The sequence below is a fragment of the Dendrobates tinctorius genome, unplaced genomic scaffold (genome assembly GCF_039654945.1).
Source record: "Dendrobates tinctorius isolate UK_male_01 unplaced genomic scaffold, ASM3965494v1 ptg000111l, whole genome shotgun sequence".
Lineage (NCBI taxonomy): Eukaryota > Metazoa > Chordata > Amphibia > Anura > Dendrobatidae > Dendrobates > Dendrobates tinctorius.
In genome coordinates, this window is record NW_027361779.1 from 39,169,665 (window position 1) to 39,458,022 (window position 288,358).

Genomic DNA, 288,358 nt, shown 5'->3' on the forward strand with positions numbered 1-288,358 from the left:
GAAATCTAAACTGCCCCAGAGCAGACCCCAAAGCAATAGGCAGCCCCCAACATATAATGACGGTGAAGCAAGATGAAAATACTAACACAGACAGAAAGATAGACAGAGCAAAGAGGGGCCCAAGCTAACTACATAGGAAAGGACAGGAAGGCTGCTGTCTGCAATCCGTGAAAAAACCCTATGAAAATAAGAGCCAACAAACTGACAGTGAAAAAGGCCCTGAAGACGCTAGGCTTCAAAAAGCTATGTCAGCACTCAGGAATATACTGAAGACAGAGCTACAGGCAAAAGGAGATTCAGCTCACCCCAGCAGGGGATGGCAGAATACTGAAAAGCAAGGAAAACAAAAAACAAAACAAAAAGGCTAACAGCCAAAACAGAAAACTTAGCTTTAGGGAGCAGGAATCAGACTGGTGTCCTAGGAGTCCACAGAGAAATCACCCGCAGGGCAGAAGGGCGTCGGCAGCCTTATATCCAGTCTGTGACTCCACTCAGCCAGTCATCCTCATTAGACTCAGGTGCCTGATAATCAGGCTCATTACCTTCCTTTACCAGAATAGGGAGTCCACCAGACCCCAGTGACGAAGGGGAAAATGAACTCACAACAGTACCTCCCCCTTGAGGAGGGGTCACCGAACGCTCAACCACGCCACCAGGGCGATCAGGGTGAGCCCGATGAAATGCACGCACCAATCTTTTGGCATGAACATCAGAGGCAGAGACCCAGGAATTATCCTCCTGACCATAACCCTTCCACTTAACCAAATACTGGAGTCTCCGTCTAGCCAGACGGGAATCCAGTATTTTCTCTACCTCATATTCCATGTTACCTTCAACCAATACAGGGTCTGGAGGTGCCACCCCAGGAATAACTGGTTCAACAAACCTCTTCAACAAGGACTTATGGAACACATTATGGATTTTAAATGTGACAGGAAGAGCCATACGAAAAGAGACCGGATTAATAATCTCCAAAATCTTGTAAGGTCCAATAAATCTAGGCTTAAACTTAGGAGAAGCCACCTTCATAGCAATATTTTTTGATGATAACCACACCATATCACCAATCTTAAACTGGGGACCAATGGTCCTATGTCGATTGGAAAACCGCTGGGCCTTTTCCTGGGAGAGAGATAACTTATCCACCACTTGGTCCCAGATCTGGTGCATTCTCTCCACCACAGTGTCAACACCTGGGCAGGCAGAAGGCTCCACCTGCCCTGAAGAAAATCGAGGATGAAACCCAAAGTTACAAAAAAAAGGTGACATCAAAGTGGCAGAACTAGCTCTATTATTTAAAGCAAATTCGGCCAAGGGCAAAAATGAAACCCAATCATCCTGATCAGCGGAAATAAAACATCTCAAATACGACTCCAAGGTCTGGTTTGTTCTCTCTGTCTGCCCATTGGTCTGAGGGTGAAAAGCAGAGGAGAAGGACAACTGAATTCCCAGCTTGGAACAGAAAGTCCTCCAAAATCTAGACACAAACTGAACTCCTCTGTCAGATACAATGTTCTCAGGAATCCCGTGTAAGCGAACCACCTGTTGCAAAAACAGGGGCACCAACTCAGAGGAAGATGGCAACTTAGGGAGTGGTACAAGATGAACCATCTTAGAGAACCTATCACAAATCACCCAAATAACAGTCATTCTTTGAGAGACCGGCATATCAGAGATGAAATCCATTGAAATATGGGTCCATGGCCTCCTGGGGACTGGCAAAGGCATCAACAACCCACTAGAGTGAGAACAAGATTTAGACCGGGAGCAAGTCCCACAGGACTGCACAAAATTCCTGACATCATGAGACAAGGTGGGCCACCAAAAAGAGCGACTCACCAGATCTCTAGTACCAAAAATACCTGGATGACCAGCCATTGCAGAGCAATGAACTTCAGACATCACTCTCTTCTTCCACTGGTCAGGAACATACAACTTTCCACTGGGACAACGCTCAGGTTTGTCCTCCTGGAACTCTTGCAGAGCAAGTCTCAAATCGGGCGAGATGGCAGAAAGAACTACCCCTTCGCCTAAGATGGTAGCAGGCTTGGTTACCACAGGAGAATCAGCAAAGAAACTCCTAGAGAGGGCGTCTGCCTTGACATTCTTAGTTCCAGGAAGAAAAGAGACCACAAAATCAAAACGTGTAAAAAACAAGGCCCACCTAGCCTGTCTAGGGTTCAAGCGTTTAGCCGACTCTAGGTAAATCAAATTCTTGTGGTCAGTGAGGACCACAACTTGATGTTTAGCTCCCTCCAACCAATGTCTCCACTCCTCAAATGCCCATTTCATGGCCAACAGTTCCCGATTCCGCACAACATAGTTACGTTCAGATGGAGAGAACTTTCGGGAAAAGAAAGCACAGGGATTCATTTTAGATGTTACAGGATCCTTTTGGGACAAAACAGCTCCTGCACCAATCTCAGAAGCATCCACCTCTACCTGGAACGGGAGTGAGACATCAGGTTGCCGCAAAACCGGGGCGGAGGTAAATCTTCGCTTCAGCTCCTGAAAGGAAGCAACAGCCTCAGGAGACCAATTCAACACATCAGCACCCTTCTTAGTCAGATCAGTCAATGGCTTGGCAATACTAGAAAATTTTGCTATAAATTTCCGATAAAAATTAGCAAAACCCAAAAACTTCTGGAGGGCCTTCAAAGAAGTGGGCTGAACCCAATCATAAATGGCCTGTACCTTGGCCGGGTCCATTTCAATAGTTGACGGAGACAAAATAAATCCCAAAAATGAAATCCTCTGTACTCCAAAAAGGCATTTCGATCCTTTGACATACAGGGAATTCTCCCTCAAGATCCGGAACACAGTCCGAATATGTTCCACATGAGAATCCCAATCCTTGGAGAAGATCAAAATATCATCCAGGTAAATAATCAAAAATTTATCGACAAAGTCTCGGAAAATATCGTTCATGAAGCACTGGAAGACAGAAGGGGCATTAGTGAGCCCAAAAGGCATCACCAGGTACTCAAAATGTCCCTCCGGAGTATTAAACGCCGTCTTCCATTCATCCCCCTGCTTAATGCGGACAAGATTATACGCCCCCCTGAGGTCAAGCTTGGAAAACCAGCAAGCACCTCTAATTCTAGAGAATAGATCCGAAATCAGGGGTAACGGATACTGATATTTAATAGTAATTTTATTGAGGGCACGATAATCAATACAAGGCCTTAAAGAACCATCCTTTTTGGCCACAAAAAAAAACCCGGCACCTAAGGGTGAAGAGGATGGTCTAATATGACCCTTCTCCAACGCCTCCTTAATATAGGACCGCATAGCCTCGTGCTCGGGTACAGATAAATTGAAGAGCCGACCCTTGGGAAATTTACACCCCGGGCTTAGTTCAATTGCACAGTCATAACTCCTATGAGGAGGCAAGGACGCAGACTCATTCTCACTAAATACATCATAAAAGTCCGCCAAATAGTCAGGAACATCATGCGACTGAGGAGAGGTGGAAAAAACCGGAGCCTCACTAAAGGCACACCGACAACCCCAACTCACCACAGACACAGATTTCCAATCCAAAACTGGATTATGAATTTGCAACCAGGGAAACCCCAGAACAACGGCATCATGCAGACCATGCAATACCAAAAATCTGCAATTTTCTTGATGGTCTGGGGCGACCCGCATGACCACCTGGGTCAAAAACTGAGGTTTATTTTTAGCCAAAGGAGTAGCATCAATCCTCCTCAAAGGGATAGGCGTCTGCAGAGGTGTCATCGGAAATCCACAACGTTTAGCAAAATCCAAGTCCATTAGGTTTAGCGCTGCTCCCAAATCCACAAAAGCCTTGGCGGAAAATGTGGACAGGGAGCAGATCAGAGTAATTGCCAGAAGAAACTTAGGTTGAACACCACCAACAGAAAACGTGTGTGCAAAGCGTTTCTCTCGTTTAGGACAAAGAGAAATAATATGCGAGGCATCTCCACAGAAAAAACACAGCTTATTACGCCTTCTGAACTCCTGACGTTGCCCCTTAGACAAAACTCTGTCACATTGCATAGGTTCAGACGTCTGTTCAACCGGTGGCAACACCTCTCGTGCAATCCTGCGTTCACGTAAACGCCGATCAACCTGAATGGCTAATGACATAGAATCGTCCAGACCAGAGGGAACAGGAAATCCCACCATAGTATCTTTTACGGCTTCTGACAAACCCTTCCGAAAGAGAGCAGCCAAGGCATTATCATTCCAGGTAGTAAGGACCGCCCACTTTCGGAACTTTTGACAGTACAACTCTGCAGAATCTCGACCCTGGTTTAATGCCAACAGGGTCTTTTCAGCCTGATCAATAGCATTAGGTTCGTCATACAACATCCCCAAAGCTTGAAAGAATGCGTTCACATTAGTCAGAATAGGATCATCTGGTTTCAAAGAAAACGCCCAATCCTGGGGATCGCCACGCAGCAAAGAGATGACAATTTTAACCTGCTGCGCGGAGCTCCCTGACGAGTTAGGCTTCAAGGCAAAAAATAATTTACAATTATTTTTGAAAATCTTTGGTTCAACAACATGCGAACGAGCAAGGTAGGCGGAAATTCCCCGCACTTCCGCAGCGAGCTGCTCCACACGATCAGACAATTGCTTTATCTCCATTGAGAGAAAAAAAAAATTCCCCCTACAGCCTCAGAGATATAGAGGAAACAATATACACACACACTTTTTTTTTTTTTTAAACACAATTCTTTCCTGCTATTGAGTACCCTAGGATCTGCGGTATGGCGGGTAATTCAGTTATGATTGAGTCACCGTAGGAGGCAAAAGCAGAAATGCTAACTAAGTCCAGAAAACCAGAGCAGTTGGCAGCTATCGGATTGCAGACCCCTGATCCTATCACAACAATTAACAGTAGCCGTGGGGGGTTCCTACAATGCCCTAGACCCCTCGATCACAGCCGGAGAATTAAATAGGCCTACAGAAAGAAAGGGGAAATCTAAACTGCCCCAGAGCAGACCCCAAAGCAATAGGCAGCCCCCAACATATAATGACGGTGAAGCAAGATGAAAACACTAACACAGACAGAATGATAGACTGAGCAAAGACGGGGCCCAAACTACCTAGATAGGAAAGGACAGGAAGGCTGCTGTCTGCAATCCGTGAAAAACCCTATGAAAATAAGAGCCAACAGACTGACAGTGAAAAAGGCCCTGAAGACACTAGGTTTCAAAAAAGCTATGTCAGTACTCAGGAATATTCTGAAGACAGAGCAACAGGCAAAAGGAGATTTAGCTCACCCCAGCAGGGAAAGGCAGAATCCAGAAAAGCAAGGAAAACAAAAACAAAACATAAATGCAAACAGGCAAAGCAGAAAACTTAGCTTTAGGGAAGCAGGAATCAGACTGGTGTCCTAGAAGTCCACAGAGAAATCACCCGCAGGGCAGAAGGGCGTCGGCAGCCTTATATCCAGTCAGTGACTCCACTCAGCCAGTCATCCTCATTAGTCTCAGGTGCCTGATAATCAGGCTCATTACCTTCCTTTACCAGAATAGGGAGTTCACCAGACCTTAGTGACGAAGGGGAAATGAACTCACAACACAGAGCCCTGTAGGTTTGGATTTCTTTTTCCCTTAATAATAAAGCCCTTCATTTAAAAACTGCATTTTGTGTTTACATGTTTTATCTTTGTCTATTATTTAAATTTGTTTGATGACCTGAAACATTTAACTGTGATAAACATGCAAAACAATAGGGAATCGGGAAGGGGCAAACACTTTTTCACACCACTGTATTTTGCACAATTGTTTCAACGTTTGCACGCAAACTAATTTCTTTTGAGACACACATTGTATTCATAAGACATCCAGGGTTCGTTTTATTTGAATACCATGTCTATTTTTACCTGCGCTTATTGGTTGTATTCATTGATTTGTCCTGATGAAGAAGTGCAACACTTTGAAACACGTAATAAACTGCATTCCTGGATTTCTCCGTCCTTCTCATCACTAATCCACCGACAGTGTAGAATTAACCCATCTTTCCCCAGTCTCCAGACATTATCAAAGGCTATGAAACAACACATAATGTACAGTGCAGGATATACTTAAACTTAATATCCGGCAAGATTCTAGATGACGCAGACACAAGGTTGGAGATGCAGTGTAGACATGCAAAATCTGACAGCCACAATGAGGTAGTTCAGAATAGCAAACAATTCACATACAAATGAAGACAGGTATGTCCTTATATGAATTACAGTATATACTGGCCACTATCACTCTAGTATTCACATACTGACGTTTAGCTGTGTGCAAGCATGAAGAGCAATCTTCAGAAATGAATATCCTAGGGTAATAGTGGAATGGATGTTGAAAATATGACGGGAACTCAGAACATAAAGGGAATTGGTCAGTAAAATCCACCTTCCAAACTATTTGTATGGTCATGGTGCTGTCTGAAAGATCAATGTCATCAACAGCTTTACTGAAGCAATCTGTTTCTCCCTGACTGAAAAACTGCTGTTAAAATTCATTTGCAAATGAGGCTTAAGAGTTCTGGGAGTGTGAAAGCATCTGCCTACTCAGTTCTATCCACCACCCAGCCCCACCTTCCTCTGCTTGTGTTACAATACTAGTGAAGGAAGACTGGAATCCCATGGCTGGAGGAACACTAGCAGGGAACAGCAAGCAGTACTGGAAGTCCTGGGAGGTAGCAGTAGGAGCCATAAGAAACAATCCAAGGAAGAGTGGGAACAGTCTGAGTAAGGGCTCACACTCATTTGTAAGAAATACGGACGAGTGCAATCCGATAAAAAAATCGGATTGCACTCGGACCAGTGCTACTCAATGGGTTACATCTCTTCTGCGATTTTTTTTCTCAGCTGAAATCGGACTGAGAAAAAAATTGCAGCATGCTGTGATTTGCTACGTATCTCGGATGAGACACGCCAATGCAAGTCAATGGATGCGAGAAAAAATTGCACAGCACCCGCACCATGCGAGTGCTGTCCGATTTTTATGCACCAGTGTCCTTTGAAAAGCTAGCAATTTATGTGTGGTGTACAGTAAAATCACACTGACAGGTTAGAAAAGAATAGATATATAAGCATAGAATACATACTGTATATACAGCTCTGGCAAATATTAAGAGACCACTGCACAGTTTTATAGAAATCTGCTTCTCTACATGTCTGACAGATATTCCATTCCAGTGTCAGCTGAATTCCAACCAGAGTACACCTCTTTCTACTTAATGTGCTTCTGATTAGGTGATCACCTGAACCAAATCTTATTTAATGAAGGAAAGTATAAAAAACCCTGTTGTGGTGTTCACATTCCTCTTGCCATAGGACAAGCTGGATGGCAAAACAAGTGCTAGTAATATCCCAAAAGTAATAGGAATGAAAAAATAACTTTTAACCATGCCAAAGGAGTTGAAAAGAAAAGTCTTGAGTGAGGAAAAGAAGGCCTCAATTCTTCTGGATTTACTAGCAGAGGGATACAGTGAGCGTCATGGTACCTCCATCCTTAAAATTTCTAAGACAGCAGTCCATTACAACAAGGTCAAGCAGCAGACATTGGGGACAACAAAGCTACAGATCGGCAAAGGGCGTAAACGACTCTCCACTGACAGTCCTCTTATTCGAATGCCACTCAGCAACCGCAGGATGATATCAAGTGACCTACAAAAGGAATGGCAAATGGCAGCTGGGGTGAAGTGCACAGCAAGAACAGTTCGTAACAGGCTCCTAGAGGCAGGACTCAAGTCATGTAAAGCTAGAAAAAAGCCTTTCATCAATGAGAAGCAAAGGAGAGCCAGGCTGAAGTTTGCCAAAGACCATAAGGATTAGGCCATAGAGGACTGGATTAAGGTAATCTTCCCTGGTGAGTCTAATTTTCAGCTTTGCCCAACACCTGGTTGTCTAATGGTTAGACAGAGACCTGGAGAGGCGTACAAGCCACAGTGTCTTGCACCCACTGTGAAATTTGGTGGAGGATCGGTGATGATCTGGGGATGCTTCAGCAAGGCAGGAGTTCGGCAGGTTAATCTTTGCGAATGACATACGCATCAAGCTGCATACAAGGTTATCCTGGAAAAACAGTTCATTCCTTCTGCTCAGGCAATGTTTCCCAACTCTGAGGACTCTTTTTTCCAGCAGGAAAATGCGCCGTGCCACATAGCTAGATCAGTCAATGTAATAATAATAATAATAATCTTTATTTTTACATAGCGCTATCATATTCCGCAGCGTTTTACAGTTTGCACACATTATCATCGCTGTCCCTGATGGGGATCACAATCTAAATTCCCTATCAGTATGTCTTTGGAATTAAAGACAAACCACATCAAATCCCTGTCATGGCCAGCCCAATCTCCATACCTGAACCCCATTGAAAATCTCTGGAATGTAATCAAGAGGAAGATGGATAGTCACAAGCCATCAAAGAACTGCTTAAATTTTTGTACCAGAAGTGGCATAAGGTCACCCAAAAGCAGTGTGAAAGATTGGTGGAAAATATGCCAAGACGCATGAAAGCTGTGATTAAAAATCATGGTTATTCCACAAAATATTGATTTCTGAACGCTTCCTGAGTAAAACATATGTATTGCTGTTTCTAAATGATTATGAGCTTGTTTTCTTAGCATTATTTGAGGTCCGCAAGCACTGCATTTTTTTGTTATTTTGAGCATTTCCCATTTTCTGAAAATAAATACAAAATTTAGTGCTTGGAAATTCAAAGACATGCTGTCAGTAGTTTATAGAATAAAAGAGCAATTTACATTTTACTCAAAAATATACCTATAAATAGAAAAATCAGACATACTGAAAATTTTATATATATATATATATATATATATATATATATATATATATATATGGACTATCCCCTGTTTCGGCCTCCGTGGCTGCTGTGGGTACGGCCATGGATGTCGTTAGGGAGAGAGCAGGAAGTTAATGTTGCACTTTGTTCATCCCTTTTATTAAATTGTTTCCCTGTTGGACTGCAGCTGTGCCTGGGATTGCGTCTGTCCTGTCTATTTCTGTACGAGGTGCCGGGGTGTACACTGACTGTGGCTTAGTTGACTCAGCTGGGACTACCACCCCGGGCCACCTCGTTACATATGTATGAGACAGCCAGGTTGGTTGCAGGTTGAAATATCATTTAGCCGACAAGCATCTAATGTGCACGATGGGCCTAATCGATTAAGAATAAAGTAGCCAGTAGTAGACATCTGCACTTGTTATTTGTGTAAGGAAATGGACATGCTGTCCATGTTTCCATCTTGTAGAAACAAGCTTATTGTAAAATGTTGTGTGATGTATTGTGTGACTTGTGATGTGCATTAAAGGTGTTAACAATACTGGTATTGTGTGTAGTTTGATCGTAGGGACAGTTAGAATTAATGATTGGGACTAGCCCAGAGTAGGAGGGGTGGAGTTGCAGAGAAAGGGAACAATTTCCTTTCAGAGAGTCAGATAGAGCCTGGAATGCAAGCAAGTGGAGCTAAATGTCCAAGGTGAGCAGTGCCGCATTCTGGGGTGACCATAAGTGAGAGGAGACTGAAAAAAAGGGATAGTGAGATCTGGAAAAGAAGTAACTAACAGGCGGGTTCTGGGTGAGGACGCCTAGCCACAAGGCTCAGAGTTTATAGCGCTTGAAGGAAATTGGTCTAAACAGGACTCAGTATGTCAGACGAGTGAAGTGTCCTGGGTGGGAGTTCCAGAGTGTCCGCATTACCGGCCATACTGGCACCCTAAAGGGAAAAGAGGGCCCAGAACCATGGGATGATTCTTGCGAAGCAGGACTGTAGTGTTAAAGTTAGGTTGTGGTGAAGTAGTGAGAAACAGTGGACATAGAGTACAATAAAGAAACAAAGGAAGGAAACTGTGTGGAAAATTGTTGCATGCACGCCACTCAAAATATGAGAGCGATATAAAGGAAACATGAGTTCTTTTTAGAATTCTGGGGAAATCTTTCTCAGGGTGACTTATAATTCAGTTTCGTAGAGTACTATTGTAAGTAATATCTATGGATAGTAGTAACACATGTAGTTGACTCAAATGAAGTGGAGGAGTTATGGTCTCGGAGGCCTACTGCTAAAGGCAACACGCATAAAGGAGACCCAACCAGGAGTCTACACATTTACGAAAATTATTAGCAGACACCACTGAAGTGGCATCAATTTCACCAGAGTACAAATAGCATAAGGGAAAATGATATCTCTTCCACTACACCCATCCCAGAAGGTGGACACCCAACCAGAAGTGATCACATTTCCAAAAATTATTGGCAGACACCACCAAAGTGGCATCAATTTCACAAGAGTAAAAATAGTATAATAGGGACGGACAGGTCTTCCACGACACCCAACCCAGCAGATGGACACCCAACCATGAGTGTTCACATTTACAAAAATTATTGACAGACACCACCAAAGTGGCATCAATTTCACCACAGTAGAAAAAGTATAATAGAGACCGACAGGTCTTCCACTACAGCCAACCCATCACATGAACACCCAACCAGTAGTGATCACATTTCCAAAAATTAGGGCCTGACACCACTTAAGTGGCATCAATTTCACCAGAGTACAAATAGTGTAATGGAGAACCATATCACTTTCTCTACGCCCAACCCAGAAGATGGAGAGACACAATCAGAGCTCTCCACATTTCCAAAAATTATTGTCAGACACCACCAAAGTGGCATCAATTTCACCACAGTAGAAATAGTATAATAGGGACCAACAGGTCTTTCATGACACCCAATCCAGCAGATGGACACCCAACCAGGAGTGTTCACATTTCCAAAAATTAGTAGCAGACACCACCAAAATGGCATAAATTTCACGAGAGTAGAACTAGTATAATAGGGACCAACAAATCTTCCACTTCAGCCAACCCAGTAGATGTAGACAAACCATGACTGTTCACATTTCCACAAATTTGTGTTAACATCTGCAGCAGCAACAACAGCAGGCACAGAAGCTACACTAAAGATATCACAGAGTGCAGTTACTCGAGATTAATGCATTGTAAGGGGTGTACCAGGATTGTGTAACACTCCACTCCCTTTCTTAGTGTAAATATACTCTATGCTTATATTTGTATAAATGTAAATACACCTGTCTTGCTATGTATAATAGTTCTGACATAGGGAAAGTGCAGTACCCATGTAGTCCACAAGATGGAATTCTGACAGTCTCTGGTTAGTTCACACATTGCACATAGTTTAACTATAGGAGGGGTCAGCTGCAGTTAAAGGAGTGAGGACTTCCTCTAAGAGTCATTCGGGCCAGGGTGCCCAAACCATCTGGACGGGCTATAGAGCCCGGAATAGAAGTAGTAACCACGTAACATTCTAAGTTGGAGCCCAGCCATTCAGGGCAATGGGTCAGAACAGCAGCGGGCTATAGCAGTGTTGGAACAGAGGCTAAGGACAAGGAAAGGACAGTACGGAGACGCAGGTGACTCCATAATGTGGCAACTTATCGCATGGGCTGATGCCATCAGATCTGGGGTGAAACCGCTGAGGGAACCCCCAAGTGCAGTGAGTTTGGACAGGGAGGATGCTGCATCACCACAAGAGACAGTACAGAAGGGCAGGTCGCTCACCATGTGGCAGCTGACTTTGGGCTGATCCCCTTATGTCTGGGGTGAAACAGACAAGGGAACGCCTAACCGTAGCAAAGCTGGACAGGGAGGACACTGAGGAACCGTATGATATGGTCTGACCCAGGTACGTGCTGTATGACAAGGTAAGGAGTACAGGGAAAGAGGAAGAAATGTGCATGACGGAACCTGTTGTTAATGCTTTGCTGAACATGGATGTGCTGCGTAAGGAAATCAGTAAATTTGTTCAATTGAAAGTTGAAATGGACTGTGTCTCAATCTGTCTAGAGGGAGCCTTCAGAAACGCAGAGGAGACCCTGACGGAGCAGAAAGTGAAGCCACAGGTATGCTGAGTAATGAACACTGTTTTCATGTGATGAGAGGTCAGGGCACGACTAAACAGCTGGCCTTGGTCATGACTACGGCCCTGGCCATCCCTCACAGCAGCGCACTTAAAAATGCAACATCACCTAGTCTGTACAGTCTGTGATTGGGGTGCAAAAGTTCTTGGAGATCCATGACTTGGTCATCTTGATGAAAGTTAGGCGGTCTACACTTTGAGGGGATAGCTGGCTGCACTTATCTGTCAGGACCCCACCGGGCATGATAAAACCTCCAAGGTGTGTGAGGCGAGCTCAGGCCACTCATCCATTTTTGAAGACCAAAATGTGAAAGGGTCCAAACTCTCCCTGATGGTATTTATATTCAGTTCTAGATACTCCTGCACCATCCTTTCCATTTGTTCAACACGTGTCAAACTTGGACTCTGTGGTGCTGGTGCATGAGCTGGTCTAAAAAAAAGTGTCAAAGGACTCACAGAAATTTCTTCTTCCACTTACACTCCTGCAGCTGCTGCTGCTAATGTTTTGGCGTTGATGAATTGATGTGCCAGAGGTTGGAAGTCTAGAGCTGCGCTGTGCACAGTATGCCTCACTGCTGTCTTGGGGAAAACCTCTCTTAAGGTTGTGTAAAAGCATGTGTCGATACTCCAGCATTTGCGGGTCCCTTTCCAGGGTGGGAAGCATCTGGCAAAATTTGGTCTTATAATGTGGATCTAACAGAGTGCACCCCAGTAGTCAGCACTATTTTGAATCATAAATATATGGGGATCATGTTGCAGATATTGCAGCAAGAAGGCACTCATATGTAGTGCACTTCCATGAGGTCCAAGCCCATGTGTTGATGGCTGGGTAAAACATGTTTGTCTCCTCCGTCCCCTCCCACCAACAACAAACAGCATAAAGGAGATGATTATCCTTTTCATCTCTTGTCAGTTGCTCACCCATCAACACTTCCTCGTTCATTTGTTCCTCGGCTCTTGCACCTTCACTAACAATTTGTCAGTTATCACCAGCCCCCCTCGATCACAGTAATCCACCCTCCCATGGCACCAGCCTGTGTGATGACAGTCTGGAACTCTGAGACAATGTTATCCCTTACGCATCCTCCTCTGCATCCTCCTCTTCCCTTGGGACCACCACCTCCTTCCGCAGGCTATTCAAAGTCTGCTCCAGAATATTGATGACCGGAATAGTGATGCTGATGACGGCGTCATCAGTGCTAGCCATCTTAATAGCCATTTTGGAACTGCACAGAAGGGTGCAGAGGTCCTTAATCTGTGCCCACTCCATAAACGTGATATGCACCATATGTTTTCTGCTAACCCTTGTTTTGTGTTGCCTTGTTTGCTGATTTGGTGGACTACAGTGCACAGTAGCGCCCTGCTTCCCTGGGTGGGGTAAGAGAAGAGACAGAGGGCTAACTCAGGACATATGGCATCTTGACCTTCATAAGTATCCCGGAGAGTAGGGCAAACTAGGGCGCCCCCTAGTGTTAGGGACAGGGATGGAACCCCTGTTCCCGGGTCACCTGACAGCTGTTTCGTGACATCAGCATGTATTCAATGGGAATTTGCAGTGAGGAAGGGGCATGAGACCCCTCAAACATGTTGAATAAAGCCACTGTGAATCTAAGATATCTCTCTCCTGGAATTTATCCCAGGGGCAGCGCGGAGTTTTCACTGCAAATTCCCATTGAATACACTATCTCATCCTAACCAGGTGAGCAAGTTTCTTGTTTTATTCCTTCCTTTGTAACGTGGATAAGACCCTATTGCGCTTTTTTGTCTCCCCATTCTTTTGCAATAGTGACATCAGCATGTCATAGTGTTCTACCAATGTGAAAACTTAGAATTAATGTTTTTGTAGATTTCTTGTGTTCCAATAAGAACAATATTTAATGTTGGCCAAAAGAAATTCAAATCTAAAGAAGGAATACAAACAACCATCAAGTTCTGTTTTTTTTTATTCATGGTGAGCTGTGCTGGAGAAATTAACAACATAACTTTATGAGAATCTTTAATTTGGCATCGGCTCATTGTTATGTTTTATGAATGCCTTTACACAGGGTAACTCTATAAACCTGTCAAGATGATACATGCCAAAGATTTAGCTGCAAAAACAACATAAGCATTAACTGATTGATATGCACTGTGATAGTTCTGATTTCTTACTTCTTTCCAGCATTGCTTTGCTCACACGAGCGTCTAACATGGCCAGTGCTATGCAATGTTTTATTTTATAGCACTCGGTCCAATGTTATTCTATGGAGCAGTGCAGATCAGTGATTATTTTCTCATGCCGATTTGGCAATGGAAAGCAATTTGCAGCATACTGTGTGTGGCTCTGATATTCTGACCCACCCTTACAAGTCTATGCGCGCTTGCGAAACATCGGACTATAAAATAAAACTCATAAAATAGGCCTGGACAGAAATGATGGTACCCTTAACTTAATATTTTGTTGCACAACCTTTTGAGGCAATCATTACAATCAAATGATTCCTGTAACTGTCACTGAGACTTCTGCACCTCTCGACCGGTATTTTGGCCCACTCCTCAAGAGAAAACTGTTCCAGTTGTCTCGTATTTGGAGGTTGCCTTTTCCAGACTGCATGTTTCAGCTCTTTCCAAAGATGCTCAATAGGATTTAGGTCTGGACTCATAGAAGGCCACTTCAGAATAGAATGTTTACCTTTTAGCCATTCTTGGGTGTATTTGGGTGTTTTGGGTCATTATCCTGTTGCAAGACCCGTGACCTGCGACTGAGACCAAAGCTTTCTGACACTGGGTAGGACATTTCTCTCTAGAATCCCTTGATAGTCTTGTATGCAAATTGCCTCTTCAGAGTCTTGAGATTTCATTGTACCCTTCACAGATTCTAGACACTGTGGTACAGTAAAGGGTGTTTTGCTGGATGGGAGATATGTTTCTCACAGCAGATTAATGTTTGGCCGGGTTTTTCCCTAAAGACAGGACCTGCGATGATGTCAGGGTCACGTGATCAGCCCATGTGATGTCTATCTCACTGGTGGGAGGGGTTGGGCCCTATGTAATGGAGGTTGGTGATTGCCACAAGGAGAGTGTGTTTCTGGAAGCTACAGGAACTTGGCTGGACTCAGCCTGAAACTTGTATACAGGATCCCCATGCTGCAGGATTATAGCAGCAAGACTCGGAAGAACCCCGGGAATGGCACCTGGCAGATGCCGCAGGACCTGGTAGCCACTTAGTTAAGCCCGTCCTGTGCAAGGGGTGAGTCTAGGACCAGTGGTTCTCCAAGCTGGAGTATGTGTATGTTTTTTTTTCTTATGTTCTGTTAACCGGCTGGTTACTAAGTGACATTAAAACCACTGAAACTGGACTTTATGCCTTTGTGTTGCCTCGTTACTGCCGCCCTGCCATTACCTACCAGAGCGAATCCCTACAATTGGTGGAGAATGCGGGCAGAAGCAGTGAGGCCAGGCTGGTTTTCTTATTTTTTGATTTGTACCCCAGCCTATGTCCTGGGTGAAACGAGGGGCAGAGACCCAGGCGGGGAACTTTCCAGAAATGGAGGCCACGGTAAAAACGCTCATAGAGGCCATGCGACAGCAGCAGCAGGCTATGCAGCAGCAGGCTACACAGCAGCAGCAGGTTATGCAGCAGCAACAGGAGGCCATGCGGCAGCAGCAACAGGAGGCTATGCGACAGCAGGCTATGTGTCAGGATCCTGTCAGCGCCCGCGTGCAGCCTCTGCTGAGCAAGGACTCACCCGCACTGTAGGGGGGCCAGGGGTCAGGTACAGCCGGAAAGTACAGATACACAGGACCTGTGGATGCTGAAGTTTAGCAAGCAGTCACAGGACCTACGGTCATGTGACTGCAAGGGGCGGGGCTTAGCGTCCTGCTTTCAGAGATGGCAGGACACTATACAGAAATACTCAGAGTCAGGCAAAACGGAGGTCATGTACAGAGATATCAGTAAAGTACCAGGGATGAGACAGAACGGATAGTCAGGTCCAAGCAGAAGTCAAAACCAAACAGACATAGAAGGTACCAAGCAGAATCCAAAGCAATATCCAGAGAACAGACCGAGTCGTCCACAATGAATCAAGCAACCAGAACACAGCACAAACACACTCAGGGGTCACCACACAATGCCAAGGGCGAAAGTATAACTGACGGGGATGGGAGCGTCCTGAGGCTATAAGAAGCCTCTCCCAGAACCAGGGAGAGGCCACAATCATAGCCCCAGGTGTGCAGGTAAGCCTGCACTGGGATAACAACCTTTAACCCAGAAATGCCAGTCATCAGCACTGGTTCCAGACATTAACCCCACGTGTGCGAGTCAAACCCGCTCTGAGATCATGACAGTACCCCCCTCTCAACGGAGGGCCTCTGGACCCCCAGGCTTGCCCAGGTACTTAGCATGGAAAGCCCGCACCAGGCGATCAGCATGCATCAACCGGGCCGGTACCCAGGACCTGTCTTCCGGTCCATACCCTTTCCAATGAACCAGGTACTGTACCGACCGCCGTACCAACCTGGTATCTACGATGTGACCAACCTCGTACTCCACCTGCCCCTCGACCAAAACAGGAGAAGCAGCGGACTCGGAGTCTCCCCGGACTGTTTCAAAAGGTTTCAGTAGAGATTTGTGGAAGACGTTAGGGATCTTGAAAGAGGGTGGAAGGCATACGCCACTGGATTGATTTTTTCCACAATCTTGTATGGGCCAATGAATTTGGGCCCCAAGTTGGCTGAAGGAACCTTCAACTTAATGTGTCGCGTGGAGAGCCAAACCTTGTCTCCAACCTGAAACGTGGGCCCTGGTGTTCGTTTCCTGTCCACGAAAAACTTATACCTGCCCTGAGACCTAGATATACTCCGCTGAACTTCTGCCCACGTATTCTGTAATCGCTGAACAGAGCCCTCAGCCCCGGGACACCCCGAGTCCAGACGAGAAAACTCACCAAAATGAGGACTGAACCCATAATTGATCAAAAAAGGAGTCATACCCATGGATTGACTCACCCAACTATTGAAGGCAAATTCAGCCAACGGCAGTACATCGCACCAGTCATTCTGTCTAGCAGAGGTCAGACACCTGAGGATCTGTTCCAGGGACTGGTTAGTGCGCTCCGTCTGACCATTGCTCTCAGGATGGTATGCAGACGAAAAGGACAGAGACATCCCTTTTTATTTTGCAGAAAGCATGCCAAAACTTATCCACAAACTGCACACCATGATCAGACACCACATTCAGGGGTACCCCATGCAACCGGATAACATGCTGCACAAACAACCTGGACAACGTCTTAGCTGACGGTAGTGCGGACAGGGGTACAAAATGAGCCTGCTTAGAAAACCTGTCCACCACTACCCATACCACTGTATTACCCTTAGATGGAGGGGGATTGGTAACAAAATCCATGGATAAGTGAGTCCATGGTCTTTCAGGCACTGTCAAGGGCATCAGCTCCCCTGCCGACCGGCTATGAGAGCTTTTAGGACGAGCGCAGACCCCACAACCAGCAATGAATTTTTATATGTCTGAACCAAAAGTAGGCCACCAAAAGATCCTAGCCACCACCAGACGCCTGGCTGAAATACCAGGGTGAGCACTCAGCTTGGATTCATGGAACTCCTGCAAGAGTTTCAGGCGAAGTTGCTCTGTGACAAACAACTTTCCCTCCGGCTCGGCCGCCGGGGCCCGCGAATGGGCCCCCTGAATCTCCCGTTCCAATTCAGATGAGACCTCTGCTATCACAACCCCAGGGTGAAGAATGGAGGATGGTGACTCAGGGGGCAACACTGGCTGAAAACTGCACGATAAGGCGTCAGCCTTGACATTCTTAGACCCTGGCCGAAATGTAATCGTAAACTGAAAACGGGAAAAAAAAGTGACCAACGGGCCTGTCTGGGCATTAGTCTTTTAGCAGACTCAATGTATGACAAATTTTTGTGATCCGTGATCACCGTAACCGGGTGACTGGCCCCCTCCAAAAAGTGCCTCCATTCTTCAAACTCCAATTTGACCGCAAGAAGTTCTCTATTGCCTACGTCGTAATTTCTTTCCGTAGCAGAGAACTTCTTGGAAAAGAAAGCACATGGCCTGAGGTTGGTTAGAGTGGCAGGCCCTTGGGACAACACCACCCCCACCTCAGAGGCGTCCACTTCCACGACGAATGGTTTGGACGGATCTGGCTGTACTAACACGGGAGCAGACATAAAGCTTCTTTTCAGGGTCGCAAAGGCCTCTTTTGCGAGCGAGGACCAGTTTCTCACATCCGCACCTTTACAAGTAAGATCTGTGAGTGGTATGACCACCTGTGAAAACCCCCGAATAAATTTGCGGTAATAATTGGCGAACCCCAAGAAGCGCTGAAGACCCTTAAGGTCTCGGGGTTGCACCCAATCCGCAATGGCCTGCACCTTCTTGGGGTCCATGCAAAAACCCTCACAGGACACAATTAATCCCAAAAAAGACAATTCTTGAACAAAAAACACACATTTCTCCAATTTGGCATACAGATGATTTTCCCTCAGTCTTTGGAGAACTGTTCGTACATGATTCAGATGAGATTGACTGTCGGGAGAGTATATCAGAATATCGTCTAAGTAAATGACAACAAAACGACCAATGAGATCCGAGAATACCACGTTAATGCAATTCTGAAATATGGCTGGGGCATTGGTAAGACCAAACGGCATGACTAAATTTTCAAACAGTCCCTCGGTCGTGAGGAACGCGGTTTTCCTTTCATCCCCCTCCCGAACCCTTATCAAATTATATGCCCATTCGAAGATCCAGTTTGGAGAACCATTTTGCCCCTGAAAGTTGGTTACACAAATCGGGAATCAACGGAAGGGGGTACGTATGCCGCCACAGGTGAGACTGAGGGACGTATGTGTCCTTTGCGATGACTCTCAGCAATGTAATCTTTCATGGCCAAGCGCTCAGGGCCAGATAAATTAAACAGACGTGCTTTAGGCAATTTAGTTCCCGGGACTAACTCGATAGCACAGTCAAAGTGTCTATGTAGCGGTAACGTCTCTGCCTCGCTTTCAGAGAACACATCTTCGAATTCTTTCAGGTACTCCGGAATACCTTCCAGCTCGACAGATGACACAGATACAGATTTAACAGGCTCAACCAATAGTGCAGACTTATCACATAACATCGAATCATTAAACCCCCACTTAACAATCTCCCCTGTTTTCCAGTTAATGACTGGGTTATGGCGTTGTAACCAGGGCATGCCCAACACCAATCCTGCTTGTAGATTATCCAGAACCAAACAACTTAATTTTTCCACATGGGTAGCGCCCACTTTGAGCGAAAACAAGTCAGACAAAGATAATTCCCTCTTTAGTGAGGGGGGAGGAGTCAATGGCCACCACTTTGATCGGAACCTTAAGTCTAACTGTCCCTATCTTACAGCGTGTGACCAATTGGGAGTCAATGAGATTGATGGATGATCCGCAGTCCATGAAAGCTGTAGAGGGAAAACAACAATCGTCCACTAACAGTTCCACATGAAGCAACACCTTAGAAAACGAGGAAAAGGGTACCTGAGGGTCTAAGTAGTCTCCCCGCTGACTACCCAGACCTAGTCATTTCCCGTTGACCGGGTTGAGGATGGACAATCAGGACACTCCGTTTTCCAATGTCCCGTTTTACCACAATAGAAGCATAACTGCTTTTCTCTCCGGCGTTGTCTCTCCTTTTCCTTCAGGGAGAGAGCCCCTATGTCCATGGGCACAGAAACAGTCTCTTTTCCACTAGGGAACAATGGAGTCTCCGCCTGCATCACCCCCCTGGCCCGCAGCCTGAGGTCCATCCGGACGGCCTGAGTCATGGCGTCCTTGAGTGAGATAGGTGGGGGATGTAATGCCAAGGCATCCTGTAACCGCTCGGACAAGCCTCTGTGAAAGACTCCTCAGAGTGCGGCATCTCAAGAGACCTCTGTGGCCCAGCAGCGGAATTCTGTACAAAACCACTCAGCCGAGTGTTTCCCCTGACAGACACTCATCACCATGTCCACTGGCAATTGCACTCGGTCCGGCTCATCATATATGTGTCAGAGGGCCTCAAAAAACGCATTTACAGACACTCTCTCAGGGGCAGTGGGAGGAAGGGAGAAAGCCCAAGCTTGTGGGGACCCTCTTAACAGAGACATAATGACCCCAACCTTCTGACTTTCGTCCCCAGAGGAACGTGGCCTCAAACTAAAGAAGAGTTTGCACCCCTCCATGAAGACCCTGAACTCCTTTTTGTCCCCAGAAAAGAAATCAAGCAGTTTAACAGGTGGTTCTGGGGACACCAAAACAACATCACTCGCCCCAGCCCCCAGAGACCCAGCAGCTAAAGACCCCTGCACTGTCTCAGAAACCTGCTGCTGAGAGCGAGCCAGAGCTTGCTGCTCCAGAGATAAACCCTGAAACATCTGACTCAGATTTTTCATTTGCTCAGCAAGAGATTGTATGGGATCCATATTTCTCAGCAGAGAAAGAAAAAAAACCCCAAAAACTTAATGGTCAGTTATGTCAGGATCCTGTCAGCGCCGGCGTGCAGCCTCCGCTGAGCAGGGACTCACCCGCACTGTAGGCGGGCCCGGGGTCAGGTACAGCCGGAAAGTACAGATACACAGGACATGTGGATGCTGAAGTTTAGCAAGCAGTCACAGGACCTACGGTCATGTGACTGCAAGGGGCGGTGCTTAGCGTCCTGCTTTCAGAGATGGCAGGACACTATACAGAAATACTCAGAGTCAGGCAAAACGGAGGTCATACACAGAGATATCAGTAAAGTACCAGGGATGAGACAGAACGGATAGTCAGGTCCAAGCAGAAGTCAAAACCAAACAGACATAGAAGGTACCAAGCAGAATCCAAAGCAATATCCAGAGAACAGACCGAGTCATACACAGAGAATCAAGCAACCAGAACACAGCACAAACACACTCAGGGGTCACCCCACAATGCCAAGGGTGAAAGTATAACTGACGGGGATGGGAGCGTCCTGAGGCTATAAGAAGCCTCTCCCAGAACCAGGGAGAGGCCACAATCATAGCCCCAGGTGTGCAGGTAAGCCTGCACTGGGATCACAAGCTTTAACCCAGAAATGCCAGTCATCAGCACTGGTTCCAGACATTAACCCCACGTGTGCGAGTCAAACCTGCACTAAGATCATGACACTATGCAGCAGCAGGCTATGCAACAGCAGCAGGAAACCAATCAGCTGTTGATACAGCATATCACGACAGCGCAGACCAAAGGAGCTGACCAGGGAATCCATGATGTCCGGAAAGCGGTTCGTATAGCGATTCCCAAGATGGAGAAATCGGACGATGTGGAGGCATACCTGGAGATGTTCGAAGGAGTTGCTGAGAGAGAGAAGCTACCCCGGGACCATTGGGCGGATATCCTCGCTCCGTTTCTGACCCCAGGACCTTTGAAAGCGTATCAGGACCTACCCACAGAGCAAAGGGTGGACTACACGGTCATCAAGGGTGAGACACTGGCACGTCTTGGGGTAAATGTGTTAGTGCGGGCCCAGCGGGTACACCAGTGGGAGTTTACCCCCTCCAAGCCTGCGCGGTCCCAGTATTACGACCTGTTGCACCTGTTACAAAAGTGGTTGCAGCCTGAGGTGTTGTCCCCCACGACCATGCTGTACCGCATAGTGACTGATAAATTTTGGAGGGCTTTGCCCCACTCCCTCCAGACATGGGTCTGACAGGCATCCCCTACTAATGTCATGCAGATGATAGACCTCATAGAAAGGTGTGGGGCTACCAAAGAGTTACAGGGAGGGACCCCCCGGAAGGTAACAGGAAGGTTCCCTAAGTCCCCACCCCTGGTTCAGCGAGCGGAGCCCAGGAAGGCCGCTCAGGACTTATCTGGGGAAGTAAGGAGCCCCATAATCTGCTGGCAGTGCCAGGAACCAGGTCATAGGAGAGCTGATTGCCCCCACCAGAATGAGCCCATGGACACAAATTTTGGGTACCGCCAGTCCCACTATGCCGAACCGATGTGTGCAATGGGTACCCCGAAAGGTCCCAATATGGAACATTTATGCCGGGTTGAAGTGGAGGGTACCCCGGCTGTGGCCCTATTGGACTCAGGGAGTCATGTAACCCTGGTACGAGCCAGCTGGATACACACCAGCAAGTATACGGGTCGAAAAATTGGGGTGTTGTGTATACATGGAGACTTAAAAGACTATCCCACCGCACTAGTGGTAATCAGCACCCCAGCGGGGAGGCGGTGCCACGAGGTGGGGGTTGTGACTAATTTACATTATGAAGTGATAATTGGACGAGACTTTCCGTTGTTTTCTGTGCTGTGGCCATCTGTTGTCCCACCCACTGAGCAACTGCCAGCACCAGAGGCAACCAGGTTACATTCTCCAGAAGTGGGGCATGAACCTGGTGGCCCGGAGGAAGAAGTGCTGGCTGTAGGAATAACCTTCCCTTTGGTGGAGGAGGGGGCGAATTCTCCCAGGGAATTATTGATTGGAGAGGTGGAAGACTTGCCACCGGGACCTGAGTTGTCAGACTTGAATGTATCAGGTGACAATTTTGGTACAGCGCAACTCAGAGACCTTACTTTAGCCCGGGCCAGAGAAAATGTACTGTTTGTTAATGGGGAACCCCAACAACCTGGGGCAGATACTGTGTTGCCACGCTTTGAGCTGAACCAGGATTTGTTGTACCGAGTGGAGAAAATACGGGGGGAAATGGTAGAACAATTACTGGTACCTCAGACGTATCGGAGGCTGGTAATGGATTTAGCGCATGCGCATGTACTTGGGGGGCATTTGGGCCAAAATAAAACCCTTGACCGAATTCTGCAGCGATTTTACTGGCCAGGGGTCCATGAAGAAGTTAAACGGTACTGTAGCTCCTGTGCAGTGTGCCAGGTAACCAGTCCCCAGCCTCACTTTCGGAGCCCTTTGGTGCCTTTGCCAATTATAGAGGTGACCTTCGAGAGAGTGGCTATGGTGGGGCCTCTCAATAAGTCGGCAAGGGGACACCAACACATTCTTGTAGTTCTAGATTATGCTACCCGATATCCTGAGGCCATTCCTCTGCGCCACACATCAGCTAAGCTTATAGCAAAGGAACTCATGGGTATGTTTTCACGGGTGGGAATTCTGCAAGAGATTTTAACAGACCAGGTAACCCCCTTTATGTCAAAAATTATGAAGGAACTCTGCCAGTTGTTAAATGTTAAACAGTTGTGCACATCGGTCTATCATCCCCAAATAGATGGTCTGGTAGAAAGGTTCAATTAGACGCTGAAAAGCATGTTAAAAAAGGCAGTTTCCAAAGACGGGAAGGACTGGGATCTCTTATTACCATATTTGTTGTTTGTAGTACGGGAGGTGCCTCAGGCATCTACGGGGTTCTCGCCCTTTGAACTGTTGTATGGCAGACAACCACGGCGCTTACTCGATATAGCCAAAGAGGCCTGGGAGAACCAACCTACCCCCCACAAAAGTCTGATAGAACATGTTGCAATAATGCAAGAGAGAATGGAGACAGTCCTACCCTTGGTCCGGGAACATATGGAGGCAGCAGAACGGTCACAGTCGGGTCTATAACCAGGAGGCTCGGGTAAGAACCTTTAGCCCTGGGGATCGGGTGTTGGTGCTTGTGCCTACCGTAGACAGAAAATTTCTAGCAAGGTGGCAGGGACCCTACGAGATCATGGAGAAGGTGGGGCCAGTAGACTACAAGGTACACCAGCCAGGACAGAGAAAGCCAGAACAGGTTTACCATATTAATTTGCTTAAACCCTGAAAAGATAGAGAGCACCTTGGTGGGGATAGTCTGCTGCCAGCATTTCAGATGGAAAAGGCTCCGTTACCTCGGGGCGAGGCATGAGAAACCCAACCCGCGGTCAAAATTGCAGATACTTTGTGTCCTAGCCAGGTTAAGGAGGTTCGGGTGTTCATTAGCCGAAATACAGATATTTTTTCGGAGCTCCCTGGACGCACCTCCCTAATCCAACATGACATTGTCACAGAGCCACAGGCCAAGGTCTGAGTAAAGCCTTATCGGGTGCCTGAGGCCCGGCGACAAGCCATCTCAGAAGAGGTAAAAGCTATGCTACAGTTAGGGGTCATAGAAGAGTCTCAAAGTGAGTGGGCCAGCCCAATAGTCCTAATACCCAAGCCTGATGGGTCTCTAAGATTCTGTAATGATTTTAGAAAACTCTATGACATTTCAAAGTTTGACTCCTACCCCATGTCCCGAGTTGACGAGTTGATAGAGCGCTTTGGGCAAGCACGGTATTTTACAACTCTGGACCTCACAAAAGGTTATTGGCAGGTAACAGAGGCGGCGAAGGAAAAAACGGCTTTTGTAACACCTGATAGTTGTTCCAGTATAAGGTTTAACCCTTTGGGTTGCATGGAGCTCCAGCAACGTTCCAGCAGTTAATGGATATTGTGCTCCGTCCCCATTGCCGCTATGCCTCAGCCTATCTAGACGATATCATTGTGTACAGCACCGACTGGGAAAGCCACTTAGCAAAAGTACAGGCAGTGATAGACTCTCTGCGACAAGCAGGGCTAACTGCCAACCCAAAGAAGTGTTCCATAGGGTTGGAAGAAGCTCGGTACTTGGATTATGTCATTGGGAGAGGAGTTCTCAAGCCCCAAGTAAACAAAGTAGAGGCAATCCAGAACTGGCCCCGTCCCCTTACAGCAAAACAGGTAAAAGCCTTTTTAGGTTTGGTGGGATATTATAGGCGGTTCATTCCCAACTTTGCAACCCTGTCCGCGCCTTTAACAGATTGCTTAAAAAGGAAAAAATCTGTGATGGTTTACTGGAATGATCAGTTAGAGGAGGCCGTTACAAAGTTAAAATGGGCACTGTGTGGTACTCCAATCCTGATAACTCCAAATTTCAAAAAAGAGTTTGTTGTGCAGACTGATGCCTCTGAGATAGGGTTCAGTGCCGTGCTGTCTCAGGAAGTTAACGGGGAAGAGCATCCCGTTAGTTTCCTAAGCCGGAAGCTTACCCCAGCTGAAACCATATACAGTATTGTGGAGAGAGAGTGCCTGGCCATCAAGTAGGCACTGGAGTCATTGCGCTACTATTTGCTGGGGAGAACATTTCGGTTGGTGATAGATTATTCCCCTCTTAAATGGATGAGTCAAGCTAAGGAGCGGAATGCCTAAATCACAAGGTGGTTCCTGTCAATGCAAAATGTTAAGTTTTCAGTGGAACATCGCGCAGGCAGACTACAGGGGAATGCAGATGCCCTGTCCAGAGTTCACTGTATGTCATGTGTCCACCCCCTTAGGGTTGAACATAGGAGGGAGGTATGTGGTACAGTAAAGGGTGTTTTACTGGATGGAAGATATGTTTCTCCCAGCAGATTAATGTTTGGCCAGGTTTTTCCCTAAAGACAGGACCTGCGATGATGTCAGGGTCACGTGATCAGCCCATGTGATGTCTATCTCACTGGTGGGAGGGGTTGGGCCCTATGTAATGGAGGTTGGTGATTGCCACAAGGAGAGTGTGTTTCTGGAAGCTACAGGAACTTGGCTGGACTCAGCCTGAAACTTGTATACAGGATCCCCATGCTGCAGGACTATAGCAGCAAGACTCGGAAGAACCCCGGGAATGGCACCTGGCGGATGCTGCAGGACCTGGCAGCCGCTTAGTTAAGCCCGTCCTGTGCAAGGGGTGAGTCTTTGACCAGTGGTTCTCCAAGCTGGAGTATGTGTATGTTTTTTTTCTTATATTCTGTTAACCAGCTGGTTACAAAGTGACATTAAAACCACTGAAACTGGACTTTATGCCTGTGTGTTGCCTCGTTACTGCCGCCCTGCCATTACCTACCAGAACGAATCCCTACAACACCCTGTGCTAGATGCAGCAAAGCAGCCCAGAACATAACAGAGCTTCCTCCATATTTCACTGTAGGGACAGTTTTTTTTATATGCTTCATTTTTCCGTCTGTGAACATAGAGCTGATATGCCTTGCCAAAAATTTCATTTTTGCCTCATCTGTCCTTAGGACATTCTCCCAGAAGCTTTGTGGCTTGTCAACATGTAGTTTGGAAAATTCCAGTCTGGCTATTTTATGATTTTTTTTCAAAAAAAATATGTGGTTATGTCCTGTGGAAGAGGTCATTTGAACCTTGAAACTCGTTAAATTAAACCACTTTCTTCCATTTGAACACCTTGACTTTATATCATTATCGGCAGTGCGGACTATATCCACAAAATCCTTTCTCTTGTCATATCTGATACAGTCTCTTGCAGACCCATGGATCTGCTGCAGCTGGAATCCTCATTGAGATCTATATGCCTTACCAATAGATCTATCAGGTTAGTGCAATCTGAATTGAATGAAACTTGTGTCCATCGGATAAGACCCTATTGTGCTGATCTCTCCTACAGTTTAATCCTAATCATATAAATATACTCACACAGACAACAGAAGAATTCACTGGTGATTGGAGGATGAGGTTAAGCCAAAGCAGGAGAAAAAGGGGAATTATTACACATCGAAAATATAGCAATAGTCACAGATTAATCCACCAATAACCTTCTCAAATAACAACCACCAACAACCTCCAGCCATGCAGAAAAAGCTACCCTAACAATGAGTGCTAGCCAGGGCTCACAATATATTGGAGATGGGAGCGGCTAATAGTGAATAACTAAGACTTCTTTCAGGTAAGCTTTCAAGAACTCTCAACTGAGCAGATTATCCCCTGCACTACTAAAAGAAACCTGCACCATTTAATATTAAGGTGGAGTGCTTTAGTCAGTACAGGATTGTGAGAAATCAGACCCTGTGGTCTTTTGGCTCCTCTCTGTAATGGTAAGCGCATGATAGTAACCTCCTTTCTACGAGGGGCCTCTGGAACCTCAGTGCCACGATCCAGACTAGAGTTTGTTTTCTGCTGTCTTCTCTCTGGACTGGTCATGCGGGGGTTAAGCCCCTCTGCCTCGTTTTGGAGCTGGCTGGGATATTTCAGTCCTCTGCAGCCTGCGGGCCAGTGTCAGCTATAGTTCAAGCTTCCAGGCTAGAACCGCTGACCCGTATACCCTAGTGATCCTTCTGCCTCTGACTTCCTGTACTCGTGTATGACTCGGCCTGACTGTAATGACTGGAGGTCCAAATAAGACCCTGTGGGTCACAAACTGAGACTGAGGCAGAAATCCCAAAAGAGTCTTTACTCAAACAGCAGATAAAGTAAAAATTAGTATATGGAAGAAACAGATTGAATACCATTATACAGTACACTCACTCAGCCAGAGCTGAAATCACTATGTCAATCCAAGGTTCCCTGAAGAGTGTATTACATAGGGATTTGAAAAAAATTTACCTATCAGAAAGGTCAATTCAGGTACTCAGAGAACAGGTGTAAATCGAATGTAGTGATATCAAGGGACCCCCTGGAATAGCACACTGAGTATAACCTATACAAACCTACAATAACAATACATAAAAATATAATACAAAGGTCCTTAAGTGCTTCAACTAGGGATATCCGGGTATCTATGACTATGGTACCTTTAACCTGAGGTGAGTCTCCTCTCAGGCATATAGATTGCATAGGCTGCAGCCAGTCCCAAATCTTCGGCACCAATCAGTTGCAGCAACACAAGGTTCCATGTCTTGTCGGCCAGTGCCGAGCCCAAACGCCAGGGACTTATAGTTCTGTAGCCTCAAGATGCCGTCTCTCCTCCTGTAGTCCTCACGAATTCTCCTAGAAGCCATACGCTTGTTTCTGTATAAAATGTCTGTCCAATATTGCTTCTCAGCTCATCACAACAGGGACTCCACAGAGCTCCACAGTCACACAGCTCTCAGGAATGCTCATTCTTAGTTCCACAGCAAGTTCTCAGGCTCCCAAGATGAAGGGTTGCAATACACAGTCTCTTACAGCATTCAATCTCTTTGCTTCTCACAAGCTGCTCCACCCACACAGTGTTTCTCAGGGCAGTCTCTCTTCTTCTGGAAGCTTCCCTTACAGCTCTAGACAGCCGGCACTGGGTCCCACCCTCCAGCACACACAGCACTTGCTCTTAGCTGCAGCAGGCAAACACCACAGGATCCTAGTGCTCTCCTGGTATAATCACAGTTCACCCTCTTACATGATCTCTGGACTCCGCCTCTTGTTTTCCGTCTCTGAAACCACGCTCCCCGACTGGCTTTGACTCTGACTTGTACCCCGACTATGTCTTTCGTCTCTCGTTTTGGATACCACATCCCCGGTAGGCTCTGACTTCTGGCTTTTCTGACCAATCTTTCGTTACCTGTGACACCTGTGCTGCTGCTCAGTGTTGCTACTCTGTGTGTACAACCTCTCTTCCCTCACCAGCACCCCCTGGTGGAGGTTGCGCTATACTGCACAGCAGCAGCATATCACACTCAGAATCGGGTTTATCAGGGTGTGCCATGTGAAAGACGGGATCAACTTAGCCGCACGGACTTCAGATGCTGGTACCCATATCCTCTGTTCAGGACCGTATCCCTTCCAGTGTACCAGATAATGAAGTGACCGATGAACTAAGCGAGAATCAACAATCTTAGCTATCTGAAATTCCAAATTTCCATCCACAATGACTGGCGGTAGCGGTGAGTGTATAGAGGGCATAACATATTTTTTTGAGTAGAGATTTATCAAACACATTATGGGTCCTAAAAGTGGGTAGGAAAGCAAGGCAGAATGCTACGGGATTGACGACGGTCACAGTCTTCTAAGGACCGATGAACTTGGGACCCAGTTTCCAAGAGGGAACTTTCAACTTAATGTTTCTTTGCGGAAAACCACACCAAGTCACCAACACACAGGTCCGGACCCACCAAACATCTCCGATAAGCCACACTCTTATATTTGGACCCCATCTTCCTCAAATTATCAAGAACCCCTTCCCACACAGATATAATTGATGCTGAAAACCGTTCTTCAGGTATTCCAGAAGGACGATTCCTATTAAATGAGCTGAATTGAGGATGAAACTCGTATGCCCTGAAAAACAGGGGACTTACCAGTAGACTCATGACAACGATTATTTTCAGCAAATTCAGCTAGAGGTAAGTAGGTAACCCAATCCTCCTGATCCTCAAGCAAAAAAACACCTTAGATAAGTCTCAAGATTTTGGTTAACCTGTTCAGTTTGCCCATTAGACTGCCGGTGAAGTGCTGAAGAGAACAACAGATGGATCCCCAAACGAGTGCAAAATGCCCTCCAAAATTTGGAAATAAACTACACCCCCTGGTCAGAAACAATCTAGGCATGGATCCCATATAATTTTATAATCTCTGTGATGAAAATTTGTGCCAAGGTATTGACATTAGGTAAAGTGAGTAGCACAATAAAATGTGACATTTTACTGAATCTGTCCACCACCACCAAAATTACAGTATTACCTGCTGACACGGGTAAATCAGTGATTAAATCGACCAATAAATGATTCCAAGGTCTACTGGGAAATGCCAATGGTTGGAGAGATCCCAACGGATGAGTATGCAAGGTTTTAAAATGCAAACAGACACTGCAGGTGGCTACATGTTTCCAGATATCCTGATGTACAATTGACCACCAAAAACATCAAGTAAGAAGATCTGTGGTGACTTTATTACTGTGATGTCCGGCTAAGACCGAATCATGATGTTCATTTAGAATTTTCAGGTGGATATTCCCCTGTAGAAACAGTTTACCTAACGGACAGGCAGCAGGGGCATCCCCCTGAGCCTGAACAAGTTCTTTATCAAGATCAGAGCATATAGACGCAATAACCACCCCTTTCTGCAGTATAGGAACCAGATAATAATAATCTTCACCCCCAGGAAAACAATGAGATAAGGCATATGCCCTAATGTTCTTGTTCCCCGGCCTATATGTAACAAAAAAGTTAAACTTGGTGAAGAACAATGCCCATCTTGCCTGTCGAGGCATTAGACATGTTGCAGACTCTAGATATATGAGATTCTTATGATTCGTGATTACCATAACCGGATGAACTTCCACCTCCAGAAAATGATGCCACTCTTGATTGCTAAGAGTTCCCTGTTACAAATTTGTCATAATTTTGCTCCACAGATGACAGTTTTTTAGAAAAGAACGTACATGGACAACATTTACCAGGAGACGCACGTTGCGACAATACAGCCTCCACCCCCACTTCAGACGCGTCAATTTCTACAATATATGACTGAGTAACGTTAGGTTGTATGAGAAACAGCGCAGATGCAAAGCACTCCTTCAAGGTATTGAATGCCTCCCTGGCTGGACTGGACCATTTAGAAAAGTCTGTCCCTTTCCTGGTCATATCTGTCAGAGGTTTGGCCACTACTGAAAAGTTTTTGATGAAATTACGGTAGTAGTTGCTGAAACCCAAGAACCTTTGTAACGCCTTCAAATCCTCAGGATGATCCCAATCCAGTAGTGCCCAGACTTTTGTCAGATCCATGCAATAACCAGTGGACAATAAAACATATCCTAGAAAACAGATTTCCTTAACTGAGAACATACATTTCTCCGGTTTAACAAATAACTTATTGTCTCTGAGTATCTGTAAGACCTGCTTGACATGTCCTTGATGTGACTCAAGGTAAGGTTAATAAATTAATATGTTATCAAGATAAATTACAACAAATCTACATACCAGATGACTAAAGATGTCATTTACAAAGTGCTGAAAGATGGCGGGAGCATTCGTCAACCCAAATGGCATCACAAGGTTCTCATAGTGTCTATCAGGCATATTGAAAGCTGTTTTCCCCCTCTTTATTACAAATGAGATTATTAATTCGAATCAGATTATACGCCCCACTGAGATCCAGTTTAGAAAACCATTTTGCACCTACAATCTGATGAAAGAGGTCCGGGATGAGAGGGAACGTGTATAGATCCTGGACCATGATATGATTGAGTTTGCAGAAATCTAGGCAAGGGTGCAACCCTCTGTCTTTCTTCTTTACAAAGAAAAACCCTGCAGTAATGGGGGATGATGGTCTGATATGACTCTTTGCCAAACTTTCCACGATATAGTCCTTAAAGGCCTGCCTCTCTGGACCACACAGCTTGCTCTTTGACAGCTTGGCCCCAGAGACAAGATTAACAGTGCAGTCATAAGGATGATAGGGAGGAAGTTCTTGGCACTCCTGCTCCGAGAACACATTCCCAAAATCAGACAGATATATAGGCACAGACTGGGAATCCACCCAATCTACCGCAGGGTTGTGCAGAGTGAGCCAAGGAAGTCCAAGAACCATAGGAGAGGGTAGACCCTCTGGTATATAACAGTCAATACCTTCTGAGTGTATGGCCCCTACCTGTAAATGTAACCCCAGGACGATTTGAGTAAAATATCCCTGTCTCAAGAGTGCAGAATCAATGGCGATTATGGGTATAGGTCTGGAAAGTGTATGTGGTTTGAGGCCCTGGACGAATCTAGTGTTTATTAAGTTAAACCCCTCACCAATGACCAGAAATGCAGAAACAACCACCTAATTTTTGCCCAGATGGATTTCAGAAGGCAGAAAAAATTGTGTAATGCCCATGGGGGAGATATGTACATCTGGGTTGCTAACCTCCCCGCATCCCGGTCTCCTTAGATTTCCGGCGGCTGTTTACAGTGAGATAGGGAAGGACATGCGCTCACAATATGGCCCTTTCTCTTACCGACAAAACATACTCCCCCTTTACGCCAAACTGCAATCTGATTTCCAGAGCGAGTTGCCCCACCCAATTGCATAGTTTCCTCAGATGCCACAGACCAGGTTAACTCTTGGCCTTGGACCTCCTGCACATCGGGGTGTCTCCATATGTCTCTGGCCAAGATGGCGATTCAACAGGATAGTCAGACTCATGGCCGCCTCAAAGTAAACTGGAGTCTCATACAAGGCTAAGGCATTCTTCACCCTTAGGCCGGGGTCACACTTGCGAGTGCAATGCGAGAAGCTCGCGCGAGTCTCTTGCCTTAATACCCGACACTGCCGCCGGCACTCGGACCGGAGTGTGCGGCTGCATGTCTTTCTATGCAGTTGAACGCTCCAGTCCGAACCGCCGGTAGCAGTGTCGGGTATTAAGGCAAGAGACTTCTCGCATTGCACTCGCAAGTGTGACCCCGGCCTTACTGATAGCCCTACACAGAACAGGCTGCGGAATGCGGGGTCATTCCTCTTAGGCTGGGATCACACATGCGAGAAACACGGCTGAGTCTGGCATGATAATACCCGGCACTGCCGCCGGCACTCAGGAGCGGAGCGTGCAGCTGCATGTATTGCTATGTGGCTGCACGCTCCTGAGTGCCGGTGGCAGTGCCAGGTATTATCATGCCAGACTCAGCCGTGTTTCTCGCATGTGTGATCCCGGCCTTACTGATAGCCCTACACAGAACAGGCTGTGGAATGCGGGGTCATTCCTCCTAGGCTGGGATCACACATGCGAGAAACACGGCTGAGTCTGGCATGATAATACCCGGCACTGCCGCCGGCACTCAGGAGCGGAGCGTGCAGCTGCATGTATTGCTATGTGGCTGCATGCTCCTGAGTGCCGGTGGCAGTGCCAGGTATTGTCATGCCAGACTCAGCCGTGTTTCTCGCATGTGTGATCCCGGCCTTACTGATAGCCCTACACAGAACAGGCTGCGGAATGCGGGGTCATTCCTCTTAGGCTGGGATCACACATGCGAGAAACACGGCTGAGTCTGGCATGATAATACCCGGCACTGCCGCTGGCACTCAGGAGCGGAGCGTGCAGCTGCATGTATTGCTATGTGGCTGCATGCTCCTGAGTGCCGGCGGCAGTGCCAGGTATTAACATGCCAGACTCAGCCGTGTTTCTCGCATGTGTGATCCCGGCCTTACTGATAGCCCTACACAGAACAGGCTGCGGAATGCGGGGTCATTCCTCTTAGGCTGGGATCACACATGCGAGAAACACGGCTGAGTCTGGCATGATAATACCCGGCACTGCCGCCGGCACTCAGGAGCGGAGCGTGCAGCTGCATGTATTGCTATGTGGCCCGCACGCTCCTGAGTGCCGGCGGCAGTGCCAGGTATTAACATGCCAGACTCAGCCGTGTTTCTCGCATGTGTGATCCCGGCCTTACTGATAGCCCTACACAGAACAGGCTGCGGAATGTGGGGTCATTCCTCTTAGGCTGGGATCACACATGCAAGAAACACGGCTGAGTCTGGCATGTTAATACCCGGCACTGCCGCCGGCACTCAGGAGCGGAGCGTGCAGCTGCATGTATTGCTATGTGGCTGCATGCTCCTGAGTGCCGACGGCAGTGCCAGGTATTATCATGCCAGACTCAGCCGTGTTTCTCGCATGTGTGATCCCGGCCTTAGTGTCTGTGGACCACCTCCGAAACGCGAGCAATACTCCTCCGCTGACCGGTCTCCCTGCCGAAGCTGACGTAGTGTGGACTCAGCCAGGAAGACGCAGTCGGGGTCATCGTATATATGACCCAGCGCCATGGTATAACCATGTTTTACATGTGACCTGGGACATCCACACTGCACCCTTTTATTAGTAGTCTACAATCATTGACATTATATAAGAAATCTATTTTTAAAAATGTGAAGCTTAAAAAAAAGTAAGAAATAATAATGCTCAAAATGTCTACTAAAGGTAAAAAGAAAACAGTTATAATAAAAAACTATAGAAAAAAACTGCTAATGAAATAAGCCAAAAAGGTGATGTCTGCAGTCATTACATCATGTGCACAAAAGGTTATCTGTGGGAACGTAGCCGTAGTCTACGAACAGCTAATCATACTGTTGCATTAAACGGAAACTGCCACTAGGTGGCGCTCTCACGAGCAGTAATATCGGTGCTCCAGCGCCTCACTGTGGGGAGAAAACGAATATACAATGTAATGAATGCCACAAGTAGAAATTACGTCAGATGGGCAGCGCCCCTCCTTCAATATCAGGCGTGACCGCCATTGTCCAATCAGGTCTCGCAACCAAAATACGTCATCACGTTCGGCCGTCTGTACAAGTGTACAGTCCTGGGTGGTGGGAGGGATTAACTTCCGGAATCTGAATTTTGTTTTGATTGGCACTGCAGTTGACCAATGGAAGAAGAACTACTGAGACTTTTCCACCAATAGTCAGAAGAGTGACATACTCTGTACTAGACTATTGGTGGTATAGTTTTGTATGGCGCTTCTCAACTAGTTTTAGAGACTAGCAGCAGCCAATGGTGTGGTCGCTTACTGCCGGTGATCTATTGCTGAGGCTGCCGGCTGCTGTGTGTCTGCTCATCATGAAGATCCTACTGTGTGTCGTGTCCCCATCTGCCCCCAGATCTTCAGTCTACAACTAGCGACCGGTGAGAGGCGCCAGCCTACTGTACAGCCTAGTATGGGGGGCTCATCAGCCACATAGGTGGTCACCTCATACAAAGGACACAGCCTATTATAGGGGGTCATCAGCCACATAGGTGGTAACCTTCATACAAGGGACACAGCCTACTATAAGGGGGTCATCAGCCACATAGGTGGTCACCTCATACAAAGGACACAGCCTAGTATAGGGGGGGTCATCAGCCACATAGGTGGTCACCTCATACAAAGGACACAGCCTAGTATAGGGGGGGTCATCAGCCACATAGGTGGTCACCTTCATATAAGGGACACAGCCTACTATAGGGGGGCTCATCAGCCACATGGGTGCTCACCTCATACAAGGGACACAGCCTACTATAGGAGGGTCATCAGCCACATAGGTGGTCACCTTCATATAAGGGACACAGCCTACTATAGGAGGGGGTCATCAGCCACATAGGTGGTCACCTTCATATAAGGGACACAGCCTACTATAAGGGGGTCATCAGCCACATAGGTGGTAACCTTCATACAAGGGACACAGCCTACTATAAGGGGGTCATCAGCCACATAGGTGGTCACCTCATACAAAGGACACAGCCTACTATAGGGGGGTCATCAGCTACATAGGTGGTCACCTCATACAAAGGACACAGCCTATTATAGGGGGGTCATCAGCCACATAGGTGGTCACCTCATACAAAGGACACAGCCTACTATAGGGGGGGGTAACCTTCATACAAGGGACACAGCCTACTATAGGGGTCATCAGCCACATAGGTGGTCACCTTCATATAAGGGACACAGCCTATTATAGGGGGGGTCATCAGCCACATAGGTGGTCAGCTTCATACAAGGGACACAGCCTACTATAGGGGGCATCAGCCACATAGGTGATCACCTTCATATAAGGGACACAGCCTATTATAGGGGGGGTCATCAAGTGGTCACCTCATACAAAGGACACAGCCTACTATGGGGGGGGGGGGGGGGGTCATCAGCCACATAGGTGGTAACCTTCATACAAGGGACACAGCCTACTATGGGGGGGTCATCAGCCACATAGGTGGTAACCTTCATATAAGGGGGTCATCAGCCACATAGGTGGTCACCTTCATATAAGGGACACAGCCTATTATAGGGGGGTCATCTGCCACATAGGTGGTCACCTCATACAGAGGACACAGCCTACTATGGGGGGGGGTCATCAGCCACATAGGTGGTCACCTTCATACAAGGGACACAGCCTAGTATAGGGGGTCATCAGCCACATAGGTGGTCACCTTCATACAAGGGACACAGCCTAGTATAGGGGGGTCATCAGCCACATAGGTTGTCACCTTCATACAAGGGACACAGCCTACTATGGGGGGGGTCATCAGCCACTTAGGTGGTCACCTTCATATAAGGGACACAGCCTACTATCTAGGGTCATCAGCCACATAGGTGGTCACCTCATACAAAGGACACAGCCTACTATAGCGGGGTCATCAGCCACATAGGTGGTTACCTTCATACAAGGGACACAGCCTAGTATAGGGGGGTCATCAGCCACTTAGGTGGTCACCTTCATATAAGGGACACAACCTACTATCGGGGATCATCAGCCACATAGGTGGTCACCTCATACAAAGGACACAGCCTACTATAGGGGGGGTCATCAGCCACATAGGTGGTTACCTTCATACAAGGGACACAGCCTACTATGGGGGGGGGTCATCAGCCGCCACATAGGTGGTCACCTTCATACAAGGGACACAGCCTACTATGGGGGGGGGTCATCAGCCACTTAGGTGGTCACCTTCATATAAGGGACACAGCCTACTATCTAGGGTCATCAGCCACATAGGTGGTCACCTCATACAAAGGACACAGCCTACTATAGGGGGGTCATCAGCCACATAGGTGGTTACCTTCATACAAGGGACACAGCCTAGTATAGGGGGGTCATCAGCCACTTAGGTGGTCACCTTCATATAAGGGACACAACCTACTATCGGGGATCATCAGCCACATAGGTGGTCACCTCATACAAAGGACACAGCCTACTATAGGGGGGGTCATCAGCCACATAGGTGGTTACCTTCATACAAGGGACACAGCCTACTATGGGGGGGGGTCATCAGCCGCCACATAGGTGGTCACCTTCATACAAGGGACACAGCCTTGTATAGGGGGGGTCATCAGCCACATAGGTGGTTGTCACCATCATACCAGGGACACAGCCTAGTATGGGGGGGTCATCAGCTACATAGGTGGTCACCTTCATACATGGGACACAGCCTAGTATAGGGGGTCATCAGCCACATAGGTGGTCACTCATACCAGGGACACAGCCTAGTATAGGGGGGTCATCAGCCACATAGGTTGTCACCTTCATACAAGGGACACAGCCTAGTATAGGGGGTCATCAGCCACATAGGTGGTCACCTTCATACATGGGACGCAGCTTAGTATAGGGGGTCATCAGCCACATAGGTGGTCACTCATACCAGGGACACAACCTAGTATAGGGGGGTCATCAGCCACATAGGTTGTCACCTTCATACAAGGGACACAGCCTAGTATAGGGGGTCATCAGCCACATAGGTGGTCACTCATACCAGGGACACAGCCTAGTATAGGGGGGTCATCAGCCACATAGGTGATCACCTGTATACCTGGTAGGAACACAGCCTTATAGAGAGGGTGTCATCTGCCACATGTATGAAGGTGATCACTTCTCCAGGACCTTTGCTGCTGATGACAGCTGCTCTACTAGGCTGTGTGCCTATCATGTGAGTAACTGTGTGGCAGATGACACCCCCTCTACTAGGCTGCGGCCCTTGTATGAGGTGATCACCTCTGCAGGACATATGTGGCTGATGACAGCTGTTCTACAAGGCTGTGTTCCTACCATGTATGAGGTGTGACCTAAGGGGCACAACCTAGTAGAGAGGGTGTCGTCAGCCACATGTATGAAGGTGATTCCTTCTCCAAGACCCATGCGACTGATGACAGCTGCTCTACTAAGCTATGTGCCTACCATGTATGAAGATGATCACCTATGGGGTAGATGACACCCTCTGTATTAGGCTGCGTCCCTTGTATGAGATGATCACTTCTGCACGTGTGTGGCTATGACAGCTGCTCTACAAGGGACACAGCCTACTAATGAGGGTATCATCTGCCACATAGGTGATCGCCTTCATGCAAGGGACACAGCCTAGTATAGGGGGTCATCAGCCACATAGGTGGTCACCTCATATATGGTAGGCACACAGCTGTCATCAGCTACATATGTCCTGGAGATGTGATCACCTTCATACAAGGGGCACAACCTAGTAGAGCGGCTGTTATCAGGTACATAGGTGATCACCTTCATACATGTTAGGTACACAGCTTTGTAGACCGGCTGTCAACAGCCACATAGGTCTTGCAGAGGTGATCAGTTCCTACATGGCAGGGACACAGCCTTGTCCTTGGCTTGGAATTCTCTACAATGTGCAGCCGGCCTGTTTCACACATCAGTTTTTTTCTCATCAGTTAAAATCCGCCAAAATGGCAGAAAGCGGATCCGTTGTTAACTGAAGTGAAGCGGTCCAGTTTTTACGGATCCGTTGGCTGAAGAATTTTAAAGGAACCGCAGTCTGGGGACGAGAGAGAGAAAGGAAGTCATCCGTCGGTGGAATTAAAAAATCTCTCTCTTTTTTTTTTCTTTCTCTCTCTCTTTTTTTTTTTCTTTCTCTCTCTCTTTTTTTTTTCTTTCTCTCTCTCTTTTTCTTTCTCTCTCTCTTTTTCTTTCTCTCTCTCTTTTTTTTTCTCTCTCTCTTTTTTTTCTCTCTCTTTTTTTTCTCTCTTTTTTTTCTCTCTCTTTTTTTTCTCTCTTTTTTTTCTCTCTTTTTTTTCTCTCTCTTTTTTTTCTCTCTCTTTTTTTTCTCTCTCTTTTTTTTCTCTCTCTCTCTTTTTTCTCTCTCTTTTTTTCTCTCTCTCTCTTTTTTCTCTCTCTTTTTTTCTCTCTCTTTTTTTCTCTCTCTTTTTTTTTCTCTCTTTTTTCTCTCTTTTTTTTTTCTCTCTTTTTTTTCTCTCTCTTTTTTTTCTCTCTTTTTTTTCTCTCTCTCTTTTTCTTTCTCTCTCTCTTTTTTTTTCTCTCTCTCTTTTTTCTCTCTCTCTTTTTTTTCTCTCTCTTTTTTTTCTCTCCTTTTTTTTCTCTCTCTTTTTCTCTCTCTTTTTCTCTCTCTTTTTCTCTCTCTTTTTTCTCTCTTTTTTCCTCGCTCTCTTTCTCGCTCTCTTTCTCGCTCTCTTTCTCGCTCTCTTTCTCGCTCTCTTTCTCGCTCTCTTTCTCGCTCTCTTTCTCGCTCTCTTTCTCGCTCTCTTTCTCGCTCTCTTTCTCGCTCTCTTTCTCGCTCTCTTTCTCGCTCTCTTTCTCGCTCTCTTTCTCGCTCTCTTTCTCGCTCTCTTTCTCGCTCTCTTTCTCGCTCTCTTTCTCGCTCTCTTTCTCGCTCTCTTTCTCGCTCTCTTTCTCGCTCTCTTTCTCGCTCTCTTTCTCGCTCTCTTTCTCGCTCTCTTTCTCGCTCTCTTTCTCGCTCTCTTTCTCGCTCTCTTTCTCGCTCTCTTTCTCGCTCTCTTTCTCGCTCTCTTTCTCGCTCTCTTTCTCGCTCTCTTTCTCGCTCTCTTTCTCGCTCTCTTTCTCGCTCTCTTTCTCGCTCTCTTTCTCGCTCTCTTTCTCGCTCTCTTTCTCGCTCTCTTTCTCGCTCTCTTTCTCGCTCTCTTTCTCGCTCTCTTTCTCGCTCTCTTTCTCGCTCTCTTTCTCGCTCTCTTTCTCGCTCTCTTTCTCGCTCTCTTTCTCGCTCTCTTTCTCGCTCTCTTTCTCGCTCTCTTTCTCGCTCTCTTTCTCGCTCTCTTTCTCGCTCTCTTTCTCGCTCTCTTTCTCGCTCTCTTTCTCGCTCTCTTTCTCGCTCTCTTTCTCGCTCTCTTTCTCGCTCTCTTTCTCGCTCTCTTTCTCGCTCTCTTTCTCGCTCTCTTTCTCGCTCTCTTTCTCGCTCTCTTTCTCGCTCTCTCGCTCTCTTTCTCGCTCTCTCGCTCTCTTTCTCGCTCTCTTTCTCGCTCTCTCGCTCTCTTTCTCGCTCTCTCGCTCTCTTTCTCGCTCTCTCGCTCTCTTTCTCGCTCTCTCGCTCTCTTTCTCGCTCTCTCGCTCTCTTTCTCGCTCTCTCGCTCTCTTTCTCGCTCTCTCGCTCTCTTTCCCGCTCTCTCGCTCTCTTTCCCGCTCTCTTTCTCGCTCTCTTTCCCGCTCTCTCGCTCTCTTTCCCGCTCTCTCGCTCTCTTTCCCGCTCTCTCGCTCTCTTTCCCGCTCTCTCGCTCTCTTTCCCGCTCTCTCGCTCTCTTTCCCGCTCTCTCGCTCTCTTTCCCGCTCTCTCGCTCTCTTTCCCGCTCTCTCGCTCTCTTTCCCGCTCTCTCGCTCTCTTTCCCGCTCTCTCGCTCTCTTTCCCGCTCTCTCGCTCTCTTTCCCGCTCTCTCGCTCTCTTTCCCGCTCTCTCGCTCTCTTTCCCGCTCTCTCGCTCTCTTTCCCGCTCTCTCGCTCTCTTTCCCGCTCTCTCGCTCTCTTTCTCGCTCTCGCTCTCTCTTTCTCGCTCTCGCTCTCTCTTTCTCGCTCTCGCTCTCGCTCTCTCTTTCTCGCTCTCGCTCTCTCTTTCTCGCTCTCGCTCTCTCTTTCTCGCTCTCGCTCTCTCTTTCTCGCTCTCTCTTTCTCGCTCTCGCTCTCTCTTTCTCGCTCTCGCTCTTTCTCGCTCTTTCTCGCTCTCGCTCTTTCTCGCTCTCGCTCTTTCTCGCTCTCGCTCTTTCTCGCTCTCGCTCTTTCTCGCTCTCGCTCTCTCTCGCTCTCGCTCTTTCTCGCTCTTTCTCGCTCTCGCTCTTTCTCGCTCTTTCTCGCTCTCGCTCTTTCTCGCTCTCGCTCTTTCTCGCTCTCGCTCTTTCTCGCTCTCGCTCTTTCTCGCTCTCGCTCTTTCTCGCTCTCGCTCTTTCTCGCTCTCGCTCTTTCTCGCTCTCGCTCTTTCTCGCTCTTTCTCGCTCTCGCTCTTTCTCGCTCTTTCTCGCTCTCGCTCTTTCTCGCTCTTTCTCGCTCTCGCTCTTTCTCGCTCTTTCTCGCTCTCGCTCTTTCTCGCTCTTTCTCGCTCTCGCTCTTTCTCGCTCTTTCTCGCTCTCGCTCTTTCTCGCTCTTTCTCGCTCTCGCTCTTTCTCGCTCTCGCTCTTTCTCGCTCTCGCTCTTTCTCGCTCTTTCTCGCTCTCGCTCTCGTCCCCGGACTGCGGTTCCTTTAAAATTCTTCAGCCAACGGAACCGCCAAAAAACCGGACCGCTGACATCCGTTCACTTCAGTTAACAACGGATCCGCTTTCCGCCATTTTGGCGGATTTTAACTGATGAGAAAAAACTGAAGTTTGAAACAGGCCTTAGAATTGGGTTCACATGATATGTGCGTTGTGATCACTATCAGGACTGATTTGATGGAGCGCGGCTCCTAACAGAGCTGATGTCATCTTTCTGTATCTAGAAGAAACTAACCATAGCATGCCTAGGCACACGATTCTTGTTGCATTGCTTGGAGTGCCGTTGATTATTTTCTGTATTTGGGTGGATTCCCAGTGACGTCAGCACCCTTACTGACCTGTTGTGCCCAACCATATTTGGTGATATTTCTATATCTATTCTGCACTCTTTACACCATATTGTGCCCTTATTCTCCTGAAACAAGTCAGCGTGGTCTTCAGTTCTGTGTGACATGAGGATTTATATCTGCAATATGCAAAAAAAAACACCCGATCCAAAACTCTAATGTGATCTGTAGGACACAGCAAACCCTACTGTAAATTGGCGGACTATTACTAATCCTGGCCATGTATTAGCACATTTTTTGGGGATGTTGAACTTCCTGTAGACACCTAATATTCTCCAGTAGGATTGTCCTGGGACATAAGTTATTTGGTCGTGTTGCAAATGGACAACGATTGAATTTGCGAATATACTTTTTTATTATGAATTGGGCACTGATGGAGAAGGAGTTAGCCAGTAGCCAGCCCCCTTCATCACATATCCATTGTCTCAAAGGTAGTGTGGTAGTCGGGTTCCTGGACCACATTACGAGCACTGAAATCAGAACCGCAGTGCAGCTTTCATAAACAAAGTTCAATTTTCTGTTTTGGAAACATCCAAATCACTTTTTATGTCCCCAGATTACCCCCTTTAATCATTTCTGCTAGGTGGTCTATTAATGCCTACTAGATGGTGGCCCGATTCTAAAGCATCGGGTATTCAGGCTAGCACCGGTCATCTCCCGGCTGCGTCGCCGTGCGGCAGGAGATGACCCGCGGCTAGCGCCGCAGATCTCTTGATGGTAAGGGTGGCCTGTGTCGTTCGAATTCCGCGCCAATTCGTGGCCGGACTGCGCTTGTCGCTGATTGGTCGCTGTCAGATTCTTACATTAGAATGTGAAGTGTATACCAATATTTATAGATAATGACTACGTCCGACCATATGGTCCATGTTTGGTTTATCCATGTAATACTTCCTTTGTGAATAGACTAGCAGAGATTTTTTGGAAAGTATATTTTACGTTGTATATGTCTTTTTATTTTTGCCTTCTTTTACATGGCTTCTATTAAGGCTTCATTCATACAGTCATGTGACATGAAAGTGTGCTGTCTGCTTCTTGTCTTGGACAGCTCACGGACCCATAGAGTTTCATGGAATCGTTATTAGTGATGGGTGAGCTTGCTTGGCACTGCTCGATACACGAACCAGTATCGGGGTGCTCGATCGAGTATAGAGCAGTGCCAAGTGTCGCGTGGTGCGCGAGTCCCTGTAAGAACCTCATTTGAACCATCTGAGCCGTGTTCCTCACTGAAGTGGGGTATTCACCTGCTGGGACTCCTGTCAGCCGGACTCTGTGAGCTGTAGAAGTCAAGAGAGACCGCGTCCTCCGGAAAAATGCTCGAGTTTCACGTTCACTTCCATTGTACTTGGTACTTCAGTGGAGCACGTTCGAGCGTCCGACCTGCTCGGTTCCAATACCGAACACTCGAGCATTTTGGTGCTCGATCATCACTAATCTTTACTCGTAGGTATGTGGGCTACTCTAAGCAGGTCTTGTTCTGATGCGTGTTTGTGGATCAGAATTGGCTTTTCAAATCTATGGGGAAACAGAGATGTAAATTGGAAGCTTCTGGCTTGTATCCTTGTCTCACAGACCTCTTGTAAAATGATCAGTTTGGATAAATACATGATGTTCCAGGGTTTCTGTTGTGTGTGTTTTTTTTTTTTTTTTTTACATTCCTTCAGTGAAAAAAACACACACAGGAAATACAGATGAGACATGAGAAAAGAACGGTCCGTTTATCACGGATGGTAAAAATCACACGTGTGAAGATAGCCTAAAGCTGACCACAAACATTAGACTGTTGTTATCCGATCGATTCTTTCGGCTGCTCGGTTGGCTGAACATCATCTCGGCCCATATACAGAAGCGCTGGCGGCCTATATAAGGGAGAAAAATGCGATAGGAGGTCCGAAATCAGACATATGCTGTCAACATTTCCCCTGACTATCATAGAATCATGGAATGGTAGAGTTGGAAGGGGCCTCCTGGGTCATCTGGTTGAACCCCCTGCTCAAAGCAGGATTCACTAAATCATCCCAGACAGATGTCTGTCCAGCCTCTGTTTGAAGACTTCCATGGAAGGAGAACTCGCCACCTCTCATGGCAGACTGTTCCTCTCATTGATCACCTTGTCAAAAAGTTTTTTATAATACAGTTAGGTCCATATATATTTGGACAGAGACAACATTTTTCTAATTTTGGTTCTAGACATTACCACAATGAATTTGAACCCCTTTACTCCCAAGGGTGGTTTGCGCGTTAACTCCCGGGCCAATTTTTACAATTCTGACCACTGTCCCTTTACGAGGTAATAACTCTGGAACACTTCCATGGATCCCGGTGATTCTGACATTGTTTTCTCGTGACATATTGTACTTCATGTTAGTTGTAAAATTTCATTCAAATAACTTAGTTTATTTGTGAAAAAACGGAAAATTTTGAAAATTTCGCCATTTTCCAACTTTGAATTTTTATGCTCTTAAATCACAGAGATACGGCACACGAAAAACTTAATAAGTAACATTTCCCACATGTTTACTTTACATCAGCACAATTTGGGAACCAAAATTTTTTTTTTTTTAGGAAGTTTTATAAGGGTTAAAAGTTGACCAGTGATTTCTCATTTTTTACAACACCATTTTATTTTTACGGACCACATCACACTTGAAGTCACTTTGAGGGGTCTATATGATAGAAAATACCCAAAAGTGACACCATTCTAAAAACTGCACCCCTCAAGGTGCCCAAAACCAGATTCAAGATGTTTATTCACCCTTCAGGTGCTTCACAGGAATTTTTTGAATGTTTAAAAAAAAATGAACATTTAACTTTTTTTCACAAAAAAATTACTTCAGGTTCAATTTTTTTTATTGTACCAAGGGTAACAGGAGAAATTGGACTGGGAAAGTTATTGTGCAATTTGTCCTGAGTACGCAGATACCTGATATGTGAGGGGGGAACCACTGTTTGGGCGCATGGCAGAGCACGGAAGGGAAGGAGCGCCGTTTGACTTTTTCACTGCAAAATTGGCTGGAATTCAGATCGGATGCCATGTCACGTTTGGAGAGTTCCTGATGTGCCGAAACAGTGGAAACTCCCCACAAGTGACCCAATTTTGGAAACTAGACCCCCCAAGGAATTTATCTAGATATGTGGTGAGCACTTTGAACCCCCAAGGGCTTCACAGAACTTTATAATGTACAGCCGTACAATTAAAAAATCATATTTTTTCCACAGAAATGATCTTTTTACCCCCAATTGTTATTATCCCAAGAGTAACAGGACCCCAAAAGTTATTGTGCAATTTGTCCTGAGTACGCTGATACCCCATATATGGGGGTAAACCACTATTTGGGCGCATGGCAGAGCTCGGAAGGGAAGCAGCGCCATTTGACGTTTTTGGCTGGAATTGAGATCGGACGCCATGTCGCGTTTGGAAAGCCCCTGATGTGCCCAAACAGTGGAAACCCCCCAATTCTAACTCCAACCCTAACCCCAACACACCCCTATCCCTAATGGGAAAATGGAAATAAATACATTTTCTTTTAATTTTATTATTTTTCCCTAACTAAGGGGGTGATAACAGGGGGTTTGATTTACTATTTATGGCGGCTTTTTATTTTTGGCAACTGTCGCACGCTAAAAGACGCTTTTTATTGTAAAAATAGTTTTTGCATCACCATATTGAGAGCTATAATTTTTCCGTATTTTGACCCACCGAGTCATATGGGATCTTATTTTATGCGGTACGAGTTGACGTTTTTATTGGTACCATTTTCGGGCATGTGACTTTTTTTATCGCTTTGTATTCCGATTTTTGGGACGCAGAATGAACATGAACCAGCGTTTCATGAATTTCTTTTGGGGGGTGCATTTACACCGTTCCGTGTGCAGTAAAATTGATAAAGTGGTTTTATTCTTTGGGTCAGTACGGTTACAGCGATACCTCATTTATGTCTTTTTTTATGTTTTGGCGCTTTTATGCAATGAAAACAATTTTAAATAAAAAATAATTATTTTTGTAACGCTTTATTCTGCGAGCTATAACTTTTTTCGCTGATGATGCTGTGTGACGGCTCGTTTTTTTGCTGGACAAGATGACGTTTTCAGCGGTACCATGGATATTTATATCCGTCTTTTTGATCGCGCGTTATTGCACTTTTTGTTCGGCGGTATGATGATAAAGCTTTATTTTTTGCTTCGTTTTTTTTAATTTTTTATGGGGTTCAATAAAGGGGTTAACTAGTGGGACAGTTTTATAGGGCGGGTCATTACGGATGCGGCGATACCAAATATGTGTACTTTTATTGTGTTTTTTTTTTTTTTCAAAAAATGGATTTATTAGGGAATTTTTTTTTTTTTTCATTTAGCGATTTTTTTTTTTTTTTTTTTTTTTATAAATTATTTTTACACTTTTTTTTTACTTTATTACAATGGCGATCAGTCACAGGCAGTGCTGCAGGCTTCCTCATGCCGGCGCTTTGCAGGCACGAGGATGCCGCCTCCCTGCAGGCCCCCGAAGGTCCCCACTGCCATTTTGGATTCGGGGACCTGCAGGGAAGGAGACCCCCACGCTGCTGTGGGGTCTCAGGGAAGCACGGAGGGAGCCCCCTCCCGATGCTTCCCTAAACCCCCGGTACACTGCGATCGTGTTTGATCGCAGTGTGCCAGGGGTTAACGTGTCGGGGGCGGTCTGTGACCGCCCCTGACACATAGTGCCGGGTGTCAGCTCTGATAATCATCTGACACCCGGCTGCGATCAGCTGCGCTAGACGTACTATTCCGTCCTTGGGACTTAGGTCCCAGGTCACATGGACGGAATAGTATGTCTAATGTAGGAAAGGGGTTAAACAAAACAATTCAGATGCAGTTGAAGTTCAGACTTTCAGCTTTCATTTGAGGGTATCCACATTAAAATTGGATGAAGGGTTTAGGAGTTTCAGCTCCTTAATATGAACCACCCTGTTTTTAAAGGGATCAAAAGTAATTGGACAGATTAAATAATTGTAACTAAAATGTTCATTTCTAGTACTTGGTTGAAAACACTTTGTTGGCAATGACTGCCTGAAGTCTTGAACTCATGGACATCACCAGACGCTGTTTCCTCCTTTTTGATGCTCTGCCAGGCCTTCACTGCGGTGGTTTTCAGTTGCTGTTTGTTTGTGGGCCTTTCTGTCTGAAGTTTAGTCTTTAGCAAGTGAAATGCATGCTCAATTGGGTTGAGATCAGGTGACTGACTTGGCCATTCAAGAATATTCCACTTCTTTGCTTTAATAAACTCCTGGGTTGCTTTGGCTTTATGTTTTGGGTCATTGTCCAGCTGTAGTAAGAAACAACGACCAATCAGTTTGGCTGCATTTGGCTGGATCTGAGAACACAGTATGGCTCTGAATACCTCAGAATTCATTCGGCTGCTTCTGTCCTGTGTCACATCATCAATAAACACTAGTGACCCAGTGCCACTGGCAGCCATGCATGCCCAAGCCATCACACTGCCTCCGCCGTGTTTTACAGATGTGGTATGCTTTGGATCATGAGCTGTACCACGCCTTCGCCATACTTTTCTCTTTCCATCATTCTGGTAGAGGTTGATCTTGGTTTCATCTGTCCAAAGAATGTTCTTCCAGAACTGTGCTGGCTTTTTTAGATGTTTTTTAGCAAAGTCCAGTCTAGCCTTTTTATTCTTGATGCTTATGAGTGGCTTGCACCGTGCAGTGAACCCTCTGTATTTACTTTCATGCAGTCTTCTCTTTATGGTAGATTTGGATATTGATACGCCTACCTCCTGGAGAGTGTTGTTCACTTGGTTGGCTGTTGTGAAGCGATTTCTCTTCACCATGGAGATTATTCTGCGATCATCCACCACTGCTGTCTTCAGTGGGCGCCCGGGTCTTTTTGCATTGATGAGTTCACCAGTGCTTCCTTTCTTTCTCAGGATGTACCAAACTGTAGATTTTGCCACTCCTAATGTTGTAGCAATTTCTCGGATGGGTTTTTTCTGTTTTTGCAGCTTAAGGATGGCTTGTTTCACTTGCATGGAGAGCTCCTTTGACCGCATGTTTCCTTCACAGCAAAACCTTCCAAATGCAAACACCACACCTCAAATCAACTCCAGGCCTTTTATCTGCTTAATGGAGAATGACATAACGAAGGGATTGCCCACACCTGTCCATGAAATAGCCTTGGAGTCAATTGTCCAATTACTTTTGGACCCTTTAAAAACAGTGTGGCACATGTTAAGGAGCTGAAACTCCTAAACCCTTCATCCAATTTTAATGTGGATACCCTCAAATGAAAGCTGAAAGTCTGAACTTCAACTGCATCTGAATTGTTTTGTTTAAAATTCATTGTGGTAATGTCTAGAACCAAAATTAGAAAAATGTTGTCTCTGTCCAATTATATATGGACCTAACTGTATCTAATCTGTGTCTCCTCCCATTCAGTTTCATCCCATTGCTTCTAGTCTTTCCTTGTGCAAATGAGAATAAAGATGATCCTTCTACAATGTGACAGCCCTTGAGATATTTGTAGACAGCTATTAAGTCTCCTCTCAGTCTTCTTTTTTGCGAGCTAAACATTCCCAAATCTTTTTTAAAATGTATGTATGACATTTTGGTTCCATACACATTGGCTGTATTATGGCTTCTGGCATGAATTGTAGATTAGGTAACAATGACCATTGGGCGCCAGATCTTAGATTACAAAGTTCTCTCTTGATCTCCAAGCACTGGATCCAGCCCTGTCGTTGTTGCTCAGTATACAGTGCTGATGGTGTATTTACACTGCACAATTACCTGAACAAGCACCCATAGGAACTCTTATGTTATGATAACCTGGCAATTGAAATAGGTTGGCAATCACTCGATGAATGAGCAAAACCGCTCGATCGTTGGGTGAAATGATCTTTAGTGATGCACAAAAGCTCATCATCCTTAGCAGCATATTGTCCTGTGTAAACAGACCCTGTGCTCCTGAGAAAAATGGCAGATAATACAGACTGAAGAATCTTTAGTCGATCATTTGGTACACATATGAAGCTTGGTCTGCCTGTGTAAACAGGCTAGTGATTGACTGCTAACCAGCTAACATATACCCGTTTTGCGGTAGTATAGAGCAGCGCCTCGCGCAGTATAAATGGCCTATGAGTCTTTATATAGCCTGTACATGAGCTACCGGTGTCCTCTGCTAGTGATGTAGCTTCTTGTAGTCTTGTAATGAACCTACCTGCATCCATTTTTTGCTCTTACTAATTATTCATGCCTTTTTTTCTCCCACACAGGGGGACCCTGCAATCATGGAAATTTAAAGGAAAGTGACGTTCTCGGAGTGGGGGGGTGGACCCCCTCCCTCTGCCCCATCTGCCTTCTCTCCCTTGTTGCAGGACTAATGGCAGGAACTTAATAAAGGACTATATTTCAGAGATTTATTTTTGTATACACGTGGGCTCGGGGACAGTTTATATGGATATTTATAATTAACATTATAGTGCCAAAGGGGAACCTTTTGTTGTCCGCCTGAGACTCACTTTTTGGATTTTTTTTTTTTTTCCCGGTACATTGTGAAGGAGTTCTTAGCATTGACGTGCACTAAGTATGGATGTGGTTTGGCCAGAATGTACCACGCGCTGCCGCTCACTTCAGCATGCGCTGGATGTCATCTCTGTGGTCACCAGAGGAAGTGAGCAGCAAATCAAGGCCTTCCTCTCGTCTTATTGCTGCAACGCTACTACCCTGAAGGATGATTTGGGGCGCAATGTGGGTCATATTTCCGCATCCTGTGGTAAGAAGGCCGTCCTGGATTGGCTCGTTGCCAAAGGGGTAGATCTGTCTGTCAAAGACAAAGAATCTGGATGGACAGCATTACATAGAAGTATCTTCTACGGCCATATCGATTGTTCACTGACACTATTAAAGGTAAGCCGGTCAGGGTGGAAATGGTAGTCGGGCTCAACCATGTATCGGAGGAATTGGCTACGACCCCGCTACAGGTCCTCTGCCTTTGGCAGTGAAATCTTGGACATCTGGCATATTCGTGGCACTTATGCATCACTGTCATGCACAGTAATTGGAATTGTGGCAATAAATTTCACGATAGACTCCCTTTAAATTACTTGTCAGAAGTGACGTCTGCCATGTTGAAGCCCGCTAAATGCCAACGTCGTTCTTGGCAGCAGGAGATGACACCTGATGTGAATGGAGCTAGCTCTGATTGCATCAGTTAGTGTTGGGGGTTCAGACCGTCTGTATAGAGTAGGCTCACCTCACCCTGCTACATACAGTGTCATCACACGGCTCTGTAAGGCTAGGTTCACACTTGTTTTTGCGGCTTTTTTAGGCAAATTTCCAGCTGCCTTTCACAGTACCAGCAAAACCTATGAGATGTCACAAATCTCATGCACACACACACACTTTTTTTCCTGACTTTTGTCAAAGAGCTTGTTTTTAGCAAGAATGCAGCTTGTCACTTCTTTACCGTTTTTTGCCGCGTTTTTCATCCATTGTGTGAACAATGTGTGTGGATGAGATTTCTGAAATCACCTAGACTTTGCTAGTACTGTGAATTGCAGCTGAAAATTTGCATTAAAAAAATTCTGCGAAAACGAAAGTATCAGGTTTTGCTGCGTTTTTGGTGCCAAAACCTAATGAACTTGAATTAGTTTTTTTTTTTTTCAAAGCACAAAACTTTATCAACATACATAGAAGCCAAATGTATCCTGACAAAAACACAGTAAAAAAAAAAAAACACCAAAAACTAAGCAAAACCTGCTTTTTGTAAACAGCTAAACTTGGCATGGTGACGGAAACACAGCAAAAATGCAAAGTGTGAACATAGCCTAAATGTACTGCAGCCATCACTAGGGCTTTAAAGGCAGTATTAAAACGGCATAGCCACTCCTATTCTCTGTATTCTGCATTAAGCAGTCAATGACCCAGATTTCATAAATAGGCGTTGATAATAGGAAGCTATGAAGTTCAGACCCATAGGCTTGCAGTGAGTGCGTGCATTGTGGTCCGTACGCGGACTTCTGAACGAGGCCTTATGCTGGATTCGCACACAGCTTTATTTTTGGCCTATGCTGGGGTGTTTTGATTTTTTATCTGACTTTTTGCAGCCTGTTTTTTTTTTTTTCCCCCCCCCCCAAAATGCAGCAGGCTTTAGGGTATGGCTTCTTTCTTCTCTGATAATTATACCTATAGGCTTCTCTATAAGACATGAAAAACGCTGAGAGAACATTGAGTGAAGCAGTCCAAACATTCTTGCTATGGCATTCATTGTGCATATATAGCGGATATGGCAGACATTTCATGGCATCATCCTCGAATGTACATTTCAATACCACTATTGCTACTCCATTTAGTGAAATCTGCTGTCGTCATACATAACTCCACAGCAGAGAATCTACGTGTGGCCAGAGGGAAGAAAACCATTGTGGTACATGCACATATGGCAAAATTGTGTGAATATCTTCAGAATAGAAAAATTGCAGAAATTTTATGTGAGTTCCACTTTGAGCATTTCTACAACATACTGGGAGCATCCCACAATGTGAGGTTTTTGTTAATTTGAGAATTCTGGATTCCTTTGCCAGAGAGCAGTGCTTTGTGGGTGCTCCAAGTGTTCGGCTGAGCTGTGTATACGAGTCTCTGTAGGGTGCAGCTAATCTGTATACAGGTGACAGGAGCAGCAGAGCTGTGAATACTAGTGTCTGTAGGGTGCAGATAAGCTGTATACAGGTGACAGGAGCAGCAGAGCTGGGTATACGGGTGTCTCTAGGGTGCAGATAACCAGTATACAGGTGACAGGAGCAGCAGAGCTGTGAATACTAGTGTCTGTAGGGTGCAGATAACCAGTATACAGGTGACAGGAGCAGCAGAGCTGTGAATACTAGTGTCTGTAGGGTGCAGATAAGCTGTATACAGGTGACAGGAGCAGCAGAGCTGGGTATACGGGTGTCTCTAGGGTGCAGATAACCAGTATACAGGTGACAGGAGCAGCAGAGCTGTGAATACTAGTGTCTGTAGGGTGCAGATAAGCTGTATACAGGTGACAGGAGCAGCAGCGCTGTGTATACGAGTGTCTGCAGAGTGCAGATAACCAATATACAGGTGACAGGAGCAGCAGAGCTGTGTATGCAAATGTCTGCAGGGTGCTGATAACCTGTATACAGGTGACAGGAGCAGCATAGCTGTGTCTGCAGGGTGCAAGTAAGCTGTATACAGGTGACAGGAGCAGCAGAGCTGTGTATACGAGTGTCTGCAGGGTGCAGATAAGCTGTATACAGGTGACAGGAGCAGCAGAGCTGTGTATACGCGTATCTGCAGTGTGCAGATAAGCTGTATAGAGGTGACAGGAGCAGCAGAGCTGTGTATACGAATGTCTCCAGGGTACAGATAAGCTGTATACAGGTGACAGGAGCAGCAGATCTGTGTATATGACTGCAGGGTGCAGATAACCTGTATACAGGTGACAGGAGCAGCAGATCTGTGTATATGACTGCAGTGTGCAGATAAGCTGTATAGAGGTGACAGGAGCAGCAGAGCTGTGTATACGAGTGTCTCCAGGGTACAGATAAGCTGTATACAGGTGACAGAAGCAGCATAGCTGTGTCTGCAGGGTGCAAGTAAGCTGTAGTGACAGGAGCAGCAGAGCTGTATATACGAGTGTTTGCAGGGTGCAGATAAACTGTATACAGGTGACAGGAGCAGCAGAGAGGTGTATACGAGTGTCTTCAGGGTGCAGATAAGCTGTATACAGGTGACAGGAGCAGCAGAGAGGTGTATACGAGTGTCTTCAGGGTGCAGATAAGCTGTATACAGGTGACAGGAGCAGCAGAGAGGTGTATACGAGTGTCTTCAGGGTGCAGATAAGCTGTATACAGGTGACAGGAGCAGCAGAGCTGTGCAATGCAAAGTTACTTAACGTGAAAGGGTTATTCGCAGAGTTAGGCTGTGTGCACACGATGCAGATTTGCAGCGGTTCCGCAGCGAATTTTACCGCGCAGAAACGTTGCATATCCGCATTGTGATGTACAGTACCATTAAAAGCAATGAAAAAAAAAACCGCTGTGCAGACGCCGCAGCATGTTACTTCTTTTGTGCGGTTTTCTATCTCCCCTGTCACCAAATCCGCAGGGGGAAAACCGCAATGGAAAACTGCACAAAAACCGCGTGAAAAATGGAAGAAATCCGCAGGAAAAATGCAGGTCATTTGACCTGCGGTTTTCTTCCATTCTGCACGGAAAAATCCGCAGGGCCAAAAAGTATGTCTGCACTCAGCCTTACGATGTTATCCGCTGTCCTTGGAGAAGGGGTAAGTGACCGCTAGCGATAATGAGAACAGGGCACTACGTAGTCCCTGTTTTGAATAGATCAGAGGTGCGCATACTTTACTTCCATTCCAGTCATTGACTGTTACTACCTGAAATAGCCGGGTGCTGTACTCTGCTTTTTTGGGCAGTCCCATAGATAATGACGGGGAATAGGCAGAGTCCAGTTCATGGGGGTTGATATGTGATAATATTCTACTTTAAGTATTCTTTTAAATGTTGTTCCTCATGAAAAAACATTTTCCATCACTTTACCTTTTGTGAACTTCATTCACACATGTGAATTTCAGCCCTCTAAAGCTATGTTCCCACAATGCGCTTTTGGTGAGTTTTTCATGTCTCAGATTTTCTGCACCATTTCCACACCCATTAAGGCTATGTGTGCACGTTGCATATTTGATGCATATTTTTCCTTGCGTGAAGGGAATCTGTCACCCGCCAGGATGTATATGATCTATTAATACAGGTAATAGAAGTGCTACACTAGTCCTACCTGTATGCCTCATATTTTAATGCTGAGAAATGTTACATTCTTTCTTTATGTTAATGATTTCTTCCAGGCTTCGGGGCATGCGGTGCCATTGAAGAAATTCCTGCCCCCTGTCCTCACTACAATACTAACCCCTTCCATGCATGTCAGTTATGGAATCCTGCGCCCTGCACTCCCTCCACAATACATTTCTCATCCTCCCTTCTTCATGTGGTGCACTCAGGGATCTTCTGCACAGGTGCCGGTGACTTCCGCTCCTGTGACCTCCTGCATGCATTCTGATAATATGCTCTCCCCACTTCCTCCCTGCATAGTCATCGCTATGTATACATGGTTCCTAGCCATGACTGTGCAGTGAGGAAGTGGGGAGAGCATCTTATCGGTGCTACACCGGAGGTCACAGTGGTTCTCCGACGCCTGTGCAGAAGATCCCTGAGTGCAGTGCACACAGAAGAGAGGATGAGGTATGTATTTCTGAGGGAGTGCAGGGCGCAGCATTCTGGGGCCGTAATTGATGCTGATGGGAGGGGGTAGTATTGTAATGAGGACAGGGGGCAGGGATGTCTATCAGGCATCGCACGCCTCGGAGCCTGGAAGAAATCATTAACATAAAGAGAGAATATAACTTTTCTCCACAACTAGACCATTAATATGGGGCATACAGGTAGGACTAGTGTAACTCTTCTATTACCTGTATGCCCATATTAATAGGTCATAATACATCCTGGGGGGGACAGATTCCTTTTAAGTAAAATAGGTTGCTTGCTATTTTTCAAAAATATGCAGTATAAATAATAATAATAATTTTATTTCTATAGTGCCGACATATTCCGCAGCACTTTACATTTCAGAGGGGATTTGTACAGACAATAGACATTACAGCATAACAATAATCACATAGATTATAACAAATACCAAGAGGAATGAGGGCCCTGCTCGCAAGCTTACAGTCTATGAGGAAAGAGGTAGACACGAAAGGTGGGTGCTAACAGTTGCCCTGATTGTATAAAAAAAAAAACTCACTAAAAACTCATTGTGGGAACTTAGCCTAGGGGGCTAAAGGATTGGTGCATATTTTATGGAAAGCTCCCCCATATAGCTCTAGTCCTGTGTGTAATCAAGTCTCCGTATAAAATGCACCTCCTTTGTGATAGTCTCAGGGTTCTGTTTGATGCACAGAGAGCATCATGAAGACCAAGGAACACAACAGGCAGGTCCGTGATACTGTTGTGGAGAAGTTTAAAGCCGGATTTGGACGCAAAATTATTTCCGAAACTTTAAACATCCCAAGGAGCACTGTGCAAGCGATCATATTGAAATGGAAGGAGTATCATACCACTGCAAATCTACCAAGACCCGGCCGTCCCTTTAAACTTTCATCTCAAACAAGGAGAAGACTGATCAGAGATGCAGCCAAGAGGCCCATGATCACTCTGGATGAACTGCAGAGATCTACAGCTGAGGTGAGGCAGTCTGTCCATAAGACAACAATTAGTCGTACACTGCACAAATCTGGCCTTTATGGAAAAGTGGCAAGATGAAAGCAATTCCATAAAAAGTGTCATTTAAAGTTTGCAACAAGCCACCTGGGAGACACACCAAACATGTGGAAGAAGGTGCTCTGGTCAGATGAAACCAAAATCGAACTTTTTGGCAACAATGCCAAACGTTATGTTTGGCTTAAAAGCAACACAGCTCATCACCCTGAACACACCATCCCCACTGTCAAACATGGTGGTGACAGCATCATGGTTTGGGCCTGCTTTTCTTCAGCAGGGACAGGGAAGATGGTTAAAATTGATGGGAAGATGGATGGAGCCCTATCCTGGATCTCATCATACCTAACAGACCGGACATTCAGCATCTCCCACTCACACACCACCTCCTCACCTCGCCCCCTATCTGTCGGAGTCCCACAAGCCTCAGTCCTTGGGCCCCTGCTGTTCTCCATTTACACCTTTGGCCTGGGACAGCTCATAGAATCTCATGGCTATCAGTATCATCTCTACGCTGATGACACACAGATCTACATCTCTGGACCAGATATCACCTCCCTACTAACCAGAATCCCTCAATGTCTGTCCACTATTTCATCCTTCTTCTCTGCTAGATTTCTGAAACTCAACATGGACAAAACAGAATTCATCATCTTTCCCCCATCTCGTGACCCCCCCTACGAACCTATCAATTACAATAAATGACTGCCCACTCTCCCCAGTCCCACAAGCTCGCTGCCTCTGAGTAATCCTTGACGCTGATCTCTCCTTCTAACCACATATCCAAGCCCTTTCCACTTCCTGCCGACTTCAACTCAAAAATATTTCACTAATCCGTTCATTCCTCACCCAAGAATCTGCAAAAACCCTGGTCCATGCCCTCATCATCTCCCGCCTTGACTGCTGCAACCGCCTGCTCTGTGGCCTCCCCTCAAACACTCTCGCACCCCTCCAATCTATTCTAAACTCTGCTGCCCGACTAATCCACCTGTCACCCCACTATTCCCCAGCTTCTCCACTCTGTCAATCCCTTCACTGGCTCCCCATTGTCCAGAGACTCCATTACAAAACCCTAACCATGACATACAAAGCCATCGACAACCTGTCTCCTCCATACATCTGTGACCTCGTCTCCCGGTACTTTCCCGCACGCAACCTCCGATCCTCACAAGATCTCCTTCTCTACTCCCCTCTTATCTCCTCTTCCCACAATCGCATACAAGATTTCTCTCGCGCATCACCCCTACTCTGGAACTCTCTACCACAACATATCAGACTCTCACCTACCATCGAAACCTTCAAAAAGAGCCTGAAGACCCACCTCTTCCGACAAGCCTATAACCTGCAGTAACCACCGATCGACCAAACCGCTGCACGACCAGCTCTACCCTCGCCTACTGTATCCTCATCCATCCCCTGTAGATTGTGAGCCCTCACGGGCAGGGTCCTCTCTCCTCCTGTACCAGTTATGACTTGTATTGTTTAAGATTATTGTACTTGTTTTTATTATGTATACCCCTCCTTACATGTAAAGCGCCATGGAATAAATGGCGCTATAACAATAAATAATAATAATAATAATAATAATAATGGAGCCAAATACAGGACCATTCTTGAAGAAAACCTGTTGGAGTCTGCAAAAGACCTGAGACTGGGACGAAGATTTGTCTTCCAACAAGACAATGATCCCAAACATAAAGCAAAATCTACAATGGAATGGTTCACAAATAAACGTATCCAGGAGTTAGAATGGCCAAGTCAAAGTCCAGACCTGAATCCAATCGAGAATCTGTTCCCAATTGTGTTCCACTTGTTGATTCTTCACCAAAAAATTACATTTGGTATCTTTGTTTGAAGCATGATATGTGGAAAAAGGTTGAAAAGTTCAAGGGGGCCGAATACTTTTGCAATGCACTGTATATTATGATTGTGGGGCTGTGCACTGTCATGGCAGTTTAACCTGCACTTGATGGTGGGGCTGTTTGTTCTCGTATAATAATGGTGTGAAAAATATAACATTAAGCCATGCTATATTAATGTATTATAAAGTATCACTTGTACTGTATTGTGAGTTGTGTGAGACATGAATGCTTATAAGCAGGGCTGTGTACATACAGCTGGACTGATGTGTCCTACTGATGCATACAAGTAACATGGTCAGCACGGTGGCTCAGTGGTTAGCACTGTCACTTTGCAGTGCTGGGGTCCTGGGTGCAAATCCCACCAAGGACAACATCTGCAAGGAGCTTGTTCTCCCCATGTTTGCGTGGGTTTCCTCCGGGTTCTCCGGTTTCCTCCCACATCCCAAAGACATACTGATTGTGAGCCCCATTGGAGACAGTGATGATAATGTATGCAAAATCTGTAAAGCACTGCGGAATATGTTGGCGCTATATAAATAAAAAGGTTATTATGTTGAATTGGGACAACCGTATAAATCAGACCGAGATCAAACTGTAGTGCATGAACTGGCTGGTGGGTCATATATGTTATTTACAGTGCCATGTAAAAGTTTGGGCACCCCTGGTCAGAATCACTGTTATTGTGACAGGTAAGCAAGTTGAAGATGAAATGATCTCTAAAGGACCTAAAGTTAAAGATGGGACATTTCCTTTGTATTCCAGGGAAAAATATATATTAAATTACAAAAAGGAAAATGGGCCCATGCAAAAGTTTGGTAGCACCCTCCTTTTTTAAAGTAAACCAGCCACAGCTTGTAAATGCTTTTTGTAGCCAGACAAGAGTCTTTCAATTCTTGTTTAAGGGATTTTCATCCGTTCTTCCTTGAAAAATTCTACCAGTTCTGTGAGGCCGGGTGCCCACAATCTGGAACTTGCAGCACTTTGGACGCCTAAGGCTAGTTTCACACTAGCATATGGCCAAGGTGTGGAGGGCTGCGGGCTTCCTCCGTGAAGCTCCGCTCCTCCGTGAAGCTCCGCTCCTCCGGTCAGCTCCGCCTCTGTCGGCATGCGGCCTGCGTACCCTATCATTAGGCAGGCAGTGTCGATGAATGCAGATGCCTCCGCATGCGTCTTTTTGACGGTGCGGCGACCTGTGCTAAACGCAGCATGTTACATTTTGGTGCGCTCGCCGCACAGTCAAAAAGACGCATGTGGAGGCATCTGCATTCATCGGCACTGCCTGCGTACCTAATGCTAAAGACAGGGTACGCAGGCCGCATGCCGACAGAGGTGGAGCTGACTGGAGAAGGTGCGGCCGGGGGCGGAGCTTCACGGAGGATGCCCGCATCCCTCCGTAGCTCCTCCATACGCTAGTGTGAAACTAGCCTAATTCTCAAGAGAAATTGACATACTGCAATCTGGAGAGACGCATCGCTTGTCTGTCTATGCAGTAACATCTGGCCGCTGTGGGTTTGACGCTGCATAAGTACGCAGCGTCAAAACTGCAAATATTACTGATCATGTGCACATACCCTCAGATTCCTGGGTTATCTTACATGCACTGCTATTGAGGGCTAGCTTCAGATTTTCAATTATGTTCAGATCAGGGGGCATTGCAAAACCTTCAGCTTGCGCCTTTTCAGGTAGTCTATAGTAGATTTTGACGTGTGTCTAGGATCATCTGTTTGTCCTCTTTTCAACATGGTGTTATATTTGCATCAAGAATTTGTTGTAATTTTTTTCCTTGAATCCATTCTTCCCTATACCCGTGAAATGTTCCCTTTGCCATTGGCTGTAACTCGACCCCAAAGCATGATTGATCCACCCCAATTCTTAATGGTAGGCGACATGTTGTTTTCTTGAAATTCTGTGCCCTTTTTTTCTCCTTTTATAATTTTGATCATTGTGGCCAAAAAGTTCTATTTCAACCTCATCGGTTCACTGGACTTGTTTCCAAAATGTATCATGCTTGTTTAGATGTTCTTTTGCATATTCCTGACGCTGAATTTTATGGTGTGGGTGCAACAGAGACTTTCTTCTGATGACTCTTCCATTCCATGAAGGCCATATTTGTGTAGGTGTCTCTGAAAAGTAGAACAAAGTACCACAACTCCAGAGTCTGCTAAATCTTTCTGAAGGTCTTTTGCTGTCAAGGTGGTGAGGATTTCTGATTTGCCCCTCTAGAAATCCTACAAGCAGCTTTCTCTGCAATTTTGTTTGGTCTTCCAGACCTTATCTTGACCTCCACTGTTCCTGTAAACTGCCATTTCTTATTTACATTTCAAACTGAGGAAAGGGTAACCTGAAAATGCTTTGCTATCTTATAACCTTCTCCTGCTTTGTGAGCCTCCACCATTTTCAGAGTGCCAAGCAGCTGCTTGGAAGAACCCATGGCTGCTGTTTTTTGACACAAGGTTAGAGGAGGCTGGGTTTTTATAAAGCTGGGAAATTTGCATCACCTGGCCTTTCCTAATGATAGTGAACAAGCCATAACCCAAACAGGCTAATTAAGGTCTGAAACCTTGGTCAGAGTTATCTGAGAACACAAATCTCCAAGGATGGCCAAAATTGTGCATTGGCCCATTTCCCTTTTGTAAAGGAAATGTGTCATCTTTAGCTTTAGGCCTTGTAGAGATCATGCAATCTTTAACTTGCTTAACTGTTCACACTACCAGGAACTTTGACCAGAGGTTCCCAAACTTCTACATGAGAGATCTGCCCTAGTTTCAGGGGAGATCGGCCCTAATAAGTGATGGCTGTGTAGTTAGATTCCACTAAGTACCCGTGTGATGGAAGTTTCCTGTGGCCACTTTATCAGCTGTCTAATATCATGTACTCTTTGGCCAATGCTGAACATCTAAATGTCTTTACCACATCTGCAGGCTTTCATGTATGGAGTTATGGCATGATTGACAGATGAGATATTGGCATGTATGGAATAGTGCTATCTGACTGAGGGAAGAAAGCTGTGTGATACATTTAGACCCCCCTCTGTGTAATGTTTTCAGCTTTTGGAGCTTTAACCAATGATAATTGCCTTTTCATCTTCTGGTTTTATCTTTAAGCATGGAAGTAATTTCCACATCCAAGATAAAGATGGATTCACTGCACTTGACCTCATAATGAAAGACCGTCCTGCCTATGTTGTTTACCAAGCAAGTGGTAAGCGCATAGTTCTTTCTTCAAAATTTGACAGCTTAGTGATTGTGGATCAATTTATTAAATGGTAACCTTTGGCGTAGTTTTTATTTCATAAATTAATAGTGCATATGAATATAAGGAACTTTAGGAATATGTTTTAGCAGAGATATCTGCTTCTTTCTCATCCTGTACTGATCTTTCCCTCTCAATTCATAGATAATCTGATTTCACTGACTGCAGATTTTTTCTCCTTACTGAGATAGGAGATGACAATTGGGGCTCGTAAAGTTCTATAGAGAAGGGAGAGGTGGAGGAGGATGGAGGAGATAGACGCAGACACAGAAATTCCATTGCAAGTTCTTCTAAAACGACAGGTACAGTTCTTCATAGAACTTTATGAGCACTAATTGTCATCTCCTTTCTCAGTAATGGGTAATTAAGTGTTTGCTCGTTATAGATTTTTCCCATGAAATCAGAATTCAGAGAATGAGTAATCTAGGATGTTTGATCTATATGGGGCATTGTTGGGATCTGGAATCTAGATGGTATTGGGGGTGGCTGACAGGTTCCCTTTACAGATGTTTGTGAATGAATAGATTCACTCACTGAAGAACTCTGTGCTTATTAAAAATGTATTAAAATGATTTTGATATGAATTATGGTAGGTTATATTTTAATCTTTAAGTAAAGAGTTCTACGGTGAGTTGAATGAATAAGTTCCTAAACTATTACAAAAATGGAATATGAAATATGTGTAGGTTTTGTCTTTTTTTTATTGCTTTAAAGTTCTGCATAGTATATTCTCTCAATATATATACTAGTCTATTAAGTTATTAATCTATAAAATGCTTTGCTGCAAACAATAAACGTGTTTGTGTGTGTGGCATCCATAAAACATGTATTTATTTTCTTTTCAGATCCCACTGAACTTTACACCTGGGGGAATAATATAAATTTTACCTTGGGGCACAGCAACCAGCAAAGCAAGCATCACCCTGAACTGGTTGATATGTTTCCCCGCTGTGGCATATATATAAAACAGGTAAAATCAGTGCTTATGAATGAGTGGGACAGTGTGCAGCTGATAATAGACATGACTTTTTTTTCTTTCTATCTAGATGGTACTATGTAAATTTCACTCAGTCTTCCTGTCTCAGAAAGGCCAGGTCTACACCTGTGGCCATGGTCAAGGAGGTCGGCTTGGTCACGGAGATGAACTTACATGTCTGGTATGTTTATACTCCATTTTTTCATTTGTAAGTGTATATGTAACCTAAATCTAATGTTCCCACCCGTCCATTCCCGTAGAGCACACTAAGACCTCTGAGGAGGAGCTGTCCTGCTTGCATGAACTCTGAAAGATGGAAAGTTCTCACTTTCCCTTGAGTCCCATATCCTGTCTACAGCAAAGCCATTCCTGTTGGTTATATGTTCATTGGTCGTTGTTGCTGCTATAACCAAGATGATTGACACTAGCTCCAAGCCTGGGACTTTCAGGCTGCTGATTACTAGAGTGGTGCAGGAGAGCTCTCCACCTCCGGTATATCTAGCCACCTCGTAACCTTTCAGAGCTGTTTCCTAGTCAAAGCTCTACCATGGGAGATCCTTGTGCCTTTTTATATATTCAGAGACAAATGCCTGTATCAGTGATGGCTAGTGTAACAGAAGCCTCAATCAGAATATGCATTTTAATGCTATTGCTCACAAATATGTGGTAGGCATGACTCTAATGTAATTTCATTTCAGGGTCCTTTTGTTTTACTGAACTTGGCAGATGGCATCTGGGTTTATACAAGCAGGATGGCTTCCAAGTCTTGTGCATGCCTCATGTGGTCCCAGTGTCCTCTATATTGCACCCTACTGGTGGCTGGGCCTGTAGAATATAACTATCACAATTCCACCTCTCAGTGAGTCTTGGACGCAGTGACTGACAGTTCAGTTGTCCAATCTGCTGCAGGGGAGTGCTGAGCTGTCGATTTTTTGATTGGCAGCTAAGCCGTCCTGTCTGAGACTGGGAGGTGCTGAGCTTCCTTCCCTGTTTCAAGTGATTACCCAGCTGCTTAATTAGGCTGTCATTCCCAAATAGCTGCCAGTCTGTCTCAGCTTTCAGCTCAGTGTGGTGTATGCTCTGAATTCTGATCTTCTGTTGCCGGACCCTGGATTTGACTGTTAAGTACCTGTTTGTATTACCCTTTTTGCATTGGCGAATTCTGACCTTGGAATTCTGACTCTGGAGTGTGACCTGACTATGACTTTGTCTCTTCCCTCTTTTTTATAAGTACCCTCCTGGCTCTTGCCCTCTGATTCCTTGACTACCGTGACTCATGGCTTGTCTGTGAGAGTGACTCAGCTTCACAGTAACTATCCATGCATGGCCACTGTAGCAAGTACGGCTAGATTACAATGTAAGTGTGCCTAGTTTTGAGGATTTATTTTTCACTTTTAATAGGTTCCAAGATTGGTGGAAGGTTTGACTACCCATTCATGTAGTCAAGTGGCTGCTGCCAAGGACCATACCGTGGTACTAACAGAAGATGGATATGTTTACACTTTTGGCTTAAACACATTTCATCAACTGGGCATCCTCCCTCCTCTGTCAAATTATAACGTTCCAAGACAGGTCTGTGTAAACTGTCACACAGTGTTGTATCTAATATTTTAATGGGTTATTCACAGAATGTTAAGTTATCCCCTGTGGTGGATGGCTGGGATAAAACAACCTGGTGTTGGGCGCTACTCAGTAAATGAATGTAAGAGAAGGTTCCAAGGAAAAGAATTATTAAAAAAAAAAATTAGAGAAACAAGGTGTTTCGTTTCTCCTTGCGGATGAGGAGACTTAAAGCCGCAATGCTCCTCTGGGGAATATACAAATTGTCTCTTCAGAGAGGAAGAGGACTAGAACTCTAGTGCCACCTATTGGAGGTAGCAATCCTAGAAGTCAATGTTGACCCTTTAACGAGCCATGTCACATGTCTTAGGATAAAAGCCAAGCCAGAATCTCAATTTGCAGACACTGTATTTTGGGGGTACTGCTCCTCATCAGTGCAAAGTGTGAGATCTGGTTTGGCTGTGTGAGAGGCGTCTGACCGGAATCCAAGAAGTAACGTTTCTCCTGCACCGAAACGCGGTGTTTTATATTCTTTTTTCAATGCATTTTATTTTTTGGAATTTGCATTTACATTCAAAAAGGAGCAGAACCCACTTGTTACCGTATACCCTGGCCATCGACTTTCATTCACTTTCAGACCAGAGGTTTCCAGTCGAATGGAGCAGCAGCTTTCACCCACTGGGAGGTATTCTAAGTCCCAGCCAAGCACATCATAGACTTGTGCCTATAATATACACAACTCCATAAGGTTAATAAGAGGTTGTTCACTACTTTAACACTGATGGACTCTCCTTAGGATAGGTTTCCTATGTCTGATTGGTGAAACTCCCGCGTATCAGCTGTTCTCAGTGTCGGCAGCAGTTGGAAGTGCTCAGTTACGAGGCTGCTCTGTCTTCTGATAGTGGCCGCGGCCAGGTACTGCACATCTGCCTCCTATTCAAATCAATAGGCGGCGGATGTGCAGTACCCGGCCGCTAATACTATCCATAGACAGAGCAGCTCCGTAACCGAGACCAGGTGATCGGCGGTGGTGGTGGCTATCGCCCCTCCACTGATCAGACTTTGATGACCTATTCTAAAGACAGGTCATCAATGATAAAGTAGTGGACAACCTCTTTATTCTAATCATGCTTTCCTTGATACTGAAAGTTATTACATCGGGGTGTGCTTCTCATCTATTTTTGCATTTTTTTTCGAGTTATTCCCTGTTCACAGGATATGGATTGACTTATTGATCACTGGGATTCTCCCACCTATCCCAAGAGCAGCATTCTGAAACCTTGAAATTGGCTCTGCAGCTTTGTCTTGGGTAGAGAGGTGCACATAATTATTCACTGACTATAAGAGTGCCGGAAAAAACCTAGGCTTTGCACTTGGCTTTATCCCACTCCCTATTAAAAAAATCCTGCATATGCCCCTATTGAATTACATCATGGACTGGTGTGACTTTTTTTTTACTTAGAAAACATTCTTACATCTCAACATACTATTTTAATGAATAAGTAACACCGTGATTTATAAAACCCCTTTTTTTTCCCCCAAACAGGTTCAGGCCAAAACTCTGAAAGGCAAGTCTGTGATGGGGGTGGCTGCTGGACGGTTTCATACAGTACTGTGGACTAAAGATGCTGTTTATACAATGGGACTTAATGGTGGTCAATTAGGTACGTACCTGTTTGAAGCCTCTCCATGTCCGCCATTATGAGCTCCTGGTAGTCATTTTGTGTTTTGTTTTAGGGTATTTGCTAGACCCTAATGGAGAAAAGCACGTCAGTTGTCCTCGCCAAGTGTCTGCTCTGCATCATAAAGATATTAATATATCTCTCGTATCTGCGAGTGATGGAGCTACAGTTTGTGTCACTGAACGTGGTGACATTTACCTCCTAACCGAATACAAGTGTAAAAAGCTTGCATCAAAGTAAGAGGAACATATTATTCTTTCCATTATCAAAAAATTTCCATTAGTCTCCATGTTGCGGTTAATTGTTCATTTTGTATTCCATATATTATATATAATATATATTTTTTGGAACTTAGGCAATTGAACCTTAAGAAGGTTCTCGTATCTGGAGGAGTTCTAGATTACAAGACAGATCCACAAAATCTGAAAGAAAATGGTGGCCAGCCCATTCGGTTTCTTGCCTTGGATCGAGCTGGAAGGGTAAGTTTATAATATTAGATTTGCATTGTCTTAGTGATATAGAAGTACGTGTGGTTCTGTGCAAACTTAAGTGCAACATTGTCTTGGTTTAAGGTTTTTTGCTGGAAGTCCATCTCCGCCTCCATGAAACAGTGCCGCTGGGTGTACGGACGTCAAGTATTTGTGTCTGATTTTGCCCTAAACAAGAATGAAATGCTGTTCATCACCCGTGATGGTGAAGGATTTAGTGGAAAGTGGATGCCTGAGAAAAAAGTCTCCCCAGATAAAAAGGGTATTTTTCTTCTTTTATTGTAAATGCCTGCCAATTAAACTTGAGAATTGCAATGCAGGGCTGTGGAGTCACCTCTGACTTTGACTCGTCAATTTCCATGACTCCCGACTTCATCAAAATGGGCTCTGACTCCTACTCCACAGCCCTGCCAGGGCTGTGGAGTTGGTAAGCCAAACCTCCTACTCCTCAATTTCCATGACTCCGACTCCACAAAAATGGGCTCTGACTCCTACTCCACAGCCCTGGCAGGGCTGTGGAGTTGGTAAGCCAAACCTCCTACTCCTCAATTTCCATGACTCCGACTCCACAAAAATGGGCTCCGACTCCTACTCCACAACCCTGCCAGGGCTGTGGAGTTGGTAAGCCAAACCTCCAACTCCTCAATTTCCATGACTCCGACTCCAGAAAAAATGGGCTCCGACTCCAACTCCACAGCCCTGTTGCGAAGTTGTAATTTGCTAGTATAATGATGGAAGTTTTAGCCTTTCCAACATTGAATCTTGTGAAATCCATATATCACTGGTTTGCTGCCATGTTTCAAATTGCAGTATTCACATTGCTTAAATTGTGGCTGTTTTTCTGTAGTTATTGCTGAAATTATCCCATTAGGATAAGTTAGAAAAAGTCCTGCCCGGCACTCTATTGATAAAACTTCACCATGGACCAACGCTCCACACAAACACCACCTAACCTTGGAGAAAGAACCAGCGAATAAGCTTGTTTGTGTATATTTTTTTGTTTCTCGTTACAATGCTTCTGTCACATTTTTTTTTCTCTCTCCCCAGACCACTCAATATCTGATTCCGTTCCCTCTGATACCCATAATGTGTACGAAAGGATCGGCCTGCAGAAGCTAACCTTCATCCACAGGGCAGTTAGTGTCGCATCAGATCCTAATGGATGTAACTTTGCAGTTTTGCAGTCAGACCCTAAAAGCAGGTGATATGTATTGTTTTTTTTAATCTTTTCTAATTCTTCTTCTTTATTTTTTTTTATATAGCGCTAACATATTCCGCAGCGCTTTACAGTTTGCACATACTTTCATCTTTTATTTTTCTTATGGGGCTGTCTTCATTTGGTGGACTTCTCGTAGAAAAATACTGTATAGTGTTTTGCTGCATAAATGTGAATAGGATTTGTAAATCTCTTTGGCACTTTGCATGTGTAATAGAAGTATTCTTAACCATTTAGGACAGGTTCATTTCTGTTGGGCCAGGCTCAATCGGGCATATTTCATGGTCCCAATACCCCGTACTTGAACACAGGTCTCCCAAACTGATCTTCCAGCCTCATAGACATATTTGGCCTTCTGAATCCGGCCTTCCTACGTGAGCATTGTTTGCTTTCGTAGTGGTCTGGACAGGTTGTCCCGTGATTATCCCATCATGTTGGTTAAGGCACTGCACATCTCCATGCAGAGGTTTAATCACAACAGGAATAAGTATGTACCACGTGATACATCAGAAGGTCCCATGCTCTTAGATCGGTGAGGGTAATAGTTTGTCTACAGCTTCCTAACCACACATTGTTGAAATGCCAGTAAGAACCCAATATGTTTTCATGTGATGTTATTATTTTAACACTTTAATCCTTTTTCTGCCCGATAGCCTATTTGAAATCCCAGTTGTGTCGTCATCCATTTTTGTCGAAGCTTTTGAGAAGCTATTGAAAGAAGTAGATGAGATGGACTCCATCCACGACGTGACCTTCTTAGTAGGTTCCCAAGCTTTCCCCGCACATAGGTACATTCTGGCTCTGAAATGCGACTTCTTCCAGAAGCTGTTTCTTTCAGCAGACAATAACCAGGCTGACTTTACAGCTATATACCAAAGTGGGGAGGATTCGGCTGGATGTGACGTGTTTGTCATGGAAAAGGTTTCTCCTGCTCTCTTCTCTTATATCTTACAATTTCTCTACACTGACACATGCGATATGTTAGTTCATGGTCACAAGCCAAGGTGTATTCAAAAAGAAAAACTAGAAGAAAATCAAGATACCATTATTTCAGATTTTCAGAAGATAACTTTTCATGAAGATGTTAAAGGCAAGTCTGCTTATGAAGTGTATAGGAACAACCAGATCTGTGCAGACAATGAGAAGAAGAAAGGCAAGCTGAAGCCTTCCAAGAAAAGCAAATGTGTGAGCGAAGAAAGTAGCCCTGTTAAAATGCTGCAAAATCTGGCCAAGAAATTTGGCATGAGTTCTCTGAGTGCAAGGTTTGTTAACTTCTCTTCTTTCATTATTAAATCCAGCATAATGTTAACTATTTCTCTCCTCTTGCAAGTCATAGAGAGACGTTAGGAAACTGTATTGGTGACTGTATAACAGACAGAACATAATCCTAAGGCCTCATACAGATGGCCAGCAATACACCAATGCCACTGCTTTCAAGTGATGACGGCACACATCACTGAATTTTAGCATGCACATAATAGTCACAAATTCCGGACTCCCAGGAGCTATCCATTCCCATGGTTGATTTGTTTCACTTGGGTGCAGTAGTCAGTAGTGTTGGGTGAATGACTTTACATTTCTGGACTCCAAGGCCTGAATGAGCTCAGCGATCATGGTGCTCTGAAAAGTGCACAGTGATGTCTGTAGTAATTAGTAGGCGCCTCTAACCCGTACCTTCACTGATATGTCATCATGAGACATTTCTGAAAAACCATGTTTATACCCGGTCCTGCCTTTTATAGAGCTAGTGCCCAAACTTAGGCTAAAGGCTGTTGAGTTTAGGCAAATATATGGGCTAACCAATGAGATAATTGTGTATTTGTGGCTGCTGTTTGTAAAAGGATTGTCCAGGACTAATAATCTATCCATAGGATAGGTAATCCATATTTGATTAGTGGCGGGTTGCTACCGGTCAGCTATTGTCTGCCCCAGCGGAAGCAGCACAGCTGTAGTGGCCACTGTGGGTACTGCAGATTAGTTACCATTCACTAGAATAGGAGCTAATCTGTAGAACCTGGCAGCAACCACTGTAGTGTATGGTGCTGTGCTGTTCAGGCTATGTACAGAGTATATACAATCAGAATGACCAGTATGCTTTAAACGGGTGTCCCCATCTCCAAGATCCTAGCCCAGTATGTAGTAGTAGTAATATAACTAAATACTTCCAATTAGAAATGTGATATAGTTATTCTGATTCACTTTGTCACTTACTCCATGTAGGACATTGCAGAAGCCTTGGTATCTACGGCTACAACCACTCATATGGTGGCACTTAGTTAGCTGTTAGTGGTTGTAACCATGGATACCTAAGCTACTGCAATGCCCTATATGGGGTTAGCAACACCGCAAAAACTATGCTACATTTCTAATTGAAGCAATTTGCAAATATTATTAAAGCTTCTACATATTGGAATAGGATCTTGGAGATGAGAATACCCCTTTAAGGGTCCGATACGTGAAGACCAGTGTTGGTCACGCCGGTCTTGATGAGTAGGTTTGGAATCATATACTCCTGATTCGTATGCCATTCATGAATCAGGAGCATCGGACTAGTACTGTCCACCTCTGTGTACACCTTGCTACAAATCCTGCTCCAGTCTCTGCTGGAGTAAAATTTGTGGCACAGTGAATGCAAACGTTCATTGTGAATTTGACAAGTGGCGATTGCCAAGCCCCCGTCCCACCACAGCTTTGCCCACTTTGTCAGAGCTGAGCGAAAATGGCGAGAACAACAAAAGTTGCATTACTTTAGTTCCGCCACCAATTCCGCCAAAATTATATGACTTTTCAAAGCTTTTTTATACCAAAATATTGCCAAAAAAACTTTGATGAGTCGGGCTCAATGTGTTTCAGACGTCTCCTACTAGCAACCACATCTTGTGATTTCTCTGGTTGGGTATTCATAAACGAAGTGCTTTATTGAACAGTAGAGATAATGGTTGGTTTGGATTTCGGTCTTGCCTTTTTAATTGTATTTTTTTTTTTTTATGTTGAAGACTAGATGGCGTGAGATATGAAAATGGCACAATTAATGTAATTGCCAAGAATAGTGGAAACTTGCCAAAGTTCAGTATGAAGAAATGGTATGTACCATGAAATACTAAAGGGGAAACTCATGGGAATGTTGTATGCATTAGTCATGGCAAAAACCTGACATGACGAGGTAGCCATCATGGTTTATTTTCACTACAGAACAAACTCTGTAGCCCCAAGTCATCAAGCTGTTCTCTCCAGAAGTCGGACATAACACTGCTTACAACATTTTTGTAAAACTCAAAATTTGCTCAAAAATGTGTGATATTTGGTGTTTTTAACCAGTTCTTGCCATCTTTTTAAAAAGTTTGTTGGAGCTTGTGCAGTACAGGGCACCAAGGGTACCAAGCGCACTCAATAGATTCATCATAATTTATGCCACAAAAGTGCAATTTTCCCCGATAAAAAACTTGACACTGTCCATTTAACAGTATACAGAATTGCAGTGTTAGGTTTTCTTATTTCAAAGTTTCTACCAGCGAATGGATTCAACACTCACTAGATATTCCAGTAAAGTCAATAAGTAAGAAACCCGAAAAGAATATTGCTCAGGATTTTAGTACAGTGGGTGATCTGCAAAATTTTAGTGACTATTCCTAATTTATTATTGTGTTCTAAACTAATTGATTATTGAGCACTTTGACCATAATAAGAAATGTTTTGGTCTTTTAAACTGTTGGTATAAATCAAAATCCGCTGTCAGTAGAAATGGAAAAATAGAGTCCACATAACCTATAGCTTTTGCTTGAAGGTTTCTGAAGTGTAAAATGAATGCAACAAAATACAGTTCAGTTTTGGATGAAAACTGCTGCAATCAGCAAGAGAACTGCTGAAGATTACGTCTTGAGAAAGACAGGAACTATTATAAAAGATGCAGAGTTGGATAGATTTGTTTATGTAACGTCTTTTCATTTTCTTTTCAGCTCTTCACTTTGTGATGTAACCATAAAGTCTGAAGATGGGAAAGAATTCCCTTGCCATAAATGTGTCTTGTGTGCAAGACTTGGTATGTGTTTCTTGCTTTCAGACGTTTATTTTTTTGGTACTCATGTATGTACAGTACAGACCAAACGTTTGGACACACCTTCTCATTCAAAGAGTTTTCTTTATTTTCATGACTATGAAAATTGTAGATTCACGCTGAAGGCATCAAAACTATGAATTAACACATGTGGAATTATATAATTAACAAAAAAAAGTGTGAAACAACTGAAAATATGTCTTATATTCTAGGTTCTTTAAAGTAGCCACCTTTTGCTTTGATTACTGCTTTGCACACTCTTAGCATTTTCTTGATGAGCTTCAAGAGGTAGTCACCGGAAATGGTTTTCACTTCACAGGTGTACCCTGTCAGGTTTAATAAGTGAGATTTCTTGCCTTCTAAATGGGGTTGGGACCATCAGTTGTGTTGTGCAGAAGTCTGGTGGATAGACAGCTGATAGTCCTGAATAGACTGTTAGAATTTGTATTATGGCAAGAAAAAAGCAGCTAAGTAAAGAAAAACGAGTGGCCATCATTACTTTAAGAAATGAAGGTCAGTCAGTCTGAAAAATTGGGAAAACTTTGAACGTGTCCCCAAGTGCAGTGGCAAAAACCATCAAGCGCTACAAAAAACTGGCTCTGCTGCGGAGGATAAGTTCATCCTAGTCACCAGCCTCAGAAATCGCAGGTTAACAGCAGCTGAGATTAGAGACCAGGTCGATGCCACACAGAGTTCTAGCAGCAGACACATCTACAACAACTGTTGAGAAGAGACTTTGTGCAGCAGGCCTTCATGGTAAAATAGCTGCTAGGAAACCACTGCTAAGGACAGGCAACAAGCAGAAGAGACTTGTTTGGGCTAAAGAACATAAGGAATGGAAGTTAGACCAGTGGAAATCTGTGCTTTGGTCTGATGAGTCCAAATTTGAGATCTTTGGTCCCAACCACCGTGTCATTGTGCGACGCAGAAAAGGTGAACAGATGAACTCTACATGCCTGGTTCCCACCGTGAAGCATGGAGGAGGAGGTGTGATGGTGTGAGGGTGCTTTGCTGGTGACACTGTTGGGGATTTATTCAAAATTAAAGGCATACTGAACCAGCATGGCTACCACAGCATCTTGCAGCAGCATGCTATTCCATCCGGTTTGCATTTAGTTGGACCATCATTTATTTTTCAACAGGACAATGACCCCAAACGCACCTCCAGGCTGTGTAAGGGCTACTTGACCAAGAAGGAGAGTGATGGGGTGCTACGCCAGATGACCTGGCCTCCACAGTCACCAGACCTGAACCCAATCGAGATGGTTTGGGGTGAGCTGGACCGCAGAGTGAAGGCAAAAGGGCCAACAAGTGCTAAGCATCTCTGGGAACTCCTTCAAGACTGTAGGAAGACCATTTCCGGTGACTACCTCTTGAAGCTCATGAAGAGAATGCCAAGAGTGTGCAAAGCAGTAATCAAAGCAAAAGGTGGCTACTTTGATGAACCTAGAATATAAGACTAATTTTCAGTTGTTTCACACTTTTTTGTTAATTATATAATTCCACATGTTTTGATGCCTTCAGAGTGAATCTACAATTACTCTGTCGCCTTATTGGGGGACACAGAACCATGGGTGTTATGCTGCTGTCCACTAGGAGGCGACACTATGCATAATCTGAAAAAGATTAACTTTGGCTCCTCCTCTGCAGTATACACTCCTGGACGGTGTCAGCCTTCTCCAGTTTTTGCTTAGTGTCGCAAGTAGGCACACCTAAGATTTTTTTCTCTCTTCCGTTTTTTTCCTTAATTTTTTTCAACGGATTACAGATGAAGAAAAGCGGGTCTCCAGTGAGACCCCCGGCATGGCTCCCTCCTCGGTCCCCTATTAAGGGGTACCCGGTTGAGGTCGAGATGGTTCTTCCCCATGTTGCTCCTTCCCCAGTCCCTCGGGTACTGGTTCGAAGTCGAGAACCCCCCCCTCCTTCCCCAGTTTCCTTGGGCTCTGGGTTGAGGTCGAGGGTAGGACGAAGCCCCCTGACGGTGACAGCAGCTCCCTCCCTAATCACCCTCTGGGGGCATTAGGTCGAGACACCGCAGGTAGGGCCTGTACCAGGCACCATTCGGCCACTTACATGTCCAGGGACCCCAGCCCAGCTGCGGGCTCCTGTTTGGACCGGGGGAGGTGCAGGCAGGCATGGCACTTGTCAGAGACAGGGCTCCCGGCACCCCTGTCTCAGCGGCAGCACCAGCTGCATAGCGCCTCAAAGGGACCCCCCACAGGGCCCAGGTGGCGCTCATGTCCCCACCGCTAGCCTACCGTTCAATCCGGGGGGGTCTGGTTGGAATCCGACCCTCCCCCGGACAACCGCGCCGTCCTGGAGCCCTTCTGGGCATGAGCTATCAAATTTAGGCCGCGGCTTCGGCCTAGCCGAAGTCGCCGCCTTATTCCCGCCCCCCGGCCCGCCCCCGGATGACGAAAAATGACACTACAGTGTCATAGAAGGGGCGGATCGAGACAGGAAGGGCGCGCTTTTACATAGCTCCGCGCGCCCTTTTCAGCTCTCCGCCCCCTTCCCCCTCCACCTCAGAATCCGGTGGCCATCTTGCTGCACCTGAAGAAACTGAAGGCAGCACAGCAGTCTCTGGGGGGCACAAGAGGATTAACCAGCGCTGGACCTAGGGGGAGCACCGGTGGGGTAAGATCACAGCTGGGTCCTTTGTACTCAGCTGTGAGTTCCTGTAACCTATAATGCTCCCCTACCCCTCCTTTCCTCTGCGTAGATACACCTGTAGGGCCTCTGCGAATAGTTACTATGTCGGGCTCAAAAAAGGACCAGGCAAGACTGCTTTTGCGCAGTCTGCACAGCCTGCAAGGCCACTCTCCCCAGCGGCAGCACGTACCCGCACTGCTGGGACTGTACCCAAAGAACAGCAACGCTTCTGCGGCCGCTACTGCGCCAGAATGGGCGACTCAGATGTCGCAGTCTATAACAAAGTCTATAGATAACCTGACCTCCTCACTACTGCAGGCTCTGCAGGGTCATGTCTCGACTATGAACGTTACCCAGCAAAGGGATGTCCGGTATCAGGAACAGGCCGCTTACGACAGTTCGAGACGTAAGCGGACCCACAGGTCGCGTTCATCTGCGTCCTCACATAGCACTAGGTCGTCCCCCTCCAGGGAGAGACAGTGGCTACAGGTCACCGAGACCGTCCCCTGATACAGAGAGACAATGTGGATCTCCACAACGATCCCAGACCACACAAGACTCAGAGGGCATATGTGACTCCAACTCAGATAACGAAACAAGGAACGCTCTGCTCCCTTGTCCCCCTAACAATGCTGCGCTAGTTGAGGATATAATCTCTTCCATCCTTCGGGTGCTAGACTTTTCTGATCCAACCCCTGAAGTACCAGAACACAAGATTTCCTTTGAAAGTGTTCAGAAACCATCTGAGGTCTTTCTTGATCACCCGGAATTTCAAAAAAAAAAAAAAAAATACTTTCTAAGCATTTTTCGCAGCCTGAGAAAACGCCAATCGCAAATACTTGAAAGCAAAGTACCCCTTCCCACAGAAGGACACTAAGGATTGGACAGATCCGCCTAAAGTGGATCCTCCAGTCTCTAGGCTGACAGCACAAACGCTTCTCTCGCTGCCTGACAGCTCAACCCTCAAGGACGCAGCAGACAGACAGGTAGAACGCATGGCTCGTTCAATCTTCGAGGCGGCAGGTGCCTCTTTAGCTCCTGCATTTGCTTCAGTTTGGGCAGCCAAGGCCATTATGGCCTGGGCTGATCTATTACAACAGGGCCTCCAAGCTTCAAATCCTCAGCTGGCGGACCAGGCGGTGCAAATTGCAGTAGTGACAGATTACATGGTCCATGCAGCGTTGGATTCTGCAAGAGGGGTAGCGGAAATAGCATCAAATGCCATCACAATCCGGCATATTCTCTGGCTAAGACAATGGAAGGCGGATGCGGCCTTAAAAAAGTCCCTAACAAATCTCCCGTACTTCAGGGTCCGTCCTTTCAGTGGAAAGCTGGATACAATGATATCCAATGCTACCGGGGGTAAAAGTACTTCCCTCCCTCAGCTGAAACCAAAACGCACATTTAAAAGACGTAATCAATCTCGTTTCCGTTCCTTTCGGAATTCTTCAGGCTAGTCATAACAGTTCCCCTCTCAGGGACAACACACGGGCGGCACAGAGGCCGGACAGAAACTGGCAGTCAAAGGAAAGCCAGGCAAAATCCAAGGGAGGGAAAGCTCAGACTTTTCATTCGTCATTACTCATCCCCTCCGGAAAACACCCCACTTGTAGGCGGACGACTGCTACTCTTTCAGCAGGTCTGGCTGCCTATTACAGAAGACAGGTGGGTCAAGGAAATAGTGTCTTCAGGATACAAAATCGAGTTTACTACCAGCCCACCGCACAGGTTTTTTCTCTGTTCCTCCAAAACCTCCACTCAAAGCTCGAGCCTTCCATCAAGCGGTTTCATCCCTCCTGCAAGCAGGAGTCATAATACCGGTTCCAGCAGACGAGCGCTTACGAGGGTTCTACTCCAACCTGTTCGTGGTGCCCAAAAAGGGAGGCAGCGTCCGACCCATACTAGACCTCAAGCAACTGAATAAGTATGTTCGAGTTCGTCACCTTCGCATGGAATCCCTCCGGTCAATCGTCGCGTCCATGGAGGAAGGAGAATATCTCGCCTCCATAGACATACAGGACGCATACCTGCATATACCGATTGCTTCGCCCATCAGAGATTTCTCAAACTCGCAATCAACCAAGACCATTACCAGTTTGTGGCCCTCCCGTTTGGTCTCGCCACGGCTCCCAGAACATTTACAAAGGACATGGCAGCTACCATGGACGTTCTGCACTCCAGAGGCATAGTAGTCGTTCCATACCTGGACGACCTCCTCATCAAGGCCCCCACCTTCAAGGACTGCGAGGTCAAAGTCTCAATCACGATCGACACTCTGAGTCGCCTGGGATGGTTAGTCAATTTACAGAAGTCCTCGACTACCCCAAGTCAGTCTCTGACCTTCCTGGGGATGCTATTTGACATCTCCAGGGGTCTGGTGATCCTCCCCAGGGACAAGGCACTGGCCCTCCGTTTGGGAGTTCACACTCTCCTCCGCGGTTTCCCCCGATCTCTCCGGTATGCCATGAGCGGACTGGGCAGGATGGCAGCGGCAATGGAGGCGGTACCATTTGCCCAGATTCACCTCAGACCCCATCCTCAAGTCCTGGGACAGGAATCTGTTCTCCCTCAAGAGAGAGTTCCGGTTATCAGCGAAAACCAGGAGGTTCCTGCACTGGTGGCTCCAGCCAACCTCGCTTGCAATGGGAAAATCCTTTTCTCTCCGGTCACTGAAAGGTTTTGACCACCGGCGCAAGCCTTTCAGGTTGGAGCGCGGTACACCTACATCACAGAGCGCAAGGCAAGTGGTCACCAATGGAAGTGACCATGCCCATCAACATCTTGGAAATTCGGGCCATCTTCCTGGCATTGAAAGCCTTCCATCACTTGCTAGCAGACTCTCAGAGTGCAGTCGGACAATGCCACGGCGGTGGCATACGTGAACCATCAAGGCGGCACCCGCAGCATCCAGGCGATGAACGAAGTAACACGTATCCTACACTGGGCGGAGGATGCGAGGTCGGTACTCTCTGCGGTCCACATTCTGGGTGTGGACAACTGGGAAGCCGACTATCTCAGCCGTCAAGGAATGGACTCGGGGGAGTGGTCTCTCCATCCCGAAGTTTTCCATCAGATCTGCCATCGTTGGGGGACCCCGGACGTGGTTCTGATGGCATCCCATCTCAATGCCAAAGTTCCCAATTTCATGGCCAGGACGCGCGATCCGCAGTCGCTCGGAGCAGATGCCCTGGTTCAGGACTGGACCCAGTTCCAGCTTCTGTACATTTTTCCACCCCTTCCCCTGATTTCCAGAGTCCTGAGGAAGATCAAACAAGAGGGTGTTCCCCACCATCCTATTCACTCCAGACTGGCCCAGGCGTACATGGTACGCCGACGTAGTGCAACTCACAGCAGACGCTCCCTGGCGTCTCCCCACACGTCCCGAACTTCTGTCACAAGGCCTGTTCTTCCACCAGAAATCAGGGGCTCTCAATCTGACGGCATGGCCATTGAGACCTGGTTTTTGACCCAAGCAGGTTTTTTCATCGGACGTTGTTAAAACCATGATCAGGGCTCGAAAGCCAACTTCAGCCAAAACTTACTATCGTACCTGGAAGGCTTTCTTCACATGGTGCGAATTTCGTGGGCACATCCCACTCCCCTATTCTCTTCCAAAGGTCCTCGGTTTCCTTCAGTCAGGCCTGGACGCCGGGCTATCCCTGGGCTCGCTTAAGAGCCAGGTGTCAGCGCTTTCAGTGCTCTTTCAGAGGCATTTTGCTAACAATCCGCAATTGAAGACTTTTCTCCAAGGGGTTTCTCGATTGGTTCCCCCCTACAAACATCCGTCGGAGACGTGGGACCTCAACCTGGTCTTGACAGCACTACAGTCACCTCCTTTTGAACCCCTAAAGGAGGTCTCACTCCGCTTTCTATCACAGGAAGTGGTTTTTCCTGGTGGCAATCACCTCGCTACGCAGGGTGTCCGAACTTTCAGCTCTTTCCTGCAGACAACCCTTCCTGGTTTTTCATCAGGACAAGGTGGTTCTCCGTACAGTGCCATCCTTCCTTCCGAAGGTTGTGTCCACCTTCCACCTCAATGAGAAAATCTCATTACCATCTCTTTGCCCGGTTCCCGTTCATAGAGTGGAGAAGGCTCTGCATACGCTAGACTTTGTCAGGGCATTGCGTATTTACGTGTCTAGGACTGCTCCCTTCCGGAAGTCTAATTCACTTTTCCTTCTTCCAGAAGGCGTTCGCAAGGGCCTACTGGCTTTCAACGCCACCCTTGCTAGGTGGATCAAGTCCACCATTCAAGAAGCTTACCGCCTTAACCAGGGCTGTGGAGTCGGAGTCGTGGAGTCGGAGTCGGTGCTCATTTTGGTGGAGTCGGAGTCGGAGTTGGAGTCGGTGTAAAATGGACCGACTCCGACTCCTAAAATATATAATAAATTGGGTACAGTAATTCAATGCAGGATGTGCTGAATATTTTTTCATAGGAGTTTGGGAAAGTTATGAAATGTCCTATAAATGGCTGTTATATTCCTGATCTAAGGCTACATTCACACACAGCGTTTTTCCTGTGTTTTTTGAGGATACGTTTTTCAGCTGCAAAAGCTGATCATCTTTTTAAAAAACTGCATCACCTGAAAGGTTTTTGAGCTCATAGATAATGTTTTCAATAGCAAAAGCAGATTAGAAATCTGCTCTATCTATCCATTTATCCATATCTGTCTATCCATATCGTATCTGTACCAAAAAGAATGAAAACCGGGTAGTACACCAATATATATTCTGTTCTATCTAAATATCTTGATTATTGGATCATAAAAATGATTAAATGTCTGAGGTTCACATTGTACTACAATAAATTTTTCACTTAAATATAAGCAATATGTGTGGGAGTCGGAGTCGGAGTTGGAGTCGGAGTCGGAGTCGGTGTAAGGGAAATTGAGGAGTCTGAGTCGGAGTCACAGGTTTGGCTTACCGACTCCACAGCCCTGGCCTTAACAATTCTGCTCTTCCGGCCGGTATCACGGCTCACTCTACGCGGGCGGTAGGGGCCTCTTGGGCCATTCAGCATCAAGCCTCGGCACATCAAGTGTGTAAGACAGCCACTTGGACTAGCCTGCACACATTTACAAAACACTACAGAGTGCATACCCAGTCCTCAGGGTATGCGAGCCTGGGTAGACGGGTCCTGCAGGCGGCAGTACCCCAAATTTAGGGAACTGTCAGTACAATATTCGTCCACTGCTTCCCACCCAGGGACTGCTTTGGGACGTCCCACGGTTCTGTGTCCCCCAATAAGGCGACAGAGTAAAGGAGATTTTTGTGTACTCACCGTAAAATCTCTTTCTCTTAGCCTTTAATTGGGGGACACAGCTCCCACCCTGTTGCCCTTGCGGGCTGTTGTTACGTTTGGGTTCTCATATTGTTTGAGCTGGGTTCTCATATTGTTTGAGCTCATTTATGGTAGCCTTCTTACAGGCATGGTTATGTTTCTGGTATATTCCTCCTAATGCTTTTGCACAAAACTGGAGAAGGCTGACGCCGTCCAGGGGTGTATACTGCAGAGGAGGAGCCAAAGTTAATCTTTTTCAGATTATGCATAGTGTCGCCTCCTAGTGGACAGCAGCATAACACCCACGGTTCTGTGTCCCCCAATTAAAGGCTAAGAGAAAGAGATTTTACGGTGAGTACACAAAAATCTCCTTTTTCATAGTCATGAAAATAAAGAAAACTCTTTGAATGAGAAGGTGTGTCCAAACTTTTGGTCTGTACTGGATGTATGTATGTACAGTATTCATTGTAGAGGTTCTATCTCTGGTAGGCATTAAACCTTAGGTAGCATTCACACAGGCAATGCAGTTTTGGTCCAAACACATAGAAATTTGATTGTTTTCCACAGATTGCACAGCACCAAAACAAGCTCAAACATAAATACGTAGGCTTGTCCAGGCACTAACTAAACAAAACAGACCCTAGATACTGCTTCACGGCTGAGCTAGCTCGAGCTCTGTCAACCAAAACAAGTATTGTCCATAGCAACCACTGCAGTTCTCTGCACACGGCCTGTGTAAACTCTTCTCAGAGTGGTATTCTGGCCTGTCTCTCTCCTCAACTCAGCCACATCCACTCTGGTCAGCTTCCTTGAACTGGTTTCCTTATGTGAACACCTAGCCTGTTTACATGCAGAGCTAATCAGTTCTACTAATCAAAGCCTGCAGAGCTAAGAATTAACTCTAGCCTTCCTGGTTTTACTACATACCCTCCCCTTGTGCCCAAAGCCGAGGGCTGGGCACCATCTGCCAACCCACTGTGTCTAAAGAGGTCTATTTTACCAAAACTGACTTTGAGAGAGGCTGTAGTCAGTTCTGTATTGTCTTCTCTGAGTCTACCTCCCAATGGGCCCAGAATTCTACAGGACTTTAAATTGACCTGAGCTTAAGACTCATGTTTTGAGACGAGTGTGACCAAGTAACTTCAAGAACCTGCCTCTATTTTTAGGTACCAATTCCGGCTTTCTTTGGGAAGGTGACAAATTTCCTGTTACTCTGACATCCAGAAGGTTGGCTTCAGACCGGGTGAATGAGCAAGGAGTTTCGAGGGGGTTGACATAATATGTGGAAAACGCCTGCCTTTTCCTTTGTTGGTGTACTTTATAGTTGACCTCTCCCACTTTTTCCACCACTTTCTAGAGCCCCTGACCCTGGGTAAGGAACTTGCACACCCCATGTGGATACTTAACACAAGTACCCGATCCCCAGACTTAAATTGTCTCTCTTTCTCAAGCTGACTGATTTGTATTCTGTGGACTTTTCCTCTTGGGCTTTGAAGAGGTTCTCTTTTAGCTGTCCCTTTACTCTGGTCCTATGACCCAACTGGTCAATATGGCAGGCCCCTTGCAAAAACTGATTATCGAATCCCGTCTCCTTGGAAACCCCTTTTTTAACACACATTTTCCAGAGTACCTTTTACTATTAAGTCCCTGAGCTAGGCTGTCCAGTAGTTGTCCTGGAACTCCTCCAGGTCAAGGATATTGGCTTTAGGAAATGCCTCATCCTCCTTTCTAGCCGGTGGAGTGAATAGAAATTCACCATTTGCATCATGTGACTGTTGCGATAGCTGACTCCTGGCGAGCTACTGGACTGCTGAGTGCTACAGCTTTACCCCATAAGTCCCAGAACAAAGGAAAATCTCAACTGATAACAATAGCATGCAAAAAGTCCTTCACCAATCCCACATGGTGGGACATGGAACTGCAGTCTGTGTATACGTCAGCCTGGACCATGGGATAGTTCTTGGTGTCTCCATGGATAAACTTGCCCCCATCCAATTCCCAGGGACTAGCACATGCCAAAGTGTGGCCCTTACCAGGGTCATCAAACTCCCTGAGTTCAGAAGTCCCATCACTTACACATCTTTCATAGTCATCTGGCATTCCTGAGACCCCTCTCCAGGATGAGGAACGGCACTGCAGGCAGGGTAGGCAAAGTAGGAGTAGCGGCGGCCTATGCTGCAGTCTATTGGGTCAAGGGACAAATGGCTGATATGTGACCCGAGATTCGACACCTCCAACAGGTGGAGGTACAAGATGTAATGTTTGAACCCGGCTCTTACCCCTCCTGGGTCTTTGTGCGCCACTTAGATGTGGACTTGAACTCCTTCTTTTGGGTATCCCAGAAATGTGACCTCATGCTCCCTTATTTGCTCAGGGAGCTTTCCATGATCAAGGCTCACACTGTCATCTGCATTCAGGGGATCTCCTTGGGCAACCCAGCGTTGCATGGCTTTCTGTAGTGAGTGGATAAATCGCTCCACTATAACTTTTTCCACTATCTGGGCCGGAGAGCAAGTCTTGGACTGTAGTCATTTTTACACTAGGTGTTACAGGTTGAACACCTGGGACCAGAGAGGTTTGTCCCTTTGATAGCACCAGAGGTGCACCCATTGTGCTCGGACTGGCAGGGTGACTCCCAAATGTGCCTTGATCTACGCCTTCCGCTTGTTGTATGCCTTAGCGTTCTTCAGGGCAAGGTCGTAGTACACTTCTGTGGTTTCCCAGTAAGGTTTGGAGCTAGGACCTCTGCCAATTGCTCTTGCGGCAGTTTCTCTCTGTCTGCCACCCTTTTGAATACAGTCAGGAAATCCTTGAGGTTATCCTCCAGAGTTCTCTTCTGTAAGGCCTCCCAGTCTTTATCTCTCTATCCCTATTTTACTCTACCGTTCTCTTGCCCGAGCTCTCTCTATCCCTCTCTTGCCCGCTCTCTATCTCTCTTTCTCTTGCCCGCTCTCCCTCTGTTGCCCTTTCTCCATCGGAGTTTCCACTCTCTTTGATATTTGTTGTATTTTAGATATATATGCGGTGTCTTGTGAATACAGTTTTTAGTCATTTTTGATCTTTTTGTCTACTGACACTTTTTTGTATACTTTTTTTATAGAATATTTTCACATCATGCTTAGCAGCTCTTGGATTGAGGTAAGACAAATTTGGAAGATGCCAGTAGTACATCCGACTTAAAGGAAGTCTGTCAAAAAATGACTGTTCAAACCAAACTTAGGTTGCTCACTCTCCTCTTCTTTGATTGACAGGTCTGGCCTTAAGTGAGCCAAAAAAGCGTTGGGATGTATGGAAATTAAGTAGGTGGAAAGGCATTAAACTATTTGCTCATGGCAATGGTGTGCGCTGAACACCTATTCTTGGTTAGAACAGTCATTTTGTACTGACAGAACTCTTTTTAAAGGGAATCTGTAAACAAGTTTTTACTACCCCACTTGAGAGCAGGGTAAAGAAAGAGCAGTGACCCTGATTCCTGTGATGTCACCTACTGTCAGTTTTTATTAAAATTACTGCTTAATCTGCTGCAGATCTACCAGTTTCCTGAAAGTTGAGCTCTACATAACCCTGCCCACACCTCTGATTGGCAGCTTTGCCCATGTACAATGGGCACTGAAAGCTGCTAATCACTGTTGGGGGCGGGGTTAGATAGAAGTCAGGCTTGACTACTTGGCAGTAGATTTACTAGTTCTCTCATGATAAGCTCACTGTTTCATCAGCTGGATGTTATCAAAACTGCAGCAAACATCCTAATAAGGCTAGTTTCACACTAGCATTTATTTCCTGCAGTGCACGGCGCCGCTAAGCCCCGCCCCCTGCCGGCTCTCTGCCCGCGCCATCCGGTCATCGCCGCCTACTAACGCACATGGGCGCTTGCGATCTGCGCACCCTATCTTTAGCATAGGGTGCGCAGATCCTGCGCTGGCCGTGCGCTAGCAGGATTTTGCCGTGCGCTGGAATTTTAATATGCATTGGCACAATAAAATGGATTTTTAATTTTTCATTTCTGGCGCTGGAATTTCTCCTGTTTCTTTTTCACTGTTGATTGACTGCCTGGTCAAGTCCATTTTATTGTGCCAATGCATATTAAAATTCCAGCAGGTACAGCATACTAGTCGGATGACTGCAGAACAACGCGTTTCGACGCCTCAGGTCTTAATCATGTTCTGACATTAAATGTAACAAACTTCCTTTTATTGGATTCTCCCACCTGCAAAAATCAGAAACACATATGTGGACTGCTCCAAAGCAGCTCCCGATATGGAATTTTAATAAGCATTGGCACAATAAAATGGATTTTTAATTTTTCATTTCTGGCGCTGGAATTTCTCTTTTCTTTTTCTATGCTAAAGATAGGGTGCGCAGATCGCAAGCGCCCATGTGCGCTAGTAGGCGGCGATGACCGGATGGGGCGGGCAGGGAGCCGGCCTGGGGCGGGGCTTAGCGGCGCCGTGCGCTGCAGGAAATAAACGCTAGTGTGAAACTAGCCTAAGTGACACATCGCTGGAATCAGGATCTCTGCTTCTACATTATGCTGCTCTCAGATTAGGGTTAGGTGGCAAAAACCTGATGACATATTCCCTTTTAAGTGAACCTGTCACTAGAACAACCATGCCCATATAATGTGACCACAGTGTCAAGTTCAAGCATTAGTTACAATTCTCCATACAACTTTGTGAGAAATAGGAAAATCTGTTTTCAGTGAAGGCAGATTTTTACCCTTGAAGTGAGAATTTTGTTGAATAATGATCAGTCCAGATAGAGAAAGAAGCAGATTTCTCTAGTAAGATATATTACAAAGTTGCTTATTTTCATGTGTACTATTGATTTATAAAATAATAATTAAAACGACGGTTGGTTTGAAGTTTTAGCAATCAGTATACAGTTGCATGTTCGGGCTTAGCAAGAGCCATTTCAAATGGATTTAATGAATATGGTGGGTGCCAAGGCTTACAGCTTTTTATTAGTGTCGCCCGAAGTAATTGCTCCATAGGGCATGGCTTGGGGCGTAGAACTGGACATCTGGATGACTGAAGGTCTTTGTATCCTGCAGGCGAGATGCTGTTCTGCTTTAGAAATACCTGTTCACTCAGAAGTCTTACAAGCCATTCTTGATTATATCTACACAGACGAGGCTCCCGCTGTGAAAGGTAGGTTTAGATCAGAGGAGGGTTTCTTGTCCTCGATGAAGGACAAACTTTGGGAAGGGAAAAGCAAATGCCCTTTTACATGAAACGATGACTGACCAAATTGTTCGTTACTGACCACGGTGCAATGTAGACAGGGCAGCTGATCAATAAGCAAATGCAGCTTGTCTGTTGCCGAAAGAAGAAATAATCCGTCAGCAGCACATCTCACCATGTAAACAGGGTGCTCCTGAAAATATGCAAAATGTTTGAGGAATTTGTTCCTCTCTATGCAGTATCCTTTGACTCGTGTAAAAGGTCCTTTAATTGAATGCCAATCAGTTTGTTATATTGGTGAATGATGCTTGTTTTGTGCAGAGGTCTGTGTAAAGACTCCTAAAAGAAAAGGTATGAACCCCAGCCCACCCTGGTCGACGTAGCCAGCAATCATCGGCTCTGTTGAAAATACGCTCCATGGTAACTAACAATGAGATTGAAGTTAGAGATATCCTTCCGTGTTTTGAAAGAAAAAAATGCAATAACTTTATTTGTAGACTTGAATAAAAGAGGACATTCCCAGTACTATAAAAGTATGTGACTGCTTTTCCTATGCGTTTCCAACTGAAATTCAGTCCTTGCCCAAGAGTAAATACTGAGCCTCAGTTCCAAACGCGTAGCAAAGTTCCCACATTCTTTTTTATAGTACTGGGAAATATCCTCTCTTATTCAAGTCTACAAATAAAGTTGGTATTTTTTATTTTTTTTAAACGGATGGATATCTATAACTTCATTCACATTGTTATGTAGCAGGAGTGGATTTTCAACTTAGCCGAGGGTTGCTGGCTGAGCTTCACTTCGAAACGCATAGGAAAGCTCTCACATTCTTTTTATAATACTGGAAATGTCCTCTTTTATTCAAGTCTATAAATAAAGTTATTGCGGTTTTTTTTATCCAAAAAAAGTCTCTATACTTCTACCTTCAGTCTAGTTGGACCCTTAGGCTGGGTTCACACGTAGCGGAACTCTCTCGGAGATTACCGCGAGAGTTCCGGAATTCCATTCCGCAGGAAAATCGCATTTTAAATTCCCGCGATTTTCCTGCGGAAAAACTAGCATTTTACAAGCGTAATTAGCTTGCAGAATTGCTAGCGTTTTCCAAGCGATCTGGAGCATCGCTTGTAGAACTGATTGACAGGTTGGTCACCTTCGTCAAACATAGTGTTTGACTAGTGTGACCAACTTTTTACTATTGAGGCCGCCTATGCGGCATCAATAGTAAAAGATAGAATTTAAATAATAATAACAAAAAAATATATTGTTATTCTCACCTTCCGACGTCCCGCGCAGCCTTCCTGCCTCTCTCCACGCTCCGGTCCCAGTAATCCCTTGCGACAATTACCGCGATAACGTCCGTTCTCGCGGGATCGCGACGTCTAGCGGTCATTCGCGATGACCGCAAGACTTCGCGATCCCACGAGAACGGACGTCATCGCTCGCAAAGGCTTACTGGCCCCGGGAGCGTGGAGAGAGGCGGGAAGGCTGCGTGGGACGTCGAAAGGTGAGAATAACAATATTTTTTATTTTAAATTCTATTTTTTACAGGGATATGGTACCCAAAGCCCGGAGGACAGTCTCCTCTCCTCCGGGCCGTGGGTACCATCCGCAATTGTTCTGCTTACTTTTCGCACGGTGTGCACAGCCACATGCAGAAAGTAAGCGGAACAATGCATTCCTATGGGTGCGGGATCGCTGCGATTCCACTAAATTAATGAGCATGCTGCGTTTTTTACCGCAAAGCGATTCCGCCGCGGTAAAAACCGCAGCATTAGCACAGCATTGCGGAATCCCATAGGAATGCATGGGATGCTTATTTTTCGCGTTTTCGTGGCAAAATCGCGTGGTTAAAGCCGCCGCGGAAACGCGAAAAAAACGCCACGTGTGAACTCAGCCTTAGGGTACATTCTCACATTCATCAATTGCTTCAGGTTTGACTCTGCGTATTTATACACTCTCCAACCCGCAGCAGACAGATGTTACAGTATAGAGGATGGGATCCCATAAAACCCCATGTCCACTATGCGTCTGCAGACGCCTGCGGATCATTTGCAGAAACTGAACACTGTAAATCCCCATGGTTCAGCGAACACACGCAGATTTACCTGCGTCCAATAGAAGGCAGCGCTTTGAACGCAGCGAAAATATGCTGTGTCCAAATTGCTTCTACATCCGGAACGTGGGCACTTTGTCACCGAGACATCTATCTGAGGCTATGTGAAGAGCGTGGAGACATCTGCTTACCATTGGATCTCCCTTGTACTATTGTTGGCAACCCATAAACTGTGAATACTGTTTTTTTCCCTTGTGGTGTGAAAAGGATTATGATTCAGATTTTCTAATATGTCGTCAAATATTTTTGTGCAATAGTAACTTTTTCTAGTGGTTGGAAAAAAACCATTGTGTGATTTCAATGTTTGTGATGGTAACTGCCAGGATATTTGGTACTTGATAATGGCTTGTCCTCATGCCCCCAGATCTCCTGGCTATCAATGACTACAATGTAAGTAGTTTTGGCTGAGATTGTGACTTTCTTCTCATGAATACTGGCTGACATGCACCATGAAGATCAATCAATAAGCCCATCATGATCTCATTTCTAAAGTGATCATGCGTTCAAATGTAAAATTCTCATGTTAAAACATTTTTTTCCCCCCTCAGAGTCGGCAAATGTGGAATTTATTTGTAATGTCCTGGTGATGGCAGATCAATTACTCATTGTCCGATTAAAGGAGATATGTGAAGTCACCCTTACCGAAAGACGTGAGTAGGCGAGAGAGGATTTCTGAGAATGTGTTATGTGCGCAATTGTGTGTTGTTTTTTTTTTATCAAAGAACAGTTACTGAAATGGAAAGTTGTGTATATACATGATGACATAAAGGCTCCCTGACATCTGTGATCCATTACAACATAAGTCAGAAGACGTTTCCTTAACCTGAAATCTTATTTCTATCTAGCATAAATTACCCCTTAGGGTAAGACAATATGGCACAGCCAAAATATTCACCTGGTGGCCACGGGTCACAACAGATGAGCGAGGTTTCGGCTGTGCGGATAGCATGTGTGCTCAGGGGTGGGGAACTTTTTTCTCAAGGGCCTTTTGGATATTTATAGCCTCATTCACGGGCCATACAAAACTATCAACTTAAAGAGGTTGTCTGCTAATTTTAACATTGATGGCTTATCCTTGGGATAGGTCATTAATATCTGATCGACGGGGGTTCGACACCCGGCATCGCCGCTGACCAGCCATTCTTGATGCTGGTGGCAGCCGGAAGTGATCGCTTACAGAGCTGCACAGAGCACCTCTGCCTACTGGTTACAACCGGTTACGGCACATCCACCCTCTATAGGATGCAGATGTGCTGTACCCGGCCTCGGCCACTATTCTGTCAACTGCCTTTTTAACTAACTAACTCATCCCTAATGTGATAGCTGGAATGTAAATGGTATTGATAATGTTGCTACTCACAACTGCTTTTCCAGGTTTGAACAACTTTCAGTCCATGTGCTGTCTGTATCCTAAACAGAACGCACATGAATAGTCTGTGAACCCATATTTTTCAATGCATAGGAAACTTTGTTAGGCCATGTATTTCTGTTTAATTATTTATTTTTTTCAGATTGTGGATGTATAGTATGAATGTGAAAAACAGATAACAAACTGAAGAAAAAACATCAGATTTGTCTTCTGGTTAAAAATGGCCAATTTTTCATAACCTCGGGTGCTCTAAAACATCGAACAACTTCTAATAGGATGTTTATTTCATTTTCTGCACAAGGCTTTAGCCCTTTTCCTACCTATCTATTTTATCCACTTTTAACAAACAAAAATGAGACCATTTTGGAAAATGCCACCAGGCAGCCAGTCTTGGGCGCCGTTTGCATCAAAGTGTAAGCTTTTGGAAGAATTGCATAAAATTGAATGCTTGTAACTAAAACTCTGATCCAAACAGAGCCTGAGATGCACAAAACCTTGTAAAGTTAAAAATTCGAGATTTGCATAGTTCATACATGCCACTCGTGCCAGGAGCTGTGGAGTCTGAGTCATGGAGTCTATATCCATTTTGGTGGAATCGGAGTCGGTATATAGTGAACTGACTCCGACTCCTAAAATATAGAATACATAGGGTACAGTATGTTCAGTGCAGGATGTGCTGTAAATGTTTTCATAAGAATTTGGGAAAGTTATGAAATGACCTATAGGTGTCTTTTCTGTTCCGGATCTAAGGATCTCAGCTTTTAGTTGATATGAATCTATGCTGCACTTTATGTCCATGCTCAGTAGTGACCAGTGCTGGGGAGCCGTAGTGGAGATGAATCTGTGCAGCACTTTATGTACATGCTCAGTAGTGACCAGTGCTGTGGAGTCGGAGGTGAGATGAATCTGTGCCGCACTTTATGTACATGCTCAGTAGTGACCAGTGCTGTGGAGTCGGAGGTGAGATGAATCTGTGCCGCACTTTATGTCCATGCTCAGTAGTGACCAGTGCTGAGGGGTCGGGGGTGAGATGAATCTGTGCAGCACTTTATGTACATGCTCAGTAGTGACCAGTGCTGTGGAGTTGGAGGTGAGATGAATTTGTGCCGCACTTTATGTACATGCTCAGTAGTGACCAGTGCTGTGGAGTCGGAGGTGAGATGAATCTGTGCCGCACTTTATGTACATGCTCAGTAGTGACCAGTGCTGTGGAGTCGGAGGTGAGATGAATCTGTGCCGCACTTTATGTCCATGCTCAGTAGTGACCAGTGCTGAGGGGTCGGGGGTGAGATGAATCTGTGCTGCACTTTATGTCCATGCTCAGTAGTGACCAGTGCTGTGGGGTCGTAGTTGAGATGAATCTGTGCTGCACTTTATGTACATGCTCAGTAGAGAGGCAGTGCTGTGGGGTCGGAGGAGAGATGAATCTGTGTTGCACTTTATGTACATGCTCAGTAGTCACCAGTGCTGTGAGTTCGGAGGTGAGATCTGTGCTGCACTTTATGTCCATTCTCAGTAGTGACCAGTGCTGTGGAGTCGTAATGGAGATTAATCTGTGCTGCACTTTATGTCCATGCTCAGTAGTGACCAGTGCTGTGGAGTCGTAATGGAGATGAATCTGTGCTGCACTTTATGTACATGCTCAGTAGTGACCAGTGCTGTGGGGTCGGGGGTGAGATGAATCTGTGCTGCACTTTATGTACATGCTCAGTAGTGACTAGTGCTGTGGAGTCGGAGGTGAGATGAATCTGTGGTGCACTTTATGTACATGCTCAGTAGTGACCAGTGCTGTGGGGGTCGGAGGTGAGATGAATCTGTGCTGCACTTTATGTACATGCTCAGTAGTGAGGCAGTGCTGTGGAGTCGTAGTGGAGATGAATCTGTGCTACACTTTATGTACATGCTCAGTAGTGAGGCAGTGCTGTGGGGTCGGAGGAGAGATGAATCTGTGCTGCACTTTATGTACATGCTCAGTAGTGACAAGTGCTGTGGAGTCGTAGTTGAGATGAATCTGTGCTGCACTTTGTGTACAGGCTCAGTAGTGACCAGTGCTGTGGGGTCGGGGGTAAGATGAATCTGTGCTGCACTTTGTGTACATGCTCAGTAGTGACTAGTGCTGTGGGGTCAGAGCCGTTGTTATGATATATCCTATAAATGTCTGTTCTGTTCGTGATCTAATGATCTCGGCTTTTAGTTGAGATGAATCTGTGCTGTACTTTATGTACATGCTCAGTAGTGAAGCACAAATGAGGAAGTCAGAAGTCAGGGTAATTGAGGAGTCAGGTTTGGCTTACCGACTCCACAGGCCTGCTTGTGCCAATGTCCACTTGCACATATCGCATACTTGAAAATCTCTGTTATCTAAACACAATGTACACCCATGTTATCAAGTGGCCAAATTAGCTTCAAGGGTAGATCAGTTGCCACTGCTCACTTTTTTTACTCCTTTAATAGAAAATACCCCTCTCATGAGAAGAGTGATGTTCCTTCCACCTGGTGTTAATGGAGGCTTGTCCATGGAAAGTGGTGACAGGAACAGGTTGTGATTTTTTTTTTTTCTTCTGCTGCTGTCTACTCCTAAGTAGTCCCTCCGACTTCTCCCTTAACCCCTTCTCACAAATGCTGATTTCCTCCAATTAGGTCTACAGTTACATCTGATGAATGGAATGGGCAATAGTGCTATCCTCATCAGGAGCCAACTGTTGCACACAGCCAGACACCTGTTGCAACTGCTGAGACTGGGCATCTCTCATATGCTACTGTCACTAGTGAGAAATCTGACAGGGAAATCACTCCCATTGTCAGCCAACCTGCACACCCTTGCAGCTCAATCGCGGGGTGACAGTGGTTGCTATGAGAGGCTTCACAATGGCCTTTTTGTCTACCATATCGCCAGGAGTGGTGCCTGACAATGGAGATAATGCACTGTAGTACATTTAGTCATGGCCGAAAGTGCTGCCCCACTTGAAATTGTTCCAGAAACTGAAGTATTTCTCCCAGAAAATTATTGCAATTTAAATGTTTCGTTATACGTTTGTTTATTTCCTTTGTGTGTATTGCAACAACACAAAAAGCAGAGGAAAAAAAAAGACAAATTGGACATACTGTAATTTCACACACAACCTCAAAAATTGGTCAGGACAAAATTGTTGGCACCCTCAGCTTAATATTCAACTGCACTCCCTTGGGATTAAATCAGTCACTTCCTATAACCATCAACAAGTTTCTTACACCTCTCAACTGGAATTCTGGACCATTCTTCTGTTGTAAAATGCTCGAGGTTCCTCATATTTGTAGGGTGCCTTCTCCCAACAGCAATTTTAAGATCTCTCTTCAATGGGATTTAGATCTGGACTCATTGCTGGCCACTCCAGAACTCTCCAGCACTTTGTATCCATCCGTTTCTTTTTTGCTTCTTGAAGTATGTTTCAGTCGTTGTCCTGCTGGAAGACCCATGACCTAGGAGGCAAACCCATTTTTCTGTCACTTGACACTACATTGTGACCCAAAATCCTTTCGTAATATTCAGATTTCATGATGCCTTGCACACAGTCAAAGCACCATGTTCTAGAGGCAGCAAAACAACCCCAAAACAACTTTGAACCGCCACAATATTTGACTGTTGGTACTGTGTTATTTTCTTTGAAGGCCTTATTTCATTTTAGGTAATCAGTAGAATGATATGCCAAAAACCTATATCTCAGTCTCATCTCTCCACAAGACGCTTTCCCAGAAGGATTTTGGCTTACTCACGTACATTTTGGCAAACTGCAGTCTAGCTTTTTTGTGTGTCTTTGTCAGCAGTTCGGTCCTCCTGCCATAGAGTTTCATTTAATTCAGCTGTCGATGGATTGTTCGCGCTGACACTGATGCACCCTGAGCCTGCGGGACAGCTTGAACTTCTTTGGAACTTGATTGGGGCTGCTTATCAACCATCCTCACTATCCTGTGTTCCAACCTTTCATCATTTTTTTTCTCTGCTGCCCATGTCCAAGGAGATTAGTTATAGTGTTTCTTCATTCCGTGGACAAAAGAACATCAAAATCTCTGGAGATGGACTTGAGATTATAGATATTTTTCACCAATTTTGGTTCTCAGGTCCTCAGACAGTTCTCTTCTTCTCTTTCTGTTCTCCATGCTTAGTGTTGCACACACACACAATGCAAAAACTAAGTCAATTTCTCCCCTTTTTATCTGGTTTCAGGTGTGATTTTCATATTGCCCACACCTGTTACTTGCCACAGATGAGATTGAAGGAGCAGCACATGCTTCAAACAAAGTTGTTTTCCCCCCTATTTTGGATAGGTGCTAACAATTTTGCATTGCCTCTTTTTGTGTGAAATTCTGTCCAATTTGCCTTTTTATGTTTTCTTTTTTTTCTGTGCCAAAACTTTCGGCCTTGATTTGTATGTACTACAATGTATTACACTGTGTTACAAAGGTTTTGTCCCTCAGACAATTTTGAGTGTTCCTGATAGATTTTTTCATGCTGATTTCAGAAATGACTTCAGATTTTTCCTATCACGTACGGTTTTTGAGAAATGATGCAAAACATTATAATATTCTGTTATAATTCTAAAAACTCATATATGAACTTTTCTGAAACGGTATATTCTGAATTTTCCACTGAAAGAACATAAATCGCTGATCTACAAATATGCAAGCACTTATTATGCGAATTCCACGCAGGCGCAGTCAATCATTCGGCTGACCGTGTACGGAGCATACCACATCTCCTGGGCAGGGGAGGAATCAAAAGACCATACTGACATACTTAGAGCATAGCTGAATGGATCACGACCTTCAATTCCGTTCGCTGTCCCAATGATATGGAGAGAGCAGAGAGATCATGTAACAGATTGCTACTTCTGCCTTACAAATGTAACAGGATATTCAGCAAAGAACAAGAAATCAATAGAGTATCCTGGTCATCCTTCAGCCATAAGACCAGTGCCACACGATGAAAGTCTTCGTTTTCCAAAGCCGCCCAAAGTATGGACAATGGAGGATGATGAAGGTGAACAAACAATGTCAGTGGAAAATGAAACTGTTGCACACCCAGACTTTGAGTCTTCTACATCTAATCCACATCTGTTCAGTCAAGCTGATCTGAGTGACTTGGTCAGAGATTTGAAATTTTCAAAGAGGCAGGCAGAGTTATTGGGATCAAGGCTACAAGAATGGAATCTCTTATTACCAGGAAAAAGAGTTTGTTTTTCGCAGTCGTCAAGAAGACCTTAATCAAATTTTCAACCATGTTGACAGTTTAACCTTTTGCAATGACGTCTTGGGGTTGTTTGGTGCTCTTGAATGCTGCGAACATGACCCGAATGAATGGCAACTGTTCATTGACTTGTTAGTTTTAAGTCTGAAGGCTGTTTTACTACACAACGGAAATATCTATCCTTCTATACCTTTTGGACATGCCGTACACATGAAAGAAACATATGAGAATATGGAGTTACTGTTGACCCACATTAATAGAAATTATAACTGGAACATATGTGGTGATCTAAAAGTTGTTGCACTTCTTCTTGGACTGCAGCTTGGATATACCAAATATTGCTTTGTGAGTGGGACAGTCATGCACGAGAAATGCACTATTACAGAAAGAAGTGGCCTCTCCGTGAAAACCTGGTTGCTGGACAGAAGAATGTTAAACATAATCCTCTCGTTGATCCAGCAATATTTCTCCCTCCTTTGCATATTAAATTTGGGCTTATGAAGAATTTTGTCAAAGCAATGAACAAAGAATCGGAAGCCTTTTCTTACTTGTGACAGAAATTTCCAAGAATAAATGATGCAAAGATTAAACAAGGTATTTTTATTGGCCTACTGATCAGAGATATAATGAATGACAGTAGCTTTGATGGTCTTTTGCAAGGTGCTGAACACGTGACATGGAAAGCCTTTAAAGATGTGACCTTCAACTTCCTTGGCAACAGCAGGGCACCGAACTTTGAACAACATGCTCACAGCATATTATTTGGTGAAATGCAATATGTCACTAAAAATGCAATTTCTACATTCTCACTTGGACTTTTTTCCAGCCAATCTTGGTGCCGTTAGTGGTGAACACTGTGAAAGATTTCACCAAGACATTGCGCTGATGGAGAAAAGGTACCAATGAAAGTGGAGTATGTCAATGTTGGCTGACTATTGCTGGAATCTTTTTCGAGAAGCATCTGACATGGATTATAAATGAAAGTCGTCTGCAAAACACTTTTGAACAATTGCTTTTGCTACTGACATTGATGCACATGTAGTATGTAGTGTCTCGGACGTCATAATGTAGACTATAAACTGTTGTTTCTTTAAAAACCTTACGTGATACAGACTTTTGGAACACATATTCGTGTTCAGCATATCAATATCTATAATAAATGTAAGGTACTGCTTATTGTTCGTGTTGAGGGACACTCACTTGGCAGCGGATTAATTTGGTCAGGCAAGGGTTTTTCACATAAATAGTCCATACGGTTTATTTTTATACAGCATAAACCATGGAAGCATGAAGAAAAGTAACAGTCTGAGGCTAGTTTCACACTTGCATTTTTTTGCAGCGCGTTTTTCCCGCAAAAAAACGCATTAAAAAAACGCATACAAATGCATACAAACGCTGCGTTTTTTTCCAGCATTTTAATGCGCATGCAGGAAAAAAACGCAGCGTTTTTGCGCGTTTGTATGCGTTTTTTGTGCGTTTGCGTTTTTTTACAGATTTTGGAAAAACCCCACAAAAAAGAAAAAACAACCATTCAACAACACACAAGACCAATGGGACTTCATTGTGGGTGTGGTATGTTAATATATATAGACCCTGTCTACAGTATTCTTCACATTTGCTTGATTCTTCTCGTGACCATGGATCTGCGCTGGAAGAGTTTTCACTTCAACTTGGATTTGGACATCGCGATGGCTCAGGCGTATGCAGTTGCTTGCCATGAACAAAGGAAGAGAGAGAGAGAGGCAGCGAAGACGGCGGCGTATGTGGATACATCCGATTGTTGAACTCCGGGAGAGCCGTGGGGCATACCACACCCTCTACAGCGAGCTACAGGCAAACCCGGAGAAATTTACAGATTATATCCGGATGTCCCACGAAAGTTTCTTGGATTTGCTTGCTCGTGTCCAACAATCCATCCGGAGACAGGACACACAGCTCCGTCGTGCGATTCCTCCTGAGGAACGGCTACTGGTGACATTACGGTATGTTTTAAAAACCAAGGGGTGCGGTCTGATGGGTTTTTTTTAAATTTAGTATTCAAAACCTTGGGTAATTAGTTTTCGTGAATGTACTAATATTTTATTTTATAGTTTTTTAAAATAATATACATAAATATTAATTTTACTTCTTTGTCTGTTCACAGATTCCTGGCGACTGGAGAAACCCTATCTTCACTACACTTCCAGTACCGTATTGGAATCTCTACCTTGTCTGGAATTGTTGCTGACACCTGCCGGGCTCTCTGGAATGTTCTTTGCCCAGAATTTATGCCCCTGCCCACCGCTGAAAAGTGGATGGAAATTGCTGACAAATTCTGGACAGTATGCAATTTTCCCAACTGTTTGGGAGCTGTTGATGGTAAACACATACGGATCATCAAACCCCAAAGAACGGGATCTGAGTACTATAATTACAAAAAGTACTTTTCAATAGTACTCATTGCGATTGCGGATGCCGGATGTATGTTTGTAGCAGTGGACATTGGAGCATTTGGCCGTGGTAATGACTCACAGGCTTTTAAAAACTCAGACATGGGCCGGAGGTTGTATGGCAACCAATTTAATTTCCCTATGCCACGGCCTCTTCCTCACACCGAAGCTCCGCCACTGCCCTTTGTAATGGTTGGCGATGAGGCTTTTCAAATGTGCGGAAACTTACTGAAACCCTACTCCAGCCGGGACTTGGACCACACCAAAAAAATATTTAATTACAGGCTGACCAGGGCCAGAAGAACTGTCGAGTGTGCTTTTGGGATTCTTGTTTCCAGATGGCGAATTCTGGGCACGGCCATTAATCTTAAACTTGAAACAGTCGATGAGGTGGTGAAGGCCTGTGTGGTTCTACATAACTTTGTGATGGCTAAAGAGCACCCGACCTTTGAACTGGACGATGATGCTCCTAACCCATTGCCTGAATTCACTCAGCACACTCTCAGGTCATCCGTTGAAGTTGGCCAAATGAGGGACCAATTTGCGGCCTACTTTATTTCTGATGTAGGACGGGTGCACTGGCAAGATGAAATGGTGTAATGTTTTTGTTTGTTTATGGTAATAAAAAACCTTATTTGATACCATTACTGAGTGCACTATATTTTTTAAACTCCAATTTAATAAAAAACTTCCCATGTATAACTGAATTTTTTGATGTTCACACACCTGGGCAGGTAAATACACATATGAGTTAAAATGCAGCATTGCTAGTCTGCGTGAAATATATTGGAACGAGCAAAGCTGCAGGCCATGAATCAGGAAACCATTTTTTTTCAAGAGAAAGTTGTGCAACTAGTTGAAAACAAAGTATGTGATTTTCTCAAAACACAACCCTCAAAACCCAACCCCAATGAAAGTCCATGGGGAATACAAGTCAGCATTGAGTGGATGAATGTAATCTGCTCCATTCCAACTTACAAGTTATTACACTAGGCCTTGGAATGACTATACTAGTCCGTGGTATTTCAAATATGAGTATAGTAGGCCTTGGGCCTACTAGTATAGTCATATGTGAAATACCACGGCCTAGTATAGTCATAACAAGGCCTACTCGATTTTTACCAACTAGGATCTTGTTTCACAAAAAACAAACGGGTGAAACTTGACAAGTTTCAACAGTTTGTTTTTCATGAAACCAGATTCTAGTTGGTAAAACTAGAGTTATTACACTAGGCCTTGGAATGACTATACTAGGCCGTGGTATTTCAAATATGAGTATAGTAGGCCTTGGGGCTAGTAGTATAGTAATATGTGAAATGCCACGGCCTAGTATAGTCATACCAAGGCCTACTGTAATAACTCGATTTTTAACAATCTTGTTTCACAAAAAACAAACTGGTGAAACTAGAAAGATAATTATTTTTAAGACAAGTTTCAACAGTTTGTTTTTCATGAAACCAGATTCTAGTTGGTAAAACTAGAGTTATTACACTAGGCCTTGGAATGACTATACTAGGCCGTGGTATTTCAAATATGAGTATAGTAGGCCTTGGGGCTAGTAGTATAGTAATATGTGAAATGCCACGGCCTAGTATAGTCATACCAAGGCCTACTGTAATAACTCGATTTTTAACAATCTTGTTTCACAAAAAACAAACTGGTGAAACTAGAAAGATAATTATTTTTAAGACAAGTTTCAACAGTTTGTTTTTCATGAAACCAGATTCTAGTTGGTAAAACTAGAGTTATTACACTAGGCCTTGGAATGACTATACTAGTCCATGTTATTTCACATATGACTATACTAGGCCTTGGGTTGGTTTTTAACATGTATTTACCCATCAGTGTGTGTGAGCGGCGCAAACAACATTAATGAAACTTAGTAATGGTGAACCACAAATGTAAATTTATTTTTTATCACAAAAATAAACCTAAAAATTATTTTTTACGGCGTTTGGGGGCAGATGGTTTCAATTTGGGGGTGTGCAGGGAATATGCAACACTTGCAGTTGAAGACGGTGTTTGAGGGGAAGGGGCAACAAAACTTGTGGGGGAAGGTAGTCCAGTTAAGGGAATTAAACTAGGAACACTTGTAGGAGAGGAAATCTGTTCAGGTACATTAGTTGTAATGGCATGTCGCCGTAGGCTTGTGTGCCTGGACCGACTTTGGCCCAATGCCCGCCTTGATTGATTTCGCCTTGAACTAGGGGCAAATATGGAATGTAGGTCCCCCGTCTGCTGGTATGGCTGCTGCTGCTGAGGTGGCGGCTGCTGCTGCTGAGGTGGCGGCTGCTGCTGAGGTGGCGGCTGCTGCTGAGGTGGCGGCTGCTGCTGAGGTGGCTGCTGCTGCTGAGGTGGCGGCTGCTGCTGAGGTGGCTGCTGCTGAGGTGGTTGCTGCTGCTGCTGAGGTGGCGGCTGCTGCTGAGGTGGCGGCTGCTGCTGAGGTGGCTGCTGCTGAGGTGGCTGCTGCTGCTGAGGTGGCTGCTGCTGCTCTTCGTTGTCAGTGCTCGTCCTTGCAGGAGGACTGGTGGCGGCAGTGATGGTCCAGGTTTGCAGAGTGGTGGTGGCAGGGCTACTACATGTTGTTGTAGCGGCAGGGCTGTTCCATGTTTGCCTAGTGGTGGCTGAGCTCCACACATGCATGGGATTGGCGGTGGTGCTCCAGACAGGAGCAGCGCTTGCCATGGTGGTGTCGGTGAAGTGACCAGCTGCACTCAGACTTGTGGTGGTGTAACGGTGGGTGTCCTGGCTTTGAATAGAGGTGTCCGTGCAGTGGTATGCAGCACAAGTAGGTAGTGAGGTGAAGCGAGTCAATGGTGGCACAGGTGGAAAGGACACCACTGACTGCTGACCGTACCGATTATGCTGCATAGCCTGCAAGAAAGCATTGTTGCAGGCCTGCAGCACATTCAGCTGTTGATCAGGACTAAGGTGTTCCGCCATGCCCTTTTCAATCTTACTAAAAAAATGGTGTGCTGGTCTGTTGAGGTCGGCCTCCAGACGGTCAAGGCGCTGTTCTACAGAATTGAAGCGGTGTTCAAAGTGGTTAAAACCACGTTCCATGAGTGCAAAACCGCTTTCAACTCTGTCGGACAGTGACTTGAGGCTGGAATTAAATGTCTCGCTCAAATGCATAAACTCGGGCAAGACATTCCTGTCCAAGGCCCTCTGCCGCTGGCGGGTAGTGCCCGCATAACCAGTGGCAGAGACCTGGGACAGGGGAACACCTGATGGCCCAGCTTCCTGGTCACCAGCTGTGTGTGTGGTTGACCTGCAAGGTGCTTCCTGGCTGTCGGATGGCTGGGACGGGTCAGAGGACGTCCGAGGAAGGACCGCTCCAGGGCCAGGTTGCAGGGTGCTGCTCCAGGTGCTGTGGAAGAAAGGAAAATCATTACTACCATGCCTTTACAAGAAGCATCAGCTGTGGATTAGAAAAACACAGATTAATAAAAATAAAAACCCAAAATGTATAATACTTACGATCTTGTGGCAAGGACCGGTCTTAGGAACTGCAACGCGTGATAGTGACGGTATCTAGTTCTGGTCCTTGACGCAGATCCACTGCGAACCTGGCCCTCAGCACGAACATCACTGTTGAAGCGGTCCTTGATCGAACGCCAACGTGTTCGGACTTTGTCCACTGTTGATAAAAAAAAAAAACAGTGCCGTCAAGGACAACAGTCACTGCGGCACAATGTAGCAATACAATACTCAAAGCAGTCACTGTAGACCCCGATGACACTGTTGGGTTTCCTGCTAGAATACACCTAGCACGAAACCCAACAGTGCCGTCAAGGACAACAGTCACTGCGGCACAATGTAGCAATACAATACTCAAAGCAGTCACTGTAGACCCCGATGACACTGTTGGGTTTCCTGCTAGAATACGCCTAGCACGAAACCCAACAGTGCCGTCAAGGACAACAGTCACTGCGGCACAATGTAGCAATACAATACTCAAAGCAGTCACTGTAGACCCCGATGACACTGTTGGGTTTCCTGCTAGAATACGCCTAGCACGAAACCCAACAGTGCCGTCAAGGACAACAGTCACTGCGGCACAATACAGAGCAGGGAAATACTCACTAAACGCCTTTTTGGAGGATGCTGTGGCGCTGTCCCAGCCATCCATCAACGCTGCGGCCACCTCATTCCATAGCCGCCGGGTCACCACATTGTCCTTGTACAGCCGGTCACGGCTGTCCCACAACGGCGAACGCTCCTGGACCAGGCTGATGAGCTGCTCATTATCCAGGTAGACGTCTTCATCCCGTTGTGGAACCTAGACAAAACACATTCATTAGAATAATCAAATTTAAATTGAATAAAAAGTTACAAAAAAAGAAACAAAAAAAAGAGTAAAAATAGAAGATAAAAAATAAAGAACATTACAAATCATTTGATACTTACATTCCGTATCACCACCGGGACTTGGCTTCGCTGCTCCTGCTCTTCGCCCTCACTAGTCCCGTCCGCAGATGATGATGACGATGTCTTAAGAAAGTTGAAAAAAACGTAAGAGATTTGGAGAAGCAGCAGATATACTTACCAGATGCACGAAAATAATCACCTCACGGTCTGCTTGCGCCAATTCCTGCCGCGATGGGGAATACTCGGATTCTGAAGACATACTGCATGTAAAAATAATAAAAATCATTAGTACATACATAATTTAAAAGGACAGGCATATAATGTAATATACTCACATTCTTCGCTGATATAATGGGTTCTTGGTTGACTGTCTGCTCTTCAATCTGTCAGTGTAGTAGTGGCAGAGTTTTGGCAGGCACCTCCTTTATATAGACTTTTTTTTTTTGACTTTAGAAGATTCTAACTAGGATAAAAAGTGGACACCACCCAAAAAACGCAGCGCTAAAAAAACGCATACCTGCGCATGCCAGTGCGCACGTATGCGCATCCATAGGCTATAATGGCCATTTTTAGCGCAAAACGTGCGCATGCGATTTTTTCCAGGGCCAAAAAATGCAACATGCTGCGTCTGGAAAATACCAACGCACACCCCAAAAAAACGCAGCGCATGAAAATCGCATACATGCGCTTACAAGCGCGCAGGTATGCGCACCCATGTTAAATATAGGGGAAAAATCGCATGCGCACGTATGCGTTTTTTTCCAGCGCTAAAAAACGCAAATGTGAAACCAGCCTTATATCAGACAGAAGAATGTTCATAATCGAGCTCCGCTCTCTTAGCCCTGTGGTCACACAGGCTGTGCCATGTCCAGCACGCAGGCTCTATAGCCTAAACACGGTTATTTCACCCTGTCTGGTGTTACCTCATAGCAGCTCCTTATTCAGGATGTCCGTCCCTTCCTGGGGACCGTCCAACACACACAGGTCTCACTGGGTCCAAAGTCTTGCCACGTGCTCCAGGGAGGACCTTGCAGTCTGCACCATTCAGGTACACCCACTCTCTGCATGTGACCCACCCTGATCACATTATATGGTCCATAACCACACCCACAGGTGAGGTGAGGTATGGATCACATGGTCATGACCGCACTAAAGGTCCTATTCCACAGAGCCACACACACACAGGCTTTACTTTGGGCGTTCAGACACATGCCCCTGGGTGTGTTTGTAGGTGACTGGTCCCACCCACCTCACCAAGTCACCTGGAATCTTCCCTAGTATAAAACATAAACCAGCAGTACCTCTGCTGATCAATACACGTTCCAGCTTCCATCACAGGGCCACCCAAACTGTGATACATATCGGTCATCGCCCACACAGTGCCCCCTAGCTGTCACAGGTGCAAGAACTTCCCTGAAATTTGTTGCACAGTGTTATTAATTCGATCAAAGGATTGAATTTTCAAGCCCCATTGTAGGTCTGGTAATTACCGGAAAAAGAAAAATGTTTTAAATGTTACAAAAAAAGTTAAAAATAATAAAATCACAATTATATTAATAAAAAATGTTTTCTCTTTAAAACCAAACAAGCAAAAATGTTAGTAACAACCCAAACTATAAAACTGTATCAGGAAACTGTATCCCATTTGGCGAATGTGGGAGAAAAAATTAAAAACTGCCATTTTTGCTATTTTTGTTATTCTTAGCCAGAATAAATAAATAATGAAAGTCATTTGTATTTCAAAATGGTACCAATAAAAATTACTGCTCGATAAGCATAAAACAAGACATAATACAGTTCTGGAAACAGAAAAATTAAAGTGTTAGGTCTCTATGATGTTTTTTTTTTTCTTTACGTGATTTTTCTTGTGAAACAGTAGTAAAACGTTAAAGTTCTAAATTGGCTATCAATGTAATTGTATCGACCTGCAGAATAACATTAACTTGCTAATTATACGTCATCGTGAACTCTGTAAAATTAGTATTTGAAAGAACTTCCAGATTCAATTTTTTTTGTGTATACCTACTACTACAAAAAAAACACCAAAAAACAATGATCAAAAAGTAGTATGTACCAAAAAGTGGTACCAGTAAATCCTCCACAAAAAAAGCCTTGATATAGGTACTTCTACAGAAAAATAAAGTTATGGGTGTCAGAATATTGTGCCAAAAAAAATGCACTTGGCCATGCAAACCATATCAGCTGCTGGCAGCCCCCTTTTGTAATTACTGATCAGTGATGTTCTTGATGGAAGAAAAGTCTGGAGATGCTGCTGGGAGTGGAAACATGTTTAAAGCCCCTTTCTCACACAGCGAGATCGTTGAAGCGTCACTGATTTTGTGACGCAACAGCGATCTCGCTACACGTGACACGCAGCAGCAACCGGCCCCCCCGCTGGATATCGCTGATCGTGCTCGAATGTCCTGGGCCATTTTTTTTGTCGTTGGCGTCCCGCTGGCCAGCGTGCATCGTTGTGTTTGACGCCGACGAGCGACCTCGGCGACGCTAAACTCAGGGACACAGGCGGGAATCGTCTGAAAAGCTGCTGTGTGACAAAGTACCAACGACCGGTGAGGTCGTTACAGGGCTCGCCTGATCGTTGCTGCATCGCTGAAGAGATCTGCCTGTTTGGCAACTTACTAGCGACTATTTTGCGATGCACCAGCGATCCTTACCTGGTTGTATCGTTGTCGGGATCGCTGGTGCGTCGCTAAGTGAAACGGAACACTAAGCTTCGTATGCTGCTCAAAGTAGCATGAGCAACGTGTGGCCTTGCATTATCATGCTGAAAAACGGCTGCTAGGACACTATGGAGAAATGGTTTCATGACCAAATCAACTTAACGCTAAGCTGTTAGTGTACCTGGAATGAAGAATAAAAGGGTCTGGCTACCCTATACCATAATCCCAGGAGTAAGACCGGTGTAACACCTCCTCGTGATGGCATTTTCATGTCAATGCCTACATGATCTCCAGATGGAGACCAAAGGCTGTAATGGAGGTCTGTCGTCTTCATCGATGAGTCACTCTTTAGACTTTGATGCAATTTAAGCCAGACATTGGTCTGGTTACCACATGGTCATAGTAATGAAGAGGCATTATGAGAGCGGTAAATGATTATCTACTACGTCTGAGTGTCCACCTCAAGTAGGCGTACACGCCCGAAAATGATGCCCATCAGAGCATGTGTTCACTCTGTCGGCACTGTTGCAGTCTATGGCCCCATCGTTGCATACACTCAAAACCCATTTTGCAGGTGGGGAAGGGAGTTGGACGTAAGCCATGACAGAGCCACTGAATAGGTGCTTGAACGCTGTATGAGAGACAGATGGATTTGCACAAGCCTACATCCACAAAAGATCTGTGGTTAGTTTTTCCAAGATGTTTGGAACAAACTCCCTGCCAAGTTCCTTCAAAAACTGTGTGCATAGCTAGAAGAATTGATGCAGTTTTGAGGGCAAAGGGTGGTCATACCAAATAGTTGATACTATTCACACTTGTATTTTTGAAAGCATTACATACAAAAAAAAATTAGCTGATACAAGCCATGTTTTTGCTGCATATAACTAGGGTTTCGTTAATGATACACAATTCTTCTCCGTCCTTAATTGAACCATATCACAAGTTGGATTTTCCCAAACCCAGCCTCAGTTGTAGTGACCTCAATAAGAATGCCTCCCACATATCAATGCTATGTACTGCTCAGCTGCTAGGAAACGTGATCGTGGATGAGTTTTCTGCTGTTTGTTTATTCTGCAATGCTCGGCAAATAGGAATACTCCAAGATCCACATAGATAATCCATAAGTAAATTAACTGCTATTTGTCTTCTTCATGACATTTACTGTTGGGGAGAAAAACATGTTATGTGATTACAGAGACACACTATATTATATTGTAATAGGCTGTTGACTTCTTCTGGTTTACTTGTGAACTCAGACTATGGTGTTTAATGTAAGGGTGTCCGCCCGGATTCTAGTGTGGGACTTGTCAAGCTATTTCTGACACCTTACCACCAGTCTATACTAACATCGAGTAATTCTCAATTGGTGGACAAAATATTGCGGCGTCCATAGGACTGTGCAGCAAATGATCACTTCTGTTAATAAACCTATAAAAAGAGTGAATAGCCACAAGAAAAGATATCTATAAATATAATTTTATTGATGTATACTACCGTTCAAAAGTTTAGGGTCACTTAGAAATTTCCATATTTTTGAAAGAAAAGCAGTTTTTCCAATGAAGCTAACATTAAATCTTTCTGAAATACACTCTATACATTGTTAATGTGGTAAATGGCTATTCTAGCTGCAAACGTCTGGTTTGTAATGCAATATCTTTATAGGTGTATAGAGGCCCATTTCCAACAACCATCACTGCAGTGTTCTTATGGCACTTTGTGTTTGCTAACTGTGTAAGGCTAGTTTCGCATCGTGCGCAAGTAGAAACGTATGCATGCGTTTGTGTTTTTTATGCGCATGCGTTACAAATGGAGAAAAAAGTACAGTCAGACATTAGGTTTTATACTCACATTTCAAACAATGCTTCTTTGTGTTAGAGGGTGGTTTAAACCAGTGTCTAGTCATGTTTACTCTTAAAACGCATGCATACGCAAACGCAGGAAAACACATGTCCATGCACATGTCTGCGTTCCCAGAGACTATAATGCGTTGTTTTGATGCATTCAGTGCGCAAACGTACGCATGCGTTTTTTGACGCCTTCGGGCGGACCCCAAAATACAACATGTTGCGTCCGGCGCATCTAGACGCACACCTGGAAAATACGCATGCGCATGAAAACGCAGACGAACGCATGCAAACGCAAGACTACGCGTACGACATGTTAAACATAGGTACGCATGATGGATGCGCTGCGCACAAAAACGCTAATGTGAAACCAGCCTAAGAAGGCTAATGGATGGTTTAAAAACCATTGTGCAAGTATGTTAGCACAGCTGAAAACAGTTTGGCTGATTAGAGAAGCTATAAACCGGACCTTCCTTTTAGCTAGTTGAGAATCTGGAACATTACATTTGTTGGTTCCATTAAACTCTCAAAATGGTCAGAAAAAAAGAACTTCCATGTGAAAATCGACAGTCTATTCTTGTTGTTAGAAATGAAGGCTATTCCATGTGAGAAATTGCCAAGAAACTGAATATTTCCTACAACGGTGTGTACTACTCCCTTCAGAGGAGAGCACAAACAGGCTCTAACCAGAGTATAAAGAGAAGTGGGAGGAACCGCTGCACAACTGAGCAACAAGACAAGTACAATAGAGTCTGTAGTTTAAGAAATCGATGCCTCACAGGTCCTCAACAGGCAGCTTCATTAAATAGTACACGAAAAACGCCAGTGTCAACGTCTACAGTGAAGAGGCGACTCCGGGATGCTGGCCTTCAGGGCAGAGTGGCAAAGAAAAAGCCATATCTGAGACTGGCTACTAAAAGGAAAAGATTAATATGGGCAAAAGAACACAGACATTGGACAGAGGAAGATTGTAAAAAAGTGTTATGGACAGACGAATCCAAGTTCGAGGTGTTTGGATCACACAGAAGAACATTTGTGAGATGCAGAACAACTGAAAAGATGCTGGAGGAGTGCCTGACGCCATCTTTCAAGCATGGTGGAGGTAATGTGATGCTCTGGGGTTGGTTTGGTGCTGGTAAAGTGGGAGATTTGTACACGGTAAAAGGGATTTTGTATAAGGAAGGCTATCACTCCATTTTGCAATGCCATGCCATACCCTGTGGACAGCGCTTGATTGGAGCCAATTTCATCCTACAACAGGACAATGACACAAAGCACACCTCCAAATTATGCAAGAACTATTTAGGGAAGAAGCAGGCAGCTGGTATTCTATCTGTAATGGAGTGGCCAGCGCAGTCACCAGATCTCAACCCCATTGAGCTTTTGTGGGAGCAGCTTGACTGTATGGTACGCAAAAAATGCCCATCAAGCCAAACCAACTTGTGGGAGGGGATTCTGGAAGCATGAGGTGAAATTTCTCCAGATTACCTCAGAAAATGAACTGCTAGAATGCCAAAGGTCTGCAATGCTGGATTTGTTGCAAAGGGAGAACCTCTGGACTAGATTTTAAATTCATTTGGCAAATCATTTGATTCATAAAAGTATTAGTTTTCATGGAAAACATAAAATTGTCTGGGTGACCCCAAACTTTTGAATGGTAGTGTATACAAATATTAAAATCTGCATTTAAAACAACTCCTTGAGAGCCACGGCAAATGTATGTCGGAGTCTTGATTATTGTGTCAGTCTCTCTTTTTCTCATGGTATGTATATATACACACACACAGTGGGGCAAAAAAGTATTTAGTCAGTCAGCAATAGTGCAAGTTCCACCACTTAAAAAGATGAGAGGCGTCTGTAATTTACATCATAGGTAGACCTCAACTATGGGAGACAAACTGAGAAAAAAAAATCCAGAAAATCACATTGTCTGTTTTTTTTTTTCATTTTATTTGCATATTATGGTGGAAAATAAGTATTTGGTCAGAAACAAGCAATCAAGATTTCTGGCTCTCACAGACCTGTAACTTCTTCTTTAAGAGTCTCCTCTTTCCTCCACTCATTACCTGTAGTAATGGCACCTGTTTAAACTTGTTATCAGTATAAAAAGACACCTGTGCACACCCTCAAACAGTCTGACTCCAAACTCCACTATGGTGAAGACCAAAGAGCTGTCAAAGGACACCAGAAACAAAATTGTAGCCCTGCACCAGGCTGGGAAGACTGAATCTGCAATAGCCAACCAGCTTGGAGTGAAGAAATCAACTGTGGGAGCAATAATTAGAAAATAGAAGACATACAAGACCACTGATAATCTCCCTCGATCTGGTGCTCCACGCAAAATCCCACCCCGTGGGGTCAAAATGATCACAAGAACGGTGAGCAAAAATCCCAGAACCACGCGGGGGGACCTAGTGAATGAACTGCAGAGAGCTGGGACCAATGTAACAAGGCCTACCATAAGTAACACACTACGCCACCATGGACTCAGATCCTGCAGTGCCAGACGTGTCCCACTGCTTAAGCCTGTACATGTCCGGGCCCGTCTGAAGTTTGCTAGAGAGCATTTGGATGATCCAGAGGAGTTTTGGGAGAATGTCCTATGGTCTGATGAAACCAAACTGGAACTGTTTGGTAGAAACACAACTTGTCGTGTTTGGAGGAAAAAGAATACTGAGTTGCATCCATCAAAAACCATACCTACTGTAAAGCATGGTGGTGGAAACATCATGCTTTGGGGCTGTTTCTCTGCAAAGGGGCCAGGACGACTGATCCGGGTACATGAAAGAATGAATGGGGCCATGTATCGTGAGATTTTGAGTGCAAACCTCCTTCCATCAGCAAGGGCATTGAAGATGAAACATGGCTGGGTCTTTCAACATGACAATGATCCAAAGCACACCGCCAGGGCAACGAAGAAGTGGCTTCGTAAGAAGCATTTCAAGGTCCTGGAGTGGCCTAGCCAGTCTCCAGATCTCAACCCTATAGAAAACCTTTGGAGGGAGTTGAAAGTCCGTGTTGCCAAGCGAAAAGCCAAAAACATCACTGTTCTAGAGGAGATCTGCATGGAGGAATGGGCCAACATACCAACAACAGTGTGTGGCAACCTTGTGAAGACTTACAGAAAACGTTTGACCTCTGTCATTGCCAACAAAGGATATATCACAAAGTATTGAGATGAAATTTTGTTTCTGACCAAATACTTATTTTCCACCATAATATGCAAATAAAATGAAAAAAAAACAGACAATGTGATTTTCTGGATTTTTTTTTCTCAGTTTGTCTCCCATAGTTGAGGTCTACCTATGATGTAAATTACAGACGCCTCTCATCTTTTTAAGTGGTGGAACTTGCACTATTGCTGACTGACTAAATACTTTTTTGCCCCACTGTGTATATGTGTGTATGTATGTATATATATATATATATATATATATATATATATATATATATATATATATATATATATATATATATATATATATATATATATATATATATATATATATACACACACACACACACACACACACACACACACACACACACACACACACGGTGGTATGTAAAAGTATGCACACCCCTGGTAAAAATTACTGTTATGGTGAACAGTTATGCAAGTTGAAGATGACATCTCTAAAAGGGCTAAAGTTAAAGATTATACATTTGTATTTTAGGCAAAAAAACATATATAGATTTTCATCTTTTTACATTTTTATATTTTAACAATTACAAAAAGTAAAATTGACCAATGCAAACGTTTGGGCACCCTGCATGGTTAGTACCTAGTAGCGCCCCCTTTTGCAAGTATCATAGCCTGTAAATGCTTTTTTTAGCCAGCCAAGAGTCTTTCAATTCTTGTTTGAGGGATTTTCATCCATTCTTCCTTGGAAAATTCTTCCAGTTCGGTGAGATGCCTGGGTCGTCTTGCATGCACCTCTATTTTGAGGTCTAACCACAAATTTTCAATGATGAATCAGGTCAGGTGACAGTGAGGGTCATGGTAAAACCTTCAGTCTGCGCCTTTTGAGGTAGTGTATTGTGGATTTTAATGTGTGTTTTGGATGATTATCCATTTGTAGAAGCTGTCTTCTTTTCAACAGATGGTGTTATATTTGCATGAAGAATTTGTTGAAATTTTCTTTAATCTATTCTTCCCTTTAGCCGTGAAATGTTCTTTGTGTCATCGGCTGAAACACAACCCACAAAGCATGATTGATCCACCCTGGTTGGCAAGATGTTCTTTTCTTGAAATTCTGTGCTCTTTTTTTCTCTACACATAGCTTTGATCATTGTATCCAAAGAGTTCTATTTTAACCTCATCGGTACACAGGACTTGTTTCCAAAGTGCATCAGGCTTGTTTAGATGTTCTTTTGCATACTTCTGATGCTGAATTTTATGGTGAGGGTGCAGGATAGGCTTTCTTCTGATCACTCTTCCATGAAGGCCATATTTGTGCAGGTGTCTCTGAACAGTATAACAATGTACCACAACTCCAGAGTCTGCTAATTCTTTGTGAAGGTCTTTTGCAGTCAAGCAGGGGTTCTGATTTGCCTCTCTAGCAATCCTACGAGCAGCTCTCTCTGAAATTTTGCTTTGTTTTTCAGACCTTATCTTGACCTCCACTGTTCCTGTAAACTGTCATTTCCTAATTACATTTCAAACTGAGGAAAGGGCAACTTTAAAATGTTTTACTATCTTCTTATTGCCTTCTCCTGCTTTGTGGGCCTCCACCATTTTCATTTGCAGAGTGCTAGGCAGCTGTTTAGAAGAACCCATGGCTGCTGGTTTTTGGCACAAGGTTAGAGGAGGCTGAAATTTTATAAAGCTGGGAAATTTGCATCACCTGGTATTTCCTGATGCTGATAGTAAACAAGGCATACCATTAAGGCCTAAAAGCTTGGTCAAAGTTATCTAAGCACACCAATCTCTAAGGGTGCCCAAACTTTTGCACCTGCCCATTTTTGTAATTTTTAAATCATAAAAAGTATTTTTTTCCTGAAATACAAAGGAAATGTGCCATCTTTAACTTTAGGTTTTAGAGATTATTTAATCTTTAACTGTTCACAATAACAGTAATTTTGACCAGGGGTGCCAACAATTTTACATGCCACTGCACATAGCACCTTTCATTATTATACTTCAGTGCTATATATTTTGCATATAGCCATTTTCAATTAATAGAGGGAATAACACTGACTATTTATACTATTCCTGTGCCTGATGTGTTTGTCATAGTATTTCTTTTGTGAATTTTTCCTCCCACAATTTTAATGCGGAATTTAATATTTGTTTGTAGAGAAAGAGAGATTTTTTGTGGCTCTATACAAACACACAGACATACACATGTACATTGTGTATATCATTCTGTGTACTTAAATGATCATTTTTGCTATAACTAAATCCCGAGCTGCACCTCACCAACAGCTAGCTTGTGTTTCACTGGTAAGACCAGTCTCATAGTTTTGACAATTACTGGTCTAATGTGAATGGTGTTGTCCCTGCTCCAGATGACTGGTTGGACATGACGAATTTGAGAGTGTCTGATTTTGGTTCTTTTAACCCCTTCATGACCAATGACTTATATTTACATCACCAGTAGTGTCCCTGCCTCTGATGCAGGCTCACAAGCTGAGCCCTCCTCTTCCCCCGCGCTTGATGGCTAATATAATCAGCCATGAAGTACCCCTAACAGCCGTGGGTGGATCAGATCCACCCGGGGCTGTTAACCAGTTAAATGCCGCTGTCAATCAGTGATGGCAGGATATAACATACTCAGACAGCAAGCGCGTCATTGATCCCGCCCATTGGCGCGTTCATCACCTGATCGTGGGACGACGATGGGTTGTCATGACAGCCGAGGATCTACTGATGACCCACGTGGCTGTCATCATGATACTCCCATGAACACCGTCATTCATAGTAGATTGTGTTTTTTGCTATACATAGCAGTGCTGATGCACTGCTATGTATAACATAGGCGATCAGAGTATCACAGATTCAAGTCTCTTAAGGGGACTATTAAGTTCAGTAAAAATTTAAAACAAAAAATGTTTTAAATAAGATTAAGGCCGTGTGCCCACGTTGCGTTTTTTTTTAAGCGTTTTTGATGCGTTTTTCGGGGCATCAAAAAACGCTTAAAAGAAGCATCCCATTCATTTTAATGCATTTTGGCCTTTTTGTACCAATGGATGTTTTTTTACCGCTAAGGAAACGCTTAGCGGTAAAAAACGCAGCATGTTCATTAATTTCCGCTTAGGTCCACGTTTTTGGCTATTTTCTATAGCCCAGAAGACGTGCGGAAGAAAATGCATCAAAAACACGCGGTTTTTCCGCAAAAATCGTGGCAAAAAACGCGCGTTTTCTGGGAAGGAGACCCGTTTCCTGAGCGTCATAAACGCTAACGTGGGCACATAGCCTAAATCACCCCCTTTTTGCTCCATTAAAAATAAAGTAAAAAATCAAAGATACTCATATTTTGTACCGCCATGTTCAGAAATGTCCAGTTTATCAAGATATAAAATAAATTAATCTGATCAGTAAACGTCGTATTGAGAAAAAAAAATCAAACGCCGGAATTGTTTTTTTTTTTGTCACTGCAACATTGCAATAACAGGCGATCAGAACATCGTATCTATCCCCAAAATAATATCAATAAAACCGTCTGCTCAGGGTGCACAAAGTAAACCCTCACTCAGTGCCATATCCCGAAAAATGAGCACGTTGCATTTTTTTTTTTTATATATATTTTGCGTCTGCATACTTTTAATGACTTGGGGAATTACACCACCTGGTCAGTTGTACCATGTATTGAACAAAAAAAAAAAAAGCCATTGCAAAATTAAATGTTTCCCTTCTTCTAGTCCACCATGTGGCAAAATGAATGGTGTCATTTAAAAGTACAACTCATCCCACAAAATACAAGCCGTCATACGGCTTTATGGCTGTAAAAATAAGAAAAAAAATATGGCTCTTGGATGCAGGGGGGGGAACGAAAACAAAGAATGGGGAAAAAAGAGATGGGTAAAAGAGAGGAGCCACTGCCTGAGAACACATGCACTCTGAGCGTATATGTGCAAGGTGGTCGGCTCGCTCGATTGTTGAGGTCTCTTTTTTTTTTTTTTTTTTTTCAGTCTGTAATGTGACCCTTTGAAGATCTGTTCAGTGATTTGTTTCACCCTCCCCCAACTAAAGTGTATGGCTAGATTTAAACTAATCCTCACAAGTGTATTTGCCTCTCATGTACATGGGACTAAACATAATAATAAGACCACTGGTGGCCGAACACTTGCCAATAATTTTTGCGTGGCTCATCCAAGTGTGGATGTATTTTTCCAAAGTGAAGTGGAAAATAAACTGTTGTCAAACCCCTTTTGTGGCAGCCTATATCTTGGGGGATATGTAAAAATCTGACATATATTCAGATCTTTTGGTTCCTATACACTTTATTATTAACTTGCTGAAGAGCCCGGCGTTGCCTGGGCATAGTAACCAACTGTGGTTAGTCATAACAAATTATAATTATTATATTGCACATAAAAACATTTCACATCATATATTCAACACTACAGATTTGCAACACAAACTAACTAAACGATTACCCAAGTATTGATAGTATTTTAAACTTCAACTCATTCAAGAGCCTTTTGATAAACAACATGTGTATCTGTGTATCTAACCCTATTCTGTGTGATAATGTCTGCTGAGCTGTGTACCTAATTCTCTCCTGTGTGATACTTTCTGCTGAGCCGTGTATCTAATCCTATTGTGTGTTACTGACTGCTCAGACGTGTATCTAATCCTATCCTCTGTGATACTGACTGCTGAGCTGTGTATCTAATCCTATCCTGTGTGATACCAACTGCTGAGCCGTGTATCTAATCCTATCCTGTGATACCGTCTGCTGAGCCGTGTATCTAATCCTATCCTGTGTGATACTGACTGCTGAGCCGTGTATCTAATCCTATCCTGTGTGATACTGACTGCTGAGCCGTGTATCTAATCCTATCCTGTGTGATACTGACTGCTGAGCCGTGTATCTAATCCTATCCTGTGTGATACTGACTGCTGAGCTGTGTATCTAATCCTATCCTGTGTGATACTGACTGCTGAGCTCTGTATCTAATCCTATCCTGTCTGATACTGACTGCTGAGCAGTGTATCTAATCCTATCCTGTGTGATACTGACTTCTGAGCTGTGTATCTAATCCTATCCTGTGTGATACTGACTGCTGAGCTGTGTATCTAATCCTATCCTGTGTGATACTGACTGCTGAGCTGTGTATCTAATCCTATCCTGTGTGATACTGACTGCTGAGCTGTGTATCTAATCCTATCCTATGTGATACTGACTGCTGAGCTGTGTATCTAATCCTATCCTGTGTGATACTGACTGCTGAGCTGTGTATCTAATCCTATCCTGTGTGATACTGACTGCTGAGCTGTGTATCTAATCCTATCCTGTGTGATACTGACTGCTGCGCAGTGTATCTAATCCTATCCTGTGTGATACTGACTGCTGAGCCGTGTATCTAATCCTATCCTGTGTGATACTGACTGCTGAGCTGTGTATCTAATCCTATCCTGTGTGATACTGACTGCTGTGCAGTGTATCTAATCCTATCCTGTGTGATACTGACTGCTGAGCCGTGTATCTAATCCTATCCTGTGTGATACTGACTGCTGAGTCGTGTATCTAATCCTATCCTGTGTGATACTGACTGCTGAGTCGTGTATCTAATCCTATCCTGTGTGATACTGGGCTCCCCCTGCAGTCTGTGTCAGAGGGTGGTCTGTGTTGGCATGGTAATAAATTGTGTTATTTCCAGCTTTACAGAAGGACGATAACACCATAGAAATGATAAGAATAATAGGCAAAATTGTTTGGTGAATTGGAACGCGCGGGGTTAAAATTTTGCCTCACAACATAGCCTATGTAGCTCTCGGGGTCCAGACATGTGACTGTGCAAAATTTTATGGCTGTAGCTGCGACGGTGCAGATGCCAATCCCGGACATACACACAAATTCAGCTTTATATATTAGACTAGCTGAAGAGCCCGGCGCTGCCCGGGCATAGTAACTAACTGTGGTTAGTTATAACAAATTATAATTATTCTCCATCCCATAGGCCCGTGCCCATATACCCATCATACATATCCACCATCCCATAGTCGAGTGCCCATATACCCATCACACATCCTTCATCTCATAGTCCTGTACCCATCATACATATCCACCATCCCATAGTCCCATGCCCATATACCCATCATACATATCCACCATCCCATAGTCCCATGCCCATATACCGTCATACATATCCTCCATCCCATAGTCCAGTGCCCATATACCCATCACACATCCTCCATCCCATAGTCCCGTGCCCATATACCCATTATGACATCATCATCACCATGGCAACCATTGTAACAGCATCTTCGCCATTGCAACCTATTATGACATTAGTGTCGCCATGGCAACCATTATGACATCATAATGAGGGGTGGGGCTTGCAACCTATTATGACATTAGTGTCGCCATGGCAACCATTATGACATCATAATGAGGGGCGGGGCTTGGTACACACACATTTTTCCGCCATTATGTAGATAGGGGCAAAATTGTTTTGTGAATTGGAAGGTGCGGGGTTAAAATTTCGCCTCACAACATAGCCTATGACGCTCTCGGGGTCCAGACGTGTGACTGTGCTAAATTTTATGGCTGTAGCTGCGACGGTGCGGATGCCAATCCCGGACATACACACATACATACACACACACATACATACACACACACATACATACACACCCACATTGAGCTTTCTATATTAGATTCCCAGATTTTATCATAGGCAGGCCAGCTGGGAGATTGCCATATGTATTTGAAGACGATGAACACATGGAAACCAAAATCCTTATTTGTAGATTTAATTAAAAAGTCTTAATTTGTTCTCGTCTCTATTTCAGTGACTTTGAAAAATGCTGCTGAATTGTTGGAACTTGCCGCGTTATATAATGCCGACCAGCTCAAAGTTTCCTGCTTCCAGTTCATCGGACTAAACATGGCCGCTTTATTGGAGGCCAGGTATGAAGAGTGCGTTGTTTTGTTCCATTCTTTTATGTCGTGTCTGACACAGATCCTCACTAACGTACTTCTCTCTGTGCTCAGATCTAGTCCTTGGATTGGTTCTTGGTCTGTTATACCATCAAGCTTCACATAGATTGTCATTTGGCTGTTTCTAAGGAAGGGAAAAAAATGAGGTCAACATGCTGGAGTTGAGTTGGCCATTAGGAATAAAGGGGCCGTTTCTTGAGGACCATACTATATTTATGTGCCCTATTAGAGCATGTGGATATTTTCCATGGGGTCTGCAACTCTAGACTGCTCTCTAGATTTAAATAAATATACCTGAACAGTAATGTATGCTAGTAACTGTGTAGGGCTACTGGGTGTAAATCATCTGCACCTACCTCACAATCTGTAAAGGCCCCGTCACACTAGACGATGTCCCAGCGATCCCACCAACGATCCGACATGATGGGATCGCTGGGACATCGTTAGGCTGGTTTCTAATGTAAACGTCGGGTATCCAGGAGCCGCGCGGCTCCTGGATACCCCCTGTTTACCTTGGAAACCGGACCGGCGTACACGCTGGTTTCCAAGGTAAACATCGGGTATCTAGGAGCTGCATGACTCCTGGATACCCGACATTTACCTTGGAAACCAGCGTGTACGCCGGTTTCCAAGGTAAACAGCAGGTATCCAGGAGCCGCGGCTCTTGGATGCCCGACGTTTACATTAGCAACCAGCGTCGCTGATCGCTGGTCTCTCGCTCTCACATGCAGCGATGTGTGCTGGCCAGCGGGAGACCAGCGATCAAAAAACGGCCCAGGCCGCTTGAGCACGATCAGCGATAACCAGCAGGGGGGCCGGTCGCTGAACCCCGTCACACACAGCGATCTCGCTGGCAAGATCGCTGATGTGTCACAAAATCAGCGATCTCGCTAGCGAGATCGCTTAGTGTGACGGGGCCTTAAGACACCCTCACACAACAGCATGTAATGTTTGTCTAATGTAGATGCCCATCTTCATTCCACCTGCTACAGTTTGTGCTCTGCCTGAAGATGCCATTGTGCATGGTTGATTGTGACTCGGACAGATTAACTGTATGTATGAGCATACAGTAGTACTCGGGTTTTTCTGCGCTTCTGTCAGTGTGCCACTGGCGTGTAATCTGGTGTCACACTGGGAGCAATTCTCAACCACTTATGCACTTAATGTAAAGATTGAAGCAGTAGCACTTTGTGCATTTTGGGATATTGTGTATGGCATTCAGTTTTGGTGAAATATACATATATTTATACAATAAGGGTGCACTGTGGGGGATGTGATTATATTATGGGGTGGGAGGTAAGTCATTATTATCCTATAGGAGGGGTGTGATTATAATCTGTGGGGGAGAGGGGAATGATTATTGCACAGGGTCTGTTACCATCATGTTGTTGCTATTATTATTATTATATATTTCTATAGCGCTATTAATTCCATGGTGCTGTACATGAGAAGGGGTTACATACAAAGTTATATATATCGTTAACAGTAAACAAATTTACAATGATGGACTGGTACAGACGGGAGAGGACCCTGTCCTTGAGGACTTACATTCTATGCTTGGGTGTTACTTATACTACAAGGGGTCTGTGATTTATAACCTTGTGTGGATGGTGATGGAGGGGGTCATGTTAAAATTTTGGGAGGGATTAATTTTACTACGTGGGGTGATCACTGCAAGGGAGTACAAAATTATAATCGTGATGGGGAATTATTATTTTTCTTGGGGGGTGTGGAGACACGGGAGTCAGTGGGTGCTCTTGTCCGCTGGCCCAGCTGTCTTTAGCAAGACTGCATGGACCAGAGCTCATACCACTGAACACCCGCTCTCTCTCTCTCCCCTTGGGCCGAACACTACTCAGACAACACAGGGTGAGAGCAAAACAGTGTGGCAATCATTTATTGAACCACCAACACACAATAGCATACAGAAGAGTCCCAGCAAATACCCAATGGTGCAAATTACAGTCTCACCCTTCCGTTGACTCGTCAGGATTAGAGCTGCTCCAGCGTTGCATACCCATACCAGTGGCTCCCCACTTTTGGAGGGCCCCACATCGAGGCAGTAATGACAAGCTTAGGAAATAACCGAGAGCAGTGAGGTATGAGGCCAGGTGAACCGCTTGTTCCATCTTGGATTCTTTCTGGGGTTTCAGTGATGGTCAATGAAGCAGTCCTGTGTTTTTCCAGCCGGGTTCGTGGTACCCTAAGCTGATATCCTGAAGAGTCCCTGACCAGAAGAAACTCTTTATATAGTGGCATGTAACCTATTTTTAGATTTAACAAGTGTCTGTCCTTTAGTCTAGCATCACAGATAAGGGGAAGAGTGGTGATGAAATCAAGTAGAATTACTTGATTATTTAAACTGTTTGCATAGTTTTTCCCTCTCTGCTTTCAAAGTTAGCAAGCTGGCTCTTAAGGCCCCGTCTCACATAGATTGCTAGCGAGATCGCTGAAGCGTCACCGATTTTGTGATGCAACAGCGATCTCGCTACATGTGACACATAGCGGCGACCGGCCCCACCGCTGGATATCGCTGATCGTGCTCGAATGTCCTGGGCCATTATTTCATCGCTGCTGGCCAGCACGCATCGCTGTGTTTAACGCCAACGATCGACCTCGTTGGCAAAGCACAACTCCGGGACGCAGGCATGAGTCGTCAGAAAAGCTGCTGTGTGACAAGGTCCTAACGACCACCGAGGTCGTTAAACGGCTCGCCGTCGGATTGCTGCGTCGTTGAAGAGATCTGCCTGTTTGGCAGCTTACTAGCGACCATGTAGCGACACCCCAGCGATCCTTACCAGGTCGTATCGTTGTTGGGATCTCTGGTGCGTCGTTGAGTAGATCTGCCTGTATGACAGCTTACTAGCGACCATGTAGTGATGCACCAGCGATCCTTACCAGGTCGTATCGTTGTCAGGATCTCTGGTGCGTCGTTGAGTAGATCTGCCTGTATGACAGCTTACTAGCGACCATGTAGTGATGCATCAGCGATCCTTACCAGGTCGTATCGTTGTCGGGATCTCTGGTGCGTCGTTGAGTAGATCTGCCTGTATGACAGCTTACTAGCGACCATGTAGTGATGCACCAGCGATCCTTACCAGGTCGTATCGTTGTCAGGATCTCTGGTGCGTCGTTGAGTAGATCTGCCTGTATGACAGCTTACTAGCGACCATGTAGTGATGCACCAGCGATCCTTACCAGGTCGTATCGTTGTCGTGATCTCTGGTGCGTCGTTGAGTAGATCTGCCTGTATGACAGCTTACTAGCGACCATGTAGTGATGCACCAGCGATCCTTACCAGGTCGTATCGTTGTCGGGATCTCTGGTGCGTCGTTGAGTAGATCTGCCTGTATGACAGCTTACTAGCGACCATGTAGTGATGCACCAGCGATCCTTACCAGGTCGTATCGTTGTCGGGATCTCTGGTGCGTCGTTGAGTAGATCTGCCTGTATGACAGCTTACTAGCGACCATGTAGTGATGCACCAGCGATCCTTACCAGGTCGTATCGTTGTCGGGATCTCTGGTGCGTCGTTGAGTAGATCTGCCTGTATGACAGCTTACTAGCGACCATGTAGTGATGCACCAGCGATCCTTACCAGGTCGTATCGTTGTCGGGATCTCTGGTGCGTCGTTGAGTAGATCTGCCTGTATGACAGCTTACTAGCGACCATGTAGTGATGCACCAGCGATCCTTACCAGGTCGTATCGTTGTCGGGATCTCTGGTGCGTCGTTGAGTAGATCTGCCTGTATGACAGCTTACTAGCGACCATGTAGTGATGCACCAGCGATCCTTACCAGGTCGTATCGTTGTCGGGATCTCTGGTGCGTCGTTGAGTAGATCTGCCTGTATGACAGCTTACTAGCGACCATGTAGTGATGCACCAGCGATCCTTACCAGGTCGTATCGTTGTCGGGATCGCTGGTGCGTCGCTATGTGAAACGGGACCCTTCCACAATGCATAGTTAGCATATAAGCAAACATCATTGTTCAGTGGCCATGTTCACTGTTTAACAAAGATAACAGAAGACAAACTGTAGGAGACAACATCAGGGGCCAATGTTTGTCCCACAAGAAGAGTCAACAGTTTGATTCTGAGCCTATTCAATTTACGTCTGGCATATTTAAGAAAAAATGCTGAGTCGTCACGGGAGATTTTTACTGCAAAGAAGTGAGTGATTATTATAGGGGTTGGGAAGACGGACAATATAATTAAAAATTAAGTGCAGATAGTTTGCTAATAATGGCAGCATGGTTTTGCAGGACCTTCTCAGTTATTAGCAATAATAATAATGCATTTGTTATACATTTCTTGTCATACAGCAAAAAGAGGCTGTCCGTTTTATGAAATGGGTTTTTAGTAGCATGCTCTACATGCACTGAGCACTATATGAGGCTCAAGCCTTAGGGCCCCGTCACACACAGCGATCTCGCTGCTGAGTCACAAGTTTTGTGACACAACAGCGATCTCACCAGCGAGATCGCTGTGTGTGACAGCGATCAGCGACCGGCCCCCCTGCCGTTATCGCTGATTGTTCTTGGAAAGCCCTGGACATTTCTTTGATCGCTGGTCTCCCGCTGGCCAGCACGCATCGCTGCGTGTGACGGGCGGGAGACCAGCGATCAGCTGGTAACTAACATACACATCGGGTATCTAAGGGACGTGCGTCACTTAGAAACCCGATGTGTACCTTAACTACCAGCGCGCTGATGCAGGGAGATGGTAACTAAGGTACACATCGGGTTTCTAAGAGATGCACGTCCCTTAGAAACCCGATGTGTACCTTAGTTACCAGCTCCCTGCATCAGCGCGCTGGTAACTAATGTACACAGCGACGCTGCGCGCTCGGCATCGCTGGTGCTGATCGCTGGTGAAGCTGTCTGTTTGACAGCTCACCAGCGATCATGTAGCGACTCCCCAGCAATCCTGACACGTTTGATATCGTTGTCGGGATCGCTGGTGAGTTGCTATGTGTGACGGGGCCCTTAAGTCCACCATACACAAACATTTATGAGTCCCACAACTCACAGCAATGCTCAACTTGGCCAAGACTTGTGATGTTCTCTGAGAGAACTGAGCCAGACTCCTGTGTCAGCGGCTTATCTCCCATAAAGCAAAGTAATCGTGTGTCTGCAATCCCACCACATAATCTATTGGATGAAAATTGGGAGGCACACACTAGCCTGACAATCTTGGCAAAATCAATGTGTTTAGCTGCTGGTAGTCTATTGTATATGTGGGCCTTTAGTATTCACCAAGATGCTCATGGGCCAATGCTTTGTGCTGATCCCCGGGCTAAACATTGCCAGCCAACCCTGGCTCTAGGAAATGTGTAGCCAAATGCAACTTTCCCAAGGGGTAACATCCATCATCTGGGGTCTGAGATACCGGATCTGCAGCAATCATGTGATCTTTAGTGGTTGCCTTTATGAGTAAAGATATGTGTTTCATTCTATATCTAATTTTATGCATTTTTTTCTTTACTTTTTTTGTATGTAGGTCTTTGGATGTTTTGAGTGAAGAAGTGCTGAAGGAACTAGCAAGTTATTATAGAAAAATGGTAAATATTACTGTATATAGGAAAATATAGTATATAATGTACAAAAATGACAGAGTGAATATATCTTAGATGCCTTCAAGCATATTGTTCAACCAGGTAGTTATGGATTTAGATTACCTGTGCCACTTCTGATGACTATAAAAGCCTGTGTGAGCACAAAAGATTCCTCAAAGAATATCAACATGATCCCTTCACAGAGCTAACATAGAAACCAAGAGACAAATGAAGGAGTAGGATCAAATTTTATATAAAGTAAAATACATTTTATTATCTCAGATTAAAACTACATATAATGTTACAAAATATCAAAAAGGATACCAAAAATTGGGACAAAAAGACACAATAAAGCTAGCAGAAGGTGTAGCCCCGAAAGGTAGCAGTATACACAAATGTGTGGTTACTTGTAGACAATAGTAGCAAAATAAATATAAAAAACCACATAAGTATCTTGCCCTGTTACTACTACCTAATCCATACGATATGGGATAAGAAAGTGCAAACAATTTATACATACCATGTCACTATGGACATATATAAATGACAATAACTATTGGAAAATGCTAGGCACCATGAATGTATATTATAAAGATAAATCAATCCCTAATCATCATCATCAGAAGCTGCTATAAATGCAAAGTAAACATTACCTGCAGTCATGATGAATGGGGGATAGCCACCTGCAATGACACACCTCGACGCGCGTTTCACCGCCTCTGCAGTTTTGCCTTCTGCTAGCTTTGTGTCTTTTTTTCCCCAAAAGCCTGTGTTAGTAGGGGGGTATTCTCATGAGAATCTTTTATGGCCAATGCAATCTCCGCAAACACTAGTTTGGCATCCCCAAAGCATTTATGGCTTATCCTAAGGACCTACTGTAAGTGCGACACACAGGAATACTCTTTTTAACTATTAATGCTTGCCAAGATGTTACATGACTACTATGCTTTATGATTAAATGACAGATTCCTGCCATGGACAAGAGACTGATCACCCCATACTTGGATGGACCAGACATCAGCACTTTAGAGTATGAAGATGGTGACACTGTCATGTCAACTAAAGATGACAGTTTTTCTGAACAATTTACTCCGTAAGTCTAAGATATAGAAAGGGAATTGCCAGATTTCTGTTTTCACGTCCAATTTCTTGTGATATTGATTAGAATGATTACCAACTGCAGTTAGGCTAGTTTCACACTTGCTTTTTTTTGCAGCGCGTTTTTCCCGCAAAAAAACGCATTGAAAAAACGCATACGTAAGCATACAACTGCTGCGTTTTTTTCAAGCATTTTTATGAGCATGCATGAAAAAAACGCAGCGTTTTTATGCGTTTGTATGCGTTTTTAGTGCGTTTTTACCGCGTTTGCGTTTTTTTCCAACATTTTTAGGTGGCCCCTCACACTACCCAAACCATGACTTTACTAACCCTAACCCTGACCCTAACCCTTAACCAAATCATACTTAACCCTAACCCAAACCCTAAACCCTAACTAACCCTGACCCTAACCCTAACCCTGACCCTAACCCTTAACAAAACCATACTTAACCCTAACCCTGACCCTAACCCTTAACCAAACCATACTTAACCCTAATCCTGACCCTAAACCTGACCCTAACCCTAACCCTGACCCTAACCCTTAACAAAACCATACTTAACCCTAATCCTGACCCTAACCCTGACCCTAATCCTTAACAAAACCATACTTAACCCTAACCCTGACCCTAACCCTTAACAAAACCATACTTAACCCTAATCCTGACCCTAACCCTGACCCTAATCCTTAACAAAACCCATACTTAACCCTAACCCTGACCCTAACCCTGACCCTAACCCTTAACAAAACCATACTTAACCCTAATCCTGACCCTAACCCTGACCCTAACCCTTAACAAAACCATACTTAACCCTAACCCTGACCCAAACCCCAACCCTAACCCTGACCCTTAACAAAACCATACTTAACCCTAACCCTGACCCAAACCCCAACCCTAACCCTGACCCTAACCCTTAACAAAACCATACTTAACCCTAATCCTGACCCTAACCCTGACCCTAATCCTTAACAAAACCATACTTAACCCTAACCCTGACCCTAACCCTAACCCTGACCCTAACCCTTAACAAAACCATACTTAACCCTAATCCTGACCCTAACCCTGACCCTAACCCTTAACAAAACCATACTTAACCCTAACCCTGACCCAAACCCCAACCCTAACCCTGACCCTTAACAAAACCATACTTAACCCTGACCCAAACCCCAACCCTAACCCTGACCCTAACCCTTAACAAAACCATACTTAACCCTAATCCTGACCCTAACCCTGACCCTAATCCTTAACAAAACCATACTTAACCCTAACCCTGACCCTAACCCTAACCCTGACCCTAACCCTTAACAAAACCATACTTAACCCTAATCCTGACCCTAACCCTGACCCTAACCCTTAACAAAACCATACTTAACCCTAACCCTGACCCAAACCCCAACCCTAACCCTGACCCTAAACCCCCTTAACTAACCCTAACTCTAACCCAAACCCCTAAATTCCATGGTTTAAAAAAAAAACGCATATGCAAAAAAACGCATACATGAGCATGCCAGTGCGCACATATGCGCATCCATAGGCTATAATGGCCATTTTTAGCGCAAAACGTGCGCATATGTGCGCATGCGCTTTTTTGCAGGGCCAAAAAATGCAACATGCTGCGTCTGGAAAATACAAACGCACACCCCAAAAAAACGCAGCGCATGAAAATCGCATACATGCGCTTACAAGCGCGCAGGTATGCGCACCCATGTTAAATATAGGGGAAAAAACGCATGCGCACATATGCGTTTTTTTCCAGCGCTAAAAAACGCAAATGTGAAACCAGCCTTAGTGTATGGGTGTAATGTAGTATTGAAAAGTTACAATGATATCTTTCTCCACTTTATGGCGCAGAATAGTGTGCATTTTATTATGGTAAGGGCTGTTCCCAACCTTAATAACTATAATTTGTGCTATAAATGTCTGCTCTGCTTTGTCCCCCTCCTAGAGCCCCAGAGTATATGGAGAACGTAGCACACCCATATTCAATCTAGCTATTTCTCTTAACTTATAGCAGTGAATGGAGAATACCATGCACATGCAGGGCCAGCGACTGCCCTGTTACACAGATTTTACATTTTGTCCTCCACTTATTTATAATGTCTAAGATGGAACGAACCCTATACATTAAGCAATGACAATAAAGTAAATTTATTTTAATTGTTCCTGATTATAATGTTAACGTGATGATCGTTTATACAATTGTAAAATGAATCAATAAACATGGGTTTTTATCTTCCTCACACGGTCTCCCTGGAATCCTCTCTTTCCTGAAATATAATGTTGGAACATAAATTGGCCTGGTGTTCAGTTTTTTGCAGTGACATCTTTAGTGGCACACTCTTTTTTTTTTTTTTTTTTTTTTTTTGTCAAGCAAAGAAAACACAAGTACAACTGTATTCAAGGGCTGAACTCAGGTTCACCCACCCGTCCGCAGCTTGTAATGAGTGCCAGGAAACCTATTTACCAAAATGTAAATAGTATGCACGAAAGACCTGATCACAGACAGTACATAACTTAAATAGTTACCCTAAAGACAATGCAGGAAAGATGTATATCTTTGTACCGTGTTAGCCAGTAGATAGAAGAATATTCAGAATTGAGAGTCCTCAGAGGTTGATACCTTTTAATGGCTAACTGAAAAGATGGTAATACATTGCAAGCTTTCAAGACTACTCAGGTCTCTTCATCAGACATTGACTAATACAACATCTGAAGAGTCACATATTTATACACAACACAGCACAGAAAAAATGCAATAGATGAGAAGTGACGTGAAGCAGAATTGTCATTGTGGGAGAATGAGAAACATAAATATTGGACCAGTTCATAGATAAGGAGTCCGGATGTTTTATTGTCCTCTGATTGCGGTCTCCTCGTGGCGGCATCACAACACATTAGGAGACCCCAATCAGAGGACAATAAAACATCCGGACTCCTTATCTATGAACTGCTCCAATATTTATGTTTCTCCCTCTCCCATAATCATAATTCTGCTTCACGTCACTTCTCATCTGTTGCATTTTTTCTGTACTGTTTTGTGCATAAATATGTGAGGAGGAGGAACATTGAGGATCTGTCATTCGGGATTGGTGGGCAATGACTGAGTCTGGCTCATGAATACATTTGAACTCGTGAGTTCTCTCATTCTGTTACTGGAAAAAGAGAACGCCAAATAAGTTACCTAATCGCAGATACGTACTATAGTGCTAATGGGTTATTCTTATTGCTGGACTTTAAACTTTGTATAAAAAGAATTATATTGCCATTCTGACATGGGAAGTACACCTTTTTAAATGACTGTCATTTTCCATGCGAATTGCCTCTTCGTAGAGGAAGAGCACATGAACTCTAGCTCCACCTATTGGAACTAGCAATTCTAAAAGTCAGTATCGACCCTTTATCGAGCCTTGCCACATGACTTAGGATAAAAACCAGGATCTCAATTTGCAGACAGTGTTTCAGGGTGTTGCCTCTCATCAGTGCAAAGTGTGAGATCTGATTTAGGTGAGAGGCTTGTCACTTACCATGAATATGTAATTTCTCCTTCGTCTCATTGGGGGACACAGAGACTGTGGGTGTGTGCTTCTGCCGTCTGGAGGCCGACACTAAGTGTACAAAAAAAGAGTTAGCTCCTCCGCCGCATACACCCTCGCCCCTAGGCCGGGCGTAACTCAGTTTTTGCTTAGTGTCTGATGGAGGCACACGCAGTCTGGAGGTCCAGACTAGATTTTTTTTTTTTTTTTTTTTTTTTCCCCTCCTTTTTCTATGAAGATAAGACAGGGGCGACGGATCCTATAGAGAGGGTCCGATCTCCCCAAATCATCAACGGGCGACCACGTGTGAGTAACCCTCCACGTGTCCTCTCCCGCACCGAGGGACACATCTGGGACTTTTTGCCAGACAACCATTTTTATTTTTTATTTTTTAAAGAGGGGCAACGCATCCTGATAAGAGGATTCGGTTTCCCCATAACTTCATCAGGCGAGCACGTGTGAGCAGAACCCAGGGGTCAGCCTCCACGTTGTTCCTCTCCTACAACAACAATTTATGGAGGCCCCTTCCACCCCTTGGTAGTGAGTCCAGGGGCTGAATTGGAGGCGCAGGTGAGCCGAGGGGTCTAGTTACTGGACGTGGCCGAGTACAGGGGGAAGAAACCGGTACCAGAAGTCCCCCCCCCCCCCCCCCCCTGCCGGGGATGGAGCCCACGGCGGATGGCCCTGCTCACCTTTAATATTAGGGAGATCCGTCTCTCTCGCTCGCCCATCGCCTCTCTCCTGGAGCGCACCGCAAGTTTGCCCCGGTGAGTAACGGTAGAGGTCGAGGCCGTTTGCCCAGAGTGGCGTTGCACCCGGACGCCGCACACCGCGTGTACCGGAGTGCAGCCGGAAGCCCGCCGGCGGCCGCGGCCCCCGCTGCAGGAGGAGGCCCGTGAGTATCGCGCGAGGCCCCGCGCGCCGACTTCCGGTGGTAGCCGGAAGTCCCGCCCACTGACGTCGCATGGGGAGACGCTCTGTATAGGAGCAGGAGGCCTGGAGGTCAGGGGGTGGAGAACGGCGGGCGCACAAGTCCCGGAGCGGAGACTTCCGCCCTACCACCTCGCGTCCACGCATCCGGAGTTTCCCGGGGTACTTCAAACAGGAGTGGGACGCTGCCGGTGGGTGAGTGTAACTCCGTTTGGAGAACCGCACTGGTTGTCAGGGAAGGGGTTACCCTCCTCCTCCTTCTACCCTGCCTTCAGCTTGTGCAAGTATGTCTGCCAAAGGGAAAGCTCACTCTTTCCTTTACGCGGTTTGCGTGTCCTGTGGGGTCAGGCTGCCAAAGGCACAGGCGGGTAAATTTTGTGAAGCCTGCGAGTCGGAGCGCGCCCAGGAGCCCCCCACTGTTTCAGAACCCAGGGGTCAGGACCCCCCGGAATGGGCGGTGTCCTTATCGCATTCTATGCTGTCCCTTACAAGGGCAATTGAATCCCTTCAAGGCCCGGGCAGGAACAAGGATGGTGGTCTGCCAGCGGGAGATAGCTCGTCCTCGTCTCAGGACCCTCCAACCGTTAGAGGCCGCTCCAGTACCAGGCAAGCTCATATCAAAAGGGCTCGTTCCCCGTCGGCCGGGCCCTCCGGGGCTTCGGCGGCGGGTATTAGGGCATCTCGTTCCCCGTCGCTGAGCTCAGGGAGCGATCAGGATGAGGGCGAGGAGGAGGAGGCCTGGAATCTAGAAAGCCTGGGGTTCCAGGACTCGGTGGACAGTCTCATTGAGGCAGTCAACCAGACATTAGAGATCGAGGACGATGTGCCCACAGCCTCAGGTCACAAGGTCTCTTTCAAGAAATCCAGGCGACCACATAGAAGGTTTGCCACGCATCCGGAGTTTGAGGAGCTAGTCCAGAAACATAGAGAACACCCGGATAAGCGTTTTGCAATGCAAAAAGCGCTGCAAGCAAAGTATCCGTTTCCTCCTGAGCTCCATAAGGGTTGGGTAGAGTCGCCAGTAGTGGACCCACCGGTATCACGTTTAGCATCAAGATCGCTATTGTCGTTACCCAGTGTTTCTTCTATAAAGGACCCAACTGATCGCCTCATGGACGGGCTTGCCCGCTCGGTATATGAGGCAGCAGGGTCGGCTCTGGCCCCCTCCTTTGCGGCAACTTGGGTGGCTAAAGCCATGGTTTCGTGGGGGGACGCTCTGTATAAGGCCCTCCAAGACAGGGATCTGCCCGCGGAGGTCTTGGAGGTGGCAAATCAGATATCAGGAGCGAGTGATTATCTTGTCAGCGCCTCACTGGACGCGGCCGAGTGTTCGGCTGTGGCGGCAGCAAATGCGATCGCCATTAGGCGTGCATTATGGCTGAGGCTGTGGAAAGCGGATTCTATCTCTAAAAAATCCTTAACCTCATTGCCTTTTCAGGGCAATCGGCTGTTCGGTGAGAAGCTTGATAGGCTTATCTCAGAAGCCACAGGGGAGAGAAGTAGTTTCCTCCCGCAGCAGAGAAGTTGCCCGGCATTCAGGCAAACGCAGAGGCGTTTTCGGCCCTTTCGTAGCCCCTGGGGGGGGACTTCGGCCAGGGCATACTCCTCCGCAAACGATGGCCAGAGTAGGGAAAAGCAAACCTCTTACAGGGCCAATCCGCTGGGTAGAGGCCGAGGCCGTTTGCCCAGAGCGAGGGGGGCCAGATCCCAAAAACCTCCAGCTAAATGACTGGAGGCGCTCCGTACCTACGGACGACAGAGTGGGCGGACGCCTACTAGGGTTCAGCCACGTTTGGGTCGCAGTGACACGCGACACTTGGGTGGCAGAACTAATATCGTCCGGGTACAAGATAGAGTTTGTCGGACGGCCGCCACAGCGATTCTTCCGTTCCCGACTTTCCAAGACAGATTCGCAGGCGGAAAGTTTGTTACAGGCTATAATGAGGCTACAGCGCAAAGGGGTCATCGCCCCAGTGCCGCAGGGCGAAGAGTCGCAGGGGTTTACTCCAATCTGTTTTCGGTCCCCAAAAAAGACGGGACTGTGAGGCCAGTACTGGATCTAAAGATCCTGAACAGATTCATCAGGGTCAGGCGATTCCGGATGGAGTCCCTCCGCTCGGTCATTGCAGCCATGGATCCAGGGGAATTCCTGGCCTCGATCGATGTGCAGGATGCATATCTACATATTCCGATATTTCCCCCACACCAGAGGTTCCTGCGATTTGCGATCGGAGGACGACATTTCCAATTTGTGGCTCTGCCCTTTGGTTTAGCCACTGCCCCCAGAGTCTTTACAAAGATAATGGCGGTGGTTATGGCCATCCTGCATGCACGGGGCATAACGGTGTTACCTTACCTGGACGACCTTTTGGTAAAGGGGCCGTCGTTTCAGGAGTGCCAGGACAATGTCAGTATCACTCTGGATACCCTGGCCCGTCTAGGCTGGTTGATCAATCGGAGCAAGTCGTCCTTGGTTCCAGCCCAAAGAATCGTGTTCCTAGGCATGATTTTCGACACCTCCCGGGGGCTGGTGATCCTCCCTCAGGACAAGGCGCGAAAAATCAAGCAAGGGGTACGGAACCTTCTACAGCCGGGCACCAGATCCATCCGGTACGGCATGAGTGTGTTGGGCAGAATGGTGGCGGCGATGGAGGCAATCCCGTTTGCCCAGTTCCATCTCCGTCCGCTTCAGCATGCGCTCTTGTCAGCATGGGACCGGAGGCTGCTGTCTCTCAGTCATCGGTGCAAGTTGTCTCCGCTGGTCCGACGTTCACTCCGGTGGTGGACTCGCGACTCGTCTCTGGTCCAGGGGAAACCCTTTCCCCCGGAACAATGGTTGGTGGTGACGACCGATGCAAGCCTGCAAGGTTGGGGAGCAGTTTTCCAGAGTCACACAGCCCAGGGGCGGTGGTCCATTCAGGAGATAGTTCTCCCGATCAACATTCTGGAGATACGGGCAATACGATTGGCCCTGCAACATTTCCAGTGTTTCCTGAGACACCGGCCGGTGCGCATTCAGTCGGACAATGCTACAGCAGTAGCATATGTCAACCATCAAGGGGGCACGCGCAGCCAGGCAGCCATGCGCGAGGTCGGGCTGGTACTGCGTTGGGCAGAGAAGAACCGCGTGGTAATTTCAGCGGTACACATTCCAGGAGTCGAAAACTGGGCGGCAGATTTTCTCAGCCGACAGGGGGTCGCGGCAGGGGAATGGTCCCTGCACCCCGAGATCTTTCAGCAGATCTGCCAACGGTGGGGGACACCAGACGTGGACCTTATGGCATCCAGAGAGAATGCCAAAGTACAAAGGTTTGTCGCTCGATCCCTCGATCCGCAGGCAATCGCAGCAGACGCTCTGGTGCTCCCGTGGAGCCAGTTTCGTCTCCCGTACTTGTTCCCCCCGCTGCCGCTGCTTCCAAGAGTTATCAGGAAAATAAGGAGAGAGAAGGTTCCAGCAATTCTGCTGGCCCCAGACTGGCCCCGGCGGGCCTGGTATGCAGATCTGGTTCAACTAGTGGTGGACGTACCCTGGCGTCTTCCAGATCGGCCGGACTTACTGTCCCAGGGGCCGATCTGCCATCCGAACTTAGGGGCCCTGTGTTTGACAGCGTGGCCATTGAATCTTGGCTGTTAACACAGGCAGGATTCAGGCGCGATGTGGCGGCCACGATGGTGAGTGCCCGAAAGCCTTCCTCGGCGAGAGTATATCATCGAACTTGGGAAGTTTTTTTCCGTTGGTGTAGGGATCGTGAAGTGGCTCCTCTGGTTTTTTCGATCCCCAACGTACTGGCTTTTCTACAGGCAGGGCTGGACGCAGGGTTGGCTCCGAGTTCGCTCAGAACGCAAATCTCGGCCCTGTCGGTGCTTTTCCAACGAAAAGTCGCTTCCGTCTGGCAGGTTAGGACGTTTATGCAGGGGGTCGCACATTTAGTACCCCCCTATAAAGCGCCGACGGAATCATGGGACCTGAACTTGGTGCTCAGGGCCCTTCAGGAGGCTCCTTTCGAACCATTGCAAGAGGTCTCCTTACCTTACCTGTCCAGAAAGGTCGTTTTTCTAGTAGCTATAACGTCTATTAGGCGGATTTCGGAATTGGCGGCCTTATCTTGTAAACCGCCGTTCCTGACCTTTTATAAAGATAAGGTAGTTTTAAGGCCAGCTCCTCCCTTCTTGCCGAAGGTTGTGTCTGCATTTCATATCAATGAAGACATTGTCTTACCCTCATTTTGCCCGGCACCGGTGCACAGGGTAGAAAAGGCTTTGCACACCCTGGATCTGGTAAGAGCTCTTAGGAGGTATGTGACAAGGACAGCGCCATTCCGCCAGACAGACTCTCTATTCGTGGTTCCAGAGGGGCGGCGGAAGGGGCTCGCTGCGTCCAGAGCGACTTTGGCCAGATGGGTTCGCCTGACGGTCCAAGAATCTTATCAAATCAGGGGCACGCCGGTTCCGGCAGGGATCAAGGCTCACTCGGCACGGGCAGTGGGTGCCTCATGGGCACTGCGACACCAGGCTTCAGCGGAGCAGGTGTGCAAAGCAGCTACCTGGTCCAGTTTGCATACGTTTGTCAAACATTATAACGTACATACCCAGGCATCCTCGGATGCAAGCCTGGGAAGAAAGATTCTCCAGGCAGCAGTTGCACACCTCTAATCAGGGGCGCAAATTAGCATGGATTGGGTGAGCTAAGATCCCGCCCAGAGGACTGCTTTAGAACGTCCCACAGTCTCTGTGTCCCCCAATGAGACGAAGGAGAAACATGGATTTTTGTGAGTACTCACCGTAAAATCCTTTTCTCCGAGACGCTCATTGGGGGACACAGCACCCACCCTATCAGCCAGTTGGCATTTACTTATTTTGAGTTATACAAATCCTTGTACAAGGTTTAGGGTGGCCCCTTTTTCAGACATATAGTTTCTTGCCTGAGTTTAAGGCGCGTTCTCCTACTGCTTATGCACTAAACTGAGTTACGCCCGGCCTAGGGGCGAGGGTGTATGCGGCGGAGGAGGAGCTAACTCTTTTTTTGTACACTTAGTGTCGGCCTCCAGACGGCAGAAGCACACACCCACAGTCTCTGTGTCCCCCAATGAGCGTCTCGGAGAAAAGGATTTTACGGTGAGTACTCACAAAAATCCATGTTTTTTAGCATGGCCTCTTGCCTTTTGCACCCGGAATGTAAATGTAGTCTTGTGAAACAAATGGGTTTGATCCTCAACTCTCCTCTGTGGGCCTATTCATAGTGATCTCACCCCTAAGAAGACTGGAGCTACATTGGAGGTGCAATATGGAAGAGGGCCTTATCTGAGGAATAGAGAGGTGTATGAGCAAAAAAAAAAAGAAAGTGTCACTTAGACCAGGTAAAAAAAAGTTAATATTCATAGCAAGTGATAGGTCAACTTTACCACTAAAGAGCCTATAGATTTGGATGCTTTTGAGATGTTACCTATAGGGCATAATTCTTAGATTTTCTTTTTTTTTTTTCCAGGGAAGCACTCTTCAAAAAAGCCAAAACGAAAGCGAAAAGGAAGCCTAGAAAGCGTTCCGATAGCTCTGGAGGATACAACCTTTCGGACGTTATTCAGAGCCCACAATCATCAGGTATGGGATGTATTTAGCTTGGGTCTCTTTGCCATCATTTTGCTAATTCGTACTGAAATATTACCAATTTGGCATTTACAAGGCAGAATATAAGCACATTACGTAATGTGAACATTCTTCCTAACTTTTAGTGCCGTCTAACGGAGAATAGGCACTAGGAGAAATAACACGTTCTTCATTTTTTCAGATATTTTTGCCTAAATTTTTCCCCTTATTTCACTGTCTTGTTGTCTGCACTCAGAGCTTTACTTGTTTGTCTAAATGTCACACCCTTTATTTATAGGATTTTTTAAATCTGAGAAAAACAATTCAGTGGAGTCCCTTCAGGAGTTGTTAACTTCGGACTCAGAAGGAAGCTTCGCAGGGGCAAGCAGCCCAAGAGATTTACAGTCACCCGACTTTACTGCAACCTTTAGGCTCCAAAGAAATGAGGTTTGTTAGTATTCCTGATCCAAGCTGTCATCTCTTTCTTGCTGTTTCCCTTCCATTTTGCTTTTTGCTACATATAATTTGTCTTCTGATAGCGTATTAATCTGGAGTAAAATATTTGTTTTAACTAACTGTTAGGGACCCAGTGTGAAGTTCAGTAGCCTCAGGTCATAAAATACAGTATATGGGTAGGCTGGATACTACTTTGAGCCACAGGTTGAATAGTAATAGGATCACCAGGTGTTCCTGCCTGCTCATTTTTGCAGCTTACTCTTGAAGGTTACAGAGGGATGATGTGAATAGGATAAATATGAATGAGTAGTCGGGATTAGGCAATTAGGGTGTCATACTTTCTCAGGACCCTTTTATCTCCTTCCCCCTCTCTCTTGGAGTTGGGCATGGTGCAGCTCTTAGGCCACTGTTTCAACCCTTTGGCTGTCTCGGTCCACTGGCCGAACTGGAAGAACCAGAGCCCCCACATAGCCTCCTGTACACAGTATGAGCCTCCACATAGCCTCCTGTACACAGTATGAGCCCCCACATAGCCTCCTGTACACAGTATGAGCCCCCACATAGCCTCCTGTTCACAGTATGAGCCTCCACATAGCCTCCTGTACACAGTATGAGCCTCCACATAGCCTCCTGTACACAGTAAGAGCCTCCACATAGCCTCCTGTTCACAGTATGAGCCCCCACATAGCCTCCTGTACACAGTATGAGCCCCCACATAGCCTCCTGTTCACAGTATGAGCCTCCACATAGCCTCCTGTACACAGTATGAGCCTCCACATAGCCTCCTGTACACAGTATGAGCCTCCACATAGCCTCCTGTACACAGTATGAGCCTCTACATAGCCTCCTTTACACAGTATGAGCCTCTACATAGCCTCCTGTACACAGTATGAGCCTCTACATAGCCTCCTGTACACAGTATGAGCCTCCACATAGCCTCCTGTACACAGTATGAGCCTCCACATAGCCTCCTGTACACAGTATGAGCCTCCACATAGCCTCCTGTACACAGTATGAGCCTCCACATAGCCTCCTGTACACAGTATGAGCTCCTACATAGCCTCCCATGTACAGTATGAGCCCCACATAGCCTGCCGTGTACAGCATGTGCCCAATGTAGCCTCTGATGTACAGTATGTGCCCTACGTAGCCTCTGATGTACAGTATGTGCCCTACGTAGCCTCTGATATACAGCATGTTTCCCATGTAGCCTCTGATATACAGCTTGTACCACACGTAGCCCCCTATTTACAGCATGAGCCACCACTTAGCCTCTTATATAGAGCATATGCCTCACATAGCCCCCTATGTACAGTATGAGCCCCACATAGCCTTTCATATATAGCATGAGCCCCACATAGCTCCCTATATACAGAATGAGTCTCGCATAGCCTCTTAAATACAGCATGAACCGCCATATACAATGAGCCCCACACAGCCTCCTATATACATACAAGTATCCCATACACATGAAAAAAAAAGCTAACAACGCATACTCGCCTCACTCCCATTCCCCCAGCGCTCTGTCTCTCCCATGCACTGACTCTCCGCAGTGCACAACTGACGCAGTAATATTACGTCTCATGACTGCTAACTTACACACTGATTATTGGAAGAAGTCAGCGATGCCATCATCCAATGTATTCACCGCTGTCTGCATCCAGAGGATGTGGAAACCAGGGAAAGTGAGTGGCAGATGGACACTCGGCGGGGGAGGGCACGATGCAGCCTGTGGTCCACTGGTTCAGCCCTTTGGCTGTCTTTGTCCACGGACCAGGCTGGATCAGCCAAAGAGCCGGATGTGGCCCACATGCCGCACTTTGCAGAGATCTGCTTTACGGCATCATCTCAAGGCCCTTCTTCCATTTGGGTCATCTTCTTTGTTGCATTTATCCACTTCTGTGTGCAAATCTGTTCCTCTGAGATTTAATCTTTGTCCACCCTAAGTAAATCCAGTTTCTCCCCCTGTCAGTATGTTGTACCCTTGGTTCTTAGCCAGTCCCCAACACTGATCCTTCCCTCATTTCACGGTACAAGTTACCCTATAGATGTGCCAGTCTTCATAGCTGGAGAGGATTCTCTGTAGTATAGGATTCCTGTTCACCTGGGAAAACACAGTGCTTCCAACTATGACTGAACCCACATCCTGGCAAGTCATCCCATCACAGTAAAACATACCATAGCCACCAATTTTGGTCAGCTATTGGAGAAGGCTTACCAGTCAAAAGGCAAGAAGTGCCCCCTTTGGAAGATAGTAGTTCAGCTCAGAGCTTGTGCTCTCCAGATATGTTAGGCCACTACTTGGTCCTTTCTCCCACATAGTGTCCTACAGAATGCGTAGCTTTGCACCCACTAATGTCTCTCTCTGTCCTAGGGGTCTGCACGCAACAGTACACTAACCACATAGGTGTTTTTTTTTATTGATAATCGCTGCAAATACCTTATTCTGTCTTGTAAATTGGGGCAACAGTGTCTTGCAGCAATTTTTCCCATTGGAGGATCGTCTTCCTTGGGTTCACATATGACTTTTGTATTTTTGGTTTTTAACCTTGTACTTGTCCCATTGCTATTCCTACTGCTTGGGTACAAAACAGATTTAACAAAATGTCTGAAGGAGAGGTAGAGCTGGTAGGAGGAGATAACTTTTTTGCTCAGTGTCCAGCTCCTAGTTGCAGCAGCTATACTCGGGGTTATTTATTTATTGCCTCCTCCAGATGTACATGAAATTAGGAGGTTTTACAGCAAGTAACATGCAAAATTATGTCTTCATTGTCTGAAGAGACAATTTGCATATTTAATTTCCCAGAGGAGCATGCATGGCTTTGTAGTCTCCTCACTTTGACATACCAAGCTTGATATGTCACTCTTCACAAGAAGAAAAGTAGCACCTTAGACCTCAGCAAGTAACCAAAATCCAATTAATTGAGGCTTGGAGGTTCCTTTAACCCCTTACTGCCATTGGATGCTCGTAGCAATGCTGTAATTCTGCTACATATAGGCGATCTGCTCATCGTCTAAATGTAGCAGAGCTGATCAAGTTGTGGCAGCTTCTAGCCTCCCATAGAGGCTATTGAAACATGCTCAAATTGAAAAAAAAAAAAGGTGAAGAAAATATATATATAAAAAAAATGATTAACCCGATCGCTAAACGGCGTAGTGGGAAAAAAATCAAAAAGCCAGAATTACGTTTTTTTGGCCGCCACGACATTTCATTAAAATGCAATACCGGGCAATCAAAAGATCGTATCTGCACATAAATGGTACTCTTAAAAACGTCAGCTCGGCGTGCATTAAATAAGCCCTCACCCAACCCCAGATCATGAAAAATGGAGACGCTACGGTTATCGGAAAGTGGCCCAATTTTTTTTTTTTTTAACCAACTTTGGAATTTTTTTTCACCACTTAGATGAAAAAAAGAACCTAGACATGTTTGGTGTCTATGAACTCGTAATGACCTGGGGAATTATTATGGCAGGTCAGTTTTAGCATTTAGTGAACCTAGCAAAAAAAGAACAAGCAAAAAACCTGTGAGATTGCACTTTTTTTTGCAATTTCACCGTACTTGGAATTTTTTTTCCCATTTTTGAGTACACGACAGGTGAAAACCAACGATGTCATTCAAAACTACAACTCGTCCCGCAAAAAATAAGCCTTCACACGGCCTTATTGACTGAAAAGTAGAAAAGTTATGGCTCTGGGAAGAAGGGGCGTGAAAAACGAAAACGCAAAACCAAAAAAAAAGCTCCGGTCATTAAGGGGTTAATGAAACGCCAGCAGGTTGTGGTCTTTTGGTCAATGAGTTACTATTGTAATCTATAACTCACCAGCAATGAGCTCACACATATTCCTGCTGAGTCTTCTGGATTTTAAGACTATGATCATCCTGAAAGGATAGGGGCTACTAGTACATAAGCGTAGGTTTGATCACATTCCTTACACGTTCAGGAAAAGACAGGTTCTTCTGCAAATGGTGGCATGTGCTGCACAGACAAGTTCTCGATTCATTTCTGTATTGTTTTAGACGTTTGTGGTTGCGGAGGAATTGTACAGTCTGTTCTTTATATTTAATAGGAAAGTAGTAAAGTTTGCAGTGCAAGTTCCATCAACTCCTCACCAGCAGTGCCTGGATCTACTGGTACTAAGATGCCACAGAGCATGGCTTCTTCTCCAAAAGCTATTCCAAACTCAAGGGCTTCTCCCGCTTCATCTCCAAACTGGGTTGCTGTGGCATTCAGGTAAAGATGTATTTCAATGTGGGCAGGGTGTTGACTTTGGAAAACATATATTGTTTTTTACTTTGTGAATCATGAAATAATTGTAGCATTCCCCTAAATACAGAGGAAATGCCGAGCAAGTCAGAGATTCTCTACAATGCCAATAGTTTTTTTAAGGCGATTTTCTTTTTCTGGAAACTGATGTTGTTTTCTGCTTCTTTCCCTTGTTCTCCAGTCCTGTTAGTCCTCCCGCTATGGACCTAAGAACAATCATGGAAATAGAGGAAAATATACAAAAATGTGGAGCTACACCAAAACTAGTAACTGGGTTAGTACCAATAGTGTACCGGACAAGGATGTATCAGACCTCTTCCCATACAACACAAGGGCTTGTGTTTGGGCCCCCTCATTGGTGGCTACAAGGGCTCGGCTGAGGCTTTCTATTCAGTGGCTGCAGACTGACTTCTAGAGATTTTATTGAGCCCTCTTCAGTATTGATAGAGAACAGCAATTTTTTTTTTTGCACTTGTAGGGGTGCACATGGTCGCCTCACCAGTCGTAAAACTTCTGAATCGTCAGAGAAGCATATCAGAATTTTTGAGTTAAGCTCCTTTAACCTGTTATACATAGCCTTACAGATACTCTTGTTAAAAAAAAGCTTCCGTTTCACATTATATTACTTCATTTGTCTTTGATTGTGACTGGGAAATGTATTTTGGGTTTTAACAAAAATTATAGATTTATATGTGATATGTGTGATGGAGCGTTCAGTGGATTTCTCCATTTTAAATGTTTTAAGGCCCTAAAATCTTGAAAGGTGCAGGTCTTCTCTGCTGCCCACACCTATCTGGAGAATGTGAGACCAATATGAATAGTCTATAGACTGTCATCCCATGGAAATTCCTACCATCTGTCAGTGAATGATGCTTCCAGTGTAGGCCCCAATATGAGGATTATGGCACTTTAAAGCTGACTTTATAAACTATTTAATAATGCTTTGATATTCTTTTACAGAGCACAGAAGCCTGCAGCTCATGGGATAAAGCTATCTCAAAAGCAGAGGAAAATGATGGCCATGTCCTGTAAAGAGACTAGTGGCAGCACAGAAAGAGTTACAAATACAAGTACCCCAGCTGCAAGTATCAAGAGCCCACCGAAGACCTGGTAAATAGAGCTGGTGGGGTTATAGGCCCTTATTCCCAGGGCACTTGTTTTCCATTTCCTCTCCCATGCTTTGGTCTTAGAATCAAAAGGAGCGTTGCTTATTGCACAGTGTGAACATGGACATATACTTTCATAAACGTAACACTTATGGAAGTGTAGGCATAGGTTTACATGCTCACGAGAGTTCCCAGATAACACTTCATTTTGACAGGCCAAAAGTATGTAAGAACAGTCTTTCTGCAAACTACAATTTTCAATGCAAAAGTATCCTGTAAAAGAGAATATATAATCCTGACAAGCCTCTGCTTATACACGCACATAGACAGAGGCTTTTCAGTCACTGGCAGCGGGCAGGGAGACCCCACCAGTGACCCACCTGTACACCTAGTCACCCAAGTGGCTCAGTCCCCAGCAACTATTAAAAGTAGGTATTTCTTTGTTTCAAAGACAAACCTACATGTCTGGAATCGCATCGCCATTGGCTGATACATGCCATCCACGATTTGGGCACCATGTGTCACCTGGCAAGGTTCCCTTTAAGAATGCTATAATCCTGTTTATATAGCTTAAAGACTATTTTGTGCATACTTTTGGCCATTGAGGTCTTTGTGTGCTAGAATGTACTCTCCATCACACATTTAGTCGTAATATCACTTAAAGGGGTTTTCCTCTTACAGAATATCTTCATCCCTGGCTGCAGTTTCTTGTAAAAAAAAATTAACCTAATCCGCTGTTTACTCCTGATCCCCGGTGCAGCACTTAGTCTTTGCCGCTGCTCTCAGTGTCCGCTATTGGCTGCAGCTCTGGAGGCGGCGCTGTCGACAGGACTCCAGTCAGTAAGCTTGACATCTTTGACAGTGTTCTTTCTAAACTGGGTAGAGATGGTGAGCTCACTGATAGGCTATTGACGTGATGTCAGGGCCGCAGCCAATAACAGATACTGGGAGCAGCGCCAGAGACTCAGCACTTGATCCATGAGTAAGTAATAATCAGTTTATTTTATAACAAACTAGCCGGAGATGAAGATTTTCTGAAAGGGGACAATCGTCTTAAGGCTTTTTGTTTTTGTATTTTTTTTTTTAATCCAGGGGTATGCATAATTTGTATCCCTTTAAATATGCTTCTCATAGGGTTAATTCAAATTTGCTGTAATGGAAAGGGTGAATATCGGGGAGGTGTGCAGAAAGAAGTATTAGGGTTTCATTATATCATTAGGGATCATTACTTCTGGCGCACGGTATCATTTATGCCGAGCTTGTCCTGATGTACGGGAACGCTCCTTGTTGCCTTCTTGAATTGCCATTGACATAAACCATTTACCATTTCAGATGTGTTTTTAGTTTTCAGTGTTTATTGTAATTTTGGAACAGTTTTTAAGCAGAACAGTGAAAAATAAAGGGGCATTTAATTAGTTAGTGACCATGGTAATTTCTCAACATCTAAATATTCTATCCACCTGTTTCAGATAAAATCTTGGCCTGAGTCCGTCGGCACTCTCCAAAATTAGAAGTACAATCCCCTTGTAAACTGCAGCAGAATGTACTATATTGTGTCAGGCAATTATTTAGCCTGACGGTCTTTATAAATAGCGTTGGCTTTCTGTGCAGATTATCTGCACTATATTCTCTCGCTGCGCATATCTTGTTTTTTTCGTATGTGCATTAACAATCAATGAATTATTCTGGCAGGGACGATTGGTTTCCATTCATAACTTAAGTGGTGTGCAACTTGTGAAATCCATTGAAATGAAATACTTGCTCTGGAAATCCAGCATTATTTCTGGCGCTGTTGTGTGCCAGACGGGTGGGAACTTCAGAAGAGTAAGGACTAAGAATACCTCAGACTTCCCATTCCAGAAGAAGCCTCTGTTTTTCTTCCATCTTTTAAGCTATGAAATAAATTCTTCTACAGCTCGTTAGCCAGAGATAAGTCATCTTAGGTGAATCTGTCAATTTTCTGTTTCCGAGTGGGTTACAGGATATAACTCAGAAGATTAAAGTGTATTTATAGGGCCTAAAGTATTACTCTAGTCCCGGTGATCCAGTTTAATATGTACTTAAAGGGAACCTGTCGCATTTGAAAACGCAGGCCCTGATTCAGTAACACTGCTGGTTTGTACGCCTGCCTTAATGAGGGGCGCACCGGAATAAGATGCATAAATTCATTAATAGGCACGCACAATTTAGTGAATTTGGCATATCTTATTGGGTTGTGCCAATCCATAAATCTTATGCCAGACAGCAACTGGAGTAACATTTCTAGTGTAAGAAGCCCCTGCCCTGGCTTTTTTCCCCCAGCCCCTGCCCTGGCTTTTTTCCCCCAGCCCCTGCCCTGGCTTTTTTCCCCCAGCCCCCGCCCTGGCTTTTTTCCCCCAGCCCCCGCCCTGGCTTTTTTCCCCCAGCCCCCGCCCTGGCTTTTTTCCCCCAGCCCCCGCCCTGGATTTTTTCCCCCAGCCCCCGCCCTGGATTTTTTCCCCCAGCCCCCGCCCTGGCTTTTTTCCCCAGCCTCCGCCCTGGCTTTTTTCCCCCAGCCCCCACCCTGGCTTTTTTCCCCCGCCCTGGCTTTTTTCCCCCGCCCTGGCTTTTTTCCCCCGCCCTGGCTTTTTTCCCCCGCCCTGGCTTTTTTCCCCCAGCCCCCGCCCTGGCTTTTTTCCCCCAGCCCCCGCCCTGGCTTTTTTCCCCCAGCCCCCGCCCTGGCTTTTTTCCCCCAGCCCTCGCCCTGGCTTTTTTCCCCCAGCCCTCGCCCTGGCTTTTTTCCCCCAGCCCTCGCCCTGGCTTTTTTCCCCCAGCCCCCGCCCTGACTTTTTTCCCCCAGCCCCCGCCCTGGCTTTTTTCCCCCAGCCCCCGCCCTGGCTTTTTTCCCCCAGCCCCCGCCCTGGCTTTTTTCCCCCAGCCCCCGCCCTGGCTTTTTTCCCCCAGCCCCCGCCCTGGCTTTTTTCCCCCAGCCCCCGCCCTGGCTTTTTTCCCCAGCCTCCGCCCTGGCTTTTTTCCCCCAGCCCCCACCCTGGCTTTTTTCCCCCAGCCCCCACCCTGGCTTTTTTCCCCCGCCCTGGCTTTTTTCCCCCGCCCTGGCTTTTTTCCCCCGCCCTGGCTTTTTTCCCCCAGCCCCCGCCCTGGCTTTTTTCCCCCAGCCCCCGCCCTGGCTTTTTTCCCCCAGCCCTCGCCCTGGCTTTTTTCCCCCAGCCCTCGCCCTGGCTTTTTTCCCCCAGCCCTCGCCCTGGCTTTTTTCCCCCAGCCCCCGCCCTGGCTTTTTTCCCCAGCTCCCGCCCTGGCTTTTTTCCCCAGCCCCCGCCCTGGCTTTTTGCCCAGACCCATGACAATCACTCTGTGATTTGTTAGAAGGTTGATTTAGACATAGGAAAGGGTTCTTTACAGTTAAAGCAGTTAAACCTTGGTATGTTCTGCAAGAGATATAAATGGCAGATACTATTACAGCATTCAAAACAGGGAAATCCGTATCCAGTGACATTGGAGGATATAGTTAATCAAGCAATAATTGATGCACAATTAATTTAAGGAAACTTTCTAAAATGTATGACCAAATGTTGACCAGCAAATTTCTTTTATTGTCTTAGTCTGAATAAGAAAATACATAACAAAGTTCAAAATTTCTCAAAGTAACTTTGCAACTGCATTGATAGAGATGTAGTTATCATCCATGACTGCAATGACTAATTCCTTTTTACACTTGCCTCCTGCAGGGCAACCTCTTTACATCACGATGGAGAACCAAAGTCATTCCGTGACGTCCTTCGACAAGAGCAAAAATCTGTTGTTTTAAGTACACTGGGAGATACTGGAAAAAAATCAACTCATGCAGCAGAAGCCGAGCCTCAAAAATCTGCAAGGTGAGAGTATAGGGTATATTGATGATTGGGAAAGCGTCATCTGTGCATGTGCCAGATGAGATATATATATTGTAGAAGAGTCCACATCTGGCAGATTATTTACACTACTGAATTTACTGCAAAGCCGAAGCAATTGCATAGCAAAATTCCAAGTTTTCATATGCAAATTACTCTGTCGCCTAATTGGGGGACACAGAACCTTGGGTGTTATGCTGCTGTCCACTAGGAGGCGACACTATGCATAATCTGAAAAAGATTAACTTTGGCTCCTCCTCTGCAGTATACACCCCTGGACGGCGTCAGCCTTCTCCAGTTTTTGCTTAGTGTCACAAGGAGCACACCTTTTTTCTTCCGTTTTTTTTTTTTTTTCCTTTTTTTCACCGGAAATACAGATGAAGAAAAGTGGGTCTCCAGCGAGACTCCCGGCATGGCTCCCTCCTCGGTCCCCTATTAGGGGTACCCGGTTGAGGTCGAGGCGGTTTTTCCCCATGTCGCTCCCTCCCCAGTCCCTCGGGTCCTGGTTCGAGGTCGAGACCCCCCTCCTTCCCCAACCCCTTTAAGGGGTCTGGGTTGAGGTTGAGGCGAGGATGAAGACCCCCTGACGGTGACAGACGCACCCTCCCTAATCCCCCGCAGGGGGTATTAGGTTGAGACGCCTCAGGTAGGGTCGGAGATCAGGCAGCATTTCGCAGCTTCCAGGGACCCCAGGCTGGCTGAGGGATCCTGTCGGGGCCGGGGGAGGGTGCGGACTGGATGGCACAGCAGAGACAGGGCTTTTCTGCGTCCCTGTCTCTGCAACAGCAGCGGCTCCATAGCGCTTCAGGGGCCCCCCATACAAAAACCGCTACCCCTGCTACCCCCACCGCTATCCAGTCGACCATTCTGGGGGGGTCTGGTACAAATCCGCCCCCCCCCCCCCCCCGGACTACCGCGCCGCTCTGGAGCCCTCCTGGGCATCAGGCTTCTAATTTAGGCCGCAGCTTCGGCCTAGCTGAAGCCGCCGCCTTTTCCCCGCCCCCCGTCCCGCCCCCCGGATGACCAAAATGACACGCTGGAGTGTCATAGAAGGGGCGGATTGAGGCAGAAAGGGCGCATTTTTACACAGCCCAGCGCGCCCTTTTCAGCTCTCCGCCCCCTCCTCCCTCTCCTCAGAGCCCCGGTGGCCATTTTTTCTGGATGAGATCCAGGAGAGGAGCATCACAGGTCTCCGGGGGGCACAGAACTGGGATCTGTCGGCGCTGGACCTAGGGGCACACCGGTGGGGTAAGCTCACAGCTGGGTTCTCATTACTCAGCTGTGAATCTATACTTCCTATAAGGCTTTCTGTGGGTTCCCTCTGCGTAGCCACCCCTGTACGATCCCTTATAGCCAGCCTCTGTGCACTATGCCGGGCTCAAGGAAGAGAACCAGGCAGGAATGTTTCTATGCATTCTGTACAGCCTGCAAAGCCACGCTCCCTAGTGGCAGCACGTATCCGCACTGCCGGGACTGCATCCAGAACTCTGGGTCAGAACCCCAGGGAGTCCCTACTGACGCTTCAGTGTCACAGGCCATGCCGGAATGGGCAACTCAGATGTCTCAGTCTATGTCACAGTCCATAGACAACCTAACTGCTACATTACTGCAAGCTCTGCAGAGTCGGGCCCCGGCTATGGACGGTACACAGCAAACGGACAGCTTGTCTCAGGAACATGCTGCTTCCGACTCTCACAGACGTAAGCGGACCCACAGGTCTCAATCACCTGAGTCGCACTATAGCACAAGGTCGTCCCTCTCTAGGGAGAGACAGCGTCATTCCAGGTCTCCTGGGCAGTCCCCTGCCACAGACAGTGCAATTTACCACAGGGATCCCCCACCACACAAGACCCCCACCCCAGGTCGCCCTCCAGGGATCACCTTAGCGAGGCACAGGATTCGGAGGGCATCTGTGACTCCGACTCAGATAATGAAACGGTCAGGTCCGTGGTACCTTCTCCCCCTAGCAATACAGCGCTAGTTGAGGACATAATTTCTGCCATTCATCGGGTGCTAAAAATTCCAGAGTCGCCCCCGGAAGTCCCAGAACATAGGATTTGCTTCGAAAGTGTTCAAAAACCACCTAAGGTCTTCCCTAATCACGATGAGTTTGAGAAAATACTTACCAAACAGTTTGCGCAGCCTGACAAAAAATTCGCTAATCGCAAATATTTGGAAGCGAAGTACCCCTTCCCACAGAAAGACACCAAACAATGGACAGATCCACCTGAACCTGATCCACCAGCAGGGCTGGTCCGTTTCGCGCCCAGTGCAAAACCGCAACCGTTCTCCACGCAGAGACAACCCACGGACGCAGCAGCGACCGGACAGGACTTGGCAGTCGAAAGCAGGCCAAGCGAAACCCAAGGGAGGAAAACCTCAGAACATGGCCAGGACACACGACCCGCGGTCGCTCGGAGCGGATGCCCTGGTCCAGGACTGGTCCCAGTTCCGACTCCTGTACATTTTTCCACCCCTCCCCCTAATCGCCAGGGTCGTGAGGAAGATCAAGCAAGAGGGAGTTCCGACCATCCTCATCACGCCAGACTGGCCCAGACGTACTTGGTACGCCGACATTGTCCAACTTACGGCAGACGCCCCCTGGCGTCTACCCGACCGTCACGACCTTCTGTCTCAAGGTCCGTTCTTCCACCAGAATTCAGGGGCTCTCAATTTGACGGCATGGCCCTTAAAACCTGGATTCTAACCCAGGCAGGTTTTTCACCGGCAGTCATTGCAACTATGATCAGGGCAAGGAAGCCTGCCTCCGCCAAGCTCTATTATCGTACCTGGAGAGCTTTCTTTTCTTGGTGCGAATCTCATGGACAAGTCCCACTCCCTTCTTCCCTCCCGAAGGTACTAGGTTTTCTTCAATCGGGACTTGATGCCAAGCTATCCTTAAGTTCGCTTAAGAGTCAGGTGTCGGCGCTTTCAGTCCTTTTTCAAAAGCGCATTGCTATTAAACCGCAAGTAAGGACTTTCATCCAGGGAGTTTCCCGATTGGTTCCTCCCTACAAACGTCCGCTGGATACGTGGGACCTCAATCTGGTCCTGACAGCATTGCAAGCTCCACCCTTCGAACCTCTTAGAGGAGTTCCACTCTCCATTCTGTCTCAGAAAGTGGTTTTTCTAGTGGCGATCACCTCGTTACGCAGAGTGTCGGAATTGTCAGCAATTTCCTGCAGACGGCCTTTCCTAGCCTTTCACCAGGACAAGGTGGTTCTCCGCACGGTACCATCCTTCCTTCCGAAGGTTGTGTCCAACTTTCACCTTAATGAAGAGATTTCACTGCCTTCCATTTGCCCGGTTCCGGTTCATAGAGTGGAGAAGGCTCTGCATACGCTTGACCTCGTCAGAGCATTGCGGATTTACGTGTCCAGGACTGCACCTTTCCGGAAATCTGATTCCCTCTTCATTCTTCCGGAAGGTAGTCGCAAGGGGTTGCCGGCTTCCAAGGCTACCCTTGCCAGGTGGATCAAGTCCACCATACATGAGGCCTACCGACTTAACAGTTCACCTCTTCCGGCCGGTATCACGGCACACTCTACACGGGCAGTAGGGGCCTCCTGGGCCATTCGGCATCAGGCTTCGGCACAACAAGTGTGCAAGGCGGCCACTTGGACTAGCCTACACACGTTTACGAAACACTACAGTGTTCATACCCAGTCCTCAGCGGATGCGAGCCTGGGTAGACTGGTTCTGCAGGCGGCAGTACCCCAAGTCTAGGGGACTGTAAGCACAATATTCGTCCACTGCTTCCCACCCAGGGACTGCTTTGGGACGTCCCAAGGTTCTGTGTCCCCCAATTAGGCAACAGAGTAAAGGAGATTTTTGTGTACTCACCGTAAAATCTCTTTCTCTTAGCCTTTAATTGGGGGACACAGCTCCCACCCTGTTGCCCTTACGGGCCGTTGTTTCCTGTTGAGTTCTCATATTGTTCTTTGAGCTCGTACATAGTAGCCTTCTTACAGGCATGGATATGTTATTTGGTTACGTTCCTCCTTATGCTTTGGCACAAAACTGGAGAAGGCTGACGCCGTCCAGGGGTGTATACTGCAGAGGAGGAGCCAAAGTTAATCTTTTTCAGATTATGCATAGTGTCGCCTCCTAGTGGACAGCAGCATAACACCCAAGGTTCTGTGTCCCCCAATTAAAGGCTAAGAGAAAGAGATTTTACGGTGAGTACACAAAAATCTCCTTTTTGCAGTGGATTCCCCACCGATATCGTTAATATAAAAGGGTGAAATACAGGCATGATCAAAATTGTTGGTGTCTTTCTCTTAATGTAAAAGAAAACACACAATGGTCACTGAAATTACTTTAAACTGACAAAGAATTTTTAATATAAATTTACTGAATATTAACTAATTAAACTCAAACATTGCTTTTGAATTGTGGTTAAACAGAAAAATAAACAAACAAACTAATGAAAATGGCCTGGACAAAAAAGTGATTGTACCCCTAGAAAATAATGAAAAGAAATTTGACCATAAGGATATGTTAAACTAAAGTATGTCCTGTAATTAGCATCATATGTGTCTACAAACTTGTAATCAGTCTGACTATTTGAAGGGTGAAAAGTAGTCACTCTGCTGTTTGTTATCTTTTATCATGTTGTGTACCACACTGAACATGGAACAAAGAAAGCTAAGGAGAGGGCTATCTCAGCATATTAGAAAAACTGTTATAAACAAACATGTTAAAGGGTGTAAGACCATCTCCAAACAGTTTGAGGTTTCTGTTACTATAGTTGTGCATGTTATTCAGACATTTAAAGTCTATTGGACTGTAGCCATCCTCCCTGGACGTGGCCGCAAGAGGGAACTGTATGACAAATTGAATAGGCAGTTAATACAAATGGTAATCAAAGAGCCCAGAGCAACTTCCAATGAGATTGTCACGTTTCCGCCAGACTTAGGGCCTGCTGTTCCGGTCGCGGCCACTAGGAGGCGCCGGACCGCCACTTTATCGTCAGACTCAGGGACGGCTGTTCCTGCCTCGGCCACTGGAAGGGGCCGTGGTTCTGTCACGTCAGGCTCAGAGCTTACTGTCCCGACTTTAGCCTCTAGGAGGCGCCGGTCTGTCACGTCGCCGTTAAATTCTGGGTCTGCTGCTCCTGTCGCGGTCACTAGGAGGCGCCATGGCTCGCCCGGGAGTTATGGTGCTGACAGAGTAAGGGCACCTGCGCAGGCATCTGGTGGACGCAGGCTCCACCCCTCTGTCAGTCATCAAGAGGTTACTGCATCTCCATCTGGCCTGGTCCTGGGGGCGGTACTGATGACATCATCAGTCCAGGAACCTATGAGGGGTGACCTGATCCCTGAAATACCTTGGGACTGGTCTTGCAAGCCGCCGGATATATTCTTGGTTCCCCTGTGTGTTGCTGTGTGAATTACTTTCTGACTGACTGGCTTTGGCCTGGACTTCTGACTCTCCTTCTGCCTAACGATTCTGTACCTCTGCTACTCTCCTGGTTTATGACTTTCGGCCTGAATCTGACTCTGCTTCTGCCTAACGATTCTGTACCTCTGCTACTCTCCTGGTTTATGACTTTCGGCCTGAATCTGACTCTGCTTCTGCCTAACGATTCTGTACCTCTGCTACTCTCCTGGTTTATGACTCTCGGCCTGAATCTGACTCTGCTTCTGTCTACCGTTTTTGTACCATTGCTGCCCGACTGGTTTAGACCCGCATATCTCCACGTTTGTGTCCTGTATTGGAACACCTTTCTGACGACCGTCCTGCTCTGGTCACTGCTCCTACTCAGACAGCGCCTCCTGGGCTCTGCTATAAATCCGGATCCCTGTATAGGGGTAAAGGGTATCAGTGTTTCTCGGGGTGTTGCCTGGCTGCAGCCCAGACCCGCAGGCGGACGTCACAGATTAGAGGTGAAGACCTAGGTCAAGGTACATCAGTGTCAGGTTGCACCATCCGTGGCCAAAATGAACTTCAAGAAAGATGACCAAGGAGGAAACCACTGTTGAATGCAAATAAAAAAACATAAGTGAGACTGGAATTTGTCAAAGTGTATCTTGACACGCTACAAAGCTTCTAGGAGAATGTCATTTTGACGGATCAGAAAAAAATGCAGTTTTTTTGGCAAGTCACATCACCTCTATGTCCACAGACACAAAAATGAAGCATGCAAAGAAAACACTGTACCTACTGTGAAACATGGAGCAGGGTCAGTTATGTTTTGCTGCATCTGGAAGATGGTGTCTTTAATCTAAGGATGTACAAAGAGATCTCAACAGTATCAAGACATTCTGGAGCCAAAATCCTTCAGCAGGATAATGATCAAAAACACACAGCTAAAAACATCCTAGGACAGCTAAGAGTAAAGCATTGGACTATTCTGATGTGGCCTTCTAAGAGTCCTGACCTAAATCCTAGTGAACATCTGTGGAAGGAGCTGAAAGATGCAGTTTGAAGGCATCCGTCACACCTGAGCATTTTGCTCACAAGGAGTGGGCTAAAATAGTAGCTACGGACAGGTGCAGAAGTCTCATTGAGAGTTTCAGAAATAATTTGTTTGCAGTGATTGGCTCAAAAGGTTTTTCAACAATATATTAACCCCTTTCTGCCAGCTGACGGGATAGTACGTCATCTGGCAGTATCCCCTGCTTTAATGAGGGCTCCGGTGGTGAGCCCGCATCAAAGCCCGGGACATGTCGGCTGTTTTGAACAGCTGACATGTGCCCGCAATAGGCACGAGAGGTATTGCGATCCTCCCGCGCCTATTAACTAGTTAAATGCCGCTGTCAAACACTGACAGCGGCATTTAACAAGTGCGCGGCCAGAAATATGGGCATCGCGATCCCCGTCACCTTATCGGGGTCTTCAGTGCGTTGTCAGAACAACCATAGATGTCTCCTTGAGACATCTATGGTTGTTGATGATGGATTGCTATGTGCGCCACCCTGTGGGCGGCGCTCATAGCAATGCTGTCATTCTGCTACATAGAGGTGATCTATGCATCACCTCTATGTAGCAGAGGCGATGTAGTAGTGGCAGCTTCTAGCCTCCCATGGAGACTGTTGAAGCATGCCAAAAGTAAAACAAAAAAGTTTTTTTGAAAATATGAAAAACTAACAAACATAGAAGTTCAAATCACCTCCCTTTCGCCCCATTCAAAATAAAACGAGAAAAAAAATCAAACCTACACATATTTGGTATTGCCGCTTTCAGAATCACCCAATCTATCAATAAAAAAAAAAGAATTGACCCGATCGTTAAATGGAGTAGCCAGAAAAAAAATTGAAACTCTAGAATTACGGGTTTTTTTGGTTGCCGTGACATTGCATTAAAATGCAATAACGGGCGATCAAAAGATCGTATGTGCACAAAAGTGGTGTAATTAAAAATGTCAGCTCGGCGTGCAAAAAATAAGCCCTCACCCAACCCCAGATAACGAAAAAATGAAGACGCTTACAGGTCTCGAAAGATTTTGCAATTTTTTTTTTTCAAACAAACTTTGGATTTTTTTCTCACCACTTAGATAAAAATGAACCTAGACATGTTTGGTGTCTATGAACTCGTAATGACCTGGAGAATCATAATGACAGGTCAGTTTTAGCATTTAGTGAACCTGGCAAAAATCCAAACAAAAAACAAGTGTGGGATTGTTGTTTTGTTTGTAATTTCACCGCATTTGGAATTTTTTTCCCAGTTTTCTAGTACATGACATGGTAAAACCAATGGTGTCGTTCAAAAGTACAACTCATGCCACAAAAAATAAGCCCTCACATGGCCATATTGACAGAAAAATAAAACAAATTATGGCTTTGGAAAGAAGAGGAGCAAAAAATGAAAATGGAAAACCGAAAAAACTCCGATCATTAAGAGGTTAAAGGAGTTTTCCACTTCAAGGACAACTGCTTCTCGATCTGAATGTTTACCCCAGTTAAAATAAAAATACTGAAACTTTCCTCCCATGCCAGCACTTGCTATCAGTGTGTCAAGAGTGGGAGAAGAGGGTTGCATTGACAGTCCAACAATGGGCAGCACTTTGAACACATTTTAGAAGTGGTCATGAACTTGTAAATAATAACTCATGAAATAATAAAGTTAGGTTAAAACCAAGCACACCATTGTTTTCTTGTGAAATTCTCAATAAGTTTGATGTCACACGAACCTCTTCCCATTGGAAAAAATAAAGTTGGATTCAAAATGGCCGACTTCAAAATGGTCACCATGGTCTCCACCCATCTTGAAAAGTCTCCCCCCTCCTATATACTAATGTGCCACAAACAGGAAGTTGATCTCACCAACCATTCCCATTTTATTTAGGTGTATCAGTATACATGGCCCACCCTGTAGTATACATCTGATTTCTGCATCTAGCAGGGGACTCGATGAGACTGTGTGCATTGCCGGTGGCACCCGGTTATATAATCTTCATGTTCATTCTTCTAGATTTTCATAAATTTGTGTTCTCCCTGGGGCTGGTATGGTAATAGGCTGTTAGACAATGGCCTGTCTGTCTGCACGGTGATTTACTGGAGTTAGTACACTGGATTAGTGTATGTTACCATTTTATAGAGGAGTGCTGATACAGATTCATGTCACTGTTTACTGCCATAGCTCCAGAACGACATTTTCGGACTTGAGGAGCAGTTTGTTACTAGCTCATTGACTGCGGGACATCATGACCAGCATAAACGGCAGAACTTTTTATGGTACCTAAATAGTTTTTTCGGAAGAGGATTATGCACGTCCATGCCTCTTCATAGCTTTAGATTTTCTGACTCTTCCCTTCTGTCCTGAAGAAACCAGTATAATTGCTATTTTACTTCAAATATTTATTGAGCAGGGACTGAAGCTTGAGAAAATGTAGAAAAACCTATTTTCGAGTCTGTGTAATTTTAGCTCCGTGTTTGTATAGCGAATGCGCCTACATACTGGAAGGGGTAATGCTGCGGTGTGGGTGTAGCTTCCATTCTGCACCCTTTCCTGTAGTGGTGTTGTATAATTCTGCACACTAAACACCAGAAAGGAATAAAGCAAAATTATTATTTATTATCATTATACATTTATATAGCGCCATTTATTCCATGGCGCTTTACATGTGGAAAGGGGAAATATAAATGCCAAGAATATTGTACAGAGTCCTGGTGCGTGGAAGATTCATGATTGGCTAGAAAATAGGTAAATGTTGGAGCCACAGTGATCAGAAGCAGGTCACATCGTGGAGCTGTTGCTGTACAGTGCGTCCCTAGGACCATGCATGTAACTCCAATTAAGCATGAAATATTGTTCTGTTTGATCAGTGGCATCTATTGAAGAATACAGCAGACTTACAGTAACAGGTCCACTGTGTTCATGGGGGAAACACTCGCCCTGGTCAGCAGGGAGTGACAGGCTACATGTAGATACACTGTGGCCATCCGTCTCTGCTTGGTGGATACAGGATGAGTACGCCTCAATAATACAGTGGACTAATAATAGCTGCTGTATATGGTCACTGTCATGTTAACAAACTTTAAATAAATTAGAATTTGATTATAAGAATCCATTTATGAGCCACTTCTTCCCCTGCCTCCTGAGCTCACTGTCCATTCTGAGAAGCTTTATCCATTTATGAGCCACTTCTTCCCCTGCCTCCTGAGCTCACTGTCCATTCTGAGAAGCTTTATCCATTTATGAGCCACTTCTTCCCCTGCCTCCTGAGCTCACTGTCCATTCTGAGAAGCTTTATCCATTTATGAGCCACTTCTTCCCCTGCCTCCTGAGCTCACCGTTCATTCTGAGAAGCTTCTATATCCATTTATGAGCCACTACTTCCCCTGCCTCCTGAGCTCACCGTCCATTCTGAGAAGCTTCTTTATTTATGAGCCACTTCTTCCCCTGCCTCCTGAGCTCACCGTCCATTCTGAGAAGCTTCTTTATCCATTTGAGCCACTTCTTCCCCTGCCTCCTGAGCTCACCATTCATTCTGAGAAGGTTCTTTATCTATTTATGAGCCACTTCTTCCCCTGCCTTCTGAGCTCACCTTCCATTCTGAGAATCTTCTTTATCCATTTGTGAGCCACTTCTTCCCTTGCCTTCTGAGCTCACCATCCATTCTGAGAAGCAGCTAAACATCTGTTGTGATCATGTTACAAGTGGGTTATTTAACACCTATGGAGGAGGAGGAATGAGGAGAAAAAAAATTTTCAGAGACAGGGAGATTGTCAAACAGCTTCTTATAAGTGATTTAGTTTATCCCAGAGCTGGATTCACAGCTACGTAGCTCAGTGCTGCTGTACAATGTCTTCTGTGCTGCTGCTTCTATCTGTATGCTACACAGGTAAAGAAAAGAGTAGGAATCCATCTCTGTTTGTGCTATCTTCTCTAGTGGATATCATAGCAGATACTAGTACATACAGACCTGAAAATTAGAGAGTAGCTGCAGGGAAAAACTATTGAAAATTGCAGAATATGCGTCAAAATGTGGACTATAAATATTATAATGGCCAGAAATAGTCAATTATCGTGAACACATGCAAGTCAACTTATTCTGAAAAGTCACCTGACATTGATAGTGCATTTTACAATCTGAATTATAAGACTTAAAGATAAGGGTGCAATTCCACATAATTATTCAGGAGCCATCATTAAACTGCAGCTGTCCTGAATTTTATCTTTAAAGCAAGTCAGTTTAGTGAATTATGTTGTTGCTTTTGATTTTTTTATACATATATGTCTCTTATCAATTCAAAGTGTACAGACAACTGCTTCAATAATGCATGGTAATGATTGAATATGACCACTAGGGTGCACTGTGGTACCACTTAGTGCTATTACCTTTTGGGACTCATGCAGTGATAGTGTAGTTTATCCATTTGTCACTGCTCCCAGATTTCCTATATCTGCTGCTGTCAGTATTGTTGTCCCGGTAGTGTTCAACCAGAGCATATATTAAAAATTGTAGCATTGGCAGGCAATAGTACAAAGCAAGCTGCTATTCCTACGATCCTCTGAAATCTGTGGCATTTAAATAGCCTGTATAGTAGGGAGAGCCCCAATAGTCTGGGAAGGAAATTGATTATAAATTCTTTAAATTCCTAAAAGGACCAGTGATCCCACTAGTTATTTGTTCATTAAAACCTGTGTCATTATCATTTAAAAATACATGCCACGCTTGGGTCAAGAAAGATTGTGTTTGACACTCTACTCTGTGCCCGTGCACCATCTATGATTGCTCAATAGAATATAAAGTACAGTCCTTGATCTTTGTTATTCCACTCTATTATTATGGACTTGAGATCGGGAATGGCAATTAATCTAAAACAAAATGTTAGTTCTGCTACAGACTTCGGGCGTGTTAAAATTTAGATGTGCTCATCTAGTCTCGTCCCTCACCCCTGACATGGTCTACCACAGTTTTGACGTCATCAGGGATCTAGGACAATAAATCTTCTCTTATCTACTGTAGAATTACTAAACAAGCTTAAAAATGTATGCTACGGCCTCAGGAGGGATTACCCCACTCATCGGAGACACTGCTGCTGATTTATGTCTGCTATGTAGAATTACAAATATGTCACCTTCAATGACACATGAGCCCTCCAGCTCTGCAACAATCGTCTTTGTATTGTTTCTCCTGAGGCGGCAATGCTTTGATTTCGATGATAGAACAACCTACATGCTAGATGAATCCACCCTTAGTTTACGTATCAGGGCTGTGGCGGTGAAGGGCCAGGTATGGGGGTTCTGTGCACAATCAAAAATGGGAGGGGGAGAGGCATGGAATGTGAGTGGGGGGAGAGACATGGAATGTGAGTGGGGGGAGAGACATGTAATGTGAGTGGGGGGAGAGACATGTAATGTGAGTGGGGGGAGAGACATGTAATGTGAGTGGGGGGGAGAGACATGAAATATGAGTGATGGGGAGAGACATGAAATATGAGTGATGGGGAGAGACATGAAATATGAGTGATGGGGAGAGACATGAAATATGAGTGAGGGGGAGAGGCATGGAATGTGAGTGGGGGGGAGAGACATGGAATGTGAGTGGGGGGGAGAGACATGGAATGTGAGTGGGGGGGAGAGACATGGAATGTGAGTGGGGGGGGAGAGACATGGAATGTGAGTGGGGGGGAGAGACATGAAATATGAGTGATGGGGAGAGACATGAAATATGAGTGAGGGGGAGAGGCATGGAATGTGAGTGGGGGGGAGAGACATGTAATGGGAGTGGGGGGGGAGAGACATGTAATGGGAGTGGGGGGGAGAGAGACATGTAATGTGAGTGGGGGGAGAGAGACATGGAATATGAGTGGGGGGGAGAGAGACATGGAATATGAGTGAGGGGGAGAGACAAGGAATATGAGGGGAAGTGAGACATGGAATGTGAGGGGGGAGAGAGACATGGAATGTGAGGGGGGGAGAGAGACATGGAATGTGAGTGGGGGGGAGAGACATGGAATGTGAGTGGGGGGAGACATGGAATGTGAGTGGGGGGGGAGAGAGACATGGAATGTGAGTGAGGGGGAGAGACAAGGAATATGAGGGGAAGTGAGACATGGAATGTGAGGGGGGGAGAGACATGTAATGTGAGTGGGGGGGAGAGACATGAAATATGAGTGATGGGGAGAGACATGAAATATGAGTGATGGGGAGAGACATAAAATATGAGTGATGGGGAGAGACATGAAATATGAGTGAGTGGGAGAGGCATGGAATGTGAGTGGGGGGAGAGACATGGAATGTGAGTGGGGGGGAGAGACATGGAATGTGAGGTGGGGGAGAGACATGAAATATGAGTGATGGGGAGAGACATGTAATGGGAGTGGGGGGGAGAGACATGTAATGGGAGTGGGGGGGAGAGAGACATGTAATGGGAGTGGGGGGGAGAGAGACATGTAATGGGAGTGGGGGGAGAGAGACATGGAATATGAGTGGGGGGAGAGAGACATGGAATATGAGTGAGGGGGAGAGACAAGGAATATGAGGGGAAGTGAGACATGGAATGTGAGGGGGGAGAGAGACATGGAATGTGAGGGGGGGAGAGAGACATGGAATGTGAGTGGGGGGGAGAGACATGGAATGTGAGTGGGGGGAGACATGGAATGTGAGTGGGGGGGGAGAGAGACATGGAATGTGAGTGAGGGGGAGAGACAAGGAATATGAGGGGAAGTGAGACATGGAATGTGAGGGGGGGAGAGACATGTAATGTGAGTGGGGGGGAGAGACATGAAATATGAGTGATGGGGAGAGACATGAAATATGAGTGATGGGGAGAGACATGAAATATGAGTGATGGGGAGAGACATGAAATATGAGTGATGGGGAGAGACATGAAATATGAGTGAGTGGGAGAGGCATGGAATGTGAGTGGGGGGGAGAGACATGGAATGTGAGGTGGGGGAGAGACATGAAATATGAGTGATGGGGAGAGACATGTAATGGGAGTGGGGGGGAGAGACATGTAATGGGAGTGGGGGGGAGAGAGACATGTAATGGGAGTGGGGGGGAGAGAGACATGTAATGGGAGTGGGGGGAGAGAGACATGGAATATGAGTGGGGGGAGAGAGACATGGAATATGAGTGAGGGGGAGAGACAAGGAATATGAGGGGAAGTGAGACATGGAATGTGAGGGGGGGAGAGAGACATGGAATGTGAGGGGGGGAGAGAGACATGGAATGTGAGTGGGGGGGAGAGACATGGAATGTGAGTGGGGGGAGACATGGAATGTGAGTGGGGGGAGACATGGAATGTGAGTGGGGGGAGACATGTAATGTGAGTGGGGGGGGAGAGAGACATGGAATGTGAGTGAGGGGGAGAGAGACATGGAATATGAGTGAGGGGGAGAGACAAGGAATATGAGGGGAAGTGAGACATGGAATGTGAGGGGGGGGAGAGAGACATGGAATGTGAGGGGGGGAGAGAGACATGGAATATGAGTGAGGGGGGAGAGACATGGAACATGAGTGAGGGGGGAGAGACATGGAACGTGAGGAGGGGGGAGAGACATGGAACATGAGGAGGGGGGAGAGACATGGAACGTGAGGAGGGGGGAGAGACATGGAACGTGAGGAGGGGGGAGAGACATGGAATGTGAGGAGGGGGGAGAAACATGGAATGTGAGTGGGGGGGAGAGAGACATAGAATGTGAGGGGGGAGACATTGAATGAAGGGGGAGATGGACATGGAATGTGATGGAGGGGAGACATGGAATATGAGGGGAAGAGACATGGAATATGAGGGGGAGAGAGACATGGAATATTAGGGGGAGAGAGATATGGAATGTGAGGGGGGAGAGAGACATGGAATATTAGGGGGAGAGAGATATGGAATGTGAGGGGGGAGAGAGACATGGAATGTGAGGGGGAAGAGAATGAAATATGAGGGATGGGGGAGAGACATTGATTATGGGGGGGAGAGAGACATGGAATGTGAGGGGGGCAGACATGGAATATCTGGGGAGGGGGGGCATAGAGACCTGGAAACCCGGGGGGGGTGCAGAGATGCATGGAACAGAGGGAGACATGAAATATGGGCGGGATACATGGAATATGATGGGAGGAGAGGGACATGGAATATGTCCCCTCTTATTTTTGCTTTTGCACAAAAGAATCATGCCTGGCCCTTCACCGCTGCAGCCGTGATGCTGGCATTGCTGCAGCCCTGATAATTAACAGTGGATGAATCCACCACCACGATCCTGTCATTGCTGCGCCTCTGATCCACGCTGATCTACTGTCCACATTGCTCCCACGATCTATTCTGCTCGCTGCTCCTCGTAGCACATGTAGATCACGGTGCAATCACCAACAAAATGGGGCTGCAGTATGAATTTAGGTTTTATACTGTATAGAGCACTATATGGGGCTATTAGACTGTATGGTGCACTATATGGGGCGCATTATACTGTGGAGCACTATATGGGGCCCATTGTACTATATGGGGAATCTAGGGAGATCAGTTGGACAAAAATGACTTTGTATGGGCCGCTTCTGTCCACTTTTACGGGAGCAGTGGTGTAATGGGTGACCCCCGCTCCATCCACTTCTATGGTCAATGAAACCTGACGCCTTTACCATGACTAAGGGCACTGACGTGCCAGAAACGTGTCAGGATTTGTTTTTAATCATGTTTTTCCACTTAATAGAAATTTTATGAATTTTATTTACTGGAAGTTTGTGCTGAGCTTCATCCTCCCCTCCTATATGTTTAATAACCAGTGCTATTAGATAAATAATTGTTTAGTTGTGTGTAATATACATATATTATGACCGGAGCTTGTATTTTACACACAGTGCTTTATTTTTAATAACCCTGCAGTTTATTTTAATGGTTGGTTAAGGAAGCGATTTTACAAATGTTTCAGATTGTGCAGATTATCGTGAGTGCAATGTTCCAAACCACAGTCAGCCTGGCCTCATCATTAAACATTTTCCGCATAGAGGAGGAAAGACTATGCCTCATCTGTTAAAAGAAAATAACACAGATCAGAGCAAAAATGCAAGAGTGTAACATATGAAGAGGGTAAAAAATAACATTTGGCCTTTTTAATCAGGGTGTTAATCACTGATGATTAAGGGATGGTAGTTTCAACCCTCATAAGATATTATACTACCGTATATTGCTCACAAGGGTGCTTTCCCAAATTGCCAGCATTCTGTAAAGACACAGCCACTTAAAGGGGTTTTCTGGGACCCTGAAGTTCAAGATCTAATTGTTGGATATCTTGTTCGACGACCGGTCAACTGCATCAACACAGCACACTTTGAATCATTGAGCCTATTCAGGCAGCTGATTGGCACAGGTACCAGGAGACCCCTTATTGTTAAAACAGCCACTCTCGTGTCAACAAAGTTATTCAAATCAATAGTGCCTTGGCAACTATGCAGTTGACAGAGCTGTGCTGTGCAGCTCCGCAACTGTGCTGGGCATCTCCGCAGCTGTGCACTTCCTGCAGACAGCAGGACCAGCTGATTGGCAGGGTGCTGGATATCGTACTGCCACCAATCAGATTGTCAATGTCCTGGGCAACCCTTTTACAATTGTGGTTGTGCCTGACATTGCAACTCGGAGCATATCAATCCTATTCAAAATGGAACTGTACATTTAACAGACTTTGCATAAACCAATAGTACAGGCAAATATAATAACTTTGTAATATATTAAATAAAAAATCATTCCTTTCCCCACTTATCAATTACTTCTTCCTCACCCCCTGCCTTCTGAATTTTCCAGCCACGGTGAAAAAAAAAAACAGATCAATTCTGTCTTGCTTAGACAAGGCGCACTGCTAGCTCCCTGTGTTGTCATTACTTAGACCATTACACTCTATTAAACGGGAAGGGAGGAAGGAGGAGCAGGGAGTGGAAATAGGCAGCAGAAATATAAAGTTTGTGGTGAGTTGTCTAACAAGTCATTTACCTCATCTGAGAACTGACGTACTACCAGTCAGCTCGGCTCTGCTGAATATTGTTCTCCATACTGCTGCACCTGTGTGCTAAATAAATTAGCAGTAATCCCTCGCTATGTGCTGTGCTTTGTATGGGAGAGATCATACCAGCTTGTTTCTGATCACTGGCTTCCAATGAATTGCATATTAAGTTTTTTGTAAGCACAGTTACTCTTTACACCGAAGTACCAGGCAAAACTAACATAGATGTTTCACCCTGTGAAGCAGATGTGACACTATAGATGAGCTTGCATGGAGAGAGTTGGACTTTATCTTTCAATTCTTAATAACCTTAAGTAAGGAAAGACCTCGAAAACTTCTTAATCCATAAAATTCTGCTGGTTATCTTCTCCAGAAACTGCATTTGTAGACTAATGGAAAGCTATAATATATATTTAGATATAGTCTGTGTTACTGGTCTTACTGGCATTTTTCCCTAAAATAAACTTCTTTTCCCATCCTAACACAACGTCGTTTCACTTTTTTTTTTTTTTTTTTTTGTCTCAGAAGACCATCTGAAACTATAACCCATGAATCCAAGTGGAAAAGTAACACACCACAACCTGAGTCTTCCAAGTAATGTATTTACTGTTACATTTCATAAATGTATTCAAGTAAAGGTAAACTAGTTGTGAACTAGTTTCTTATGTGATCTTAAGGCTAGGTTCACATTGCGTTAGCGCATCCATTTCGGCATGCGTTAGGATGCGTTACTATTATTGCGGCCAATGGGTGCGTTAGCGCATCCGTTACATAGCGTTAGTGCCTCTATGTAATGGATGTGCTCACTGCATGGCCCCTAACGCAATGTGAACCACCCCTTAACCTCTAAGTTGAGTTACCCAGGATTTAGTTATTTGCATTCCTATGGCAAGCCACAAATGATACATCCTGACTATATAATGGCAAACTCAACCGTATGCTTCTTAAAAAGTTCAATAGTTTGGGGGTTAGATATATAGATTACCTGGCTTACTTCAATATCTACGCCAGCCTCCTCCACACACACAGAGCAAAATCATGCTCTGACACTGGAAACTCTCTCATGTGGGATAAAAGCTCAAAGTGTTATGGTAAATTTATGAAAACCCTAAGGCTGCGTGCACACTATCAATAATACTAGCGTTCTGGACACAGTGCAGTACAATCACAGTGGATGGGATTAATAGAAATCTCATGCCCACTGTTCTTTTTTAAATTGTATAAAATCACCTGCGTTGCGGGTTTCCGAGCCGCAGCTTGTAAGTTTCTTTTGCAGGAACGCTCAGACTTCTGTCCGGAAATTCCTCATAGACTTGCATTAGATGAGGAAAATCTGCAGTTAAAAAAACCCCACATGCTTTGTAAGTGTGTTTACGCAGGTGTTTTAACCTAATAAATAAATGATTTTAAAAAATGACATAGGGTCGGTCCCCCTTATTTTTTTTTATAACAGCCAAGGTAAAGCAGACAGCTGCAGACTTAAATTATCAGGCTGGAAAGATCCATGTTTATTGAACTGATTCTTCCTGGTGTGGTGGCAATCACTGTAATGGTAGTTGAGGCTGGTGACATCTGTGATTTGTCAAAAATCACAGCTGCCATCAAGCCCTGAGTTTAGTAATGGAGAGGTGTCTATCAGACACCCCCATTGCTAGCCCAGCAATCAAAAATAAAAGCACACAGAAAAAAATACTTTATTTGAATAAAGACTCCCCCACAATATCCCTCGTTCACCAATTTAATGAAAAAAAAGAAAAAAAAAAGTCTCATCCAGGTCCGAAGAAATCCACTAAATTCGAAGTAGTCCAGAAAAGGATACCTGAAAAACATTAACCCCTTAGTGACAGAGCCAATTTTGTACTTAATGACCGAGCCAATATTTACAATTCTGACCACTGTCACTTTATGAGGTTATAGCTCTGGAAAGCGTCAACGGAGATTCCACTGATTCTGAGTTTGTTTTTTCGTGACATATGGTACTTCATGTTAGTGGTAACATTTTTTCAATATGACTTGCGTTTATTTATGAAAAAAATGGAAATTTGGTGAAAATCTTGCAATTTTCAAGCTTTTAATTTTTGTGCCCTTCAACCAGTTATGTCACACAAAATAGTTAATAAATAACATTTCCCACATGTCTACTTCAGCACAATTTTGGAAGCATACATTTTTTTTTTTTGTTAGGAGGTTATAAGGGTTAAAAGTTGACCATCGATTTCTCACTTTTCCAGCAACATTTACAAAACCATTTTTTTTTTTTTTCCTCAAGGTGCTCAAAACCACATTCAAGAAGTTTATTAATCCTTCAGGTGCTTCAGGAGAACTAAAGCAATGTGGAAGGAAAAAAATAAAGTTTACTTTTTTCACAAAAAATTTACTTTGGAATCAAACTTTTTTTTATTTTCAAGAGGGTGTCAGGAGAAAATGGACCTAATTTCTCCTGAGTACGCCGATACCCCGTATGTGAGGGAAAGCCACTGTTTGGGCGCATGGCAGGGCTCAGAAGGGAGGGAGCACGGTTTGACTTTTTAATGCAAAATTGACTGGAATCAAAAGCGGGCACCATGTTGCATTTGGAGACCCCTGATGTACCTAAAGGGTGGAAACCCCCCAATTCTAACTCCAACCCTAACAGCCCTACCCCTGACCTTAATCCCAACCGTAAACCCAACTCCCAGCACCACCCCAACACAACCGTAACCCCAAGACCACAACTGTAACCCCAACTGTAAGCTCAACACAACCCTAGCCCCACCCTAACCCTAGTCCAACCCTAACCCTAGTCCAACCACAACACTAACCCTAATGGAAAAAAATACATTTTTTTTATTTTATTATTTTTACCTAACTAAGGGGGTGATAAAGGGGGGTTTCATTTACTATTTTTTTTATTTTGATTACTGTGATAGCGTCTATCACAGTGACCAAAATGAACCAATAGGGAAAATCTCCTATTGTTGCTGGCCGGCAGATTTTGGCGGGCGCACTGCGCATACACCCACCATATTCTTCCCAGAAGAAGACGCCAGGGGGCAGAGCCCGGAGGGTCCAGGGACACCAGAGGTACAGGGGGGCTCAGAGGACCCCATTTCTCTCTCCTGTGGTATGCTTGTTCAGATCAGAAGAGAGAAATAAATGGAAAATCTTTTTTTTTTTTGCGGTCGCCGTTATTCGGTGAATAACTGCGATCACAACACTGGGGACGGTAAAAACCGAGACCCCGAAGATTTTCCGACGCTGGGAGCACTATACCCTTATTTCTCAGCGCCGTTAAAAAGCTGCACTGAGGAATAAGTACCCTTAACTGCCGCCATTAAAAGAGGTATTGTAGGTCGTTAAGGGGTTAAAAGAAATAAATAAAAACAACACACTCCCTTGTTCACCAATTTATTACCTAAAATGTTTCCACGAAGCTCCGACGTAGCCCATGTTCCTTGAGTTCACAGTATCGGTAAAATAGCTGCTATGCACAGCATAGCTCCTGCTGCAGTCAGCAAGGCCCAGTGGCTCTGATGAGCGTTGTCATCACTACCCGGCGCCTGTGAATAGTCACTTAACAGCAATTCACAGTCGCCGCAACCAGATTTGGGGAATGCGGACTACGGTGAAGCTTCATAGGAACATTATGGGTAATAAATTGGTGAACGAGGGACTGTCGCTTGTTTCTGTTTCTTTCTTTTTATGTTTACAGGTATCCTTTTCTGGACTACTTCCGATTTGGTGGATTACTTCGGACCTACATGGGATTTTCTTTCTTAGTGTGTTTTTATTTTTTTTTTAATAAAAGTAATTGGAAACAGGAGGTTTGGCCTGCCAATTTGAGCATAAGAAGCAGTGGGAGGCAAACACAGGGCACCAGGTTGGGCTTTATTGAAACCTTTAACATTCTTTCCTGCCTGGCACATTCCTTATGTGTATTTTTTTGCTGTGCTTACTTTTTAACATTTACATTTGTATCCTTTTGCAGCCCGTGGCTTTCAACTTTCAGTAAAAGTAAGCCCTCAGTGGCCCCTGTGACTTTTACTACGATCGTTGAAGAAGAGAAGAAGCAGGAGGCTGCCTTAATTAGGAGCCGAGAGAAACCACTGGCACTCATCCAGGTAAGCAGAGGAACATTTTGGCTGAGGCACTAATATTGCATGGTTGAGATTTGAGTATGGTTGTTTTCTTCTTTTTTTTTAGCCTACACACAATATTATGCCTGTCTATAAATGACTAGCAGAATATTTTTGCCTTATGTCTCTTAGATTGAAGAGAGAGCAATTCAAGATCTGCTGGTCCATTACCAAGCAGTAGATAACCCAGAGGAATACATAACCGTTGAGCGATCAGCACAAGGGCCCATGGCAACGCCAATGTGGAACAAGCATTGACTATGACTTGGCTGTATTGTGTATCACATAGATGTGGATATGTTGTTGTTCTATTTTGGATCGTGTTTGCAGGTAGTATTCATAGCTGAAAAGGCACAAGCATGACTTCGAGTTTGGTCTGAATTTACTAGTAAGTGGTAAATGCACTAATTTCCTCTTGCCGGCCATATACACATACTGTACATATTGCTCATGGATATTTTATATTCTCAGTTTGGGCTAAATTAATAATGATATATTGTTTATTATAGAATATTTAATACTGAGGGGCAGTATTCTGTTTACAACTTATTAAATTTCTATTGCAAATAAAAGTGTGCAATTATAATTTTGTGAATTTGTTTTTTCTTTCTCCCTCAATTTATTTTCATTGTTTCCTGTTATGTCTTAGAAGCTCTGAATAACTTTGACATGGAAAAATGGTCTTGATACTATACGTTAAAAGTTGCACTAGGGGCTAATTCATTAAGATTGGCGTTGTGCATGCCAGTTTTAAAGGGAATCTGTCAGTAGATTCAACCCTCCTAAGCCGTGTATATGGACATGTAGGTCATAGAAAGCTGAATAAAATGACGCCTTGATATCAGTGATCTGATGTCTTAAAGCCCCGTCACACACAGCGATTTCGCTAGCGAGATCGCTAATTTTGTGACGCCACAGCAATCTTGCCAGCGAGATCGCTGTGTGTGTGACGGGGATCAGCGACCAGCCCCCCTGCCGGGTATCGTTGATCTTGCTCGATCGGCCTGGGCCAGCGACGCTGGTTTCTAATGTAAACATCGGGTATCCAGGAGCCGCACGGCTCTTAGTTACCCGATGTTTACCATGGAAACCAGCGTGTTGGTGGGATTGCTGGGACAACGTTATGTGTAACGGGGCCTTTACTCCAGAGACGTCCATGTTTTTCTAAATGTGTAAATGAGCTGTTAAGCACTATGGTATGGACACAGATCTGAATCTGCTTCCAGACCTTATTTTAAATGAAAGGGGGCTTTACCAGTGTGAGACGTGTAGATCAGTAAAGCAGACTGTCATTCATTACATGTCAAAGAAAGGTGTATTGAAACAGTTTGTGATTGTATTTATATCCTGAATTTGTGATTGTTTTTATGCCCTGATGAAGTGGCTGGTTTTGCCACGAAACGCGTAGGCTTATTAAAGAAGTTTTTTATTATATGGACTGCCGAAGGTGCGTTTTTTTTTTTTTTCTGGTCAGCGCGGTTTATTCAGCCCGGCTCTTTTTTCCTCTTTGGATTTGATTCATTACATGTCTCACACTGGTAATGCTCCTTTCATTAAAATATGCTCTGGAGGCAAATTCTCAGTGAGATCTGTGTCTGGACCATAGTCCTGAACAGCCCATTTACTTATTAAGAAAAAGAAAAAGGTGGATTTCTCTTGATTAAGATGTCTGATTTCAGATATCAAGGCATTTTATTCAACTTTCTATGACCTACAAGCCCATATATACAACTTAGGAGGGTTGATCCTAATGACTGATTCCCTTTAATGAGGAATCGCTGGAATACAATGATTCAATTTCCCTAATTCATTAAGCGGCACCACTTCATGCATTAGGAATATCTGTTAACTCGTATGCTAGAAATGTACTCCAATCAATGTATTCTGCTTTTTATTGTCCCAATGTTTTCAGAAAATCTTTTCTGTCTTACTAGTGCAAGCACTGAGTTATGCAACATAGTGACATGCTCGGACATGTCGGCTGCTACAACTTGTTCATTTAAATTATCGGTAATTGATATACTGGCTGTAAAAACTCCTGATAAGAATCACAAGATTGGTGTTAAGTGAAATTGCAGTTATCTCTACCCTAATGGCATGGAAATCCTGCAGACTCAGTATACAACAAAGATAGTCCCCTTGGATTTTCAGAGAAGTTACCTGACACTCTAGCACTACATAGTATCTCTAGGAAGGACTGTTTAGGCTCCAGAATGTTTTCTTATTCCATAGGACATCATATATACTGTATTTCGAGATATCGGTATACGTATGTGCAGGTATATCTATCTACAGTTATATAGTTAAGCTGTCAGGTTCACTTTGAATTAAGTTAAAGCGAACCTGTCACCTGTTTTGACCGCTATAAGATGCGGCCACCGCCTTTCAAGGCTTGTATACAGCATGCTATAACCCTGTGGATAAGCCCCGAATCCGACCTGAAAGATGCGAAAAATATCTTTTATTATACTCATCCTGGGGGGCGGTCCGGTCCGATGGGTGTCTCAGGTCCGGGTCCGGCGCCTTCCATCTTCTTGTGACGCTGCCCTCCTGCTTGCTTCAACACTCCCTGGCATTGCGCTCCTGCACAGGCGTACTTCTCTGCCCTTTTGAGGGCAGAGCAAAGTACTGCAGTGCACAGGTGTTAGGAATGGTCAGAGAGACCCAGGGCCTGTGCACTGCATGAATTTGCTCTGTACGCCTGCGCAGGAGTGCGATGCCGGGGAGCGATGAAGCAAGCAGGAGGGCGGCATCACAAGAAGATTAAAGGACCCGGTCCTGTGACACCCATCGGACCGGACCGCACAGGACCGACTTCCCCCGGGTGATTATAATAAAACGTATTTTTATTCGGACTCCCATGACAGCACCACGAGAGAGGGGATCCGCCCTTTAGGAACAGGAAACCTACAGATACAAAAAGGGCGGCACCTCTCCCACGCATCAGTTGGTTTCCTGTTCCTGAGGGGACGGGATCCTACAGAGAACCGGATCCCAGGCCGGCCGATACAGGTAGCGAGGGGGTCTCCTACCTGGAGGACACCACTGTGGCCCAGGATGGGTGGCACGGCGGTGGCGTAAGCAGCAGGGAGCGGTGTCCGGAGGAGGTCCGTCTCCGGGGTAAGGCCGCCGCCGGTGAGTATGCCCCCCCGGGGGCTCCCGGCTCCGGCGGCGCAAGTGCGGTGGTATCGGGGGCCGGCGCGCTGCGGGGTGCTGAGACCGGGGAGCGCTACATTCCGGAGCGCCCGGGCGTCCCGCGTGACTTCCGGTCACGTCGGCGTCGCGGTGACGTCAGGGGGCGGGTGGAGGATGCGCTTCCGGGTCAGCGGCGCCACTGCGCAGGTGCGAGAAAACCAAGATGGCGGCGCCCATCGAAAACGCCGATAAGCGTCGGCTCTCCGGCCAGGTGTGGCGCCAGCTGGGGAAGGGAGCCCTATTAAGGGGGGAGGGGCGCGGCAGGAATACTGCTGTCCGGAGGAGGGGTATATAGGCAGGACCCTGGCAGGGTGCCTTGCCTTTGCCACATTATTGCGAGCAGTAATGGAGAGCGATCAGGAGCAGCGGCAGCAGCAACGGCGGCAACAGCGACAAGCATCACTGCCGCCCCTGGATGACCTTCGGCAGGTCAAGCAGAAAAAGAAAGAGTCCCGTGACAGTAAGGATCGTGCGGGACGAAGTGACCAATCCAGTCATAAAAGCTCCTCTAGGCAAGGAGCATCGACTGAGAAGAATCCCCCTCATTCTCCGGTACTTGATTGTGGCACTGGTAAGTGATCTTCGTGAAAGTTCACTCAGTGACGGGACCCCCCTTCTGTGTTTTTATTCTAGGGGAAGAAGGCTACAAGTAAAACTAAACACAGGGAATGCGCACTCTGTGCATGCCCATTACCTGACTCATGCCCCAAAAAATTGTGCCCCCTCTGTATTCAGCAGACAGTGGCGGAAGAGTCGCCCGCGGTAGCGGCGAGTTTAAGGGACATAGTCAGGGCAGAAATGAAGGAAACCCTAAAGTCTTTGTCCCAGCCGGAAAGTCCAAGGGGCGGGGTCCCGGTGGAGTCCGATTCCTCGGCAGAATGGAGGAGAAGTAGAGACTCCCAGGCTTCATCTCCCTCGTCCTCCTCAGGAGAAGAGGAATCTGGGCGGTTTTGTCTGCCACTTGACCGAGTAGACAAGCTGGTCAAAGCAGTCAGAGGGACAATGGAAGTAGAGGAGCCTAAGCCCCAGTTATCCATGCAGGATGTCATGTTCGGGGGCCTGGAGCAGAGGAAGCGTAGAGTCTTCCCATTAAATCAGAAGATCCAGGATCTGATCCAAAGAGAGTGGAAAAAACCGGATAAGAGAGGGTCGCTACCACCAGCCCTCAAACGCAGATATCCCTTCGACGATCCGGCAGTGAATACTTGGGACAAGGCCCCCAAATTAGATGCAGCCATTGCAAAGGCATCGAAAAGATCCTCGCTACCCTTTGAGGACATGGGATCCCTTAAAGATCCCCTAGACAGGAGGGCAGATACCTTCCTTAAGAATACCTGGGAAATGGCTGCCGGGTCCTTAAGACCAGCAGTGGCATCAACATGCACGGCCAGGTTCATGATGGTCTGGTTGGACCAGTTGGAGTCACAATTAAAACAGGGTACATCGAGGCAAACAATTCTTGGGGCCCTACCAACAATCCAAGAGGGAGCAGCATTCTTAGCAGATGCCTCAGCGGATGCAGTAAGAATGGCCGCCAGGGCAGCAGGTCTTTCTAATGCGGCTCGTAGAGCCCTGTGGCTGAAGTGCTGGCAGGGGGACATTCAGTCCAGGGCGAAGCTCTGTGCTATTCCGTGTGAAGGTGAATATTTGTTCGGCGCAGCCCTGGACGAACTGCTTGAGAAAGCTGGGGACGACAAGAAAAAATTCCCAAATCTCTGGTCTGCGTCCTACCGACGTCCATTTGGTAGAAGGAGATTCGGTCAGGGGAGAAGGCGCAATTCTTCGCCTATTAGAGACCGTCCCAGATGGGAAGATAGGAGAAGAGGTACGGGCTACATGTTCAGACGCTCGTCGAGAGATCAAAAGAGACAGAATCAATGACTAGAAATTCCCGTGGGGGGTAGACTGTCATCCTTCCTCCCGGCATGGTTACAGATTACAAATAGTGACTGGGTGCGCAAGGTAATATCCATCGGGCTTAGATTGGAGTTTACCCAGGTCCCGCGGGATACCTTTAAATCAACTCCTTTAAGATCTTCACCCCTCGAACAAGCAGCTTTAGAAGCAGAGGTCTTAAGCCTTTGCCAGAAAAACGTCCTGATAGAGGTTCCAGATTCTGAGAGAGGAAGAGGGTTCTACTCTCCCTTATTCCTGATCCAAAAACCTGATAAGACATTTAGGACGATTATTAATCTACGTTTCCTTAATAAGTTTTTGGTTAATCGTACTTTTAAGATGGAGTCCATCAATACAACAATAAAAATATTGTTTAAAGGGTGTTTTATGGCAGTCATAGATTTGAAAGATGCGTACTATCATGTACCTATCCATGCAGATTTCCAGCAGTACCTGAGAGTGGCAGTTTCAGTAGACGGCACAGTCCGTCATTATCAGTATAGAGCCCTTCCCTTTGGTCTCTCAGCAGCGCCCCGGGTATTTACAAAAATAGTGGCCGAGGTTATGGCTCATTTACGGGAAGTGGACATCTTAATTGTTCCATATTTAGATGATTTTTTGATTGTGGGAAAATCAGTGGGCCATTGTATATCCCAGATAGAAAGAGCTAAATCAAGGTTAGAAAACCTCGGGTGGATATTAAACTACGAAAAATCCCGACTCCAGCCCTTAAAGATACAGAAGTTTCTAGGCTTACTATTAAATTCAGAAACTCAGCAGTGTCTATTACCATTGGATAAATTGCAAAAGATACAGCAGCAGGTTCTTCGGGCGATTGATAATCCTTCTATGACCCTCAGACAGGCCATGTCCCTGTTAGGCTCTCTAACCTCATGCATCCCAGCAGTCAGGTGGGCACAATTCCATACTAGAGCCCTTCAGAAGGACGTCCTGGTTAATAGCAGGGCCTTGGGAGGCTCCTTACAGGGTCGAGTGTTGCTAAGCCCCTCAGCTGTTACGTCGCTTAAATGGTGGCTCGATGACAAGAACCTAGCGTCAGGGGTGCCATGGGTAACGCAGATAACCCGTATTATAACCACAGACGCTAGTCCGTTCGGTTGGGGGGCCCATATGGGGAACATAGTGGTACAGGGACATTGGGATTCTGATGCTGAGATCTCATCCAACCAGAGAGAGCTATTGGCGATAGAGCGGGCAGTCAAAAAACTCATTATGTACCTACAGGGCCATCACGTGAGGATACTCTCGGACAACCAGGTAGCGGTAGCATATGTCAACCACCAAGGTGGAACCCGCTCCAACGCCCTGATGCGGATAACAGAACGTCTCCTTCAGATAGCAGAGGAAAGTTTTCTATCTTTAACAGCCCTCCACATCAGAGGAAAAGACAACGTGAAGGCAGACTTTCTAAGCCGCAAGGCTCTAAAGCAAGGAGAATGGGCTTTGAACAGGGATATTTACCACCAGATTGTCAGCAGATGGGGTCAGCCAGAGGTAGACCTCTTTGCCACCAGAGAAAACAGAAAAGAAAAATCGTTCTGCTCTCTGAATCCCAGGGAAAATCCACTGGCAGTGGTTGCCCTCCTGATAAGATGGAACTCTTCTCTGGCATACGCCTTCCCACCATTAAATCTTCTACCTCTGGTAGTAAGGAAGATCAGGGAAGATCGGGCAAGAGTCATATTAATTGCCCCATTCTGGCCCAGGAGGACCTGGTTTGCATGGTTGAGGACCATGTTGGTATGCGATCCCTGGGTACTGCCAAACCTTCCGGATCCCGTCTACCAGGGGCCAGTCAGCCACCCGCAAGTAGCGGGACTCCATTTGACGGCGTGGTGTTTGAGAGGACACTATTAAAGCACAGAGGGTTCTCCAAGAATTTAATTGATACGCTCCTAAAAAGCAGAAAACTGACTACCACTAACATCTATGCTAGGACCTGGAAGCGATTCCTGTCCACCTTTCAGTTTGATGTCAGAGACGGAATTCCCACGAAACATATTCTGGAGTTTCTCCAGAAGGGTCTCGAATTGGGTCTCTCCACAAGTACATTAAAAGTACAGGTTTCAGCCTTAGGAGCCTTGTTTGCATGTGATATTGCCAATAACTATTGGGTAGCAAGGTTCATCAAAGCGGCGGCTAGATCGAGACCCATACACAAAGACAGATGTGTGCCTTGGGACTTAAACTTAGTCCTTACAGCCATGACAGAAAATCCGTTTGAACCTTTGGATTCTGCCTCATTAAAGATTATATCTCTTAAGGCAGCATTTCTAGTAGCGATAACATCCGCACGTAGAGTGAGCGACATACAGGCACTTTCCAGATTGCCCCCTTACACAGAGTTCTTACAGGATAGAGTAATCCTAAGGCCAGATCCAGCATACCTTCCCAAGGTAGCATCACAATTTCACAGGACACAAGAGATAGTTCTGCCTTCCTTCCTCCCTAATCCGACCAACCCTAAGGAGCAAAAACTTCAGGCATTAGATATTAGGAGATGCTTACTGAAATATTTAGCAGCCACGGATCCTTGGAAGAAGGAGAATGCATTATTCCTATCCTTCCAGGGTCCCAGGAAAGGTTGTAGGGTATCTAAACGCACATTAGCAAGGTGGATTAGGGAGGCTATCTCTCTTGCCTACACAGCAGGTGGAGGTCCGGCTCCGCAGAACCTGAGGGCGCATTCCACTCGTGCCATGGCATCATCTTGGGCAGAAAGATCTGGAGTGTCAATTGATCAGATATGTAAGGCGGCCACCTGGTCATCTCCTTCCACCTTTTTTAACCACTACCAGTTAGACATGGGTGCCTCCTCAGATCTCACCTTTGGGCTAAGGGTGCTGCAGGCTGTAGTCCCTCCCTAAGTTAGTTTACATCTCTGTAATTCTCTCGTGGTGCTGTCATGGGAGTCCGAATAAAGTATTAAGTTACGTACCGGTAACGGTATTTTTCGGAAGCCCATGACAGCACCCTTAGTTCCCTCCCTTGTTCACATATAGGGGTGCACTCCTTTAGAAGATTGTCCACAGTTTACTGTATGTGGGAGATGGTATAAAAATATTTCTGGACAATAGGGTAGATAGGTTGTATATATTATATGTTGTGTACTAACCATGGTAGCCTCTCAAGCTCTGTAATCCAACTGATGCGTGGGAGAGGTGCCGCCCTTTTTGTATCTGTAGGTTTCCTGTTCCTAAAGGGCGAATCCCCTCTCTCGTGGTGCTGTCATGGGCTTCCGAAAAATACCATTACCGGTACATAACTTAATACTTTCTAATCTTGCAGGGCGGATCGGGGGCTAGTCTTACAGCATTATAGAATGCTGCTGCTTCTCCTCTCACTTCCTCAATCTCAGTGTGGACAAATCTAAATTCATCATCTTTCCTCCATCTCACAGATCTTCCTTACCTGATCTATTACAATAAATGACATCAGGCTTTCCCCTGTACCTGATGTCCGCTGCCTCGGAGTAACCCTTGACTCTGCACTGTCCTTCAAACCGCACATCCAAGCTCTTTCCACCTCCTGTCACCTCCAGCTCAAAAATATTTCCAGAATCCGTCCTTTCCTCAACCCCCAATCTATTAAAATGCTTGTGCATGCCCTCATCATCTCCCGCCTCGACTACTGCAACATCCTTTTCTGTGGCCTCCTTGCTAACACCCTCGCACCTCTCCAGTCTGCCCGACTAATTCATCTCTCTCCTCGCTACTCCTCTTCTTCTCCCCTCTGCAAATCTCTTAACTGGCTTCCATTCCCTCAGCGTATTCAGTTCAGATTACTAATACTGACCTACTAGGCCATCTATAACCTGTCTCATCCATATATCTCTGAACTAATCTCCCGATATCTTCCCTCACGTAATCTCCGGTCTTCCCAAGACCTCCTTCTCTCCTCCACACTTATTCGCTCCTCACCCAACCACCTACAAGGCTTCTCCAGAATATCCCCCATCCTCTGGAATTCTTTGCCCCAACACGTCTGATTATCAACCACACTCGGATCCTTCATATGGAACCTGATAACCCACCTCTTCAGGAAAGCTTACAGCCTACAATGATCCCCGCTGCCTCCTCACCACTACTGGAGCTACCGCCTCATCAACACAGCCTGCAATGATCCCCGCTGCCTCCTCACCAACACCGGAGCTGCTGCAACCCCCCCAACCTACTGTCTCCTTCCCCACCATCCTGTAGAATGTAAAGCCCCCATTACACATAGCGATATCGCTAGCAATATCACTGTAACGTCATCGATTTTGTGACATTATAGCGATATTGCTAGTGATATCGCTATGTCTGATACTTACCTCCGACCACTCCCCCGCTGCTCATCGCTGGTCGCGCGAGAACGTCTTGGACCATTTCTCGTCGTCAGCTTCCTGCTGGGCTTCCTGTGGTGCCGACGAGCGATGCGTGGACGTGGGCGGGAGGACGTCAGGATCGCTGCGTCTGACAGGTAAGTAGCGACCCCCGACCCCTGCTATGTCGCTGGTGAGATCTGTCTGTGTGGCAGCTCACTAGCGACCACTTAGCGATGCACCAGCGATCCATATCGTTGTCGGGATCGCTGGTGCATTGCTAAGTGTAATGGTGCCCTAAGCCTGCAAGGGCAGGGTCCTCTCCCCTCTGTATCAGTCTGTCATTGTAAGTTTGCTTACTGTAAGTGATATCTGTAATTTGTATGTAACTCCTTCTCATGTACAGCACCATGGAATCAATGGTGCTAGATAAATAATAATGCTGTAGATAAGCCTTGAAAGGCAATGGCCGCATCTTATCTTAAAGCAGCTGACAGGTTCACTTTTAAACTATTGTCAATTTCCAAGGACATCAGCACAATTTTGGATGCAGGTAAATATCATGGTGGAAAACTACATGAAATAACTGGAGTGAAGAAAGAAAACAGCAAAGTAATTCAACTTGTTGCATCTGTCATGTAAAAAATGATATTAACCTGCAAATATGGGGTTAATCTTAAGATTAATGGTATTCTGAAGCTACCCAGCTCCCGCTCTGAGAGCCCTGCTGCTGGCAGGAAATGGACTTTTTAAAAAGTCTTCAAGTTTGGTACAACTCTGCATAAAACTACCCCAAATGTAGTTTTGAGTACATATTTGTGCCATTTTTTGTACCATTTTGCAAAACGTGCAACTATTTTTTTCAGCAGTGTGAGTAACACCAGCACAGCTTCCTGAAAATGGTTCATTTGAGGCCGGTGATAGAAGCTGGATAAATGATGGCAGCGCCGCCCCACAGCTTCTGTTACCATGCCCTGATCATTTGCTTCCGGGAAAACAACTGCGGTGTTAGAAGAAGTGACTGGGACGACAGCAGCGACTGAAGCTATTGTAACTTACCTCTACTAAACCAAGACATCATCAGGGAACGGTGGTGATATAAACTGTGCTGGTTGAACCCAGCAGTGCCCCCTGATGATGTCTTGTTTCAGAAGGGGCGATAGATGCTGCAGAGAAGTGAGTGCAGCCCCAGCCTCCCGTGACATCCTGTTTGAGAGTCCTCTCAATCGAAATGGAACAGGAAGTAAAGTAAAAAAGCACATGTAGGAAATGGCAGGAGAGAGAGAAGCGTAGGGATATTAATAATTAAGCTAAATATAAAACTGGTTAGAGATCAAAGATAGGTATTTATTACAGGCTTTCTAGGTATTAGACCACCCCTCTTGATGATGACTTGTCAAGGGACAATTGCAATGTTGCTCCACACTGCTACTAGTCAGCTTGTAGGCCGGAATAGATAAAGGGCCTTGATGAATCACTCCTCTTGATCAGGAAAGCCAGGGAGATACAGCCAAGTCAACTGAGGCAGGACTCGCATAGCAAGCATATAAAAGATAATGTCTAAATATAGTGGTTGTAAAGTAATAAAACTGTTGGGAAGCCTCACGTACTATACAGTTATGTAATAGAACCGATGAACTTTGTATGTCAGCTGGAGATCACCTTAAACAATCGCTGAAATTAGTTGTGCTAGCTTCACGTCATGTACAATTTGACACATGTTTGATGCATACGAGTTTTTACTGTTCCATTTTAACCCATACATTCTGAAACTTCTGATAAACTTCTACTTTGTTTTTCAGCACAGATCCTTTTTTTGTTTTGTGTTGTAGGAGGTAAACATGGGTTGAGAAATGAAGCTCATTTGGAGCCAGCTGGGGAACGCAATTAGAGGTTTTGACCATTGCCTCAATGCTTCTAGTATTGTAATGTCTGGCTAGTGCTATATCCTATGGGATAGGGGTGGACATTCATTGGTGCCCAGTATTGGAATGTCAGGTTTGTCCTATATCCTGTGGGACAGGGGTGGCCATTCATTGGTGCCCAAAATTGGAATGTCAGGCTAGTGCTATATCCTGTGTGGCAGGAGTGGACATTCATTGGTGCCCAATATTGAAATGTCAAGTTTGTGCGCTATCCTGTGGGACAGGGGTGGACATTCCTTGGTTCCCAGTATTGGAATGTCAGTCTAGTGCTATATTTTGTGGGACAGGAGTGGACATTCATTGGTGCCCAGTATTGGAATGTCAGTCTAGTGCTATATCTTGTGGGACAGGTGTGGACATTCATTGGTTCCCAGTTTTGGGTCATGCTAGTGCTATATCCTGTGGGTCAGGACTGGACATTCATTGGTGCCCAGTATTGGAATGTCAGGCTAGTGCTATATCCTGTGGGTCAGGGGTGGACATTCATTGGTGGCGAGTATTGGAATGTGAGGTTTGTGCTATATCCTGTGGGACAGGGGTGGACATTCATTGGTTCCCAGTTTTGGGTCATGCTAGTGCTATATCCTGTGGGTCAGGGCTGGACATTCATTGGTGCCCAGTATTGGAATGTAAGGCTAGTGCTATATCTTGTGGTACAGGAGTGGACATTCATTGGTACCCAGTTTTCGAATGTCAGGCTAGTGCTATATCCTGTTGGTCAGGGGTGGACATTCAGTGGTGGCCAGTATTGGAATGTGAGGTTTGTGCTATATCCTGTGGGATAGGGGTGGACATTCATTGGTACCCAGTATTGGAATGTCAGGTTTTTGCTATGTCCTGGGTTTGTGTCATTACAGGGGTCATACACTTTCAGCTCTCTTCCTGGCTCTCAATGTAGCCCACTCTCACATCCACTACTTCTCTGGCAGTTTCACTCCACTGGCATCTCCAGACAGTCCCAATAGGCCATCAACCACCTGCCACTCAGTTTCAGGATGGTCCAAAAAAATAGTCCCAGATCTATAACTCAGACACTCCTCACTGTGGGAACTTCAGTCTGCCCTTCTGTACCTTTTTATTGTAGCATCTCACGAGCCCTTTTTTTTTTTTTTACCCAGGGGTGCGGGGTTCTCTGCTGTTATGGACTACTTCAGCATAAATTAGCCCAACTAGCTATCCCTTACTGTTCAGGAACCTGCTGGTCTCCTATTCTCCTGTACCATAATCTCTTGGCAAGAAAATGCCTTTTTCTATCTCCTTCAGACAGTCATGTGACTCACTGCCAGTTACTTTGGCGCCACAACCCACTCTTCAATCAGTCCCTTGGATACCACACTCCGTGAAGATCTGCCAACTATTTCAATATACAACACAGTTTTTCAGTGGATAACATGTTTAGCTTTTGCTTTGGTTGATCAGGGTTCATATATCATAGGTCCAGCCATGGTATACAAAATAATAGCATTTTTGTCTTGTAGATTTACATATGGTATGATTCTGAAGTTGTTTTTTGGTTATGCTGGGTTGTTTGGTGCTTATTCAGTGCCATCATATTTATGCATTCATTGTTTTTAGATCCTTTCTTACAGTTTGTCCAGAGTTGCCTTCACAATTATGACCCTTAAAAGGAACCTGTCATATCCCAAAATGTTACTAACTAGCAGATATGAGGTTATTCTGCAGGTTAATTGCATTCTTAAGCTGTGCGGCAGCCGTACTGAAAGCCCTGCGACTGGGAGGAAATTAACTTTATTAATCCCGGTAGCCTCTGGCTTTCAGTCATAGAATATCTACATTCTACAGTACATAGTAAGTGACGGCTGTAAGCATGCCTTAGCACATTGACTGAAAGCCATCTCTGCGGCTTGAGAACAAATAAGCCTGTAGATTAACCCTATATCTGCAGGGTGATACCTTAGTGGACTTGACAGGTTCCCTTTAAGAAGTAAAATCTTCCATCTTTCTTTGCTAGCTCTTCATCTGCACAGCATACTCCACAGATTTGCATTCTGGGATGTAAAGTCTTTACAGTAGGGACTGTGTAATAATCCGATTTTGGAAAGACAAACTCCGCAGTAAATTGCTGTCGAGCTGCTTCCAGTGGCAGTTGTGGACACAATGGAAAGAAGTAATAAAATATCTGTACTTTTTTTTGTCTTTTTCTGTTGATTTACAACTATATGTTCAGCATAAAACACAATTGTCAAGCAGAAGAATAAATGCGCCATGATCTATGACTCAAAAGCTTATTGGCTTTGCGCTACCCGCTTGATCGTTCGCCGTCGGCACATCGCAATGTAAGGCACTTTTCTGATGCTATTGTTTTTTAAGGAGCCGTAAAACATAGTGACAGAATTCTACTTTTAATATAAAGATTTGCAATTTAAGCAAAAAAAGTAGAAATACCCAAGACTCCTAACATAAGAATTTCCAGTTTGGAGCTTCTTCTTTTGCTCTCTATGGTTTAGTGTGTGTATAGCTGTAGGGTATAATTATACTTAAGTGACAAAATATCTTCAGCAAACAAGTGAAAATGCTAATAAATGTTAGATCGAAAGAATCTGTTTTACGAAAATGAATGACCTACATTCTCTGATGCTGGGAGATAGTGTGCAGCAAGGCCCTAGGATAGGGTTTAAGATAAGCCAGCAGCAGGTAGTGCTTTAGAGCTGTGCTTGTGTTGGGTTACTACAGGTCAGTCACATACGCAAGCTGTGTATTTCTTGCTGGCTAAGTAGCCTTAAGCAGATCTAATGGTGATGTTGACAATTTAGGAACCCTGAGACGATAAAGAGACATACAAAGGAATGTGACGTATGACTTCCTTACTGTTTACTCTTCTCGATAAACTCTTTAGTGCTTCTCAGTGGGTTCTCTGCTTTTACTGATTGAATCAAGCCCAGAAGCACAGTGAAGCTTTGTCTGAAGATTGTATTGAGACATACAGATTTTCCTAGGGATCAGTACTTCCTTCTTTTAAAGAGTAGCAGTATGTCTGTTAAAAACCGGCACAGCCGCCAGGTTTTTGCGTTGGCTCCGCCACTAGGGTCTTTTACTCCATACTGTCATTGTGTGCACATATCATTACTCTGGTTTCTACTCTGATGTAAACTCTTCTAAACGGATTGTCCACTACTGGACAACTTCATTTTAGTCAAATCAGGACTCTAATTAAAATACAAACAATGTATACTCCTCTCCTACACTGTGCTAGTGATATCAGCGCTGCTATTACCGCAAGTGTTGGCTGCAGTCAATGAGCAACCGCTGATTGCGACTCATCAATATTCGGACAGTGGATGGCCATTCTAATGAAATGTTAAAGGCTGGCGCTAACGAGCAGAGCTCATTGGTTGCAGCCTGCACGTGACACAACACGTCACGAGAGGGCCACCCCTTTTGAGCAAGGAGCGAACCCTAATTCCTGTACAATTATTTGGTAGTTTTCCTGTTAAAGCAAAATGTTATGTAAGGGGTCATCTGGGATTACTATTTTTTTAATTTCTTGACCATAGAAATGACCAGAAGTGCCCAATCCTCCAATGCATGGCCACAGTGGTGGTTCATCTCCGCCGGAGTCTGGTGCAGGGCATTTTTTGGACAATTGAAACAAGACCAGGCGTTGGAGACAGGTGAGGACCAAGTAAGCTTTGGGTCCAAAACTGTGGAGGATCGGTAAGGGTGAGTATTGGCACTTTCATTTCTTAGTACCAAACTAAGCCCTTTTAAAAAGATTTTTGTTCTCTGGACAACCCCATTATCTAGTTATATTTTAATTCATGAATCTGAGAAAACAGATGGATTCTTCTGGTCAAGTAATGGAAGCCATACTATTTCCAGTCCTTCCAAAAATAAATCCTATTTATCTCTCATGGGTCTTCCAGCTTGATCACCTCCCATAATGGGACATAAAAGTAAGATTTCCTAAATAAGCAGCACAGCTGACTTTTTCGTGACACATCTCCGCACTGGTATGGCTTCCGTAGTATTACAGTACTTTTTATTTGTATACTTTATGCTTAATGATAAGCATTTTGGAGCTGAAAACGCCCGGTTTGTTTGCAGTAAAACTAGCATAGCATGTCTGCAGGTAGTTCTGGAGCTCATGTCACGAAAAATCTGTTTGCCTTCAGCACTGAACAGAAGGTTTTTATGCCGACATAGCACATATCTGATGTTGTTAGGTGGATAAGTGTTTGCCCAGGATTTCCAAAGTTCGTAAGACATTTCTGTTCTGTGAAACAGCTTGTGTTTTTTGAGAATTTAATGCTTGCCAGACAGAAAGCACGACTTCCAGTAGGCTATATATACATATTTATAGATTATGAAAAGTAATAGAAAACAATCTGGTCACAATTAATTTAATGTATTTTAATTCCATGAAAAGATTATGTTCGGCTCAACAAAGTATAATCCTTTTCCAAGAAATTTTAATTTTTAAAATGTTGCAAACCTTAGATACTGCCATGATAAACCTATTGTCTATAAAGGATACACACTCAAAGATATTAGAAAATACAGTGTGCACAATTAAGCAATTTGTATTTTTGATGATTAATTTTATTGTTTAATAACGATAGTACTGTCAGTCAATCCAAAATGTGAATAAACCTGATTAAAAAAGCACTCGCATCAAAGTTTTTATCCTCTTGATATATTGCAATCATCATATTATATAGCACTGTGCACTTACAATTTCTCATTTACCCTTGTACCCAGCTAATTCTTCTCTTTTCCATTAGGTCTATGACATCACGTGATTAAAAACTGACTAGCTGAATCCTTCTAAGCTCTTTGTAGAAACAGGAGGTCAATTTTCCCTGTATGACTTATGAGGCACTGCAAAAGTCCCTGACAAGGGGAGGAGTGGCAGAGCAGCTGGGTCAGAAAGTGAAAAGGGGAGTGATTCCTGCAGGGACCAGAGACTTTCTATTTCTACATAGAGCAGAGAACAGAGAAGAAAGGCAAAATGAGCAATTGTAAGTACCATACACAGTACTATATAATATGGTGATTGCAATGTATTAAGGGGATAAAAACTTTGATGAGAGTGCTACTTTAAGAAAGTAAAAGTGAGGTTTTGTATTTTTTAGGAGAATATCTGTGTGCATAATTATTGGACAACTAAATAAAAAATGTACATTTTTCCATCTCTGTTTATTTTTACCTCATCTCAAAGCAGCTCATAATGTACAAAAATAATTTCTGACATTTAAAAAAATGTGACAAATATAGCCATACTTAATTTCAGTAACAGTTACAATAAGCCTTCCATGCATGGAGTCTATCAGTTTCTTAGTCCATTGACGATCAACTTTATCCATTTACGATCCATTGTGATTTTGCAGCACGAATCGTAGCCTCCCAAACACTGTTCGGAGAGATGACGAATCTCCCATTTTAGAAGGGCCAACAAGTTCTCAATAGGGTTTAGGTCAGTTAAATAAGGAGCCATATCATTATTCTTTGGGTAGTCGAGAATTGGAGCGTTCAATACATGCGATGAAGCATTGTTCTGCATAAAAATCAAGGTTTACTTGATAGATGTAGACTTTTTCCTGTTCGACTGCTTAAAGAAAGTGTCCTCTAAAAACTGGCAGTAAATTTAAAAGTTGATTATCAACCATCTTCAACCTGAGCAAGGTCCAACAAGCTCATCTTTAGTAATATCAGCCCATAGAAGTACCCCATCTCCATCATGCTGGCATCAGATTCGAAGTGGAAGTCTGTGCCCATCAAGCCACGGGCGGCCCATCCATCTAGTCTGATAAGACATTTGCATCTCATCAGTCCATAATAGCTCTGTCTTCAGTTATCTCTTCGCCCAGTCTTGACTATTCAACTTCTGTGTCCTGTTCAGTGGTGGTCGGGTTTTAGCCTTCCTTACTTTGGCCATGTCTCTCAGCAATGAACACTTGTACTTTTGGGCACTCCATGGAGGTTGCAGTTCTGGAATATGACAGCACTATAGGATAATGAGTTCCTGGTTGCTTCACAAAATCTTTGGCAGGTAATGTGTCTTTTTTCTCAAAATGTTTTTTTTGTGATCATGTTGACTATTTGCAACATAACTTTTGAGGGTTCAGTGATTGCACTTGATATCTTAGCAATTTCAACTACAGCTCTCTGTAAGAATTGTAACAATGTTGGACTTTTCAGAGTCAAGTAAAGCTCATTTTGATTCATTTTGCCTGAGGAAAATAAGTTGCTTCATCCAATAAGCATTCACGTTCATAAGCTTGGAGTTGAAAAATCTGTATAAAAGTGATGTTATGGTCAAAATACTCACTTGCTTAATAATTATCGCGTTTCAGAGTGCTGTTTTATGCTGAATACTAGTGACCAGAACAGAATTTCCTAGAACATAAAAAAGTGTACTGTATTAGTTTTTTTTTTTTACTTCTTGAGATATTAACATTTTTCAGTTTTGTTGCAGTAGCAGCAATTTTAGTTGTCACCGTTGCATTAGCTTCTCAATTCTTAAACGGGTGTTGTCATTGGAGACATTTATGGTCCCACCTCTGAAAATGGTGGAAATGTCCCAGTTGGTACAATCATTTTAAAATGTAAGATGCTGACAAAATGAGTTAGTAGTAGTTTTTTTTTCTTCGTAGCTAATTCTAGGTAATGTCTAATATGGCTGCTCTCATGTTGTCACTGTTACATCGGCGACTCGCACACTCTAATCACTGGATGTTCCGCTCTTCTCCACCCAGTACCTGTCCAGCGATCTAAGCTGTCTTGTTCTACACTTAAGTAAATAAAATAGAACTTAGCATTCATCTTTGGTAATCTGTGAAGAACTTTCATGCAGTCTAATATAAATTACAAACGTTTCAGTCATTAGAAGACCTTCATCAATGTGCCACCTGCTTTTTTTCAAATGAATGGGTTATGTGGGTCACACAATGTTTAATGACACCTGTGCGGTCAAGATGCTTTCTAATGGGAAAGCTAATAAAGGATATGTATTCCACTATAGTTGTTGTTCCTAGGTCCTATTTCTATCCAACGAGCAGCGGATACCATATTGGAGCCGAACGCATACCCACTGAACACCACTGGTATATAACACATACCAGATACCCGGTGGACACCGGATCTGCACCTAACTACTGATTCTGAGTATACCAGGGAAATGGGGCCTAGGAACAGCAACTATAGTGGAATACATATCCTTTTTTAGCTTTCTCATTAGAAAGCATCTTCACCTGACCGAACAGGTGTCTATTAACACAGTGTGACTCACATAACCCATTCATTTGAAAAAAAAGCAGTTGGCACATTGATGAACGTCTTCTATTGACCGAAACATTTGTAATTTATATTGGACCGCATTAAAGTTCTTCACGGATTACCAAAGTTGACTGCCAAGTTCTATTCTATTTACATATTGGTTTGGGAATCTACTTGTGCAACTTCACAGTTGTGCCACGGTGTACTATCAATCATTGTTCTACACTTACATCTCTGCTGTTTGTGCCTGTTGCTGTGAGTCTCCACCCGACTATAGGCAGGCATGGCCAAACTCTGCAGGAATTTGTATTCACTCTGTCCTTCTGAGATCTGCTTCTCCAGCCTATCACCTGCCAGTAAGTGTCCAGCAACTTCACCCTCCACTCCTCGCCTGAACTTAGGTTCCTAGTAGCTCTGTCTCTAGTTTTCTGTATTAGCCTATTCCTGTTTTGTCTTGACTGTTATCGACCCATCTTGCCTTCTTGTTTTATTTGGATCTCTCAGCTTCTTACCTCTGCTACTTATTTTAAACGTCTGCTGCCTGACCTGACCTCGATTGTCTAACCACTTCTTTACCTTCGTCTAACTGTACCGCATACTTTTGTCTCTAAGGGCCCCATCACACATAGCGACGCACCAGCGATCCCGACAACGATATGACCTTTTCAGGATCGCTGGTGTGTCGCTACATGATCGCTGGTGAGCTGCCAAACAGGCAGCTTCACCAGCGATCAGCACCAGCGACACGCGGGTAACAAGCGACGCACATCGCTCAGTTACCCACTGTGTACCTTAGTTACCAGCGCACTGGTGCAGGGAGCTGGTAATCAAGGTACACATCGGGTTTCTAAGCGGCGCGCGGCACTTAGAAACCCAATGTGTACCTTGGTTACCAGTTCCCTGCACCAGTGCGCTGGTAACTAAGGTACACATCGGGTTTCTATGCGTGCTGGCCAGTGGGAGACCAGTGATCAAAAAAATGTCCTGGTCATTCCAGGACGATCAGCGATACCCGGCAGAGGGGCCGGTCGCTGGTAAGTGTCACACAGAGATCTCGCTGGTGAGATCGCTGCTGCGTCCCAAAACTTGTGACGCAACAGCGATCTCGCTAGCAAGATCGCTGTGTGTGACGGGGGCTTTACGCTCTGGTCAGCTGCTGCAGACCTGGGGACTGTTCTGGGGTGGTACCTGGTGTCTACCAGTGGCCAAGCTTATCCTCCCCATCAGAGGCTCTAGTGAATACCCAGTAAACAGTCACGCCCCTCCAAGGTAAGCCTGGCCTATGCCGCAGTGGGTCGACTCCACACTCACCAGTGTTACAGTCACTTTACTTAAATGTGGAGATATTTTCGGTGGAAATCATCTTCAACCAAACAATTTGTGAATTAGTTAAGAAAACTAAACTGGAATCATGTAAAAGGGGTCAAAGATAACTAAACAATACAGTACAAAGGTTTGGTGAACATTTGGTCATACTTAATCAATTAAAATTAATCTGATTTTAATTAGAATGTAAAGAGGAGCCTTATAGCTGTATGTAGGAGGGCAACATTTAGAAATATTTGTGATTTTGACTTTTCCTGTTATGGTTCATTTAAGCTTTCTTATTAGTGAATAAAACAATAAAAGTTATAACACAATAAAAATAAGTAATTGTGTTTCATATTTGGCAAGAAATGGCTTCCAATATGTAGTAATAGTAGGCAAAGAAGAAATATAGAGCCTAATTCATTAAGACTTGACATAGTGTTACTATTCTTAATGCAGTAAGCGCTGGAGTAAAATGCACCTAATTCTGTAAGATCACTGATAGATGCTACTGCGCAGGCGCGGCTGGCGCCATCTTGGTGGAGACAATTTTTTTTCCTTCTAGCAAAATGTCGCCGGCGGTAGCGCCAGCGCAATGGCATCTATCGCGTTTCAAATTACGATTCTGCGCAGGCATGGCAAGCACCATTTTGAGGAAGAATTTTTTTTTTCTCAAGCAATTTATATCACTAAATAAAATAAAAATATGGATATTATAGATGCAATCATGCTACAGCACTGGCACCTGCATGATCAATGTAATTTTTTTAACCCCTTAATGACCGCCAATACGTAGTTTTACTGATCTGAGATATAAGAGAATATCATACCCATACAAGTAATAATCCAGCAGCTGTTGACTGTCCACTATAAATGATAACCTGCTGCATCAGCCAGGATCAGTGCCGGCAATGTCCATATCTGCTTAACCCCTTAGATGCTGCTGTCAATAGTGACAACATCATATAAATGGTTAACAGTGTGTGGGGGCTTCCTCTTTGTCCTCATTGTCACCCAGAGATCATGATTGTGTGGTCCTGATGTTTTCCATGGCAATTCATGGCCAAACAGCGGCTTTACAGTCTGCTGGCTGTAGTAACCTGTGACATACAGGTGGTAAAAATACAGTTTTTCATTCCTGTCATGTCACTTTACATTACTGAAAATGACCTGAAGGGTTAATAACTACCTGACATCAGTTTTTAATATGTTGGCGGGTGCTGTTCTCAAAATTGTATCACTTTTGGGGCTTTTCCAATATATAGGACCCCCAAAGTCACTTCAAACCTGGATAGTTCACTTAAAACATTTTTTTGTAAATTTCCTTGAAAAAATGATAAATTACTGCTACATTTTTAAACCTCCTATAATGCTAACAAAATAAAAGAATATTTTACAAATGGTGCTGATTTAAAGCAGAGCTGAGGAAAATGTTTATTAATATTTTGTGTGATATGACTGGATTAAAGGGATAATCATTCAAAATTTGAAAAGTGCAATTTTTTTATATTTTTGTAAAATGTGTTAGGTTTTGTATTTATTTATAAAAAATATCGACCTAAATTTACCATTATCATAAATTATAATGTAACAGGAAAAAACATTCTCAAAATCAATGGGATTTGTTGAAGCGTTCCAGAGTTACCACCACGTAAAGCAGGGGTGGGGAACCTTTTTTCTGCCAAGGGCCATTTGGAATTTTAGAATAGCATGCGGGGGCCGTATAAAAATAGACAAACAATATTGATTTAAAGATTTAAATAAATTGCAGCTCTCCCCCCCCCCCCACAGACATAGAATAGTGCAGCTCCCCCACACACACACACACAATATAGTGCAGCTCCCCCCACACACACAGTATAGTACAGCTCCCCTAACAGACGGTACAGTGCAGCTCCCCACGACACATAGTATAGTGCAGGCGCAGCTGCCCCAAGACACAGAACAGTGCAGCTCCCCACTAACACACAGTACAGTGCAGCCCCCCAAATACACAGTATAGTGCAGTCAGACACACACGCACAATATAGTGCAGCCCCTGCACTCACACAATAATGCATACATATACTCACACAATTTTCACCCCTTCTCCTTATTCCCTGTGCTGCTCCAGGCTCTGCTAACATTATTGCGTGACCACTGAGGCACAAGCAGAGGGAGGGGGAAGGATGGAGGAGGGAGCGTCTGATGCTCTTTCCTCCATCACTGCTTTCAACTGTATCGGCATCTATGATGTCGATAAGTTAAATGAGCGATGGGGCGGCGCCGGGCCACGTAGTGACCATCCGCACGGACCTCTGAAGAATTAAGGGTCCCACGGCCAAAAAGCAGGCAAAGTGGCTGCGGGTCGCACCAAATGATATCACGGGCCGGACATTCCCCACCCCTGACGTAAAGTGACACAGGTCAGGTTAAAAAAAAAAATTTGCTTCTAGTGTAGTATATTATACATATTGGCTGTTGGTAGATTCCCAGAATCTATTTTCTGCAGTGTTTCGGTGGTCCATGTTCGGCACAGGAGCGCCATGTGACATTTCACTTAAAGGAGAAAGAATCCAAACTATGCATGACTTCCAGGGTGTAAAATGCCAAAGGAAGGCAGAATATTAAACAAATGAGACACAAGTCAACTAAGTATCTGTGTGAAACAGCACAATATGCAAGCTAAATGTATATTACAAACATTTATTTTTGCATTGCTGTATTCTGTTTAACACAAGTTGGAAAGCTTAGTGTGGCAAGAAACCAAGCTATATAGGTTAATACTGACCTATTCCATAGATTTAAATGTAAAACTTTAATAAAACACAAAGTTCGGCTAACAAACCAGTGGATAACAACAAGAAAGTAAAAAAATAATGTGGTATGAGATGGCCAGATGTGTAATGCCGTAGCAGATTCTCATCTGCTCAAGTGTTCTGTGGCAGACAGATCATTGATGCAAAGCTGCTAATGCTTCTCTGTTGATGCATATAGAAGAGCGTTATCTTCTGCCATGTGCATTAACAGAGCAGCAATTGCAGTTTCACATATTTGATCTGTCTGGAGCAGGCTAGTCTCAGCTTTGCTCAGTTTTCATAATAGTTATAACAAGCTCCATTGTGGAGGTAGAATAGATTGCAAAGGGTGGTCATACCAAATATTGGTCTGATTTAGAGTTCTTTCATTAATTTTCCATGTTGTTAATTGATAAATACACACTATTAACACTTTTTTTTAAAGTATTTTTACTGTGTGTATGTATGTGTGTATATATATATATATATATATATATATATATATATGTATATATATATATATATATATATATATATATATATATTATATGATGTGTATGTATACGTATGGTATATTAATGTTGAATGTCTTCCATATCAGTGTATAATACATTACATCAGTCCTTACATTTCATATCCTTTTCTTGATGCAGACACATATTCTGTAACCTTGCTAAAAACCACAATGGCCAGCATGCATTATAACTTTTTAAGTTTTACCATAGGTCTCCAGTTGATGGTCTCCCACAGCTATTTTTAATGTGAGCTGTTAGTAGTTATGGTCTGGAGTGATGTGTACAATCAAGATTCCAGACTATACGGTAATGTTATAGAAGGAAAAGGAGTACAATCATTAAATGGTCAACATGAAAGAAACTGTTTGAGGAAATCACATATCAGCTAGACAGTTTCTTCCCTATCAAAACATCCACATTCTAAGAATACTAAGTATTTCAGAATCTTGTTCCTTGAATTTGCAAATTTATACAATATAGAAAAGCTGAAATGTTGTTGCCACTACACTGGGTTGCATCTGACCTCTTTATATTCTCTAAGGGGGCAGTGATGGTGCTGACTTCTGGCTGGTGACCATGGTGCACAGTCTTTTACTAAAATGTGCAGAGCGCTACATCTACCAGGAGCAGGGTGCAAGACCGGTTTCTAAACTTTCTCAGGAGCGGCGGTGTGGCGCTGATAGCTCTCCTTCACATTGGCTAGGCTACTGTCATTGTGTTCTTTGTGGGCCGAGCCGGTAGGACTCCCAGTCTGTGCTCCAACCTGTTCTTACTTCCTAATGACACAGTGCAGACAGACTATGCGTAACACAGGCCAGTGTGTTTGATTACTGTCCAGTTAGACTATGGGGTAAGCGACTGAAGCAGTAATAGACCGTCAGAGACTGTATAATCTCCAGTAAATATAATAGCTGAAATCATAACATGATATACTTTAGGGACCGATGAATACCTCATCCCGAAAATATATCGGTTACACAGAGTTCATATCATGCCCTACAGTAGGTATTCGGACATACAGAAGTCAGCCCTTCATGTTAGTCAGCATGTTATGACCTACAGTATGTATGGGCTATAAGCTTTGTAAGGGCTGACCAAATGACTTTCTATTATACGATCCATGATGGATAACATTGGGGGCATGTGAACACGGGTTACATCCATTGTGGGCACGGCAGCGCCATTGAATATACACTGCAGATTTTCTCACCAGTGTGCAGTTGACAATACACAGTAAGTTTACATTGTGAAAAATCAGATGGAAACTTCATTTCATATGTGTCCTGTGTGAATATACCCATATAACCTGAATAATAGGATCCACTATAGCATAAATGTCTGATACATGTTAGTGTCCCCTCAAGGGCCCTCATTTATCTGAAGGATGTACTGTGAGCAAAGCTGCTTAGCTTTTTTGGGAATTATCTTGGAACAATTATTACTTTTAACGGCACAATATGTGAAATTATAATAACCATATAAAACCACACAGTGTCCCATGTTTATATGGATGCGGTTTATTTACAGAACTTCTGGTTGTATCCATTCTTCCCCATATGATCTCCCATCCTGTCCCCATAATGCGGCTTTACAAAAAAGCACAACAATGGATTTCATACCAGAAGAACTGGTCACCATCAGGGCATTACTGTGCTTAGTGGCGTATTGGGGGGGGGGCAAGTGATCAGAGTGGAGGCCCAGACCAGGCCGCTCCTCTCTGCTTCTGCTCACAGGGCTACAGTAACTAAACATGCTTCCTCAGATGCATGTTCAGTTGAAATCCATTGTTGTGCAGGAAGCCAGTGGCTTCCGGCCCGCACGGCAGTAGTTAACAGTAGCCAGCCAATCACAGGCTGGCAGCTTACGTGCCTCAGATGGATTAGGGGGTTGATGCCGCTGGACCGTGGCCAGGTAAGAAGAATTTTTTTTTTTTTTTATTTAACTTTTTTGTACAGCCGCATTATGGGGACAGGATGGGAGATCATATGGGCAGAATGGATACAACATGGAGACAAATGGGGAAAGAATAGAGAAGACACGGGGCAGAATGATGACAAATGGGGAGAAAATGGAGATACATTGGGTGCAGAATGGAGACAAATGGGGCCAGGAATAGGAGAACACAAGGGGCCAAGAGTGAGATATGTGGGGTCTAGAATGGAGTACATATGGGATCAAGATGTGGGACATTATTCCTGTTGGGGGCTAATTAAGGTATATTATTACTGCTGTGATGTATTTTATTTTTGAGGTTACTATTTTCAGTGAGGGGGGACTACTGTTACTGTGCCGGGTTACACTACGTCCCTTTTTTTCTTCATCTGGTGTAATGAAGAAGTTGAGGAAAAATTGGGGAATGTGCTCTGGAAGCAATGCTCTAGATAACTGTGTGTTATTTTCGGCAGAGACGTGTCCTGGCTTGAAGAAGTGATGGCAGTCAGTGCTGAATGAAGAAGACTAACGAAGATGAAGGACTTCAACTAGAGATGTCACCAGTGAGTCAGTGTGTTATAGCTACACTGACACTATACACTATATACTATGTGCATAGCTCCTGTGTATAATATCACGAGTGATCCCTGTATTACCTGTACACGGACACTATATACAGAGCTCCTGTGTATAATGTCACTGTTGATCCCTGTATTACCTGTTCACTGTCACTATACACTGTATAATATGTACAGAGCTTCTGTGTATAATGGCATTTATGGTAATAGTATTGTGTTTTTTTATTGTATTGTAGCATTTGGTCACTCTGTGGAGGTAATATGTGGTCTGGTCATGGTATGGTGGTATTTGTCCCCTGTATGTAGTATTATTTGGTCACTATGTAGTGGTAATATGTGGTGTGGCAATATGTGTCCCTTGTATGTGGTATTATTGGGTTACTATGCGGTGGTAATATGTGGTATGGTCATGGTGTGGTAGTATTTGTTCCTTTTATGTGGTATTTTTTGCCATATTAAAAAATGTATGTGACACATTCCCTTAAAGAAAAATAACTAAAAATATACCTATAAAAAAGCATTGGATATTTTAAGAAATGTTTTATAGGTTAGAGTAGAGTAGGGCCCAACCAAAAGAATCTATCTTATCATGGTGGCAGTCTTAAAAAATCTTTTGGCCAAAACAAAAGCTGATGGCTGCATGTGTGATATGGTGTTCGATGGGAACTGTCGATGTGTGATTGGTGAGACTGTGGAAGGTTTGAGGGGTGGAGCATGGGTGGAGTCTCAAGGGGATCTGAAAATTTTGCCAGTATGGGGCCCTGAAATTCCTCCTGGCAGCCCTACGGTAGGTTTGTGTATGGCTTATTCACTGCTAATAAATATTTGTGTGTGCAGCTTATTCATTGTTGGTATGAAATGTATGTTAATGATTAATTCAATAATGATATATAGTGGTGTTTACTCACTGCTGTGATCTTGTTTTTTGGGTTTTTTTTATTACAAAGTAGCACCATTTAGAAAAGCTAGAATTGGCACTGCCACTATGTACATTTTCCAAAGCAAAAAATGAAAACTAAAGCAAATTGTTATTGACTACTTAATATAAGATCTGTAGCTAGGTTTTTGTTTACCTGGTGCAAAAGTTATAATATTTTGCCTTTACCCTTACCTAAATCCGCCTGTTACCCCAAACCTCCCTCTCACTCTCCAGCGCTGTTTTGACCAATATAGGTCCCATGAGTGTGTGTATAGCTCTTGCCAAACATGATGTGCAAGCCATACTGGTATGCAAATTAGCTCTAAAGAGAGGAAGAGGACTATAACTCAATAGCGCCACTTATTGAAAGCAGCAATCCTAAAAGTCACTTTCGACTCTTACGGACATTGCAATGTGACTTAGGATTAGTGATGGGCAAACTCCTAGATGTTAGAGTCTGGCGTGTTTGGCCGAGGTGTAAAAAAAAAAAATAAAGATGACAGTGTGAGCTAGCAGCTGTGGCAGGAAGTAAAAGTTTACCTCTAGTCACAGGTGTTGGCTGATACAAGTATTACTCACATCATGGGAGTATTCATCAGCCGGCGCCTGCACTATAAATTAATAATTTTTTTTTTTTTTAAATGGCAATGGTTCCTCTATTTTAGATAACCAGCATGGCAAAACGGACAGCTGCGGGCTGCAACCCTTAGATGTCAACTTTATCATAGCTGGTTATCAAGAATAAAGAGGTGGCTATGCCATTTCTTTTAATTACTTAAATGAATAATTAAAAAAACTGATTGTGTTCCCCACATTTTTGACAACCAGCCAAGCTAAAGCAGACAGCTGAGGGCTGGTATTCTCAGGCTGGTTAGGGGCCATAGATATTGCCCCCCCCAGTCTAAAAATAGCAACCCACAGCCACCCCAGAAAAGGTACATCTATTAGATTGCTACTGCAGATTTTTGTCTATATCTTTGCCTTCCAATTATTACAGAGTGTCAGTCAACAATAGGAGTAACCCAAAAGGGTAAAACTGCTTGTTTGTACAATGGTTCAGCCATCTTTTAACAAAAATGATGTAGTATCCATAAAAATACATGAGCTGGTGAGCCAGCTAGTATGCACACATATGCATACATATCCAAAAAAGACAAATGCAATTCTAGGATGTATTAACAGAAGCATACAGTCTAGATCATGTGAAGTCATTATTGCCCTCTACTCCTCTTTGGTCAGACCTCATCTGGAATATTGTGTCCAGTTTTGGGCACCACATTTTAAAAAAGACATCAACAAACTGGAGCAAGTTCAGAAAAGAGCAACCAGAATGGTGACCGGTCTGCAAACCCTGTCTTATGAGGAAAGGTTGCAGGATTTGGGATTGTTTAGTTTGCAAAAGCGAAGACTGAGAGGAGACTTAATAGCTGTCTACAAATATCTAAAGGGCTGTCACATTGTAGAAGGATCATCTTTATTCTCATTTGCACAAGGAAAGACTAGAAGCAATGGGATGAAACTGAATGGGAGGAGACACAGATTAGATATTAGAAAAAACTTTTTGACAGAGTGATCAATGAGTGGAGCAAGCTGCCACGAGAAGTGGTGAGTTCTCCTTCAATGGAAGTCTTCAAACAGAGGCTGGACAGACATCTGACTGGGCTGATTTAGCGAATCTTGCTTTGAGCAGGGGGTTGGACCAGATGGCCCAGGAGGTCCCTTCCAACTCTACGATTCTATGATTCTATGAAATGCATTTGAGTGCATGGGATGGCAGTGATCCTGTTGAAATATAGGTCAACAGTTCTGAGAAATAATCTAGAAGGGAAAAGAGACAGGAGTTAGATTAAGTAATATGATAGGCCTGCTTATAAATTATGTTTTCCTGTTATGCTTAAAATTGTTGAGAATTATTCTGATGGGTCTGGGTATTGCAAACTACAGTTCTGGGGCAGCACAAGAAACGTGGAGTAGATATAGAGCAGAGCATATCTGTGAAGAGCTTAAATTATATTCTAATGGGAATGGTAAACCAGTGCAAATACTAGAAGAGGCCACATCCAGTCCACTTAAAATAATTATGCAGGCATATTCCATCCGAATTTGATCCGAATGTATTGCTTTGTCATACTAGTCATGTGTCACATTCACAACGGTTTTGTTTGTTATTGTGAGCATGTGTGTTTAAGTCTGTTTCCTTTCTTGAAGAAAAAGTAAACTTATATACTATGTTAACACTGCCATTGACCCCAATTATGTGGCGCATCGCGACACATGCCGTAAAGCGGCACGCGTTCACGATGTGTCGTCATTCATTGACGGAGCCTCGGATGCGGGCTGCAGCGTCTGAGGCTCCGTCACCGGTTATGCTATACCGTTAACGCAGCCCGTCAACGCTATGCGTTGACGGGCTGCATAACGCAATCTGAACCTAGCCTTAGTGTTTTAGCTGCAGTGGTGTTGTCACGTCAACAGCGTACATCAACACTGCAGACAATCACTGAGCTCAGCAGCTCTTGCTATCTACATAAAGTGAGTTCTGTCTGATTTTTCTTATCTTACATTACAAGGAATGTTTGGGATTCACTTTTATAAATGTGAAGAATCCCTTTAAATTAAAATATCTCCAGATCTTACAAATACATTTACTGTATATGCATGTGTGTGACGCAAGGCAAAGTACCTAGCAAATAATGTCTATAACAATCAGTCATAGTATTCATATTTTGCTTTTTAAATCAGTATTCATATGGGTTGTTTCAATGAGATGACACGTGTCTTATATATAATAATAAAACATATGTATTACATGGTAATTCTATTCCTAGGTTCTTTGGGAAAAAAAAAGGATAATTAATTTTCCTTTTTTGGCAAATTATAACCTTTTTATATCACCAGCTGTCTTTTTTTTTATCAATGTGTTCTCTTTTGTGCCAGAATGAATCATTTCATATGTTTGCAAATTATGTTTATCACGTTACTGAAAACAACTTTAACGGGAATGCCTGCGCCTGTGAATATTTTTAGGTTTGCAAGTGTTCTATGACAAAAGAATTAAAGAGTGTTGTGTTGAATACTTATTAACAAAAACACTACATTTTTTAGGAAAGTAACATAATTTATCACTCCACCATAAAACTCAATGACCATCTCAAAGCAGTCTATAGAAGGATCAAGTTGCCTTCAAAATAATTTTGATGAGTCGATAATTGTCAAAAGTGCATTAAATATGGTCATTCCCGATTATCCACTTTTTAACTGTGATGATAATCACATGATAAGTGAGAAAGGCATTGACTCCTGGTGATTGGATCATTTATAACAGCAAAAATAACATTGGTATCAGCAATGCCATCATTAGTTTCTTTTTTGTGAACAGCTGAAGAGTGGGTGGGAGGCTGTTCAACATATCTCCACCCCAGGGTATGGTTTAGGAGGTAGCCTTCTGAGTCATTCAGTGTGGGGTGTGCATGAAGGTGAGAGCTCCAGAGTAGTGGTGAGCGAGTATACTCGTTACTTGGGTTTCCCCGAGCATGCTCAGGTGGTTTCCGAGTATTTTGGCGTGCTCGGAGATTTCGTTTTTGCAGATCACTGCAAAATGTTCAGTTTGTCTGATTTTTCTCTTTATAGGTATATTTTTTACTAAAATGTAAATTGTTCTTTTATTCTATAAACTTCTGACAACATGTCTCCGAATTTCCAAGCAATAAATTTTGTATTTTGTTTTCTAAAAATGAGAAATGGTTAAAATTAAATTAAAAAAAGCTTTCAGACATGAAATAATGTAAAGAAAACAAGTTCATAATCATTTAGAAATAAAAATACTAATGTTTTAACTCTGGAAGAGTTCAGAAATCAATATTTTGTGGAATAACCATGATTTTTAATCACAGCTTTCATGCTTTCCACCAGTCTTTCACCCTGATCCTGGCACAAAAAGTAAAGTAGTTCTTCTTTGTTTGATGGCTTGTGACTAGCCATCATCCTTGTGATTACATTCCAAAGGTTTTCAATGGGGTTCAGGTCAGGAGACTGGGCTGGCCATGACAGGGTTTTGATGTGGTGGTCTCTTAATTTTTTGCCAGAGCTGTATACTCCCAGCATGGGACTGATGATGTCAATGAGTGACTGACCCAGTGTAACACGACCCAAACGGCACAACAACTCAACGCCAATGGAATAAGGGAGAGGGAAGCCCTGATAATAGGGAATCAGTGATGGTCACCACCTGAGCTCAGCCTGAGCCTGTCCCTGCAATCCCCTAACACTATGCAGGTCCTTTTCCCTGTCAGGAACCTAATCCCTAGTGTCACCTGTCTCTGCCCTGGTTAATTCACTGGCCACCAAGGAGCACTAGCCTTGCCATTGCAGATTGTCACTTTCCCGTGTGTGTACTAACACCAAAAGAGACTAGGAGAAAAAAACATGACTTTCTGCTGCAAAGCACTACATAGCAGGATAAAGACACCAGTTCAATGTATTCATCTAAAGCACCACTACTCCCAGAGAGCTCCTCTTTCCAGCTTTGTCACTGTAGATTGTTCTAACACCGACAGTCAGCTGATGCATCAGGGGACCTCTTGAAGGGTGTTGGGAGTTGTCACCAACCACCTCAGTTGACCCAGCAGCAATGCAATACACCAGCAGACCAGAGGGAAAAACTGACATTAACCCCTGATGGCCTGAAAGGAAAAAAGTTTTAAGTTAAAGAAACCAGATCTGCCACAAATCCAAAAATGGGTCATGACAGTACCCCCCTTTCAATGAGGGACCTCTGAATCCTCAACACCGGACCTCACCAGAAAACAACCTACAGTGAGGAAGCTACGATCCACGAGAGTTCACCTCTGCAGTCACCTGACCCTCAGATTTATGGCAACCGCAGCCTGATAGAGATAACAACAACGTAGGCTCTGGAGGTGCCACAAATCTCCAGAGCGCCGACCTGGGGAATGAGTTGTGTACATGCATAACTGGGGGTAACTCCAACTGAAAAGTCCCCAGGCAGAGAACACCCGATAACCCTGGAACTCCAGACCCAAGTAGCACCCTTCTACCAGATGTTTTTGGTGGATACCCACACATACTCATCTACACACAGGTCCGGACCTGAACCTTTATTGCCACTCATACGTTTGCTACTAGATGGTGTACTCTTTGAGGAACTGACAACAGAGGCATCCCCCTGTGTCACAACACTCACACCCCCCACTATGCACAGAGGGAACCACCACCCTCCCCTGACCCCTCCTCCTAAGAGGACACTCAGGGTTAGTATGTGGTGAGGGATGAGTCTTGCCCCTACTCCCTGGCAACACCTCTGCTGCCCCACTGGAGAAGAAGGGGTAGGTTGTAGAAGGATGGCAGAGATCATAGCTCCCGGGCAGCAGTCCCTACATGACTGACTCCAGCTAACTACTTTCCTGGACGCCAATCAATGACCGGGTTGTGTTTTTTCGACCAAGGGAGGCCTAAAACGATGGAAGTTGGCATTCCTCCCCAAGACGTAGCACAACAGGGACTCTTCATGATGAACCCCTATATGCAGATGTATATTGTCTACGACTTGGGTAACCCTCCCCTGGCTGAGTGAGAGAGTCAATGGCCTGGACGCTTAGGAGTCTCGCTAGCGTCCTACTCTTCAGGGCATGGTCTGGAAAAATGAGCATCCAACAAATTGACTCCCGCGCCACTGTCCAAAAGCACCAGTATATTCTCAGTTACCCCACCAACAACCACCTCAGCAGGTAAGGTACACTGAGATGAGAAAATGGAGGATATACACACCCTGGTCACCTCCTTCCACATCAACAGGGGGACTCAGCTTTTTAGATGATGCAGGTACTTTGGCATCCGCTGGGCAGACATTGATAAAATGATCGGACTGCCCACAGTAAAAACATGCCCCCACTCCATGGCAAACTGCAGGCAACCCCATTTGAGATCCAACTCCTCCCACCTGCATGGGTTCGTCTGCCTGCATCGGTGTGTCCTCCCTAGCAAGGACAACAGGGGGCACATTTGGTGTATGCTTCTCCCTCAAGCGTTTATCCACCGGGATGGCAAGGGACATGACGGCCTCCAACGACCTGGGGCGGTGTACTGCACAAGAGTATCCTGCAACCTTGGAGACAGACCCTGATTAAAATGGCTCCTAAGTGCAGGGTTATTCCATTGCGTGTCAGTGGCCAACCTACTGAACTCAGAACAGTACTCCTCAGCCAGCCGGCCCCCCTGCTTGATTGTACGCAGTCGGGATTCCGCCAGGGAGACGCCATCAGGATCCCCATACATAAGTGCCAATGCCGCAAAAAACTCATCCACTGACCATAAAGGTGGAGAACCGGTCATCAGGGAGAAGGATTGGAGATCACCCTTGAGAAGGGAGACTATAATACCCACATGCTGTTCCTCACTCCCTGATGAACAATGGCAGAGCCTGAAATATAAATTACAGGCCTCCTGAAAAATCATAAACTTATCTATCCCTACAGAAAACTGATCAAGGAGTGATATGTTGGGTTTCGGTTGAGCCTGCAACTAAGCCGAGGCTCAAATCCCCATCAACTGCTGCATCACCTGACCCCGCAGCTCTTTAAGTGCATCAGTGAGAGTCTGGAGCAGTTGGGCAAAGGCCTGCATTTGAGACATGGCTCACCGTAAAAAAAATGTACGGTCGGTGATAATGTCACGGAGTGACTGACCCAGTGTGACATGACCCAACTTTTGGTCAGTCACCAAACGGCACAACAACTCAAGGCCAATGGAATAGGGGAGAGGAAGGCCCTGGCAATAGGGAATCAGGAAGGTCACCTCCTGAGCTCACCCTGAGCCTGTCCCTGCGCTCCCCTAATACCCTATGCCGGCCCTTTTCCCTGCCGCCGTCAGGAACCTAATTCCTAGTGTCACCTGTCTCTGCCCTGGCCGGCAAGGAGCACTAGCCTTTGCCACTGCCGATAGTACACACAGGGGAAAGTGACAAACACCAAAAGGGACTAGGAGAAAAAACACCACTTAGCTTTCTGCTGCAAAGCACCGCACAGCAGGATAAAGACACCAGATCATTGTATTCAGCTGAAGCATCACTACTCCCAGAGAGCTCCACTCTCCAGCTTGGTCGCTGCAGAATGTTCTAACACTGACCGTCAGGTGATGCATCAGGTGACCTCCTTGAAGGATGGTGGGAGTGGTCACCACCCACCTCAGCTGACCCAGCAGCAAAGCACTACACCAGAAGACCAGTGGGGAAAAAACTGACATTAACCCCTGATGGCCTGAAAGGAAAAAAGTTTTAATCTAAGAAGCTATATCTGCCTCAGATCCAAAAATGGATCGTGACAGGTGATATATACTGTATATACACCACCCTTACTGCAGAGTGCCCTGATAACCAGTACATGACAGGGCAGTCACTCTGGTGACTACTGTACTTAACCTAGGTGCAGTTCCCTGACCTGAGGGTAAGGGGGGGTGTCAATGAGCAGTGACTGTGTAAGCTCCGTCACAGATTGGTGACAGCGGGGTAATATATGTAATCCCCCCCCCCCTGGTCGTCTGTTGTGTGTTGTGTTTTTCCTTACAGTTGTTCTTATCAAGCTTTGCTTCTAGTAACATTATCTTTCTCTATTAAGATTATGGTTATTTGTTATATGCAGGACTCCTATTCCATGATTTATACTGTCACATCTTAGATATTTGAAGCATCCAGCTGAAAATGGTGGAAGCCGACTGGCAAAATTGTCATGTATTTAGAATATACTATCTGATATAAAAGCCATTGTAAAAACAAAACTATGCAATTATATAGACTAACAGTGAAATCTTGAGTGTTTGGCAGTGGTGTCTAGCAATTCTGTTGCTCGAAGAGCAGGACGAATTAAGGGTTTACTGTAGTTTTGTAGTTTATTTTTATTTTTCAAAAACATACACAAAGATTCACATGTAATATTTGTTTGCAAATCAATATAGTTATATATTTTTTTAGGCTACAACTATGCCTTTTTTACTTTTAAAGAAAATTGTACAGACACCATTCAGTTAACAATAAACCAATTGATTTCAATTACATTTTTCTGAAGACAAAACGATCAGTTTCTTTTTTTGTGACCAGAATATTGTAGTCTTCAACATTGTTCCTTGAGTTAAAAACACAAATCAATAAGTTACTGGTCTTAATGAAAGATTGTCTATAGTACATTATATTTCAATTCATAGCCCTAAGCAAAGAACTATATGTGTTGATTCCCTGTATTTTTAATTAGCAGCTATTATACATATGTTACCATATTTTTGTGCCATTTGGTATAAAAGTAGATCTGGAAGAATAGAATTATGAACTTATATGGGCATGCTGGATTTTAAGACAGATATGTCTTCCCCACGAGCTACCTTGTTGGCAATGGCAAGTCAACCAGGATCAATTCAGACTGTATTTATATTACGTATGTCAAATTTTGGTAACTGCTAGAAATGATTGAATTTATTTGATGCAAATTGAATTTCTTTAGCATGTTATGAAATTTGCAGTACCCGGCAAATTCTAGCAATGTTCGATTCAATTTGCAGAAATCGACTAAAAAATTCTGCCATCATTTTACAAATTGCAGAAGATTGCTTCAGCTACAGAAGATTTACATGACTTCAGGTGTTCCCATAATGCCTTGCAGTTACATGAAATGGCATAGTGCAGCCAATTAGGAGGAACTATCATAGTCTGTATAAAAGTCAAAGCAAGGAATGCAGCAGCTATTGTAGAGCCATTTTGGATAATGAGCGGATATCACAGCTCATTAATTCAGATGGCAAGAGAAAGCTTTAAAACACTGGTCAAATATTCAAGACATCAATGTGCTGTACGACAGCAGCAGTGAAGATGATGAGTGAACAAGTCTGAGAATAATACGATTCAGCTGATAGGGTAGGAAAAAGATAGGAGAGGTGAGAGCAGCCATGCCAAACTCAGTGTTATTGATCAATGATTTGGTGTAGCTGGCATTGGTCCTGTTGCATTTGAATTACTGTACAATGCTAATAATGCAAATTGTCTCTTCAGAGAGGAAGAGGACTAGAACTCTAGTGCCACCTATTGGAAGTAGCAATCCTAAAAGTCAATGTCGACCCTTTAACGAGCCTTGTTACATGACTTAGGATATAAGCCAAGCCAGAATCTCAATTTGCAGACACTTTGTTTCGGGGGTACTGCCCCTCGTCAGTGCAAAGTGTGAGATCTGGTTTGGCTGTGAGAGAGGCATCTGACTGATATCCAAGAAGTATAATTTCTCCTTGCGGAGAATGACATGCTAAGCATGTCAAGATGAGGAGACTAAAGGTACTGTCACACTTAGCGATGTACCAGTGATCCCGACCAGTGATATGACGTCAGGATCGCTGGTACATCGCTAAGTGGTCGCTAGTGAGCTGCCACACAGGCAGATCTCACCAGTGACATCGCTGGGGATGGGGGTCGCTACTTACCTGTCACACTAGGCGATCCTGCGTCCTCCCACCCGGCTCCACGCGTCGTCACAGCAGGAAGCGCCGCAGGAAGCTGACGACGAGAAACAGTCCTGGACGTTCTCGCACGATCAGCGATAACCAGCGGGGGAGAGGGTTGTAGGTAAGTATCACACACAGCGATATCGCTAGCAATATCGCTATAACGTCACAAGTTATGGTGATATTGCTAGCAATATCGCTTAGTGCGACAGTACCTTTAAAGCCGCAATGCTCCTCTGGGAAATATGCTAATTACTGTACAATTACACTTTTCTTTTTCATTGTTCTTATTGCACTAGTTAGCAGCAGCAAGGCAAGTGGTGAGGTGGATCCATTAAGCTTCAAGTACAGGTGGGCACATGGACCCCAGGTGTTAAGGCAGCAGGCAGTAAGGAGCGAGAACTTGGCATACTCCGGAAAATAAGGGCCAGTAGTACAGATAAAGTAGAACCTTGCAAGGATGAATTTCATATGAAGAGAGGCTAGCAATATATTGTTTGATTACTGTAACCAGATGGTTAATCCAGAGATAGCAGAGTGAGAGTACCCCTGTTGTGCTGAAGTTATGCAAGATCAGAGAGGGATTGCAAGTGAAATCACAAATGGTGGCACATACCAAACACAGAACTCTAGAGCCTTAATCCTAAAACACAAGTGTACTTGAGCATAATTGGAGTATTTGTGTCCTTTTTGTGCACCAAGCATTCCTCATCTGGACCGTATTCCCTCCAGTCTGGCAAGTAGAAAACATTCCCACAAACCTTCTTACAGTCCAGAATTTGGTTGATTTCATATTCAGTGTTTGGATCAGAAGCAGGAACAGTCTTCACCATAGGAGAGAATCTACTGAGGCCCAGTGGACAAGGTAGAGAAACATGAAAGTCATTATGGATTTTTAGAGTAGGAGTTAGTTTAAGTTGAGAGGTGACCACCAGGCTTATTTGCTAAATAATTTGGAATGTGCGAATTTGCTTACAAGCCAGTTTTTTTGTAACAAGTCGTCTTCAATTGGATGTTCTTATTGGAAACCCATGGAATAGGCAGGAGACAAGGTTCTTGGCCAAGCACTGTAAAAAATGGAGATTTTCCAGAAGACACAAAATTGTCGTGGACGAATTCTGCCCACTGAAACAGATCCATCTGGCCAATTACAAAAAGTATGGTAAAAGAAAATGTGACAATGGCAAGAATAAATTATACCACGGCTAAGAATATGGAAGCTGCTAGCAGCAGCAAAAGCCATCACTACCAGCGCCAGCCATACGACAGTTCTACTACTAGACACAGGTCCCAATTGGCCTCCTTTGCCTACAGCAAATGTATTAATGGGGAGGACCCGGAGGCTGTTATGGAATGTATGGAACATCACTCGTCTCAGCCACAGCAGGATGATACCGCTAACAGCATGGTCAGGTTTAGCCAGTATTCCGCTCAGAATAGCCTGACTGATTACAGATGACTAAATAGAGCAATATTTGGAATGTTTTTCATTAAAAAAAGGCATGAAAAGACTCAGTCTACTTTATTATTAACCAAACATACTAAGGAAGCATCTTGCCATAAAATTCACATTGCTTTATTAAAGTACATATAAGACACACATACATGATAAAAGGAGATGTGTATACCAGAGTCACTCACCTCCCAGGACGAAGCTAAGGCGAAACGCGCGTCGGGGATCGCGGTGTCACAGGTCATGTATATTCTTTCATGAGGGACTATTACTACATCAACTTTATTGGAAAAACTTGTTTGTATTATGCCCCCTGATCTACCGTCAGGATGATGTTCATATTCAGGACTTTCCTTGTATATTATTATAGCAGCATATGATATACTGGGGCACATGATTTTAGTAAATTACAATATAGCGCCCACATTATGATCATACTGCACTCTCTCTTTTTGGCGGTATAGTACTGTGTTTTGAGCCCCTATTTTTCCATTTTTGGTTGTCATGCACTTGTGATACCCTGGTATACACATCTCCTTTTATCATGTATGTGTGTCTTATATGTACTTTAATAAAGCAATGTGAATTTTATGGCAAGATGCTTCCTTAGTATGTTTGGTTTATACATTTGGTGGGAAGCGCCATGTTTTCTAAGGCCCTTGTTGTGGGAATATATATACTTTATTATTAAATTGGCTGTTGGTTACTACTGGGTTACCATGTGTTTCTATGATCAGTTTTACATTACTAAGCCTGTTTTTGTAACAAAACAAACTGAGCTGGACTATAAGCTGGTTTGTGTGAAAAGTGTAAAAGCATGTTCACACTGTGGCCATTTCACAGAAAAAACCAACAACAACAAAAATAAGCATATACCCTAGAACAAATAAATGAGTAAATTGTAATAATACAGTTAAATAACATAGATTACTTGATAACGCTATTTGATTTAAAAAAAAAACAAACCATAAAGCCATCGCACCATGATAAAGTGTACCTATTGGACCAGTCCCAGCTTGTCATTGCTATTAAAACCTTGATATATGCCAAACAATGTCAGAGTGAATCCATAGAAAGCTATACCCTATGAAACGACTGTGCACAGAAAGGAGAGCAATGCACCCTGTTTGTAAAAGGAAAAAAATACAACAGATTACAGCAAAGCAAAAGAATTGAGCTGGACTATAAGCTGGTATACGTGCAAACTGTAAGAGCATGTTCACACTGTGGCCATTTCACAGACAAAACCCAAGAAAAAAAATAAAATAAGGATATAACCTACAGCAAATAATTGAGTAAATTGTAATAGCACATGTAAATAGAATAGGTTACTTAGTCAACGCTATTTTCATCAAAAAAGCATAAAAGCCGTCCCACCCCTACAAGGTGCACCCATCGGGGCAATCCTATCTTGTCTCTATTATTAAAACCTTATTATGTAAGGTTATCAAAAACCTAAAGAAATGAACTGGAATGTTGGTCGTATGCATGCAACATGTAGGTACATGTTCACACTGGCCACTAAACAGACAAAACCTAAGATGAAAACAAAGTGAGCAAATATCCTGCAGTAAATCATTAACCCCTTAACGACCAGGGGTATTTTTGGTTTTACATTTTCATTTTTCCCTCCCCTTATTTCCAGAGCCATAACTTTTTTATTTTTCCGTTTATATGGCCATGTGAGGGCTTATTTTTTGCAGGACGAGTTGTACTTTTAAATGACATCATTGGTTTTACCATATCGTGTACTCGAAAGTGGGAAAAAAATTCCAAGTGCGGTGAAATTGCAAAAAAAGTGCAATCCCACACTTCTTTTTTGCTTGGCTTTTTTGTTAGGTTCACTAGATGCTAAATCTGACCTGCCATTATGATTCTCCAGGTCATTACGAGTTCATAGACACCAAACATGTCTATGTCCTCTTTTATCTAAGTGGTGAAAAAAAATTCCAAAGTTTGCTAAAAAAAAAAAAAAAAAATTGCGCAATTTTCAGAGACCCGTAGCGTCTCCATTTTTCATGATCTGGGGTCGGGTGAGGGCTTATTTTTTCCGTGCCGGGCTGATGTTTTTAATGATACCACTTTTGTGCAGATACGCTCTTTTGATCGCCCGTTATTGCATTTTAATGCAATGTCTTGGTGACCAAAAAACCGTAATTCTGGCGTTTTGAATTTTTTTCTCGCTACGCCGTTTAGCAATCGGGTTAATGCTTTTTTTTATTGATAGATCGGGCGATTCTGAACGCGGCGATACCTAATGTGTATGTGGGATTTTTTTTTTTACTGTTTTATTTTGATTGGGGCGAAAGGGGGGTGATTTGAACTTTTAGGTTTTTTTAATTTTTTTTATTTTTAAACATTTTTTTTTTTTTTTTTTACTTTTGGCATGCTTCAATAGCCTCCATAGGAGGCTAGAAGCTTAGTATTGATCAGTAAACGGCGGCGACCTGTGCTGAACGCAACATGTTGCATTTTGGTGCGGTCGCCGCACCATCAAAATGACGCATGCGGAGGCATCCGCATACATCGGCACACCCTGCGTACCCAATGCTAAAGATAGCGTACGCACGCCGCATGCCGAGGTAGGTAGAGCTGACGGGGGGAGGTGCGGCCGTGGGCAGAGCTTCACAGAGGAAGTCTGCAGCCCTCCGCACCTCGGCCATAAGCGAGTGTGAAACTAGCCTTAGAGAGCTATCTTATAAGATATAACACTATACTAATATATTGTTTTCATATAATAATATATGAAAATATTTTTGGTAGTTAGATCTCATGTGTAATCTCTTTGAAGACCCTTAGCTTTCTAATTTATGTTGCACTTACATTACAACCTTTTCTAGTCTGTGCCTTTTTCTTTGGAAATCTTGATGAAAATCCATATTTTTTAGCTTATTTTGCCTGATCTATAAATAATTCAAGGCTATGTTAGTTTAAGAGGATATCTGGATCTACTGTGCTCATATAAATGGAAATACTTCTAAGCATGATACTTACTAACCAACATGAAACCACAATGGAAAGAACAGACATTGTAAAGAGTTTTACAGTATATTGTACGGCTGCTGTATAGTCATTTCCTAATGTCACTTGAGTATCCTGAGTAAGGTTTTCAGCACATAATGTACTCTTCCTATTATTAGAAGTGACAAAGGGGTGTGTTGTGTTACACTTCTGATATTTGATGAAGCACTACCATTTACTTGATTTACCCAGCTTGTAATTTCTGTTTGTGTATCACATTTCATGGTTAATTAAGTGTAAAGGTTTTATAAAATGTGTTTTCAGGCATAAATTAGAATATAGATTAAAATGGTTTTCCATGAGGTCAGCAGTGTTCCCAGACACACATACATATTCCACGGCATGTCTGAGCGATTATGGACACTGGAACATGGTATTATTATATTTACAAAAATGTCATGAATGTACTTTCTCTAGAAAATGTCATTTTTTTCCCCAAGTTTCACTCCATTAAAATTCAATAGAAACCTACTGGGCTCTACTGAATTTCCATGTCCTCTATTAGACACCATTGTATGAAAGTTATTCGTCAACCAGTATCAATGCTTATGGTTGAGAACATCTTTGAAATCCGTCTTGTGGTTGTTGTTTAATCTTTTCAGTTTTGAGGTAATGATATGCTCGTGCCCTGGGCGGGCCTGTGGGGGGTCTTCATGTGGTGCTCTAATTATCTATTCATAATGCAGACTGCTGACAGGTCACTGATCCCTCACTGACCTGCCCTCTAGTTTACATAATGAATATTATATTTATCATCGTAAAAAAAAAAACCTTTTGCAGGCCTGATCATATGTGTACTCTGTGTATAATTAATTTGTTTGCTGTTCTACTGATAGTCATTAAAAAAAAAAATCTGTTTAACCCCTTCACTACCAAGGGTGGTTTGCACGTTAACTACCGGGCCAATTTTTACAATTCTGACCACTGTCCCTTTATGAGGTCATAACTCTGGAACGCTTCCATGGATCCCGGTGATTCTGTCATTGTTTTCTCGAGACATATTGTACTTCATGTTAGTGGTAAAATTTAATTCATATAACTTGCGTTTATTTGTGAGAAAAATGGAAATTTGGCGAAAATTTTGAAAATTCCGCAATTTTCCAACTTTGAATTTTTATGCCCTTAAATCACAGAGATATGGCACACAAAAAAGTTAATAAGTAACATTTCCCACATGTTTACTTTACATCAGCACAATTTTGGAACCAAAATTTTTATTTGTTAGTAAGATATAAGGGTTAAAAGTTGACCAGCGATCTCTCATTTTTGTAACACCATTTTATTTTTACGGACCACATCACATTTGAAGCCACTTTGAGGGGTCTATATGATAGAAAATACCCAAAAGTGACACCATTCTAAAAACTGCACCCCTTAAGGTGCTTAAAACCGCATTCAAGGAGTTTATTTACCCTTCAGGTGCGTCACAGGAATTTTTTGAATATTTAAAAAAAATTAACATTTAACTTTTTTTCACAAAAAAAATTACTTCAGGTTCAATTTTTTTTTATTTTACCAAGTGTAACAGGAGAAATTCGAATGCAAAAATTATTGTGCAATTTGTCCTGAGCACGCTGATACCTGATATGTGGGGGGAACCATTGTTTCGGCGCATGGCAGAGCTCAGAAGGGAAGGAGCGCCGTTTGACTTTTTCAATGCAAAATTGGCTGGAATTCTGATCGGACGCCATGTCGCGTTTGGAGAGCCCCTGATGTACCTAAACAGTGGAAACCCCCCACAAGTGACCCCATTTTTGAAACTAGACCCCCTAAGGAACTTATCTAGATATGTGGTGAGAACTTTGAACCCACAAGGGCTTCACAGAAGTTTATAATGTACAGCGGTACTATTAAAAAATCATATTTTTTCCACAAAATGATCTTTTCACCCCCAATTTTTATTTTCCCAAGGGTAACAGGACCCTAAAAGTTATTGTGCAATTTGTCCTGAGTACGTTGATACCCCATATGTGGGTGTAAATGACTATTTGGGCACATGGCAGAGCTCGGAAGGCAAGCAGCGCCATTTGACTTTTTTGGCTGGAATTGAGATCGGACACCATGTCGCGTTTGGAAAGCCCCTGATGTACCAAAACAGTGGAAACCCCCCACAATTGACACCATTTTGGAAACTAGACCCCCCAAGGAACTTATCTAGATGTGTGGTGAGAACTTTGAACCCCCAAGTGCTTCACAGAAGTTTATAACGCCCAGGCGTGAAAATTAAAAAAAAATTTTTTCCCACAAAAATGATATTTTTGCCCCAAAATTTTTATTTTCCTAAGGGCAACAGGAGAAATAGGACCCCAAAAGTTGTTTTGCAAATTGTCCTGAGTTGGCTGATACCCCATATGAGGGGGGGTAAAACACTGTTTGGGCGCATGGCAGAGCTTGGAAGGGAAGGAGCGCCATTTGACTTTTTCAACGCAGAATTGGCTGGAATTGAGATCAGACGCCATGTTGCGTTTGGAGAGCACCTGATGTGCGCAAATAGTGGAAACCCCCAATCCTAGCCCTAACCCTAGCCCTAACCCTAATGGGAAAATTGAAATAAATACATTTTTCTAATTTTATTATTTTTCCCTAACTAAGGGGGGTAATAACGGGGGGTTTGATTTACTATTTATGGCGGTTTTTATATTTGGCAGCTGTCGCACGCTAAAAGACGCTTTTTATTGTAAAAATAGTTTTTGCATCACCACATATTGAGAGCTATAATTTTTCCATATTTTGACCCACCGAGTCATGTGGGTCTTATTTTTTGCGGGACGAGTTGACGCTTTTATTGGTATCATGTTCGGGCATGTGACATTTTTTGATCTCTTTTTATTTCGTTTTTTGGGACGCAGAATTTACAAAAACCAGCGTTTCATGAATTTCTTTTGGGTGGTGCGTTTACGCCGTTCCGGGTGCGGTAAAATTTATAAGGCGGTTTTATTCTTCGGGTCAGTACGGTTACAGCGATACCTCATTTAGGTCGTTTTTTTATGTTTTGGCGCTTTTATGCAATGAAAACAATTTTATATAAAAAATAATTATTTTTGCATCGCTTTATTGTGCGAGCTATAACTTTTTTATTTCTTCGCTAATGATGCTGTGTGGTGGCTCGTTTTTTGCGGGACAAGATGACGTTTTCAGCGGTACCATGGATAATTATATGCGTCTTTTTGATCGCCCGTTATTGCACTTTTTGTTCGGCGGTATGATAATAAATCATTATTTTTTGCTTCGTTTTTTATTTTTATTTTTTAAGGGGTTCGCTTAAGGGGTTAACTATTGGGACCGTTTTATAGGGCGGGTCGTTACGGATGCGGCGATACCAAATATGTGTACTTTTATTGTTTTTTTTTTTTTTATTTCCAAAAAATGAATACATTGGGGAATATATATATATATTTTTTTTAATTTATTTAGCGATTTTTTTAAAATTATTTTTACACTTTTTTTTTAATTTTTTTTTTACTTTATTACAATGTCCCAGGGGGGACATAACTGTGACAGATCACTGTGACAGATCAGCGATCTGTCACAGGCACTGCACAGGCTTCCTCATGCCTGCGCTTTGCAGGCACTGAGGAAGCCAGCTTCCTGCAGGCCCCCGGAGGTCCCCGTCGCCATATTGGATCCGGAGACCTGCAGGAAAGGAGACCCCCGCAGCAGCGCTGCACATTGCGCTGCCGTGGGGGGCTCAGGGAAGCAAGGAGGGAGCCCCCTCCCTGCCGATGCTTCCCTTTAACCCCCGGTACACCGCGATCGTGTTTGATCGCGGTGTGCAAGGGGTTAACGTGTCGGGGGCGGTCCGTGACCGCCCCTGACACATTGTGCCGGGTGTCAGCTATGATAATTAGCTGACACTTGGCCGCGATCAGCGGCGCTCACCACGTGGGCGCCGCTGATCGCGATGACGTAATATTCCGTCCATGATAATTAGGTCCATGGTCACATGGACGGAATATTACGTCAATTGTAGGTAAGGGGTTAAAAATGACACCAGCCGTGCCTGCACAGTAGCGGCAATCGGTGATCCGATAGCTGATACTATGCAGGCACCGGCGGTGCCATCTTGCTGGAGAAAAAAAAAGTCCTCCTCCAAGATGGCGCCGCCATGATGACAATATGAAGGCTATTTTTAAGTGCAAATACTCACTACTCGAGTTTGCATCGGGTGCCCAGGTATGCATGGAGTGTCACAGATCGCTGCGTGTTTATTTTTGGCTGGGGGGGCTTGGCATGTCACTCAAGCACCCATCATGTTCAGTGCATACCCGAGCATCTGATGCAACTGGAGTACCAAGCTCTTGTGCTCAACACTAATGATGACATATTCAATATGACAACATAATGTTATCAAATTCTGTGTCATACCTGTGGTTTCAAAATGCTCACTATACCTCTAAACTACCTAAAATCCTTGAGGGGTGTAGTTTCCAAAATGGTGTTAATTGTGGGGGTTTCCACTGTTTAGGCACATCAGGGTCTCTCCAAATGCGACATGGAATGTGCTAATTATTCCAGTAAGTTTTACATTCAAAAAGTTAAATGGCGCTCCTTCCCTTCCAAGCGCTACCGTTCGCCCAAACAGTAGATTTCCCCCACATATGGGGTATCGGCGTACTCTGAAGAAATTGCACAACAAATTTTATGGACCATTTTCTCTTGGCACCCTTGTAAACCCCATTAATGACCATTTTTTTTTTCATTTTTCGCTCCCCTTTTTCCCAGAGCCATAACTTTTCTATTTTTTGGTGAAAATGGCCATGTGGTGTGAGGGCTTGTTTTTTGCAGGATGAGTTGTACTTTTGAATGACAGTTGGATTTATCATGTCGTGTACTCGAAAACAGGAAGAAAATTCCAAGTGCGGTGAAATTGCAAAAAAAAGTACAATCCTACACTTGTTTTTTGATTGGATTTTTTACTAGGTTCACTCAATGCTAAAACTGACCTGCCGTTGTGATTCTCCGGGTCATTACGAGTACATAGACACTAAATATGTCTAGATTCTTTTTTATCTCAGTGGTGAAACAAATTCCAAACTTTGTTTAAAAAAAAAAAAAATTGCATCATTTTCCGAGATCCGTAACGTCTCCATTTTTCATGATCTCAGGTTGGGTGATGCTTTTTTTGTGCGCTGAACTGACGCTTTTAATGATATCTTTTTGTTGCAGATACAATCTTTTGGTTGCCCGTTACTGCATCTTAATGCAATATCGCGGTGACCAAAAAAAACGTAATTCTGCGGTTTTAACTTTTTTTCTCACTATGCCTTTTAGCGATCAGGTTAATCCTTTTTTATTGATAGTTTGGGCGATTCTGAACTTTGGCGATAAAAAATATGTGTATGTTTGATTTTTTTTATTGTTTTATTTTGAAAGATGTGTAAAGGGGGTGATTTGAACTGTTATAGTTTTTTATATTTTTTAAGCATTTTTTTCACTTTTGGCATGCTTCAATAGTCTCCATGGGAGACTAGAATCTGCCATAACCCAATCGGCTCTGCTACATACAGCTGAATATCAGATCGCCTGTATGTAGCAAAATTGCTGACTTGCTATGAGCGCCGATGACCAGGTGGCACTCATGGCAATCCGGCACTAACAACCATAGAGGTCTCCAGGAGACCTCTGGCTGTCATGCCAGCTCATCTGTGACCCGCAATCACGTGACTGGGGTCACTGGTGGGCAGATTTCCGGCACGGTTACCTGAAGCTCATGTTAAATGCCACGGTCAGAGTTTGACAGCGGCATTTAATAGGTTAATAGCTGCAGGTGGATCGCGATTCCACCAGCAGCTGTTCAGAGCACATGTTAACTGTTTAAAACAGCTGACATGTGCCGGGAAAGATGTGGGCTCACAGGATTTATAGATATGTTAATGATATACAACTTATAAAGAAATGGAAACAAAGTTTTAAAAACCTCTTGATTAATTTATTATCAATTATCGGCACCAAGCACAGAAATAATGCCTTGACATACTATAAATAAGGATATTAATGGTTATTTGAGGAATGCTCTGCCAAGCTGAATGCACCTGGACAAGCAAATCATCAAGATCCGCAGCTGGCAGCTGCTTTTGCAATTGCCGACCAATGATGTCCCAGATGTGCTCAATGGGAGACAAGTCTGGAGACGCTGCAGGCCATTGTGACATATTTTGGCCCAGCAGACGGATAAAAGTACCACAAATAACATGTGGCTTGGTGTTGCCATGGTAAAAAAAAGTTTCCTGGCTGTAACTTTGAGGTGTGTGTCTGTGTATATATACATATATTTATATATGTTTTGGCATATATATCTATATATATATACATATTTTACACACCTTTGGTATCTATGCTTATGCACGCACGTCCACACAAACACTATGTTCTATAACTAACTTCACCTTATGATTTGGCAGGCACATTTAGTCTGTTAAACCAAGATTTAAAATAACAGAGCGGTGACATTACACGGTGACATGATGACAGCAATTCTTCAGCTTTAGAGGAAGTAAGCGCATCCAAAGAAAGGCAAAGCCACCAATCACCCGTAACCATTTTGGATCTTGTTAACGTGATCTATTGTTACATGATTAGTGAATCCCTTTCACCAATCATCTGGTGAAATATGGGTAAACACATTCATGCTTATGTTGTTGGCACAGAAGGCATGGATGCCAGCATTTTTAATAATTTTGTATAGATGTCTAGATTTTGACTGGGCATATTGAAATATACACATATCCATTGGGGCATGGCACAGATTAATAACGCAGAGCAGCCCTGGGTAAAGACCAGAAAAATTAACCATAAATGAAAAGGGTCATATCTCTGGTACCAGATAGCGGGAAGTCGGGAACCATCATATTCAGCGAAGCTGCAAGAATAAAGTAAGAGCAAAAACTGACCATTGTTGACATTTCGACAGGTCCACTTTAACACTTTCCCTTCCATGTGATTTTCCATTTTTGCACTTTTTTTCCTCCTCTTCTCCCAAAATCCATACTTTTTAATTGTTTTTTTGTTGACATACAAGTAACTGTATGAGGGCTTATTTTTCACTGTACGAACTGTAGTTTTCAGTGACTCAATACAGGTTATCATATAATGCAGAGGAATAGTCAAAATAACACAATTCCGCAAACAGCTTTTATTATAATTATTTAAAGCACTCATTATATGGTAAAAATGACCTCGAAATAGGATTTTCCAGGTCAGTACAATTAAGTCTATGCTAAACATGTATAGTTTTTTTTTTGTTCAATTTAAGTGGTGAAAATAAATCGGTAGTTTAAAAAAACAAACAAAAAAAAACAAAATACCTGTGTTCCTATTTTCCAAGAGCCGTAACGTTTTCCATTTTCGACTGATGGAGCTATAGTATTTGAGGGCTTAATTTTTTGAAACCCTGAATTGATGATCCCAATGATATCATTTTGGGTTTTGTCCAATGTTTTAATCGTCTCTTGTTGCTTTTTTTCCCCCTGTTGTGGCTGCCATAAAAATGCAAATTTGGCATTTTTTAAATTTTTTTCTCATTATGCCATTTACTGATCGGGTTAATTGGTTTTATATTTTGATGAATTGGACTATTTTTTTAATGTAAAGTTACTATATATTGTATGTGCATTATTTTATTTTTTAATTCACTTTTAATGGAGGAAAAGGGGTGATTTGAACTTTTGTATTTTTTTTAACCTTTTATACACAGTATTGCTGTATATAGCAAACATCATGGTCTCCTATGAATGCCAAACACTGGTTGGTGTTCTCAGAAGTACCTTCGTGACATGCTTGGAGGTCTCTAGCAGATCCTGCTCATCATGGCAACCCATCGGTTCCCTGCGATCGCGTTGCGGGGGCACCAATGGGCAGTTAGAGCAGCGTGTCACCCTGCCAGCACACCGTAGATGCCACTGCCTTGGTTTGACAGTGGCATTTAAAAGGTTAAAACCTGCAGATGGAGCTTTCCTCCATGCATGACTGCTAGAGACACATAATGGTTCAGCTGTCATCTCCTGGCAAAGATGTGGGCTCAATGTCTGAGGCCAAATCAAAGTCAAGGAGCCGACACTAACTTAACTGTATGTAATATGTTGGTAAGAGGTTTAATGGTACCAAATGGAAAAAGACATAGTATTTTTCTTTCAATTTTATAAGAATTTCAATAGAAAAAAACATCTTTCTCTGAAATCTGAAATGCTAAATCTGTGCGGTATAGCTGAATAGAGTAGTGTGGATGCCATAGGACACCATAGTAATCCTAGAGCTGTACTATTCTGTGCAAGCGATGGTGGAGCTAGGATGGCTCATTATTATATAGGTTGGGCAATAGGTGTTAGCTTTTGTTTTTTCCTATTGTCCAACTGTACGGCAGACGAGGTCCACATGCTACACAGATTGTTCTGTCATCAGCTCTTTTTCTGTAGTTAAACTTGTGGAAAGGAACTAGTAATGGAACCGGATGGACACTACAGGTCTATTTTTAGTGGTCACCCTATATAGTAGTCCGGCTTTAACCATCAAATTGCAGCTTACGTCCAGTTCCTTTCATTACAGGTTTATGGCATATCATTTTCGTTTGCCTAGTCATTGTCATTTTCCTGCCCTTTCTTATGTGTACTCTAGAAAGATCTCTGTGTCAACAGCTTGAACAATATTGTTTTACGGTCATGACGTATAATTGAAAGCAGTGTAGAATTTCATCTTTAGAAAAATGCCAAAGCTGAAAAAGGGAGCCTGTAAGGGAAAATGTTCGATGACAAATGTACTTAGAGGACACAAGTATTGCCAGAAGTCAGCGCATACATTAGAAGGATGTCTTATTAGGACTACAGAAGCTTTAGCAAGTGCTCAAGAACTATAGCATTTACCAGTTATGAAACTTGGGTAATGGGATAAAACAAGTAGGCAGGACATTTTTAAAATGGCAAAATAATGCCACCAATTAACCAGATAGCCATCCTCTAAACCAACTGTGCATGGCTTTTTGAATAAAAATGTGGCTAAGCAAATGGAGAATAATGGGATCCAGAAATGCCCCTGAGGAGACATGTCATTACAATGAGTCACGCAGAGGTCAGGTGGCCTCCATGTGTGTTCCTTTGCGACAGAGACAGTCTTCTCAATGTGGCACAAGCATGTTTTCGACTTACGGAGTCCATTTGAACTGCATTTGTTCCATTGTAGGGAATGGCTCCGTTGTTCACAACTGAATGGCTTTTTCAGGGATTTAGATGGAAGCCCTGGATGAAAGCCATCAAAGCTTTGGTGAACGCAGTGTACCTAGCCTTATGGGTATTTATTGGAGTGTAGCTGTTTAAGCAAACACTGAGTAATAATTTAGTATGACATTCGTTTTACAGTTTGTGCTTTACAATGACACCCAACAATGTGTATAGCACTAACTCTTCCTATTAAATGCTTCGTAGAAACTGTTCACACCCGCATCATAGTACAGCCTCTTATTACCACACTTTTTCCAGGTAATTCACAGCTGATTTTTAATGAACACTGTCTTTATCACTTCTGTTACAGCTTAAATTCTATTTTTATTATATTCAGCATAAAGCTCTTAACTCGTTACCTTTGGACTTATTAACCAAAATTTACAATACAGCACTGACAAAAGTGGTAGAAATGTGCATTAGCAAAGAACTTGTATAAGTGCCCTATCGATCTCTTTATCTCATTTATCTTCTACAGTAATGCCTATATTCATGTACTGCTTGTTGCTGGGATGTGAGAATATGTGAGGGGGAGTGATAGCAGATTGTGCTGTATTGTATACCGCTATCATCTTCCAATGTAAGACACTGTTCCAAAAGTCACCAAATAGAGTGGGCTATGTCAGCCTGGGTATGGAAATAATATAGTAACATTGACTCTCTGCCATATGCTTCTAAATATCATGTACTGATGAATGTTCAAAATTGCCTTTTATATCTTCATGTACTTAGTTTAAGTGATATATTAGACAGTGGGATTACTGAATATAGAAATTACATTCAGGTTACAGTTAAAGCCACTGCTGATGCAATAAAACTGTAAATGTGTGTGTGTGTGTATATATATATATATATTATATATATATATATATATATATATATACACACACAAATACATACCTATACTTGTGTATAAGCCAGGATTTTCAGCCCATTTGTTTGGGCTGAAAGTCCCCCTCTCGGCTTATACGCGAGTCATATACCGGGGGGTGGGCGGGGAGGGGGGGAGCGGAGGGTCAGTGACCATTCTCACCCCCTCCTGGCACGTCTCTGCAGCCCCTGCTTCTCCCTCTGCCATCTGCTTCCTGCTTTCAGCGGTCACGTGGTACCACTCATTAAACTCATGAATATGTGCATATTTATGAGTTTAATGAGTGGTACCACGTGACCAGCTGAATGCAGGAAGCAGAAGACAGAGGGAGAAGCAGACAACAGAGAGAGAAGCAGGGGCTTCCGCTGCAGAGAAGACTCTGTGCCAGGAGGGGGTGAGTATGAAGGGGCAGAGTAATATTCACCTGTCCCTGTTCCATCGCCCTGGACCGCTGTGTCTCTGGGTCCTCCTGCTGTGACGGCAGAGGGCGCGATGACGTAGTCAGTGTGCGCCCTCTGATGAATGAACGTCACTGCAGAGACCCAGGAGACACAGTGGTGGACGGCGATGGAACAGGGACCGGTAAATATTGCCAGTGCCGGGGGCTCAGCACACCGGTACCTGGCCCCCAGCAACGGAGAGGTGAGTATGTCATTTTTTTTCATTACAGCAGCAGCAAATAAGGGGTATTTATGGAGCATCTTATGGGGCAGCATTAACCCTTATGCAGCAGCATATTATGGAGGGTATTTATGGAGCATCTTATGGGGCAGCATTAACCCTTGTGCAGCAGCATATGGGGGGTATTTATTGAGCATCTTATGGGGCAGCATTAACCCTTATGCAGCAGCATATTATGGGGGTTTTTTATGGAGCATCTCATGGGGCAGCATTAACCCTTGTGCAGCAGCATATGGGGGTATTTATGGAGCATCTTATGGGGCAGCATTAACCCTTGTGCAGCAGCATATGGGGGGTATTTATGGAGCATCTTACGGGGCAGCATTAACCCTTGTGCAGCAGCAAATGAGGGGTATTTATGGAGAATCTTATGGGGCAGCATTAATCCTTGTGCAGCAGCATATGGGGGTATTTATGGAGCATCTTACGGGGCAGCATTAACCCTTGTGCAGCAGCATATGGGGGGTATTTATGGAGCATCTTACGGGGCAGCATTAACCCTTGTGCAGCAGCAAATGAGGGGTATTTATGGAGCATCTTATGGGGCAGCATTAATCCTTGTGCAGCAGCATATGGGGGTATTTATGGAGCATCTTATGGGGCAGCATTAACCCTTGTGCAGCAGCATATTATGGGGGGTATTTATGGAGCATCTTATGGGGCAGCATTAACCCTTGTGCAGCAGCATATTATGGGGGTATTTATGGAGCATCTTATGGGGCAGCATTAACCCTTGTGCAGCAGCATATTATGGGGGTATTTATGGAGCATCTTAAGGGGCAGCATTAACCCTTGTGCAGCAGCATATGGGGGGTATTTATGGAGCATCTTCTTGGGCCAGCATTAACCCTAGGCTTATACGCAAGTCAATAAGTTTTCCCAGTTTTTTGTGGCAAAATTAGGGGGATCTGCTTATACACAGGTCGGCATATACATGAGTATATACGGTATATATATATATATATATATATATATATATATATACATACAGTACAGGCCAAAAGTTTGGACACACCTTTTCATTCAAGAGTTTTCTTTATTTTCATGACTATGAAAATTGTAGATTCACTCTGAAGGCATCAAAACTATGAATGAACACGTGGAATTATATAATTAACAAAAAAGTGCAAAACAATTGAAAATATGTCTTATATTCTAGGTTCTTCAAAGTAGCCACCTTTTGCTTTGATTACTCCTTTGCACACTCTTGGCATTCTCTTCATGAGCTTCAAGAGGTAGTCACCGGAAATGGTCTTCCAACAGTCTTGAAGGAGTACCCAGAGATGCCTAGCACTTGTTGGCCCTTTTGCCTTCACTCTGCGGTCCAGCTCACCCCAAACCATCTTGATTGGGTTCAGGTCTGGTGACTGTGGAGGCCAGGTCATCTGGCGTAGCACCCCATCACTCTCCTTCTTGGTCAAATAGCCCTTACACAGCCTGGAGGTGTGTTTGGGGTCATTGTCCTGTTGAAAAATATATGATGGTCCAAATAAATGCAAACTGGATGGAATAGCATGCCGCTGCAAGATGCTGTGGTAGCCATGCTGGTTCAGTATGCCTTCAATTTTGAATAAATCCACAACAGTGTCACGAGCAAAGCACCCCCACACCATCACACCTCCTCCTCCATGCTTCACGGTGGGAACCAGGCATGTAGAGTCCATCTGTTCACCTTTTCTGCGTCGCACAAAGACACGGTGGTTGGAACCAAAGGTCTCAAATTTGAACTCATCAGACCAAAGCACAGATTTCCACTGGTCTAATGTCCATTCCTTGTGTTCTTTAGCCCAAGCAGGTCTCTTCTGCTTTTTGCCTGTCGTTAGCAGTGGTTTCCTAGCAGCTATTTTACCATGAAGGCCTGCTGCACAAAGTCTCCTCATATCAGTTGTTGTAGAGATGTGTCTGCTGCTAGAACTCTGTGTGGCATTGACCTGGTCTCTAATCTGAGCTGCTGTTAACCTGCAATTTCTGAGGCTGGTGACTTGGATGAACTTATCCTACGCAGCAGAGGTGACTCTTTGTCTTCCTTTCCTGGGCCGGTCCTCATGTCAGCCAGTTTCTCTGTAGCGCTTGATGGTTTTTGCCACTGCACTTGGGGACACTTTCAAAGTTTTCCCAGTTTTTCGGACTGACTGACCTTCATTTCTTAAAGTAATAATGGCCACTCGTTTTTCTTTACTTAGCTGCTTTTTTCTTGCCATAATACAAATTCTAACAGTCTATTCAGTAGTACTATCAGCTGAGTATCCACCAGACTTCTGCACAACACAACTGATGGTCCCAACCCCATTTAGAAGGCAAGAAATCCCACTTATTAAACCTGACAGGGCACACCTGTGAAGAGAAAACCATTTCCGGTGACTACCTCTTGAAGCTCATCAAGAGAATGCCAAGAGCGTGCAAAGCAGTAATCAAAGCAAAAGGTGGCTACTTTGAAGAACCTAGAATATAAGACATGCAGTATTTTCAGTTGTTCCACACTTTTTTGTTAATTATATAATTCCACATGTGTTGAATTCATAGTTTTGATGCCTTCAGAGTGAATCTACAATTGTCATAGTCATGAAAATAAAGAAAACTCTTTGGCTGTGTGCACACGCTGCGGATTTTGCTGCGGTTCCGCAGCGGTTTTGGCCGCTGCGGACCCGCAGCAGTTTTTGCTGCGGTGTACAGTACAATGATTCCCTATGGGAATCAAAAACCGCAGTGCAGACGGTGCGGAATTTTCCGCGCGGATTATCTGCGGTTTTCAATCCGCAGAAAGAATTGACATGTCAATTCTTTCTGCGGATTCTCCTGCGGTTTGCCATCTCCTCCATTGAGGAGATGAAAAACCGCAGGGCAAAACCGCAGAGCAATCCGCAGGTAAAACCGCAGGTCTTTTGACCTGCGGTTTCACCTGCGGATTGTACAAAATCCGCGCGGATGAATCCGCACCTTTTCCGCAGCGTGTGCACACAGCCTTTGAATGAGGTGTGTCCGAACTTTTGGTCTGTACGCTCTCTATCTCTTTAACCCCTTTCTGACATTAGATGTACTATCCCGTCCATGGGACCCGGGCCCCTATGCCCATGGACGGGATAGTATGTCTAGCATGATCAGCGGCGCCCACGTGGTGAGCGCCGCTGTTCGCGGCCGAGTGTCAGCTGATTATCACAGCTGACACCTGGCACAATGTGTCAGGGGCGGTCAAGGACTGCCCCCGACACATTAACCCCTTGCACACCGCGATCAAACATGATCACGGTGTACCGTGGGTTAAAGGGAAGCATCGGCAGGGAGGGGGCTCCCTCCGTGCTTCCCTGAGCCCCCCACAGCAGCGCAATGTGCAGCGCTGCTGCGGGGGGCTCTTTCCCTGCAGGCCCCCGAATCCAAGATGGCAACAGGGGCCTTCGGGGGCCTGCAGGGAGCTGACTTCCTCAGTCCCTGCAATGCGCAGGCATGAAGAAGTCTGCAGCAGTGCCTGTGACAGATCGCCGATCTGTCACAGTGATCTGTGATGTGACAGATCAGCGATCTGTCACAGGACAGTGCTGTCCCACCTGGGACTATGTAATAAAGTTTAAAAAAAAAAAAAAAAAGTATTAAAATAATTTAAAAAAATCGCCAAATAAATTAGAAAAAAAAAATATTCCCCCAATAAATCCGTTTTTTGGACATAAAAAAAACAATAAAAGTACACATATTAGGTATCGCCACGTCGTAACGACCCGCCCTATAAAACTGTCCCATTAGTTAACCCCTTTAGCGAACCCCTTAAAAAATAAAAATAAAAAACGAAGCAAAAAATAATGATTTATTATCATACCGCCAAACAAAAAGTGCAATAACGAGCGATCAAAAATACGCATATAAATATCCATGGTACCACTGAATACGCCATCTTGTCCTGCAAAAAACGAGCTGCCATACAGCATCATCAGCGAAAAAATAAAAAAGTTATAGCTCACAGAATAAAGCGATGCAAAAATTATTATTGTTTATAAAAAATAGTTTTCATTGCCTAAAACCGCCAAAACATAAAAAAATGACCTAAATGAGGTATCGCTATAACCGTACTGACCCGAAGAATAAAACCGCTTTATCAATTTTACCACACGAGGAACGGTGTAAACGCACCCCCCAAAAGAAATTCATGAAACGCTGGTTTTTGTACATTCTGCGTCCCAAAAATCGGAATAAAAATGTCACGTGCACGAAAATGGTACCAATAAAAACGTCAACTCGTCCCGCAAAAAATAAGACCTCACATGACTCGGTGGGTCAAAATATGGAAAAATTATAGTTCTCAATATGTGGTGATGCAAAAACTATTTTTACAATAAAAAGCGTCTTTTAGCGCATGACAGCTGCCAAAAATAAAACCCACCATAAATAGTAAATCAAACCCCGCGTTATCACCCCCTTAGTTAGGGAAAAATAATAAAATTAAAAGAAAATGTATTTATTTCCATTTTCCCATTAGGGCTAGGGTTAGGGCTAGGGTTAGGGCTAGGGTTAGGACTGAGATTAGGGTTAAGGGTGTGTTGGGGTTCGGGTTGGAGTTAGAATTGGGGGTTTCCACTGTTTGGGCACATCAGGGGCTCTCCAAATGCAACATGGCGTCTGATCTCAATTCCAGCCAATTCTGAGTTGAAAAAGTCAAATGGTGCTCCTTCCCTTCCAAGGTCTACCATGCGCCCAAAGAGTGTTTTACCCCCACATGTAGGGTATCAGCCTACTCAGGACAAATTGCAAAACAACTTTTGGGGTCCAATTTCTCCTGTTACCCTTAGGAAAATTAAAAATTGGGGGTAAAAATATCATTTTTGTGGAAAAAAATGATTTTTTTATTTTCACGCCCGAGCGTTATAAACTTCTGTGAAGCACTTGGGGGTTCAAAGTGCTCACCACACATCTAGATAAGTTCCATGGGGGGTCTAGTGTCCAAAATGGGGTCACTTGAGGGGAGTTTCAATAGTTTAGGTACATCAGAGGCCCTCCAAACGCACATGACACCCGCAGACCATTCCATCAAAGTCTGCATTCCAAAACGTCACTACTTCCCTTCCGAGCCCCGACGTGTGTCCATACAGTAGTTTTCTCCCACATATGGGGTGTCAGCGTACTCAGGACAAATTGGACAACAACTTTTGGGGTTCAATTTTTCCTGTTACCCTTGGGAAAATAAAAAATTGGGGACTAATTGATCATGTTTGTGGAAAAAATACAATTTTTTTATTTTCATGCCTGGGCATTATAAACGTCTGTGAAGCCCTTGGGGGTTCAAAGTGCTCACCACACATCTAGATAAGTTCCATGGGGGGTCTAGTGTCCAAAATGTGGTCATTTGTGGGGAGTTTCAATAGTTTAGGTACAACAGGGGCTCTCCAAACACACATGACACCCGCAGACCATTCCATCAAAGTCTGCATTCCAAAACGTCACTACTTCCCTTCCGAGCCCCGACGTGTGCCCATACAATAGTTTTCTCCCACATATGGAATCAGCGTACTCAGGACAAATTGGACAACAACTTTTGGGGTTCAATTTCTCCTGTTACCCTTGGGAAAATAAAAAAATTGGGGTCTAATTGATCATGTTTGTGGAAAAAATACGATTTTTTTATTTTCATGCCCGGGCATTATAAACTTCTGTGAAGCCCTTGGGGGTTCAAAGTGCTCACCACACACCTAGATAAGTTCCTTGAGGGGTCTAGTTTCCAAAATGGTGTCATATGTGGGGGGTTTCCACTGTTTTGGTACATCAGGGGTTTTCCAATCGCGACATGGTGTCCGATCTCAATTCCAGCCAAAAACGTCAAATGGCGCTGCTTCCCTTCCGAGCTCTGCCATGCGCCCAAATAGTGGTTTACCCCCACATGTGGGGTATCAGCGTACTCAGGACAAATTGCACAATAAGTTTTAAGGTCCTGTTACCCTTGGAAAAATAAGAATTGAGGGTGAAAAGATCATTTTTGTGGAAAAAATATGATTTTTTAATTGTACGGCTGTATGTTATAAACTTTTGTGAAGCCCTTGGGGGTTCAAAGTTCTCACCACACATCTAGATAAGTTCCTTTGGGGGGTCTAGTTTCCAAAATGGTGTCATTTGTGGGGGGTTTCCACTGTTTTGGTACATCAGGTGTTTTCCAATCGCGACATGGTGTCCGATCTCAATTCCAGCCAAAAACGTCAAATGGCGCAGCTTCCCTTCCGAGCTCTGCCCAAATAGTGGTTTACCCCCACATATGGGGTATCAGCATACTCAGGACAAATTGCACAATAACTTTTAGGGTCCTGTTACCCTTGGAAAAATGAAAATTTGGGGTGAAAAGATCATTTTTGTGGAAAAAATATAATTTTTTAATTGTACCGCTGTACGTTATAAACTTCTGTGAAGCATTTGTGGGTTCAAAGTTCTCACCACATATCTAGATAAGTTCCTTGGGGGGTCTAGTTTCCAAAATGGGGTCACTTGTGGGGGTTTTCCACTGTTTAGGTACATCAGGGGCTCTCCAAACATGACATGGCGTCCGATCTGAATTCCATCCAATTTTGCATTGAAAAAGTCAAACGGCGCTCCTTCCCTTCTGAGCTCTGCCATGCGCCGAAACAGTGGTTCCCCCCCACATATCAGGTATCCCCGTACTCAGGACAAATTGCACAATAACTTTTGCCGTCCAATTTCTCCTGTTACCCTTGGTAAAATAAAAAAAATTGAACCTGAAATATTTTTTTTGTGAAAAAAAGTTAGATGTTCATCTTTTTTTAAATATTCAAAAAATTCCTGTGACGCACCTAAAGGGTTAATAAACTTCTTGAATGTGGTTTTGAGCACCTTAAGGGGTGCAGTTTTTAGAATGGTGTCACTTTTGGGTATTTTCTATCATATAGACCCCTTAAAGTGGCTTCAAATGTGATGTGGTCCATAAAAATAAAATGGTGTTGCAAAAATGAGAAATCGCTGGTCAATTTTTAACCCTCATAACTTCCTAACAAAAAAAAATTTTGGTTCCAAAATTGTGCTGATGTAAAGTAAGCATGTGGGAAATGTTAGTTATCATATTTTTTTCATGACATATCTCTGTGATTTAAGGGCATAAAAATTCAAAGTTGGAAAATTGCAAAATTTTCAAAATTTTCGCCAAATTTCCATTTTTTTCACAAATAAACGCAAGTTATTTGAATGAAATTTTACCACTATCATGAAACACAATATGTCACGAGAAAACAATGTCAGAATCACCGGGATCCATGTAAGCGTTCCAGAGTTATGACCTCATAAAGGGACAGTGGTAAGAATTGTAAAAATTGGCCCGGTCATGAACGTGCAAACCACCCTTGGGGGTGAATGGGTTATATATATATATATATATATATATATATATTTTGCAGGTGTATCTCACTAAATTTGAATATCATCAAAAAGTTAATTGATTTTAGTTCTTCAATGCAAAAAGTGAAATTCATATATCATACAGAGTCATTACAGAGTGATCTATTTCATGTGTTTATTTTTGTTAATGTTGATGATTATGGCTTACAGCCAATAAAAACCCAAAAGTCATTATCTCAGTAAATGAGAATACTTTATAACACCAGCTTGAAAAAATATTTTAAAATCTGAAATGTTGACTTACTGAAATGTATATAAAGTAAATGCACTCAATTCTTGGTCGGGGCTCCTTTTGCATCAATTACTGCATCAATGCAGCATGGCATGGAGGCGATCAGCCTGTGGCACTGCTGAGGTGTTATGGAAGCCCAGGTTGGTTTGATATCAGCCTTCATCTCATCTGCATTGTTGGGTCTGCTGTCTCTCATCTTCCTCTTGACAATACCCCATAGATTCTCTATGGGGTTAAGGTCAGGCGAGTTTGCTGGCCAATCAAGCACAGTGATACTGTTATTTGTAAACTAGGTCTTGATAAAACACAGTGGACCTACACCAGCAGGTGACATGGCTCCTCCAACCATCACTGATTGTGGAAACTTCACACTAGACCACAGCTTGGACTGTGTGCCTCTCCACTCTTCCTCCAGACTCTGGGACCTTGATTTCCAAGGTCTAGTGTGAAGTATCCACAATCAGTGATGGTTTGGGGAGCCTTGTCATCTGCTGGTGTAGGTCCACTGTGTTTTATCAAGACCAAAGTTAGCACAGCCATCTACCAGGAAATTTTAGAGCACGTCATGCTTCACTCTGCCGACAAGCTTTATAGAGATGGAAATTTAATTGTTCAGCAGAACTTGGCACCTGTCCACACTTCCAAAAGTACCAATACCTGGTTAACAAACAACAGTATCACTGTGCTTGATTGGCCAGCAAACTCGCCTGACCTTAACCCCATAGAGAATCTATGGGGTATTGTCAAAAGGAAGATGAGAGACGCCAGGCCCAACAATGCAGACGAGCTGAAGGCTGCTATGAAAGCAACCTGGGCTTCCATAACACCTCAGCACTGCCACAGGGTGATCGACTCTATGACATGCAACATTGATGCAGTCATTGATGCCAAATGAGCCCCGACCACAGTACTTAGTGCATTTACTGAACATACATTTCAGTAGGGCAACATTTCGGATTTTAAAATCATTTTTTTCAAGCTGGTGTTATAAAGTATTCTAATTTACTGAGATAATGACTTTTGGGTTTTCATTGGCTGTAAGCCATAATCATCAACATTAACAGAAATAAACACTCGAAATAGATCATGAGTGACTCTATATAATATATGAGTTTCACTTTTTTGTATTGATGAACTGAAATAAATTAACTTTTTGGTGATATTCTAATTTTGTGAGATGCACCTGTATATAGTAGGGCTTCTATATACTCAGAGCTCAGCACTCCAACAGATTTCTCAGGAAAACCTATAGTTACCTTTCATAATCAACATTTTCTATGGAATATTATCCTACAAAATACTCCCACAAATGTGGGCCATTGAATGCAAACAAGATTTGTTATTTTGTACTTCCAAAAAGTCATTTTCCTAACACAATCATTCAAGCAAAAATTAGTACACCCCAATGAAAGTCTTAGGAGCAAAGCTAACATTTAGACTACAAAATTCTAATTAACAAAGAAAACCCCTTCCCATTTCATGCTGTCAGCAATGGTGCTAAATGAAAGAGAAATGTCACACGACGTGAGCAAGAAAATAATTTGTTTACACAAAAATGGTGAAAGCTACAAAAAGATCAACAAAGCTTTAATTATCCATTAGAATACTGTAGCAAATGTAATACAAAAATGTAACAAAGATGGAACTGCAACCATCTCATAGAGATGTCTAGGCCAAGCATGGAAGTTAACACCTAAACAGGAGAGTCTTCTATTGAGAAGGGATGAAGAAAATTGGCATACAAGTTCACTGCAGTTAGCTAAATAAGTATAAAATCAAACTAGGGTGAGTGTTTCCCATGACATAATACAGTGTGCACTGCAGAGGAATATCCAAGAAGTATCATTTCTCCTTGCGGAGAATGACATGCTAAGCATGCCAAGGTGAGGAGACTTAAAGCCGCAATGCTCCTCTGGGAAATATGCTAATTATGCAAATTGTCTCTTCAGAGAGGAAGAGGACTAGAACTCTAGTGCCACCTATTAGAGGTAGCAATCCTAAAAGTCAATGTTGACCCTTTAACGAGCCTAGTTACATGACTTAGGATATAAGCCAAGCCAGAATCTCCATTTGCAGACACTGTGTTTCGGGGTACTGCCCCTCATCAGTGCAAAGTGGGAGATCTGGTTTGGCTGTGAGAGAGGCATCTGACCGATATCCAAGAAGTATCATTTCTCCTTGCAGAGAATGACATGCTAAGCATGTCGATGTGAGGAGACTTAAAGCCGCAATGCTCCTCATGTAACTAAGCTCGTTAAAGGGTCAACATTGACTTTTAGGATTGCTACCTCCAATAGGTGGCACTAGAGTTCTAGTCCTCTTCCTCTCTGAAGAGACAATTTGCATAATCTGCAGAGGAATGGCATACATTGGTGTAGTACACGAAGTAAGCTTCAACTACAGCCAATGCACAAAAAACCCACCTACAATCTGCCAGAGCCCATGCTGAAAAGTATAGCCATATGAAGGCTTATTTGAGCGACGAGTTGTACCTTTGAATGACATCATTTATTTTATCATTTACTGGAAAGCAGGAAAAAAAATTACAAGTGTGTTGAAATTGCAAAAGAAGTTCAATTTCACTTTTTTTTTTTTTGGGGGGGGGAGAGTTATTTACCATGTTCACTGTACAGTAAAACTGTCCTAGCAATTTAGTTCCCCAGGTCAGTACAATATTTGAGGGCTTATTTTTTCTACCATGAGCTCACATTTTTACTGATACCATTTTAGGGTAGATACAATGTTTTGATCACCTCTTACTGCATTTTATTGCACTGTTTTGACACATTTTTACCAATTGGATTAGTTTCTTTTATATTTTGATAGATCAGGCTTTTGTAAATGCAGCAATACCAAATATGTATACTGTATATTTCTTTGTATTACCATGTTTTGTGTGCTATAAGATGCACTTTTGTCCCCCAAAATTTTGACGGAAAATGGGGGTGCATCTTATAGTTCGAATGTAGCATACCAGGGGGCAACAGCAACTGTGGAGTGGGGTCACAGGAGGCAAAGTTGCCCCACTGCTGCGGGCTCTTGGTTGGGAGGAGAGGGTGTCCTGGTGGTGGGCTAATTCCATAGTATGGAGAGCAAGGCTGTACCCACTGGCCAGGGGAGTGTATAACTCATACATAAGCAAAAACAAAAGAGAACATTCAGCTCACCCCTGAGATGTAATTCCAAGCACAAGAAGGAGCACGGCATCCAAGGCAATAGGAAAAATAGAAGTGGATCCAGCTCACTCACAGGGCTTATTTAAAAATTAGAAAATTTTTATTGGATGATACTTAAAAAATTCAAAATGACAAAACAGACATCTCAGATGGCACATCAATGACAGGGGGTGATGTGTAATAAGACCATACGCGTTTCTGGTTACTCAGTGTTCAAGAGTCGTGTTGCTCGAAACGCGTATGGTCTTATTACACATCACCCCCTGTCATTGCTGTGCCATCTGAGATGTCTGTTTTGTCATTTTGAATTTTTTAAGTATCATCCAATAAAAATTTTCTAATTTTTAAATAAGCCCTGTGAGTGAGCTGGATCCACTTCTATTTTTCCTATAACTCATACATACCTTCCGGTCCCGACTCAGAAACTGGCAAATCCCGGCAGCGCACAGTGCGTGCCCTGGAGGGATTCATAAGTCTGCAGTCACACAGAGTGACTGCAGACTTATCGGTTTTGACCAGACAACTCCTTTAACTATGCAAAATTGTCCAGGTCTGTGTTGTTTGCTTATTGCTATGGGTATCCACTGACCCTGCTGTGTAGGCGATTTCACCTGCTTACAAAATTTAGGAAATTACTTGGCACATTGACATTAAATAGGACATTTGCAATGTGTCACGTGTGAATGTGCAACAGATTTAGAAAAGTGTGGAAAGTGTGATGTAAGTGTTGTTTAATAAAATGGATTATATGTGAAAAATTCCATGCCTCTATATAAGATCTGACAGGTTGCCAATGAGTAGCAGAAGTAAAGTTTGAAGTGCAGAGTGCAGAACATGAAGATTTAATACCCTAACCTTACTGTGTAAATACTGAGTTATGTGAAGTATGAGATTAGCCTTAGAATGCATGCACATGTGTAGTGCCTGCTGCAGTGCAGTAGCACACAACCTCCACCAGGGGGTGCGGGTGAAGGAAAATAGGTACACTTCACAGTGAAACCACAGAGCAGCAGCCAGGAGCCACTAGGTGGCGGAAGAGTAGTCAGACAAGCCAGGTCAGCAACAGAGAGGGAACGAAGTACCAGAGGTCACAGCAATACATGTGGTCAGAAACGAGCCAGAAGTCAGAGCCGGTCGGGAACAGGAAGGCCAGAGACGGAAGACACTCAAACAGGTCAGAGGACAAGCTGAGTCAAATACCAAGAGGTCAACACAGAGAGCGAGTACTATGACGAGTGAACTCACAGGGGAAAACAGGAACAGGACCTAGGTAAATGGGCAGAGGACAAATCAGGGTATAACAGGGTCAGCTGCTCAAGCCAGAGACAGGAACTATAGCTGCTTGCAGGTAACAGCAGACTGAAATAGCCAGACAGATACCAAAACGAGGTATGCAAGATTAACCCCCGCATGACCATCCCGGGGAGAGAATAATTCGAAACAAACTCCGGACTAAATTATGACACATGTCTCCTGTACGTGTCTAGACAGCTTAGAAGCTCTTCTGCTTCTGGTGTCTTTATCAGGTCAAACACATGCAGACTAGAAGTCAGGCAGAACAAGTAATATAAACTGAGTAAAGACCTGGGGAAAATGCTACATACTTTTCGAGCAAGTAGGTGTGAGTAACACTTGACAATTGGTGTTCAATCCCATGGATCTAGTTAGAGACAATTGGGAGCAGGTGCAAAGCTCCAACCTGTATACAGCCAGTATAGATTTTCAAGTTGGAGGAGACCAACCCATCAAAATGACAGTACCTTCATTACTGAGAAACAGAAGGCAAGGATTGCCCCCACAGAGGCTTATTGCTGTATATGAATAGTATTTGTAAGCCAAAACCAGTAGTGGGTCAAAAATGCAGAAGTGCTGACTTCTTTTTATTTTACTTTTCCTCTGATTGCTCATCTACTGATTTTAGCTTACAGATACTGAGGAAAAATACTCACCAAATACTGAACATGTGAACATGGCCTAGAGGTGAGGATTTGCACCATTATCACACACGGCCTTCCCTGGTTCCAGGTTCAATAGAAAAGGCCATTGGTCTACCTCAGCATTCATTTGAACACTGCCTGATTGAATTGAGCCATGGCTGCGCCGTACGGAGGTGGCGGAGATCAGCGAGCTCCCAGCGCTGTAAGCAGACGCTGGGAGCTGGTATCCAAGGTAAATATCAGGTAACTAAGCACGCGCATCGCTTAGTTACCCACTGTGTACCTTGGATACCTGCGTGTTCACGCTGGGAGCTGGTATCCAAGGTACACAGCGGGTAACTAAGTGACGCCCTCGCTTAGTTACCCGATATTTACCTTGGATACCAGCTCACAGCGCTAGCACGCAGGTATCCAAGGTACACAGCGGGTAACTAAGCGACGCGCTCGCTTAGTTACCCAATATTTACCTTGGATACCAGCATCTTCGCTGGCCCTGATCGCTGGTGAAATCTGCCCCTGTTTGACAGCTGACCAGCGATCATGTAGTGAGGCACCAGCAATCCTGACAAGGTCGTATCGTTGTCGGGATCACTGGTGCATCGTTTAGTGTAACGTGACCCTAAGACGGATAAAAGTAACTCACTCAAACCACAAAAATAGACAGGACAATGAATAAAAAAGAAAATACAAGATGAGGAACATGAGCATGAGGAGGGAATGAGACCTCCTGGTGGCAAAGTCACTGGAGACAGAATGCAGGGTTTGATGAAGTATGATATCCAGTAGGGGATGATGTTGATCCAAAAGGGGTGAAAAGGCAAGGCCAACCGTTGAGGGAAGCCCATAGAATCAAGGTGGTTCAGATGTCTCAGCCCAGGAATCCCATGAACAAAAGCTCTTCATTCAGTCCTGAGGGGGCCATTGATTGTAACTGAAAGATTCAGCTTGCTTCTGTTCTTAGCAGTTATTTGACAGCTACCACCTCTCCCATTACCTAAAATTCTTTGCAGGCCAAAGAAATAGATGTTAGTGGACTTGCCGCCATGTTCCTTCAGAAAATGGGCAGCAATAGGTGTCAGGGTCTTACCCTTTTTGAGATGAGTGGCTGCCACATGATTGGTAGATAGATGCTTTTGTCCTCGGAAAGTTGTCCAACATAGACCCTATGACAAGGACAAATAATGTGAAGCAAGGAGGAAGACGGCTAGAAACGCATTGTGGGTATTGGAGGAAGAATAAAAGCTGAGTTTTTTACCCTTTTTCTGGCTTCTGCCTCTCCTTTAGCGCTCCTATAGACCGCTTTTTTTTTGTTGCTTCACATTGAATTTTCCTCTCTGAGGATCAGCGGCAGGAGCAGCTTGGAGGGCAGTTGCTTGTGGGAGAACCTGCATTTGCTGGGTGGTGCTGGGAAGCTCCGGGATCCTTGGTGTTCACTTACGGCTGGGATCGGTCTCAACTTCACATCCGGAAGCCGGTGAGAGATGGACTGACCAGGAGAGCGGAGGTTGCTGACAGCCACGTACAGTGCCCTTCTGGGTTGCGAGGACATGCTCCCCAACTACCATTCACGTTCACACCGTGGTTGTGCAAGGGTGGCACAACCCTGTAAGGTGAGCACCCTGTCGATTCAGTTAGGGAATTAATTTAAACGCAGGCACACTCATTACGCCTCTCTTTGCATTTTATTTTTCAAAGACAAATAATGGCATAGATAACATTCTGCATTTTTCAAATATATAAACCTTAAGTGGGTATGCCCTGGAGTCCAGGGGATGGATGAACCAATCCCTGGTGCGCTGCATGAAAGAACAAACGCTGAAGTCCTCACACGGGAATGAACTACTATGAGAGATACCCCAATCAAGTCTCGCAGATGGCCGAATTAAATGACTTCTGGTCAAAATGTCACAGATTTGGTACCCTTGTTGCCGTCAGAAGGGGCCGTGAGCTGACAAGTGATGAAATTTGGGCATCTGTTTTGAGAATTGGCCAATGATTTGATAAAATGCCTCTCACCTGTACTGACAGGGTGCTGTAGCTGGTAATGAATCTCGGCATGGAATCCTGTTGCCTAGGGCATTGAGTGAGCAAAGCATCCTGACTTTGTCCCTTGGCAGGTTGGAACGCAGCTGATATAATCCTCCTGGGGTAGCCACATTGGCGAAACCTTTCCATCAAAGCCTCATTCTGTGACCTAAAGTTTCCATCTGAGGTACAGTTACGCCGGGTCCTAATAAACTGTCCTGTAGGGATGCCCTTTTTGGTGCGCAATGGATGGAAACTCTGAAAATGAAGTAAACTATTGGTGGCTGTAGGCTTCCACAAGAGGTTGGTAGTAAGGTGGCCATCGGCCATAGACAACTGGAGCTCCAGGAAGGTACAATGGGGAAAAAGGTATTTAGCCAGCCACAAATTGTGCAAGTTCTCCCACTTAAAAAGATAAGAGAGGCCTGTAATTGACATCATAGGTAGACCATAACTATGAGAGTCAAAATGAGAAAACAAATCCAGAAAATCACCTTGTCTGTATCATGGCTTGGACAGTGTTCTTGACCTGCACTCACAGGATTAAGTGTGCGTGGCCTCTTTCTGGATCTGGGAGGGGTATTTATACTCACTCTTTACCAGGGTTCTCTGTCAGCTATACTGTTGTTCTGATTGTGTGTCTGACCCCCTGGTGTGCGTGTGCACTGCATTGCTTGTTTGCTTCCCGTGTATGACCCGGTCTGTCCCCTCACTCTGTACTCTGTCTCTCATTTTTGTATTATTGTCTTTTCCGGTTCTGACCTCCTGACTTGGCTATCGTTACTCCATTACAGTTTGTCCCTATTGTACCGTCTATTGCCCGTTCTGGTTTTCTGATCTATTGCTATGTCCTGACTATCCATTCTGCCTAACCCTTTGGTACTGTCGTGCTATCTTGTGCTTTGACCCTGGCTTGATCTGGTTTCTGTCTCTGTCTATGCCCCTTGGTAACATTGTCCTGTAGTTACCTTTCTAGCAGTTTTCGTCAGCTCCTAGCTCTCTGGAGTTTAGACCACGCCCTCAGCAGTCACATGCTTCAGGTCCTGTGAGCCTGGAGCATGCATCATCACCACAGCTGCCCCATTCCACAGGTATCTGTGTGCACAGTTTTGTACTCAGGACACGCGTACTGGCTCAGTAAGCAGGTGCAGTGCGGTGTTCCTGACAGTCTGATTTGGCAAGATTTATTTTTCTAATTATGGTGGAAAATAAGTATTTGGTCACCTAAAAACATGCAAGATTTCTAGATCTCACAGACCTGTAACTTCTTCTTTAAGAGGCTCCTCTATCCTCCACTCATTACCTGTAGTAATTTCACCTGTTTGAACTTGTTATCAGTATAAAAGACACCTGTCCACAACCTCAAGCAGTCACACTCCAAACTCGACTATGGTGAAGACCAAAGAGCTGTCGAAGGACACCATCAACAAAATTGTAGTCTGCAATAGGCAAGCAGCTTTGTGTGATGAAATCAACTATGGGAGCAATAATAAGAAAATGGAATGCATACAAGACCACTGATAATCTCCCTCGATCTAGTAGTGCACCACGCAAGATCTCCGCCCGTGGGGTCAAAATGATGCCGGTGCACAGCGAGCCCCCATGGCCATCCCAGATACTTGCCAATAGTATGCTCTTTTAAACCCCTTCATGACAGCCAATAAATATATTTACTGACCTGAGATATAAGGGAATATCATCCCCATACAGGTGACAGTCCGGCAGCTGTCGGCTGTCCACTATATCTGACAACTTGCTGTATCTCAAATGATCGGTGTTGACAACACCCATATCTGTTTAACCCCTTAGTTGCTGCTGTCAAAAGTGACTACATCAAATAAATGGTTAATAGATTGTGGGGCTTTCACTTTAATCTAATTGACACACCGAGATCATGATTGTGTGGTCCTGATGTCTGCCATAGCAGTTCATGGCCAAATAGCGGCTTAGAGTCTGCCGGCTACAGTGGCCAGTTCAGAAGTTAGTGACATTTAGGTGGTAAACAAACACTTTTTCATTCCTGCTATACCACTTTGTATTAATTCCTGAAAATCACCTGAAGGGTTAATAAACTACCTGACAGGATTTTTCAATATGTCAGGGGGTGCAGTTTTTAAAATGGTATCATGTTTGGGGTTTTCCAATATATAGCACCCCTAAAGTCACTTCACACCTGGAGAGGTCCCTCAAAAAAATACATTTTGTAAATTTCCTTGAAAAATTATTGCTACATTTTTAAACCTCTAAAAGGTTAACAAAATAAATTAGCATTTTAAAAATGGTGCTGATGTAAAGCAGGCATGAGGGAAATGTTATTTATTAATGTTTTTCTGTGGTATGACTATCTGGATTAAAGGGATAATCATTCAAAGTTTGAAAATTGCAATTTTTTTTACATTTTTGTCAAGTTTCTGATATTTTTGATAAATAAACACAAGACAAATCACTCTAAATTTACCATTATCATAAATTATAATGTGCCACGAAAAAACAGTCTCAAAATCACTGGGATTTGTTGAAGCATTCCAGAGTTATGACCACATAAAGTGACATTGGTCAGAATTTAAAAAATTGGCCCGGTCACGAAGGGGTTAAATAAAAAGTAATTGGGCTGGATAACAAAATTTAACAGATCCATCAAGAAGGAGTTGTGCATGTGGTCTGTGTTGCTCTATTGGTCTAAGAAAAAAAGCAAGTGCCTGGATGACATCCGTGTGATGGATATTTGAGTAAAGTGAGTTGACATCACAGGTAACCTGCAGTGTTTGATCAGGCAGCACGATTCCACAGCAGATGTGGATGAAATTCAAGGAATCTCTGATGAAGGAAGGGACTGTCGAGACCAGTGGTTGCAGAAAAAAAATCAATATAGATCAATATACAGTAGATGCAAGCCAGCTCGCACAAATTCCCTATGCTGAATGCTTTCAGGAACCCCGGTGGCATCTGGATGTTTTCATGAACCTTGTGCAAGAGGTAAAAGTTGGTGTAATAAGATGCTCCACCCACATATACTTTTTTCATTCGCCGATATAATTATGAAAACCTCCATGGCAAGATTCCATGAGTAACATAAAATGTAACCTAATTAGTTTTCCATCAAAACCTACTACTGAGATATCAGAATTGTAGAAGCAGATTTCATTTTTCCTTGTGAGATGAATTCTGTTGCTATAATCTCACACTTTTGTTTTAAATTTATATAGCACATTTTTTCCAGTTGAGGGATTTAATAGTTGGAAAGCATAAACTATTTATTTGACACCCAATAACCCATGATAACACCCTAAAAGGTGGCAACAACTATTTAAATCATTAAAACCACCAGCACAAGGGAACAGATGCAAAAACATTCAATACAGCATCCAGAGGTAGCAGCATTTGATATTTGGCTACAAAGAAATAAGTCTTGAAAAGTCATCAGTGTAATTTACTAGGTTTTAGCAAGCAATTATGTAGTGAAATTTTGATAACCTTGCTTGAAAGCAAATAATATTTTCCCTTTAGAGTCAATACATGGAACAGCCACATAAAATGCACTAAATTAAAAAAAAAAACAAAAAACAGAGAACAGTAAATCTCCCAGGAAGCACAATGCTGCAAAATAAAATAACAGTGAAAGAAATAGTAAATATTTAAATCTTTGCAAAGACATTTAGTGTATTTTTAATTTTTTTATTCTTTTGAAATATTAAAATATTTTAAGTAGCTAGCTGTTGGCTAAAAATACACCTTTGCCTACAATTGAAAATTGTTGATTTCATGAGCTTCATTGGCCATGCTGCCACATTGCATAATGCCAACAGACCAAATTTTTTAAAGAAAGTACTCTGTGACGACACAGCATTTCTTCTTAATTATGCCAGACGTAAATTCGGTAAGCCCAAAGTCATAAACTGTCGTCTGTAGTATTGACTCTACTTGAAGGTTGAATTGATATTTTTAAATGGATGAATGGTTGTTATTTACTTTTTATATCCGCTCATTATACAGTTTATTGTACTGTTATCTTTACAAAACAAGGATGCAGGATCACTGAACAATGATGTTTAATAATATGTTGCTTACACATTGTACTGGGCCATGCAGTTTGTTGACTTGCAAACATTGAAGGATAAACTATAAATAATCAAACAATGCAAGTTAACCTCATCACACCTGCCCCTTGACCTGTGAATGATGGATTCAAGGACAATTGTGAACTATATGAGGAGACTTTGCCTCTGTTCCAGGGGAGTTTACATAATGTCATCTTAGGGGACAACGGCCCCAGCTGGAAGAACGCAGATCTGCTTCCTTCACCATCATGGAACCCATCTTGAAGAATCCAGATTGGGACAATCAGGTCACCTGGTCACATACCTCACTGCTCTCGGTTAGCATCTTAAGCTTGTAGTTACCTCCTCTCTGTAGGGGCTCGCCAAAAGTGGGGTGCCACTGGTAGGGGTAGTCAGCCCTTGAAGCAGCTCTAATACCGGCGAGTCAGTGGATGGGTGAGACTCTGTAATTTGCACCATCTTGGGTATTTTGCTAGCACTGTTTTATATGCTGTTGTTTGTTGGTGGTTCAATAAATTATTGCCACACTGTTTTACCCTCACCCTGTGTTGTTTGACTAGTGTTCTCCCATGAGACAAGAGAGCAGTTGTTCAGTGATATGAGCCCTGGTCCATGCACTCTTTCTAAAGACAGCTGGACCAGCGGATAGGAGCACCCACTGACCCCGCGTCTCCACATCCTCTAAAACACACAGCAAAAGAGGTGCAGTTTATAGCATTTTTTTGTCTGGCAGAACAGGGCAAGGATTGAAAACTTTGGCTTCCGAAATATATTATTATTTTCCATAACAATTTAAGACATTTAAGATGAGCAAGGCTACATTTTCTGTTATATAAATTTGATAAATATGGCTGTCGTAGAGAAAAATGATAAAATCGATATAGACACCTTAGGAGAGGGGACGTACCACCCTTACATTGAACATATGGCATTAATTATAACAGGGGAAGTGAAAAGGTCTGACACTTTAACCTCCATTAAAGTAGAACTTCCTGCAGTGAACAAGTATTTACATCAGTGTTCAGCTCTGAGAACCAGTAAACAAGTCTAGGATGCGTATATTCATTGGCAGATAAGTACACTTCCGAGGGAAAAGCGTCTTCTATTCAAAGGACTGGTCTCAGGCTTTCTGGAGCCTGTGGTCAGTGATGAATAATGGGGTTTATATTGATGGCAAAAGTACGAACAATACACATTCGCTTCTATCACCATGTGGCAGGTCGAACACTTCCAGCCTAAAGGGAATATATTATCACATTTGACTTATCTATCTATGAGTATGGGCATACAGGTTATAGACTGCTGTGGAGGGTAAAGCCTGTATGCCTCATTTCAGATGCCTTATTGTTAATAAATCATCTTTTATCACTTTATGTAACTGACATCTTCCAGGCTATGGAGAAGATGTTTCCTCAAAGATAACTCTGACTCCAGAGCTTATTTTATATGAAGGGGGAGTTACCAGTGTGAGACATGTAACTAACACAGGACAGGCAAACTGAAATTTGCCTTCTTTCAAACATGTCTTGACAAACACTCTCTGAGCTCTGCTGTCTTGCAACAATATTTCAACCCTGACTGCCTGTGAGATGGTATATTCACACACAGCTCTGCAGTGAAATCAGGCGAGCAGAGAGCTGCCATTACATATCACACTGGTAACTCCCTATTCATGTAAAATAACCTATGGACCAGAGTAATCTTCCAGGCAGCATCCTCCCAATAGTCTGAAAGAGGTCATTTCTATAAAGGGAATCAAATGGTAAAACTGGAGAGACAAAAAAGCACAAATATGATATTATCTGATAACCAAGTGGTATAAAATATCATACGTACGTTCAACTGATGGGGTTATGACAGTCACAATTCTTATAGAAGCATGTAAAGGCTGCTTTGGGACCACCAATGAGATATGATGCAATAAATGAGGAATACAGTGGTTCAGACTCTGCGCTGTCCATGCATCAAAGATATGATCACACACAAATGTGAAGCATAAATGCGGTTTATTATGTCAGCGCTTTTCAAGGTTTTCAAACCTCTTCATTAGGATCAAACCACAATGATCATTCTGGTTTGGTTCTAATGAAGAGATTTGAAAACCTTGAAACATGGTGACATACTAAACCACATTCATGCCTCACCTTTGTGTGCGGTCATACCTATGAACTTAGGGCAGCACGTACTCGGAATATTTATTGCATGTATATATAGTGATAAAAGATGATAAAGTGATAAAAGATGATTTCTTAACAACAAGACATCTAATATGAGGCATACAGAAAATATATTTTTCAGCATTCTATAACTTGTATGAACATACTTTAGTTTAGAAACTTCAAATGCAGTGACAAATTACCTTTAATATTGGTCAGATGAATCATGGCAGCCATGCCATGTTTCCTCTCTAGAAAGGTAAAGTTGTAATAGGAAACATGATGACAATATCTCCTGCCCAGGATACCCTGTTGTATTGATATCCTGAAGGTTGGGGACCTCATAATTCTCTAAAGGCCTAGCACATTCAATGACAAGCCCCCCATATGAGCTCACCAAAGGGAAGTATGTGGGCGTAACCTTGATCTGATAAAATCATAGTTTGGGTTTCTGTCATTGTTAATTTTCTGGAAGACACAGTTCAATGTGAGAGTGTTCCATTTTCCCAATTGGAGTGCTTCCCTCCATAAAGATAAGAGCCATTCCTGCAACATCAGGTTAAGCACTTTTCTTTCATTATCCCTTTTACCTCATGTAATTGTATATACCGTATTGTTTTGCTCCCATTTTGTAACAACCTTGTATATTTCTTATAAACACTGCCTACCTTTCTGGATTAAATATATAAAATTTCATTGATCTATTCCTCTTGCTCTGTAAACCACACCCTTGAAGCCATGCGCTACCTGTAATGGGTGTTCAATTGGTCTGGGTAAAAAATTGTTGGTGGCAGCTAGTAGTTCCTTTTATTATTGTGGCTGGCAGTAACTGTACAGGGGAATATAAATATATTTAATTCCTTAGTATTGGCAATGTATATACCATGTACTCATTGTTCCCCAATAACTGGCCGAGTAGTGGAAACACCCGCAGCCTTGTCCATTACTTGCCAGTCAATTGTGTAAGTGTCCAGAAGATTGGAGGCAGCGGAGTTGCATTCCCTGGCATATTGATGGCAACAGTGGGATCTGCTTGATCTCTCTGGAGTTAACCAAGAAAATGGCCTACGCTAACATGTTTGGAGAAATTGTTGAACACATAGATTGAAATTTATGACAAATGACCAACAAAATTTGCAACAAAATTATTAGACTAAAATTTTTAACCCAGTCTGGACTTAGTTGAATTTCAAAATATTGCTAATTCTAAGAAACATGAAGACTGAAGAGATGGATTCAAAGGAGGCACATTTCTTCACTTAGATTTTTAAAGAAAGGCCACGTACTGTACATATTATGAGTTCCATGAATTTGGAATTGTTCTTAATGTGAATTTAAGGATCCATACTTTGTACAGAGTTATTATACATGAGGCCACTTTGTACCTCCAAATACCACTGATCTTTTATAAAGTCATATGGATGTTGCTTTTACACAATTAACATAAAATCCAACATAAAAATGTGCAGAATATTACATAGGTACATAGGTAATATAATCAATTTAACTAGAGTTAAACAAAGATTACTTGCACCAAATTTACATTCCGCATAAAAATTACCCTCAAAGAGCTCCTATCCTTTATGGCTCTAAAAAGCTACACCCACAAAAGGGCTTTCTGGGCACACAGACTATTAAAATATTGCAAACACTTTCAGAACTGATTAAACTTCATAATTTACTTGCTGTTAAAATTCTGCTTTGTTTCTAAGGCTCCTTTCACACAGCATTCTTGCCCATGTTTGTTGGCCCGACTTGTGGTAGGGGTCGGGGATGGGGGGTGGTCCACTGCTTACCGCAACCAGACGATGCAAAGACGAGACGGAGACAGATTTCACTTGTAACAGTTCCGGATTTTATTCGTCGTCCTCCTGACGACCACAACCACGCACCGCAGCTTCTTTACAGCACTCTATCTCCAGGCCCAGGTACCTGCACCTTTGCTCCAGTTGAAGTAACGTCCCTCGTGGATCTTTTGCTGGGGCTGTCCTAGACCAATCTACCGCCAGAGCTTCACCTGCCCGAGGTCGTCGTCCAACCGGTACCCCCGGGGCCTCGTCTGTCCTGCGGTCCGTCGGGTCAGGGCCACCCCCTGACTGTCTCTTCTCTGTCAGTCCCCTGGTCGAGCTCTTCCACTGTTTCCGCTCTTCTGTCCTGAGTCTTCCTTTCCTGAGCTCCTCCCGGGACTGGCCTGTCTGGAACCTCAACCAGTTCTATTTATCTCCTCTCTCACTGGGGAATTCCCCTCTTGGGTTCCTATCTCCCCGCCCCCCATTACTAAGCGTTTTCTTGAGCCATAAGCTGGTGTTCAGTCCTCAACTACTCTCCCCTTCCATCTTGTGGTCATTTCTCGGTACTACACCATCCTATCTACCTTTCCTAGCTGTCACCCTTCTATCCTGTCAATCTCCGTCTCCTGTGCACAAACCGTCCCCTCCTTCTACCAGTCACGTCTATCCATCAAGTCACCTTCCCCAAAGACTCACCCAACAAAATGGAATTTGGGGGTATGTGCCGATGGGGCTATAGGCTATAATGATACCTGCAGAGTCAATGTGTGCTCTGACAACCATCATTTTCGGGATTATATGCCTACTAGAGGTGGACACTCAGACAGTCTACTACGCCTGGGTGTCCAGCTCTAGTAGGTATATGATGCATGTCAGAGCACATGTTGACTCTGTTGGCACCATTATTGTCTATGGCCCTGTCGGCGCATACGCCCAAATCCTGTTTTCCACGGGGGGGGGGGGGGTACGAATGCAAGCCCCGACAGGACCAAAAGGTAATGTGAAAGGAGCATTAGCTGCTACATGTGGGCATGTGACTTTCAACTCCGTTCTTCCTGCGACAGTCCGTTCTTCCTGCTACAGTCCGTTCAAAGTATAAAGGAAAGAGATGTCCTTTCTGTGCTTTGAACCTATTAGCTAGCAATGAGGCCAATGATCCTTGGCATGTTTACAGTGACTGGGATGTGTGCTCTGGGAGAGAGAGAGTAGGGACAGCATATTGCAGGTCTCCTTCAGAAGAAGTACTTTAATCAGTGTGTGACTTTGACCAAAGGGGATGGTGCTGGACATTCCAGAGTGCAAGATCACATTGTAATTCATGATTACATTGTATTACTCATTTTACCACTACAGTACACTGAGCCAGCCAGTGTCTGCACATGTAACATTACTTCAGGAAAAGGCAGGATAGCACAGACAAGGAGAAGTGGAAGGAATGTTAGGAAAGTGAAACTTCAAATTATGGAATAAATTCTTGGACTTTTGTGCGCTGCCAGAGAGCACAAAAGTCCAAGAATTTATTCCGAAATTTGATGTTTCAAGCGGTCGCAGAGCTGACCTTTGGACGTGCAGCAAGCAGATTACTGATCCCACATGCCTGAACCTCTCCTAAAAAGGGTGAGTAAATTCTAATCTATTTCTCCTGAAATAACCCGGATAAGACCCTATTGCGCTTTTTTGTTCCTTTAGTTTGAATACATAGGAAAGTGAAACTGTGTGGGCATCTCTTTATCCTTCTTGAGGTAGAAGAGAAGTCTCAGGAAGGTGCTTTTAGGTGGAATGCGCAGGCACTGAAGATGTGTTTGAGATGTGGGACAGATACAGCTGATGCCTATTGGGAAATGTAATCTAGAGGCACAAAGAGAGAGCTGTCAAGAAGTTTGCGATGTAAATCATTTCAAACCACAGGGATGGCTAACGGGTTGAAATGGAGCAGGAAAGCCTAAACAAAGATAATAGGTGTTGGATTGACTTTTATTAGGCTGAATTTCAGTTTCAGCAAAACACACTGCCTCAAGTCATCAAGGGTCTAAATTCTGTGATAAGATTCCTGTATGCAGAAAAGGTGACTCATGAGAATAGTTGCTTGTGCATAACAGAAAACCTCTAATTTATTCCGGAAATACAACAGATAACATACTCCACTTCATAGATCTTCTACATGATGCAACCAACACCCCAAAAACCCACTGAAACCGGTTTCTTATCATTGCTCAGTAAAACAACAGCTGAGAATCTTCTTTTCAGAACATTTTAACTCTTTGAACTCGCATATGGGTTTTGAAGGCTCATTACAGGGGCAGCCAGATAATTCTTTTGTACTTGGAAAATCTCTTTAAAGGGTATTTCCATCCTGAACAAATCTGTCCAATAGATGCAGACCCAGGTGGTGCATCATCACACATTACTGGGAATGAAGTGGTGACCACATATGCATGGTTCTGTTCATTCACTTCTGTTAGAGCTCTCTAAATTACAGAAACGGTGCAATTGTCAATTTTCAGAACTTCCATATAAATGAATAGAGAAAGTTGCACATCCATGGCCACCTATCCTACCCCTGCAGTGCTAGATGAGGCCATGCTCTCGACATGCCAGATGCCAGATCCTAGTGGTGGGTACTGCATTTGTAGATTATTGATGAGAAGAATTGGTGCTGTAAAAGGAAATATAGCACACACATAGGGTTAAATCCTAACAGAGGAGGCTGAATTGACAATCAATGGTGCTCACCCGAAGAAGTTTTATAACACAACCACTTTGAGTATCACATGCTCATTGATTCCTTCTTTTTCAAGTGAAAACAAAAGTCAACAAGTTGTTTCTTTCACGTGAAAAGTTTCCAGTACAGCGTCGAAACGCGTCGTGTAAATAAAAGAACCTTCAATAATATCGTAGCAAGAGACTACTTCCCAGCAGGGCAGTTAATTCTCAAATTTTTGTTAACCTATTTGTTTAATGGATCATTCATGACATATCCTAATAATATACCATAAATCTTCCATATGGGACAACCCCGTGAAGTGGTCAAAGTGCATACATGGAGCCTCAGTTTTGGTTTGTTTTCTTTTTTGTTTAAACATAGCAGCAAAATTCAGCTCTTACAAAAAATTTTTATGATGTACTTAGGACATGCAAAAAGATCAAATGATATATTACATTATATGAAAATAATATCTCATTATATTATTATTTTCCTCAGTAATCAGAGGATATAATGCAACTGCTTAATCAAACATCCTGGATTTATCTTACTGCTTGAAAACTTCTTGAAACCATGGCTGGGAGACAAAGCTGTTGGAAGGAGGTTGGTGAAGATCCAGGCGGTGGTGTTACTGCACCACCTTTGACTTGTAAACATAGGCTGGGTATTATCCAAGCATACTAGACTTAAGTATGAAGAAAGTGGTTATTGAGCAATGTTCTTCTCTGTCACTACCAGGTATCATTTTACTTCAATATGCCTAAAGGAAACTAGACACTTGTTAAATTGCGCACAAATTTCATAAAAATCTGAATTTGCTTATCCCTCTCATCGCCAAAATCCTGTTAATTCTAGATAAGGAATAGGAAGTCGGATATCACAGTGTGGCGGTAATACAATCTGTATCTTTCAATCCGTCATCTCACCCACTGGTTTCCAGTGTTATGAAGCAGAAAACCTCAAAACAATCAATGAGTCATTCCACCTACGAGAAAGCAGGATCACTTGTGATAATGACAACAAGACGCGTAAAGGTATAATCCCTCGGTTTATTCTCCTTCTGTAATACAAAGCCTACTTTCTCAGAAATGTACTGTATAATTAAATGCTGGTGGCATCAGAACATTTCAGAAAAAGCAGGTAATATACGTAACAGTGAGTCGCTTGCAAAAGACGGATGTGATTACAGGCTTTGTGAATGAAATTTTGCTTTCAAATATACACTTGCAAAGCTTTACATATAGCGGCTGTAAAAAAAATATTCACCCCCCACACAGAGCTTTTATAGTTTATCAAGTAAAAACAAATCTATGAACCCCTCAATGAATTGGGAATGGTAAACATGGCCTGGAACCATCAGTGCAATTATGGCTATTAATAAGCTTGTCCCGGCTTTTTTTTAATATTTTAATGTTAAAAAAAGAATTCTGAAACGTGAAAAAAAAAAAATTGTGCTACGATTTTCTGAGATCCATAACTTTTCTATTTTTATGTCCAAGGTGCTGGGTAATGGCTTGATTTTTGCACACTAAGCTGACATTTTTATTCATAATATATAAGGGTGCATATTACATTTTGATTGTTTTTTATCGTAATTTTGGGGGGAATTGTGGCTACTGAAAAATGGCAATTCTGGCTTTGTGATTTTTGTTTTCAGCATTTAAAGGTGATCTGTCACCCCATTTCGGCCTATCAGCTGCGGCCACCGCCATCAGGGGCTTATCTACAGCATTCTGTAAGTCCCCGATGTAACCTGAAAGATAAGAAAAAAGAGTTAGATTATACTCACCCCGGCTTTCGGTCCTGTCCAAAGGGTGTTGCCGTCCCGTCCGGCGCCTCCCATCTTCATACGATGATGTCCTCCTCCTTGCTTCTCCCTCGGCTCCTGTGCACACGTACTTTATTTGCCCTGTTGAGGGCAGAGCAGAGTACTGCAGTGCGCAGGTGCGGGACCTCTCTGACCTTTCCCGGCGCCTGCGCACTGCAGTACTTTACTCTGCCCTCAACAGGGCAGATAAAGTACGCCTGCGCAGGAGCTGAGGGAGAAGCAAAGAGGAGGACATCATCGTATGAAGAGGCGCTGGACCAGCCAGCGACACCCACCACACCCGACTCCACCCTCCGGTGAGTATAATCTAACGTGTTTTTCTTATCTTTCAGGTTTCATTGTGGGCTTATCTACAGTATTACAGAATGTTGTAGATAAGCCCCTGATGGCGGTGGCTGCAGCTTATAGGGCTAAAATGGGGTGACAGATTCCCTTTAACATACAGTTTAAATGATTTTATATTTGGCTAGAATTTTGACGGGCATGACGATCTAAGGGAGGGACAGGACTGTAGTCGTGACCTGAACAACCGCAATATTTATGTCCAGTCCTTCCCCTACAGAAAACTGTACTCTTCTCTTCAGCATACCTGCATCTCCAGATTCAGATTCCTCTGAGTACTTCCCAGGTGACGACGGTCCCTCTTTCAGGCGACCCCCAGCAATAGAGACACAGTCCAAGTTAACATTAACATTTTCTTTACTGAGTACTTCACCCATTACACCTACAGTTGGTACATCGTGACAATTACTGGTTTCTTCATCTTTCCCTTTTTGGCTGTCGCTTCTGTGCAGTACACGCCCAGACCAAACCGTCCTAGACTGCTCCCCAGTTCCTTCCTGTCCTGACCTCGCCATGATGACAATTCCTTCTGCCTGTTTCGTCCCAGACTCGAAATCATCAGTCATCAGGTTTGTTTGCCTCTGGTAAAGCATCCGGCCCATCTGTAACGATCTCGTCAAAGCTCCATCTTCCTTCATCTCCTCAGTCCAAATGACTCCTGCCCTAAAAGCGTCTGCCCAGGCAATGAGTCGCTACATCTTTCCTTTCTTTCTCTGGCCCACTGCTATGACACACAGTGGCCATGGGTAACATGGGCTGCAGTGCCTTAATGTTACCTGGCTGCCAAGCTGTCTGGGCCTATAGCCCATGTGGATACTAGGGCATCCTGGTCCCGTCTGACTTAACTTCCTACAAGCTTCCCTCTTACTACCGGGCAGCCCTTCCTACAATTAACCCTTTATAAACATCCTATCAGCTATACCTATAAAGCCCACTATTATGCCCCCATCTAGTTGCCCACAACAGAACTACACTTACCCTATGTATAAGGCTGTGTGCCCACGTTGCTTTTTCTATGCGTTTCCGCCATGTTTTTGCCACAGCGGAAATGCTTAAAAAATGCTAATAAAACGCACCCCCGTGGAATCCTATGGGATTCCGCAGTTGCTGTGCCCATGCTGCTGATTTTCCCGCTGTGGAATCGCATAGCGGTAAAATCCGCAGCATGACCATTATTTCTGCAGAATCATGGTGATTCCGCCGCCATAGGATTGCATTGAAATGCTCACTTTGCGCATGTGGCTATGCCCACCATGCATAAAGTGAGCGCTTCATGTGCGGATGGTACCCAGGGTCTGGAGGAGAGGAGACTCTCCTCCATGCCCTGGGTACCATCATCCTGTAAAAAATAGAATTAAAATAAAAAATAGGGATATACTCACCTTCTGATGGCTCCTGGAATCCTCCCGCCTCTCAGTCACGCTGACAGCATCTTCCGTTCCCAGGGATGCATTGCGCGAATCACCTGAGATGACGTAGCGGTCTCATGAGTATGACGTCACAAAGGTCCTTCTCGCAAAGTATCCCTGGGAACGGAAGCTGCTGGCAGCGTAGCTGAGAGGCGGGACGATTCCGGGGGCCATCAGAAGGTGAGTATATCCCTATTTTTTATTTTTTTATTATTTTTTACATTCTATCTTTTACTATTGATGCATAGGCAGCATCAATAGTAAAAAGTTGGTCACACTTGTCAAGCACTATGCTTGACAAGTGTGACCAACCTGTCAATCACTTTTCCAAGCGATGCTTCAAATCACTTGGAAAGTGCAAGCATTCTGCAAGCTAAAAACGCTTGCAAAATGCTTGGGTTTTGCGGGAAAGTGCTTGCGAATTCTTCATGCGTTTACCGGTGGCAGGGAGTTGCGGAAATGCTGCACACATTTCCGCAGCATTTCTGCAATGTGGGCACTTAGCCTAAGAACTATGTACTAAAGTGCCCTCCTCTAATGTCCCCAAAAGGATGCACTTACTTACCCTATACTACACATGAACATCAATATACATCACTTTATATTATATACAGTGTAGCTCTAAGGAACGCAGACTCCAAAGCATGGTATCACATATATACAGTATATGTGGCAGTACCAGTAAAGTGAGCAGTAATACTGTACATCTTTATATGCATCAGTACTGCAAGCATTCTACATATACATTATCAATATTATCAATATGTACATATTAACAAATCAAAGGCAATTAGAGGAAGGGAAGCAAGAAGGACATTATATCTCATCCCCTTACAACGATACCAAATATGTTCTGTTTATTTATTTATTCTTACTGTGAAAAAAGGAGGTCAATCCAAATTCTTTTATATATCGCTTTCCATTTTTTTACTTGACTTTTTAGTTCCAATAGGGGACTTGAACCTGAGTTCATTTGATCACATGCTTTATACTGAAATATTGCTATATTGCAGTATTCAGACAGATTATGGTCTCCCATGAAGCTCAGCCTAGGGCTCTAGGTCTCAGGAAGACTAACATCCCAGTTACTGGGACCTTTACCTGGTCATGACAGACATGGGAACTCATTGTTTTTTTGTGATCACTTTGCAGAGGGGCGATAGAATCTGGTGCTGAACAATGAAGTTATATAAATGCCGCTGTCACAGATTGACAGCGGCATTTAAATGGTTAATCAGTAGCACTTAGAAAATGCTGCAGGTACAGGCAAATGTCAACTATGTGATTATGAAAGGGTGTGACAGGAACGGTTCCTGCCCCTGAAGGCAATTGTGTAGTGTGAATACTGTCATTCGTTTTTACTGTGTTTTATGGTGATATGCGAAATGAAAAATGTACAGATTGTAATGTAACTAATGTAAAGTGTGATTGATGTGCTGTGTAGGTGCTGCAAAGGTAACTCCTAAAGTAAATATGGTACCCTCAGCTCAGGTGTATGGAAAGTATAGCATATAGTTTAGGAAATAGAGCATATTAGACAGTGATAGGCATTATACATGTAATATGCTCAGTGCATCCCGTTAGAAGATAGTGACTATAGTTAAGTAGGTAAAAGATTAAATTTGCCCAGCAATAGACTGCTGGGGCAGACAGAGTAAAGAGACAGTTAATGATTGGTTCACCCCAGACCTGGGCAAAGTGCAGCCCGTGGGCCACATCTGGCCCTTTGGGTGTTCCAGTCCGGCCCTTGGACTTAGACAACCGAGGGGCTGAAAACAGTGGCCCACGGGCACCATACCCGCCTGCCCACTCATTGTCTCCGCCCCCGCGCACAGTCTCTGCATCCATGCTGACTGCATAGGTGGAGGTGGGGTCTCTGGATCCTTCCTCCACCAATCAGCGTGTGAAACAGCTGACACGATGATGTCATGTCATTGTGTCAGCTGTGTATTTCGGCGAGTCAGGGCACTGGAGACAGAAGTAGAGCAGAGCACTGTGGGAACAGGAGAAAGGTGAGGTGAGTATGTGGTTGTTTTTTTTATTTATGTGTATGTGATGTTTGGCTGCACACGGAAAGGCTATGGGGTCTTATCATAGACATGGGGAGGCTATGGGGTATTTTAATGGACATGGGGAGACTATATGGGTCTTATCATGACATGGGGAGGCTATGGGGGTCTTAACATGGACATGGGGATGCTTTGGGGGTCTTAGCATGGACATGGTGAGGCTGTGTGGGGCTCATATGCTGGACATAGGAAGGCTGTGTGGGCCTCATATTCTTGGCATGGTGAGGCTGTGTGGGCCTCAAATGGACATGGGGAGACTGTGTGGGCCTCATATGCTGGACATAGGGAGGCTGTGTGGGCCTCATATGGTGGCCGTGGGGAGGCTGTGGGGGTCTTATCATGGACATTGGGAGGCAGTGGGGTATTTTCATGGACATGGGGAGTCTATATGGGTCTCATCATGGACATAGGGAGTCTATGGGAGTCTTAACATGGACATGGGGAGGCTATGGAGGTTTAAGCATAGTAAAAAAGGGAGGCTGTGTGGACCTTATATGGTGGACATGGGGAAGCTGTATGGGGCTCATATGTTGGACATTGGGAGGCTGTGTTGGCCTCATATTCTGGACATGGGGAGGTTGTGTGGGTCTTATATGGTGGCCATGGGGAGGCTGTGTGGGCCTCATAGGCTGGACATGGGAAGGCTGTGTGGGCCTCATATGGTGGCCATGGGGAGGCTGTGTGGGCCTCATATGGTGGCCATGGGGAAGCTGTGTGGGTCTCATATTGTGGCCATGGGGAGGCTGTGTGGGTCTCATATGGTGGCCATGGGGAAGCTGTGTGGGCCTCATATTGTGGCCATGGGGGGGGCTGTGTGGGTCTCATATGGTGGCCATGGGAGGCTGTGTGTGCCTCATATGCTGGCCATGGGGAGGCTGTGTGGGGCTCAGATGCTGGCCATGGGGAGGCTGTGTGGGCCTCGAATGCTGGCCATGGAGATGCTGTGTGGGCCTCCAATGCTGGCCATGGGGACGCTGTGTGGACCTTGGATTCTGGCCATGGGGAGGATGTGTGGGCCTTGGATTCTGGCTATGGGGAGGCTGTGTGGGCCTTGGATTCTGGCTATGGGGAGGCTGTGTGGGCCTTGGATTCTGGTCAAAGGGAGGCTGTGTGGGCTTTGAATGCTGGCCATGGGGAGACTGTATGGGCCTCATACGATATATTAAAGGGACTGTATTCGGCTTCAAACGGTATATAGGGGAATGTCAGCGTACTTAATTTTGCTCAATATTAAGTCATATAATGCACATTAATATGATTATTAATATAATAATTATAATTAATATGTTGATATTAATAATGAGCCTATTTAATTTCAGCATATTGGATCGGCCCTCCACAACAGTCACAGTCTCTAATGTAGCTCCTCGGGAAAATTAATTGCCCACCCCTCTGGTCCACTCCAGTTTTGGGATTGGCTAGAGCAAGTAGAAAAAGGAACTATTTCCTGATTTATTTAGATAGTTAAAGTGAGAGTTAGTTAGAGATTCATGTCAACATCAAGTTCAAGAAGCAGTGGACTGAAGGTACGTGGAGTACATATCATTCTGGCAGCATGAGGTAGTACCAAATTTCCTGCAGGCCTTCCTGTAATGGACGGGTCGTACGGCCTGAACTAGGCACTGAGGAGTGTGCCTTAATCCCTTGCATACAGAAGACAGACAGGGAATCGCGAGAGGGAGATGAAACTGATCTTGGGAGTGATGTGGGGCGGATGGAAAATCCCTGGGGCTGACAAAAGGGTCACACATAAGGACAGTCCGAGCTGAACATAAGCAATAGGCTTGAATTGTATCGTGTTGATGGAAATGAAACCAGGGGTTGCTGTGCCCAATACTGCATGTTAAGGACTGGTGTACTTGAACTGTCCAGTAAAGTTGATCTTGTTAAAACGCAGCGGGTGTCTTCTGATATGTGTGCGGCTAATCCTAGACCCAAGGATATGGATGCAGTGGAGGCCTTTGGCCTACAAGTGAATGCAAAGCAATCTTAACAGCGCAACACACATGGAGAGGGACACAATTTGATTCTAATATGCCAGGGCATTATGGAGCAGCAGCTCGCCCACGGCTACCATCCTTGGGAACCTTAATACTCAACCAGCATCTGCCTGATATGAAGCAGGCTTAAAAAATGGACATCATATATCACGTGACAGGAGATCGTAAAACCCGGCCCAGATCATGCTCTGAATATTTGCCGACGCTGGGAGGCGCTATACCCTTATTTCTCAGCGGCATTAACCCCTGCGCAGGTCGCTTCCCTCTCTTTGATATGGGCTCCAACGGTGAACCCAAATCTTTCCCGGCACATATCAGCTGACAGCTGACATGTGCCCAGAATAGCCGCAGGTGGAATCGCAATTCACCCTCGGCTATTATCCCTTTAAATGCCACTGTCAAACTCTGACAGCGGCATTTAACGTGGGCTTCCGGCCCGTCATGTAATGATGGGTTGGCACGACAACCAGAGGTCTCCTGGAGATCTCTATGGTTGTCAGTGCCGGATTGCTTTGAGCGCCACCCAGTGGTCGGCACTCATAGCAAGTCAGCAATTCTGGTATATACAGGTGATCTGATCATCGCCTGTACGTAGCAGAGCCGATTGGGCTATGGCAGCTTCTAGTCTCCCATGGAGACTACTTAAGCATGCTAAAAGTAAAAAAAATTGTTTTTAAAAATATTAAAAAAATAAAAATATATAAAAGTTTAAATCACCCCTCTTTCGCCCAATTCAAAATAAACAATAAAAAAAACGAACATACACATGTTTGGTATTGTCGCGTTCATAATCGCCCGATCTATCAATAAGGAAAGGATTAACCTGATCGCTAAATGGCGTACCGAGAAAAAAGTCAAAACGCCAGAATTCCTTTTTTTAGTTCTCGACATTGCATTAAAATGCAATAACGGGCGATCAAAAGAACACATCTGCAACAAAATGGTATCAATAAAAATGACAGCTTGGCATGCAAAAAATAAGCCCTCACCCAACTCGACATCACAAAAAATGGAGACGTTACGGGTCTTGGAAAATGGCGCAATATTTTTTTAACAAACTTTGATTTTTTTTCACCCCTTAAATAAAAAAGAACCTAGACATGTTTGGTGTCTATGAACTCGTAATGACCTGGTGAATCATAATGGCAGGTCAGTTTTAGCATTTGGCGAACATGGTAAAAAAAATTCCAAAAATAAAACGTGGAATTGCTCTTTTTTTGCAATTTCACCACACTTGGAATTTTTTTCCCATTTTTGAGTACACGATATGGTAAAACCAATGGTGTCGTTCACAGGTACAACTTGTCCCACAAAAAACAAGCCCTCACATGGCCATATTGATGGAAAAATAAAAAAGTTATGGCTCTGGGAAGTAGGGGAGGGAAAAAAAAGAAATGCAAAAAAAAAATGGGCAGGGTCTCGAAGGGGTTAAAAAGCGGCGCTGATGATTAAGAAGCCTTAACTGCCACTGTTAAGGCCATGTGCACACGATGCAGATTTGCAGCGTTTCCGCAGCGGATTTTACCGCGCAGAAACGTTGCATATCCGCATTGTGATGTACAGTACCTTTAAAATGAATGAAAAAAAAAAAACGCTGTGCAGACGCTGCGGATTTTTCCGCGCGGTTTTCCTGCGGTACAAAATCCGCAGCATGTTACTTCTTTTGTGCGGTTTTCTATCTCCCCTGTTACCAAATCCGCAGGGGGAAGACCACAATGGAAAACCACACAAAAACCGCATGAAAACCGCATGAAAAATGGAAGAAATCCGCAGGAAAAATGCAGGTCATTTGACCTGCGGTTTTCTTCCATTCTGCACGGAAAAATCCGCAGGGCTCAAAACTCCGTCTGCACTCAGCCTAAAAGGCATATCGGTGGTCGTTAAGGGGTTAAGCAGACTATCCTTAAAACTCACTATTAGGGTATGTGTACACGGTGTTTAATCTGCTGAGGTATTTTCCCTGCAGTTTTTGCTAAATCCGCAGGTAAAATGACCTGCGTTTTACCTGCGGATTTAGTGCAGATTTAGTGCAGTTTTTGTGCGGATTTCCCCTGTAGTTTTCCACCTGCGGATTTCTAGAATGGAGCAGATGTAAAACTGCTGCAGAACTGCACAAAAGAAGTGACATGCTGCAGTTTTAAATCCGCACCAAATCTGCACGGAAAAATCTGCAATATGTGCACAGTGGTTTTTGTTTTACATAGCCTTAAATGGTACTGTACATCACTTGCAGTTCTGCAGGGCCAAATCCGCTGCAGAACTGCAGCAGAATCCGCACCGTGTGCACATACCCTAAGGGTAAGTGCACACGTAGTTTTTAGGTTGTGCGGATTTTGTTGAAAAATCTGCAGGTAAATCGCAGGACAAAAGTACTGTGGTTTATCTGCAGATTAGCCTGCGGTTTCACACCTCACAATGGTGAAGGTAGGAAACCGCAGCGAAATCCGCACATAGAATTGACATGCTGCGGATTGTAACCCGCAGCAAATCCACACGGAAAAATCTGCAGCATGTGCACAGCATTTTTTTTATTTCCATAGGAAATAAAGGTACTGTACAACGCAGCAGAATCTGCTGCGGACCCGCAGGGCCAAATCCTCTGCGGACCCGCAGGGCCAAATCCGCTGCGGATCCGCAGCGTGTGCACATACCCTAAAAGCATGGCTGTGAAGCCACACAAGGCCTAAGTGTATGTGCACATGCTGCGGATTGTAGTGCGGATTTGGCTGCGCGGATTTTGTAAAATCCGCAGGTAAATCTGCAGGTCAAAAGACCTGCGGTTTTACCTGCAGATTGCTCTGCAGTTTTGCCCTGCGGTTTTTCATCTCCTCAATGGAGGAGATGGCAAACCGCAGCAGAATCCGCAGAAAGAATTGACATGTCAATTCTTTCTGCGGTTTCAAAACCGCAGAAAAACCGCACGGGAAAATCAGCACCGTCTGCACTGTGGTTTTTTATTCCCATAGGGAATAATGGTACTGTACACCGCAGAAAAATACGCCCTGCGTATATGCAGCAGAACTGCTTGTGATGTACAGTACCATTATAGCCTATGTGAAACAAAATCTGCAGTGCACATGCTGTGTGTTTTTCTGCGTGGATTTGGTGCAGAATGAGAAAACCAGCATGTCACTTCTTTTGTGCGCTTTTGGTGCAGTTTTCCACCTGCTCCATTCTAGATATCCGCAGGTGGAAAACCGCAGGGGAAAACTGCACAAAACATGCAGTAAAACCACACAAAAAAAGCACTAAATACGCAGGAAATCTGCAGGTCATTGGACCTGCAGATTTAGTGAAATCTGCGCAGAACATTCCAAAGCAGAATATGCACTGTGTGCACATACCCTTCAGCTATTTTCCAGTTTTATGTCAATAAAATTGTGTAAATGAAAAAAGTCAACTGTCTAACTACCCTAAGGTCACACTTGTTTCTGAGCCTCTGTTATGAATTATTTCAGTTAAAATGACCTACAAATGAGAAATAAATAGACACCATTATAGTGAACAGGGTCCATCTAGTGATGTTTGTATCCTTTAGAGCAGTAGTTCTCAACCTTTCTAATGCCGTGACCCCGCAATACAGTTCCTCATGTTTCGGTGACCCCAAACCAAAAAATAATTTTGGTGGATACTTTAAAACTGTAATTTTTACATTATTAACCTTTTTTTACACCAGCAGGCTGTCTCGCAGGCTCTCTTGGCTCTCCGCCTCTTGCCTCTCTGCCTCCTAGGCCTCTGTGCTCCGGTGCTTGCTGCGTCCGCCCACTGATGACATCAGGAAGCGCCGGACACACGTAATGCACTGCTATGGACTGTGGAGCGTTCCCCCCGCCCCTTAGGCCCCAGATGGATGATGCAATCATGTCTGCGCATGCGCGCAGGCATTCAATTTGGAACGCGCATCCTTAATGGCTTGCGTTCTAGCTGAATAGCGCTGCTGCAGACGGTAGCATGACTTCTCAGCGACTAAAGCTATCGGAAATATGTATTTTCCGATGGCTTTAGGCGACCCCTGTGTTTTGGTCGTTCGACCCCTGCCGGGGTGGGGTCACGACTCACAGGTTGAGAACCACTGCTTTAGAGGATAGATGCACTTTTTGCAGCAGTTTCGTTTTCCTCTTCCGATAATGGAGGAGAAAAATGGAATGCCAACTGCTAGTGTGAATGCTACCTTTTGGCTAGGTTTACAGAAGTATTTGTTTCTGTTTTAAATGGAACCTGTCAGCAGGTTTTTTCTATGTAATCTGAAGGTTGCATGATGTAGAGGCGGAGAGCCCGATTTCAGCTATATCGCTTACTGAACTGCTTGGTGCTGTATTGATAGAATCCCTGTTTTCTCTGCAGTAGATATCCTCTGTATAACTGTGGATGCATCCTTCTTTCCGAAGTCGGGATGGGCGGCACCTGCGCAGTTTGGTGCCAGAGTAAGAGCGAGTGCATGTTGCACTTTGGCGCCATTTTATCATAGACTCTGTGTATGCGAATTTGCATACACAGTGTCTTCAATATAATGAAACTGGATATCGTGGGATTGACTCTGGAGCCATTTTATTGAAGAATTCAACTGCAACATCGTCATAGCCATGCGCACGCTGATGCAATGGCCCCAGAGTCAGCGCATGCGCATACCGCAAACTCCGGCGCTTTTTTTTTACTGAAGACACTGTATATATGTACCAATAAAAATGATCATCACCCGGGCGTAGTACGAGTTCAATAGCTTGTATAGGTAGAACAGTGGCCAGAATGCTGCGTACACTGTGCATAGTCAGCAAGCTGCCAATCATTAGTAGGGGCGGGGTTACACAGATAAGCTGGACTGGTTTGCATGTGACACCTAGTCTGGCAGTGATAATCTCCTGCACACAACCTAATAAGTTACACATCCCTGGAATCAGACTCTCTGCCCCAACATTATATCCTGCTTTCAGATTAAATAGCAAAAACCTGCTGACAGATTCCCTGGAAACAACTCCATTTTTTCTTTCCAAAGAAATGAATGAAACAGAACTGAACTGGTACAAACTGACCTTATAACGACTTTGGAATTCAATGGCTGGTGGAATGTAAAAATATTATTGTGAATTACTCACAATTTTTAAAGGGAGCCTATCACCAGGTTTTGCCGATATGACTTACGGCCACCACCTTTCAGAGATGATATACAGCAATACAGAATGCTGTATATCTTCCCCCACCCCGAGCTGTAATTCTGAAAGCAGAATTTGCTGTGTAACTTTGGTGTGCTTAATTTGATCAGAGGGCTTTGACAAATAAATATTCAGTGTACCGTAATGTTAGTGATCTTTGTGTGCTGTATTGTATTTTTTCCATCTGTCCCACATGCTGACAATTAATTTGTGGAATTTCTGTACACTGTGTTGGTCTTGCTGACTCATGCCCAAGTGTGCAGTTTAGTTACGTAGTCCCTTGAAAAGCACATTTGGGTGACTTAATATGGCAAAAATCTACAAAATCTAGATGTATTATTCACACTTCAACAATAATTTTTTGCACAAATTGAATCAAGCTGTTGGGTTTACTGAAAAGAAGGATGCCAAACATATTATATGTAACTTCTGTATCTGTGTAAACTTATTAAAAAATAGGCAAGATTTAAAAATAGGAAAAATGTGAAACATTAAACGTGCAGCACACAGGTGCTTTTCACAAAATTAGAATATCATCAAAAAGGTAATTTATTTCAGTTCTTCAATATAAAGTGTGAAACTCATATCCTATATAGAGTCATTACAAACAGAGTGATCTATTTCAAGTGTTTATTTCTGTTAATGTTGATGATTATGGCTTACAGCCAATGAAAACCCTCGTGGGGTGAGAATGATTCTGAGAAAGGTCAGGAATCAGCCCAGAACGACATGGGAGGACCTTGTCAATGTCCTGAAGAGAGCTGGGACCACATTCAAACATTACTGTTAGTAACACACTAATACACCATATATTAAAATCTTGAACGGCCTGCAAAGTTTCCCTGCTCTTGTCATCACATGTCCAGGCCCATTTGAAGTTCGCCAATGACCATCTGTATGATCCAGAGGAGGCAAGGGACATGGTCATGTGATCAAATGAGACCAAAATAGAACTTTTTGATATCAACTTCACTCAATGTGTTTGGAGGAAGAAGAGGGATGAGTACAGCCCCAAGAACATTGTCCCTTTCGTGAAGCATGGTGGGGAAAACATCATACTTTGGCATTGCTTTTCTATGAATGGGACAGAAAAACTGCATCGTATTGAAGGGAAGATGGATGGGGTCATATATCGCGAGATTTTGGCCAACAACTTCCTTCCCTCAGTAACAACATTGAAGATAGGTTACGGCTGGGTCTTCCAGCATGACAATGACCCGAAACACACAGCAGGGCAGCTAAGGGGTGGTTTCATAAGAAGCATTTCAAGGTCTTGGAATGGCCTAGCCAGTCCCTAGACCTGAACCCAATAGAAAATCTTTGGAGGGAGCTGAAACTCAATGTTGCCCAGTGACAGCCCCGAAACCTGAAAGATCTGGAAAAGATCTGTGTGGAGGAGTGGGCCAAAATCACATCTGCAGTGTGTGCAAATGTGGTCAAGAACTACATGAAACGTCTGACCTCTGTAATTTCAAACAAAGGTTTGTGTACCAAATATTATGTTTTGTTTTTCTGTTGTATCAAATACTTATTTCAGGCAATAAAATGCAAATTAATTATGTAAAAATCATACGGTATGATTCTCCATTTTTTTTTCAAGATTCTGTCTCTCACAGTTGAAGTGTACCTACAATAAAAATGACAGACTTCTCCATTCTTTGTAGGCGGGAAAACTTGCAAAATCGGCAGGGCAGTGTATATACTTATTTTCCACTATATATATATATATATATATGTATGTATATATATATATAATATACAGGGTGGTCGAAAGGTAGGTGGACAGGAAATAATATCATTTATTTTGATTTATATATAAAATTATATTTACTAACACAAGCATAACATTGACAATTAAATTTTATTCTGAACAATAATACAAAAGCCCTTAAATTTTATCCAGGCAGGTGCTTCCATCACTATTTGCAAAGCTTTGAAGTCTGCCTCTTATGCTTCGACAAACATTTTTGCACAAGTCTCTTTGGGTATTAATTTCTTGAAATGCATCTCTTATGTAATTTTCCAAATCACTGACACTTTTTGGTTTTCGACTATAAACTTTGTCCTTGAGTACTCCTCAAAAGAAAAAATCCATTGGGGCCAAGTCTGGTGAACGTGCCGGCCAATCAAGTGGGCCTTTTTTGCCAATCCATTTATTAGGAGATGTTTCATCAAGATACTCGCGGACTACTCTTGAATAATGTGGAGGGGCCCCATCTTGTTGGAAATAAAGGTCATTTGAATTAGGCTGTTGCTGTAACTGGGGAACAACATGATTCATTAGAATTTCAAGATACTTATCTCCTGTGACTGTTCCATAAAAAGAAAATGGTCCAAAAACACCAAAACTTGAGATACCACCCCAAACATTGACACCAGGCTCATTTAGTTGTTGCTCTAATGATAAATGCATGTTCTCATTATACCAGTAAATACAATTATGTCTGTTAATATGGCCAGATAATTTGTAAGAAGCTTCATCAACTACATAATGTTATCTAAAATTACTCGATTTTCTTCAATTTCGCTAAGCATAATCTCACTAAATTGCAGCCGCCTGTCTTGATCATCCTCCAATGAACCATGAATTAGACGTGGACGATAAGCTTTCCACCCAATAGATTTCAGGATTCGCATGATGGAAGCTCGTGAAATTCCCAATTCTAAAGAGACTCTTCTGGTGGACTTTTTTGGACTCTGAACAAATGTTTCAGCAACAAGTTGTTTATTATTTTCTGTACAGGCTGTTTTGGGTCGACCAGTTTTTGGAGCATTAAGGATTGAGCCAGTGGCATCGAATTTGTCATGAATGTGGTAAATGGTTTGTCTCTTTGGGGCTTGAGTACCAAATGTTTCAACCCAATTTGCTCTAACTGTGTCAGCATTTTGAGGTTTCCAATACTCCTTAAAAATCCATTTTCTTTGATCTGTATTTAAATTATTTGCCATTATGGGTTATCTGAATTATCTGAAAATAAAACAGATTTGGGGTAGATTTATCTGTGAAAACTGGATATGTAAAACTGACTCAGTTGCCCTTAGCAACCAGTCAGATTCCACCTTTCATTTTCCATAGAGTCTGTGAAGAATGAAAAGTGGAATCTAATTGGTTGCTAAGGGCAACTGAGTCAGGTTTCCTTGGCTATATCCTGGAGACCTTGCGGATATACAATAGTTTGAAGGGCAAGATCCCCATTGAGGCCTGTGGAATCTCATGGATAGAGAACAACAGATACGGTAAGAGACAGTCTCTGCAGTCTTTTTCTATGGCTTTCCTCAGCATGCCCTACAGTGTTTTATTAAACTTTTCGACAATGCCTTCTGTCTGAGGATGGTCCACTGAACTACTCAACTGGGAGATTTGCAGAACCTTGCATAACTCACTCATCACCTTACTCATTAAAAGGTATTCCCTGGTTGGCCAGGATCTCCTTTGGTAAATCTGTCCAGGAAAATACATGGACCAATTCGCAAACTATACTCTTCGCGGAGAAGTTTTTCGGGAGAATTGCCTCAGGATAGCTTGTGACATAGTCCAGGATGACCAATATACACTGATGCCAACAAGCAGATTTAACCAGGTGACCGTTCAAGTCCATAGTAATTCTTTCGAATGGCACTTCAATAATGAGCAATAGCATGAGAGGGCTTTGGAAATGAGAGGTGGGGGCGGTTAAATAACACATGGGGCAGGACCTGCAATAGTTTAATATTACCCAGTGACACCCGAGCCAATAGAATCTCTGCACGATCCGTTCCTGCGTTGTTTCCACTCCCAGATGTCACCACAAGATGTGTGAAAGGGCCATGTCCAACACCTTCCATCTGTAGTGGTCTGGCACTATTAACTGTTCCACCAGTTCCCCCCTCACTTTCGTGACCCGATACAACAAGTCGCCACTCATCATAAGATAAGGAAACCTTGTGTCAGCCCCCAGCTCCTGTGCAACCCCATTTATGATGGTGACATTATTAAATACTTCCTTCAGAGTTAGGTCCTTATGTTGGGCAGACTCAAAATTCTCACTGGTCACACCTAACTCTGGAATGTCAGGCTCAGGGGGCACTTGCTCCTCATCCTGTCATGTCGGACGCTATTCACACCACAGCGTCCGGCAGGCAGAGGTAGTTCCACCTCCGTCCACTATAGCCTCAGTGGCCCCGGCTTGATTTTCTCAGGCTATCGGGGGTTAATCTAGCTGGAGATCAGGTTGGATGTTTGGTCACGCCCACGGTCTTTAAATAGTCGTGCTGGCCTATGGGCGCCGCCGATTATAGCTTGTGTTTCATACCAAGTGGTTCCGGTCTGGAGTGGAGGTGTTGGAGAGAGAGAGATTCGTATCTGGTGGCGTATGATCCGTTGTTACCTTTTCGCCTTCCCATATTTGTGTTTTGTTGTGCCCTGTTCACATTACTGTATAGTCCTGTGTGTATGCGGCGCAGTGCAGTTTAAGTTCTCCCTGTCTGTCATTATTGTGTGGGGCTTTGGTGGTTTGTCTCCTCACTGGGTGGAGGGTGGAGGGTTAAGCTTAGGGCTGAGCAGGAGATAAGGAAAGGTTGGAGGCTCAGGCATTTGCACCATCAGCAAAAACCCTGGGTTGAGGGTCAGACAGGGTTCCCCTAGTTAAAGGGACACCACAGGGGCCCCGGGTATTTCAGCCTTAGTTGACCTAAGCCCCACGTGACACATCCCCCACAAGGACACAAAAGGGGAATTTGCCTCTGGGTGTGGCGATACCTTATTAGGGTTCACTGGTTCCCTATTCGTGCCAGCGACCTCAGAACCCTCCCCCCACAGATCCCAAAATAAGCAAAGCTCCTGGCCTATAATAATAGGGTACAACAAGTCCCGAATGACACCGACCTCATGGTACCATGGGCCATTTCAATGTCCACTCTGGCTATAGGGTAGTTCTTAGCATCACCATGTATGCAACGGATGTCAACTTTTTTCCCCCGGACTCAGTTGGAAAGGAAAAGTGGCTTTCACAAGGGTCACCAGTGCTGTTACCTCCCATCCGTTCACCTTCTCAGGACACGCTTGAGGCCCCTCGTTGGGTGGAGAGTTCACACTGCAAGCTGGATATGCATAATATGAACAACGGCATCCATCTGCTCAAGGGTCAGGGGACAACGGGCGGCTATATGTCCTGGGACGTGGCACTTCCAGCAAATAACATCACCTGTAGAAACCTTGGGCACCACCTCCCCCGCCCCTTTGGATTTTGGACACCCCACCCCCTTTTGAGCCTCCGCCCCCTGTATGGGACCCTCAGTATGGAGTGAGCTGCCTCCCCAAGGAACCTTTAATCCCCTTGGTATCTCTCGACCAGTCCGACCAGTTTATTGGCATTCCAGGGATCACCCTGGGCAACCCAAGTCTGTATGGGTCTTTGCAGTGAGTGCACAAATTGGTCCATCACCACCTGTTCTACCATCTGTGCAGGCGTAGAGGACTCTGGTTGCAGCCACTTCTGGACCAGGTGCAACAGGGCGAACATTTGGGAGCAAGGTGGTTTGTCCTGGTGATACGCCCAGCAGTGAACCAGCTGTGCCTTGATAGTCATTGTCACCCCCAAGCGCACAAGAATCTCAGTTTTTAGCTTGTCATACTCTTTGGTGTCCTGCAAAGCTAAGTCATATTACGCCTTCTGGGGTTCCCCCATCAAGTATGGCACCAGTAATTCTGCCTCCTGCTCTGGTGGGAGTTTCTCCCTCTCGGCGACCCTTTCAAACACCATCAGGAAGGCCTCAACGTTGTCCCCGGGGAACATTTTCTACAAAACACATCTTACCGCCTTCGGGACATGGGCATCATTATCGGGACTTGGAGTTGGGGCGCTCGTCCTGCCCTAGATGGTGGTTGCCAGAATCTGCATCTGCTGCCGTTGCTCCTGCTGGCTCTCCTGGATCTGCTGTAACAACAGCCTGTTGGTCTCTTGTTGTTGCTGCTGCGACTGAACCAGGTGTTTCAACAGGTCATCCATTTTGTCTGGTGATGCTTGCTGGCTTGCAACTGACAACCCAGGACATGTAGTCCTTCCTGTATCAGTCTCCAGTCTCCGCTGAGAATGCTGCACACACGTTAAGAAACAACTGTAGGGTTTTACTCACTTGGTTGCGACAGGAGGAAAACAGGAGGCTCGTACCTTTAAAAGCTCATATGGGTGTTTTGCTTCATGAATCCCTTGGATTCGCGGTGGATACTGCGTCCATTTGTTATATAGAACCACGTGGGACGGCCGCAGGTGCCTCAGGTGCCTCCTTGCAGTGTTGGTGTCTCCCTTAAAGCCCAGTCACTAAGAGCTCACAGTACAACTTATTGTACATTGATGAAGGTCCTAGACCGAAACGTCTGTATGTATGTACTGCAATTCATTAAAACCACCTTTCTGCATCAGAATCTTTTTGGTGTGTGCCAAGTCTATTTAAATTGAAGTTCACGGATTGGGATCCTACTTGTGCACCACCTCCGTTTACCAGGGTTGTGCCAACGGTTTTGTTCTAATCTCTGTGACACATACCTTCCATCAACTACGCGGCCATTAGCCTCCTTACTATATATATATATATATATATATATATATATACTGTTCAAAAAAATAAAGGGAACACTTAATCAACAAAATATAACTCCAAGTCAGTCACACTTCTGTGAAATCAACACTGATTGTGATTCAATTTCTCCTGCTGTTGTGCCAATGGAATAAACAACAGGTAGAAATGATAGGAAGGTCACTAACCATCCATGTGTCTGCTCAGTAAGAGTGCCTAGGATTCCCTTTATTTTTCTTGAGAAGTGTGTGTATATATATATATACATATATACAGTGGGGAAAAAAAGTATTTAGTCAGTCAGCAATAGTGCAAGTTCCACCACTTAAAAAGATGAGAGGCATCTGTAATTTACATCATAGGTAGATCTCAACTATGGGAGACAAGCTGAGAAAAAAAAATCCAGAAAATCACATTGTCTGTTTTTTTTTCATTTTATTTGCATATTATGGTGGAAAATAAGTATTTGGTCAGAAACAAGCAATCAAGATTTCTGGCTCTCACAGACCTGTAACTTCTTCTTTAAGAGTCTCCTCTTTCCTCCACTCATTACCTGTAGTAATGGCACCTGTTTAAACTTGTTATCAGTATAAAAAGACACCTGTGCACACCCTCAAACAGTCTGACTCCAAACTCCACTATGGTAAAGACCAAAGAGCTGTCAAAGGACACCAGAAACAAAATTGTAGCCCTGCACCAGGCTGGGAAGACTGAATCTGCAATAGCCAACCAGCTTGGAGTGAAGAAATCAACTGTGGGAGCAATAATTAGAAAATGGAAGACATACAAGACCACTGATAATCTCCCTCAATCTGGTGCTCCACGAAAAATCCCACCCCGTGGGGTCAGAATGATCACAAGAACGGTGAGCAAAAATCCCAGAACCACGCGGGGGGACCTAGTGAATGAACTGCAGAGAGCTGGGACCAATGTAACAAAGCCTACCATAAGTAACACACTACGCCACCATGGACTCAGATCCTGCAGTGCCAGATGTGTCCCACTGCTTAAGCCTGTACATGTCCGGGCCCGTCTGAAGTTTGCTAGAGAGCATTTGGATGATCCAGAGGAGTTTTGGGAGAATGTCCTATGGTCTGATGGAACCAAACTGGAACTGTTTGGTAGAAACACAACTTGTCGTGTTTGGAGGAAAAAGAATACTGAGTTGCATCCATCAAACACCATACCTACTGTAAAGCATGGTGGTGGAAACATCATGCTTTGGGGCTGTTTCTCTGCAAAGGGGCCAGGACGACTGATCCGGGTACATGAAAGAATGAATGGGGCCATGTATCGTGAGATTTTGAGTGCAAACCTCCTTCCATCAGCAAGGGCATTGAAGATGAAACGTGGCTGGGTCTTTCAACAAGACAATGATCCAAAGCACACCGCCAGGGCAACGTAGGAGTGGCTTCGTAAGAAGCATTTCAAGGTCCTGGAGTGGCCTAGCCAGTCTCCAGATCTCAACCCCATAGAAAACCTTTGGAGGGAGTTGAAAGTCCGTGTTGCCAAGCGAAAAGCCAAAAACATCACTGCTCTAGAGGAGATCTGCATGGAGGAATGGGCCAACATACCAACAACAGTGTGTGGCAACCTTGTGAAGACTTACAGAAAACGTTTGACCTCTGTCATTGCCAACAAAGGATATATCACAAAGTATTGAGATGAAATTTTGTTTCTGACCAAATACTTATTTTCCACCATAATATGCAAATAAAATGAAACAAAAACAGACAATGTGATTTTCTGGATTTTTTTTCTCCGTTTGTCTCCCATAGTTGAGGTCTACCTATGATGTAAATTACAGACGCCTCTCATCTTTTTAAGTGGTGGAACTTGCACTATTGCTGACTGACTAAATACTTTTTTTCCCCACTGTATATACACACACATGCTGTCATACATTTTTTACAGTTTACCATTTGATTTTCTTATTATCCTAGAAATTGCTTTAAGAATTATGGTTCACAACATTAATATTGAACTTTTCATTTTTAAAAACCTCATATTCCGCTGTAAGATTTATCAGTATTATATGATATAATGTACACCTGCATTTATTATTTTTTTTATGCAGCTGTGAACACTTGACGTGTACATAGGCTCTTTGAGAGTGATCCAGCTGTCTGCAGCTGAAGAGTTCTGAAAAGATCTTCAAAATCTAATTTGGTCTGACAAGCCTCATTCTCAGACTTAAGATTTAAAACATAAAAGCAGGCTTGTGTGAAATGTTCATGCCATTAGTTTCAACCTTTGGAGTATGGAATCTCTTGCATGAAACCGGAAAAAATTAGTTATTAAGTTTCAACATTGTGAGGAGCTGGCCTTGTTCTAAGACTATTGAACCAATGGACATAGAGCGAAGTCCATGGCTCTAAGGGATGTAGACTTTTTTGCAGCACGGAACACCTGTTACGCCGATCTTATTGTTGTGTTTATTAGAGATTTGTGTGCTCGTCGGTTCAGCCTCAGGAATCAATGTTTCCATTCAGTGACAGTAAGCAGAGGAAGATGTGCAGGCTGGATCTTAAGCATACATAAGGCCAGATCAAAGATTAGTAATCAAGGAACGCAATCATTCCATATTTCTCCCAGGCACTAATCCCATTGTGTGGATGGGGATAGCAGACCCAATGGCACCATCACCAAAGGGGTTCTTGCATGGAGTCCCAGCTGATGAGTTTCTGGAATATTCTTCATTCTTTGAGCTAAATGCAAATGTTTAAGGGGGAGGGTGTGAACACTTCTGCTCATCCAGGGGGCTAATCCCAGGGAAGAAGAACAAGGAGATGCCCTCCTCCACATCTAAACTGACCTCCTCCTGTGGTTGTTCATGGTCTCAGTTGTCAAAGCATTGTATTAGGGTCGCCCAGTTGTTATCCGGCAACCATTCTTAATTTCTCCCAGAACAAAGGGTTCCTCCTTCTTGAGTCTTTTACAGAAGGAGTCTTCCATCTCTTAGGCCAAGTCACCCCTCAGGAGCTTTACCTGGTATGCTGTCCAGAGATATGTGATCCCTCCCGCTGCCACCACTTGTGAAGATCTGGTTGATCCTCAGCCATCTGGATGACAGACCAAGTGAGTTGAGGAGGATGCTGGACGTGGGCCACAAAGATAGAGGAGGGCATCCCCTCAGCCTTTACATGCTTCCATGTGCACCTTATTGGCTACTCCTGTGCACGCCACAGCACTTTTATATTGGTATTAACTCTAGACCAGTCAGCGATTTTCTCAGTATGGTCAGCTTGCCCTTTTGATTTTTGACCGGGTTTCCCTGTCTTTTTTCAGGGACTTTCAGCCTTATTTGGGGTTTTCTTTATTTATGTCTTCTCTGCGTTTATGGTGTTATATTTTCCACTAGGTATTATGCTTATTAATTGGGCAAGCTTGTTTGTAGTGCTTCAAGTGAGTATCTCCACTTGTCAGGATGCTTATATCCATGTGTAGCTTGCTTGACATTTGTTATTGATCATGGATACATTTACATCTTCAAGTTTACCCCCCTTTTTTTACACTCATGACAGGTGGTGTGCTGTTTATATTAATATGCACAAGTATATAACTACTGTTTACACATGTTACAGGTCTATGGCTGTAGCTTTATTATGAGCTCTACTGTTGTCTTTTGTGTGTCACGTGTGACTTTTTAATGTTTTTAATGTTTGTTATTGTTGTGTGTGCTTTTTGTACTCAATAAAAATAACCTTGCTATCTTTATATTGTTTGGTGATCCCCTTCAATATGGCCTATAACTTCTTTTTCTAGTCTTGTTTATGCCCCATATAGGCCTTGGGTGTATGCCATTATCATTATCCTGTGGTGCCCCCTAATTATTGTCGTTTTGTGGTTTAGTGTTCTGACGTGCCTGTGATCTATCGTGCTTTTCTAGTATCCTGCCAGTACCCAGCTAACACTGTTTGTCTTCTCAGACTATCAGCGGCTTGCTAATCCATCCTCGGGATGATACCAGTGCTGCCTTTGCAACGATGTCAGTACTGCCAGCGTCAGCGCCATCCCTTCCAGCTGCTTCCCGCCTGTCAAGTTCTACGCTACCTGTTATTCCTGTCTGTGCACCTGCTCCACTGGGCCAGCTTCCACGTGTCCGGGGTTTAAATGGAGGTAGCACCTGTGTCCCTCAGACATTCCATTCTCATCCTGTTTGAGGGGTCTTACTACGGGTGTCTGGGGTTCGCATAGTCATGCCCCTTTCGGAGCCCCCCGAACCGTGATCCCATGGTTCCACAAAAATAGCAATATACAAATGTGCACTTCAACATCTGTGCCTCCGCTTCCATTCGTTTCAGACTGCTTTGGCCATGGAACCCGCTGGGTCCCAAGCACCTCCAGCTGCAGAGTTGTGTCAAGAGGTTAAGAGACCAGCAGGACAAGATCATGCCCTATCTGCGCAACTTGTCTACACATATGGATTCGCTGATAACCTCAGTCCCTCCTGTCTCGACCACCAGCAGGTACGGTAGGTAAAGGACTTCGTCTGGCGGCTGCCACTCGCTTTGATGGTGATCCCACTCAGTGTTGGGAGTTCATTAATCAATGCTCACTGCACTTTGAACAACTGGGGCATATGTTTGTTTCTGAACCGGCCAAGGGGGGCTTCATTATGTGGCAATTCGCCGAGGAGGCCCTCGCCTGGCTGAATCTGTTGTGGGAGACAGGGGATCCACTGGTTAATAACCTTCAGTTTTTCCTAGAGGCGTTCTGCAGGACCTTCGATGAGCCAGGTCAATCTTCCTCGACAGCCTCTGTGCTTCTTCGTCTACGCCAGGAGAATCTCACAGTGGCCCAGTACGCAGTTAGTTTCCGAACCCTTTCTTCGGAGTTATCCTGGAATGACGAGGCCTTTGTGGCTACCTTCTGGGAAGGTTTGTCTGGGAGAATAAAAGATGAGCTGGCGGGTCGAGATACTCCTGTGACTCTGACTGACCTGATATTCCTCGCAATCCAGATCGATCTTCGGTTCCAAGAACGTTCCAGGGAATATAAGCGGGAGAAGAGACCTTTTCTACTGGTTCCTAGTCTTCAGAGACTGTCTGCTTCTCCATCGCCAACCTCTCTTCCTGAAGCTATGCAAGTGGATCAAGTGAGTTTGGCTAATCAGCGCCAGAAGACGAGCCGCTCAGAAGGGAGCTGTTTCTACTGTGGCAGTTCTGAGCATCGGATCTGCTTCTGTCCAGAGAGGTCAGGAAACTCGAGAGCCTAGGGTCGGTAGGAGAGGCTTCCCCGGGTAAGGATCATTTCTCTCTATCTCTGCAAATGACTGTCTCTGTGTCCTTCAGCACAGTTAAATTTTCGGAACTTTGTCACCTGGATTCTGGAGCCGCCGAAAATCTCATCCAACAAGCAGTTGTGGACCATTACCAGATTCCAAATCCATTACAAATGACTTCTGTGGATGGCAAACCCTTGACCGAGCCAATTGGGTTCCAGACTGAGCCAGTGGACCTTTGGGTAGGTCTAACGCATTCTGAAAGGATCTGTTTATATGTTTTGCCTGGTTTGTCTCAGCCCTTGCTTCTAGGTTTACCTTGGCTCCAAACACATGAAACTGTCTTAAATTGGAGGACTGGAGAAGTCCTGCGCTGGGGAGATTTCTGCTCCAATAAATGTATCTCTCCCATCTGTCCAGTTCCTCCTCCAGTTCAGCCAACTGCCCTACCGGGTTTACCATCCTCTTACTGGGCCTTCTCTGATGTCTTTCCGGAAAAAGGAAGCAGAGAGACTACCTCCATACAGATACAGGAAAGATGTATATCCTTATCTATGAACTAGTCTAATATTTATGGCCATAACTGTCTATCACTCCCCCATAATGATAGTTCTGCTTCACATCACTTGTCTTATCTATTGCATTTTTTCTGTGCTGTGACGTGCATAAATATGTGTTTCTTCAGATTTTGTATTACCGTATATACTCATGTATAAGCCGACCCGAGTATAAGCCAACCCCCCTAATTTTGCCACAAAAAACTGCAGCAGCTACTGGCAAATTTCAAAAATAAAAATAAATACCAATAAAAGTAAAATTAGTTGAGATATCAGTAGGTTAAATGTTTTTGAATATCCATATTGAATCAGGAGCCCCATATAATGCTCCATACAGTTCATGATGGCCCCATAAATGCTTCATATAAAATACACCCCATATAATGCTGCACAAAGGTTAATAATGGCCCCATAAGATGCTCCATAGAATAATATGCCCAATATGCTGCTCCATAAGATGCTCCATAGATTATGCCCCATATGCTGCCCCATAAAATTCTCCATAGATTATGCCCCATATGCTGCCCCATAAGATGCTCCATAGATTATGCCCCCATAAGATGCTCCATAGATTATGCCCCATATGCTGCTCCATAGATTATGCCCCCATAAGATGCTCCATAGATTATGCCCTCATATGCTGCCCCATAAGATGCTCCATAGATTATGCCCCATTTGCTGCTGCTGCAAATAAAAAAATAAAAATGACATTCTCACCTCTCGTCGCGGGGGGCCAGGTGCCGGTGTCCTGAGCAGGCAGGAACACTGGCGCGCTATGGGGGAGAGGTGCTGGTGTCACCGCTTGCTCAGGGCCCCGGCACCTGTGATATCCACCTGTCCCCGGTCCATCTCTGCGCGCTGCTCTGTCTGCTGGGTCCTCTGTCAGTGACGTTCCGGATGAGGGCGCGGCGTGCACTAACCACGTCATCATGCCCTCTGCTGCCTGAACGCCACTGATAGAGGACCCGGCAGACAGAGCAGTGCGCAGCGATGGACCGGGGACAGGTGAATATCGCATATACTTACCCCTCCTGGCATGGTCTCTGCAGCCCCGCTTCTCTGTCAGCTCTTCCTTCCTTCAGTGGTCACGTGTTACCGCTCATTAAAGTCATGAATACATGAATGTGCGCATATTCATGACTTTAATGAGCGGTACCGCTGAAGGAAGGAGCCTGAGACCGTGGGAGAAGCAGGGAGGCGGCTGCAGAGACCGCACCAGGAGGGGGTAAGTATGATCTGACACCCTCACTCCCCCTCCCCCGCCAACCCCCGATATATGAATCGCATATAAGCCGAGAGGGGCACTTTCAGCCCAAAAAAATTAGCTGAAAATCTCGGCTTATATGCGAGTATATATGGTAGTCAATGCCTGATGAAGAGACCTGAGTAGTCTCGAAAGCTTGCAATTTGTTACCATCTTTTCAGATAGCCCTTAAAAGATATCAACCACTGAGGACTCTCAATTCTGAATATTTTTCTACCTCCATACAGGTCGTATGACTGTTCCACTGATCTGCTTCCCGGAACGTCTCCTCCTCAGGGCCGAATCTATCCTCTTTCCATGCAGAGACCCAGGCCATGTCAAACTACATCCTGGATGACCAGACTAGAGGATTTATCCGGAAATCTTCTCCGGTGGGGGCAGGATTCTTCTTAGTTACGAAAAAGGACGGATCTTTACGAACCCTGTATTGATTACAGGGAGCTAAACCAAATTACACTTAAGAATATATATCCATTACCACCTATTTCAGAGCTATTTGATCATCTCCGAGGGGCTAAGATCTTCACCAAATTAGATCTCAGAGCGGCCTACAGCCTGATTCGTATACGTCAAGGATACGAATGGAAAACAGTCTTCAACACTCGAGATGGACACTATGAATACCTGGTAATGCCATTTGGCCTCAGTAATGCACCCGCGGTCCCCCAAGAGTTTGTAAGCGAGTAAGCGATATCTTTAGAGGTCTCCTCTACTCATGTGTTGTGGATTACTTAGGTGACATCTTGGTTTACTCCACAGACTTAGCCACTCATCGGAGGCATGTTCGCCAGGTCTTACAAAGGCTCAGGGAGAACAGACTGTACGCCAAGTTTGAGAAAAGCGTCAAATCCTCCCTGCCTTTTCTCGGTTACATTGTCTCTTCCACAGGTCTAAAGATGGATCGGGAGAAGTTGTCCGCTATCCTCAAGTGGCCCCGCCCGCCTGGGCTTAAAGCGATACAACGGTTCCTGGGATTTTCCAACTACAGTTGTGGCCAAAAGTATTGACACTCCTGCAATTTTGTCAGATAATACTCAGTTTCTTCCTGAAAATGATTGCAATCACAAATTCTTTGGTATTATTATCTTCATTTAATTTGTCTTAAATGAAAAAACACAAAAGAGAATGACGCAAAAAGCAAAACATTGATCATTTCACACAAAACTCCAAAAATAGGCCAGACAAAAGTATTGGCACCCTCAGCCTAATACTTGGTTGCACAACCTTTAGCCAAAATAACTGCGACCAACCGCTTCCGGTAACCATCAATGAGTTTCTTACAATACTCTGCTGGAATTTTAGACCATTCTTCTTTGGCAAACTGCTCCAGGTCCCTGATATTTGAAGGGTGCCTTCTCCAAACTGCCATTTTTAGATCTCTCCACAGGTGTTCTATGGGATTCACGTCTGGACTCATTGCTGGCCACCTTAGAAGTCTCCAGTGCTTTCTCTCAAACCATTTTCTAGTGCTTTTTGAAGTGTGTTTTGGGTCATTGTCCTGCTGGAAGACCCATGACCTCTGAGGGAGACTCAGCTTTCTCACACTGGGCCCTACATTATGCTGCAAAATTTGTTGGTAGTCTTCAGACTTCATAATGCCATGCACACGGTCAAGCAGTCCAGTGCCAGAGGCAGCAATGCAACCCCAAAACATCAGGGAACCTCCGCCATTTTTGACTGTAGGGACCGTGTTCTTTTCTTTGAATGCCTCTTTTTTCTCCTGTAAACTCTATGTTGATGCCTTTGCCCAAAAAGCTCTACTTTTGTCTCATCTGACCAGAGAACATTTTTCCAAAACTTTTTAAGCTTTTTCAGGTAAGTTTTGGCAAACTCCAGCCTGGCTTTTTTATGTCTCGGGGTAAGAAGTGGGGTCTTCCTGGGTCTCCTACCATATAGTCCCTTTTCATTCAGACGCAGACGGATAGTACGGGTTGACACTGTTGTACCCTCGGACTGCAGGGCAGCTTGAACTTGTTTGGATGTTAGTCGAGGTTCTTTATCCAACATCCGCACAATCTTGCGTTGAAATCTCTTGTCAATTTTTCTTTGCCATCCAAATCTAGGGAGGTTAGCCACAGTGCCATGGGCTTTAAACTTCTTGATGACACTGGGCACGGTAGACACAGGAACATTCAGGTCTTTGGAAATGGACTTGTAGCCTTGACATTGCTCATGCTTCCTCACAATTTGGTTTCTCAAGTCCTCAGACAGTTCTTTGGTCTTCTTTCTTTTCTCCATGCTCAATGTGGTACACACAAGGACACAGGACAGAGGTTGAGTCAACATTAATCCATGTCAACTGGCTGCAAGTGTGATTTAGCTATTGCCAACACCTGTTAGGTGCCACAGGTAAGTTACAGGTGCTGTTAATTACACAAATTAGAGAAGCATCACATGATTTTTCGAACAGTGCCAATACTTTTGTCCATCCTCTTTTTTATGTTTGGTGTGGAATCATATCCAATTTGGATTTAGGACAATTCTTTTTGTGTTTTTTCATTTAAGACAAATTAAATGAAGATAATAATAACAAAGAATTTGTGTTTGCAATAATTTTCAGGAAGAAACTGAGTATTATCTGGCAAAATTGCAGGGGTGTCAATAGTTTTGGCCACAACTGTATTACCGTCAATTTATTCCACACTTCTCTACTCAAGTGTCACCCAACTCAGCTCTAAGTCGGAAAGGCATTAATCCCAAGGATTGAACCCCAGAGGCGGAAGAAGCCTTTACTTCATTGAAGGAAGCCTTCTCTTCCGTGCCTGTTCTCCATTGACCGGACTCTGATAAACAATTTTTTCTCGAGATACTGTAGATGCTTCCTCCATAGGTGCCATTCTCTCTCAAAAATCATCTACCTGTCTTATGGTCTTTTGCATTTTTTTTTCAAAGGTTTTTTCCACTTCTGAAAGGAACTATTCAGTTGGGGATCGGGAGTTGTTGGCAATCAAGATGGCCCTGCAGGAATGGCGACACCTCCTCAAGGGAGCAGTCCATCAGGTTGTCATATTCACCGATCATAAAAACCTTGCTTGTCTCCAGTCTGACGTATGAAATATATATCTCATGGGAATCAGAAATAGTGCGAACATATAAATCCCTTAAAACGAATTATTTATTTTATACATTAAAAAACACCTATCCCAGTGAAAAATGGCCAATGCCAAAAATAACCAGACCTACGCTGGGATGCTACATAGCCCTACTCTAAGGCTCACTGATACCTTCCTAGCCGTGGAGGTTGGCACCCTAAAAACGAGAATTGGCGCCCCCACTCAACGTGGACTATCCCTCACTCCCCTACCAGTCCCTATTCAGACAGGAGGGAAAACAATAATCTGATAGTGCAGAAATGAAACTTCAGAATGCCCTAAGCTCAAGCAAAACCTCAAACAATTGATGTTGTCCTGATAGAATCCCCACACAGGGGTATATTAACCAATAAATTGCTTGTCATATATAGGTATGCCCATCTGATATTATAGCAATGAACATTAAAGTTGCCTTAGGCTACAGTAGGACCCCAGGATACTATTAACGATAAAAAATCTATTACCTCCACATCATGACCATATGTGACAAACTAATATGTCCGACAGACAGATAATACAAACTAACCCCTCTCAAGGGTATATGAATCATAATATAATAAACAAAGTCACTTATCATGTGCAGGTCAACTCCGACGCGTTTCCCCGCCTGTAGCGGTTCATCAGGAGGATCAATCAATAAACGTCATATCCATATATGATACCCAGATGATGCATGATGGCACCGGTGGTCAGGAATGGGTGGATTTAAATAACCCCCATGATGCAAAGCCACAAGTCAGCCCCACCCATTATCAGGTGGGCAAATCACGTATGAGAAGGTAGTGATAACGCCAATACATCCACATGATACCGTAGATAGTAGCCGCCCTCAGCGTCAGCAACTCACGTCATCACAACCGCCTCCGATACATAGCGGGTGGATAGAGCCCCCACGTACGCTCCAGGATGGCGCCAGCATCCCACGTCATCAAAGCCGCCTCAGATACATAGCGGGTGGATGGAGCCCCGGCGTGCGCTCCACAGCCTACCTGAGTATTGTTGCTGACCATGTCCATCCCTTTATGACCACAATGTACCCAACATCTGATGGCTACTTTCAGCAGGATAATGCGCCATGTCATAAAGCTCAAATCATCTCAGATTGGTTTCTTGAACATGACAATGAGTTCACTGTACTCAAATGGCCTCCTCAGTCACCAGATCTCAATCCAATAGAGCATCTTTGGGATGTGGTGGAACGGGAGATTCGCATCAGGGATGTGCAGCCGACAAATCTGCGCCAACTGTGTGATGCCATCATGTCAATATGGTCCAAAATCTCTGAGGAATGCTTCCAGCACCTTGTTGAATCTCTGCCACGAAGAATTGAGGCAGTTCTGAAGGCAAAAGGGGGTCCAACCCGTTACTAGCATGGTGTACCTAATAAAGTGGCCAGTGAGTGTATATATATATATGTTCTGGATTAATGGGGGTTTTTTATCTGAAGGGCATATCTGAGGATGCCTTTTAGGCATACACTGCATTGAAAAGCGGTATATATCTATTATATTTGTTTCTGATGTTCATCTTTATATAGAATCTTTTATCCCCAATATTGTTTTCCTAATAATAGTCAGCTGGTGGTATTCTAGTATATATGAGCTATATAATCATAAACTCTATACTTTTGAATATCTTATACCATTTGCTCTGTTCAGCGTCTTATTTCCCCATGGTAGCCATGGAGGCGGAATCATTTTGACTGGGGCCATGTGATACATATACCCTTTGCTCCTCCCTCTGGTTGAGGGCAAAATGAATGCAGGTATTGGAGCCTAACTAAGTCTGCTGAAACCGGAAGTCCCGGCGCCATTTTGGATGCGCCCAAACCGGAAGTCCCGGCGCCATTTTGGATGCGCTCCACTGTGGAGCGCACGCCGGGGCTCCATCCACCCGCTATGTATCTGAGGCGGCTTTGATGACGTGGGATGCTGGCGCCATCCTGGAGCGTACGTGGGGGCTCTATCCACCCGCTATGTATCGGAGGCGGTTGTGATGACGTGAGTTGCTGACGCTGAGGGCGGCTACTATCTACGGTATCATGTGGATGTATTGGGGTTATCACTACCTTCTCATACGTGATTTGCCCACCTGATAATGGGTGGGGCTGACTTGTGGCTTTGCATCATGGGGGTTATTTAAATCCACCCATTCCTGACCACCGGTGCCATCATGCATCATCTGGGTATCATATATGGATATGACGTTTATTGATTGATCCTCCTGATGAACCGCTACAGGCGGGGAAACGTGTCGGGGTTGACCTGCACATGATAAGTGACTTTGTTTATTATATTATGATTCATATACCCTTGAGAGGGGTTAGTTTGTATTATCTGTCTGTCGGACATATTATTTTGTCACATATGGTCATGATGTGGAGGTAATAGATTTTTTATCGTTAATAGTATCCTGGGGTCCTACTTTAGCCTAAGGCAACTTTAATGTTCATTGCTATAATATCAGATGGGCATACCTATATATGACAAGCAATTTATTGGTTAATATACCCCTGTGTGGGGATTCTATCAGGACAACATCAATTGTTTGAGGTTTTGCTTGAGCTTAGGGCATTCTGAAGTTTCATTTCTGCACTATCAGATTATTGTTTTCCCTCCTGTCTGAATAGGGACTGGTAGGGGAGTGAGGGATAGTCCACGTTGAGTGGGGGCGCCAATTCTCGTTTTTAGGGTGCCAACCTCCACGGCTAGGAAGGTATCAGTGAGCCTTAGAGTAGGGCTATGTAGCATCCCAGCGTAGGTCTGGTTATTTTTGGCATTGGCCATTTTTCACTGGGATAGGTGTTTTTTAATGTATAAAATAAATAATTCGTTTTAAGGGATTTATATTTTCGCACTATTTCTGATTCCCATGAGATATATATTTCATACGTTCGACTTTTGATTTCTTTCTTGATATGGCCAGTTTTTTATCGGCTCCCATTAATACTGACTTATGGGCACAGGATGCCATTCAGGTCTTTTCCATTAGTTCATCCCCAGAAAATTCAGACAATCCTCCCCTGAGAACCCTCTTCAAAGAACTTTATTATGCATATAAAGAAAATATTAAATCTTGGTGGGAGATTAGGGGCTTAGAGAGCTATATTAAAAAAAAGATTGTCCCTAAGGGCCTTCGCATTAACATACAGCCCTCACCCCGAACCACTAGTTCTCATTTATTGGCAGCCTGGACTAAGGAATCTGTTGACTCATCAATCCGGTTCATGCAGCTTCTCCTCATTGAGGAGAAAAAACTGTTCGAGGATTCTACTAAAAAATTGAATAACCTTATTGAAAGAGTACAAAAGTTGAGATCTGACTCTGATTTCGTACGAAGGGAGGAGATTCTCAAGACATCAGTTGAGAAGTTTCAAACCAATCTTAAAGATCAAAAACACTCACAGTTTATACGTGATCTTGCTGAATTTAAAGACAACAGGGCATATGAGTATCAGATTGGTAACTTAATAGAGGTATCCTCTTCAGATATTGATACATCTGACACCGAACGCACAGAGAATTCTGGTGGTTTTAAGGGAAGAGGAGGGCAGAGTAGATCAAGATGGCGCCCACCAAGAAATCAATACAGGCAAAGGGGAAGGGGAAGGGGAGCACAGCATCTGTCCTTAGGTCCTTCCTCATCTGTATCACAATCTTTTTTGGACAGAGGCCCTGCAGTGGGCTACGATTTGAGGAAAAGACCATAATTGATCAAGGTCAGATCATAAATCTGTCATCACATAATTTGTCTGGGGATGAATGTCTTGTTTTGCAGAAAGGTCTCAATTTTGTGCCGACAAATACAGTGGGGAAAAAAAGTATTTAGTCAGTCAGCAATAGTGCAAGTTCCACCACTTAAAAAGATGAGAGGCATCTGTAATTTACATCATAGGTAGATCTCAACTATGGGAGACAAGCTGAGAAAAAAAAATCCAGAAAATCACATTGTCTGTTTTTTTTTCATTTTATTTGCATATTATGGTGGAAAATAAGTATTTGGTCAGAAACAAGCAATCAAGATTTCTGGCTCTCACAGACCTGTAACTTCTTCTTTAAGAGTCTCCTCTTTCCTCCACTCATTACCTGTAGTAATGGCACCTGTTTAAACTTGTTATCAGTATAAAAAGACACCTGTGCACACCCTCAAACAGTCTGACTCCAAACTCCACTATGGTAAAGACCAAAGAGCTGTCAAAGGACACCAGAAACAAAATTGTAGCCCTGCACCAGGCTGGGAAGACTGAATCTGCAATAGCCAACCAGCTTGGAGTGAAGAAATCAACTGTGGGAGCAATAATTAGAAAATGGAAGACATACAAGACCACTGATAATCTCCCTCGATCTGGTGCTCCACGAAAAATCCCACCCCGTGGGGTCAGAATGATCACAAGAACGGTGAGCAAAAATCCCAGAACCACGCGGGGGGGGACCTAGTGAATGAACTGCAGAGAGCTGGGACCAATGTAACAAAGCCTACCATAAGTAACACACTACGCCACCATGGACTCAGATCCTGCAGTGCCAGATGTGTCCCACTGCTTAAGCCTGTACATGTCCGGGCCCGTCTGAAGTTTGCTAGAGAGCATTTGGATGATCCAGAGGAGTTTTGGGAGAATGTCCTATGGTCTGATGGAACCAAACTGGAACTGTTTGGTAGAAACACAACTTGTCGTGTTTGGAGGAAAAAGAATACTGAGTTGCATCCATCAAACACCATACCTACTGTAAAGCATGGTGGTGGAAACATCATGCTTTGGGGCTGTTTCTCTGCAAAGGGGCCAGGACGACTGATCCGGGTACATGAAAGAATGAATGGGGCCATGTATCGTGAGATTTTGAGTGCAAACCTCCTTCCATCAGCAAGGGCATTGAAGATGAAACGTGGCTGGGTCTTTCAACAAGACAATGATCCAAAGCACACCGCCAGGGCAACGTAGGAGTGGCTTCGTAAGAAGCATTTCAAGGTCCTGGAGTGGCCTAGCCAGTCTCCAGATCTCAACCCCATAGAAAACCTTTGGAGGGAGTTGAAAGTCCGTGTTGCCAAGCGAAAAGCCAAAAACATCACTGCTCTAGAGGAGATCTGCATGGAGGAATGGGCCAACATACCAACAACAGTGTGTGGCAACCTTGTGAAGACTTACAGAAAACGTTTGACCTCTGTCATTGCCAACAAAGGATATATCACAAAGTATTGAGATGAAATTTTGTTTCTGACCAAATACTTATTTTCCACCATAATATGCAAATAAAATGAAACAAAAACAGACAATGTGATTTTCTGGATTTTTTTTCTCCGTTTGTCTCCCATAGTTGAGGTCTACCTATGATGTAAATTACAGACGCCTCTCATCTTTTTAAGTGGTGGAACTTGCACTATTGCTGACTGACTAAATACTTTTTTTCCCCACTGTAAATATAACTGCTTCAATTGAGTTAAGGATCTTAATTTGTTTGGTCGTAACCTTAAGTGGAAACTCTTCTTTAAGCAGCATGATCGTGAACAGTGCCTCAGACTTGGTTTATCAGAAGAGGACATGGAGGGTCTTGATGCCCTGACCAGCCTCCTGAGGGAGAATGAACAGCAGCGGGGGGTTGGTCCGTTCACCACCTTGAAAAATAAGAGTACCAGAATGCCACCTAATAAGGAGGTAACAAGTATTGATATATTTATTAAGATGGTGGAGGATGATCTACGGAAAATTCCTTGTGTCAATTGTGATGGTATTTTTAATCTTTCACATGCTGAGAATATAGCCCTTGAAGGGTTGGAAAAGAACGCTGACTGAGTCAAGTTACTGCCCTGGGCAGAGTTTTCGTACAATAATCAAGCACGTGAATCTCGGCCAGGAGATAAGGTGTGGCTCTCCTCCAAATACATCCATCTGAAGATGCCCTCCTACAAATTGCGTCCCTGCTTCATTGGTCCCTTTGAAGTCTTGAAACTAATTAACGCAGTCTTGTATAAATTGAAATTGCCTGCTTCTTTATGTGTGCCTAACTCTTTCCATGTTTCTCAGTAGTCTTCAGCTCCTTCTTTAAGGACCCGGGTACCACTCCTGATCCTGTCACTGAGGAGGATGTCTTTGAGGTATAGAATATTTTGGCCACAAAGAGAGCAAGGGGTAAAACCTACTTCTTGGTGGATTAGAAGGGCTTACGTCCTGAGGAGAGGTCATGGGAGACTAAAGAGAACATCCAGGCCCCTTTCCTACTGGATTTTACGCTGGCTTGAGGGGGTGTAAGGAGGGGGACACTGTAACACCTGTGCCCGTACCTCTGGGGGTTCCCCGTTGGGGCCTCCACTCTCAGTCTGTTCCCTGCCACTCTGTCTTGCCCTCTGGTCTCTCCCCTGCTCCTGCTTCCTGGCAGGCAGCCAGCAGATCCCTGGGTATGATGCTGAGGTCGCGTGCGCTCCCGGTCTCTTATTGAGACAGCGCGCATTTTTCAAAATATGCTGTTAGCCAATGATATTCTTGTGTGTGCTATTTCTGGACCCTCTGCCATAGAGAGGGCGCCGGAGCAACAAATGTATCCTGTTGCTAGTTTCCGATTTAGTGTTCTGACATGCCTGTGATCTGTTGTACTTTTCCAGTATCCTGCCAGTACCGAGCTAATACTGTTTGTCTTCTCAGACTATCAGCAGCTTGCTACTCCATTCTCGGGATGATGCCAGTGCTGCCTGTGCAAGTTCCATCCTGCTAAGCCGTCCGTCACCCCATTACCTATGATGACGTCAGTACTGCCAAAGTCAGCGCCGTCCCGTCCAGCTACATCCCGCCTGTCAAGTTCTATGCTACCTGTTATCCCTGTCTGTGCACCTGCTCCACTGGACCAGCTTCCACGTGTCCAGGGTCTAAATGGAGGTAGCACCTGTGACCCTTGGACATTCCATTCTGGTCCTGTTTGAGGGGTCTTGCTACGGGTGTCTGGGGTTCACATAGTCAACCCCCTTTGGAGCCCCCTGGACCGTGGTTCCACAAAAATAGCAATAAACGAATATGCACTTCAACATCTGTGCCTCCACTTCCATTCGTTACAAAAAGTTAAAAAAAAAAGTGACAATGCCACTTTGCCTTACAAGTTATGGTAGCTTGGAGGTGGTGATGGCAGGTGGCCAGCATGTGAGATTTGGCAACTTTGTGGTCCAACCTGACTTTGACCCTGCGACATGCCTAATGACCAAGGATTACAGACCAAGGAAGAATCCTGTTGGGGAGCATAGTACTGGGAAGTAGGGTATGGATGGTTGTAATCGTGGGTAGTGGCGTACCCCATTTGTTCATACCCCCATATGGCCATATCGAGCACACCCATGTTGGGACCAGCCTCCAACAGTGGGTCTGCTCAAGTGGCCATATTGGGCAGGTGCAGCATTATCAGAATATTGTACATGTATTGAGCCATGTTGGGTTTAGGCGTGCTGTAGCTGAGGTGTTGGCATACGTGGGGGAGGCGGCTCAGCAACTGATAGTGCCTGCTCATCTTGTATTCCAGGCATTTGAAGTTGGTTACTGCTTGACATTTGCCACCATTCTAGGAATACAAATACTTGGTTGGGATTATTTAGGTGTGTGCAAGCATCGATCAAAATTTGGATCGCCTCTCTGGCCCGCAGCCTCACCTCATGTGCAATTCGACATAAGTAGCGTGCCAGACTGCGTGCATAAGCTTCCTCCCCATCATCATTCACAGTCCTTGAAAGATAGTCTAACACCCCAGTGTCCACTCGTCTCCCATTGCCTGTGGTAGAAAGCTCCCTCCTACGCCGACCACGGGTTTGCGGCAGCCTGGGGTGATGTATCCAGTGGCAATGTTGGACTGCTACTGTGGCCCCTGTCCTTGTCCTATGGATTGGCCTCCTGTTGTGCCGAAGATGCTGGTGGTGGTGGTGGTTGGGTGCTGGATGATGGTGCCGAAGATGGGCTAGCCACTTAGTCACCTTCACCAACTTGGTCAAAGTTCACCTCTGAGTCCGAAGCACTTTCCCTCTTGGTAAGGTTGAGTCAGTTCTGTTTTTAAGCACAAAGCCCATGTGTAAAATGTGGGGTCATGCATGCACTTACGGTCTCAGATCCATAACGGGAGCCAGAAAATTAGGTCTGTTGTAATATAGATATTTGTGTTTTTTGGCGGCTGCATCACCACTCCTGGCCCGCTGCTGGCGCTCATGCTGGTACTGGTCTCGGCAGCTGCGCCACCATCTAGTGACATGAGACACTGCAAAGTAACACAATAAAGGTTTTAACTTTCAAACACACTGTTTGGCTAGCAAAATGTAGGCTATAGTGTCATGTGGCATGCTACTTGGCAAGTGTAATGTCTGAAATAGGCATATGATCAGTGTTGGACTGGGGTGCTAGGGGCCCACCTGTAATATTGACTGTGGGGGGCCCACTTTTCACCTGCAAAAACACATCATGAAAAATAGCCTCACCAAACCTTGTCCAATGACTAATGCACTAGCAGGACGCAGCAGGCTCCCAAAGATAAAGGCTGGAGCAGCACAGGTGCCCTCCACTAATGAGCTTTGAATTGATGTTTAGTTAGGTACTCGCAATAAAAATGGGGACCCTTGACGTTTGGGTTGCAAGCTTATCTATTTTGACCAAAATAGTAACCAATACCTCATTGAATGTATTTGTCATATGCATTTTTTTGTATCCTTTTTGATGGCTGTGTTTTCTGTGTGATGCATTTATACTGCTGAACAGCCCACTTTCCATTATAGGTGTTTTTAAATAGGCTGTCATCCAGACACTGTGCATTGCACTTTCCTGTGTGACTTCTGCCCTAAGCAAGCTCCATCTGTGTGCTTTTTTTTCCACTAGGCAGCTAACACCTCCATCATCACTGCTATAGTGATAGGGTGGCTGCTCTCATTAGTGGAGGGCACCTGTGCAGCTCCAGCCTTTATCTTTGGGAGCCTTGGTAGAAAGATATACCACACCTTACATTGATATTTTTTTAATAATTGTTATTTAAAGGAGAGACAAAGATATAGAAACAAGGGAGGCAACATTTCACTTAATCATGTTGTCGGGGTCGTAAACGACAATAAATCCTCATCCACCAGTCATTCCAAATCATTGTGCGAGCGCAAAACATCTGGTACCAATTAAGAATGACTCAGACACGCAGCTGATTCAGTCTTAGCTAATGTCCCGCATCCACACCTGTCAGGAGCAGTACAACAACTGGCTTTATTTACAAATACACAATACTATATTGAGTGTTAGGGGAAGGCGTGCATTAGGCGGGGTTTATGCAGTATACATCTAGTGTCCAGTCTCTCTCTGATTCGTCAAAACGTCTCCCGATGGTTACTTCTTCTTCACATTCCTGAGTTATCTTTTTTAGGAGAAATGAAACTTAACTTAACTCTTTAGACACTGAATTTAAGTGAAAGTGAACACTGGCAGCCATCTTTAATACAGTTACATTTGCATTAGCAAGCAATTAGGAAAAACTTATTGTTTCACAGTATAAAAGTATAAAAGTTATATAAGAAAATATATTTTCACCTTGACAATCCCCCCTAAACACTAAGTTTTTCCCTTAATGAAAGATCCTTCGAGACTGTCCATGCGATGGGAAAAGGGGAGGTGGATTTCTTCATCCAGACACCTCAGAAGCTCTCCCCTAGCGAGAGGCCTCCAGGCAGCTGAACCCTTCACTAACCTCACATGGAGTTCTCCCGCTGTCCCTAAACTAAGTCTCTTAACATCATCTGAGAATGGGGGGTTTTGTCTACTCTCTTGAGGGGAATATACTTAGGGATCTCCCCTAGATCAGTACCATCGTACTCTGGTGGGTCTACTTCTTGATTGAGGAAGGTGCCAGTCGGAGTTGCTTTGGCAATAACCTTTTTATACAAGGGAATAACACAACAAAGAGTTATCGATCCAATTACAAGGAGGGCAATCAGTACTATACAAGCTTGTTGAAGGAATCCCTTGAGTCCACCCAACCAGCCGGAAAAGAAAGATGTGTCTACTCCAGCATTAGTTTTCAATTCTGCTGCTAACCCAGTTATCTTTTTAAGGGCTATCATGGTTTTTCCATTCACTCCAGAGTTCTGAGGGATATAGGTACAACACTCCTCTCCCACCATCCCACAAACTCCTCCTTTCTCAGCTAATATCATATCAAGGGCTAGTCGATTTTGGAGTGTCATTCTAGTGTTAGGGCCCAATTCTTCAACTATACCTTGGAAGGCATCTTGGCTGAAATTGACAAACCTTTGTTCACTGTAATATATGTAATTGATCCATTCAACATTTTTATTAATCTGCACCTGTGGGATTACAGAAGCAAAGCCAGCATAGATCTGGTTCTGGGCTTTAAATTGGTCAGGCACCCCCCTTGGCACTCCAATAGCATCAATATATACTAGTGGATCTTCTTCATAACTCATATGGAGCTGATCGAGGCTTCTCCTTTTCCTGGTAGGTTCATCAGGTATCTTTGGATCCCAGGGTAGAATCTTGAACTGCATAGCTAGTTTAACAAGGGTGCATTGGCCTGTCCAGGCATTTGGCAACCTAGGACGGAGCTTACCATCTCCACATAACCAATAAATGTCATACATATATTGTGTATGTTTGATTAACAAGTCAGTATCTAGAGAACTATTCTCTTTGCAGAAACCTGTCTCGAAGATCCCTACTGGTGTACCTGTGGTGTTGTGGGAATTATAGCAGGTGTAATTGTCAGCTAATACAGTTACTTCTCCTGGGACCTTTAGTTTGGGTTCCTTATGAATTAGTGGGACGTAATCTGGGCAATCAGTGGGCTTCAAACCTTTCAACAAATTCATGACACAGGCAGTGGTGTTGTCATCAGGGAAAAGCAATGCATGTGTGTATAGGTGTGTATTCGCAGCAGCACAAGCAATACATCCTACAGAGATATTCTGGACTTTTACATTGTACCTCACCCATTCTAACCACAAATTTTTCCTTGGGGCTGTTTGTGTTTCTATGGAGAAAACCTCTTGCCAACTGAGACCTGGAATGGGGATCACTTCATTAACTACATTTTGCAAACGCTCACCTGGGCCTATTTTAGGTGTACTGGTAACGGGGGCCTTGGTTGGTCTGAAGCTAATATCCTGAAGCCGTATATGGCCTAAATACGCATAAGGTCCAGCACTAAATACATAATTATAATGCCTTCCTAGTACGAACGTCTGCAGATCAGCAGATTGAGGGCTTTCAAGATTTAGGAGAAGGGGGTGACAGCTTCTACCCCATTTACAGCCCCTAAATGGTTGCAGAAGGGCTGTTAGATGCATTCTCTCACGAAGACTCCTACCCGTCCCATCCTTGGGGAACATGGCTTCGCTAGGTTTATATCCCCAATCATTCCCCGTACTCCAGGCAGCATCTGTCCAATAATGACAATTATTGTTGTCTTGTCTGGTAACACACATATAGAACTGGATGATCCCCTCTACCACCCGTTCAGTCTCAAGGCACTTGACTACATCACAGAAATCAAATCGCCAGATATTCACCGGGGCTGTCAGGTTTACCCAGAGAATAAAGGGACCAGAATTCTTATTTACAATAGGGGCCGAAGAGGTAGGGGCGAGGATGGCCCCCAGTCCCAAGGTCAAAAACAACAGCAACATTTCCCTTCAGTCACTACTGTGACTAAACACTGGTTCGGTCTCTTTTACAGTGTAAAGCATGAATCCAGGTGCTCTTTCCTTCAAGTTTTACTGCAGTGGGGGTGACCAGGATCACCGTGTGGGGTCCTTCAAATCTCGGCTGGAGACAATCTCTGCGCACAAACTTTTTCACATACACCAGGCCTCCTGGCACAAAGTCATGGACCACGTCACCTGTGGATTCTGGAAGAGAAGCAGAAACTGTAGAGTGGGTGTTAGACAGTTCCTTAGACAATGCAATCACAAATTGTACAACTTTATCATTTGTCTCAGACAACTCTTGTGGCCTAATGTCTCCTATTTTAGGTGGAGCACCAAAAAGAATCTCAAAGGGAGTCAGGCCGTGTTTTCCCTGTGGGGTGTGTCTGATATGGTATAGGACCACGGGGAGCAAATCTGGCCATGGGAGTGGGTGGTCCTGGCTCATTTTAAGCAACTGGGTCTTAATTGTGGAGTTCATTCTCTCAACTTTGGCTGAACTGGAGGGGTGATAGGGGGTGTGCAGACCCAAATCTGTCCCTAACATGTGCCACAATTCCTCGTAGACATTGGCAGTGAAGGCTGGGCCTTGATCTGATTCAACAACTTCGGGAATTCCAAATCTGCACGAAATTTCAGTGATGAGCTTCTTAGCTGTAGTTTTGGCAGTCATGTTGGTCACTGAGTAGGCTTCGGGCCATCCTGAGAACATATCCACAGCCACTAGGACGTACTCATACTTTCCTGACTTGGGCATCTGAATATGATCAACCTGGATTCTCTGCCAAGGGTAGTCTGGTTTGGCAAGATGCTGAAGTGGAACCTTGGCGGTGGCTGTTGGGTTACAGATGGCACAGACTGGGCAGGCTCTTGAGTAGGCTGTGACAGTGGTAGAGATTCCTGGGGCCCAGTAGAGCTTCTTGATACAGGCCAGAGCTTGGTTCTTTCCTCGATGAGTTGATCCATGAGCCCATGCTGCAACGGCTGGATACATTCTTTTGGGTAGACAGGGTTTCCCATCCACCTTATAGAGTCTAGGAAATTGGTATTGTCCGGCAGAACTACGATTCCCATGAATGGCTCCTGCAGCTTCCCACTGCTTCTTTTCTTCTTTAGAGGTCAACTTTTGTTCTTCCCACAATCTCTCTTCAGGTGGTCGGGCTGGCTTCCAGACAGATCCGGTGGCAGGGTATTCCATTTCCATGTCTTCTATCAACTCCCTCTTCTTTCTTCGGGCTTCGGACTTCTCAAAGTCTCGTTCTTCTTCGGCTTGGGTAGCTTCTTTGGTTGCCTGTTCTCTTGTTTGTGCTCTGGTAAGCACAGGCATCACAGGTGTATCAGTGCCTTCCCAACAGGGTTTTTCTGGTGCTGTTTCTTCTTCTTCCCACTTTGCTGAGACATTCTTTATGGCAGCAGCTTTGGCAGCTTGATCTGCTAAATGGTTTCCTCTAGTCTCCTTCGAATTGACTTTCCCGTGAGCTTTGACCTTGATCACCGCAATTTGTACAGGTAGCTCCAATGCCTTCATCAGGGCTTTAATCCTTAGTGCATGTTTAACAGGGGTTCCTGTAGCCGTAATGAACCCTCGGGACTTCCACAGGAATCCAAAATCGTGACAGATTCCATAGCCGTATCTTGAGTCAGTGTAGACATTGGCCGTCTTCCCTTCTGCTAGATAACATGCTTGTTGTAGGGCCACAAGTTCGGCTTCTTGAGCCGAAAGGTGAGGTGGCAAGGCTTCAGCCAGAAGGACTTCTGTTTCAGTGGTGACCGCATATCCAGTGTGGAACTTGCCATAAGAGTCTGCAAATCGAGATCCATCAGTCCATAGTTGCAAATCAGGGTTGAGAAGTTCTTGAGTTACCACATTTTGTGGTGCAGAGGCTTCTTGTTCCAGTGCTTTTACACAGTCATGCGGGTCATCAGGTGACCTCCCGTCTGGTAAGTCCTTATACCCGTCAGGGAACTCCCCCCTAGAATGTGGAAGCAAAGTGGCTGGGTTGATGGTAGTACATTTCTGGAAGGTGATGTTGGAGGGCAGAAGTAGAGAGCACTGAAGTCTGAGATGTCTTTGGCTCGTTAGATGCTTAGGAGATGTTTGTTGGAGGACAGCAGAGAGATCATGTCCAGCTTGAATGACCAAGTCATGACCAAGTGCTATGTCAGCAGACTTATCCAGAAGAACATGGGCTGCATGCACAGCCTTGAGGCAGGAAGGAGCAGTTCTGGCAACAGGGTCTAGCCTGGCTGAGTAGTAGGCCAGAGGACGGAAACGATCAGCATGTTTCTGTGCCAGCACACCAGAGGCATGTCCTTCAGATTCTGAAACAAAGAGATGAAACGGCTGAGTGTAGTCAGGGAGACCCAGAGCAGGGGCGCTGACAACAGCTTCCTTGAGAGCCAGGAAACAGTCCTTTTGCTGAGCATAGATATACGGATTTTCAGCATGATCCCAGTCCGGTCCTCCAGTCTTGAGGCAATCATACAAAGGTTGCATGAGTCTTGAAGCATCCGGAATCCACTGTCTGCAGTAGGTAATGAGTCCTAAGAAAGACTGCATAGCAGAGTATGTCTTTGGATAAGGGATATCCTCGATTGCATGTTTTCTGTCCTCGGTGAGGTGTCTCGAGCCTTGAGAGATGCAGTGTCCGAGGAAGACGACTTTCTCTTTGCACCACTGGACCTTGGCCTTTGAGACTTTGCAGTTGGAAGAAAAAGGAGCAAGGACTCAGAAGCAGCAAACAGATTCTCTTCAGTTCCACAGAGGAGTAGGTCATCAACATACTGGAGAAGCGTGACATGAAGATTCTGTAACACCCACGGATCCAGGGTCATCTTCATAGCATGAGTGAACTGGTTAGGGGAGTTCTGGGCACCCTGTGGTGTCCTGGTCCAGGTCAGCTGAGATCCTTGAAACGTGAAGGCAAATAAAAACTGTGAGTCTTCATGAAGCGGGACACTGAAGAAAGCATTAGCCAGGTCAATAACGGTGAAGAGTGTTGCTGAAGTAGGCACTTGAGAAAGCAAGGTGTTTGGGTTGGGTACCACAGGAGTTTCCAAGATGGTGGCTGAATTGACTGCTCTGAGGTCCTGTACAAGTCTGTACTTTGGAGGGTCTCCAGGAGCTGTCTTCTTCTTCACTGGAAACAGGGGTGTGTTACAGGGTGAAACACATCTGATTAGCACTCCAGAATGTAAGAGGGAGGTAATCTGAACTCCAAGGCTCCGCTCTTGGGCAGCCTTAAGCGGATACTGAGGTAGTCTGGGGTATGGGTGCCCAGGTTTGAGGTGGACTTTTACTGGAGGCACTTTGAGCAGACCCACATCCTCAGGTCCAGTTGACCACAGAGTGGTAGGTAGATTGGGCAAATCCGGGGAAGGTGTCGTTTGCAGAGTCATCATCATCAGAGGGAAAGCCTTAAGGACACAACGATCTTCAGTGCCTTGTTGTGAGGCAGGATCTTGTAATTGCAATTCCATCCCTTGATCACCGAAGATGATGGTAGCGTGAAGCCTTTGAAGGAGGTCAGCTCCTAGAAGGTTGACGGGGCAGGTTTCAGACACCAGAAATTTGGCAAAGACACCAGAGAATGGGCCAGCTGGGACGGGAACAGTGAGTGGTGATCCATACCGATCCTGAGCCTGATACACCATAACAGGTACTTCTGAGGCTTCTGCCATATACATGGCTGGTTTCTTCTTGCCTTTGTCCTTCTGTGCTTCCTTCTCTGCTTCCTTTTCTGCTTCTTTTTCTTCCCTTTGAAGCATTTTCTGATAACTCTTCACAACAGTGAGGGCCTGTTTTAGGGGACCATCAGGTAATTCGGGACGAAGCTTCATGACCTTATCCTTCAGTGGATCTTCCAGACCATCAATAAAAGCACGGACCAACAAGGCTGCCTGCGTCTTCACATGAGTTGAATAACCCAAGTCTTCAAACTGCATAGTTAGTCTGGCAGCGTATTTCTCCACAGCTTCACCAGATTCTTGTTGTATATCCTGTATTGATCCTGCTTCGTCACAGAGACGATCCTGGGCCCACTTTGTGAGTTGAGCGATAAACTCCTTTCCAGACTTGAACTTGTTGAGAGGTCCTGCTTTAGTGGGGTCCAATTCCTTCATGATGGTGGGGAGAAAATATTCGGAGGCTTTGATTGAGGTGATGCCTGATAGATCAGACCATGTAGCCCCGTAGATGCTCCTAGTCTGTTCCAGTTTCCTTACATACTGCATGGGAAATTTGTCCGGGTCAGGTAACTTGTTAACAATAGCATCAATTTGTACCGGAGTGAAGGGTTTGTATTTCAGCTTCAGCCCTTCTTCTTCTTCGTCATGTGTCACTGCCTCATCCTTCGGGGCAGTTGGGGGTGCTGTGGGTATTACCTCATCCAGGGGCTTTATACCTGTGTGCATCAGTGGTATCATGTATTCAGCTACCAAAGGCATGATGCCCTCTAATCCGGATTCATGGTAACAGACGATCCTAACTTCTTGTAAATCGAGATCTGGGGTTGATTGGAGACAATTCTTGATGACTTCAACGTGTTCCTTCATACAGGGGCCCAGTGGGTATCCAAAGAGTCCTGAAGATATCAATGGTATAGCCAAAGTTCTACGAGGAAGTGTATCTCTCCCTAGCCGTCCTGCAAAGATAAGCACTGTCTGTAAGGCGGTCTGCAATATTGTACGGCAATGCTCGGGTGTCCTGTAATCATATATAGGGCCTGCAGTGTGTAACACTATATCACAGGGCAAATTCCCTCCCTGGGTGGACATAGCGTCTCCTGGATGCAAGGGGCCATAATTGGTAAGGTAGGCCTGACACTCTTGGGTTATGGCTGGGCCTCCCTTTTTAGCTATCTGTTGGGCCAAACCACCTCTATGCGACAGGGTAGAGTTAGCTGGGTTCACTATGGCTCCTACCTGGTGGGTAACTATGTCCCCATACCCCACTGAGAAAAGAACCTGGGAGCCCTGAGGTGTGATGTAATAGCGTGAATGACAGGGGAACCAGATTTCAGGGTCATGGGGCAACCTAGAGGATTTGTTGAGAGGGGTAGGTAGTGAGCTCCTTCCGGGCCGGGGGGATTCGAACGGATCTAATAGCAGTGGCGGGGCAGGGGGAATTGTAGCAACCTGATTGTCAGAATCTTCTGATCCCTCATCATCTCCGATAGCTTGGCGCCTCATACGCATTACGGACCGGAAAGCCGTACTGCCGGTCAGGGCATCAAGAGTGAAGGGACCTTGACCAGGTGTATTTACAAATATCACAGTGGGTTGCACCGGGAGACTAGGCCCAGAGGCCGGAACAGAAACAGGAACATTAGAGGTGGGAACAGCATCGGTCGGTGCCGGAGGTTTCTCAGGAAGTGGTGGTCCCTGATAGTACTCACCGGAAAGTGTTACCAGCGGACATAGTAGCTGGGGAGGAATTCCGGGTGCACCAAGATGGCTGCCGGTGGAGGCGTGGCATGCCCCACTTCCGTCCATGGTCTGGGCGGAACCCCAAGGACGGCCCGCCCCACACACACGGCAGGTTTCCACCCAGGTTGGATTCTGCACGCCACAAACAGGACACACCCACGCTTCTGGAGAGCTCGTCTTGTCGCCATTATAGGGCGGTGGTTGGGACTGCATTTTCATCATCAGTGGCACGGCGGCCATTTTACAATCTATAAGATCACAGTTCAAAGGCATTTTATAACCAAACACAGGTTCCGCATTGTCTGATCCTCCTTCCCCATCAATCTCTTTCCATCCTTCATTCTTCAAGCCTCGCGCAACTCGCAGATGAGCTTGTGCTTGTTCTAACAATCCTTTATCTTTCAACATGCCTCGTTTGTTCTCTATGAGATTATGCCACATAGCCGGCTGTAATCTCCCTGACGAGGGCAATCCTACATGCTTATACAATCTCTCAACATTCTTGACTGCCTTCTTGCCTTCCCGTGACGCTACTATTGCCTTGACCTCCACAGCATCCTCATCTAACTTGTGGGGCACAGACTTCTTCTGCTTTAAGATACGCAGCATGACTCTTACAGAATACTATGGTTCTCTGCAGAAAAACCACTGGTAGCGATATCAACACTGATGTTCCACAGTACGGAGCCTCACGTTCGACGTACTAGGAAAAGAGCCTCGCGCTCAATATTTCCTTTCCCTAACCTTGAACAGCAGTGATTAACAGATTATCCTGCCACGATATTCCAACAGTCGGGAGGCGGTCTCCTAGTGAGAGCCCTCCACAGAAATACAGGTGGTCCCTTCTCGGGACGTCTTAATTACCTAGCTGGTACAATATCACAGAGGCTGCGTCTCCTATCCCTTCCTCTAAGTTGCCCCACAATCTGCAACTAGCTCAATTTATCACTCCACTTCACTACTAGACAATAGTCACGGGTAGGGTGGTTAAATGGAGTACAATGACCGGTGGAGGAGGTGTGGTGTACACGAGGACGCCCAGAATGCGACGTCTCTCAGTTGCTGGTTCAGAGCGTGGCACAGGATCGCACTCAGTCTCACCACTCGACCGGTCACCCCTCAGACCCAAGGAGACCACAGACAAACCAATAACGGCTGAGACACTAGCAAGTGTGACACATACAGTGTATATGATCTCACTTACCGTGTTTTGGAGGGTGATCAGTCCTCGAGGTCAGCCACTACAGGTATCATCCACAGACATCCAGGCATGGGTCCAGAGGAGCCTCGGATCACTGTCCACGCCCCACGTTGGGCGCCAAATTGTCGGGGTCGTAAACGACAATAAATCCTCATCCACCAGTCATTCCAAATCATTGTGCGAGCGCAAAACATCTGGTACCAATTAAGAATGACTCAGACACGCAGCTGATTCAGTCTTAGCTAATGTCCCGCATCCACACCTGTCAGGAGCAGTACAACAACTGGCTTTATTTACAAATACACAATACTATATTGAGTGTTAGGGGAAGGCGTGCATTAGGCGGGGTTTATGCAGTATACATCTAGTGTCCAGTCTCTCTCTGATTCGTCAAAACGTCTCCCGATGGTTACTTCTTCTTCACATTCCTGAGTTATCTTTTTTAGGAGAAATGAAACTTAACTTAACTCTTTAGACACTGAATTTAAGTGAAAGTGAACACTGGCAGCCATCTTTAATACAGTTACATTTGCATTAGCAAGCAATTAGGAAAAACTTATTGTTTCACAGTATAAAAGTATAAAAGTTATATAAGAAAATATATTTTCACCTTGACAATGTCAGCAAAGCATACAAATTACAGTCCAAGTAAACAGACCATAAAATCAATAGCAGGTGACCAAATGTCATATCTCCAGACTCAAATCTTCATGTTGTACGATAAAAGAAGATACCAATAGGAAAAGACAATGAAAAGAGAAAGTGAAATTAAAGGGAATCTATCCCCCCTGGAAGTATATGACCTATTAATATGGGCATACAGGTAATTGAATGGTTAAATCAGTCTTACCCTATGGGCTCATACTCACATGCGAGAAACTCGCATGAGTCTCACACGTCAATACCTGGCACTGCCGCCAGCACTCGGATTGAAGCGTTCAGCTGCATAGAAATACATGCAGCTGAATGCTCCGATCCAAGTGCCGGGTATTGACTTGTGAGACTCGTCCGAGTTTCTCGCGTGTAAGTATGAGCCCTATGCCTCATAGCTGCGGTGTAGATGTTGAGAAATAAACTTTTAATGCTTTATATTAATGATTTCCTTCATTGCTCCGGGGCGTGTGTTACCTGGAAGAAATCCCTGCCTCCTGTCTTCATTATACTATCAAACCTATCCCATCAGCTTCATACTGACCCGTGATGTGCAGTTTTGGATCAGTAATCCCGCACCTGTGCCCTGCACTCATGCTGTTCCGTGTACCTTATTCACCCTTCTAATGCTACTGTGCAATGACTTGCCAGCGCCTGCGCTGAAGTAGGATGAAGACCCTGCCATTAGAAGGCGGATAAGGCACCCTTAACCACGTGAGTGTAAGGCATATGTGTTAGATTACAGCACCGCAACTGCACAGGTCAGTGTGACGTGTCTGGGAGGGGGGTGGTATTATAATGAAGACGAGGCAGGGATTACTTCCAGGCATCGCACGCCCCGAAGCCTGGAAGAAATCATTAACATAAAACATTATAACTGAATTTTTCAACAACTAGACCACAGCTATGAGGCATACAGGTAAGACTGGATAAACCATTTTATTATCTGTATGCCCATTGTAATAACTTAAAAGAGTCCAGGGGGTGACAGATTCTATTTAAGAAAGACAAGGAAGATAGGAATAGGAAAAAGAAAGTGTGGGTGTGGGGGGAGTTGGCTGGATGGGAGAAAAGGCATACAGAGATGAAGGTAATCTTGACACTGGACTGTTCCAAACTAAGGGAGAGGTTTAAAGGGAACCTGCCACGTCATTTCAAGCATCTAGACAGTCCCCAGTGCGGTATTAGTGATGCAATGTTCATCCCTAACATGTTTTTGTAATTAAAAACAGCACTGTAATGATGTCCAAAAAGCAGTTTATTCAGCTATACCGTACCTGCTAGTTTAGTCATAGGGGTGTGCTCCATTTTCTCTTCAGTCACGGACATCGCCACCCACTCAATTTGATTGTTTTCCCTGGTTTCCCTGACGCTACTGGAATCTCGCGCAGAGTGGGGCTTGGAGACGCGCTTGCGCAGTGTGAAGCGTGAAGCTGGCCGCTCTCACGCAGTGTCAAGCGGGGAGCCGCACTAAAACAATTTTGCATGTGTCACCATTTTTTCAGCTAAAAGATAAGGAGTAAGTGAGATTAGCAACTTAGTCTGAAAGCAGATTAAATGGTTTCTCACACCATCAAGAAAAATCAGCAATAATAAAAAAAGTTTTTATTTTTCATTTCTTTCTTCTCAAACATAGTATACACATATGAAATTCAAAAAATTCCAGTTCACAGATGAATCTATTAATAAGATTTCAAATACTTGTTGGATATACTGTATATCTTCTTTTAGGCCATTTTAATCTTAATTTTTTACTTTTATTAAAGTTTTTCATATCATTCAGGGTGGGAAGGTCTGGAATCCATGGAGCAACCCAGCTGTGTGCGCAACAATCAATTTCATGGAAACATCACAAGTGGGAATAAGGCTGGGGTCACATTTGCGAGTGTGATGCAAGAAACTCACGCAAGTCTCTCGCATCAATACCCGGCACTGCCAACGGCACTCGGACCGCAGTGTGCCGCTGCATAGAAATACATGCAGCCGCACACTCTGGTCCCGAGTGCCGGGTATTGATGCGAGAGTGACCCTGGCTGCAATGTTAAGACGCACCAGTAACTGCAATGCTTCAGGGAGGACCACTTTTTCAAGCATTTTTAAAAATAAAAAATACAGATTTTGCAATTTTCACATTGACCTCTGGGGAATTTTGGACTCTTAAGGCCCCTTTACATTTAGCGATGCACCAGTGATCCCGACAACGATATGACCCGGTCAGTATCGCTGGTGCATCGCTAAATGGTCACTAGTGAGCTGCCAAACAGGCAGATCTCACAGCGATGTAGCGACGCAGCAGCGGTCGGCGGTCGTTACTTACCTTTCAGACCTGGCGACCATGACGTCCTCTGTCCGCGTCCATGTCTTGCTCGTCGACGCCAGCAGGTAGCCCAGCAGGAAGCGCCCGACGAGAAATGGACCAGGCCGATCTCGCGCGATCAGCGACAGACAGCGGGGGAGCCGGTCGGAGGTAAGTATCACATGTAGCGATATCACTAGCGATATCGATGCTGCGTCACAAAATTAGTGATGCTTTAGCGATATTGCTAGCGATAACGCTATGTGTAAAACCCCCTTTACTTCCTGTTCATCCAATGACAACACATGTACATAGCCGTTATGAACAGACTAGTGCCCTATCTTTTGCATTGAAGCACCTAATGGAGTATGTGCAAAGATCATTGCGAAAAGGGGGGTGGAAGCAGGATCACGAGTGACATTTCATATTGTGACTGGTGGATCCTGTGTTATCAATTGTATAGGTAGCAGAGACTGAGGAACAAAAAAGCGCAGTAACGTCTTATCCAATGAACAAAGACAGTAAGGTGAAAGGAGGCGCTCACCTGGTCCGGTTGTCTTTTACTGGTTTTCTCATGACTTAAGGAGAGAAGGAAGAAGAAGAGAGAAGGGAAGAAAAGGAAGGGAAGAGGGGAGAAGGGAAAGAGAGAAAGAGAAAGAGGAAAGGAAGGGGAAGAAGAGAAAGGGGAGAAAGAAAGGGGAAGAAGGGGGAGAAGAAAAAAAAATTTTTAATACATTTTTTTTTTCTCCATTTCTATTGTTGATCATGTTTTTTGAAAATATTCCATCTTTTGGCTCCTCATTAAGATACAATGTGCTGTTTTTGCAATTAACGTGTCTCTCTCTCACTGATTTTAAATGTCGTACTTGGATCATTGTATTGGTATGTGACCTTAGTTTTGAGTTTTTCAATTGCACATATATATGGGGGGTAATTTCCATAGGTGTGTTTTAGGTTTGAATACGCTAATCCATCTTTGTATGGACAGACTTGTTTATGTGACTACACATGGGTTTTGCATATTGAAATGATATAGTAGTGTGTCCCCCTATTTGTGAAGTGGGACTTTGGCATTATTATGTGTAGCGTTATGTGTGGACATGTCATTGCATTTGTTGGAATATATGGCCTCCTGCTTATTTGTATTGCAAGCATACTTTAAACTCATGATTTGACGCGCAGGTTTGTCCTTTGCACATGCGCAATAACTTTGTAAGCACGTCATCGTCTTATTCTCGGATTTCAAGCGCTTTATTTATTATTTTTTAAGGCTTGATATGTGGGTTTGTCTTCTGCGTTTGCGCCATAATTCGCTGCCTGTATCTATTGCTTTTATTATGCAAGCGCGTCATCCTTTTGTGCCTGGACCGCAGGCGCGTCATCGTTCAGGGCCTGACACGCAGGTTTGTTTAGGGTGGTTTCACATTAGCGCTTTTTAAGCGCACGCACGGCCGGGGGTAG

General features: G+C 44.4%; 2 protein-coding genes across 4 annotated transcripts; one reads left to right on the forward strand and one right to left on the reverse strand.

Moving 5' to 3' along the window:
* Positions 1-34,014: 34,014 nt before the first annotated feature.
* On the forward strand, positions 34,015-159,976 carry IBTK (inhibitor of Bruton tyrosine kinase). 3 transcript variants are annotated; one of them, XM_073589678.1, is made up of 29 exons: positions 34,016-34,222; positions 48,126-48,759; positions 59,125-59,221; positions 60,118-60,242; positions 60,319-60,429; positions 61,650-61,820; positions 63,355-63,472; positions 63,546-63,726; positions 63,846-63,969; positions 64,063-64,240; positions 65,026-65,179; positions 65,848-66,456; positions 68,191-68,277; positions 69,151-69,233; positions 80,282-80,319; positions 82,232-82,328; positions 85,020-85,121; positions 112,354-112,471; positions 118,003-118,063; positions 119,023-119,150; positions 129,103-129,215; positions 129,499-129,647; positions 133,728-133,891; positions 134,106-134,198; positions 134,885-135,034; positions 138,735-138,881; positions 155,801-155,869; positions 159,243-159,375; positions 159,523-159,976. In XM_073589678.1, exons 2-29 carry the CDS (start codon positions 48,439-48,441, stop codon positions 159,646-159,648), a joined length of 4,047 nt encoding a protein of 1,348 aa, XP_073445779.1. In that variant the 5' UTR covers positions 34,016-34,222; positions 48,126-48,438; the 3' UTR covers positions 159,649-159,976. The 3 variants fall into 3 exon arrangements, with proteins under 3 accessions (XP_073445781.1, XP_073445779.1, XP_073445780.1); XM_073589679.1 differs by having other exon boundaries at positions 155,804-155,869; XM_073589680.1 differs by lacking the exon at positions 155,801-155,869 and having other exon boundaries at positions 34,015-34,222.
* Positions 95,377-97,213, reverse strand: LOC141100910 (uncharacterized). Its single transcript, XM_073589677.1, has 2 exons — positions 96,974-97,213; positions 95,377-96,863 (listed from the first exon to the last, which is right to left on the reverse strand). Exon 2 carries the CDS (start codon positions 96,626-96,628, stop codon positions 95,432-95,434), a length of 1,197 nt encoding a protein of 398 aa, XP_073445778.1. The 5' UTR covers positions 96,629-96,863; positions 96,974-97,213; the 3' UTR covers positions 95,377-95,431.
* Positions 159,977-288,358: the final 128,382 nt, after the last annotated feature.

Bases quoted from the DNA above. Each gene is read 5' to 3' on its own strand.
- LOC141100910 (XM_073589677.1), bottom strand. From the start codon at position 96,628: ATGCATTTGAGCGAGACATTTAATTCCAGCCTCAAGTCACTGTCCGAC.
- IBTK (XM_073589678.1), top strand. From the start codon at position 48,439: ATGGATGTGGTTTGGCCAGAATGTACCACGCGCTGCCGCTCACTTCAG. The intron at 64,241-65,025 runs GTATTTTTCTTC...CTCTCTCCCCAG, and splicing joins AGTCTCCCCAGATAAAAAGG to ACCACTCAATATCTGATTCC. The intron at 85,122-112,353 runs GTGAGTAGGCGA...TCTCTATTTCAG, and splicing joins AGTCACCCTTACCGAAAGAC to TGACTTTGAAAAATGCTGCT.